This window comes from Rhinoraja longicauda, chromosome 5 (genome assembly GCF_053455715.1).
Source record: "Rhinoraja longicauda isolate Sanriku21f chromosome 5, sRhiLon1.1, whole genome shotgun sequence".
NCBI classification, from domain to species: domain Eukaryota; kingdom Metazoa; phylum Chordata; class Chondrichthyes; order Rajiformes; family Arhynchobatidae; genus Rhinoraja; species Rhinoraja longicauda.
This window is the reverse complement of record NC_135957.1, coordinates 58,035,932-58,261,497: the sequence shown is the minus strand read 5'-3', so window position 1 is coordinate 58,261,497 and position 225,566 is coordinate 58,035,932. Positions and strand designations below refer to the sequence as shown.

The window sequence follows — 225,566 nt, the reverse complement described above, 5'->3', positions numbered from 1 at the left end:
ATGGGGGGGACTATGTATAAACACTGCTGTAATTTCTACACGGTGAAACCAAAATGTATTAAAATCTGACATTGTGCAGTTTAGCCACATGTGATTTTTTCTATTATAAATCTCAAATTGTGGAGTACAGAGGCAAATAATTATGGAGGGCACTGTATTTATTGAGCTTTTATGACACATTTTCTACTTCAATCTCTATTATGCCAGCAGACTTTGTTGCTCTTACTTATTGACCTAGTACTTTACTAGCCTATGTAAAACTAATGTATTTTGGAGCATTAGCTTGTTAGGCTTGTACTCGCTGGAATTAGGCTTGTACTCGCTGGAATTAGGCTTGTACTCACTGGAATTTAGAAGACTGAGGGGGGATCTTATAGAAACATATAAAATTCTTAAGGGGTTGGAGAGGCTAGATGCGGGAAGATTGTTCCCGATGTTGGGGGAGTCCAGAACCAGGGGTCACAGCTTAAGGATAAGGGGGAAGTCTTTTAGGACCGAGATGAGAAAACATTTCTTCACACAGAGAATGGTGAGTCTGTGGAATTCTCTGCCACAGAAGGTAGTTGAGGCCAGTTCATTGGCTATATTTAAGAGGGAGTTAGATGTGGCCCTTGTGGCTAAAGGGATCAGGGGGTATGGAGAAAAGGCAGGTACAGGTTACTGAGCTGGATGATCAGCCATGATCATATTGAATGGCGGTGCAGGCTCGAAGGGCCGAATGGCCTACTCCTGCACCTATTTTCTATGTTTCTATGTTTCTAGCTGTCATTTAGACTTTACTTTTAGACTTTATAGAGATACAGCGTAACCCATCGAGACAGCATCGACCAGTGATCACCCTGTAAACTAGCACTATCCTATGCATACTTGGGACAATTTACAATGAACAGAAGCCAATTAACCTACAAACCTGTACTTCTTTGGAGTGTGGGAGGAGACTGGAACACCCGGAGAAAACCCACGCAGTCACAGGGAAAACGCACAAAGTCCGTACAGACAGCACCTTTAGTCAGGATCGAACCCTGGCCTCTGGTGCCATAAGGCTGCAACTCTGCCGCTGCGCCACTGTGCCCACCCATTTGATACAGCAAGATTATTTGCAATTTATGGTGTAAAGCTTCCAGAGCAACTCTCCATCCATCATTCAAGTAGAGGCAATAGAAATTTAATAATTTTAGGCCTTGCTCATCAAAGGTTAGCATATACATTTTTAACATCTGTGTAGTCATTTCAAAAATATTTAGTCCAAAATACTTACAATCCACTCTACTGTCCTGTTTTGTGCAATGTAATAAAAATTAATGAAAATCCATTTTACATGGTGTTACTACAGTAGTTCAATTCAACGATATCGTTCAATCTCTGAAGTCTCACATCCATTAATGTCTTGAATGAGGATGGAATAAAAAGAGAAAATGTTGAAGAAAAGGTTCACTGAACCTGGTTAATTAACTTTTTTATTGAGGGCCATATTCCAATTAAATTGTTCAAGGATTATTTTAATTGGCACACCATAGATTAACGGGAAACTGGCCCACTTCACCAATGCTTCATCCATGCTGACACTTATGCCACTCTACAAGAATGCCAACTAGGGCTTAATAACAGGAACCTACAAGACGAGCGGTAATGCCGGGTAACTTTCCTTTAATAGGGATGCTTTATTTGCTTTGTGACGGCTGGAACAACTTGCTCCTTAACTGCATTACAATGGGTTCCGTCAATGCTAAAAGAGAAAACAACGATAACTTCCATTCCAGTCATTAGCCTGAAACCAAGAGGTCATTAATTTAAGATAGGAGTTGCATTGCAGCAACTACTGCAGGTGAATAGGGATGGAGAGTTGAATACAATAAATGGACAATTATACATCAAGAATGTATTTTTAAAAATGGGTAAGAAGGAACTGCAGATGCTGGTTTACACCAAAGATAGACACAAAATGCTGGAGTAACTCAGCGGGTGAAGCAGAATTTCTTGATAAAAGGAATAGGTGATGTTTCGGGACGAGACCCCTTCATCCGACTGAAAGTCAGGAGACCCATCAAAAAAAAGGTTTCATACCTGATGAATTAAAACCTGGTGACCCTGTCTATTTAATCCCTTAGTACTCAAGAGGGAGTTAGATTTAGCTCTTAGGGCAAAAGGAATCAAGGGATATGGGGAAAAAGCAGGAACGGGATACTGATTTTAGATCATCAGCCATGATGATATTGCATAGCAATGCTGGCTCGAGAGGCCAAATGGCCTACCCCTGCACCTATTTTTTCTATGTTTCTACTTGATTTGTAAAGTGATCTGAAAACTCTACCAAGTGACAACTAGTCTGCCCGACTGCACAAGTTACAATCGAGAAGCCCCAACAAATTGTATGGGCCATTTATTTATTCAGATTAATTTTAGATTTCTCCATTCCACAAAGAAATGTTTAACTTCTTTCATCGCTTTAAAACAGACTGGAGGGTGCTGAGTGCCATAAGGAGGCCCATAAGTAATTTAGGCTGGAAAGAACATTCATTTTAGTTATTTCAATTCTTTCTCCAGAGAGAAGTGTAAGAGATTAACATGGCACAGATCACTGGGTATTTCTATCAGAACAGGTTCTAAATTATCACCAACAACTGAATTTGCATCAGAATACCAAGAGATTTTGTAATTGTATTAAATATGAAAAGAGCAATTTTGTCTTAATTCTCAGTGCATCTTTATACAGATGCTTCATTCCATGATACCTGTGCCCAAGAGTTGATCCTTGTCTTCAGGGACTATCATTCTTCACTTTTAGAATAGCCCTCCTCCCCCCTCTCATATCCACCCTCTCCCCCCTCTCATACCCACCCTCTCCTTCTCATATCCACCCTCTCCTCCCTCTTATACCCACCCTCTCCCCCTCTCATACCCACCCTCTCCCCCTCTCATACCCATCCTCTCCCCCCCTCTCATACCCACCCCCCCCCCCCTCATACCCACCCTCTCCCCCCTCTCATACCCCCTCCATCCCTCTTCCTGCCTCCCATACCCACCCTCTCTCTGCCTTCCATCCTCCACCCCCCTCCCTCTCACCCATTAACACCCCCTCCCCCCTCCCATACCTCCTCCCCTGTCCCATCCCCTCTCTTGCCCCTTCCATACCCCATACCCCCTCCCCTCTCCCTTTTAAAATTTAAGTTAAGATTGTAAAACATCAAAACTCCTCCAAATCTGCTATTCCTAATTAATGTAAAAACAGATCAGGGAGGTTAGTGATTGATTCACTTTCAATAATCCATTTTAAGAAATGTTTGTACCTTTGCGTCTTAGCAAAGCTATTAATTTTTGCCGATGTAAGTTAGTTTTCTCAAGCTTTGTGAAAGCTTCCAAGTAAAAAGATGAGAATACCTGGAGCCAGGGTGCAAATGCCTTTGCAGCTGTGCTCTGGGACAGGATGAACCCAAAGCTCCCTCCAAGCTAAAGTAGTTTCTTGCCCAAACCACAATCACGGTCTGTAGGATTTCCCAACTTTCCATTTGATGACATGGCCAGTGAAGATGTGGAAGTGTGTCCTGCAATGTCCCTGCAAACAGAACCAGAATCTCTGGAGACAGCAACTTCTGCACTCACTTCCTGCTGCTTATGTTTCATTTTTTCTTAGTAAGGTCTATCAGCCACCCAAGCATATGCGATCTGCTCCCCCCCCCCCCCCCCCCCCCCCCCCCCCCCCCCCGACTTCATTCATAGGCTTGGGCTCATCTTTATCCATAAACGAGACGTGTTGTGGCCTGAGTGGACATTTCAAGAGAAACAGCAGCACACCCACTCATAGCACTGCCGCAGCTTGAGGTGAGAAGCCCTGTAAGTGCTAGAACCCTGATGTCCATTATTGAAGGAATGGGTCAGCTACTAATTATTGCGAACTGCCCATTATCAAGGTAAGGGTGGTATTATGTGCTCAAAACTGCGGGAACAGTTTTGGAGTAATGACAAAGTAAAAACATAAAATCCAACTTGCACTGGCATTACCTCACTCAAGTGTCACTCACTCTTGTCTAAAAATGGTCCAATATCCAGGCAGAGATTTTTTTTTTATGTCGACTTTGAAATAAATAATGACCACAGTATGTGGTAGATTATTACCACCTTGCAGCACAGTTTGTTTAGCATCACATCTGAAAGGCAATACATGGCAAATGTGACACCTTCAATATTTCATTGCAATGACCACCTTGATTAGTAGGTGCTGGAGCAGAATTTACCTTTTCATTTAGAAATGCAAGCAGCGAGTCAAATGCATCAAGGCAGATTTATCCACCCTCAAGCCTACCATTTTAAACTGAAAAAGGCTCAGATATGTATGAGATTAGGTATTGGCATAAATTCACATTAAATGCCATTTCTAAGAATAAAATGGTTCGACAGTGGGCCACAAAAGATCAAAATATTATGAAATCCATCAAGTTGAGCACAAAAATGTTCTAATGCTAAAAAAACGGAACAATTTTCCAGTACTTTGTGGCAGAAACGTTGAAACGTTGATTACTGGGAACACACATCAGATATTCAAGTAGGCAACATGCCACAAAGTTAGAAAATCACCCCCTCATGTGAATTGCTTTGAAGTACAATGATGGTTATTAGGCTAAAGGTCAACAATTACATTCTCGTAGATCAATCACACCATTTGGATAGTTAATTTGATAATCATATTTTTAAAGAATGAGAAAAAATACTCACAGCTGTATGCCGCTGAAGAAAGAGCCAAACAGCCCAATCATTCCTAGAAACTCCACCCGGCTCAAATTCTTCACAATAAATTCCTCACAAACATTGGAAATGCCATATAATGTGGCGCCTGCCAAAACTAGCAAATCTCCAAGCAGCTTATTATCACCTGGCCAAAAGAGACAAAATAAAATCAATTGCAGAGTTAGTTTTGGACATATGATAGAAATTTTTCTGAACCAAAATAGCAAACACCATTTCCTTCACAGGTGTATAAGTACGTTGCACATTATCAATTTTAGAGACGGAATCTTACTTGCAAGTCATGCATTAAATGGCATGTAAAGAAAGTACTTCAACATTATAAAGACTGAAACCCAATGAACATAGATAGAAAGGCATATTATTCAAGTGGAGGTTGGCTTTTAATCTGAGGTGCATAGAAATTATTTTGAACCTGAAATCAGAGATAGCCAAGGATGAAACCCAGAGCTGTCACTTTCACCACACCTCAGGCATTCAGCTTGCATCCGTGCTTGGACCAAGACTGAGATAACATCTGTTTACAAATGATGCAGGGAACATCAAAACTGAACAACAGTGCACACGTCATTGTTGAGTAAGTGCCATTCGATGACACATAGAAACAAGAAATTGCAGATGCTGATTTACACAAAAGGACACCAAGGGCTGGGATAACTCAGCTGGTCAAGCAGCATCTCTAGAGAAGATGGATAGATGACGTTTCACAGGCATGTGAGTGAGGTAAAAAAAAAAGAGCCGAGCGCTTGCGTGAGGTGTAAAACGGGGGTACAAAAATGGGAAAATGTTGAAAATTTAAGCCTCTTTTAGTGCATTTCAAAGTAAAAACAAACTAATGTGAATATGTCACTGTACACTAATAACATTTTGAAGTAAATTTGCACATTAATTGATAATCAGCCCAAAAAGGTGGTAATTGGCTTTTCTGCTGTGTTTTATATTTTAACCCTGTCTTAATTAATTTAGTTATATAATCTTGCACTTAAATTTAATATTTACTCATTACAGTTCTACCACTGATTTTCTGGCATTCTTGTTTCCAGAGCTTTGCTGGTTTATCCAGCAGGCCAAGGAAGTCGGCTATGGGGATAGATTTGCTGGCTCCAGCTGGACTGGAGTTCCAGAGCCCCGGCCGCAGGTTGCAAGTTCAACCCACCAATCGGCCGTGGAAGTCTCGATGAGGTTGAGATTATCTGCCTTGCCCAGCCTAGGTGCCACTTTTTCGGGGAGACTTCCAGGGCACGGGGGATTTCTCGCGGAACCCCTAGCGACCTCTAGCAGAACCCTAGTGTTCATTACAAGTCTATACATCGTTTTTTTTTTCTTTCTTTCTTTTTTTCGATCCGATTTCTCTGTTTATTTGGCAAAATGAAAAACGCGGAAATCATGCAAAAAGCGCGGAAAATGGATTTTAAAAACACAGAAATCCACGAAACGCAGAAAAATTCACATGCCTGGTTTCAGGTCAGGAAATTCTTCAGACTGAAGAACGGTCCTGACCCAAAACATCACTTATCCATGTTCTCCAGAGATGCTGCTTGACCCGCTGAGTTATGGCAGCACTTTGTGCCACTTGATAACACCCCAAATGATACTTCCTATCACTATGCTGCTTGCAGAAAGGCTAATGGAGCAGATTTTGGTATATAATAATAATAATAATAATAAGCATTTATTTTATATAGCGCCTTATCGGGAGCTCAAAGCGCTTTACAAGAACAATCATAACATAAAAACAAACAGACAAACTATCCTAACGGAGAAGCGGCGAATAAACAGCGCCAGCGTCCTCTCACGTCAGGGTCCGGCAGTAGACAACAAAAAGCACAGGACACACAGATACAATTTTTACACAAACAGCCATCACAGTGATTGCTCTAGGCACACCCTCACTGTGATGGAAGGCAAAGAAAAGTCTTATCTCCTCCTCATTCTTCTCCCGTGGTGCCACAAGGTGATCGAGGCTCCCAACTTTTTGAAGCCCCCACCGGGCGATGGAAAGTCCCAGGGCCGAGCCGAGCAGGCCGATGAAAGTCCTGAGCCCCCACCGGGCGATGGAAAGTCCCAGGGCCGAGCCGAGCAGGCCGATGAAAGTCCTGAGCCCCCACCGGGCGATGGAAAGTGCCGCGGCCGAGCCACGCAGGGCGATGAAGGGCCTGCGAGCGGGTCGATCGTACCTCACGCTTTGGGGCGGTTGAAGCTGCTACGGCTGGAGCTCCCAAAAACCGGTCGCCAGCCAGGGATCTGCGAACTCCCGACGTTGCGGTCTGCAGGGCCCACGGCCGAAGCCTCCGAGATGGTAAGTCCAGGCCCTGCGACCGGAGTCTTCAAGGTCGATCCCAGCTGGAGGCCGCCGACTCCACGATGTTAGGCCGTAGCGCGAAACGGAGATACGACACGGTAAAGGTCGCATCTCCGTTGAGGAGGAGATTAGAAAAAAGGTTTCCCCCACCCCCCCACCACCCCCCCCCCCCCCCCCCCACATACACAGAGTTAAAAATAAAACAAAACGTCTTTTTTTTGTTTTTTTGTCTATTGTCATCGTTTAATGTATGTGGCTTGTGCTGTAAAGGTCAAGGCTTGTACAATGACAATAAATCAGACTTGTGGAGAAACAATGTCCAAATTCCCAAAGCAGGGGCATATTTGAAGAGGGGTTGATTAGCTTGTATCTGGTAGTTCTGGGACTATATTTGTTTACACGGCAATTTTCCTACAAAGAGTTATTTCTTGTTTTATGTGGGCATATGGAGAAGCACAACCATGGAATGCATCACCTGAAATAATGTTAGAAGCAGATTCAGAAGTTTTCAAAAGGGAATTAAATGCATTTGATATGGAATAATTCATCGGGTCATGGAAAAAACCAGGGTAGTGTGAATATATGGATGACATTTCTTTCACAAACCTACATCCCATATAATACATCAAATAGTCTCGGAACTGAGCTAGAGGTATTACTATTATACGTTAATTTTGTAAATTTGTGTTTCCACTGGGGGATACGATTTGCCACAATTGTACAAATTAAATAAGAATGCACACAATCGATAATTTTTAATCAATATGATTAATATATGGAAAATTGTGGAGAGTTCTATTGTTTTTATATCAGTCACTGAGTACATCATCCTACATTTGGTGCTGATAACAAGTGTGTATACATGCTATAAGAAGTGTGCGCATTAAGACAGTGAGGAGAAAGTATTAATGTATTCACTGACTAACCATAGAATATATTGTTTTGGCATAAACTACAGCTGAGACCTGGAAGGGTGCTAAGAAGTAATTATACAAAACAGTTTCAAATTCATTATCACCAAGAGAACAAAATCTTGGTGTTTTTTAATATAATTAAACAAATTAAACAACATAAGTTAAATTGGCATCAAGCAGAGTTTGAAATTATAAAGACAATGGTGGGTAGGGTCTTTATTTAGGAGATTCTGCTACATTTCTAAAACAAACATTCTGACATAATGCTCTGCTTGACAGTATAGTGTCAGCCAATCCAAAGTGTGACAATATTTTAGAACTGGTCTCGTTATGGTATCATTTAAGCCATACATGAAACATCAAAATGTGTTTGATCACAATATGACACGTGAATTTATGCTTTTATTATTGTAACGTACCTTGAAGCATGAAATAGATAGCAAATAATCAGATATAATCTAATGTGCACATCTGTTTGGTTGATTATATGATTCAAAGTATACGACAGCATCAGCTTTAAGAAACACAAGTTTTAAATTGTCAAAAAGAGCTCTTTATAATAATGTAATGGTACGGTAGTGCTAATGCTCAGCGTGCAATGTATCAATTGTAGATGTTATGGTAATATGGTGCTGAGACATGGTATGATGCTTTATCCATTCATTTATCCCTGATATTTTATGTTTTTAATTTTCTATGAATATAAAATTCAATTATTAACATGTCTGAATGTGTATGATCTATTAAGATTATGGGTTTTAAGTTGGAACTCTCAACTGAAAGATTGACATTTTCCATCACTAAGAAAGGTGTGCCTGATTTTATGTTATTTACAATATTTACATGCACTGACAACCATTTCTTATTCAGGGCAGATCAACACAATGTATTGCAAATTCCTCGCTGTGTTAATACAATGAAAAATACATGTGCAGCTGTATAGGTTTAAAGAAGTAAAATTGCAGGGGTCTGGGATAAGTACAGAGGAATGGAACTGATTAGTTACTCCTCCCAAAGAGCAACCCTTGATATGACGGCTTCTGCCTGTGCTGTTGGAATCGACATTCTAGCCATGATGTACTAGACGGATGATCAAGGGGGTAAATCTAATTAGCTTGAAGCCATAAAGCTCAGTGGATTCCTGAGAATAACAAATTTCACATGTGCCTTGGAAAATTGTGCGATGGTAATCATGTATTGTCTTTCTGCTGACTGGGTAGCATGCAACAAAAGTTTTTCACTGTACCACGGTAAACAATTAACTAAACTAAAACCTTGTTATTGTTAACTCCACTGACATAAAAATGTTTGGAATATCTTAATTTTTCAATTATAAAAGCTTTATGAAAAAGCCACGATTTGTGGTTTGTACAAAATATTACAAAGTGATTCATTATGTTTTCTGTAACGGGTAACTCACCAGCACCTTGATGTCTCCCAACAAGAACGTCCGCCCCCACCATACATCCCATTCCCAGCAGGCACACCCCGACTCCAATGAAGTGAAAAGCCTTGTATCTCACCAGCAGGAAGAACCAGGACAGCAACAGAACCACTGGGATAACAAAACAATCTAAGAGCTGCAACACACAAAAAGAGCAAATGATTCCAGGCAACACATGATCGATAGCTTTTACATTTGACAATTTTTCATAGAGCAATCGACATATAGACTTCAAATTTCCCTTCCTGGGTGTCTCAGATAATGACCCTTGAAATCTGTATGTTATCCTGCCCAATTATTTTTATATCCTGCTGTGCTATTTTGAGACCTGCTGGAAGTCTCTTTAATAGATGTCCCAGGTGCTGCTGCCAATAATCGTTCTAAAACCCACAGAGTGGTTCTGACAATCAAGTTAAAGTTGGGCTTCCATGTATGTACATCCTCATCATGATATGAAATCTCACTGTGTCCCAAGAATGGAATAAAAAATACAATGTCAGAAATAAACATAGAAAATATTAGAAATACTCAACAGATTCAGCTGCATCTGTGGTAAGGGAAACAGAGTTAAGGTTCATCACTATCATTCAGAGCTAAGAAAAAGGGTAGTAAAGGGTTGACTAGTTAAGACAAATGTAGGTCCCTTGCAGTCGGAAACAGGTGAATTGATCATAGGGAACAAGGAGATGGCAGACCAATTGAACAACTACTTTGGTTCTGTCTTCACTAGGGAAGACATAAACAATCTGCCGGAAATAGCAGGAGACCGGGGGTCTAACGAGATGGAGGAACGAGATGGAGGAACTGAGGGTAATCCAGGTTAGTCGGGAAGTGGTGTTAGGTAAATTAAATGGATTAAAGGCCGATAAATCCCCAGGGCCAGATAGGCTGCATCCCAGAGTGCTTAAGGAAGTAGCCCCAGAAATAGTGGATGCATTAGTGATAATTTTTCAAAACTCTTTAGATTCTGGAGTAGTTCCTGAGGATTGGAGGGTAGCTAATGTAACCCCACTTTTTAAAAAGGGAGGGAGGGAGTGAGAAAACGGGGAATTATAGACCAGTTAGCCTAACATCGGTAGTGGGGAAAATGCTAGAGTCAGTTATTAAAGATGTGATAGCATCACATTTGGAAAGTGGTGAAATCATCGGACAAAGTCAGCATGGATTTATGAAAGGCAAATCATGCCTGACGAATCTTATAGAATTTTTCGAGGATGTAACTAGTAGAGTGGATAAGGGAGAACCAGTCGATGTGTTATATCTGGACTTTCAGAAGGCCTTCGACAAGGTCCCACATAGGAGATTGGGGTACAAACTTAAAGCACACGGTATTGGGGGTTCAGTGTTGAGGTGGATAGAGAATTGGTTGGCGGACAGGAAGCAAAGAGTAGGAATAAACGGGTCCTTTTCGGAATGGCAGGCAGTGACTAGTGGGGTACCGCAAGGCTCAGTGCTGGGACCCCAGTTATTTACAATATATATTAATGATTTGGACGAGGGAATTGAATGCAATATCTCTAAGTTTGCGGATGACACGAAGCTGGGTGGCAGTGTTAGCTGCGAGGAGGATGCTAGGAGGCTGCAGAGTGACTTGGATAGATTAGGAGAGTGGGCAAATGCATGGCAGATGCAATATAATGTGGATAAATGTGAGGTTATCCACTTTGGCGGCAAGAACAGGAAAGCAGAGTATTACCTGAATGGTGGCCAATTAGGAAAAGAGGAGATGCAACGTGACCTGGGTGTCATGGTGCACCAGTCATTGAAAGCAAGCGTGCAGGTGCAGCAAGCAGTGAAGAAAGCGAATGATATGTTAGCATTCATAGCTAGAGGATTTGAGTATAGGAGCAGGGAGGTTCTGCTGCAGTTGTACAGGGCCTTGGTGAGACCGCACCTGGAGTATTGTGTACAGTTTTGGTCTCCTAATCTGAGGAAAGACATTCTAGCCTTAGAGGGAGTACAGAGAAGGTTCACCAGATTGATCCCTGGGATGGCAGGACTTTCATATGAAGAAAGACTGGATCGACTAGGCTTATACTCGCTGGAATTTAGAAGACTGAGGGGGGATCTTATTGAAACATATAAAATTCTTAAGGGGTTGGAGAGGCTAGATGCGGGAAGATTGTTCCCGATGTTGGGGAAGTCCAGAACCAGGGGTCACAGCTTAAGGATAAGGAGGAAGTCTTTTAGGACCGAGATGAGAAAACATTTCTTCACACAGAGAGTGGTGAGTCTGTGGAATTCTCTGCCACAGAAGGTAGTTGAGGCCAGTTCAATGACTATATTTAAGAGGGAGTTAGATGTGGCCCTTGTGGCTAAAGGGATCAGGGGGTATGGAGAGAAGGCAGGTACAGGTTACTGAGCTGGATGATCAGCCATGATCATATTGAATGGCGGTGCAGGCTCGTAGGGCCGAATGGCCTACTCTTGCACCTATTTTCTATGTTTCTATGTTTCTAAATTCTAAACATCAACCTGGGGGAAATGGATGAGAAGAGAGAGAGAGAGAGAAAGAAATGCTGTAATTGTAAGGCACAAAATATTGAAATGCTGGAAGAAAACAAGAGGATGCTGAAATTCTGAAGGTCCAATAGCATTTGTTCAAAGAGATACATGTGAATTGAGGATATTTCATCAGAATTTGTGGATTCCAATGTTAAGACCCAAGGGATGTAACACAATTGGTCAGAGAATGCGGTGCTGATCATTACGCCTATGTTGCACTTTGTAGGAAGTCAAAGACAGATCAGAATGGAAGTTCAACGGAAAATTAAACTGATGGGCAACTGAAAGGTTGGAGTTTCATTTATGGTATTCAAAGGGTGCTCTGCAAAATAGTCACCCAAACCACATTTGATTCCTCCTATGTAGAAGAGACCACATTGTGAGCATCAAAACCAGTAAACTGAAGCAGAAGTACAAGTGAATCTCTACTTCACCTATATGCTTCCTTGGATGGTGGATGGAGAAGAGGGTTAAAAAAAGAGCAAGTGCTGCATCAGGTTGTTCCTTGAGGAGAGAGGGAGTTGGGGCAGATGGAAGAATGAACCAGAAATTGGGGGAATAGCCTCTTTGGAATACTGAAAGGGGATGGGAGGACAAGATGTACCTTGTGTTGATATCATGTAGAAGGTGAACATATTGGGGAAGATGGCCAGTTTAAGTGGAGGCTAGAGAGGTGGAATATGTGGACAAGAGGAATCCTAAACTTCATCTGGATGGGCAGATGGTGTGAAATATGAAGTGGGGGAAGTTATTGCAAATGAAAGCAAATCTTTTTTTCTAGATTTGTATCAAACGTCATTTGAAATACATCAAATCTGCTGCTTCTAACCAGTGATTGGAGTAGAAAAGCTGACCTCAAATCCACTCTCCCTTGCATCGGCCTCTCACCTTTGCTATATCTGACTGCACTAACTGTCATTAAGGTAACCATGAGGTAGACCAGGGGTAAGGGTGATATTTGTAGAGGGAGATCCTGTATCTTTGGATCATTTTTTTCCTCTCGTATTCAGGCAAATATTCATTGATACAATGCACAGTTCCAATCTAAATTTGTCAAAGAAGAGTACTAGAATCCTGCTTTTACTAGTTAAAGGCATCTGACTGCCTGAGACATGAGGGACCTTTGAACAATGGATCATATGCCCCCTTGCAATTGCCACTGATGAATCATCCAAGTTAACAGGCCAGTAAGATGACTTTGAACTATTTTGAATTCCTGACTGCATCTTACAGAACAAATAAAAATCACCTGAAATCACCCTGGCTTTCTGCAATAACTCAGTAAATTAGGAAAGTTTCAAAAATAATTACTTCAGGGATTTATATGGATTGAGTGACAGTTGAGATAATTGATTCTTGCAATAACATTCCCAGAACATTGTTCAGCTTTCAAATATTTTTTACCCTTTCCTTTAAAGACGTTGAAAGGCATGAATGTTCCTTAAGTAAATAATATATGTATACACTGAATTCTGAAGTATTGATTTTGTCCAAGTGTCAAACTAAACCTCAACTCAAAGTGAAAAGATCAAACAGGACTTCGCTTCAACAATATCAAGGGCTCTTGCAACTCTCCAACCACCAAACCTGGGAATGTATAAATAATTAATTCCACAATGCTCCTAACCTGCAAATCAGAGATGATATATTGATTTAGTAATGTGCTTAGAATTTAATTTTAGTTTCAAATGAAGTACCTTAGGAATAATTTTGACATTGGAAGATAAAGGGAACAATATTGACGTTCAGCCATCCTTAATACATTTCTCTCAATTATAATTTTTATTGAAGTCAAAACTATTCCCCCTCATTATAAATTTTTGTCTGAAGGTAGACTTGATTTGTATTTCATCAAATGGCTATGTCTTGATGTAAACAAGTAAGTGGCTTAATGGATTTCATTTAAGTTAATTAAGATATATTTTGTTCATATCACACTGCAAAATTTAACCACAACTCTGAAAATGTAAACTTATCTTCTTACTAAAATACTAGAACTAAACGTTGGTACTTCAATTGTGTAAACAATTGAAAATTCAAGCCCAAATAGTCCACAAAAATTGTTCTAAAAATTGTCAATGACCAAAAGTGTAATATTTATTCAGTGTGCAAAAAAACAAACACACTTCACCTCTAATAGGCATAAATTATATGAAACTTTTGCAAGAACTGTGCAGGTTAATGTATGACTTTTTTTTGCCCTTTTTCAATTCAAAATACATGGTCACAAGTATGTTTGCAATAACAAGGAACTGCAGATGCTGGTTTATACCAAAGATGGATACAAAATGCTGAAGTAACAAACATGGCCTGCTCAGTTACACCAGTAATTTGTGTCTATTTTTGTTACGTATATAGTCACCTGAAAGCAGCGCCACAGGTAAACAGTGATCGCACATGTGCTTTCATCAGCCAAGGAATTGGGACAGTGTAATACAGCTGCACAAATCGTTAGTTAGATCACACTTATTGTGCACAGTACTAATCACTGGAAGAAAGGATATAGGAAGGATACATTTAACATAGGATATATGAAGGATACGCAATACAGTACAATCTAGATTGCAAACTACCAACTAGTTCTGAGAATCTCTGTCACTCTCCTCACCTTACACCTATTGTTTTTAGACAAATTGATTATGGGGATAAATTTCTCAGTGTCCATCCTATTTTTAGCTTACATATTTTTGTATATCTCTATCACGTCACCCTCACCCACCACTAATCTCCTTTGCTCCAAGGAAAACAAACTCGGCCTATCCAGTCTCACCTTGTAACTGAAATGTCCTATCCCTGGTGACATCCTGACAGACAATAGACAATAGACAATAGACAATAGGTGCATGAGTAGGCCATTCGGCCCTTCGAACCAGCACCACCATTCAATGTGATCATGGACGATCATTCTCAATCAGTACCCCGTTCCTGCCTTCTCCCCATACCCCCTGACTCCGCTATCCTTAAGAGCTCTATCTAGCTCTCTCTTGAATGCATTCAGAGAATTGGCCTCCACTGCCTTCTGAGGCAGTGAATTCCACAGATTTACAACTCTCTGATGAATCTCCTTGAACCATCACGTCCTTCCTACTATGTTATAATCAGATCGGCACACAGTGCTGCAGTTGTCACCACCATTAGTTTCCTATGTGTCAAATTATTTTGTTTAATATGAATGCACAGATGTATTTGTGTTTTCAGATGAAACTCTTCTGTTAATGAAAGTAGTAAACTGGTGCAATTTGTGAAAAGAGAGTTGATACTTTCCCTGGAATTTAGACAGGGGGGGGCGGGTAAAAAAAACCTGGAGAAGATTACAGTGAGTAAAGACCTAGGAGATAATATTTGACACTATTCTGCAAACTATTGCTAGAGTGATTTCAAGCCATATATTTATTGTAGATTTTTCACACTTCTATTTGTTAATCTACTTCTATATTTAAAATTTATCATTTAAAGTAATTTCTTTATATCAATTACTTGGTTCTCTTGAGAGTAAAGAGAATGGCAAGTATTACTAAAGGTTAAAGGAATACTTGAATTTAATCAGTCTTCTGATCCTTCATTCCACACAAAATGCTACAGGTGATGATGTCACTTCACAAAATAGAAACTTGCTTCACTTCGTCAATAAATAGCATCAATAGTTTTTAGCCCCGCAGTTATGATAATCTATGACTTAATCCACAGAGAATGAATTGTGGATGTCTGCACTGTAATTCTGCTGCCCAGCTCCAGGGACCTGGGTTTGATCTTGACCTTGTGCTGTAGTTGCAGGGTCTAGACAAACTCTCTGTGACTCACTGGGTTTCCTATGGGTGCTTCCTCAGTTTCCTTCCACATTCCAATGACATGCTTGTAGGTTAAATAAGGTAGCAGCATAGCATCGTAGAAATTTACTCTGGAGAAGGAATATATTCTTCATATTGTATTTTCTGATTACGCAGGCCATGCAGATAAGCATAATGAATGCCAACAAGAATTTGAATAATTATATAATATTTTAACCTGGAGTTCCATTTTGTTGATATTTGTATAGCCAGATGCACCTAATCCCTGGCATTTTTTGGGGTTTCCATTTTGATTTCCTAAAACACAGATGAGATCATGTTGTTTACAAAGGGATTTTAGTTATTGCTGATTCCCTTACTGTGGTATTAAGACTAATTTTTACAATATTAGTGCATGAGCATGCCTCATCTTGTTCTTGCTGGGATAACTTTGACAAAGGATTGTTATCAACCATTGCAGCCAAAAGGATGTTTTTTTCTGACAACAATATCTAATTAGAAATTTTGCACATTGCTGCTAAATCTGTTATTACTTCATTACCAATATTCACACCTGGCGGCAATATTGTAATTATCAAGCAGTGACCATTTTTGTCTCCACAAGATAACAATTTTTATTCAGTTGCTCAGGAAATATTAAGAGGAAATAAATAACACTGTTTGATAAGAAATTATTTACACTATTTGTTGTACTGGAATCTCTTTTCTCTTCCATCTCCAGTGTAAAGACCCATAGAGTCGCACAGAGCGGACGGAAACAGGCCCTTCGGCCCGTTGCCAGCTGTTACTATCTCCAGATGTGGGGGGTGGGATGAACTGAACTTGTAACCAAGGCTTTGAATCAGAGCAGACCTCTCATGCAAATCCTGCATCACGCTTCCTGGAACCTCTGATAAACTTTGACAAAGACATTTAAAAAAATATTTAGATTTACAAGTTAAGATCTTTAGAATGATTTCACAAATAAATTAATTTAAAAAAACATTAAAATATTGCAAAAAAAATTAAAATATATTAAAGTAAGGCGAAATAAACCAAGCAGCAACTAGTGATTAACTTCCTCCACAGGGTTGACGAGCCAATTTGAATGCGTGGTTGCACTTCGCATCCAGTCCCTCAGCCAGTCCTTCCTACTGTGAAGCTGAGGGGCTGGGGATGCAAAGTGCACTTCCTTCCTTTTATACAGAAGGTCTATGAGCAATGCTGAGTTCACCTATATGTGTAGGAAGGAACTGCAGATACTGGTTTAAATCGAAGATAGACACAAAATGCTGGAACAACTCTCCTGGACAGGCAGCATCTCCGAAGAGAAAGAATGGGTGAGGTTTCGGGTCGAGACCCTTCTTCAGACTGATGTCGGGAGTGGGAGGTACATAGATGAGGAAACACCGTACACCTTTTTCATACCTTACACTTCCTTATCTATGTACTGCCTACTCCCCTGAATATCAATCTGATAAAGGGTCACGACCCGAAACGTCACCCATTCCTTCTCTCCAGAGATGCTGCCTGTCCCGTTGAGTTACTCCAGCATTTTGTGTCTTTCTTCGAGTTCACTAACATTGCAGACAGTCTGATGAAGTGGTTTCTGACCTGGTCTCAGACTGTCGCCATGATCTGCCAATATCAGACATGTGTTTGATCGCCAACATTTAATTCCTGACAGTTCCCTCTGGAACATTTGGCTGTTAAGCACCTGAACTCAGACTAAGTATCTTTTCTTTCCTATTGCTGCATGTATTTTCAATATTTCTGGGAGCATTGATTTTGTGCTTACAAATTGAGAAACATTTACAAAGACTCATTATTGGGACATTGTATGAATAGCATTTCATTGTGGGTCCCTTCACTGCAAACTAAATTACACACACAAGGCAGCACTGAATAGCCATTAGAGTCTGAAACCCCACTCCTTTGCACGCTCCAGCTTTGTGTTAGGTAGTAAGGGAATTAGGCAAGTCCTCATCTGGGTTGCAGTGGCTGGGGATGAGGGCTGAGGTGTTGGAGGTGGGTGGGTGTGGAGGTGTGGAGGGATGGCTGGAGCATGATTTTGGAGGGAGACGGGGTGGGGGGGGGGGAGGAGAAGCGTGAGATTTAAAAACTGATGGAATTGACGGGGTCATTGGGGTCTCGGGGAAAGGAGCAGCTGCTGGCAAATGATAGGGAGGTCATGGACAGGGTTAGGCCTGGAAGTCAGGAGGAGAGCCAGGGTGAGGATTGGCTCCCAGTGATTAATTAGCATGTGGGTCCAGAACTCATTGATGTTCGATGACCTGAGGGTCACAACGACTGCTAAGACTACATTAATAAGGCAGGATCCAAGCCCCAGAACCCACTGCTGGGACCTGCTCCTGTTAAGTAATGGGTCTCATCACCATTGAAGCAGGTTGCTGTTGAGTGTGGCATGGATACATGTCTCAAGCATTCTCCTGGGCATGATAGTCAAGCATGCATTGCTTGTTCCAGGGTAGTGCTGTACAAGTTCCAGCTCCTCTGTCTGCAGCATAGTGGATGCATCTCAGGATTAGAAAGAAAGCTGTGGAATTTGGAATAAGCCCACGACTTTTCTTTGACAAGGGTATTTCATTGGAATTGAATTGTGCAGCGCACAGTAATGTGATATTGTAGGTTCTGATTTATCACGCTGTTGTTTCTGTTCCATTTCGCCAAAAATAGAGGTAAACAGGGTAAAAGGTTACACAAATTACTTTTGGAGCAAATCGATATTTTTCTTTTAAAATAAAATGTGATAACAGCTCTAATAGCTGCCCATGGTCTCAGAACATATTAATAACCACGGGAAAATCTCTACTAATTGCACTCATTTTCAGTCCTTCAAGGAGGCTCTGAAATTAACTTGATTCTTGTTGGCATATGGCACCTGAAAGGAACATTTCAAAGATTTTCAATTATAATTCCTTGATAACTTATTGGAGCAACTGACTACTGTACCTCTATTTCAAATATTACTTGTGCATGGCTTTGTTTATAGTTTAGTTTAGAATTTAGTTTTAAAGATACTGCGTGGAAACAGGCCCTTTCGCCCACCGAGACCACGCTGACTAATGACCCCATACACTGGTGCTGTCCTACACACCAGGGACAATTTACAGACGTCAATTAACCTACAGATCTACACGTCTTTGGGATGTGGGAGGAAACTGGAGCACCTGGAGGAAATCCACGTGATCACAGGGAGAACGTACAAACTTCATACAGACAGCACCCGTAGTCAGGATCGAACCCAGGTCTCTGGCGCTGTAAGGCAGCAACTTTGCTACTGTGCCACCAGAGGTTTTCATCTTAATGCGTAACTGAAGGTCATAAAGGTATGATTTGCTGATAATGGCATTGGCTTACTATTGTCACATTTTCCAAGATATATGCAAGAATTTGTGTTGTGCACTATCCTGGTAAATCATACCATTCATGAGTACATCTGACAGTGCAAGAGAAAAATAAGCATTGCAAAATATAGTGTTACAGCCACAGAGAACATGCAGATAAATAAAAGTGTTTTTCAATGAAAAGTATAAAGAATGACAGAGATGTGAGTGGTCCTAGATGATAACAGCTGTTTTCTTGAGGCAGCATGAAGCACAGACGAAGTCTATAGGCAGAGGTTAGGGGGAAGGGAATAGTTTGTGTGATAGACTTGCTGCAATTTATTGCATTCTTCGGGAGAGCAGTTGCCATTCAAGCTGTGATGCATCCAGGTAGGATGCTTTCTATGGTGCATCTGTAGAAGTTGGGAAGAGTCATTGACCTGCTAAATTGCTTAGTCTTCTGAGGAACTAGTGTGTCAGTGTGCTTTCATAGCCTTAGCATCAATGTAATTGGCGATGAATTGGTGATATTTACACCCAAGAACCTGAAGCTTTCGACCATCTCCACTTCAACACCATTGATTGAGACTAGGGCATATACTCCATCCCACTTCCTGAAGTCAATGTTGCTGATTTTGAGGAAGAGGTTGTTGGCTTGACACTATCCTACTACACCCTCTATCTCCTTCCTCAACTCTGTCTCATCAGTATTTGAGATCAAACACAATAATGATTTGTGATCTTTGGTTTGTTTGAGATTATGTGAAAATGTTTCATTCTGGTTAGAGAAAGAATGAGTATTAGCCGGCAATGTTCCTTTCTCAGCTGGAAAATATTAATTCACTGGGCCACATACATAAATGTCCAGTTAATTAAACAGCATTTATTCACAAAATGCTGGAGTAACTCAGCAGGTCAGGAGGCATCTCGGGAGAGAAGGAATGGGTGACGTTTCGGGTCGAGACCCTTCTTCAGACGGAGAGTTGTGAATTTGTGGAATTCTCTGCCACCGAAGGCAGTGGAGGCCAATTCACTGGATGAATTTAAAAGAGTTAGTTAGATAGAGCTCTAGGGGTTAGTGGAATCAAGGGATATGGGGAGAAGGCAGGCACAGGTTACTGACTGTGGAGGATCAGCCATGATCACAATGAATGGTGGTGCTGGCTCGAAGAACCAAATGGCCTGCTCCTGTACCTATTTTCTATGTTTCTATGAAAGTCTGAGGAATCATAAAGGCAGACTATTATCTAAATGAAGAAAGATATGAAATACAGAGGGATCTAGGTTTTCTTGAGCATGCAAAATATAAGCAGGCAGGTGCAGCAAATGGTTGGGAAGGCAAATGGCATATTTGCCTTGATTGCAATTAAATTAAAGTTGTTACAATTGTACAGAGTACTAGTAAGGCCACAGCAGTACTGTGTACAATATAAATCTGATTTTAAATTTAAAACAATTTAAAATTTTACAGAGGGCAATTTAAAACTGAGGTTTGCAGGAACAACCTCTTGCAGAGCTCGACAAATCCCAACACTATCCCAGCATGTGTTGGAGGATGAATTATTGGAGTAGTTAAAGAGGGAGTAGGTACCTCTCCAAGATCAGGGATTTTTGAAAAATCAAGAAATAGGGGACCAGGAAGAACAGAAGACAAAAAGAGTTGAAAAGCAGGGCAGGCTTGTGGGTTGGAGTTGCCTACACTAGCTCTTAATTTTATTATCTTCTTATGTTCGACTTCTTTTGATTGCCCATTTTCATCCATGCTCCCATGACATTACTAGTAGAATGAGTAACTCGGCCTGTTGGACAATCCCACTGTTGCAGTGTAGGAAATCCAGCACTTGTGCGTGCAGCGTTATCACTTCTGCTGAATCCAAATGATAATCAGTTGTGGTAGTTTTAGTTGAGGGACATATCAGAGGCTAAGAATCACATAGTACCGAAACAAGCCCTCGGTATCATGACGCTAGGAAGGCAGGCGAATGGGGTTAGGAGGGAGAGTTAGATCAGCCATGATTGAATGGCGGAGTAGACGATGGGCAGAATGGCTTAATTAAATTCCTATTCCTTATATCCTTATGACCATATGACACATACCCCTCTTTTTGTGTGAAAAACATACCCCTCTGATTTCTATTAAATCTTCCCCCCCCTCACCTTAAACCTATGTCCTCTGGTCAGGATTCCACAGGCATGATTCCCAGGAGAGACCAGTGGAAGTCAGCAGAACCATCTAGGCTACACCACTACACCGGTGAACCCATGGACGTCCCTGGCCAGGATCTGCCCCGAAAGCAGTGGATAACCCTCAATCGCTTGAGGACAGGCGTCGGATGCTATGGAGTAGCGATGAAGAGGTGGGGTCTCGTGGACAGTGCCTTCTGCGAGTGTGGGGACCCAACACAGACAGTGGAGCACATAGTCACTAGTTGCCCCAAATACCGGCCGCCGAATGGTGAACGAGGTCTGATTGACCTGGACGATGACACGTTGGCCTGGCTCGCCTCAACGGAGCTGCAGGTCTAAAAGACATACGACAGAAGAAGAAGAAGGAGAAGGCATGGTTCCCCTGATCTGAGGCATCGGGCTCCAGTCTTGATAACAATGGTGCAAATCGAGCCCACACTGGGAACTGGCACGGGATCAAGTGTGCACGTGGTATGGGGAATTGTAACTTTTCCTATGTTTTTCCTTCAGTTTTCTCCAGTTTTAAGACAAGAAGTATCAGTTCACATTTATTTTCCAAGTGTTCTCAGAATCAATTTCCAAATGCATGCTCCCACTGCCTGGCATGTATCAATCAAGCTTCATACCACTCAGTCCATGAGATTTCATTTATTATAGACAGAACAGTAAGGGGAGTAAGATACTGTTCTTGTTCTCTCAGTAGGTACAGCTTCTCACAGCTTTTTTTGTGTTTGGAAGATCAGTCTTTTACGTTTATGAGAATCTGTGTCAATAACGCCCTACAAAGTGTAAAATTAAAACAAATGGAATCAGATACATTCCAGCACAATAAGAAGCTGATGTTATAAAAGCCTTTTTCATTATATTGAAAGCGGCTTTCATCTCCAGCCAGATAGATCCTACTGTTGACCAATTTAGTGTTTAGTTATGAATATCCTGACTGGGCATGAATATCAGAAATAAATCATAACAGAAATGTAAGAAAGTGTGAAGAAACCAATCTTAAACTTCCAGTGTGATCATGCATCTATTCAGAACAATTGAAATTGAAGATACTTGGATAATTTTTATTCATTATATACAGGATTGGCATACTTTGTGAAAATTATGCTTTGATGGAACTATTATTTGAATATGGAGTAAAGGCCATAGATTGGTGGTTTCTACGGGTTATTACTTAAGCTGCAAGATGTTTTTATTGCAATGCTTCAAATGTCAGTGTTGCTGAGAGTGAAGATAAGTAACCCCACGTGAATTATTAATAACAGCTTGCTTTTCCTTCCTTTGCCTTTGCCACTAATGTCTCTCTTTTTAAAGGTTAGGTGGCTGAGTTCAATCAAATGATCAGCTCCTAGAAGTAGGGAATGACAATGAAGCATACGTTTCCTAAATATTCATGAAATGACTATAACCGATGGAATAATACAAGTAAGTTTAAATTTCTTTCCAGATTTTAGTCATTTAACACTGCATTCCTAATTTCTAATTGGATCTCACTTTTTCCTGCAGCATTAGATGCTGCTTGAAATAGGTTTAAAATATATTGACAAATACTTTTTGACCATGCCCCATATCTCGGGAGGAGATCTCTCTCATTTTTTTCCCATTAAGTCCATTCCATTTCCCATTAGGTGGAAAGCTGACAGCTGATTTACTCTAAGCCACTTCCTGCTGCTCTAATTTCATCTCCATGATATTAAAGTAATTCCTCAATTAAGGCATTTTATTCAGTGTGTGACATTTTCAAATTATATCTTCAGTCATATAATTACCCATATTAAATAATATGTACAGGGTGTGATATTTATTATGCAGCTATTCTTCTAATACTTGTCCACAAGCATCTTTGGACAGCTATTGTAAATAATTTATTTAAAAACCATTTGCTAGTTCAAGAAGAATTCTACAGATAGAATAAGAGAGTTATGCAACACACAGAAGAAGGCCCTTCAGCCCAAGTTGCTCACACTGAATGAGATAGCTGACTGACAATCTATACCAATCTCAATTGCCCGCCTTTGGTCCATATGGGCTTTGGCCCATTAGTAAGGGTGTCAGGGTTATGGGGAGAAGGCAGGAGAATGGGGTTGAGAGGGAAAGATAGATAAGCCATGATTGAATGGCAGAGTAGACTTGATGGGCCGAATGGCTTAATTCTGGTCCTATAACTTATGAACTGATTGTGCATGGACAAGAAAACCTAGATCCCTCTGTATTTCATATCTTTCTTCATTTAAATAATAGTCTGCCTTTAAAATTCCTCAGATTTTCCCCTCAGTGAACTCCTTTAAGTGAAAGGACTATACTACAATAGTAATATAATACAATAGTAGAAAGAATTTACTACAAACCCACTAACTCCCATAGCTATCTTGACTACATTTCTTGCCACCCTATTTCCTGTAAAAACTCTATCCCCCTACGCCAGCTTTCCTCCGTCTATGCCGTATCTGCGCCCAGGATGAGATTTTCCATACTAGGGCATCGGAGATGTCCTCATTCTTTAGGAAACGGGGGTTCCCTGCTTCCATTATAGATGAGGCTCTCACTGAGGTCTCCTCTATATCCCGCAGCTCTGCTCTTGCTCCCCCACCCCCCATTCTAAACAAGGATAGAGTCACCTTCCACCCCCATCAGCCGTCGCATACAACAAATTATCCTCCAACATTTCCGCCACCTCCAACGGGATCCCACTACTGGCCACATCTTCCCATATCCACCCCTTTCTGCTTTCTGCAGAGACTGTTCCCTCCAAAACTCCCTGGTCCACTCGTCCCTTCCCACCCAAACCACCTCCTCCCCAGGTACTTTCCCCTGGAACCACAGGAGATACAACACCTGTCCCTTTACCTCCCTCCTCGACTCCATCCAATCTTTCCAGGTGAGGCAGAGGTTCACCTGCACCTCCTCCAACGTCATCTATTGTACCCGCTGTTCCAGATGTCAACTTCTCTACATCGGCGAGACCAAGCTTAGGCTCGGCGATCGCTTCGCTGAACACCTCCGCTCAGTTCGTCTCAACCAACCTGATCTCCCGGTGGCTCAGCACTTCGACTCCCCCTCCCATTCCCAAGCTGAACTTTCTGTCCTGGGTCTCCTCCATTATCAAAGTGAGGCCCAGCACAAATTGGAGAAATAGCACCTCATATTTCGCTTGGGCAGTTTACACCCCAGCGGTATGAACATTCTCTAACTTCAGGTAGTTCCTGCTTCCCCTCTCTATCTCCTCCCCCTTCCCAGTTCTCCCACTAGTCTTCCTGTCTCTGACTACATCCCATCTTTGTCCTGCCCCCTCCCCTGACATCAGTCTGAAGAACGGTCTCGACCCGAAAAGTCACCCATTCCTTCTCTCCTGAGATGCTGCCTGACCCGCTGAGTTACTCTAGCATTTTGTGTCTACCTTCTTTTAAGTGAAATTTGGAATTGGAATTAGAGCTTCCAAATTAAAACAAAACACTGTACAAATAGTTTTTTGTTTATCCATCTAAAACTTTCCGATCAATGTACCTGTGGAAATATATTTTAAACTTTGTGCCTACCTTAACCCCCTCCAAAGGAAGTTCATTCCATATACCCCTACCCTCAGTCTGGAAAAACTTGCCCCTCCGATTCCCTTTACATTTTTTCTCTGTCATGTGAAACTTTGCCCTCATGTTTTAGACTCTCCTCCCCAGGGAAGAAAACTATCTGCCCTTTCTACGGTCCTCGTGAATTTATAAATCTTTAAGGTCACCCTTCAACTTGCTTGGCTCCAGGGAAAACAGTTCTGGCCTATCCAATCTTTCCTTTCCAAGTCCTCCAGTCCAGGCAACATTTTTGTGAATCTTTTCTGCACTCTTGAGAAAGATTGAGAAGGAAATGGAAACAGGAAATCTTAAACATTTGACAAGTCATAGAATTGTGCAGCAGAGCAGTCCATTGTGCCTGTCCACACTAATCGCACTTGCGCAGATGAATTCCATATATCTCTTTGGTCTGCTCAATTCAAATACCTGTCAAGATGCCTCATAAACGCTGTCACTGTTGCTGCTTCCCCCATCTCTGTTGGGAGCTCATTCCCGATACCAACCATTCTTGGTGTGAAACATTTGGATTCAGATCTGGATGAGCACTTAAAATCGTCAATACACAGAAAATTATCGTCTGCTGCTGGTATATGGGATCAACAGAGATGGGTACTGGATGATGGGCTGAAGGGCCCGTTTCTGTGATGACTCTAGGACTCTACATTTCTTCAATAATTCAGAGGATGATCATCAATGCTTGCATTTTAATGTAACCAGTGTGAAACACTAAAAAGGCAAAAGAATTGAAGAATTTTTTTCTCTCTCTCTCTTTTTCCTAGTTCTAATGAAGACTGAAATGCTAATTTACTTTCTCTTCCACAGATGCTGCCTGACTGGCTGAGTATTTCCAGCATTTTCTGTTTTAAATCCAATTGTGTGGCACAGCAAATTGGTCTAGTTTTAGAACAAGAATTTCTATCTGCCTTAATGGTGGCAGAGGCGACACGGTGGTGCAGCGGTAGAGTTGCTGCCTAGCAGCACCAGAGACCCGGGTTTGATCCTGGCCATGGTGTTTGTCTCTACAGAGTTTGTATGTTCTCCCGGTGACCTGCGTGGGTTTTACACGGGATCTCCGGTTTCCACCCACACTCCAAAGACGTACAGGTTTGTAGGTTAATTGACTTGGTATAATTGTAAATTATCCCTAGTGTGTGTAGGGCTAGTGTTAGTGTGCAGGGATCACTGGTCAGCACGGACTTGGTGGGCCGAAGGACCTGTTTCCGCGCTGTATCTTTAAACTAGACCAAACCTTTTTAAATGTAAACATGGACGAGAGAGGAATAAGCAACAAGTATTATTTGCATATCTTCCCCTGCCCAGAACCGGCTATCCCAACATCCTTTTCTTCTAAGTAGGTCACATAAAGCATCCCCATTTAGGAACTCACTTTGAGCTATTAACAATGCTGTGGAAAAAATAAATTCTACAATGCGCCACCAATAAAAAGAAAGAAAATCTGCAGAAACGGCTTTGATTCTTACACCAGCAAAACTGGATCTCCATTCCAGAACTTAATTTTAACCCAGCAATGAGCTGAAATAGAGGTGTTATAATTATGTGAATACCATAATTCTCCAATTTTCACAACATTCTGGTATGGAGCTCCCACCAATTTGCAGAATTACAGATCATTATCCTTCTATCCTGCGTCATTGTGCCCTGCAAACAGATGGACACTAGGCTGCCAAAAATGACATTTTTAACAAAGTGGTGTTGAACAATTTTGCATTTAAAATTTTATAAACAATGGAGTAAAAGACTGCCTTCACAAAATGTATAGCTGATAGTATTTAAATCTGTCTCATTCCATTTAGGCCAAATAATCTGTCCGGCCACATTCTTCCCAGGCATTGAACTCAGTATTGAATCCCATTGCATTAGCATGGATTCACAACAATTACAATTATATACTAGTTTATTTCGTAACATTTGATATGGGGTCTAGATGTGAGCTGCAGTATTCTTGATAAATCTTTATACACGTACCTGCACGCTAGTCAGTGTGGTATACTGGTACGCCTTTATTACAAGATAGTTGGCTTCTATATCTATGACTCCCAAGATCATGTATTTCCACCATCTTCTTTTTAGTATTGCCAACAGATTTTCCTCCCCTGTGCAAAGGAAAAAAAGACAACGTTACAAACTCAACCCATCAATACAAATAAATAATTGAGGTTAAAACTGCATGGGTGAAAAGGAACAACACAATGAATCTGTAAAATAAGGGGATTTTTCTTCTCTATTAAATACAATACGATAAAACTTTATTCATCCCCGGAGGGAAAATAACAGCAGCAACGAAGTAGGTGCGAATTTTAATGCCTATGTTTGCACGCATCTAAATGCACGCATCTTGTCCTTTCTCTTTACCAGCCATCATATTTTGTGTTCAGTTACAAGGAAGAATGTTACACTAAAATGATTTCAGCTCAATAATAGCACAAAGTGAAAACATACAGCATTTGAATTGCTATACCCATTGTAGCATCGTGATCCCAGATTGCTCATATTTTTACCCTGTTTGAGTGTATATAAATCATCATAATCATTGTGAGGAAAGCAATGAAAATAAATAAATCTAATAAGGAATTAATAAACACAGGTGTTTTTATTTATTTTTCAAAAATTCAGTTAGAAACAAAAACATTTTTTCATATGTAGCTGCATAATCTAGACTGGGAATAAAAGTTTGCGATCTCATAGCATTTGGGTGCCACATCTAATAAGCCAATTTGTATCAGTCGTCATTTCAAAGTATTCTTCATATTTTCTTACCTTCTGATCTGCCATCAATTAGTTTAAATTGTCCAGCATATTTTATTCCCATCCTGACTGTTCAATTTCATAAATTCAGAATCAATCAGCCAAAGTCTTGTGCATCAAAGAGATTATGTGAAAATGTATTTTCTATTAAATTAGATTTAGGTAATCTTCCAAATAAAAAAAGAAATAACTACATACACATTACTAAGATGAATGCAATTTAAATATATTCTTCTTTGTAAAATTGCATTGTGATAAAGTTCCAATTATATTTTAATACTGAAAGATTTTTGAGCAGACAGCTAGGGTTGATATCGTCAGGGGGTCATTGCCCACCCAAGAATTGTTTTCCTTTTATAATGGGGTAATTTCCGCTTGATATTTAGAATGTAAACTGTCTATTATACATATGGCCTGGAGACACGGGCTAGGGGCAGAACGGTGGCGCAGTAGTAGAGTTGCTGCCTTACAGTGCTAGAGACCGGGGTTCGATCCTGACTACAGGTGCTGTCTGTACGGAGTTTGTACGTTCTCCCCGTGACTGCGTGGGTATTTTCCGAAATCTTTGGTTTCCTCCCACACTCCAAAGGCGTAGGTTAATTGGCTTGGTAAATGTAAAAATTGTCCCTAGTGGGTATATCCTACAGGATAGTGTTAATGTGCGGGGATCGCTGGTCGGCGCAGACCTGGTGGGCCGAAAGGACCTGTTTCCGCGCAGTATCTCTAAACTAAACTAAACAATTCTCCCTCTCCAAACGGTTTCCACTGGCCTGTTCACTTCCATTTCATAATGATATTCCTTTAATCTTTGTTCTGATCCTTCTCTTATAATTCAGCAAGGCAAGCCGTCTTTCAAACACAGTTCAAGATGGTTCTTGTACACCTGGTTATATTCTTATTCTACATATTCCTTTGTGCCTCAGGCACTGGAGATCCTCTTCAAGCATCATCTGCAAAACGTTGTACCCTCCCTCGTTTTTACATTCTTTGAAGCCTCCCTCTTTAATCAACCTTTCGATCACCTGTCCCAAAGTGGCTGAAATTTGTTGCAAATTTTTCTCGTGCTACCCCTGCTGCCAACAACTGCTGACTAAAGCATCACAGAAACAGGCCCTTCGGCCCACAATGTGTCAAACATGATGCTATACTCTGTAGAACATAGAATAGTATGGTAGGGGAACAGGCCTTTCAGCCCAAATAACAGCACTGTGTCTCTTTTTTTAGATGCCACCTGACCTGTTGAGTGTGGCCTGAACATTTTCTTTGGGGAGAACAATCAACAAGGAGTGAAGGAATGGTTTGTTTCCAACTGTACTTTCACTCCACTAAGCTTCAGCTTCCCTTGATGGTTCTTACCAAGAGATTTATTCAGATTTGCAATTAATATAGAAAACAAGTACCTCATCAGCTTGGATATTGACAGCAGCTCTGTGATGGCAGCTCTTGGTAAATGCTAGAGATATTGGAAGTTGTTTTTGAAACTGATTTCCCCCACCCAAAATGTCAATTTATAATTTATTATTGTCATGAGATACAGTGAAAAGCTTTTTGTCGCACAATTTCCAGTCAATGAAAAGACTGTTCATGATTACAATCAAGCTAACAGCGGTGTACAGATAAAGGATGAAAGGTGCAACATTTAATGCACAAATATAGCATTGTAGTCCAATAAAGTCTGCTTAAAGTTCAAAAGGTCTCTAAGGAAGTAGATGAGAGGTCAGGACAGCACTCTAGCTGGTGAGAGTATGGTTCAGTTGCCCGAAAACAGCTGGGAAGAAACAGTCCCTGAATCCAGAGGTATGCATTTTCAAATTTCTGTACCTCTTGCCTGATAGGAGAGGGGAGAAGAGGGAATGACCGTGGTAGATCACAACATAAATGTCTGTCTAACTTTGCAGGCCACAATTAGTCAATGCAATATTAGTGCGTTATCATATCTAATTTTACTTGAGATTGATTGAAACAGCATGCATTTCTCCACAAAGCTAATCTGGTGCTTTAAGTTGAATGATAGACAAGTTAGAGTCACAAGACTTCTGATGTTATATATATGTTATATGCACACACGTACATGCACACGGAAAAGGCTATGACTTTAGTCCAAAATAAATGGTATGATCCGAATCATAACCAACATAATCAAAGTCATAGCTTTTTCCATGTGCATGTGTGTACATATAACATATATATAACATCAGAAGTTGCAAAGTTACACATGTGTTGTAATTTCTTCCCACAAATGACTCAAGTTTGCAAATGAAATTGGCGAAATTACTTTTACCATCATTAATTATTCAGATATCCTTGCCACTACTTTAGAGTGCAGCACGTCATACGAGCACAACAGTAGTTATTGGAGGGTATAAGACTGTTGCTCGTGAGTCAGCCTATTCTATTAGTGGTGAAAGGGACATCTTTTCAACTAAGGCACCTCAGTTATTTATGTCAGGGTAAAACTTCTACACAAGGCTTCTACATATTTCTATCACTTGATTTATTCAGGAGCGATGAGCAGAATGAATTTCTTCACAAAATGCTGGAGTAACTCAGCAGGTCAGGCAGCATCTCCCTTAATCACCCTATTCCAGAAATATTTTAGGCAATGCTCCAAGAGGACCTTTTATAACTTGCCGTGTGCCTCGCATATATTTGCCTTATGACTCATTAGCTCTACAAATACCAATATATTAAACGGGAAATTAATTCAAATACAACTGCTCTCTCATAGGCATGCTAAAGGCCTAGAGGCATTAAAGGCATATAAGCATTAAAGGCCCTGGCCAATTGCTTTCCCTCAGTCCATATTTGTTTTAAAAAAATGTATTATGACATCCGTGGAATCATCTGGCATCACAGAGAGTCAGTCACAGAGTGTCATATAGAGTCATGTAGAGTCATAGAGCATGGAAACAGGCCCTTTGGCCCAACTTGCCCACACTGGCCAACATGTCCCAGCTACACTCGTCCCACCTGCCCGCATTTGTGAGAAATGGAAACAGAATTAATAAGGTCAAAGATTCTTCAACCCAAAACATTTCTCTCTCCTGAGATGCTGAACATTTCCAGTACTTTGTTGTTCTTCCAGATTTCCGCCATCTGCCTTTTACTTTTTATTATGACTTCACTCCATGTTGGATCTTGCTGTGAGCAAATTGGCTACTATATTCCAACAATGAACATCCTGCATTGACCAGTGTTTTGGGATGGCCCGAGATGATATAATGTGCCATAGAAATCTAAAAAAAAATCAGAATAATTACAAAACCAATATTTGAAAAAAAAGTTAGCAAAGATGCAAACATTTTCTTTCAATTAATCTGTAAATTATGATGCCAGAACAAAGTTCCTTTCCCTGATAACTAGGCCACGAATCTAATTGACATTGGGAAGTTAGTGAGCAGCCATGGAGTCTTGAATGGACACACAATAACATCGGCGGTAACATACAAATTACTACTAGTAATAATAATATAGTTAAAACACAGGCAACATGCATCCAAAGTATGATTAATGTGCAACATTATGATTTTTGCAGAAAAATTGAAGCTACAAATCCAAGTTTACAGTCCATTTTGTTCACAGCTACAATGTGTATCGTCATCGTTATTGGGCTGTCAAAACCATAATGTACTGTTCTGTGCCTTGCCATCTCTAGTAGGGAGGAAAAAGGAAGGACAGACAACAGAGAATCAGAAAAAAAACACCCATACAGAAATCGTGAGGACTATATTTGGATCAGCAAAAAGTATTAAAATAAACAGAATTTCAGCCCTTAAATCGATTAAGGTCGAAAATAGGACAGAGCATGATTGTTAGATTATGAAGACCGAAGAGCTTATCTTGACTATTCATGTTGATTAAGTATTTTTACAAAGAATGAATTGCATGTATACTATACATGAAAGCCATTGTATTCTAATACGAGGGTATTACAATCAAATTTATGGCAAAGAACCTCTGATATCTTTTCATTAAATATTGTTGCTTTCTTTTCAACGGAAAGATTGCCTTATTGAGCCTAAAAATGTCGTTATTGCCAATGTTTGTAAATCTGTTTTGTTCCCATGAAGATGTTCAACAAAATGGATGCCATGCATGTTAAGAAGCTCACAGATAAACAGTGTACATACAATAATGAAAAAGACAACAATATAATAGCAAGGGCAAAACAGCAATAGACAATAGACAATAGGTGCAGAAACATAGAAACATAGAAACATAGAAAATAGGTGCAGGAGTAGGCCATTCGGCCCTTCGAGCCTGCACCGCCATTCAATATGATCATGGCTGATCATCCAGCTCAGTAGCCTGTCCCTGCCTTCTCTCCATACCCCCTGATCCCTATAGCAAAAAGGGCCACATCTAACTCCCTCTTAAATATAGCCAATGAACTGGCCTCAACTACCTTCTGTGGCAGAGAATTCCAGAGGTGCAGAGGTGGCAGAGGTGCAGGAGTAGGCCATTCGGCCCTTCGAGCCAGCACCGCCATTCAATGTGATCATGGCTGATCATTCTCAATCAGTACCCTGTTCCTGCCTTCTCCCCATACCCCCTGACTCTGCTATCCTTAAGAGCTCTATCTAGCTCTCTCTTGAATGCATTCAGAGAATTGGCCTCCACTGCCTTCTGAGGCAGAGAATTCCACAGATTCACAACTCTCTGACTGAAAAGATTTTTCCTCATCTCAGTTCTAAATGGCCTACCCCTTATTCTTAAACTGTGGCCCCTTGTTCTGGACTCCCCCAACATTGGGAACATGTTTCCTGCCTCTAACGTGTCCAACCCCTTAATAATCTTATACGTTTCGATAAGATCTCCTCTCATCCTTCTAAATTCAGGTGTATACAAGCCTAGTCGATCCAGTCTTTCAACATATGACAGTCCCGCCATTCCGGGAATTAACCTAGTAAACCTACGCAGCACGCCCTCAATAGCAAGAATATCCTTCCTCAAATTTGGAGACCAAAACTGCACACAGTACTCCAGGTGCGGTCTCACTAGGGACCTGTACAACTGCAGAAGGACCTCTTTGCTCCTATACTCAACTCCTCTTGTTATGAAGGCCAACATTCCATTGGCTTTCTTCACTGCCTGCTGTACCTGCATGCTTCCTTTCAGTGACTCATGCACTAGGACACCCAGATCTCGTTGTACGTCCCCTTTTCCTAACTTGACACCATTCAGATAATACTCTGCCTTCCTATTCTTACCACCAAAGTGGACAACCTCACACTTATCCACATTAAACTGCATCTGCCATGCATCCGCCCATCCGCAGAATGGTACAAGATTGTAGTGCAAAATCAGTCATGCAAAAATAAGTGCATTAATGGAATAACTGAATGAGGTAGTCAAGAGTAAGAATACATGGCAACACTTTGGGTTTCAGGAGTCTGATGGCAGTAGGAAAGAACCTTAAGCTTCTCAACCCTGAATTTCCAAGCTTTCAGGCTCCTGCAGCTTTTCCCAGAACGTGAAATGGAGAAAAAAAATGGCCAGGGCGATAGTCACTCCAACGAAACTTCCAGTCTTCGTGATGCAACGCACCGTGAAGATGGATTGGTTGGAAGGAAGTGATGAGCCCATGAGGGACAAGGCTGTGTTCACCACTCTCGGTAGGTTCATGTGAACTAGAGTGAAGTAATTGTTGTACCAGGCTGCGACACAACCCATCAGAATACTTTCTATAACTGCATCAGCAGAATCCTTGAGGGCATGTTGAATCATCTCAGGTGCATAAGAAAGGTAATATGCTGATGTGCTTTCTCTATCACCACATCAGTGTGAAGGGACTAGGTTAGGTTGATGGTGATATGAATGCCTTGGACCTTGAAGCTGTTGAACATCTTTACTGTAGCTCCATGCAGGAGGACATGGTGGTGTTCACCCGCTCACTTCAAAAGATCAACAACCAACTCTTTGATCTTTCTGATGTTAAGGGATAGGTTATTGTCCTGACACAATGACCCTGGATTCTTGATTTCTTTCCTGTACCATGTCTCATCATTGTTGTAGATCCAGTAAACAACACTAATATAATAGACAAACTTAAAGATTGAGTTGGTGTTATAGGTGACCACACAGTCATAGATGCTCAAGGAGTAGAGCAATGGACTGAGCACACAACCCTGACCAGTACCAGTGTTGAGGTTCATAGTGGGGGGATCAAGAGGTCCAGAAGCCAGTTGCAGTTGGAGGCCCAAAAGGACAAAGTCCAGAGTTTTTTCGGTGTTATGGTGTTGAAGGCTGAGCTGGAATCAATGAATAGCGTTAACATATGTATTCATATTGTCAAGGTGATCCAGGATTAAGATATGGCATAGACACAAAATGTTGGAGTAACTCAGCGGGATAGGCAGCATCTCTGGTGAGAAGGAATGGCCTCCAGCATTTTGTGTCTTTCTTCGATTTAAACCAGTATCTGCAGTTCTTTCCTACACATTAAGAGATGGCACCCTCCATTGACCTATTTATTCGGTACACAAATTATAGGTAGTCTAGATTGTCCAGAAGATTGGTGCCATTTTTTTTTTAAATCACTTGATAATGGTCAATATTAGAGCATCTGGGTGGTAGTCATTGGGATCGGTCACTTTATTTTTCGTGGGGACTAAAATGGTAGATTGTTTCCTTGAAGCAGATGTAGACAGAAGACTGCTGAAGTGACAGCTATACAGCAGGGAATCGGGCACTTAGCTCTAATTTATCGATGCCAAGCAAGTTATCTGAACAAGCTGGCCTTGCCTATTTACCTCTAAACCTTTCCAATCCATGTATCCGTCCAAGTGTCTTTTAAATCTCATAATTGTACCAACTTCTGCCACTTCCTCTGGTGGCTGGCTCCATGTACACTCCACCTTCTGTGTGGAAAGAGTTGCCATTATGGTTCCTTGTAAATCTTTCTGTTCTCACCTTACATCCATGCCCTCTAATTTTAGAACTGCACAGCATCAGAGACCCAAGTTTAATCCTGACCCCCAGATCTGTCCGCTGGAAATTTTAATGTTTTTGCTCGGGATACATGGATACCCTCTGGGTTTCCCAATTCCCTCCCATCCAAAAGACGAGTGGGCTGGTTGGTTAATTGGCCACCTTGAAATTTTGTGTGTGTGTGTAGAACAATGATAAAATCTGGAGAGAGTTCAGAAGAACGTGGGGAGCAAAAAAAAGGGGGTAAATGTAAACAGGTGGTTGACAGTTGGCTCAGACCAGGGAGGCTGAAGCTGCTTATGTACTCTTTCTCTCTACAACTACTAGCTCTTCATCAATTTCTTAACAGCAATTAAAGACAAGCAATTATCGCTGGATCTTCCAGCAAAGACCACATTCCAAAATATTAATTAAAAATGTCTTTTGTAGCAAATGAATTGTCAGAGGTGCAGGAGAATACAAAAATTCAAATGGTTAAAATTGGTGATTGAGGGGAAGCGAAACAAATCAAAGGCACACATGTGTAGATTGGAACAGTGATGGCAGAGTCCCAGACAAACGCAAGGACAGCAATCGCTCTTGTTCATTTACTCATGGACGGATTTGTCGCATGGTTGATCAGAAATATGAGTTTACAAAACATGGAGAATAAAATCACTGCTTCAGAGCTTCAAACCTCATTAAAACTGCATGACCTTAGGAACCGGCTGTTTCACAGACCAGCACCCCCACAATTGGCAGCAGACAAAGAGATGGAGGTAGAGGATTGGAGGAAAAAAGTCCGAAATAGAACAGTTAGCGGCTCATTATTTTTAAGGAGATTTCTTACAATACGAAGATTTGTACAATATGAACTTTTACAAAGATTTCTCAATTGAAATTAAATGTAATGCTCTGTTCACGAGAACAAAAGGCATGCAGCTTTTTGTGGTGGAACCGGTGCTTTGAAAGCACTTGATATGATGCTAAATTGGATTATTAGCTTTAAAAAAATCATGTAGTATCCAATGATAAGAAAACATCTGAATTCATTAATTGCCAGAGTGTGTTGGCCAAGTTCTATTTAATTTACCTTTAACCATCTTGATAGCTGCATTACAGTCATAATAAGTTGTTGACAAAGACATAAAAATCTATCTCTGTCAATTAGTGTCTAGCAGACACAAACCCGAGGAGAGGTATTCGCCAGTGGTGAAATGCTGTGAGCCATTGTTCTAAATGCATGCTTTTCCAGGGCACATGCTGCACTCACCATATTCTATGTCACAAATTATCTGTTGCCTGTGTCCAAAAATATTATTTTCTGATCATTAATTTTCAAATTTGCACTTAAATGACTCTACATCGCCAGTTTGCACCATTCCCCTGGATAGTGTTGGATGGGAAGAATTTAATTGTTCTGCCGAGGACATAAGACAATATAACACTCTTGACAGCCCATGCTGCTGATTCACCACCTACACCCGATGCAGTGACTAGGACTTGCTGGTTGAGGCAAGCTGTTCATTCCCTCCACTAGAACACTGAAGTGCTTTGAATTTTCCTTTTGCTGATCGTCGATGGCAAGCCCCAAAGCAGCGACATCACGGCCTTGTGCAAAATAATGTGGTCACATGGGCAGCCATTACAAGCACTTCCACGAAACTGCTGAGTAAAAAACTGAACAGCTGGCAAGTCCATGCTCACAGTCCTAGCCAGCAATCAAATACGTCACATGCTTCTGAATGTCCGACTTACCAGAAGATTCAAAAACTACTCTAAAAATAAAATATGAATAAAAAAATTAAATCAATTAATATGTGAGGATACCTAAAGATATTAAAATTTACCCTTTACATTTCTTGTCATTCCTATCCATTTAAATTAATGAGCATGCTGTTCCTGCACAAAGTCGAACTTGGCAGCTTTCTCAGTCCAATAATATGAAACATTAATGTCAAACAGGCTACAGGTATACCTGCCAAGAAACGTTAGGGGCCTCACGCAACACAAGGGTGCTCCGGTTCCCTCCAAAAGGACCTGTGGGTTTGTAGGTTAATTGGCCTCTGCAAATTGCCCCTAGTGTGTAGGGGGGAGTGAGGGGGATAACATGGCACTTATGCAAATGGGTGATTGGACAGTGTGAACTCAGTGGGCCAAGGGATCTGTTTCAATGCTGTATCTCTAAATTAAACTAAATAAACTTTACTTGCACCATCAATAGGGTGCCCTTTGCAGACGACATGGATCTGGTTCGCTCTCCTCCAATAATCATCCAGAATTCTCACTATTGTTCAGTTGAATCCTTCCACCATTTTTCAGTAGTTTGGGGTGTGCGAGTTAGAGAATTCTGAACTTCTACCTGGATGTTCACCTCTGCTAACACAAGCTTTTGGTCATTGGAAGAGAAATGAAGTGCAACTGCAACATTTCTAGTTGAGGAAACTTTGTACAGAGTTTCAACCCTAATGATATAAAGCCAGGGAAAAGTGTGAGCTGTGAAGAGGATGCAGAGAGGTTTCAGGGGATTAGAGACAGACAACTTGTATAGGCGATGTTAGCCACAAAATGCTGGAGTATTTCAAGGGACAGGCAGCATCTCTGAGAGAAGGAATAGGTGACGTTTTAGGTCGAGACCCTTCTTCAGACTGGTTTGAAGATGCAATAAGATGCGAGAGAATGTAAGGAAATTCACAATGGAAGAAAAAAAAAAGAATTCTTTGTGTTTTTCAATAATAAGATTGAAATGTGTTGGTGTTCAATAGGACCAGGCTGTTACTGGTGGTTAATCCACATGTACAGCAGCCAATTAGAAAGATAAAAAGTGTGTTGGCCTATGTTGCAATCTACAGTATGTGACTGCAAGAATAGAGACATCTTGCTTCAATTATGTGTGGACCTTGTGAGAACATACTGGCCTGTCTAGTTTAAGGACGATATACTTGCAATAGAGTAAACGCAATTCAGGTTTACCAGATTGATATCTAGGCTGGTAAATTTGTTGTATAAAGAGAGATTAGGCAGTTCTTTGGTGTAGAAGACGTGTGTGAGAGTTATATGAGAGGCGTATAAGAATTTATTGAGAGGTAATCTCATTGAAATGTACAAAATTCTTATTGGACTTAACAAGGAAGATGTGGGATGATATTTCCCTGCATGGTGTGCCTGACCCAGTAATCACAGTCTTAAAACAAGCTTTATTTCATTATGGTCATAGCTCTTAAACTTTGGTCAACTGTAAACCTTGCAATTGTGAGTCCTAGCTAATTGTGAGTCCAAAAAGGAATTCATTGATTTTTAAGTATGAATTCAGTAGAGGAAATTGGTACTGTGGTAAAAGAACATCTGTGATCCCAGGAAAAAGAGTAGTCCAGAGGGGCTAACTGACCTAGTTCTGCTTTAATACTTGTGTTTAAGCACATAATACTGCTCAAACATCATTTAGATGAAGCTTCTGAAATTGCACGTCGTTAAATCAGCCAAACATGCAAAAAATATGATTCTCTGCCATGCACAAAGGAATTAAAGTGCTTTAAAGTGGCATCACATGGGTGGTCAGGAAGGCATTTGACACATTAGCCCTCATCAGTCAGAGTACTGAGTATAAAAGATGGGAGGTAATCTTATTGTTGAAGACATTGATGTCTAAATAAACATTTAGAGTATTTGTTCAGTTTTGGTCACCCTGTCATAGAAAAGATGTTGTTAAACTGGAAAGGGTGCAGAGAAGATTTACGAGGATGTTACCAGGACTCAAAGCCCTGAGCTAAAGGGCGAGGTCGAGCAGGCTTGGACTTTAATCCTTGGAGTGCAGGAGGATGAGGGGTGATATTGTAGAGGAGGATAAGGTCATGAGAGCAATAGAAAGGGTAAATGTCAGTATGCATTAGCATGTTTGAAAAATATTTAAAACCTGTTTAGCAGTAAAGTAAACCAAATGCCTGAAAGTGTGTGATTGGTGTCAAAGGCCATGGCGGGGTGTAATGCCTGAAGGTGTGTCAAAGGCCACAGCAGGGTGCAGGGTATAATGCAAGGACAACACCATATAGAACCATGATACGCACGGCATTGGCTAGAGCTCTGCCAATAACGTGACAATATTCATCTCTTAGATGGTGACAATGTTAATCTCTTTAGATGGAGAAAATATTGATTTTCCAGATGTAGAAATAAGGAACTACCCGTGCTGGTTAATACACAAAAGATCACTAATTGCCGGAGTAACTCAGCAGATCAGGCAGCATCTCTGGAGAACATGGATCGGTGACACCCTTCTTCAGACTGATTGAAGGGGGAGGGGGGGGAGAGAGAGAGAGAGAGAGAGAGAGAGAGAGAGAGAGAGAGAGAGAGAGAGAGAGAGAGAGAGAGAGAGAGAGAGAGAGAGAGAGAGAGAAGAAGGATGGAAGAGGGGAGAGGCATAGCATGTGGTATATGAATGCAGGTGAGAGGGGGTGGTGGGGGGTGTTGGGATGGTTAGAAAAAAAGGCCAGCGATAAAAGCAGTGTGAGAGGGGTTTAGGAGCTGCATGTTGTGACGCTAGAGGGAGCAAAGTAGCAGGAGGGGAGGAGAGAGGGGAGAAACAGGTGGGAATCTAGAAGGGGCACAGGGGAGGAGAGGGGAAGGGGAGAATAAAAAGGAGGGTGGAGAAAGGGGGGAGGGGGGGAAGAGCTTAGTTGGAGTTTACCTAAAATTGGAAGATTTAATGTTCACTGAGCCCAACCAGTATGAATATTGAATTCTCTAATCTGAGTTACTCCAGCACTTTATGTCCTTTTATTGATATTCCAGAAAAGGATCACAGAATGGCCATGAGAATTATCCCAAGTTTTAAGTTACCATGGTAGACTTAAGGATTCTCCTTTTATAATGGTCATCCATGTAGACATAATATTTGAAATACAAAAGTGAGGTGATCTTACAAATAATTGTTAAATAAGTAGATGTATGAGTTAATGAATGGAGTGAAGATTTGTTGCAACAGTTCAAAAAGAATTGGGCGAGTTGCATTTGGTACCCAATATCAATAATCGCATTCTTGGGAATCTGACAATCTATTAGAAGTTCAACAAACTCTCGAGCTATTACCTCTTTCCCACGGAGGAAGTGACAATAGCACTAACTCGGTTTTTTTTAAATGTTGTGGTGAATAGCTTGATGTATTAAATTACAGACAACTCATTCATATGTCAAGTCGAATCAACAGTGACTGAAAATGTGGCACAAAATTACATATACAAAGGATTGGTGACTGACTACAATGAACAGTATCCACTGTGCTGGTTCATGTAGATAAGTGATAGGAGTAGAATTAGGCCATACGGCCGATCAAGTCTACTCTGCCATTCAATCATGGCTCATCTATCTTCCCCTCTTAATTCCATTCTCCTGCCTTCTCCCCATAACCTCCGACACTTGTACTAATCACTGCTTCACTGCTTAATTATACACAACTTGACCCTGCCAGCACATCTCACATGCCCTCGTGGTCATGCCACATAATTGTGTGTAACTATATTGTGAGTAATTTTGGGCACCATATCTGAGGAAGGATGTGTTGGCTCTGGAAAGAGTCCAGAGGAGGTTTATAAGCAATTAGTAGGTTAACCTATGATTAACGTTTGTCCGTCCTAGGCCTGTACTCGCTGGAGTTTAGAAGAATAAGGGGGGGACCTCAGTGAAACATACAGAATTGTGAAATGCTTGGATAGAGCGAATGTGGAGAGGATGTTTCCACTAGTGGGAGAGTCTAGGTCTAGAGGTCATACCTCAGAATTAAAGGACGTTCTTTTAGGAAGGAGATGAGGAGAAATTTCTTTAGTCAGAGGGTGGTGAATCTGTGGAATTCTTTGCCACAGAAGGCTGTGGAGGCCAAGTCAGTGGATATTTTTAAGGCAGTGATTGATAAACTCTTGATGTGGTAAACAGGTGTCAGAGGTTGTGGGGAGAGAAGGCAGGAGAATGGGGTTAGGAGGGAGAGATAGATCAGCCATGATTGAATGGCGTTGACTTGATGGGCCGAATGGCCTAATTCCACTCCTATTCCTTATGACCTTATAATTGTTAACTTGTGATGAGCACTTGAGATGCCCAAGCACCATGCTTTCTTCCCATATTAAGAAATCCTCTTATATGAAGGCCCCATTCTGAACACTGTGCCCAAGTGCTCACCCAAACTCAGAGCTGAGTGAGAACATTCGCCCAACCCACCCATCTGGTGGCAGAATAAATCGATACAATACTGATTTTCCCCACCGCTGGGTCAAATTTTGTGTGCATGAGTGCGCGTGTGCGTTGAGGCACGAATATAAAACTGGAGATCCACCTGATCCATTAGTTTCACAGCAGCTTGCTAAGTTAAAGTCACCCATGAAGAATGAAAAATATTGCAATCTATCAGTCAGTCCTCCTCAGCAGACGCTGTACTTGTTTTACGTGAGCACTGAGTGAATCTGCAGTGAACTGCATTGTAAACCAGCTTGGGGAATTCATTGTGGGACCTCTTTGCACCAACTTAAATAATTTTGTAGTATGTAATAAGGTCAACAAGCACACTGACAGCTGCTGAAAAAGACTGAAATACTTCTTCCAAGGGATTGAGCATTGAATGTCAAGTTGATATTGTTTTGGTTCCACAAACTTTGACGTTGCTCCTGAATAGCTAGCCCCTTAGCACTACTTCAGGGAACTGCTCCATGTAACTCAGATGAAATTACTTCTTGATACAATGGAAGTGTTCATCTTTATATTCCCAGCAGAGAATCTTTCCCCTCAGTTGCAGAAATTGGAAATTTAGATGTTCACTGTCCACAATATTGCAACTAGAATTGACCCCATGCTGTCACTGAATTCCTCATGTCGGAAAGAGAGAAAACACTTTTCCACCCATCGCCTTCCACCTTCTCCACCTGACTTTATATTTCACTCCACTTCATTCCTTATCAGACACACTTTTGTCTCCTTTTCATCTCTAGCCTTTGTTACTTACTGCACCCATCTGCTAATCAAATCCCTTCACTTGTATCACTTGCAGGCTTTGTCCCATTCCCATTCTTTTCCAGCCACCTCTCCACTACTATAATTAGTCTGAAGGGTCCCTCCACAGATGCTGCCTGACCCAATGAGATTCTCCAGTACTGTGTTTTGTTTAAGATTCTAACATCTGTATTTCTTTTTATCTCTTGTTCTCCTTTCTTCAGCCTTATTACCCTTCATGTTCCACATCTCTTCCTCCTCCTACTTACTAACTGATCATTGTATATCTAAGGCTTAGGATTAATGAGATTTCTGATCCATGCAGATTATTAGGAATATTTAAGTACTGCTGTTCAAACATTTATTTATAACAACAAGTTATTATTATTATTAAATCATTATTAATGAGCATTTATTTGTTCCCTGCACTTAAATTGGAATAATAACTGTCCATTAAAGATTTTGAATGCCTATATTTAGATTTTTGTTTCTTACTTTAAATTATTTTAGAATATATTTACTGTATTTAATTCCATTCATTTTGATGTTTCCAAACAAATTCCAGCATAACTTTTCATACTTCATTTGAAGCTTATTTGATATGGAGTCCTAGCTGAAAGGTCATCAACCTGAAATATTAACTATTTTTCTCTCTCCCTTTGGTATTGCCTGATCTGTTGAATTTTTTAGCTTTGTTTTATTTTAATATTCAATCATTTATTATTGAATGACTATGTTTCAACATTGAAGAGCTCGCAGTCTCGGGTAGAGATTGATGTCAGGAGGCTCCAAAGTCGCAAGAGGTTCGACCAGCCCCGACTCGGGGTCTGATCGCCCGGCGTGGGGGAGCCAAGATCGTCCCGTCAGTGGAAGGCTCGAGGCCCCCGATCGCGGGAGGACAAAGAAGGGAAGAGATTGAACTTTTTTTTCCGCCTTCCATCACAGTGAGGAATGTGCAGGAGTCACTGTGGTGGATGTTTATGTTAAATGTATTTTGTGCCTTTTATTGCTTTTTATTGGTATGACTGTATGGCAAATCAAATTCTTCGTATGTTGCAAAACATACTTGGCTAATAAAGTATGATTATGATTATGATTAAACTGCCCTTCACCCTTCATCTGTCACCAGTATAATGTTCTCACCTCTGTTCTGGTGCTTTATCTGCAGCAGGTAGCAGATCTCACTGTGTATTTCCTTACATGAAGCACAAAGTCTCTGGGAAGATTGTTCCCAGAGACTTTGGGTGGAAATGGTCTTCTGTCAGCCTCTCTCGCCCACCCAACTCTCTTTCCACAATGTCTGCTACTCAGGTCATTCTTTCAATCATCCTATATTGCTAGGGAAATGTAGAGAAATCACCCTTCCAGTGGATGCATTAACTTCAAGAATTTCTTCAGCTTCTTCTCCCCCATCAACATAAAGCTTCAAAGACACAATAAACAGCCGATGCTGGTTTACCATCAAAAGTCGAAGTACAGGAGTAATTCAGCAAGTCAGGCAGCATCACTGAATATGTTAGCATGTTGCCTGCTGATACCCACTGGAAGCATGTCGTCCATCAGTTTCCAACAGATCAATCAGTTTTCGATGTTGATTTGACAATAGTATTGCCAAATTGCCATGCACTGTTCGAGTTAACATTCTCTTAAATTTGCTGAAGTTTTACATTAAGACACAAAAGGCTGGAGTAACTCCATGTTCGCCAGAGATGCTGCCTGACCGCTTACTCCATCACTTAGTGTCTTTTAATGTAAAACTTTTTTTTAAACTCCAAAGAACACCTGATCCTCAGAATCAGAATCTTCAGGTCTGAAGAAGGGTCTCAACCCGAAACGTCACCCATTCCTTCTCTCCAGAGATGCTGCCTGTCCCACTGAGTTACTCCAGCATTTTGTGTCTATCTGATCCTCAGAAATATAACGGCAGCCACAGAAACTAATGAGCAACTAACCGCAAAGTAATTGATGATCCACTGAATTATCAATGTTAATGGTTGGTGAGGGGAGGGGAGCTTTATCATTGCCCAACTGCATTCAACAGTGCAGTAATTTAAGAGAATGTTAATTGGAACAGTGCACGCCAATTTGGCAATACTCTTGCAAATCAGCGTAGAACACTGATTGATGTGCATTGCATTCTTCCAACTGCTAGCGTGTTAACACATTCATCAACAAAGTGATCCGAACTGCTTGCACTAGAGTGAGCATTTACACAGTTTAACAAATCGGAGCTGATTAAGTCCGTGCAATCTCTGAACAATGCACAGTATTGTTAAAGCCAGGCATTTCCTCTTCCCTTTTAATGTAACTTTGCTAAGAAATTAATTTGCATTAAACACAATTTCCAAACATTATGCAATTTAAAATTGACTTTTCCTCGAGTGAAAAGATCATCTGGACTTTTTAGTGGCTCTGGAAATTTACATTGACCCTTCCAGGCACAAGCCACCACTGCATGGTTTTCAACATCAGGAGAGATTGAACCATGTAGTTATAGAATCAGATTCATACTGCACAGAAACAGGCCCTACAGCCCAACCCGTCCATGACAACCAAAATGCCCCATCTAAGTTAGTCCCATTTGCTCATGTTTGGCCCATATCCCTCTAAACCATTCCTATCCATGTGCTTGTCCAAGAGTCTGAAATGCCATTATAGTACCGATCTCAACTACCTCCTCTGGCAGCTCGTTCCATATACCAACCACACTCTAAATGAAAAGGTTACCCCTCATGTTCCTATTAAATCTTGCCCTTCTCACCTTAAACCCATGTCCTCTGGTTCTTGATTCCCCTATCCTAAAAGGCTCTCCGCCTTCACCCTATCTATTCCCCTCACGAGTTTATACACCTCTATGTTCACCCCTCAGCCTCTGGCATTCCAAGGTATAAAGTCCTGATTTGCACTTCCTTTCTCTATAACACTGGTCCTGACATTCCCACAAGTCCTTCTAGTTATGGGAAATTAGCATTATTAACACAACAAGGTCTTCCATGGACAATGCTGATTGGGGAAGCCCCTTTTAGCCCCTTGGCTTTTTGTCAAACTTGCAGATAATACAAAGATAGGTGGAGGGACAGGAAGTGTTGAGAAAGCAAGGTCTGCAGAATGACTTGGTCAGGATGGGAGATTGGGAAAATAAGTGACAAATGGAATACAGTGTTGCAAACTGTACCGTCATGCACTTTGGTAAAGGAGTAAAGGCGAAGACTGCTTTTTAAATGGGGAGAGGATTCAGATATTGGAGGTGCAAACGGACTTGGGAGTGCAGGTGCAGAAATCCTTGTGGAAACAACATTTAAGAAACATTTAGACAGGTACGTGGATAGAACAGGTTTAGAGGGATATGGGCCAAATGCAAGCAGGTGGGACTAGTATAGATGGGACATGTTGGTCAGTGTGAGCAAGTTGGGCTGAAGAGCCAGTTTCCATGCTGTGTGACTCTATACTGCACTGCAATACAATCAGTCCAGTCCAGGCAGCTGGGCATCCATGAGGCTCTGTGGGCCATTGACAGCATAAAAAAGTGTAAATCGCCACTATCTGCAAACTCGTGGCCCAGCATATCCCTCACCCTTACCACTATTAGTAAGCTAGGTGATCACAACTGGTTCAATGAAAAGTTCAAAAGGACATCCAGAGAACACCATTAAGAGTACATAGAAATGAGATGCAAACCTGCTGAAACTGCATGTGCAAGGCAGCAAAACAGCATGTGAATGTACAGCTATATGCCATGTCTGGGTAATGAACAGGCTCTGCTTTTGCCGACACCCAGGTTACCAGGTTGATTTTGATACACAAAAGGAAAATCACCTCTGCATGGAAAAAATGCATTGTCACAGATTTGGGGATGGCTAACTGAAACGGCACATAGAATTACAGCTCGTACAGTCGCTCCCTCACAACACTGATAACGTGGGTTCAAACATGGCCTTCACCAAACATACCCTTAGAATGCAGTGTCTGCCTCGCAACTTGGTAATCTTTGTATCTCCACCACACTTGGCAATTGTGCGCATGTTGCCACCTTGAACCGCTGCAATCCTTAAGGTATGGGTATGCCCACAAAATGTGAGAAAATGTGGGTTTATCTACTCTTAAGAATAAAAATGAAGAGAAAAATATTCAAATAGAGTGAGACGACAAAACAAAACGGAGGTTTCTCGATTGTGAAATACAAGTTCACCATCCAATAAGATGCTTCATCATAGCAGCCACTTTTCTGAACTCATATCCCTCGATGAATTAACATCTGCAAAGGTCTAATTTCTCCGTAACATATTTCAATTATTCAAAACAAACTTGCACCCACAATGTTTTGCCTTTTGCTTGTCAGCTTTGATGCATTTAAGTGTCATATTAATAGACAATAGACAATAGACAATAGGTGCAGGGGTAGACCATTTGGCCCTTAGAGCCAGCACCGCCATTCAATGTGATCATGGGCTGATCATCCCACAATGAGTACCCCGTTCCTGCCCTCTCCCCATACCCCCTGACTCCGCTATTATTAAGAGCTCTATCTAACTCTCTCTTGAAAGCATCCTGAGAAGTGGCCTGCCACTGCTTGAGGCAGCGAATTCCACAGATTTACAACTCTCTGAGTTTTAAACACCCTCTGCAGGAACATATGCAGTTCAAAAATCTGGTACTGAGTCACATTTTAAACACCCTCTGCTGGAACAAATGCAGTTCGAGAATCTGGATTGTTTTTTTTCTGTTTGTCTGTCTTTTCTTTCTGTTTTGCTATTTTGAAGTATGTTAAACGTATGTTTTAGTGTTTCTTGGTTTGTTTTGTGTGGGGGATGGGGGTTTGGGGGAAACATTTTTTCAATTTCTTACCTCGACGGACATGTGATTTTTCCCCTGTCAGGCCATATGCAAACAGGAAGAACAGCACCTCATATTCCGCTTGGGTAGCTTACAACCCATTGAATTCTCCAGTTTCAAGTAATACCCCCGACTCCCCCTCTCTTTTTCCCTGTCCCCACCCTAGATCCACACAATTTTCCTCTTCCATCTTCCACTGCCTTCGACAACATGCGCCGTTCCTCTCATCCATACAATCATCTCCCATCCCCAAGTCCCATATTCCCCTATATCCCCCCTCTTTCCCTTCTCCTCCTTCCACCCATATCCCTTCCACCAGTTTTACATTTCACCCCAACACTTCTTTCCTTATTTGACATCCTTTCCACCTCTAGCCTTGTCACTTACTACAACCATCTGCCAATAATCCCACCTCACCTGTATCCACCTATCAATTGACAGGCTTTACCCCACCCCTCCACTTTTCTGCAAACCTTACTTCTATCAGTCTGAAGGAGGGCCCTGCCCTGAAACAACATCTGTCCATTCCCTCCACAGATGCTGCCTGACCCACTGAGTTCCCTTCAGCAGTTTGTAATCTACTCTGCACTCTCTGATCTAGTTGTATGCAGCTCACATTAGCTCAGATTTCCTTTATTTCCGATTTTCTAAGCACATTCCATTTCATGGATCTCTAGTTTTCAGAGCCAAGTCATTTATTTTTCTAGGAACATATTTCTTCGGAAAAATATATTTTTTCCCCCCAACTGTTAAGTATTTAATTATCAATTCCCGACTCAAATAACCAAACATTGGACATTTTCCAGAAAACAGAAGCTATGGCAGATGTCTAACTAATAAGATGTGCATACTGATGATGTGTGAAGGTATATAATGAAGCTCCATTTCTGTATTAGTGGAAATGTTTTATTTCCATGCAGCCTCAAACAGCTTGGCAGACAAAGTATGCCTGAAGGCATTGTAGCAGGTGGTAACAGGCATATTTTAGCAACAATTTATCTCCACACTTCCATAAATTGTACAATAACAATACAATTGCACGTTCAACCTTATGATTCTGTTGCAGAAGCAGTTGAAGCCATTTTGAGATTAAAATTCAGCCAAAGCCTAGTTTTAAATAAAATGATACCTATTGCTTATCTGATTATATAACTGTGGTATCACGTATGCAAAACATATCTCCGTGCCCATCCTTGTAATGTGAAAATATGACGGAAATAAATATGTATTTGCCCATGAAGTGTTTCCTAACTGATTCTGAAGAGGATTTTGTCAATTTTAATATTTAATTGATTTCCCCATTTGTTCAGTTTTATTCTTTCTGCTCTACTGTCAAGCGATGCTCACAGGCAGGAGTATAAATCCAACAAAGGCAAATCTGCAGCGTGATTGCACTGTAGGATTTTTGTATTGCAAGTCAGTGGAAAGACCATCAGGTGATGTTTCAAACAGCCTGCTGATTCTTTATCACACGTTCTGCACTGCCACACCAGCCGAGTGCTACCTATCTGTCTCCCGAGTTGCAACATCTGCTTTCCCGCCAGCATGCAAACATTTTCACTCCCACCTAATATATGTGGAAATGCATTCCTACAATGAAGCTACTCAGCCCAGCCAGCCTCTGTCAGAATCAGCCTCTGTGACAATCTACAATTCTAATCGCATTACTCCGCACTGCTCATATTTGCATTCAAATCTCATTTCTTTCACCTCCCAAATCAATCTACAGTAATCTTGAATTTTATCTTGGTTCTTGGCTGAAAGAACAAAACATATAGATACTGATCAAGAGTGTAATGTGTCAGATAAACTATGGCCTGATGTACAGATACCATTATTAATGTTTGCATACAAAGAAGCATTTACCATGAAACATTTTGCTGCAGCTTGTGAATTGCAATAAGTCACTTTATTAATTTTTTTTCATTAATTTTCACCTAATGATAAATAGACAATAGACAATAGACAATAGGTGCAGGAGTAGGCCATTCAGCAGTCGAGCCAGCACCGCCATTCAATGCGATCATGGCTGATCACTCTCAATCAGTACCACCGTTCCTGCCTTCTCCCCATACCCCCTCACTCCGCTATCCTTAAGAGCTCTATCCAGCTCTCTCTTGAAAGCATCCAACGAACTGGCCTCCACTGCCTTCTGAGGCAGAGAATTCCACACCTTCACCACCCTCTGACTGAAAAAGTTCTTCCTCATCTCCGTTCTAAACGGCCTACCCCTTATTCTTAAACTGTGGCCCCTTGTTCTGGACTCCCCCAACATTGGGAACATGTTATCTGCCTCTAATGTGTCCAATCCCCTAATTATCTTATATGTTTCAATAAGATCCCCCCTCATCCTTCTAAATTCCAGTGTATACAAGCCCAATCGCTCCAGCCTTTCAACATACGACAGTCCCGCCATTCCGGGAATTAACCTAGTGAACCTACGCTTCACGCCCTCCATAGCAAGAATATCCTTCCTCAAATTTGGAGGAATAATGAAGGATAGATGAATAAAGCAGATTGTGTGTTCTTATTATGCACATTGGTTATTATCATCTCCAGAGAGAGAAAAATCAGCTCCAGAAAAGTGCTTTTTTGTACTGGTTTTCAAGTTTTAAAACTTGACCTTCATAACAACATGTTTCATCTTGTATCTTGAGTGTAAGTCTGCACAATTCACAAAGGCATACATACGTGGGTGTGGGCTCAAAAGTATAATGGAACGTACGAGCTCTGATACAACATCGGATGCTTCTATACAGAAGGACAATCTGGCAAGCTATCAGATGTTAGCACTTCTTAAAACAATTTGCTTTTATTGTATGTGGGGGGGGGGGGGGGTGGAAGAAAGAACGGAGATGTGTGTAAACTTTCATTCAATGAAGCACAGTCTAATCCTACTGAAGCAATCTGGCAAAGAAATATGGTCCCTTTGGAGTAGTGGTGCCCCCCAAAAAGAAAAATACACCCAAATGAGGAAAGTTATTTTTATAGAAACATAGAAAATAGGTGCAGGAGGAGGCCATTCGGCCCTTCGAGCCAGCACTGCCATTCATTGTGATCATGGCTGATCATCCACAATCAATAACCCGTGCCTGCCTTCTCCCCATATCCCTTGATTCCACTAGCCCCTAGAGCTCTATCTAACTCTCTCTTAAACCCATCCAGTGATTTGGCCTCCACTGCCCTCTGTGGCAGAGAATTCCACAAATTTACAACTCTCGAGGTGAAAAACTTCCTTCTCACCTCAGTTTTAAATGGCCTCCCCTTTATTCTAAGACTGTGGCCCCTGGTTCTGGACTCGCCCAACATTGGGAACATTTTTCCAGCATCTAGCTTGTCCAGTCCTTTTATAATTTTATATGTCTCTATAAGATCCCCTCTCATCCTTCTGAACTCCAGTGATTCAATCTTTCCTCATTTCAATCTTCCCTCATATGACAATCCCGCCATCCCAAGGATCAATCTCGTGAACCTACGCTGCACTGCCTCAATTACAAGGTAATTACTACGGTAGTAAGGTCCTTACTATGTTTTAAGTACAGAAAAGCCAAAGTAACAACCATCTTGTTTTCTCTGCCACATCATCACAATAAACAAATTGAAAACATTTCAACATAGGGAGAGGTTGCACAGAAAAGGGCTTTGTTCCTTGTAGCTTAGGAGACTGAGGGATGATATTATAGAGATGTACAAGATCATGAGGAGCATAGAGTGAATGCACACACTTTGTTCCCCCCCCCCTCCACTTCCCTCCCCCCTTCCTCCCCCCCCCCCCCCCCCCCCCCCCCACTTCACCAAATGTACTTTAGGTCAAATGTTTAAGGTGCAACGGGAAAGAGAACACAAGGGGCATATTTTTCCACATATTTTTCCACTCCAAAGACGTTCAGGTATGTAGGTTAATTGGCTGGGTAAAATGTAAAAATTGTCCCTAGTGTGTGTAGGATCGTGTTAATGTGCGGGGATCGCTGGGCGGCGCGAACTCGGTGGGCTGAAGGGCCTGTTTCCGCGCTGTATCTCTAAATCTAAAAAAATCTAAAAATATGTAATGGCCTGCTAGAGGAAGTGGATTGAGCAGGTACAGTCATAACATTAAAGGCACAGTAGGGGGATAGGTACTTGGGTAGGTAAGCTTTAGCGGGATATGGATCCAACATGGGTAAATAGGACTGGTGTAGGTGGACATACAGATGGTTGACCTGGGCAAGTTGGGCCAATGAGCTGTTCCCACAATGAAACTGCTGTTATTGTCTGGTCAAGTTGCCCTTCGGTTTACATTAAAACTTTTCCCTCTCACCTTAAACCTATGCCCACTAATTCAAAATTCCCTAAATCTGGGAGGGGAAATAGAAAACCCCATCTATACCCTTTGTGATCTTATACGCCTCTATAAAATTGACTGTATCTCCTACTCTCCAAGAAATAAGGTCCTATCCTCCCCAACCTCTCCCTATGTTGAAGCAACTATATACGTACTGCAAAACCATGCGCAGAATGCACAACAAGCCAATAAATATTCAGTTACTTTCTGACTGTTATGCCTGTGGAATCTGTTCTTCTGCATCATAATAGAATTTGTCCATGATTCATGTAGTATTTTAAGACACATTCTGAACACAACATTTGCATGAAACAAACTGCTAGTCTGGTCACCCAGTAACATGCATCCTCCCTTGTATTCACCCTTCCTATACATTACCCACCCAAATGCATTGAAGGATTTCCAGTGATGAACAAGGGGGTGATATGAAAAAAGTCTGGAGGCCAAGTCATTTTATTTATAACACAAAGCATAGATGAATAAGTTTTTGAACTATACCGTTCCTCTTTGTTTGCTCTACATTTTGACATATCTGATAATACCATAATCCTTTAACAATTAAAAAAAAAGCATTTCCTTGGCTCATGAAAACAAATGTTAAGTCTAGAGTTAAATCGATGCTAATAGCATTATTTTGTTCTTCAGCTGGATAATCCAAATAATCCATCTTAATAACATTTACATGCAAATTCTTAAATTGTTAAAGGAGCTCACTGGGCTGTGGCAATGAAGCAAAAAGGCAAAATTATTCCACTTGTACAGGAAGATTCATAGAAAGAGAACAGCTAAACAGCATTCAAGACATTGATGATCCGTACTTCAAATGCATTGGCCACATATTGATCCATATTCTTTGATACTCTTCCTAATACAAATCTGGTGACACTAGTCTACAAAGCTCAATCTATTGATAAATTGATAACATCCATAGTAACCATGCCATTTCAAGGAGAGATTGTTTTGATGAAATTGGGGTGAAAAAGTACCTTATTTTTTACGTTTACCCTTGCAAACTGTCTCCTCCAGAATCTAAGCAATGGCATCTTCAACATGGAAGAGGCACTGAGGAATGTGAAAATAATTTAGCACATGGCATGATTCTGCGTGCAGGAGGGAAACAAGCGCAAAGAAATGGTAATGCCAGCAAAGATTTCTTCCTCACAATCAAGTTACCTCAACGCTGCAATTCAGTTTGATAGGAAATCAATAGATCACCTGTGGGCCAAACGTGGAAGGTTGCTAGATTAGAAGGTACAAGAGGCAGGACTTGTTGCCAGGGATGTGAAAGGAGCCATCAGGTTTTAGAATGTCCATTAAAATTGGCCGAGTACTATAATCTTCACATAAAAAGGCATATTACATGAGCCTGCAAGTCCTTAAATAATTGTAAAGATAGTGGGTCAGCAATTGCTTTGAAATTAAGAGATCAATGTTGTGGCAGAGTCCTGTCAATAGTCAATAGTCAATTTATTTGTCAATTTATTTGTCAATTTATTTATATACACATAAATGTGCAGTATCAAATGTGCAGGCCAATATCCACACAGGTGCAATATTGAAAATATAGGTTGAATGGAGTGCTCTGCATACTTGAAAGGGATAATAATGACAACAAATCCAATGCCACCTTATTCATTGAAAATCCCATAAGTGGTATGCAATTTAGTATTATTGTTGCAGATCTATCCAATATAAGCCAGGATCTGTTGTAGGGCAAGAAGCGATTCTAACCCTTCTGCTTAAAGGAGAACAATTGGCATTGGGCCTGTGGGTAGGAGGGACTCTCCAGGTTAATAGAAGATAAACTGCTAGATTGTCGCCAGAGACAACTAGGCCATTGCCCATTGTGGTTATGGACCAGGATGATGGTCCAATCATGGGCACTGATTACACTGCATCGCTCAGATTGGGGGACTACATTTGAAGGGATTGCAGAAATTGACAATGAAGAGATTCAGCGGCCACACATACCTTGTGGGTGCACTGGCCCTGCCCAAACTCACCATTTCGCAGATAGCTTTGAGAGACATCAAGAAATCCAGAATTAATAGACAGAGTATTAATGACACTAGTGTCAGACCTACAGCTCTAATAAGAGACGATAGAGAGACATTGATGAGGCCACAAGAAAGTATACTGTAACTCTCGATGTAGTTATGTAGATAAAGTTACAGAAAGTATGCGCTATTTCCATGAAAGCAGGCTCAGTGATTAAGATGCAGGCAATGATTCACCAGTACTATAGCAAATACAGGTTGATGGTAGACCAAATGAAAAGGAATGCATATTTATATATATTTATAAATAATTAGTTATTGTGTCACAGTCATGGAAACAGGCCCACTTTGCCCATGCCGACAAGTTGGAATTCTGGGCTAGTCTCTCCTCTCCTGCCAGCATTTCTATCAGGTCTGCAGTATCTGTATAGGAAGGAACTGCAGATGCTCCCTTTCACTGAAGATAGACACAAAATGCTGAAGTAACTCAGCGGGTCAGGCAGCATTTCTGGAGAAAAGGAATATGTGATGTTTTGGGTCAAAACCCTTCTTTGGGTTTGCTCTTAGTCTGAAGAAAGGTTTTGACCCAAAACATCACCAATTCCTTTTCTCCAGAGATGCTGCCTGACCCGCTGAGTAACTCCAGCGTTTGTGTCTATTTGTGCTATCTGTTTCCTGGAACAATGAGCAGCCAATGCTAACCTTCCAAGTTTATGGTTCTATAGTTCACTAAAATGTTGCCTGTGTGTATAGCAAACTGCTAAAATAATTTTATTCAATAATATTTAATTTTGCTCCCACTTCATATCAATGTACATTTTGGGGCACTGCAAATTTAAGTTGCTTTTCTTCGCACATACTTCAATTCATCACAAATTCACCAAACTAGTTTGTAATTGTAATATTGTCGCAAGCAACAATAGCATGCTAGAGATAGCAAAGCATGTTTTTTGACTGGTCAGTTCTCCCCTTGAGGATTTATTCTTCAAGTGATTTTATACTAAAAGTATATAATTAGCAAAATGGTAAGGCAAAGGAATAAAAGAGCTTTCATTGTCATAAGTGGAGGCACTATTATAGTAGATTTGCACACATTATACAGCATGCAAGTTGTAATTAGCGATGAAATATTTTTCAAAAGTTGACAGTTAGATATACATTATGCAACCTATGCCTTTTAAAAGCCACTATATCTCATGATTTGCAGTACAGAAGTTATTTTAAAAGTCATGAAAAGTCACTAAGATGCAATAGTTGCTTAACAACAGAGAAACGATCAAAAAGCTTCATTTGATTCAGAACTTTTGCACAGAATTTATATTGTTTTGTGTCGATATTGTATGCCACATATCAAAATATGAAAAAATACAGAAAATGCAAGAAACAGTAGTCTAGGCATCATCAGTAGAGCAGGCAAAATAATAAAAGATCCATCCCACCCCGGCCACCGTCTGTTTGTTCATCTGCCCTCTGGTCGACGTTTCAGGTCGATCAAATCCCGAACAAACAGACTTAAGAACAGTTTTTACCCCAGGGCCATACGAGAACTGAACACTACCTTTGCACTAGGCAACACCGTTAAAAAATCTTGTACTTAATATAATTGTATTTAATTGTATTTATGTATTTATTGTTTTTGCATTTATTGCATATATGTTTGTACGCACCGTCAGGATTGGCTATTTTTTAATTTCGTTGTACTCGTTGCAATGACAATAAATGAATATTATTATTATTATTATTATTATTATCTGTGGAGGAGAAACAGAATCAATGCTTCAGTATTTCTGATGTGATGTTCAGTGAGTCTGATGAAGGGTCTTGACCCAAAACATCACCTATTCCATCTCTCCAGAGATGCTGCCTGACCCGCTGAGTTACTCCAGCATTTTGTGTCTACTTTCAGTACTTCAGTTCATTGAAATTTTGTTCAGAGGGAAAATTGGGACTTACTTGGAGTCTGAAAGGGTAACGCGGATATGTGCGCTGGTGTCCAACTACTCATGCAGGAGCCTCGTGACTCCTGCTTTCAACTCCATCACTGAAATTGCCAAGGTAGTGTAGTCCTCCTCACCCTCCTCACCTTATGTCAGCTTCTGGCCTGTCACAGCAGCAATGAAGTGATTGCTATACGTTAGCAAGTCAGGATGGTGTGCAACTCAAGAGGAAAGTCTGCAAGTAACAGCATCCACATGTACCCAACACCCTTGGCCTTACTGATGGGAGAGATTATGTGCAGCATGTACTCTCTGTACTGCAGTTTACTGTATAAAACTACAGTACATTGTATAAATAGTGCATACTACAGTTAATGTGCACCTTTGATGGAGCAAGTAAATATTTAATGATGGATGGAGTAAATATAAGCAATGGAGGATGTTGAGTTGGGAAGATTTGGTAATGATAACACTTCTGCATAACAAGGGTAAGCAAAAATCTCTCTAATTAACCCCTGCCTAGCATGTGTTGGCAAAAGTGTTACTTGTCACTTTTCAACTATGCCCATGTTTTCTTGGTCTTGGTGTATTATGGTACGGACTGCTTCATTTGTTGAGAAGTTGAAAATGGATCTGAAGGTTATGCAAATGTCATCAATCATCCACACATTGGACTTTTTGGTGGAAGGACGGTAAATGATGAATCAACTAAAGATATTTGGGTCTAGGATACTACCATGGGGAACTGTAACACCAATGTCCTAGACCTTCCAGCCAGTCATTCTCAAATTTTATTGTTACATTTTACTGGGAGTCAGTTAGAGTCACAGAGATACAGCATGGAAAGAGCTCTTTGGTAGAGTGTCGGAAGGAACTGCAGATGCTGGTTTACACCAAAGATTGACACAAAGTGCTGGAGTAACTCAGCAGGAGAGGCAGCATCTCTGGAGAAAGGAATGAGTCTTAGGTCCTCAGAGTCTACGCCGACCATAATCCACTCACAAAACAAAAAATGCTTGAGTAACTCCATGTCAAGCAGCATCGCTGGAGGACGTGGATAGTTGACGTTTTGGGTTCGGACCTTTCAGATAACAATTTACCCATTTGCACCGAGCGTTAATCCGTTTTCTACTCTCCTCCGCCCCATTCTTATCAACTACTTCCGGATTCCATTGCTCGCCCACACACTTGGGACAATTCACTACGGTCAATTAACCTACCAACATGCGCATCTTTGGAATATGGGAGGAAACTGGAGCATCCAGGGGAAGTCCACACAAATATGCAAACTCCACACGGACAGCATTCAGGGCACGATTGAACCAAGGTCTGAGGCACTGCAAGGCAGCAGCTCTAATAGTTGCACCACTGTGCTATTCAGTTGTATTTGCAGCCAATGTGAGAGTTTTTGGGAGGGAGAGTCCAGCACCGGAGGGGGCAGCCTCAGAATAAAAGGACGTACCTTTAGAATGGAGATGAGGGGTAATTTCTTTAGCCAGAGGGTGGTGAATCTGTGGAATTCATTGCCACAAATGAATTATAAGAAAATAACTGCAGATGCTGGTACAAATCGATTTATTCACAAAATGCTGGAGTAAATGAATTACTTGTGGAGGACAAGTAATTGGACATTTGTAAAGCAAAGATTGATAGGTTTTGATTTTGTAAGGCCGTCATAAGTTACGAGGGAAGGCAGGAGAATGGAGTTTAGAGGGAAAAATAGATCAGGCATCAAGATAATTTCTTCAGAATTAAGTATTTATTTATTTGGTTGCCTGGGGATGCAACTCAGTTTCTGATACGTTAAAAAAAAAATCAATGACACATATTGGCATAAGTGTAAATAGGACAAAGGATTCAGACAACAGCGACAGATTGTCCTCTATGAACCACCCTGAATAAAGATTCTACCCTTTGTGTTTACGACACAAAGCAACTCTTGAAAATGATACTGATTATACAATGGGAGTCTATTAATTAGGATTTGTGACAACTCTGTTAATACAAGAAAATTTTGAAAAGGCTAACATTAGTGAGGTAGGCAGGCGAATATAGAACATGGATACATCTGAGATTTTACCAAATTGTACCCGCTATCAGTACAGTAACACAAAAGCGAAAACAGTGATGGATGGGAGACCGACTGTGTTACACAACGCTAAGTATTTAAAACTGATTACCAGCTATTTGGGGATTTGCTTTGGGGATATTTTCTTGCTGTGTAATCATATTGCTGTGTAATATAAACTAATCTAAAATATTATGAGAATGAAGGCAATGAAAGAAGCATTTAAACTAACATGAATTTTGGAATTTCAGCAATGCGAAAAAAAGAAATTGAAAATTCAACTTAAATCGATCTTGCTCTATGTCTGCTGAAATGGAAATCATTCACTATCAATGTCACAATCAATTCCACCTATAGCAAAAAAAGATTCTGAAACATTTGACATTCCATAAAAATTTAAATACATTCACTTTAAAGTACAGGTCCACCACCAATTTTCAGGCATCCTTGGTTCCAGAGCCTTTCTGGATTATCCATCTTGCCGGACCAACAGAGGTCACGGCCTGTGAGAGGAGTCCAACGGTACCGGAGCGGTCCGCCAAGGCAGCCGAGGAGTCGAGATATCAGCCCGCAAAGTCGACCTCGGAAGTCGGCTATGGGAACAGATCTGTATTTGCTCCAGGTTACAAGGCATTAAAAATAAATTTGCATTTCTGTAAATATACACAACTAAGTAGATTCAATCCAAGCCAATTGCAGTGCTTTATGACATCTAAAATATATAAAGGCAGAGAGGTTTGAGGCCAATCCATCAAGTCAGTTTCTATTCCTATAAAAGTATACAAAATCTAGCCTGTGCTTTCCTCAAGTAAACTCACCTCAGGAGATATTACCGTTTCCAGTGTTGCTTTGCATTGTATTGAAAGGCATTATCCGCTTGCAGCCAAATTGGCCAATGTTGCTTCAAGCCTGGAACCCTGTGTAACTGTTGATAAGCAGACTTGGCAACATGTCACGTCTCTGAAGGGTTCCTTGCCTCAACCATTCATTAGAACAAAATGCTGGCTTCTCATTTACTAACAGGCAGCCAACTAATATAACCAGAAATATGAAGAACAAGCACTTAAGAGGGTCACTAGTCGAGTATCTCTCACATGCACTAGTATGGTGAGGTACAGGTACAATGAAAATCTTCCAATCAGCAGCAGCATCACATACAGTTTCAGACAACTCACGTAAATTACTTGCATATTCTACAAGACAGTGAAAAGAAAAAGACTACAAAAAAATAAATGTCAGTGCAACACACAATTAAAAAGCAACTCCATGGTAGTGCAAGAGGTAGTCTGAAGTGTTCCATTGCCAAAGGTAGGATAACGGTTGTGCAGGTATGTTCAGAAACCTGACGATAAAACATTAGAATAAAAATTGCTTAAAAAATATGTCACTATGGTACATATACAACGACTTTCTTCAGGTGTTGCATCAAAATCCATTGATGTACCAAAATATAAAATGAATCTCAGGACATTCTTCCATTGATCTGCCATTACCCATGATTAAAACCTGATAAATTGTGGGTTCATGTGTGATTTTCTTTTTCTAACAGCTCCATGGGGAATTCCTGGTTTCTACAGAAGGCATGGACATTTGATTGAATATGCATCTGCAGTTCAGAGAAGACATTGTGGTGCATTACAGTAAGCATGACTGTATGGAATAAGCTGATAAGGCACACAGCACGATGTGATTAGTGCTATATTATTCATGGTTACTTCAGGCGAGATAAGGAATGCCAAAATACCTTGGAGGTCTATGGCAGGATTTGCCACCTCACTTTGGAGCTGTGCTTCTGAAGCTGGCAAATAGGTTCAACATATACAAGGAAGGATGATGTGAGCAGAAGAAGTGACACAAAAAACATGGAAACTTAGAAATCTTGATAAATTTAACGTAGCAGAGGGGTTAGAAATGCCTGTAACATGTTAATAAAGAGCCAGATTGATTTGCTTCTCAGAGGGAAATGCAGGGAGCACTGACACCACAGCATTTGCAAAGACAGTAGATTATAAAGAGGAGTTTGGCAAAAGTTGAGAGACATAAGGTGAGCGAGCAGGGAACAAGACTTTGAGTGCACATCAATCATCCATCAACATTAATTACATTTATTCCCCACATTGACCCACAATCTGCCCTCAGATTCTAAAACTCACTTACACTCGAGGAGTCATTTACCTTGGGGCCAATTAACTTACCAACTCACACATCTTTAAGGTATGAAACCCATATGGTCACCGAGAGAACATGCAACCTCCACAAACACAGCACCCAGAGGTGAGGATTGGACCCAGATCACTGAAACTCAGTGACAAACAACACCAGTGAGCCTCCCAGGATGGCTTGCCAAGAACAGCACATAAAATAATTGAAGGTCAGGGGGAGCATTTTTGCACCGACTGCCTCACAAGAAATGCTACAAAAATGAATTGTTGTCATTTATGGCCATTCCTAGCTCCATTTTGCTGCTCTGTTGCTCAGCCCTAAAGCAAGTGATCCACCACTAAATCACCATCATACATTTTTAAGACTCTTTAGATTTGTTTGCCTTTCCTTGAGGATTGACAGATAGTTAATCATATACTTAAGAAAATAGGGGCATCTTCAGAGAACTATAGACGAATCAACTTGTAACTTGAGGTAGGAGAAAAGGGGAAGGAATTAGATGAAAAACAAACCTAGAAGCCAAATATCCAAAAATGAATCGTCCACGTGGATTTCAAGACAGAGCTTGCTTGACCAATCTAGGTGATGTTTTTGAAGAGAGAACTAAATAGCCAGGGGTGCACCCTGCATGATGTATCCGGATTTCCAAAACTTCTAAACTAATCAATGTCAGAGTGTGCAGACCCATGAATTACTTTGGTTAGTTGACTAGCTGGAAGGCAAGGGTAAAAAGTGTATCTGTTCAGATTGGCAGATGGTTGGAAATGGGATCCCTCAAGAATCAATGTTGGTTCCCAGAATTGTTCACAACTTATAGCAACAACTTGGCTTACCACTGTGATAGGACATAAAATGGAACCAAAAATTATGGTTTTATTTCTAAAGGGATAGAATTAAACAGTAGGACAATGTGGCTTGTATCACACCTTGGTTAGTTTGATGCAGTTTTGCTTGCCATATAATAAGAGTATATCATCTTACTGGAGAAGGGGCAGAAAATATATGGATGATACCAAAATTGACTAAAGTAGGCAAGAATGACGAAATAAGGAAAAAAACAAGCAAGGTCTCTTGAAAAGAGAAGACTATGATCGAATTAAGATAGACGCAAAAAGCTGGAGTAAGCAGAACAGGCAGCATCTCTGGAGAGAAGGAATGGGTGACGTTTTGGGTCGAGACCCTTCTTCAGACTAGTCAAGGGAAAGGGAAACAAGAGATATAGACGATGAATTAGAGTGATAAAGAACACTGAGTGAAAGATGTACAAAAAGGTAACGATTATAAAGGAAACAGGCCATTGTTAGCTGTTTGTTGGGTGAAAACGAGGGGCTGGTACGACGGTGGGGAGGGATGGAGAGAGAGGGAATGCCTGGGTTTACTTTTAAATAAGGTCTTGAAAACTATGAAAGATTTTGATTGAGGAGCCTGGTGAGTTTCTTAGAAATGTGGGGAAAACCAAACCTAAAAATCTTCAAATTAATGTGGTCATCAAGAAAGTAAATAATATATCTGTGGGTTTATTACTCAATAAATGGTGAAGTAATGGAGGGAAATAATGCAGATACTCCGAGGGCAAGCTGGCTAGTATAGTGGAGAAGGAAATAGAAAGTTACACTGGTAGATTTGGATAAGGAAGGATTAAAGGAGGCTTGAGTGAAGCGTCAACGCAAGATGGACTGAAGGGCCAGTGTTCTGCGTACATACCTCGGACTTTCCATCGCCCGGTGGGGTCTTCAAAAAGTTGGGAGCCTCGATCGCCTCGTGGCGCCACGGGAGAAGAATGAGGAGGAGATAATGACTTTTCTTTGCCTTCCATCACAGTGAGGGTGTGCCTGGAGCAATCACTGTGATGGCTGTTTGTGTTAAAATTGTATCTGTGTGTCCTGTACTTTTTGTTGTCTACTGCCGGACCCTGACGTGAGAGGACGCTGGCGCTGTTTGTTCGCCGCTTCTCCGTCAGGATAGTTTGTTTGTTTGTTTTTATGTTATGACTGTTTTTGTAAAGCGCTTTGAGCACCTGGTAAAGCGCTATATAAAATAAATGCTTATTATTATTATTATTATTATACAGAAAAATGTACATGGCATATTTGGCAAAGTGGAGGAGAGGTCTCTGAACGGTGCTCAGGAGAACCTTCTTAATCAGCATATTACTGACATTGTTCCGAGCAACAACTGTGGGCATATACAGAAAAAAGAGCCATAATTTCATAAGGTTTAGAACAGCAATGGAAACCAAGATACTCCACTCCCAGGTCACCACATGCCAATTTTGATGGAAATGAGAACAGATCTAGCAGGGGTAAATTAGAATTAAAAAACCACCAGGCAAAATGCCAATTGGTCCTTTTTGTTTCTTTGTTAGTACATTAATAATGATTTGGACTTGATTGCATCAGGCACGATTTCTAAACATGCAGATGACACGAACCTTGGAGACATAGTGAACAATGAAGAGAGTGATAAACTTCAAGGAGGTATAGGCAAGCTGATGGAGTGGGCGGATAGATGGCAGATGAGGTTAAATGCTGAGAAATGTGAAGTATTATATTTTGATAGAAAGAATGAGAGGAAGCAACACAATTGACCTCTCTCTCCTGTGCCCCAACTGGACTCGCATTCATTTCTCCCCTTCCCTTACATTGCTTACTCTAGCTCCACAATTCACAATTCTTCAATCCTTTTATCTCACACCTTCAGTCTTTTCATCTCTGGCCTTTGCCTAACCATCTGCCTATCAACAAAACCCTTCTCACCTGTATCAAACTATTTGCTGCTAAACTTTGTCCTGCCCCCTCCTCTCTTCCAAGGTTCTTCCCACCCCGCCCCCTACAATCAGACTGAAAGGTCCCGACCCACTAAGTTACTCCTGCACTTAGTGTCTTTTTTTGTAAACCAGCATCTGCAGTTCTTGGTTTCTATACTTCATGATGTGTTGTTTTCATCACTGTTAATATGTGCTATTCTCTGGTTTTCTTTGTAAAATGGGCTGACATGTATATAAAGCAGCAGCAAGTAAATATTTAATCGTTCCATTTCATACCTGGTGCATTTGATAAATAAACTCACTCTCTCAACAATCTGTGCCGATCAATTATCTGACAACCCACTACAATATTCTGTCAGACCTGGAATTCTAATCCTTTTTTTGCTCTCCAGAGATGCTGCCTTACTCTTTGGATGTTTACAACATTTTGTGGGCTGTTTATCAATAAATAATTTTTACTACTTCCATGAAAGTTTAGTTTTAGTTTAGTGATACAGCGTGGAAACGGGCCCTTCGGCCCACCGAGTCCGCACTGACCAGACATCCCCGCACATTAACACTATCCGACACACACTGGGGACAATTTACATTTATATCAAGCCAATTAACCTACAAACCTGTAAGTCTTTGGAGTGTGGGAGGTAGATCTCGGAGAAAACCCACACAGGTTACAGAGAGGACGTAGGTAGACACAAAATGCTCGAGTAACTCAGCAGGTCAGGCAGCATCTCTGGAGAGAAGGAATGGGTGACGTTTCGGGTCGAGACCCTTCTTCAGACTGATGTCAGGGGAGAGGGTGGGACAAAGATAAGATGTAATTGGAGACAGGAAGACTGGTGGGAGATCTGGGAAGGTATAGAGGAAAGAGAGGAAAAGCAGGGACTATCTGAAGTTAGAGAAGTCAATGTTCATACCGCTGGGGTGTAAACTACCCAAGTGAAATATGAGGTTCTGTCCTCTAATATGCGCTGGGCCTCACTCTGGCACTGGAGGAGGCCCATGACAGAAAGGTCAGATTGGGAATGGGAAGGGGAGTTGAAGTGCTGAGCCACCGGGAGATCAGGTTGGTTAAGACGGACTGAGCTTAGTCTCGCTGATGTAGAGAAGTTAACACCTGGAACAGCGGATACAGTAGATGAGGTTGGAGGAGGTGCAGGTGAACCTCTGCCGCCCCTGGAAAGACTGTTTGGGTCCTTGGATGGAGTCAAGGGGGGAGCAAAGGGACAGGTGCTGCATCTCCTGCGGTTGCAGGGGAAAGTACTTGGGGAGGGGGTGGTTTGGGTGGGAAGGGATGAGTGGACCAGGGAATTTCGGAGGGAACGATCCCACTACTGGCCACATCTTCCCATCTCCACCCTTTTCTGCTTTCCGCAGAGACCGTTCCCTCCGTAACTCCCTGGTCCACTTGTCCCTTCCCACCCAAACCACCCCCTCCCAAACATACAGGGGAATGTTGCATACATTTCCCTGCAACAGAATTAGAAGAACAGACTTTTTTTAATGTGATTTTAGATGTACAATTTGAAAGTTAATTTAATCTGGTTACTTGTTTTAATGTTACAAATTGCACAAAGGTTCCTAGCAGAAGCATATTTCAAAACATGGTATATAAATTATTAGGTACAATATTGTACAGATTGTGCCTGTTGCTAATTAACAATAATCATTTCAATCTTGGGATACAAGAAATAGCAGATGCTGGAACCTAGAGCAAAATACAAAGTGCTGGAGGAACTCAGCAGGTCAGGCATCTGGGGGGGGGGAACTGACAGGCAAAGCTTTGGGTCGGGATAAATCTGACGAAGGGCCCCAACCTGAAACATCACCTGTTCCTTCTTTCCCCAGATGCTGCCTGACCGATTAGATTCCTCCATAACTTTGTGTTTTGGCAAACTGCATTACGAGTTATAAGGTGCACCAAGTGACCCTACATTCAAAGTAGCTGTGACTTTCAAGGAAAAGAGACCTTTCGTTTTTGCACCATTTCTTATCCTGCTAAATGGTTACTTACGACATTCTATCTCATTCAGAATGGATGGTACATTGGAAAATAACTTGAGAAAACTACATACAATACAATACAATACAATATATCTTTATTGTCATTGTACCCATTGGTACATGTGGTGCCTTGCCTGTGGCTAAGTGCCATACTGTACAAATCTCCATTCATTTTAATTTGCCAAAACAACTGGACACATTTGCAAATCTTGCTGTACTATCTTTTTCCAATACTTCAAAAGGGGGTTTAAATGCATAAGAAATTGATCTACCATACACATTTCCTATCTATGAACCTGATCACATATCTTTTAAACACAACTGTACCTTCCTTTGGCAGTTCATTCCATATACTCACCATCCTCTGTATACAAAACAAATGGCTCCTCAGATCCCCTTAAACCTACGGCCTCTAGTTTTACCCTCTCTGACCCAGGGAAAAAGACTGACCATCCATCTTATCTGCAACCCTCAAGATTTTATAAACCTCCAAAAGGTCATCCTTCACCTGCCTCCAGTCTCAGCTTATCCAGTCTGTCTTCGTAACACAAGCCCTCCAGTCCCAGCAACTTGCATATGATTCTTTACTACAACCCCTCTAGTCTAATCACATCCTTCCTGTAGTATGGTGACCAGAACTAGTAGTAGTAACTATTTTGCATTCATCACAACTTTCAGGCTACTTGGCAGTCCAGGTGTTTTGTGCAGCTCAGAAAGACAACAAACTCATCAACCTCTACTGAAATGCATGATATGAAAGCATTGGGGACTTCTACTGGAATTTTTTTATCATGTCCAGATTTGTATTTAGTGCAACACCACGCACAGTAAGTAGCATGGAGATTCCCGGCAGTCGCTGACTGAAACAGGTTCTTCATTCAACGTAGCACTGTCATAAATCTAATTAAGTTCTGGCAGAAAATTAAATAAAGACGACTTTACTTTGAAGGGCAATTACAGAGTGATAAAACTCTTTGTTGCTCAGACAGGCACGGGTGAGAAGCCAACTCTTGTCCTTGTGGTCCAAGAAGCTGTCAATGTAATAATTCTCCTTGTGTTTGAAGTGCTTTATGTTACCCTGCGACAAACAAACATAGAAGACGGGATCTATCTCAACAAGGTATTTATTTAATCTATTCTCAGAATGTCTTTGAATGTGTTCCTTTAGTCTTTCAACCTCAATGTCTGCTGCTTGACTTGCAATGCTGGTTTGTCAATGCAATGGTAAAAGGATCTCGAACATAGATATCTATTAATGGGAAAGTTAATAAATATCATAAAAATCCTTTGGTTTTATTTTTACATGCACCTACAGAATATTTTATTTTCAATAGTTCAATATTTCCCATCTCTAATACCTCTCAACTTCAAATTATGGGATAATTATGCAAATGTGATAAGCATTCAATATTTTCTTTGGAGTGAAAACAAAATTTCAAATGTCAATGCAATATTTGCATAACGTAGGAGCAGAGTAGGCCATTCAGTCTCTCAAGCCTGCACCCACCCATTAAAAAGATGGTGGGAGATATGATTGTAATCTCAACTGCACATTGCTTTCTACCAGAAACTCATGCTCTTTCTTATCAAGTATCTGTGTATTTCTGCCTTAAAGATATTCAAAGGACACTATTTCCAGTGTGTTTTTAAGTAAAGTGCTCCAACGACTGATAAACCTCAGAGTAAAAAAAGTCACTTCAACAGAATTAAACAGGTAACCTCTTATTTTTACACTGTGACCCCTTGTTTCAGATACTATCACAAGAGAAAACATCCTCTCCAATTCAATACTGTTAACAATGATGCAGGATATTGTATATTTCCATCAAGCCACCTAACTTTTCTAAACTCCAGCATTTACAAACCTAGATTGTTCAATCTTTCATCATGAGACAACTAACCCATTCCAGAAATTGGTTTAATAAACTTTTCTCTCGACTGCTTTCAATACATTAATATATAAATAAGAGATCTATACTGTATTCAGAAATCTAAGTATGGTCTCATCACAGCCCTATACAATAGAAACAATTGTTGATTGAAAGATACAGCGTGGAAACAGGCCCTTTGGCCCATGGAGTCTACGCCATTGATCACCCTTGGTCTATGTTATCCCACTTCCACAACTACTCCCTACATAATAACGGGGCAATTAACAGCAGCCAATTAACCTACAAACCCACGTCTTTGGAGCGTGGGATGAAACTAGAGCACCTGGAAACACACGCAGTCACAGTGAGAATGTGGCAAACTCCACACAGACAGCACCCGAAGTTAGGACTGAACCCGATCTCTGGCGCTGTGAGGAAGCAACTTCACCAGCTATGTCATTGTGCTGGCCCAATATGCCGTTATAATCTCCTTACCTTTGTGTTTAATTTCTCCAAGCAATAAATATTGTTCTTTTAGCTTTCCCAATTATTTGCTCTACCTTTTTTGAGAGTCATGCACTGAAACGCTCAGACCTTTCTGCATTTCAGACCTCTGCAGCCTCACTATTTAGATAAGCTCATCTGTTTAACTAATGCAGTTCATAAAGATTATTTAGCAGGAGGAGCCTTCAGTGCAGAGAAACAGTCACCCAACCTTATCTACATTCATGCTTGATTCAATTCATACTGTTTCATATAGTTAAAGGGTTTCTTGTTCTGTAAAGTAGCATCGGTGCAAATGGAGTCCCTTCCTATATACAGCTTCTGGCTTTTATGCAGTCATTAACATTTTAAATGGATCAATTGACCAGATGAAGTATCCATGCCTGAATGGAAGCCTGTCTTAGTCAATCAAAGTGTTTTTCAGTCTCTAGGAAAAAATGGCCTCATTTATGACAAAGACCCACAAGTCAGTAACCCAAGGATTAGGTTGCAAACACTGAACTTGATAATGACCAGAAATAATGCCTTTAACTTATCTCAACTCATCTTAAATAATATAAAACCAATATTTTACATTTCTGTCAAGACATTATTTAATAAATAAACATAATTTTGTAAAAACCATATCTCAATGAAGCATATTTTCCTTCTATACCCACCACAAGATTGGTTTAAAAATTGTGGGAAACCTGCACTTTCTTCCACAAGCACTTATCCGAATGACAAAAGCAAGGTTTGGCAAGGTGGAGAAAAGGTGCAAATTAACAAAATATACATTAACCAGCATCTGCAGTTTTGTGTATTAACCAGCATCTACAGTTCCTTGTTTCTACACATATATGCAAGGTCATAAGTGATAGTAGCAGAATTAGGCCCATCAATCATGGCTGATCTATCTCTCCCTCCTAACCCCATTCTCCTGCCTTCTCCCCATAACCCCTGATGCCCATACTAATCAAGAATTTATATATCAGTGCCTTAAAATTTTCCATTGACTTAGCCCCTTCAGCCTTCTGTGGCAAAGAATTCCACAGGTTCACCACCCTCTTACTAAAGAAATTCCTTCTCATCTCCTTCCTAAAGGAACGTTCTTTAATGCTGAGGCTATGACCTCTAGTCCTAGACACTCCCACTAGTGGAAACACCCTCTCCACATCCATTCTATCCAAGCTTTTCACTATTCAGTAAGTTTCAATGAAATCCCCCTCATTCTTTTAAACTCCAGTGAGTAAAGGCCCAGTGCTGTCAAATGCTCATCATATGTTAACCCACTCATTCCAGGGATCATTCTTGTAAACCTCCACTGGACCTTCTCCAAAGCCAGCACATCGTTCCTCAGATATGGTGCCCAAAATTGCTCACAATTTTCCAAATGCGGCCTGACCAGCGCCTTATAGAGCCTCAGCTTTACATCCCTGTTTCTATATTCTAGCCCTCTTGAAATAATTGCTAGCAATGCGTTTGCCTTCCTTACTACAAATTCGACTTGCAAATTAACTTTTTGGCAATCCTGCACCAGCACTCCCAAGTCCCTATGCACCTCCGATTTCTGGATTCTCTCCCCATTTAGAAAATAGTCTGTGCCTTTATTCCAACTACCAAAATGCATGACTCCACACTTTGGTGGCAAGAAATCTTAATAGCCTATTTAAAATTTTATAAAGTATACCATGATGCAAAGTATTTTGAGTCAGTTAAAGACTACTACCAAAAAACATTTGCCAAGCTGCACACTTGGAGCAAATCTTTGATGTGCATTTTCAGATTATAATATCAAACTTCCCACTGATAGCAAGACTTGTGTGTTCAGGTGCAAATGATGTACCCACCTTCAACTCACACTTTGTGTTAAGTAAATTCCACAAACTGATCATTTAATGGGCGGCATGGTGACCAGATGCCTTATAGTGCCTAAAAGTGCCAGAGACCCGGTTCAATCCTGACTTTGGGTGCTGTCTATATGGAGTTTGTATGTTCTCTCTGTGACTGCATGGGTTTTCTACAGGTGCACCGGTTTCCTCCCACACTCCAGACATCCAGGTTTGTAGGCTGATTGGCTTTGGTAAAATTGCAAATGATTCCATGCGTGTATGTAGGATAGTGTTGGTGTAGGAGGGAGAGATAGATCAGCCGCGATTGAATGGCAGAATAAACTTGATGGGCTGAATGACCTAATTCTACTCCTATTCCTCATGACCTTATAAAAGCAATCCACCTCCCGCAGCCAGCCACCCACTTGCACCATTTACAGGGATAATAAACTGCTGACAGACACAAAATGCTGGAGTAAATCAGTGGGTGGGGAAGCATCTCTGGAGAAAAAGGATGGGTGACTTTTCAGGTTGGGAACCTTCTTCAGACCGAAAGTAGAGGATGAGAGAGATAAAGAGTTGGAAGCGAGAAAATAAACTGCTGGTTGGTATGATTCGACAAATGTTTTATGCACAACATTTCTCACAGACATAGCTGCAATTGTAGGCAATTCCTCCAGAATATAACATGGCATGACATGAGAATGGTCACAAAAAAGCAGCCAAGCTGCTGTTAAAATGGAGAAGGGAATCTGGGCATTCAGTAGGAGGTCATTTTCAGTGAGGGCACTGAGGGAGTATCTGAACCTCTATACGATATTGGGCATCAATCTGGGTAATCTCACTTAAACATTTTAAACCTTCAACTACAACCTCAGGTTGGAGCAACAATTCTTTTATCGGTGACTGTCAGGATAACTGTGGTAATGAACTTATCTGGGTCCACTCTCTTCCAAGATGGAGCTGCGGAAATATTTGCAACCTGTTCAAGATCCACCATATAAGAGGGTTTTATGGTGATTTTAGAAAGGCACATGGATATGCAGGGAATTGAGGGATTTGGTTAACGTGCAGGCAAAGAACATTTGTTTAACATGGCATCGTGTTCGGCATGTATATTGTGGGCCGAAGGGCCACGATGGAACCACAGAAATATTTGCAACCTGTTCTAGACCCATCATTTAACAGGGTTTTATGGGGTTTTTAAGAAAGGCACATGGCTATATAGGGATTTGAATGATATGGAACACCTGCAGGCAGAGGGTATTAGTGTCCAGCATGAATATTGTGGGCCAAAGGACCTAATCCTGGGCTGTACTGTTCCATGTTCTAATTGCATAAAGGAGATCACCAAGGCTCCATACTTAATTGGAGTAGGTTCAAGGCCTGTTTGGCATAGAGAGAGGTCACAAAGGTTTTCTACATTGCATAGGAAAGGGGACCATTGGCCACATCTGTAGCATTTAACAGCTTCTGCATTCGAACTCTGCCACACGCTGAAACCAAAATAGATTCCACACCCTCAACACCCATCTGGTGTGCGAGCTTATGCAAAACATATTGCAAGTCGTCCTCTGGTATCCAGGCATGATGTTTTTACTCAAGTGCCCATTAAACATACAGGAGTTGCACAAGACAAAATAAAATTAGACTATCTGTATGGTTTGGTCTTACACCCGGTACCGTTTTCACCAAGTTCACTCTGCTCCCACAGCAGTGAGAAAATAAACGTTTCTGGAATCTATCATTAAACTCCACATTCGTGACTGGTTCATTTAAATGCAGCCTCATGTTCTAGGTCATGTGCATCTCATGAGTATTGTGAAAGCTTAATTTAAAACAAATAAATTAGTAAGCTGCTCTTTCAAGAAACCAATTAGAGCATAAAGAAGTGTTCATAGAATCAAAAGGAGCTGCAAAATTTAATTAATGCTGATGAAAACAAAGACAAAAATAGCATCAGGTTTATGATAATCTTTAATATCTTTACTTGAATAGGACAGGTTTAGAGGGAAATGGACCAAACGCAGGGAAGTGGCACTGACGTAGATGGGACATGGTGGGCAGTATGTGCAAATTGGGCCGAATGGCATGTTTCCATGCAATGACTCTAAGTGGTGCAATGCCCAAAAATCATTTTCACCACTAGTTTCAACCTCTTTGCTATGAAATACAACAATACTTATTTTACATATAAAACAAGTTGCCAGAGGTTGAATTAAGTTCATAAGTGATAGGGGCAGAATTAGGCCATTCGGCCCATCAATTGTGGCTGATCTATATTTCCCTCTAAACCCCATTCTCCTGCCTTCTCCCCATAACCTCTGACATCTGTGCTAATCAAGAATCTATCTATCTCTGCCTTAAAAATATCTACTGACTTGGTATCACTTCGATTTGTACTAGCATCTGCAGTTATTTTCCTACTCTACTGACTTGGCCTCCAAAGCCTTCTGTGGCAATTAATTCCACAAAAGCACCACCTTCTGACTCCTCATCTACTTCCTCAAGGAACATCCTTTAATTCTGAGGCTATGTTGTCTGTTCCTAGATTCTCCCACCAGTGGAAACATCCTGTCCTGAATTAACCTGAAACCACACTACTTAAAGGGCTAATATTCAAACTGCTTCTTTCGTCCTTTCTGACATCTGTGGCACAAACAGCACCACATGCTCATGTTCAGGCTACTTCACCTGCTGAGGTCAAGTTCACGGTGGCTTTCAGCTTCCTGGCCTCAGGCTGCTGCAACTGATCTCTGCCACATCTCACTGTTTGCTGCTTATCGCTTCACATGGTTTCATGTACTTTCACGGGCTGATTGCAGGCCGCCCTAAAATGCACTCATACTATTATCCAGGATTATTTTGCCCTTCTTCAGCATCAGTGATCTGGGCATCACTGGGAAAGCTGGCATTTATTCCCATCCCTTGCTCCCCATGACAAGGTGGTGATGAGCCATTGCAGAGCTGCCGGGGAAGGTTGTTGCATCAGGTCGTTGGACAGTGATGATGGATTCAAACCCAGGAACAAAGGAATACCAATATTTACAATTCACTGGCATGAACATTAAATTCTCCAATTTCAGATAACTAACCAAAACCATGGCCCCTCCTTTTTCTCCTCCCTCTCTTACTTGTGCCCCACCTAGAAATATTCATTCATTTCACTCCCTATCATGACTGACTGTGCCCCCCCCCCCCCCCCCCCACCCTTTCTCCTTACCTACCCCCTAAATCCCTTCCTCTGGCCTCATAATTCATACCTGTTCTTTTCTTGTCGAGTCATAAAGTCATACAGTGAGGAAACAGGCCCTTCGGCTCAACATCCCCACACCGGTCAACATGTCCCAGCTACACTAGTCCCACCTGCCTGCGTTTGGTCCATATCCCTCCTTAATGAGATATGCAACATAAACAGAAAATGGGTCATACAGTTGTATCTTAAGCTCCTTGGTGATCATTTTCTCAGTATTTTGCACACTGTACTATATCCCTCAATCACTGGCATTCAAATATCAATCAACACACAAGTTGTTAAACAGTCAAAGACTGAGCATTCATTATCCCCTAGAGTAGAGAATTCTAAAGGTTACAACCCTCTAAAATCTGAAATTTCACCTCATCTCAGCTGACTCCTTGGTTTATAGACTATTCAGTCAGGACAAACCACCTCATTGCATTGATCCTCTTCCAATCAATGTGGTTTGAAAAAAAATTTGAGTGCCAAAATTCAATAGGTATTTGAAAAAGCTGTGAATGGACAGACAGACAAGACAGCACTGTACTATCGTCCTCAATTGTCATTTGAACTCATCATTCAGTCCTAAAACCATGGAAAGAGCTTAGTGTTCAGTGGGACATGGGTGCTTAACCATTTTTCTATTCCACCTAATAAATGGAAACAAATTGCCCTGGTTTGGGTGGCACAGTGGCGCAGCGGTAGAGTTGTAGCCTCACAGCGCCAGAGACCCGGATTCGATCCTGACTACGTGAGCTGTTTGTAAGGGAATTGGCACATTCTCCCTGTGACCACATGGGTTTACTCCAGGCACTCGGGTTTCCTCCCATACTCCAAAGATGTGCAGGATGTAGGTTAACTGGCTTCAGTAAAATTGTAAATTGTCCCTAGTGTGTAGAATAATGACAGTGTACAGGATGATCACTGGTTGGCGCAGACTCGGTGGGCCGAAGGCTCGGTGTTTCCGCGTTGTATCTCTAAAGTCCAAAGTAAAAGTAGTTTGAAGTAGTGTACCTGGAGCAGCATGACAAAAGTTTGGTTAGGTTGGAAGACTGTGTGCATTTCTGTTAACCAGATCATAGAAAAGACATGCCTGCGTTGCATAGGTTGTAGAGGAGGTTCACCAGAATGTTGCCTGGGATGGAACTTGTCAGTTAAGAGGTTAGAGAGGATAGTTTCTTGGAGCAGAGAAGGCTGGGGGCCAACTTTACAGAGGTGTGCAAGATTATGTGTGGGATTGATAGAATAGGCAGTAAAAATCTGTTTTCTGCCCCGTATTCGTGGAGGTGCCCAAGACAAGAGCCAACAGAATTAAAGTGAGAACAAGAGATTTTAAGGAATTACCCCTCACCTCCCCCCCCCCCCCCCCCCCCCCCCACCCATACAAAGAAAAGGGGGTTGTAATTTGCCACACATTATCTGAAATGGTGGTGGAGGCAGATACTCTCACAACAGTTAAATCGGTATCTTTTGCAATCTTTAGCAGCCCTGATGTTGGTTTCCACTGCTGGATAAAATTCCACAGATACTCTAATTCCAAAATCCCTCTATCATGAAAAAGATAGAATTTTCATGAAATGCTATTTTAAAAGAAAGCAATAGCTCCAATTTGTCCCTGGCAAAAAAAAGCAGAATTGAAAACTAGTTTTGTTCGTTGTTTAGAATTTGTAATAGGCAACATCAATAAAATGCTGAGCTTAAAGTGTCAATTTTTAAAGCATGCTGTCTAGATGGGATGGAAATCTAAGTGACATCTGACCTTGATACGGTAAATGTTACAGCATTTGAAAATTCCAGTTAATGTAATGTGTTTGAACAATACACAATCAGAATTCCAAGAGCAGAATCAAAGATATTTGGCAACACTCGGTCACTAGTTCAGGAACAAGATATTTTTCACCAGGGTGGTAAATCTGTGGAATTCACTGCTACAGAAGGCTGTGGATGCCATCAATTGATTTTTTTTTTAAGGCAGAGATAGATAGATTCTTGATAAGTGTGGCTATCAGCGGTTTATGGGAAGAAGCTAGGAGAATGGGGTTAGGAAGGAGAGATAGATCAGCCATGTTAATGGCAGAGTAGACTTGATGGGCCAAATGGCCTAAATCTGCTCCTATCACTTATGAACTGGAACTACCGCTGTTTGGAAGAAATGTTTTCAGCCCACCTGTTATCTGCATTCCCATAACATTCTTCATCCTATTAATTTAAGCATACTACGAATTTGGAAAGGAGGTAGAATGGTCTTCAGTGAGCTGTGAAGCTGCAAGTTAAATCTCCTTACATCAGTAGCATGTTCCTTTAAATAATGACAGTGCAATATGCTTCTGATTCTCTGGGATATTTCAAACTTAGGCAATGGTTGTACTCATAAAATCCAGTTAGATTGGCAAGAGTGAAAATACCACACAGATTGATTAGTAGGACTAGATGTTACAATCCCTAAGGTTTGCACTACAATTGACTGGTGTTGTTCTTGGGGGTGACCACTAGGTGATGTTGCTACCATTCAACACATCTTCAGTTGTGTACCTCAACGTCACTGGGTGTTTCGGCCTTTTATCACAAGACACCCTCAGTCGAGGCAGGCCCACCGCAGGGTGATCAGACCTGAGTGTGTGTCTTATGGTTAGCCTCTAGATGGTCACGTGGCAGCCCAGACAGTATCTTTTCTTTTCAGACACAGCCAGTGACTGCTCTGTTCGGCGGCATTTGCAAGTTCTTTGATTGCCCTCCTTTGGACCTGCCCTCTGACTCCAACTTCCCTCAGGAGCCTTGCAGTGGAACTGGCTACAAAGCCCCTGCACCCCACCTCCACTGGACGCACTCTTACACTCCAACCTCGCTCCTCTGCCTCTATTGCAAGGTTGGAATATCTCAGCCTTTTCCTTTCAAATGCCTTGTCCATAGCCTCCTCCTAGGGCACCGTCAGCTCAATGATGAAAACAAAATATGAATTCAAATACGAGTGTGTGATCAACAGAATATCAGATGTTATGATGTGTATAGTAGACAGAAGTGCCCATGGTCTTCTACAGTAGACAGAAGATAGTCTGATTTCCTGATAGGCTCTATTTCACCCAGAAATGGTTGCCAAATTTTCAAGGGCTAACTGGATTTGTGCCCAATTTGTACATTAAAAAAAACAAGTGCTATGCAGTCCAGTTTCTAGGTACAAGCAGCAAAAAATTACAATAAATGCAATTAATAATTACAATAGTTGAAGTTACCAAACATCTCTGGAGAGAAGGAATGGGTGACATTTCGGGTCGAGACCCTTCTTCAGAGCCGAAACGTCACCCATTCCTTCTATCCAGAGACGCTGCCTGTTCTACTGAGTTATTCCAGCATTTTGTGTCTATCTTCTGTGTAAACCAACATCTGCAGTTCCTTCCTACACATCTTGAAACACAGATGATCAGAGAGTCTTGAAAGGCAGGATGTGTAGAACAAACCTGACTGAAATTTCAAAGCTAATGGACAGAGCCCTATCTATTGATGTTATTCCTACAAAACTCCACAAGGTAAAGAAACAGGGATAGATATTAAAACTGGCCAGAAGTAATCTGCAATATTCCACAGCCCATGTTGAGTTGCAATCATTCAATGTATTTATAAACTGCAGAAGGAATGTAAAAATCCAGATGGAATGGATGCTAATGCTGTCCTTGCGTAACCATCCAACTGGCACAGTAGCACACCTGGGGGCAACCAACCAGGCAGGTAAATAGCACTTGCCTCTTTCACTTTACTTGCAATAGCTGCATTTAATGTCCAAATACTTTTCTTTAAAATCATACTTATCAATAACTTTTTTTCTGCACAGGCCTGTAAGTACGGTCCACAATCAATATATCACTCATTCTACATTGCCCATCATTTCAAGGGAAAACCACTTTAAAGTGAATAGCACAAGTTTTACTATAGAAACTCATTTACATTATGCGATGTCCAATAATGATATGGGGTTAAGCCATTCCCTCGAGCAACCCGATAAAGGATGTTAACAACGAACAAACATTATCACATCCAGTTCAGTCTAACACACTGAATCTTTAACATTTTCATGAAGATATATGCTTAAATCTATTCAATTACTACCCGTCCACCATCGTCCCAGGCAAGCTTGCAATTCGTAACACTGAACAAGGCTTTCTAATTAACACAGAACATTGAGAATGGTCACTTGTTTGGGACCAGAAAATGATACCACAATCTCAAAATTGTTGCCATCTGATAAACCGGCTTCCGGTTACATTTTAAATTCAATACAGAAATATTTCTCAGTTTGCAACAGCATGCCCGATCAATTATCATTCTTTTCACCCGTTACAATTAAAAGAGGAAGGTGTTGTGAAGTTAAGTGTGGCCTACCTTGTCGTACTGCCAACGTGGTTGTGTAAACCAGGAACAGGAGGATGTAGTTGAGAAAACTCTGAAACACCGGAGTGTTGGCATGGAAGTCCTCCACCAAGTACTTGCTAGTCAGGCCTATACCACAGATCAACAATGATAGCACCTGGCCCAGTGCCAGCGACACCAGCAGCTCTCTAAAGGAACAAGCGATCTGCGTATTAGGACAAAGTTAATGACCAGCGACAAATTCTTTCACGGATTGAGTGGCAAAACAGATAGGGCCTGGAGGCAGCCATTTTATTTACAATTAAGATGGATATAAAAACAATAAGATTTACAAGTTTCTGTAACAGTAACTGTTCAAAAACCACATTTATTTTTGCCACGTTCAAAGTCTTCGGTAAGCATGTCTGAAAGAGAGAACAGTCAGCTGTCAGAACGACTGCTTTCACAGCCCTAGCTCCCTGGGTGAAATTGCAGTGTAAATTGCAAGCTGTGTTTCAGGCAAAAGGCAAATCGAGTGTAACCAGTGAATAGAAAGTTCTTGACCTGCCCTGATGACCTCACCCGCAGTGGACACTCCATCTTCTCAGAGAGGACCCCCATAAATTAAACATTCAAGACAGCAGGTTTACTATGTACCAATAACTGCTTCTTTGAGGCATCTTTTCCAAATGTGTGGGCTTTAGTTTTGGAAGAAAATAAACAATTATATAATCAAATGCACATTCCTTATACATCGGTATTTATTCACAAAATGCTGGAGTAACTCAGCAGGTCAGGCAGCATCTCGGGAGAGAAGGAATGGGTGACGTTTCGGGTTGAGACCCTTCTTCTTCAGAAGAAGAAGGGTCTTCAGAAGAAGGGTCTTCAGAAGAAGGGTCTCGACCCGAAACGTCACCCATTCCTTCTCTCCCGAGATGCTGCCTGACCTGCTGAGTTACTCCAGCATTTTGTGAATAAATACCTTCGATTTGTACCAGCATCTGCAGTTATTTTCTTATATTCCTTATACATCAGTCATTCGGGACCTATCATGCCTTATATTTTGGATTATTTGAGGGGGAAAAGTTATTGTTCCATTCCAGACCATGAAGACTTGCCCTCACTTTCCATCTCACCAACCTCCACATTTTGGACAGCTTGAAAATGTTGCTGCCTCCAAGCACATCTCCAGCATTTTGAAGGAGCCACTTTCATCTTGACAATCTGGTTCACCAGAATGTCACAGACACTAAGTGTACGTTATCTCTTCCCCGTGGCTAACATTATTGAATCTGTTACACACTAAACACAAAGATGCATGAGACGTTATTATCGATTTACTCATCGGGATATAAAAATACATTGACTGGCCATTGCTGACGCTGGATTCAGTACAAAACATTTTTTTGATAAGCATGGTGCAAATTGAAACAGTTATATCTGGAGTGGACCAGGACTGGCACTTTTTTTGAGCATTGACGAGTGCCAATCTATAAACTTAATAAGTTCAACCGGCTGAGTATCGTACTTGGTGTGACTTCTCTATCAGATGCATGTGCTTGCACTATGTTCCTTTACAGCTTTCCTGGGATTTCTCTATCAGATGCATGTTCTTGCACTATGTTCCTTTACAGCTTTCCTGGGATTTCAGATCATGCCGTTCCGGGATGTTTCCATTGTTCATCATCCCTGGAACAACCAAGTTTCAACAGCATTTCCAGCATGTTCTGTTTCAGAAACAAGATTTTTGCTTTCCATTAGATTAGATTTACTTTTGTGTGAACAACCGCTGACTTAGTAAATATATATCAGCCAAAAAAAATAGAGTAGCCTATAATTATTCTGTCTGAAAAATTACATTTCCATTCAAAATGTGATTTTGTTTTCAAAAATGTCTTTGGGTACAAAATTAATTTCCAAAGGCATCTTGACAGATGGCAGTTTTCAAAATCATGTGCAACGTAATGTGTGTGCTCAGCCCAACATTTTCATTGGGGAATTTAAAGCAATAAATCAAAGTTGTCAACGTTCTGTTATGTGGCAGTAGGGGAGAAGTAATTCCTCTGGGTTCCCAGAATCTGCACAATCATGTATTGAGCTCATGTTTTCATTGCAGAATAGACCGATTCAAGACCATCTGAATCACCTGACTATTCTAATTTTCGGTAACAATTCAAGTACTCCCTGTATTCTGAAACCCTGTTTGTTAATACACTTTTAACATAAAAGGAAAGTGCATGATTTCTGTAAAATACAATTGCACCCATAGTCAAAGTTATTGTGCAGGAAATTCATGATGGAGTAACTTCTCTGCTCCATGTAAAAATGGAATAAGAAATCAATAACCGCCAACAGTATAAAAGAGATTTAAACATGAAGTTAGTTTCAGCAACAAGTGTGCAGCGGGGATGGGGAGGGGATTTAGAAAGCAGCCGTTAGTATCCCAGTGTGACTGTTCCAGGTGTATAAAAAGGCAGGCACTGACGGAGTGGCCTATTGAGTGCAGCTGTGTTGGGAGAGGCGATGTGTTGAGGTGAATTGCTGTGTTTGAGGGCAAGTGTAGAGCCTTTGACACAGAAGGCTTTGGCGCGGTGACTGACTGGAGCGTGATGGCAGGATAAGGTAAGATCCTTTTTTTTCCTTTCTGGGACTTCTCCTTGGTCTTAATGCAATAAGAATGACAGTTAGGCCATCGCGATGTTCCTCCTGACCTTTCTGTCCTGGCCTCCTCCATTGTCAGAGTGAGGCCCAGTGCAAATTGGAGGAACAGCACCTCATATTTCGCCTGGGTAGTTTACACGCCAGCAGTATGGACATTGGCTTCTCTAACTTCAGATAGCCCTTGTTTTCCCTCTCTATCCCCTCCCCTTCCAGTTCTCCCACAAGCCTTACTGTCTCCGACTACATTCTATCTTTGTCCCGCCCCCTCCCCTGACACCAGTCTGAAGAAGGGTCTCGACCCGAAACGTCACCCATTCATTCACTCCAGAGATGCTGCCTGACCCGCTAAGTTACTCCAGCATTTTGTGTCTACATTCGATTTAAACCAGCATCTGCAGTTCTTTCCTACACACAGTATGTTCCTCCTGTAGGATGTGAGAAGACAGGGATACTTCCAGCAACCACAAGGATTATACCTGTCCAGCTCCTGACAGACCAAACAAGGGAAATGGAGCTGTGGCTGGACAACCTCAGAATCGTCCGGAAGAATGAGAGCCTCAGACAGGGGTTATAGTGAAGTGGTCACACCCCAGGTGCAAGCAAAAAGTAGATGGACGAGGGTAGGAATGGGTAGATAGGGCAGATGAATGATAAGACTGCACGTGGTGTACGATGTTGAGTTTTGGTTACCGTGTTGCAGAAAGGTGCCATTAAGCTGAAAAAGATACAAGGATTTATGAGGATGTTGCCAGGACTAAAGGGCCTGAACTACTGCAAAAACCTAGATAGACTAGGACTTTATTTCATGGAAAGCAGGAGGATGAGGGGTGATATTATAGGACTGTATAAAACTTTAGGGAATAGATAGGGTGAATCCAGAATCTTATCACAAGGTAGGGGAATCAAAATAAGCAGAAAAGACTTAATAGGAACCTGAGGGGCAACATTTTCAGAGGCTATTATATATATGTGACGAGCTGCCAGAGGAAGTAGTTATACAATACAATAACAAAATTTAAAGGACATTTAGACAGCTATATGGACAGGAAAGGTTTAAAGTTACTTGGGCTGAATGCAGGTTAATGGGACTAGCTTAGATGGGACATCTGGGTCAGCATGGAGGACCTGTTCCTGTGCTGTATATGACTCTAACTATATGTTCTGTAATCCATACATCCATCGCTGCAACTAACCCACGCTGGAGCTAACTCTTGTCACCACTTGCTCCAGCTTCTTCCACTTAACTCCCTAGCTCTTGAACTTGCGCCATTCTGCTTCCTCGGACACAGAAATGTGAACTTGCTCAGAATTCCATATCTGATCAGTATGGACAACGAATTCCTACTTTTTCATAAAAACAGGCCTGAACACAAAGACCACGAACACATGGGTGCATCTTCCTCCGAACCACTAAAGTGGAAACAACACAATCTCAATGTAAATTAACTACCATGTTATGCAGTGTCCCACTTTTGTGAATTTTATGTTGTAAATATTACTATAAAAATCAAAGTTACAATTTCTTATGTGGCTTCAATTTCTTTTTGTATTGGGACGTGGTCGAAATTCATTCACAATAGTGGGGAGGATGTTTCCACTAGTAGGAGAGTCTAGGACCAGAGGTCATAGCCTCAGAATTAAAGGACGTCCCTTTAGGAAGGAGATGAGGAGGAATTGCTTTAACCAAAGGATGGTAAATCTGTAGAATTCTTTGCCGCAGAAGGCTGTAGAGACTATCAATGGATATTTTAATGCAGATGTAGATAGATTTTTGATTAGTACAGGTGTCAGAGGTTATGAGGAGAAGGCAGGGGAATGGGGTTAGGAAGGAGAGATAGATCAGTCATGATTGAATGACAGAGTAAATTTGATGGGCCGAATGGCCTAATTCTGTTCCTCTCACTTATGAACTTATGACGAACACTTTGCAACACACCCACACTCACTCACTCTCCTCCTTGCAAGAGAAAGTGGTTAGCAACTGCAGGCTAATAGAAAGGCTTTTTAATAACACAATATCTGAACGAGAGAAGAACTGGAGATCACTGACTACAACTCATTTCTCTAATATCAAACCTTTTTCCACATCTCACCATCTGTTCTGGTTTATAAGAACTAACTGATTCAGGTTTGTGCAGACTCCAAGTAAAGCATTGCTGACAGCCCGATTTCTCTGCTCTTTCCCATAGCCATTGCAAATTATCTTCTGACAGCTATCCAAATCCCATTTCAAGACCCTTTTCCCAATTCTTGAGTTACCCATGGACAATAAAGTACTGAGTGCAAAATTATTAGAAATCTCATCAACAGAATGAAAGCGAACTCTTTGGCCCACCAAGTCCATACCAACCATCGATCACCCATTCACACTAGTTCTGTTATCCTACTTTCTCGTCCACTCTCTACACACTAAAGGCAAATTTACAGAGACCAATTAACCTACAAACCCACGCATTTTTTGGATGTGGGAGGAGATCTGAGCACTTGGGAAACCAACACAGTCACAGGGAGAACATGCAAACTCCACACAGACAGCACCTGAGGTCAGGATCGAACCAGGATCTCTCGTGTGGTGAGACAACAGCTCTACCAGCTGTGGAACTGTGCTGCCCTAGTGTGATAGACACTTTCTCTCGCAGTATTCGTGCGCGACGCTGATCTACTACCAGCATTTAGCTGACGTCGAAGTCATTTACAAGTGATAGGCTAATTTAAATTACTGGAAATACACCCCACTATATCCTAGCACCAGAACCTGCAGCACATCTCAGGTGAAATAACTGTCACTTGTTTATTATTAGCTATCAAGGGTACTATTTACTTGCTTCTGAGGGGTAATTAATTCTCTCTGGGATCAATTACTTTTGTCTTAAGAGCTAGGAATTTTTAGGGCCTACTATTTTATAGTGAGATAGTAAGCAGTTTAATGTTGAAGCACCAAGGTAATTGTTATCTCAACCTTGGTATCATACATTAGTTATTTTATTCCATTATAGACTTTAGGCATCATTACCAAGGTCAATAGACACAAAATGCTGGAGTAACTCAGCGGGTCAGGCAGTATCTCTGGGGAAAAGGAATAGGTGACGGTTCGGGTTGAGACCCTTCTTCAGACCGAGGACGACATTTATTGACTATTCCCAATAGGTCTCAAAGTAGTAATAATGAGCCATTGTCTGGATACACACTGATGGTACTCTTGCACTATTGCTGCAGTGTTACAGGATTTATTATCGGCAAGGATGAAGGCGTAGATTTCTATGCCAGACTGTTGTGCTTTGGAGGGGAACTTTAAGGAGGCACTAGCCTTGTATGCCTTGACCTTCTTGTTCAAGAAATGTATTTTTGAAGGCCTTCAAGAAATTTTGTTTATCTATACATGGGAATTCATGAAGGGAGATTTGCAAGTACCGCTTTTACCTGGAGACTCAGGCATGAGGGAAACACAAGCACGATGTTCAATGGTTCGTCAGTGGCTGTGGCCTCATTTGCACATCGGAAGGTTGATTGTAGTCTGACCAGAATGGCATCATGATTGAAATTAATTTGACAGGAAATTCAAGCTGCTGCTGATGCCCCACAGTGATCAGGGAGTCAGGAGCAGAGGCATTGACATCAGCAAGGTGGGAGAAGTCAAGGCAGGGGGAGCCCAACTTCTGCTTTTGGACAGTAGATGTTATTGCTGGTGCAGAGGTAAACATCAAAATAAAATGAACTAATCAGGCCAAGGTGCTGTCATGTCCAAGATTTTGAATCCGATTTACTATCACCTGTTATATACAATTGCTTAAAGTCAAAAATCAATCCCTTTTATTTCCTTATTCAAACTCGATAACAAGGTATGAAGCATCCTGTTCAATTATCTAAAAGGAACTCCACAGAAGTGGTCCCTGATGTCACAACTCACAACTCTTGGCATAATTAATAATGATATAAATAAGACATTCATTATCAATTGATACAAAGGCTGTAATTCATCGAGTAATTCAGCACAGAAATTGGCCTCTCGACTCAACCCGACCAAAATGTCTACCTGAGCTAGTCCCATTTGTCTGCACTTGGCCCATGTCTCTCTAAATCTTTTCTATCCCTGTCCCTGTGATTGTAGCTTCCTCTACAACTTCCTCTGGCAACTTATTCCATTTACTTGCAAATCACCTCAAATCCCTTTTAAATCTTTCCTTTCTCATGTTAAATTTATGCCCTCTAGTTTTTAACATCCCAAACACGAGAAAAAAAATTGACAATTCACATTATCTATGCACTTCATGATTTTATATACCTCTATAAGGTCACCCCTCAGCTTCAGGGAAAAAAAGTATTTGCCTTTCAAGCCTCTACCCACAACCCAAGTCCTCCAGTTCCCGCAACATCTTTGCAAATCTTTTCTGCATCCTAGTCAACTCAATGGCATTCTTCCCATAGCTGGGTGAACAGAACTTCTTCAATCCATTGCACAAAATGTGAGCTTTGGAAAGAGATTTTAAATAGCTAAAAACACAACAATTTTTTGTTTGCCCTCCACAGGCTCCTGAATAAATCTTCCTTTTGATTCCAAGGCTTCCTGTGCAACAGTATGGCAACTTTGAGAGCCTGACTGCTTCCACAAGTGAGATGAATGTGAAAGCTGCGATAAATGAAGATAGCAAACTGGAAAGCAGAGATAACTTGTTTGTGATGTGGCTCATTACTGACATGGCCCATTTTTCATACTTTTATTGCAACACAACTCCACTCTCAATTTTCTTTGCTTGCTGTGTAACTGCCAAATGATACATTCTAATGGATTAGATTTTGCCAATTATTCTAGCTGGTTATTTCAGTAGATAAGATGAAAAACATGTAAGTTGCAATATTTGTCACAGATAAATAAGAGAATCTCAGCAGAATTAATCCCAGTGAACAACTTTTCTTCTGAACTTTCGGCTTCAATGGAGACAGTTCAATGGAAGGTTTGAGCAAATGTACTCCCTTTTTCTTCATATGGTCTTTCATTCTGTCATTGGTGCCCATAGATTACTGCTCATCCACCTGCAAGGTGTTGTGTTGAAATGACATAATGCAGGCTGGAGAACTTAAATTGCAGAAGTCCATTGTGATCCCACAAGTACTTCTCCTTGATATTTTGTTGAGTTTGGATGAATTGGAAGGAGATATTACGCCGGCTGTACTGCTTGACGCATAAATGACACATGGCCAATGACAAAGCTGAGCAAGGAGAAAAGAGGAGTTTCATGTATGAATAACAACATTCGCTAAAAGTCAACTGAAAATCCTTGCAATTTGGAGTGATCATTTTAGTTCCAGTGAAAAAGATGCATAGATATAATGTTGGAACAGTGATGGATCCCAATACTAAAGGGTACAAAATGATAGATTGAAAACCTACTGGAGTAGACCATTTCATAGAAATAATATAGGTCAGCAAGAACTTTAATAAAGCCAATAACATTAACATTTCTAATGGTTGGGAAAATAGTATCAAAGGCCGGCAAGCTCATTTTTTTAATGACCGTTCTAATAGGATTCCTAAATAAATTGTCTACTCTGAGCCTGGTTGTTAAGTATAATTTTCTGCCACAAGCCAGAAAATTATTTATAAAATAGTTTATAAAGAAGAACATTAAGTAAACAGTGGGATTTGATGAGAAGAGTCTCGGAGGAAGTAAAAATACAGGCACAGACCTGACAATTACAAAAGATACAGACACAGTAGCACACTGTGAATCTCTGATTAATACTAAATATCTAATCAGCATTCAGATGCTAGTGCAAGGAGCCCTGTACATGCAGGAAATCACAGAGTGATGCAAAGTGAACCTTGCATTGGCAAAGCACGAACCCGTGCATCAACAAAGGAACACTTAAATGTTGCTTTACGATTTAGTAACAGCCAGCCAGCTATACTCACAAGAAAAGACAAAGTACTGGAGTAACTCTATAGGTCAGGCAGCATCTCCGGTGAACATGGACAGGTGATTTTTCAGTCAGACCCTTTGTCCCAACCCTAAACAACACCTATCCACGTTCTCCTGAGATGCAGTCTGACCCATTGGTTTACTCCAGCAATTTGTGTCTATTTTTTTTTATAAACCAGTTTCTGCAGTTCTTTGTGTCTATAACTATTCTCACAAAACATTTCTCAATTTAAAGTATTAGCTCCTCACTATTTTTATTTAACTTGCCCTTACGTTTGGGGCAGAGATCTTATTATAGCGTGCAAACAGTTATTCCTACACCACAGATTCGTGCATAAGGTGAGTTGTGGGGCACACTAATAAGATGATGCGCAAAAAAATGAACAAGAGCAAAAATGAGTCTCCATTTGGTACCCAAAGTCGGGAGAATCAAGGAAACAAAAACCACAACACCCCTCATTGTTATTGCACTAGAGACTTTGAGCTTCATTGTTTTTGCACTGTATTGCTTTCTTTAATTTATGGAATTTCTTGCTGGTTATTATGGTATTTACTGAGTACTGCGTACATTAACGTAGGAAGAATTTCACATTTCGGGACATATAGTACTAAAACACGCTTGAATCTTGATAGTTTATATTATACCTTATATATATTATATGGGCAGTCACGGTGGCTCAGCGGTAGAGTTGCTGCCTTACAGCGAATGCAGCGCCGGAGACCCGGGTTCGATCCTGACTACGGGTGCTGTCTGTACAGAGTTTGTACGTTCTCCCCGTGATCTGTGTGGGTTTTCTCCGAGATCTTCGGTTTCCTCCGACACTCCAAAGACGTACAGGTTTGTAGGTTAATTAGCTTTGTAAGTGTAAAAATTGTCCCTAGTGGGTGCAGGATAGTGTTAATATGCGAGGATTGCAGGTCGGCGCGGACCCGGTGGGCCGAAGGGCATGTTTCCACACAGTATCTCTAAGCTTAACTAATCTCATCAGACTGAAATGGTCACAGCATTGATTAGCCCTGCAAATCAAACTAACTAATGCTGATGTGTTGGGATTGAGGCCACGTGCATTACGTACAGGAGAACAGTCAGGCTCTCCAGAGGCAATTTATTTCCATTCTCCTGGGACATTCATCTCACTTCTCAAAGGCACTTTGCCCTCATCATGCAGACAAATCAAATTCCCTCTTGCATCTGCAGTAACAGGCAGAATGATTGAAGCTCTGATCAATAGAATCCAGAGAGGACCAGGGAGCCACTCATTTCCTTTGTCAAGTTGTGTATGACTAAATTAACGCAGTGTGTTCCCAAAAAGGTAGAGAGCTCTAATTTACTTATTCTTGTATTCGCGCTCAACCTACCCTCACTAAACCAATGAATGCAGCTGAATGCAATGAATAGTTGAGTTTTATGGCATACAAAGAATTGATTGTGCATTTCTTTACTAGGATAACATTATATTTTTGGGTTTTTAATTATCGGGTTGCATCTCTGTGATTTGCTGCAGAGTTCCTTTCACTATGGTCTGAATGTTGATCAAACCGTCATTGTAAATTAGAAGATTGTGAATTTACACAAGCCAAATTTAAAGAGAAAAGCCTTACTGACTACAAATTTATCTTGTGTGAATAAAGTATTTGATTACAATTCTTTCAATCCGACTGTAATTTCTGAAAAAATATTTACACCTTCACACCTGCAAATGTTACTTTATCATCTTAATTTACTAATAGATTCATCTGAAGTGCTTGTGATATATTTGGCTGGTCCAACAGCATTATATGGGCTGCTTGTGATTATGAGCCAGGTGATTGATATGTCTCAAGTTTCCATCCTACCTGCAGAACCAAGGCTGGAAAATCACTTATTTGGGAACAACAATGTGAACAACATGCCAGCCCGATCCAGGCACAACATTGGACAATTATGAAGCAAAAATAGCAGATTCGGCACCGTCGAAATTAAACAGAAAATGCTGGAAATCCTCAGGTCAGGTCACATCTGTAGGAAGGGAAACCAAGCTGCCATTTCAGGTCAAAGACCCTTCATTAAAACATATGTCCAAAAGCGTGGATGTTGTTATTTTTGTGCCTCATTCCCACCCCCAGTATTTCAGGAAAATACAGAATGTATTTTACAGTTGTTACAAGTTCACAGTTTTTACTTTAAATACATGAAAACACTTCCTAATAGGATTTGGATCTTGGACTCAGCTTTAAGATAAAACTACTTCTGAAAAAAGCCTGGAATCCATTTATTTTTATTTTATCAAAATAAGTTTATTCGATTTGTTTTGATAGCCTTATTTTAAAATCTAATGGTGCTGTTAAAATTGATTTGTTTGCAATGGTGATAAATTAGATCCACAATTCTGACATTGTCCAAATAAATAGAATTTGCCATGGATGAGAAAATCATCCAGAGCTGTTTAGACACATTCCTGCTTGCCACTGCGCCAACAGCCATGTTCATTCCTGCTTGCCACTGCGCCAACAGCCATGTTCATTCCTGCTTGCCACTGCGCCAACAGCCATGTTCATTCCTGCTTGCCACTGCGCCAACAGCCATGTTCATTTTCCTGCAGGTAAATTTACCTTGAGCATTGTCATTTCTAAAAGCAGGCAGTTCCAAATAATTACTTTAGGTTTGGGCTCCAGGAATTGATGGGAATGTTTGCACTTGAAGGAAATTGCTGATTGATAAAACCCAAAACAGATTTTAAAAACTGTTTGTTTTAAAAGGTGCAGCTCCAAAGTCTTGAGAGGGACAAATTGGATAGATGGGGCTAATATCTCAAGGTGATTACACTGCAACTACTGGCCCCGTAAATAGTGACACACCCAGGCAATGCAAGTTGAATTTATTGTTCAAAACAATGATTAAGATAGACTCTATTTACCGAGAACTTTTCAGCTTCTCAAAGGTCGATTAGTTTGTTTGCTAACACATGTTAACTTCACATCCCAGTCACCAGAAAATTCAGTCGCACATCATAGAACCCTACAGACACACACAGAACTGCAGAGGCTGGAATCTTGCACAGAACACAACGTGCTAGAGCAACTCCAAGGGTCAGGCGATATGGAAACAGGACCTTTGATGAACCAAGTCCCTGCAAACCAACAAGCGCCTATTTACATTGCTCCCATTTTATTATTCCCACATTTTTAATCAACTCCCGCAGAGTTAACATCTAAACACTGGTGGGGGGGAGTTAGTGGCCAATTAACCTCCCAGGTCTTTGGGATGTGGAAATAAATTTTAGCACCCGGAGGGTGAAAAAAGGCTCATGAACGACTGGAATTGCACAGACTTACTTTCTTTAGCTAACACTATGAATGTAGGCTGATTTACTTATCTTTTTCTCATAATGAATTCTGCAATAATGTTTTAGGATTAGATTAACATGCATCATTGTGCAAATTAATTGAAACATAGCCCAATTTCATATGTTCTGAACATTTTTTTGAAACCTTACAAATCTCTCTGGAAAAAAAGCTCCTCTGGTCATTTTTCATTCTCTGCAGATTCATTTCCAGTGATTTATCATAATTTGAAAAGAACTTGACAAGCAATTCAAAAAATGGATATCAAGCAATTCCCAAATAAATATCACTCCAAGGAGGCTAACTAAGATCATAACCCTGCCGCGGCTCAAAGTCGCAGCAAAGGATTGTAATGTTGGCAGGGATAAGCAGGGCTTCTGTATCCAGGATGGTTAAGCAAGGGTCTGAAACCGGATCACTATCGCCCTGGGGGATGAGCGGGTGGGGCCACAAAAGGAAGCCTGCTGCAAGAGATGAGGCCGTGCTGATTTGGGAAAGCAAGAAGGATCAGAGAAACGGAAGCGACACCCTGAAGAATGATTTGGTGACAGGAGTCGCAATACCCTCGATCGCCATGTGCCGATGCCTCATTGAAGTTGATGATATAGCCTGAAGCCCTGTGAAAAAACAATTACCAATTGCTGCGATGAAGAATACACTATAACAGTGGGCTTTAAGCTATAAAAGGATGGACTTGAGAACTGGAGAAAAGGTGTTATTCAGTGACAAAAGCCATTTCCTAGCGTAGCTAATATGTTCGGAGATCAGTCACAGAGCCAGTGAGAAAATGCCATGTCAACCATTTCATCAAACATAATAAAAAGATGATGTTCTGGGGGTTGTTTCAACTACTACGGTGTTGGTCCGCTGCACCCAGAGGACGGAGATGAGATTGCCACAAGATATCGATGTATTGCAGACGAGTGCTGCCGAAGACTTTTCCATATGGATCTGTATTCCAGCAAGACCTTGCACTGAGCCACACATCAAAGATGGTGACATAATTTTTCCAGTAGAAGGGGAAAAGCGTCATGGGGTGGCCTGGCATCTCGCCTGACCCAAATCCGATTGAGAATTTGTAGTTAATTCAGAGGAGAGACTGAACGGAAAGGACTGTACCACAAGGCAGAAGTTCATCGAGGCCTTCAGTTGTGTCAGAATAAAAAAATCTGTCAATTCCTTGCCAAATACTTGATAACGAACCATGGGGGAAATACAAAGTATTAAAGACACAGTGGTGCAATGATAATGAATAAAAGGTAGCCTTGCAACATGCATTTTTACCTGTAATATCCAAGTGTATGCTTGATTCAATTAATTTGCATAAGGAGGATACATTTAGGCCAATGGAGAAGATTGTAGGACTCAGAGCAAAGACAAGGCTAGTGGGTACAGTACCTGCCTCATTGTAGCCTGTGCAATGTTTCTATGATATGCTTCAAGTAATATTAATCCCTTCTAAAAAAAATTAACACAGCAAATTAAGGTCATATTTTCAAATCTTGACTAGAAACAAAGTTAAAATATTGATAAACATACTGGAAAATCATGATAAACTCAATTTAGTGGAACTGAATTTATTTAGTCAATAAAACAAAATCAGTAACTTTTTAGCTCCATGCGAATCTTTTTGGATGTACTAGGTTATTTTTCTATTTTGGGTTTATATCCCAATTAAAAGGCACCAAAAAGAAAACCAATGTAAAGAATCTAAATTTGATGCGTTTTTCTATCCTCCTCGCAAATGATTTGCTTCTCTGTTCAAGGTATCCAGCTAAGTCTATTTTTCACTCAGTCTGCCTTCCTCTTGACCTTTTCCCATTTACTCTGCTTCTGCAGCAGGGTCCTGGCCAATTTGCCTCTGTAAATCCTTCACGCTGAGCGTCAGGAGAACTATGATCTACAGAGAAGAAGCAATCAGGGATACATTCAGTCGAGTCAAATCCAAATGTCATGGAGTTCATTCTGTTCTCAAATGATTGCAGATTAGATCATTAATCTATATATCTCTGCTGCAGAAATGGAATTAATTAGAATAAACAGACCAACTTTACATTATTTTTGTCTATTTGAAATGCGGTGACAATGAACTTTCTTCACCTGCAAAACCGATCTTAGTAAACACAACTGCTCTGATGAAAGACAGCACACAATAGCAAGTAAGCAGTGCTGTGCAAATGATCAATAAAAGTCCACTTAACAGTGGGCAGCTGGACAAGCTGTGCATAACCAATGACAATTATACATGACGTGTGGAATTTTTAAAGACGACTAGCTTTGGTTGCATGCAGGGAAATCAGCATCCAGATTCCCACTACTTGTGTTACCAAATGCACCACCTTTAATCCCACAACCACACACACAACTCAGAGTTCTAGACCGATGAAAGCTTAGCCCAGTATTTCTGTTCCTGGCATAAGTCATGTAAATGCTGGTATGGTTTGTTTTCTACCGATTAATTTCATTTCTGCATGAAAGATTTATAGATTAACTAGAGGGCGTGGACCCGTTGGGTCCAAACCTCTCCTGCGGGCGCAGCAACCCCCCGTTGGATGCAAACCTCTTCTGTGGGCCCAGCAACCCTCCCCCAACTGATGACCCGTGGACCCGTTGCCAGCCGGGGAGTCTCCCCCAGGACCGTGGGCGGGTGAGGGGGGGAGAGGAAAGGGGAGAAGGGAGAGGGATCCACTCACCCCGGCCCCGGGCAGCCAGAGCGAGCTGTGGGCCTCTCTTGCAGAGGCAGCTTGACAGCAACGGCCATCTTCTTTGACCCTCTGCCACCACGCTGCATCATGGGAGGAAGGTCAGGCGCGGGGCACACCGGGACGGGCGCCGGTCCTTCCAGCGAGGGGGAGCGCATTTATTAAAGTTTATTAAGTTAATTGCTTTAAAACTTGATCAATCAAGACCGCAGGGGAATGGTGAGTAAGGTGGGTCTAAATATGTTGCGCTATCGTGTACCGTTTTGGCTGTATTTCGGGTGCGTACAATCAAACTAACAAAGCGACAAACAAACAAACAAGATGAGAGTTTTAGTAATACATACATAAAGATGATGTAAATTGCAATCATTCGGGAATAGAATGAATAACATCCTAAACCGGTAATTGCAATAGTGTTACGGACGCTAAACACTTGTGAGAACTATTCTCAGGGCATGCTGACAATTAAGTAATTAGTTATATTGTAACAGACAATATTTTCCAGTCTAACAACAATGGCAATAATGTTGTTGCTGCAGGGATACAAATGATGCAGCACCTTCAGACATGCGACAAAGGGACCACAGGAAGACAGAGAATGAGGAATGGATGGGTGGAAGAGACCAGGAACGTCACCTATCGATGTTCCCCAGAATTGCTGCCTGACCTGCTGAGTTAATCCAACACTTTATCTTTTTTTGTTGTTGCAGGGAACAGTTGGTGGAATTTAGTTGATTTCGTTTAGTTTATTGTCACGTGTACCGAGGTAGAGTGTAAAGCTTTTGTTGCGTGCTAAACAGTCAACGGAAAGACAATACATGATTACAATTGAGCCATTTAAAGTGTACAAATACATGATAAAGGGAATAGTATGAATAACGTTTCGTGCAAGATAAAGTCCGATTAAAGATAGTCCGAATGTCTCCAATGAGGTATATAGTAGTTCAGGACTGATCTCTGGTAGTTGGTAGGATGGTTCAGTTACCTAATAACAGCTGGGAAGAAATTGTCCCTGAATCTAGAGGTGAGCGTTTTCATACTTCAAAACCTTTTGCCTGATGGTGAGCGGAGAAGAGGGAGTGGCGGGTGTGCGACTCATCCTTGATTATGCTGGTGGCCTTGCGAGACAGGGCGAGGTGTAAATGGAGTAAATAGAAGGGAGGCTGGTTTGTGTGATGATCTGGGATGCAAAAGGATCATAGCTGATCCAATTTTGACCTCTCCCATACACCTGCAACCACCCCACCCACCACCCCCAATGACCCACACCACCAACTGTAGATTTCTCCATGAATAAGATACATTCTACTCGCCACTTATTCCACCGGTGCTCTTTTGAACCCCATCACAGTGACACACCATCTCGTTCATCTTCCTTTGCCTGACAGTCACCATTTTCTATTTCTATTTTATTTCGCATTGTACTAACTATTCTTCAGAAATTGAGAATTGTTTTGGTCAGATTAACCATTATCAAGACTCATAACATGAATCAATTCACATAAAACCAGTGGCAGAATTTGCTGACAATATAATGATGATGCTTCCTGTAGCTCCACTTATGGATGGATATATGATTATATATAAAAACCTAGTGGCTGCTTTCCAAGAAGCACTATCTTCAATTGGTCACAAGGTAACAGCATTTTGCCATCTACCATTAAAATGTATAGCTGATGTGAAGTAAACATTAATGATATTTTTTTTGTCATGTAAGTTTTAACATTTAACAGTGTTGTATCTTAATTCTTGTTAAATAATCAGCCAGACACAAACACAAAGTGATGCAGTAACATCACGGGCGGCATCGTGGCACAACAGTAGAGTTGCTGCCCCACAGCATCAGAGACCCAGGTTCGATCCTGACCTCTGACGCTGTCTGTGTGAAGTTTGTACATTCTCCCTGTGACCACGTGGGTTTCCTCCAGGTACTCCAGTTTCCTCCCATGCTCCAAAGACGTATAGGTTTGTAGGTCGATGGGCTTCTGTAAATTGTCCTTAGTGTGCAGGATAGTGCTAGTGTACGGGGTGATCGCTGGTCGGCATGGACCCGGTGGGCTGAATGGCATGTTTACCCACTGTATCTCTAAACTAAACAAAACTCAGCAGGTCAGGCAGTAAGTATCTGTCGTGGAGGGAACCTTCTTTAGACTGATTGTAGTAGGGGGACAGAAAGTTGGAACCTTATTCCATTCAATTTTTAATTGTTGCTGAAGGAAACACAGCAGGGTAATCCACGTTACAATGTCGCTGTCTTATTACCATTCATTAAGGAAACACTGTTTTCTCCAAAGGGTTTTTGACTTTGCTGGGCAAAATCAAGCAAAAGATGGCTGTGAGTGACATTTTTTTACTTTAAATTACAATTTTATTTTAATTCTTTTTTCTTTTTTTCTGATTATGCGTTGCTTCCTCTCATTTTTTTCATTGTGTACCTGATTCAACATTCATTTACAGACAACCTAACTGAATTTCTTTCGACCATATGTTGCCAATTCTTCAATCTGATTGGTTAGAGTGCACAATAGTTTCTTGACCTCTAGAGGGTGCCAGACCATTCAAATCTAACATGGCAAAATCCAGTGCAAAAATCACCTTCCCAATACTCAATAAAAGGAACCTCATCTCTGCTCCCACAAACTTTTGGTTGCCTCACAATGACAACAGATTGGAGTAGAGACTCTCTGGCCTTTGCATAAGGTCGCACATTTTCTGGAGTTGAAAGCAAGAGTGCTAAATAAAACTCCAAGCAATAGCAGAATGGTCTGATTATCTCCTGGTGTCTTCGGTCAGACTGAAACACTACAGCCTTCTCCACATCGTTCAATCCATTCAAGAAAGTGTATTAACACTACTTTTCTAATTGAGACTTGATCGCGAGGGGGACAGAACTGGCATCTTCATGCTCCAGGGTTTTGATGTTACAGACGTGATAGAGAGGAAGGTCTTCTTCTTGCGTTTGAGGCAGCAGAAGTTATGTAACGCCCTCCAGGCGCTGTAACAAGTACAATATGTTGTTGTCGAGGGTTGTGAGGTCTACCCTTCCATCAAGGGGTCGGAGGACAGCGCAGTCGAAAATGACATGCTGCGCTGTTTGCTGGTCTGCTCCACGCACGCAGGCTGCTGATGAACGCAACCTTCAACGATGCATGTTGGCTTTGCGACCTCCTCAATTTACTGTTGCACTGAACACCACAGCCCCATGCAGCTCGGACATGCCCCACAAAGAGAGGAAGGTAAAAGAGACAGAGAAGTGTCATTACCAATCAGGAAGACCGTCACGGTGGCACTCAGAGAGAACATACTGGAGTGCTCATCACTGACACTATACGAGTGGGGCTCAAAAATAAGAAAGGTGCGATCACTTTAATGGGATGACACCAAAGGCCTCCAAATAGCCAGCGGCAGGTAGAGGACAGACAGGAAGATAGATTACAGAAAGATGCAAAAGCAACAGGTTTGTCATTGTGGGCGGCTTTAACTTCCCCAATATTGACTGGGACCTCCTCAATGCAAAAGAATTAGAAGGGGCAGAATTGATTGGGTGTAGCAAGAGGGTTTCTCAAAACAGTTGGAGGATAATCCAACTCACGGAGGGGCCAAACTGGACCTTGTATTGGCCAACTAAGTAGAGCATTTTGGGAACAGTGATAACAATTCCATAAGTTTTAAGACAGTTATAAAGAAGGACAAGTCTGGACCTTCGAGGAAAGTAATAAAGTGGGGGTAAAACAGATCACAACATTATTAGACAGAAGTTAGGGAGAGTAGGTTGGGATCAGCTGGTATTGGATAAATCCACATCAGATATGTGGGAGTCGTTTAAAGACCAGCTAATCAAAAAGTTTAGGACCGGCATGTTCCAGGAAGGATGGATAAGGCTGGCAAGGTCAGGGAACCTTGGATAACCAGAGAGCTTGTAAATTTGTTCAAGAGAATGAGTAAGATTTAGAAAGATTAAATCATATAGTACCTTTGAGGAATATAGAAGAATACAAAGAAAGCAGGAAAGAACTCAAGCAGGCAATTAAGAGGCAAAATGAGTCATGAAAAGTAATTGACAATTCAAATTAAAGAACATCCCAAGGCTCTTTCAACACATTAAAAACAAGAGGGTAACTGGGAGGGAAGGTAGTTCCACTTTAGGATAATGGAGGGAATTTGTGTTTGATGTCAAAGGATGCAGGCAAGGTGATGAACAGGATTTTGCATCTATATTCACCGATGAGGACAGGGAGGTAGTGAAATCAGTGTGGGTAATACTAATATGCTAGGCCTGATTGAGATCAAGTAGTAGGTTTGACAGGGATTACAACAGGGATGTAATGCTGAGGCTCTATAAGGCATTGATCAGACTGCTTTTGGAATATTGTGAGCAATTCTGGGCCCCATATCTGAGGAAGGATGAGCTGGCGCTGGAGAGGGTCCAGAATCTTACAGAATAGTGAGGGGCCTGGATAGAGTGGATGTGGAAAGGATGTTTCCAGTAGTGGGAGAGTCTTGGACCAGAGGCCACAGCTTCAGAATAAAAGAACAAAGGAGATGAGGAGGAATTTCTTTAGTCAGGATGGTGAATCTGTGGAATTAATTGCCGCAGAAGGCTTTGGAGGCCAAGTCAATGGATATTTTTAAGGCAGCAATTGATAGATTCTTGATTAGTACGGGTGTCAAGGGTTATGGAGAAAAGGCAGGAGAATTGGGTTGAGAGGGAAAGGCAGAGCAACCATGATTGAATGATGGAGAAGACTTGATGGGCCGAATGTTCTAATTCTTCTCCCATCACTTTTGAATTTGGGGGGGTGGGAGAGGGGGGAGTCGAGAAGAGATAATCCAGGTAATTATAAGCCAGTGATCCTCATGTCAGTAGGAGCAAACCTATTGGAGAGGATTCTCTGGGATAGGATTTACTCCCATTTGAAAGAAAATTGAATAATTAGGGACAGTAAGCGAGGCTTTGTCCACGGCAGGTCATGTCTTACTAACGTGATTGGGGGTTTTTGAAGAGGTGATGAAGGTGATTGGAGGGTCAGGCAGTGGATATTGGGACATGGATTTTTGTGTGGTATTTGATAAAGTCCCTCATGGTAGGCTGATCCAAAAGATTAAGATGCATGCGTTCCATGGTGCTTGGTAGTTTAGAATCAGACTGATTTACCAGACAGAGGATAGTACTGGAAAGTGTTGTTCTAGCTGGGATGTGACCAGTGGTGTTCCACAGGGATCTGTGCTAGGACTTCTGTGTTTTTTAATATATATAAATGGCTTGGACGTAAAATGTAGATGTGTTGGTTAGTACGTTTGGAGATAACACCAAGATTGTTGGGGTCATAGACCGTGAGGAAGGCTGTCACAGTATATAACAAGATTTAGATCAGTTACAAATATGGAGAGGTGGCAGGAGTTTAATTCAACCAAGTGTGAAGTGTATCACTTTGGGAGGTTGAATGCAAGGGGAAAGTTAATAGTTGATGGCAAAACTTTGCATTGATGTACAGAGGGATGTTGGGGTCCAAGTGCACAACTCTATGAATTGGGCAACACAATTAGAGTGATTAAAGAGGCTTATGGTATGCTTGCCTTCAAATCGGTTGGGGCATGGAGTTTCAGAGTCAGGAAGTTGTGTCGCAGCTCTCTAGGACTTTGGTTAGGTTACATTTTGGAATATTGTATGCAGTTCTGGTTGCCCCATTATAAAGGAGGATGTGGAGGGTTTAGAGAGGGTGCAGATGTTTACCAGAATGATGCTTGGATTGGGAGGGTGTCAGTTATAAGCAGAGAAATCGGGATAATTTGTCTCAACACTAGAGGTTGAAGGGAGACACGATAGAAGTATATTAAATTATATGACAATTAGACAGGATGGACATTCAAACCTATTTCCCCCCCAGGGCTGGTAATGTCAAAGACTAGAGGGCATAGTAGTCAGATCAAAGGGGCAAAGTTTAAAAGAGATGTGCGGGACAAGTCTTTTAAATTTTTTTTACACACACAAAGAATGTGGTGGGTACCTGAACACGCTATCAGGGATGGTGGTAGAAACAGATACGATGGTGACATTTAAGCAACTTTTAAAGAGGCACATGGACATGCAGGGAATGGAGGGCTATGAATCAAGTGCAGGCAGAGGAGAGGAGAGGAGAGGAGAGCAGAGGAGATTAACTTGGCATTATGTTTGGCACAAAGGATCTATTCCTATGCTGTACTATTCTATGGTCTATATTTTTAATGGAGTTCACACACATCAGAATTCTATGGGGATTGTAACCAGCTACTGATTTGATTTAATCTAACAGTTATAGGTGTTGTGCTATAAAATGCCCAAATGATTCAGGCATGCAATACACAATGGAAGGAAAATTTCTCTCCACGAAGATGTACTATTGCAAAATGTCAAATTTTGTTCAGTTTAATTGGATTTCATTGATGCAAAATATTGTTTAAATCAGTTCATGAACTCTATTTGATTATAGTGCAAAGTAATTGCATTTCAGGAATTTATTCAATGAGGCCGATTTAATTTTCCCTTTAATCTGATGTTGATGGAAGCAGCATTCTCCCACTCATCTCCAATTATCTTTTTGGTAATATTATTTGTCGGTGCAAAGTATAAATATACCAATATTTTTGATTTCCGTTCAGGGACTTGGACACAAGATGGATGGCGGGGAAAGCATTGCCATTACATTTGTGCTGCATTCGGCAATTTATTTTTGCACAAATACCACCAGTCATGCAATTGCACGGTAAGCTCTTTCTGTCATGGTTTTATCATCACTTTATATTTGCTGCCCGGTTTGACACAAATGTGCAAAATCATGAAAAGGATTTTGATGGGAAATAATGTATTCCTGCAGAAATTCTATATGGGCGGCACGGTAGCGCAGCGGTAGAGTTGCTGCTTTACAGCGAATGCAGCGCCGGAGACTCAGGTTCGATCCTGACTACGGGTGCTGCACTGTAAGGAGTTTGTACGTTCTCCCCGTGACCTGCGTGGGTTTTCTCCGAGATCTTCGGTTTCCTCCCACACTCCAAAGACGTACAGGTATGTAGGTTAATTGGCTGGGTAAATATAAAAATTGTCCCTAGTGGGTGTAGGATAGTGTTAATGTACGGGGATCACTGGGCGGCACGGACTTGGAGGGCCAAAAAGGCCTGTTTCCGGCTGTATATATATATGATATGATATGATTTCCACCAGCAGTTCAGGCTAAAATCTGTTCATTGCTTCAATCAACCATCATGTCAAAGCATTTTTGTTCTTGAATTTCCAAAGAAATTTCTACTGCCTTTAAAAACAGCTTTGGGACAGGATCAAGGAAGATACAGGCTATTTCATTGTAATCCAGAGAGTTGTGAATTGGTGGAATTCTCTGCCACAGAAGCAAAGATAATAGAGCAGAGCAAGATAGACCACTCGACCCTAAAAACCGTACTATGTCATGGTGCCATTTTAGTAGGCAGAAACTTGCAGAAACATTTAAAAAGAAAATAACAAAAATCTGTGAGTTGATAGATGAGATATATTCTGCATTTTTATGGTATCATCACACATACTGTTCCCCCAAAACACTGATTACACTGCGAGAGGCATAGCGAACGGCGGGTTTTGTTTACTAAAATGGCGGACATTACGCTCTGTTGCGTACTACACTTCAGTATAGGCGATTTCAACGGAGTGGTTCATCTTGTTCCTCTAATATCTTTGCACAGAAGGCAGTGTAAGCCAATTCACTGGATGAATTTAAAAGAGAGTTAGATAGAGCTTTAGGGGCTAGTGGAATCAAGGGATATGGTGAGAAGGCATTACTGATTGTGGATGATCAGTCATGATCACAATGAATGGCGGTGATGGCTCGAACGGCCAAATGGCCTCATCCTGCACCTATTTTCTGCGTTTCTATGTTTCTAAATTTGCTTCAATTGTGGTACCCCTCACCTTAAACTTATGTACGTTGATTCTTGATACACCTACTCTGGGTAAAAGACTGTGCACCTTCTTCTCATGATCTTGCATCAGATGCTAGAATATTGAGTATAATCGAAAGTTCTGGAGTAATGTAGTAGGTCAAGCAGCTTGTTCGGAAGGACATGCAATTGTGACTTTTCTGGCTGGGACCATCAGAAACAAGAACCTTAAAGCATGATTTTAGATCACACTTCAGAAGACGTTTTTAAATTATGACATTTAATTTAATGCATCTTTGTAATGCAGCAGTCAACATGAACAGCGTCTAATAAGATTCCTATTTTATCATAGTTAATATACCATCATTGTGCTGGATCTTTCAACCAATACTACGGTAGATGTGTGTACTGGGTGAAATTTTCCACTGAAAGCCAGATGGAGCTTCGGCAGACACGTCTCTAGTTGACATTAATATCTCTTGTTGAGTTGCCCCAGACTTGGACAACAGGTTGGGAGCCGTCCTCCCAATGGAAGACCAAACTCACAAGCGCGCTGGTAGGATCAGTCTGTTTCAGGCCCCAGGCAATCAACAATCTTGGTGCACCGTCCATCTGCCCCATTGGTTTTCCAGTGGCATCTTCACCATTGTAAGAGGGATATAATGCTCATATTTGAAACGGTTAAGTTAAAATTAGACATAGAACAACTGATAAAGCACACCAACAGCCATTTGGCCTACAATGTTCGTCCCAACCCAACCATGATGCAAAATTAAACTAATCTCCTCTGTCTGCACATGATCCATATCCTTCAATTCTCTGTATATCCATGTGCTTCTCCAAAAGCCTTGTAAATGCCACTTTTGTATCAGCCTCCACATCCACCCCTGGCAGCATGTTCTAGGCACCCACCACTCAAATAAAAAAGCTTGCCCACAAGTCTTTAAATTTTGTCCCACTCACTTTAAAGTATGTTGCATTTCTACATCAGGTTTTTATCCATCAACATTACCAATGTTAATTTCTCAAGAAAATTTATATTCTTAAAATGTGTCAGAGTGAATACAGTCACTCAAAATGTCAAACTTCATTCAGGATAATTACAAAATATTGTTTTAGTCATTTCATCAACTGATAATAGTAAGGGTGTATTTTTAAATAAAAATGTCCACAAAATGAAATGCAGCAATGATAGTATACATTTTGAGTTGTTGTGTAGGGTTCAATCAAAAGGTGCTATCATATTCATATGATAATTGATCGTGTGGAGGCAGGTTGCACTTAGCGGGAAGCTGCAGTAACATATTGCATGATTTTCCATTCAAAACCTGAACATCTGCACTCTGCCTCGCCATGTTAAAAAAATGAGAATTGCTGTCAACTGCTATGATGTGCTTCTAATGATAATTAATTTATGGCTCTAAAGGATTTGTATTAACAGTCCGTGTTCATCCACATGTCAAAAGTAGCTATTTCAGCCTTGCTGCAATTCATCTGTTAGCTAATTCCCCATATATAAATCAAAATATTTTAGCTCAAGAACAGCTTCCCCTCTGTTATCAGGCTCCTGAACCGTCTTTCCACAAGCTAAGGTACAGTCCAATTCTCCTCTGCCTCATTGAAGACATTGGACTTTCTCTCTGGAACCTTTGCACATCAACACTGAAAACTATATTTTGTAATTTCCCCATTTGTTCTACCTATTATACTTGAGCTTGGCTTGATTGCATTCAAGTATAGTATTATCTAATTTGATTGTGTAGCAGGCAAAACAAAGCTTTTCACTGTATCATTATATCTGAGACAATATTGAAACATACAGAATAGTGAAAGGCTTGGATAGAGTGGATGTGGAGAGGATGTTTCCATTAGTAGGAGAGCCTACGACTGGAGGTCATAGCCTGAGAATTAAAAGACGTTCTTTTAGGAAGATGGAGAAATTTATTTAGTCAGAGGGTGGTGAATCTGTGGAATTCTTTGCCACAGAAGACTGTGGAGGCCAAGTCAATGGATAGTTTTTAAGGAAGAGATAGATTCTTGACTAATACAGGTTATGGAGCGAAGTCAGAAGAATGGGATTAAGAAGGAGAGAGAGAGAGAGATCAGCCATGACCATGGCAGAGTTGACTTGATGGGCTGAATGGCCTAACTCTACTCCTATCACTTTTGACCTTATGACCTTATTAACTCTAAACCTAAAAGTTATTTTTCACCAGTGTTCATTACCTTTCCTGAAATGTAACCAACATTGCCCACTAAACAATTGCGTTTTCTTATGCCATCCTGATGCAAACTGTATAAATATTAATTTGTGACCTGTTGCTGTGTGTAAGTGGACTTTTGTTCTGGCCTACAGGTAGAAACATGTTTTATTTGATCTGGGTTGATTTTTAAATCACATCATGTACAACATCTCCCCCCTCCCCCCCCATCCAAGTTATATTTGAAATTGTGATTGGTTGTGTGAGATGAGGAATTGCATAACTCAAAAACAATCCACTAAACTCAGACTTGTATTACATCCCACTACTCCACATTGCCTCAGTCACTGTGGCACCCAACAGGTTTGCCTTTACTTTAGCCTTCAGCTGGTCTGCACATATTCCATCTCCAGAACAGCACGAGGTAGTGGCACAGTCTGTCTGGAGCAGGGAACAGAGGAAGACAACGAGAGCCCCATCTCGGAGCCCAACATTAGCCTGTGACATCCCTTTGCTGGACACTTCCCAATTGGTGCACTCTTCTGCTTAAATAAATACATTTATTTGAATATGAAAGCATCCTCGTGCACTAAATAGTATGCGTCAATACAACTTATTCTTTTAGTCTGTATGGAGTTTGTACATTCTCCCCGTGACCAAGTTGTTTTCTCTGGGTGCTCTGATTTCCTCCCACATTCCAAAGACGTAGAGGAAATCAGAGCACCCAGAGAAAACAACTCTACTGCTGCGCCACCATGCTGCCCTAATTCCTTGATACAATTTCAATCTCTTGGGCAGCAGAGAGCCTTCCATCTTGTGCTGGCTCTTAAAGGGATGATTCTCCATGGCAAATCGTTCTCCATTGAATGCGAGTCTGTGTGCCTCAGTAGTAAAATGTTGCTGCTTCCTTCCCTACCTCAGAATTCAGAGTTCTTATCCAGCTTTTTCAAAGAATAGCTTTTGCCTTACAAATACAGTCACGTTAAAATATTTTAGTAAAATTAATATTAAGGCGATCCCTGCAAAATAACTTTTATTAGTCCATTTTTGGTGGCACACCTCCTACAGTCTGGTGCATTCCCTGGAAAGGTCGTGTTTGCCTGATTATTTATTTTTGCAATGCCATCATTCAGTTTATTTCACAAATATTTGTGTCAAAACATACAGGGGGAGAAAAAAGAGAATCACGGCAGGAACTTGATTCAGTACAGAAAACATATTGTAATGATAAATAAAGCTGGCAAAATAATTAGCCTGTAACATGCTTATGGGCAATAGTGAACTGTAATTACGCGAGACAGGGAGGCAACCATATATCATGATGGAAATCAAGCATTTTGCTTATTTCACTGTGGTAGGTTATTCAGCCCTCTGGGGGGGTAGTAGAATAATCCCATCAATCACACTCCAACTATTTCCCTGCACCATTCTCTCACATATGCCCCATAACTGTGTATACTTATAACTAAAGGTGAAAAACAATTCTTTGCACACAATTAAATATACAAGATATAATCTAATCTAACACTTTGACCCTCGTATAGCAAAATGTTATTCAATTTACCTTGAAAATACCAGTTTAATAACATGTCACGTGCATTAAATTATTTTGCTTCTAAAATGAAACTGTTGTCTAGATCAAGATAACAGGAATATATTTTGTACTAAAAAATCATTTACATGAAGTTTCATTCCGTGTTAAATATTGCTTTTAAAATTCAGATCCTGAAAGTTTGCAACCACTGTATGTCTGTATAAGAGTCATCAACAAACTACATTGAAGCCAGCTGGATACTGCTTACATTTAGGTTCACTATCACTACAAATTGGAGATTACGTCTTTTTTTCACTGACACCAGATAATGTTTTCTGTACAACTTCAAGACCATAAGGCGTCAGATTGAGATAATTGTGTGCAGACAGGAACTTCTCGATAAGATGGCTGAGAAATGGTGAAAAGTGTTTACATGACTCTGTGAACTGACATTGTTGGATGGATTAAAAAAGGGAAAATAGTAATCAGAATTTGCAAAAGGAAAAGGCGAGAGATTAGGAAGGTTGAGTTCACCCTGTTAGATGTATGTTCTATGTCTTTGTAATCTCAGTCTCGTCTGTGAGTATGTCTGTTCATTTAACTCTCAATAAACCCATGAGTTTTGACTCCATGATCAAACAATCATCCTTCAACCCTTGACATGGGTCTCCAAACTTTGCCTTAGTACGAATGCTTACATCTTAATCCTGCGTCTTTGTAAACTCAATTTTGTCAAATAACAGAACTTGGCTTAATTGCTGGCTGGGAGCCTGAAATTCCGATCATACACCGACTCTGATTATCATTCTATAGAGATTGAATAATGGCATGAAACTTGAATCTGATAAGATTCGGTCCACATTTTCAATAAATTTAAGATTCTGTCCACATTTTCCATAAATAGACTTTCACTCCATGAGTGCCTAGAGAACACCAGAATTCAGTCTTCATTCTTTGCGAAATACTGAGACCTCTATTTTGACATTCAGATAGGCTTGTAACTTAGATGAGGGAAGTGCAAAATTTCCAAGTGTCAATAGTGACATTACTAACCCTCCTAGTTTCTTTCTCTCCAGAGATGCTGCCTATCGCGCTGAGTTACTCCAGCATTTTGTGCCGACCTCCTAGTTTATCTTTCAGTCTTTAAAATATGAAAAATGATCCTCAGCATCATGTGCAGGCAGGTGAGATTAGTTTATCTTGGCATCGAGTTCAGTGCAGACATTATGGGCCAAAGGGTCTTTTCCTGTGCTAAACCTTTCTATGCTCCATGTTCTAAGTCATTGGGTATTTTTAAAGCGGAGGTTGACAAATCTTGATTAGTAAGCGTATTAAAGGTTATGGGGAGAAGGCAGGAGAATGGGGTTGAGAAGGAAATGTATGATTGAATGGCAGAGTAGACTTGATGGGCCACATGGTCCAATTCTGGTCCTCTGACTTATGAACTTACAAGCAATGAAAAAAAATATCATGAGCATTTAAAAAAATGTTTTCTTATTTATAAAAATATTGAAGATGGGAGAAAGAAATTGCTTGACATTCAAGAGAAAAATTATTTTGCCATCCATTTGAAATGCAGCACATATCAAGGAGTGTGAGTTTGGCAATGATTGAACATGAGAGCAGAATAATTGGAGAGAGATGTCATACAATGTAAGATCAAGGCAACTCCTGTCAATACTGAGAAGATGCTGCACTGTTGGAAGTGCTGCCTATTAGATAAGGCGTTAAACTGGCAAAGAAGTATCACCATCCTCATTTGCCTCATCTGTTCAATCTGCTGCTCAAAACACTTGCATTAATAACATTTGGCCTCAACTGCCTGAGCCACAATTTTATGATTACATGCTGATAGCTGGAACCTTATCAGTGGTCCACAACCTTTCCTTATTTCACACCACAAATTACATATCATGCCGTTTAACATTTCTGTAAAGCAATTCACTTCTTGCTGCCACACAAATAGGAAAGTAATGAGTCTGGAGCTATAAGATTACAAACTATAAGGAAAGCATAATTTCAATTGGTGAGCTATTGATTTGCATAATACAGAATAAAATACAGAAGCCTATTGAACCGAATGGCCTGGTTAACATCAAAATGTAGTTTGAAGTTAATATTAACATATAACAACTACAGCATGGAAACAGGCCTGTCCGGCCCTACCAGTCCACGCCGACCATTCTCCTTGACCTAGTCTCATCTACCTGCACTCAGACCATAACCCTCCAATCCCCTCCTATCCATATACCTATCCAATTTACTCTTAAATAATAAAATCGAGCCAGCCTCCACCACTTCCACCGGAAGCCCATTCCATACAGCCACCACCCTCTGAGTAAAGAAGTTCCCCCTCATGTTACCCCTAAACCTTTGTCCCTCAATTCTGAAGCTATGTCCCCTTGTTGGAATCTTCCCCACTCTCAAAGAGAAAAGCCTACCCACGTCAACTCTGTCCGTCCCTCTCAAAATTTTAAAAACCTCTATCAAGTCCCCCCTCAACCTTCTACGCTCCAAAGAATAAAGACCCAACCTGTTCAACCTCTCTCTGTAGCCTAAGTGCTGAAACCCAGGCAACATTCTAGTAAATCTCCTCTGTACCCTCTCCATTTTGTCGACATCCTTCCTATAATTTGGCGACCAGAACTGCACACCATACTCCAGATTCGGCCTCACCAATGCCCTGTACAATTTTAACATTACATCCCAACTTCTATACTCGATGCTCTGATTTATAAAGGCAAGCATACCAAACGCCTTCTTCACCACCCTATCCACATGAGATTCCACCTTCAGGGAACAATGCACAGTTATTCCCAGATCCCTCTGTTCCACTGCATTCCTCAATTCCCTACCATTTACCCTGTACGTCCTATTTTGATTTGTCCTACCAAAATGCAGCACCTCACACTTATCAGCATTAAACTCCATCTGCCATCTTTCAGCCCACCCTTCCAAAAGGCCCAAGTCTCTCTGTAGACTTTGAAAATCTACCTCACTATCAACTACTCCACCTATCTTAGTATCATCTGCATATTTAATAATCCAATTTGCCACACCATCATCCAGATCATTAATGTAAATGACAAACAACAGTGGACCCAACACAGATCCCTGGGGTACTCCACGAGACACTGGCCTCCAACCTGACATACAATTGTCAACCGTTACCCTCTGGTATCTCCCATTCAGCCATTGTTGAATCCATCTTGCAACCTCACTATTAATACCCAACAATTTAACCTTCTTAATCAACCTTCCATGTGGAACCTTGTCAAATGCCTTACTAAAGTCCATATTGACAACATCCACAGCCTTACCCTTATCAATTTCCCTGGTAACCTCTTCAAAAAATTCAAGAAGATTAGTCAAACATGACCTTCCAGGCACAAATCCATGTTGACTGTTTCTAATCAGACCTTGATTATCCAAATAATTATATATATTGTCCCTAAGTATCTTTTCCATTAATTTTCCCACCACAGACGTCAAACTAATAGGTCTATAATTGCTAGGTTTACTTTTAGAACCTTTTTTAAACAAGGGCACAACATGCGCAATGCGCCAATCTTCCGGCACCATCCCCGTTTCTAATGACGTTTGAAATATTTCCGTCATAGCCCCTGCTATTTCTGCACTAACTTCCCTCAATGTCCTAGGGAATATCCTATCAGGACCTGGAGACTTATCCACTTTTATATTTTTCAAAAGTGTCCGTACCTCCTCTTCTTTAATCCTCCTAATTTCCATCACTACTCTACTTGTTTCGCTTACCTCACATAATTCAATATCCTTCTCCTCGGTAAATACCGAAGAAAAGAAATTGTTTAATATCTCCCCCATTTCTTCCGGCTCAGCACATAGCTGACCACTCTGACTCTCTAATGGACCAATTTTATCCCTCACTATCCTTTTGCTATTGACATATCTGTAGAACCCCTTGGGGTTTACTTTTACATTACTTGCCAAAGCAGCCTCATATCTTTTTTTCGCTTTTCTAATTTCCTTCTTAAGATTCCTTTATTCAAATCACATTGTCAAGAACTTCTTCAAATAGATAATCCCAAAAGTATTGTGTAGGAAGGAACTGCAGATGCTGGTTTAAACCAAAGATAGACACAAAAATCTGGAGTAACTCAGTGGGACAGGCAGCATCTCTCGAGAGAAGGAACGGGTGACGTTTCGGATCGAGACCTTTCTTCAGAGTAGTCAGGCGAAAAGGGGAACGAGAGATATAGACAATGATGCAGAGAGATAAAGAACAATGAAAGAATGATAGGCAAAAAAGTATCGATGATAAAGGAAACAGACCATTATTAGCTGTTTGTTGGGTGAAAACAAAAAGCTGGTGCGACTCGTGTGGGGGAGGAATGGAGAGAGAGGGAATGCTGGGGTTACTTGGAGTTACAGAAATCAATTTTCATATCAGTCTGAAGAAGAACCTGACCCAAAACGTCACCTACCCATTTTCTCCAGAGGCGCTGTCTCACCCGCTGAGTTACTCCAACATTTTGTATCTATCTTAGGTATAATCCAGCATTTGCAGTTATTTTTATTCCATATCAGTCTATTCCCATCACTTCCATGTGCCTATCCAAAAGTCTTTAAAACGGCACTAACATACCTGCCTCCACCACCACCCGACAATGCGTCCCAGGCTCACATCATCCTCTGCGTGAAAAAATACTTAACCTGCACATCACTATTACACGTTTTCCCTCTCATCTTAAACCTATGTGCTTTCATTCTTGGAAAAAAGATTCTGACTGTCTACCCTATCAATGCCTCTCCTCATGTAATATACTTCTAGCTAGTCTCCCCTCAGCCTCAGAATTTCCAGAGAAAACAATCTGAGTCTATCCAATTCCTCCTTGTAGTTGAAACCCTCTAATCTAGGCAGCTTTCTGGTAAACACCCTCTCCTAGGTTTCCATATCCTTCCTGTAATGGGGCAACCAGAACTGCACACAATATTCCAAAAGCGACCTAACCAAAGCCCTATAGAGCTGCATCATGACTTCCTGTCTCTTGCCCCAACTAATGAAGGACATAATATGCCTTCTCTAGCACCCAATCTACTTGCGTTGCCACCTTTAGTGAGCTATGACCTTGGACTCCAAGACCCTTCTGCACATCAATGCTGTTAACGGTCTTTCAAAGTGTATTGAAGGCTATTTACACAAAGGTCAAGTACTTTTTTCGAATTTGATTCAAGTGGTGTTTTGGATAGTTTCCAAATCCTGGTGTTTAATAATTTATGAAAATACAATATTATTTTGACTTTTTTAATGCTGTATTCACGTGTTTTTGAATGATTCTGAATGTGAGAAACAATCATAGGCACTCAATTGCTTTGATAGTTTTGCAACCAGTAAGCTGGGAGCAGAACTGAGGCTATTTTCACTTAAATTTCTTGCACTTGAAGGGGAACTCGTTGAACAGCTGGCAGTCAGCTTCCTGGAGAGAGATTGCATCAGAGGCAGGCATCAGTAACCACTGACCAGTGAACTCTCTAGTCAAGGAAGATCCCAGCCAACTAAATGGACAACTAAACAGAACCAAATCCAGCAATCCTTGCTCAGATCCCGCTTTATTAATCCCAAAGCACAAGACTGCGAGATAAAGTGTGAAAAAGCTCCAATTCTGTCTGGCTCATGCTTACAATGAATAGACTAGCCAAAAACAAAAACAGGTTGCAAGAGCTTTTAGGGATGTTTAAAAAAGAAAGGATTAGCAGCAAGTTACATGACTGACATTGACTAACAGGATAAAATGGGAGGAATTATTCTGGAGAGTAAGAAATTGGCAGTGGAATTAAAATATTCTGTACCTGCTTTCTAAGGAGAAAATAAAAACCGTCTAAAAATAGTAATGCTGAAAATTACTGGAGAAGTTAGCAGGACTGGTGGATGACAAATTACCGGGTCCCGACAACTTGTTTCCTCGGCTTTTGTAGGTGTTGTGGTGGTTGCATTGGTTGTCATCTTTCAAAGTACCATAAATTCCAGAACGGTTCCCACAGATTAGAGGATAGCAACTCCCTCAGAGAGAGGAAGAGGAAAAAAAAATCACATGTACAAATAAGATTTAATTGAGGCACATGAAACGGTAGATGCTGGGTTCTGGAGGAGATTTTCTGATTACATGTTGCCACAGACCAGTTAGCTCAACAGCGGTAGTAGGGGAAACTGGAACCTATCATTAAGGAAGTGGCAACAAGGGACTTAGCAAACAAAGATAGGACTGGGCAGAGTAAACACAAGTTAATGAAAGGGAAATGTTGTTTGATAAATCTGTGGGAATTTCTTATGGTTGAAACCACTGAATAAATAAGGGTGAAGCATTTCAGAAGCCCTCAAAAATAAGAGATTATTGAAGCACATGGTACTGGAGATAATATACTGATGTTGATTTGCATGAGAAAGGTGGAAAGTAATTTTTATATAGCGGCAACCGAAAGATGCCCGAGGGATCTTTGCGCCATTGAATCACTAAAGGCTAACATGCAGATTTAGCTACAAATTAAAATGCAAATTGTACTTTGGCCATTATTACTAGTGAGTTTGCATAGAGAAATAAGAACACCTTGTTCCAATTGAGCACCATTGAGATGGCAACTGGAATACTGTGTACAGGTCTGGTCTTCTTAACCAAGGAATGATATACCTAAAGGGAGATCAGTGGATGTTCACCATATCGAGTCCTAGGATTGCAAGTTTGTCGTACAATCTGAGATTAAGTAGGTTGGGCATATATTCTGAACACCAGGTCATCATCTCCCAGCAAGTCACTGACTTCATTTCCTAGACGGCTTCCAGTCTCATAACTCCCTACCCAGCACAGGTTTAGGTTTATTATTATTGCCATGGGTACTGAGGTACAGCTTTTGCATGCTATCCAATTAAATCAGATAGTAGCATACTGAAATACAATCAAATCAAACTCAGCACAACAGGTAGAGTAAAGGGGAAGACACAGAATGCAAAATGTACTCAGCATTGTAGCGCACAAGTTTCATAGACTAAGTCCAATGTTTGCAATGGGGTAGAGGTGAATCGGATATGGTGTTCCTGCATATGGTGTTCATTCTTTCAAGCTTCTGCCCAACAGAAGCAGGGAAAAAGAATGACCAAGGTAGGATAAGTCTTTGAATACATCAGCTGCTTTTCTGAGGCACTATGAAGTATAGATGGAGTCAATGGTGGGAAGTCTGGTCTGTGTGATAGACAGGGCTACATCCACAACTCCATGCAATTTCTGGCAGTATTGGGCAGAGCTGATCCCAATCTAAGCTGTGATGTAACCCAGCAGTATGCTTCCTATGATGCAACTGTGGAGGTTTGTAAGGTCTCTTCTACTGCCCTCCTTTTTCCCCACCACGCAGAACACATTTTTTCCAAGCCTGATTATCCTTTCCCCCATGCCCCTAGTTCAGTCCCTTCTCACATACATCAGTGAGAAGTCAGGTGCCTTCTGCTACCTACATAGTTTCCAATTTCCTGGTCCCAAACAATTCATACCATGGATATCCAATCCTGCTACACTTCCATCACACACCAGGAGGTCCGAAGGCCCAATAACCCTTTCTTGAACTGAGATCCAAACAGTTTCTTTCCACATTCAAACATCTAACTGAACATTCCTATACTGAATGACTATTCCCTCCTCCAAGTCAAAAGTATAGCTATGGAATTTTGCCTTAGCCCAAAACAAAGCCTAAATCTTCATTAGCTTTGTGTTATACACCTTGCTTCAGTCCTTTTCAGGTTCCCTCTTTCTGCATTACATTTACAATTCTATTGGTAGTTTCCTGCATTTGTATAAAAGTGAATAGTGTAGCGGGTAAGCGAAAAGGGCCCGAAATGAAGGCGAGGAGCCAGGTAAATTCCGTGAAAGCTTTTTATTGCTCACGAACACGCTACTCTCTGCTTCAGTGAGAGACTGAAGACTGCCTCTCGTGCCAAAACCCCTGCTACTGAACCCCGTAGCTGGGGGCCGTCCCCAGACCTGTCCATCACCGTGCCGAGGGGTTCAATGGAGGAGTGGCCTGACCCTTGGGAGCCGCCACAATAGAAACATTATGTTTGCTGCTAATTTCCACACTATTCTCACTTTCACATGTTCCATGTTCAACTCTTCCTTTCCTTTTCTTAACATCAGCTCCATCTCAACAGATTGGTTAGCTACCAATATCCATTTTAAGGCCAGCAATGCCCACAGAAACACTTTCTGCTGCTTTGGAGAGAGCATTGTATTGTCTCCAATTAGTCACAACCAAGGCAATACCTGTCCTCGAGGGTGGACATTACAGATCTCAATGAGGGGTAGTTCTTGGGAAGTCCTATTAACACGCAGCCCAACCAATGCCATAATAACAAATGATCTGCCCATTATGACATTGACCTTTGCAAGATCTTGTATTACACACTTTGAATAGTTCATTTGTTAAATTAGAAGTACACTTAAAAATTATGAAGTGAGTTGAACTCAAAGTTATAAACCAGATGCTGGTTTAAATCAAAGGTAGATACAAATGCACAATAACTCAGTGGGACAGGCAGCATCTCTGGAAAGAAGGAATGGGTGATGTTTCGGGCCGGGTCTGAAGAAGTAACTGAAAGTAAGCGTGCAGGTATTGAAAGTAAGTGTGCAGGTACAGCAGGCAGTGAAGAAAGCATGTCGGCCTTCATAACGAGAGGATTTGAGTACAGGGGCAAAGAGGTCCTTCTGCAGTTGTATAGGGCCCTGGTGAGACCACATCTGGAGTATTGTGTGTAGTCTTAGTCTCCTAATTTGAGGTAGGACATCCTTGCTATTGAGGCAGTGCAGCGTTGGTTCACAAGGTTAATCCCTGGGATGGAGGGACTGTCATTTGTGGAAAGATTGGAAAGACTAGGCTTGTATTCACTGAGTTTTAGGATGAGAGGGGATCTTATAGAATCGTATAAAATCATAAAAGGACTAGACAAGCTAGATGCAGGAAAATTGTTCCCAATGTTGGGGGAGTCCAGAACCAGGGGACACAGTCTAAGAATAAAGGGGAGGCCATTTAAAATGAGGCGAGAAGAAACTTTTTCACTCAGAGTGTTGTGAATTATCTGCCACATAAGGCAGTGGAGGCAAATTCACTGGATGGATTTAAAGGAGTGTTAGATAGAGCTCTAGGGGCTAGTGGAATCAAGGGATATGGGGAGAAGGCAGGCACAGGTTACTGATTGTAGATGATCAGCCATGATTACAATGAATGGTGATGCTGGTTCGAAGGGCCAAATGGCCTCCTCCTGCACCTATTTTCTATGTTTCTGTTTCTAAGGGTATCGACCCGAAAGGTCACCCATTCCTCCTCTCCAGAGATGCTGCCCGTCCCACTGAGTTACTCCAGCATTTTGTATCTACCTTCAATGTATACCATATGCTTTCATTACCACTCTATCATCATATCATCATCATATCATCATCATATATATACAGCCGGAAACAGGCCTTTTCGGCCCACCAAGTCCGTGCCGCCCAGCGATCCCCGTACATTAACACTATCCTACACCCACTAGGGACAATTTTTTACATTTACCCAGCCAATTAACCTACATACCTGTACGTCTTTGGAGTGTGGGAGGAAACCGAAGATCTCGGAGAAAACCCACGCAGGTCACGGGGAGAACGTACAAACTCCTTACAGTGCAGCACCCGTAGTCAGGATCGAACCTGAGTCTCCGGCGCTGCATTCGCTGTAAAGCAGCAACTCTACCGCTGCGCTACCGTGCCGCCCTATGTATTGGTGTTGCTACTTTCAGGGATCTATGGGCTTGGACACAATGATCCCTCTGTGCATCCCACTATTACCTGTATACCAACGATTCTTGAACAGAATATAATTATGTTTAGTCAGTTTATCAACGGACTAAATTATTTTGTTAAGTGGTTATAAAAATTAGACCATTGCCTAATCAGAAACTTCCTCCAATTTGTATATTGCATTCAGTGTTCTCAGTATGGTCTCCTCTACTTTGGCAAAACCAAGCTTCCTCTGCACCCTTCCAAAACCTCCACAACCTCCCTGTAACGAGGCAACCAGAGCTGTGTACAACACTCCAAATGCAGCTTAATCAGTCCTATAAAGCTGCATCATGACTTCCTGACTCTTATACCCAATGCCATGACCTATGAAAGCAGGCATACCATATGCCTTCTTTACTTCTGTTGCCACTTTCAGGGAGTTATGGACTTGGATCCCAAGATCCCCATGTATATCAGTACTATTAAGGGTCATGCCATTAATTGTACATTTTCCCCTGATATTTGATTTCATAAAGTGCAACACCTCACGCTTGTTGGGATTAAACTCCAACTGCCATTTCTCCACCTATTTCTGTAGCTGTTTATGTCCAAGTCATTTATATATATATATATATATATATATATATATATATAAATAATATATATATATCACAAACAGCAGTGGTTAGCACAGATCTCTGCAGAACTCCACAGATCTCCAGCCTGAATATTGTACTTCCACTACAACCATCTTTATTTTATAAGTAAGCCAGTTCTGAATTCATATGACCAAATCATAATGGTCGCTATTCACCTCATGCATCTAATCTTCTGGACCATCCTACCATGGGGTCTCTATCAAATGCCTTACTAAAATCAATGAAGACAACATCCACTGTTCTACCGTCATAACCTCCTCAAAAAGCCTGATCGTGTCAGTAAAACCACAAATCATACTGAGTACAAAGGAAGTTTTCTGTGGTTATCGAAGGTCAATCAGCTGCAAAAGATGTTGCTGAAGTTTCTCAACCACCTTCAGCTGCTTCATCCATGAACTTCCTCTCACTGCAATATCAAAAGTGAGGATGGTCACTGGAGACTACAATATTCAGCGCCATTTGTAAGGCTTCAGATGCTGAGCCAGCCCTAGCCTACATGCAACCAGACCTAGAAAACATTCAGATGTAGCTGAAAGTGGCATGTGTCATTCATGCCACACACGTATCAGGCAAAGTCTATGGCAAATCAGAACCAGATCACCTACTCTTGAAGTTCAATTGCATAACCATTGCTGAATTCACAGGGTCACTTCCATGAGTTAATTCTACTGGATCAGTCACATAAATACTGTGGCTACAGGAAATTGTTGGGGACTGGATATCAGCCATTAGGTGTCTCATATTCCAACACCTTTTAAGCCCTTTCACAGTCTACAAGGCAGATAGTAAGGAGTGGTAAGCAACGCACTACCTCCATCGAAGCATACAGTTCCAATAGTTCTCAAGAAGATCAACAAGGCAGCACGGTGACGCAGAGGTAGAGTTGCTGCCTTACAGCGAATGCAGCGCCGGAGACTCAGGTTCGATCCTGACTACGGGCGCCATCTGTACGGAGTTTGTACGTTCTCCCCGTGACCTGCGTGGGTTTTCTCCGAGATCTTCGGTTTCCTCCCACATTCCAAAGACATACAGGTATGTAGGTTAATTGGCTGGGCAAATGTAAAAAAAAAATTTTTTTAATTGTCCCTAGTGTGTGTAGGATAGTGTTAATGTGCGGGGATCGCTGGGCGACGCGGGCCCGGTGGGCTGAAGGGCCTATTTCCGTGCTGTATCTCTAAATCTAAAATCTAAAACATCTTCCAGGACACACAACTTGATTGATACCCGAACCAGGATTTAAAATATTTAGTCTTTAGTCAGAAGGTGGCGAATCTGTGGAATTCTTTGCCACAGAAGGCTGTGGAGGCCAAGTCAATAAATATTTTAAAGGCAGAGATAGATAGATTCTTGATTAGTAAGGGTGTCAGGGGTTATGGAGAGAAGGCAGGAGAATGTAGTTAGGAGGGAAAAATAGATCAGCCATGATTGAATGGTGGAGTAGACGATGGGCCAAATGGTTTAATTCTGCTTCCACCACTATGATCTTCGACCCTTTCACACCTGATGTACCACGACTGCTACAAGTACGAGCTCAAAGGTACACTGCAGCTACTCACAAAAGGTGAGAGTTTCCCAAACCCATATCCTCCGTTTAGGAGAAGGCAGAAGATAATAATACCAAATGTAAGAGCCAAATAAATCACACTCCAGCCAGACCCAGAACACTTGGCAATACACTTCATAGTCATTATTCAAGACCCCTGGAACTCATTGCCAAGCAGCAAGACAGAAACTTCTTCACCACAGCGAAAGCAGTGTTATAAGAATCTGACTTGCTCCCACTTTCTCAATGGTAATTTAGAATGTGCAACAACTCTGGTCCCATCAGCAATCCCCATATTCCATGGAAGAATAAAAATAAGCTAAAAAAGAATGTACATCCAGCAGGAAGGATATTACTTCATTGGAACTCAAATGATTTATAGTGGCAGTGATTATTATTGCAACATAAAGGCTTTCCTACTTGTTAGCTGACACATTAACTCATCCAGTCTGCAGAAGGGTCTCGACCCAAAACGTCACCCATTCCTTCTCTCCAGAGATGCTGCCTGTCCCGCTGAGTTAATCCAGCTTTTTGTGTCTATCTTCGGTTTAAACCAGCATCTGCAGTTCCTTCTTACATATTAACTCATCCATCAGGATAGTTTATTTGGAATGAGAAAGAATTTAGGATTTGAGCCAAGGCTCATTGATTTACATTTAGGTTGCTTGCAAGGTATACCCCAAACGTTACATTACTTCCAGGCTCCTAAAAAGACAAAACTAATCATTAAAATTATGTTACAAAAACAGCGAACTTTAGTGAGCAAAACTATTTTCTTCCACAGTGCATGAATAGTTGTTCAATGGAGTGAATTTCCAATGTTTACGTGTGTCACCAAAATCATGTCCAATCATAAGGAAATCTCTTAATTCACTGTACGAGTCAAATCAATACGAGCCATGTAAAATTAATCTTAGCCATAGTTTCTTATGGGCTTGGAACCACCGGACAGAATTGCCTCATCATTTGACAGGAAGACTTGCATTTAAATATTTCACAGCCTCGGACATCCCAATGTACTCTGTGGCCAATTAAGTATATTTGGAATGTTACGTATATGCTCCCAATTTGTGTGTATACTACAGGGTGGCAATAATCAGGAAATTTGCTTTCACTGGTATTGATGGCAGTATAATTATCCGCCACACCACCTGATCTCTTCACCACTTTGCAGAGATCTTTTATAACTACCTTTAGTTAGTTTAGAGATACAGCGCGGAAACAGACCCTTCGGCCCACCAAGTCCGCGCCGACCAGCGATCCCCGCACATTAACGCTATCCTAACACACACTAGGGACAATTTACATTTATACCAAGCCAATTAACTTACAAACCTGTACGTCTTTGGAGTGTGGGAAGAAACACAAGGTCTCAGAGAAAACCCACGTGGTCACGTGGAGAACGTACAAACTCCATACAGATCAAACCCGGGTCTCGAACCCAGCTGCAAGCGCTGTAAGGCAGCAACTCTACCACTGCGCCACTGTGCCCATCTGTGACATTTGGACCTGTGTCTTGTGTGAAAGACGGAATGATTGATAATGCCATATTGTCCATTCCAACTAATCCATTCCCTAAAGTCCAAGCTATTTGCTCTTGGACAAGTAGTGCACAAAGTTATTTAACTATTCAGTTCCTGAGTTGATTGGACATCAAGGTACAGTGGAACATTGCTCACTTCCGCTGGATATTAATCATTATTCCTGCATATCTTGGGATGCAAAAACCACCAGCTTCTTTATAACAAGCTATATTCTACCTTCTTAGCGCCTGACGTTTACCTCAATAACCTTATTCTGTCAATGAATCCCACCTCCTGTTCCTTAACATTATTCTCACAAAACTGCAAACAACCAACATGTCCTACTTGATCCCATACAGTTAACAGTTCTCTTTCCTGGGTTACTACTTCCTCATCACTCAAATCCATTGACATCCCCCCTTTTCACCTTCCCTAAAAATCCTTCATGTCTCCAACATCACAAAGCAGCATCCAGTACTCTGTCAAACTCCCAAGTGTGAGTTCTGGGAAATTCAGCCGGTCAAGCAGCATCAGGGAAGGCAGAAACAATTGATATTTCAGCACACAAAAAAACCTTGAGAAAACTGAGTAAAAATAATGACATCCATTTCTTTCGTGGAGGATAAATGCGAGCACAGACAGAACGGGATGAATGGTCTTGTGGTGAGCTGTAACTTCATTTATTTCTATGCCGATTCTGCAGGTTTGGTCTACAGCATCAGAAATGGCTAGAAAAACAGAGACATTCCCAAGAACAGTAGGATGCGTTTCATTGTTGCCCAATCTCAAGGCCAAAAAGTGGACAAAAGACAGGCCATGGTGTCAGCCAACCATGAATGACTAACTTTTTTAAAGTCGTTTCCCCCCCCCCCCCTCCAAAAAAAAGTAATAGAATGCTTTGATTTATGGGATAAAATTTTGCATCTGTTCAATTCAGGCAAAATAATGGCAAGGAACACTTGCTTCAAATAAATAGCTTTACTTTATTTTGAAATTTTCAGAATCTCTTCAGAATGCGACAGCAACCAAATGGACTTTTATGCATTCCATTGTGCAGAAGCAGAGCAGCAGGTTAATGGGGCATAATGAAGACCACCCTTGTAAGTTCCCAGCACACCAGCTGGGTGGTAAAGGTCACTAAACTCTGTTCTGGTCACTTAGGGTCACAAGTGAATAAGTTCTGCATGGTTAAGTGATCATGAGACCTCTGCGTTAATCTGCTTAATATTCAACAATGTTAACCGTGCAAGATCCAAGCTGAATGTGAATGCCCTGTTGTATAACAGTGATGAAAAGTCCAAAATCTATCAGTAACATCTAGTCTCTTACTTTGTTTATGCATTGATTTGGAAGATCCATATCTTCATGACAAACTGTATTAAGTAATCAAAAAACGCATTTGATGCACGTTGTGGTAAACAACAATGAAATTAGCTTGGGTCAATTCTTTGCTAAAAGGTTTTTAAGAAAATTTTAAATTTGAATGATTAAAGGGATAGTGGCAGTATAGTAGCGATATTGGCCAACTGCATTTACTTTTGACTGTAGGTATACGTATGGACTGACCAGTGAAATGAGCAGAAAGGACAATAACATTTAGTATAGAAGAGGGTGAAGCCGTAGGTTTTAAGACTTTTTTTAAAAAAATCCATGTTAAAGAAGCTCTGGAACCACAAAAAAAAGGTTACAAGTATATATCTTTAAAGGTAGCAAGGCTAGATGGAAAAACCATTGAAAAGGCTTGAGACCTTTCAATAATGATGGAGAATTTTGCAAGCATTCAGGATGTCAGCTAAACAAAATTAATGGCATTCATGAATAATCATTGACCTGAAATGTTAACTCTGTTTCTCTTTCCACAGATCAATGTGAAGAGACCTCATTGAAACTTTTAAAATCCCGAGTGGACTGTACATACCAGTTTCCAATGGCAGGGAAATCCCGAACTGGATACAATGCAAATTTCTTAAGAATGGTGAACCTGTGGAATTCTCTATCACAGAAGGCAGTTCATGCTAAAATCATTAAAAATATTATATCTACCAAGGGGATAAATATAGTACCAATGCCTAAAGAGATCAAGATAGAAAAAGCTCGAGCAGGGTACGAAATTTGGATGATCAGCCACGATCATATTGAATAGCAGAGTAGGCCGGAAGCATTGAATGGTCCGATTTCATTCCTAATTTCAATGCCTGTCTTTCCACATTTTTCTACCATTATTCCAGATTTCCTGCATTTGCATTGTTTTCCTTTCATAAATGGGATCCTTAACTATATATTCGAGCCATGGAGTACAAAAGTGCAAAAGAAATGCAAAAATACCCAAGACACAATTAGGCCTTGCTTTGAATACTGTACTTAATTTCAGCACCACATATTAAGAATCTTAAAGACTAGAGGGAGCAAAAGACGATGTTACCAAGGATGAGGGACTCGAGTAAAATGTAAAAATAGCCATTAACAAGAGAGATGTTGAAAATCATCAAGAATTTTGTCAATCACAGAGAGATCAGTATACAGGGCACAAAAGTGTGACATGATGGTGACATGAAAAAATGTTTTAAATTCATTATCAGCACATAGACAAATGGCAAGGATATCATTTATCAATGCTTTAAATGGTTTATGGGGCTCATTTGGAGGGTAGTTAAAAGTGAACTGCATTAGAGTGTGCAAAGCTGCCAGATATTCTGCCTCGTAGGTGTTCTGTGAATAAATTGTGATTTTTTTAAATGTGTGTCAAATTCATCTTGGTTATCATTGCTGATACTAATTTTATTCCAATTTAAATACTTCGGCAGCCGTTGGGAAATTGTAAGGTGCATGCGTTGACCCAGTGATTCATTGTGCAACAACAACCATGAGGTGTCAGAATTTCTGTCCCAGCAATAGCTTGGACAGACTCAAAAGGTACCCTTCCAGCCAGCATTTCAAACTGTTAAAGCATTCCTGGCAACGTTACAGTGAACGCTGGAATGGCTGTTTATTTTCAGGGTCTGCAAGTGTACATTTGAGCATGCAGCTAATTCAACATGAATAAAAATATGGTCACAGTCATAATGCTTGGAGAATTAAAATGATCATCCATCAGAAAGTTATTATTCAATTATTTCATAGTTTTCTCACCAATTTCTTCCAAATATGACAAAGTCTTGTTACTGCCAGCGAGCAGTGAAAAGAAAGATATGCATCATTGAATTCCATTTGGATTCTACGGATTGCCTAGACATCTTTGGCACAAAATATTTAGAAAGCTTGGAAATGGACCAAAGTGTTAACATTTCCCCACCATAGCTTCCACAGATAAATCATCACCCACTCCAACTGTGCTCAGAAAAATCCTTGCAATAAATCCAAACCCTTCAATTTTAAATGTTGGATTTTGTGCCAGTTGACAAGTACATAAGCTTATTGGAACTTTTAAATCACCCAACTAAAACAATCATTCTCAAACACCACAGAGAAGCCAAATAAGCATATCACATCTTCCCACAATTATTCTGAGAGCCACAACGTGCTTTATTTCTAATTTTAAATAGTGATGTTTAGTCACATATAAAATATTTGTTTCCTGGTTTGAGAGCTCACTTTTGCTGCAACTATTTGGTCAGTAGAAAGGAGGGGGAATCGGCAGAGGTGTGGCAAAATATTGCTTCAACTTTCTATGAAGATTCAGTATGATGACGAACTTCTACAGGTGTACAGTAGAGCACATACTGTCTTGTTGCATTATGGCCTGGTTTGGTAACTCAAGTGTCCAGGAACAAAGAAGGCTGCATAAAGTGGAAGACATTGCCCAGTCCATCACAGGTATTGAACTCCCCACCATGGAAGGGACCTACAGGAGTAACTACCTCAAAAAGGCAGCCAATATCAAAGACCCACACCACCCTGGCCACTTTCTCATCTTGCTGCTATCATGAGGAAGGTGGTACAGGAGCCCGAAAACCCTGAACCCCAGGTTCAAGAACATTTCCCTCCCAGCAACCAGCAGGCTCTTGAATCATAGTGCACGACTGTAAGCACAACCCTCTCTCAGCAACAATCCACTGTGGACTTTGTTTTTAGTTGAACTATATATTTTGATTTAGCACAATTATGGTCTGGTTACCTGGCACTGGTGATTATTAGTTTATTATATTATTGATTATTGTGTATTTGTTGTATTATTGCATTAATGGGCCTGTCATACTGCAGCAAGAAATAAATATATTTTTTTGTGTTTCCAGTCATATGACATTTAAACACTCCTGACTTTTGATTCTATTACTCTTTAAAAAAACTTTCAATCTAGTGTCAATGACAATAAACCAAGAACCATAGGACAAAGCACAGGAAAGTATAGTACAGGAACAGGCCCTTCCACCCACAATGCCTGTGCCGAACATAATGCCTAGGTCACGTGTGTGTGCACATGATTCATACCCCTCCATTCCTTGCATATATACTTGGCTATCTAAAAGTCTTTAAAATGCCATTATCATGTCTATGTCTAGCTCCACTATCAGCCCTGGCTGTGTGTTCCAGGCACCCATATGTGTAAAATAAACTTGCCCCACACATCTCCTTGAAACCTTGCCTCTCTCACTTTAAAGCTATGCCCTCTTGTGCATGACATTTCCTCCCTGGGAAAAAGTTTCCGAGTAAGCAGAGAAGCTGCGGTATCTTTTCACTGGCACAGAGGAGATTAAGAGAAGACATTATTGAGGGGAGTAGATAGAGATGGAGTAGATTGCAAGAAACTACTTTCCATTTCAGAGGTAGATAAAACCAGAGGATACAGGTTTCAGACAGGAGATTGAGGTGGTCGAAGGGGTAACATTTTCACCCAGAGTTTGAGTACCTGGAATGCACTGCTTGAGAACAGTGGAAGTGTAGAAAGCTAAAGGACAAATGTTGAAAGATGGAGTTAATACAGTAGGGTGTCCACTGATCAGCGTGGATTTAGTGCGATGAAAGGTGTATTTCCATGAATTCATTCGGAAATTGTTTTTGTACGATAGGGTAGAGCAGTGGCATAGCTGGCAGAGCTGCTGCCTCACAGTATCAGGGACCGGGCTTCGATACTGACCAGGGTGTTCTCATGTGGAGTTTGCACATTCTCCCTGTGACCACGTGGGTATCCTCTGGGTGCTCCAGTTTCCTCCCACATCTCAAAGACGTGCGGGTTTGTAGGTTAATAGGCCTCTGTATATTGCCCAGAGTGTGTAAGGAGTGGATGCGAAAAGAACGAGTATGAACAGGTCAGCGTGGACTCGGTGGGTCGAAGGGCCTGTTTCCATGTTGCATCTCCAAACTAAATTTTATATTTGTCTTTCTGACCAGGGAGTCTGTATATGAGGAAATTGCAGGGCAACACATTAATCTACTATTGTGCTGCGAAAGCACACTGTGTTCAATGAAGAGACATTCAAACAGTGCTGGTTGCTAACACATGTTTTACGCTTACCCGATACTGAGTACAGTCTCTCTGGTATCTGCTTAAAGAATTAAAAAATAATCAAGCAGCAGCAGGTAAGTAATTCCAGTGCGGTGCACCTTGACATTGGAAACATCCCTTGTGACAAGCGTGTTTTCTTAGCCCCAGCAGAAACTACATTGTAGATGAGAGTAGAACTCAAGGTTTGACAAGGTTAACCATGATGTTAGGTTAACCCCTGCAGGTTAAACACTGAGATTTGACTACATATATCAACCTAGCATTTTCATATTCAATTAAATGCGTTTTGGCAAACTTTCTTCCTTCCACTCTGGAGACAGTGAGGCAAACTTCAAACTGAATTGCAGAGCTCATTGCAAACCAGGGATTTAACCACAGCCTTTGCAGAATTGTTATGGGCACGACACTCAAAAACAATGCCTCGGACGGAGATATGTAAACACTACCAAAATAGACAAGAAAATTGTTCCTTTGGTTTCATGGCTAAATGCAACAAAAAACTCTCTGCACTTGCAGGTGAACATTTCATTTCACAGATCCAAGCAGACTCAATGGGCCAATTGGCCTAATTCTGCTCCTATTGTCTCAGCAGACAACATCTGAAACAATCAAGTTTTGATGATATATTGAGATAAAGATAGATATCCATTTAAATGACTCTCAAACCATGTCACTTTATTGGAAGCTCCCTCTTCAGAGCAGTGCAGCATCGCATCAGAGCACATTTTAGGATTAAGACATTAAAGACATTTTTCATCTAAACTGAATAGGTAAAATATCTAACGCTAGTATTTTTTTTTGATACCTGAAGTAGAAGGTTTATTAATAGGTGCCAGAATTTTAAAACAAATCTTAACTTTCATTTATAATCCTGCTAATAATATTCACAGTCAGAGATTGATTATCCTACTTTAATACTCCTGGAGGATGCCCTGACTTGTAAATGTGCAACTTAGCTATGTACTTGCAAATGTCAATGCTGATAAGCTCTTATATAAGCCAGTTACTGTCACATGTCCCAAGGCATTTTTTATTTAAATCGTGTAGCCTTGTCCATAAGAGGGACTAATAGATCTACCTAAAAGAGACGCCATTGGTAACCTCCACTGTTCTCTTTCTCTCTCGTGCAGTATAGTACTTTACTATTTTCAATGGTCTGTCACCTACAACAGGACCCCACTACTGGCCACATCTTACCATCCCCTCCCCTTTCTGCGTTCCACAGAGACCGTTCCCTCCGTAACTCCCTGGTCCACTCGTCCTTCCTATCCAAACCACCCCATCCCCGGGCACTTTCCCCTGCAACCGCAGGAGATGCCACACCTGTCCCTTTACCTCCCCCGTCAACTCCATCCAAGGACCCAAACAGTCTTTCCAGGTGAGACAGAGGTTCACCTGCACCTCCTCCAACCTCATCTATTGTATCCAATGCTCCAGATGTCAACTTCTTTACATCGGTGAAACCAAACACAGGCTCGGCGATCGTTTCGCTCAACACCTTCGCTCAGTCCGCCTTAACCAACCTGATCTCACGGTGGCTGAGCACTTCAACTCCCCCTCCCTGTCTGCCTTTTCTGTCAGGGGCCTCCTCCAGTGCCATAGTGAGGCCCACCGGAAATTGGAGGAACAGCACCTCATATTTCGCTTGGCAGCTTGCAGCCCAGCGGTATGAACATTGACCTCCAACTTTAGAGATATCCTCTGTCCCTCTTTTCCCCTCCCCTTCCCAGTTCTCCCTCTATCTTCCTGTCTCCACCTATATCCTTCCTTTGTCCTGCCCCCCTGACATCAGTCTGAAGAAGGGTCTCAACCCGAAACGTCACCCATTCCTTCTCTCCTGAAATGCTGCCTGACCTGCTGAGTTACTCCAGCATTTTGTGAAATAAATACCTTTGATTTGTACCAGCATCTGCAGTTATTTTCTTACACTATTTTCAATTTACTAACAATGAAAAGCTATACTGGTGATCTGGGAGATTCTCATTCCTTTTTCCACACTTCCAGGAAATGCAAGTTAATTTTAAGTAACAGATCACAAGAAACTAAAAAAATGCTCAATAAACTCATTACAAAGCACATTGTGTTTACTGGGGGGGGGCTTCATACAGTGTTGATTGGAAATATGTTTTGAAGGTTACTGATTATGGTTTCATGATAGGAAAACTCTGTATAATCAAAACAACAGTTGAAAGTGCATGTATTGCAATAAAATGGAGTACAAATACATACTCGAGGATCTGATTAAAAATGGTATTTAAAACATTATCAAATGACTGAAGGACTTAACCAGTACACTTTGTTTTATTTGTTATTTAATTCTGCGTATTAAACACAAAATAACTTAATCTGCACTAGTTACAGATTTAAATGGTATTATTATAAACAATAGACAATAGGTGCAGGAGTAGGCCATTCGGTCTTTCGAGCCAGCACCACCATTCACCGTGATCATGGCTGAACATCCACAATCAGTACCCCGTTCAAGGCTCTTGCTAAATTGTTCAAATTGTTTACAGAGGGGGAGCAGCTGAAAAAGATAGATGTGTAAATTTTAAATCATTAAGACTTCAGACTAAATATTTTTATAGCTGCTTTTGGGAATCAGATAGGAACAGTTTGTGTTAACCATTTTTATTCAAGGACTATCTTCTTTCAAAAACTAAATTAAGATGACTGCCAATGGCTTCCCTTTCTGTCAGCAGACGCTACCAACTCTAATCTTTGTCAAACCACAATGAATAGAAACCAACATTGGGTGAAAGCATGTCTAGGAAAAAACTCCAGATGTTAGTTTAAATCGAAGGTTGACACAAAATGCTGGAGTAACTCAGCGAGACAGGCAGCATCTCTGGAGAGAAGGAATGGGTGATGTTTCAGGTCGAGATGGGTCTCGAACCATTGGTAAAAGCATCCACTGGTGGATGTAAAAACCAATGGGAAGGACACGGGTTGTTCAGCAGGAATTCAGAAGGGGGGTGTCAAATGTGATAGTCAAGGATGGAGTTAAAGGGAAAGAGAGTAAAGGGATAGTTAATGACCCCAGAATTAACAGGAAAGAAAACTCAAAGGGATAGGAGAGTATGACCAAGTGTAATAGGGATCGGTGAAGGGTGAGATGAGTAAGGAATTAAAAGTCTTGTATGTGAATGCGCAAAGTATAAGAAGTAAAGTAGATGAGCTTGAGGCTCAGTTAGAGGTTACTAGATATGACATTGTGGGGGATTACAGACACGTGGCTGCAGGAGGATCGGGCCTGGGAACTTAATATTCAGGGTTATACATCCTACAGAAAGGACAGGCAGGTGGGCAGAGGCGGTGGGGTAGCTCTGCTGGTGAGGGATGAAATTCAGTCCCTTGCGAGCGAAGACATAGGGACAGAGATGACAACCTACGACAACCGAAGTCAACCTACGTCCACCCGCGACAAGCTACGACCTGAAGACTGCAGCCAACTGAAGACAATTCACGTTTCACCCATGACTGACTGATGACGGCCAGAGTGCCGAAAGCCTTTTTGACCACCTTATCTACCTGTGACTAGACCTTTAAGTAACCGTGCACTTGTACTCCTAGATCCCTCTGCTCGACAACACTACCCAGGGGCCTACCATTTACTGTGTAGCTCCTGCACTTGGTCGACGTCCCAAATGCAACACCTCACACTTCTCTGTATTAAATTCCATTAACGTTTCCTCCGCCCACCTGGCCAATTGATCCAGATCCTGCTGCAATCGTTCACAACCATCTTCACTTTGTGCAAAGGTAGTCTTTCGAAAGGTATATCCTTTTATTCTGAGGCTGTGCCCTCAGGTCCTGGACTCTCCCACTACTGGAAACATCCTCTCCACATCCATTCTACCTAGGCCTTTCATTATTCGGTTTGTTTCAAATGAGATTCCCCCTCCATCCTTCCAAATCTCTGATGAATCATCCTAGGCATCTCTCAGGAACGCGAGAACAAAAATGTTTCCCATATCATGACTCAATCTGTATAATTTCCAAATTACCCACAAGATGCAAGTAATTATATTTAAAGTTGTTCCCATTTAAAGTAGTCTACAATGCTCTCAGCAAGATATCTGAGCAAATAGCTGCACAAGCTTGTGGAATTTTGTATAAACTGCATATCATCTATGGTGAATTTAAATCTATTAAAGGGACAGTACATGCCATTGTAAATAATTGTGCTCAAAAGCACATTTTCCATAAAATAATGCCACTATTCTCAGTGTCCAGTGTCTCAGTGGTGAGCAATGATGAATGGATTTTGCAGTTTGTTCCACCGGTACTTTTACTTTTCAAACATTTACAGCCAATAAGAAACTGAAAAGCTTGCTTGCACTCATCACTGTGCCACTAACAATATTACATTATCATTGTCAATCTCTCAGTGGAATGTAGCGTGCACGAAAACTTTTCAAAGATTTAAGACATGGGTACTCCCAAGGGATTTTTTTTTTCCAGTGCAGAGGTTGGTTGATTTGATGATAAACAAGAGGAATTCGTGCAGCAAACGAGAGAGAGTGGCAATGAGCATCAAGAAACTGTGAGATCACCACATCATTAGTAAATTCAGTCTTTGTTCTTGTTAGAGACTAGGGTAGTATCTTCAGAGATCATTTGCGCACAATCGCAGTCTTTCATTCGCGGAGTAATAGAGAGCACTTCTCTTCTATGGGGAAGCAACCATAGAACACTACTGTACAATGTATTCCCAGTTACAGTTTTGGTGTACAAGGTTAAATGCCTTGCGGCAAGTATCATTCTTGTGTGTCCTTTGACCATTTTAAGCAAAACAGCAATCATTATGCTGCATCAAGCACATCAATCACCATTAATTGAGGCAAGAAATTAATGCAGATTTCAATAACATATTGTGAGTTATCAGGATGTAATGGTCACTTCGAAACTATTTTCAGTATAAATGGGATCATTGTTGTGGATTATCTGTAATATAGATCACATTATACTGCCAACATTGGTTGTTTTTATGACACTGAACGTGCAATCCAAAGCAGCGAATGGCTAAAATATTCTGGATTCAACAGAATGAAAATGAAACCATCATTTTTTTTTTCATTATTTAAAAGAGACTTTTTTCTGAAACATTTCAAGGGCATCTGCACAACATGGCAAGTTGTTTACTCTTTATTTAATTCAGGAAGCATTAGAGCTGCACTGACTTGATCCACTATGCTGCCTACACTGCTTCATCATCAGCACATCTAAGGTATTCTCATTTTTAAAAAAATCATTCACAATATAGAAAGATTCCTTATTAATTAGCTCCTTTTGAAGAAAGCTCAAGTCGACGTACTTAAAAGAGAACATAACGATTACAAAGAGCAAAACAACTTTGAAGAGCTTGGGCAGGTTTGCCTGTGACCACCTCTTCTGGTTCTAGGATAGGTGGACTTATTACATTAAAGCCTGATAGAAACACTCCCAAGACCCAAACCATTACCAAACACTTTTCTGATAGACATTCCTACTGGGGAGACCTTCAATGGTATTTTCGAGCAGCATCGTCGGTATTTTTGGAACAGCTTGGTAGAAGATGGAAACAGTAAGTCACCAACACAAGCCGCAATTGGAACAGGCGAAATACAGGCGGGGAAATGAGGGGGGAATGACACCCAAAAGGTCAGCCATTGGAGAGAATGTTGAAAGGAGAATTAGTGCTTGTAATCCAACAGCCCTTCTACTGGGGAGCTGGTGCAGTAGTGATGTCAGTGAGTGCCACTGACAGTGGATGCATAGGGATTCTCTCATCATTGGTACCTTAAAATTGCTTTGGTGATCCCAATTTGCACATGCCGATGAATCTCACAGATGCTTTGAGTGAAAAGATGATAAATCCATATGGTAGGTACAGAAAAAGAACTGCCTCGGGTTCCACAGCCATTTTGACACTGTCTTTGTCCTCTCCTCCTCAACGAAGGATCATTGGTATTTCTAAAATGGAGATTGACTGGTTCGTAATTAATAAGGGTGTCAAAGGATATGGGGAGAAGGCAGGAGAATGGGGTGGAGAGGAAAAGATAGATCGCCCATGATTGAAGGACAGCGAGGACTCGATGGGTCAAATGGCCTAATTCTGCTCCTCTGATTGTGAACTTATAAAAGGAGTTGGAAATTATGATTTGTTTAATAAGATTAGCTGGACTTTTCCTCCTTCTCAGTCAATTACATAGAAACATAGAAAATAGGTGCAGGAGGAGGCCATTCGGCCCTTCAAGCCAGCACCACCATTCATTGTGATGATGGCTGATCATCCACAATCAGTAACCTGTGCCCAACTTCTCCCCATATCCCTTGATTCCACTAGCCCCCTGACCTCTATCTAACTCTCTCTTAAATTCATCCAGTGATTTGGCCTCCACTGCCCTCTGTGGCAGAGAATTCCACAAATTCACAACTCTCTGGGTGAAAAAGTTCCTTCTCACCTCAGTTTTAAATGGCCTCCCCTTTATTCTAAGACTGTGGCCCCTGGTTCTGGACTCCCCCAACATTGGGAACATTTTTCCTGCATCTAGCTTGTCCAGTCCTTTTATAATTTTGTATGTCTCTATAAGATCCCCTCTCATCCTTCTTGTTCTTGGATTCGTTCTTGGATCCTTTTGTTCTTCTACCCCACCAAGAAGAAGAGGAAGAAGCATGCAGGTATGGCAGGCAGTGAAGAAAGCTAATGGCATTGCGAGAGGATTTGAGTTTAGGAGCAAGGAGGTCCTACTGCAGTTGACCCTGACCGATGGAGATTCTGCATGCCAAAAGCCTTCTTCACCACCCTTGCATTTATCTGCAACACCACTTTCAGGGAACTATGTAATTGTACTCCTAGATCCCTCTGCGCTATACGCACCCGTGACATATGCACCAGGACCACAGCAATGAAATGCATACTTGTCACAGCTTTATAGGCACATAAAATACAACAAAACAACAAATAGATTGACAATAAATTCTGATATTCTAGATAAACCAGACCATGATAGTATAAGCCAAAGTACATAGCACAAGGTTTGTAATGCAATTTCCATAGCTTATTGCCAAGGTTGTGCAATTTGGTCAAGAATCCATTCTTGAACATAGAGGTAATGGTTCTCAGTTATGCAGTCTAGTTTCACACTGGGAAACTAGACTGCATAACTGAGAACTGCATAGACTGATAGTATAGCCTACAGAACATTGAACAGTACAACACATGAACAGGCCCACCAGCCCACAATGTCTGTGCCCAACATAATGCCAGGATGTACTCACTGCCTGCACTTAATCCTTTCCCGTTTTATTTATTTATATGTGAACCTAAGTTTGCCGCTGACAAAAGGTGCCAAAGCATAATGTACGCATGTCACTAAGCAACACAGGAAAGACACTACACCAAAATTTGCAATGGAACTTTTGCCCTTTAACTTGCATTGACCTGAGCACAAGAAAAGCTGGTGTAGAAATGTGTGCCAGTTAATGGGGAAGCAGCTGTGAAGGAGCTACAGCTTGCCATTAAAGGACAGGATGTGATACTGGCAGAAGAGTAGGAGAATTGTTCAGAGTCATGCCGCAAACAAGAGAACAAAAATGCTATATTTGATCGTGAATGGCTGAAGGTCCAAGGGATGAAAAAAAGAGAGAGGAACCCAACTAGGAAACAAATTGCCAAACTGATTGTTAATCAAGTGCACCCAGGCTCACAGCCAACAGGTTCAACACGAGGGAGAAGGCTTTTGTGCAAGGGAAGCAGTTGGAAAGGATGCTTTAGCATTTTGTAAAATAGCATTATAGTGGATATTTTTTTTAATCTATTGTGCGGTTCCACAATAGTCCAGTGGCCAGAGTGCTAAATAAATGGGAAGAAATGCAACTGTTTGCATTAACAGCTATCCTTTGTAGTTCTCGCCTTCAATCGCAGTTTGCCTGTGCATCTGCCTTGTGCCATACGTACATTGTGCCCATGCATCTGCCATTACTCAAAGTTAAGATGTAAAATAAGCAGTTTTAATTCACAGCCTTAATGTCTTTAACATTAACCTGTTTGAACTGAATGTTCAGAAATGTATAAGATTTTTCACACAGAGGTAAACAGTATTTCCTAATGTTTGACATAGCTTGAGATTTAATTAAATTAATTAAGTTTATATATTACTAGACGACCCTTGAGCCCGTTGGGTTCCCATTGTAACTAAAGGTTCTTTAGTAACTTGTCAGTTTCTTTGTTGAACTAAATTAAGGCGCATGTTGCAATCAAAAGCACTTGAACAGTTGGTTGGGCAGAAAGCAGCCAAAACAGTACACTATAGCGCAATAACTTGAACGAAACACGACCGTGGACCTGTTGTGTTCCCGTTGTGACAGCCCCGGGGCTGGGTGCGGACGAGGGGGGAGAGGAAAGGGGAGAGGGAGCCACTCACCCCGGCCCCGGGCAGCCATCGCGGCAGCCGACAACAGGAGAATGGTTGCAAGGCGTTGCCCCATGTTCGTCCTGTCGGCGGCCATCTTCTTTGACCGTCTCTCTGCCGCCACGCAGAACCACGGGAGGAAGGTCAGGTGCAGGGCAAGCCGGGACGGGCGCCGGTCCTCCTGGCGCTGCTGTGCAGGCCCGCCGCCACCAAGTCCGGCAACCCTCCCCCAACTGCACACAAACGGATACTCGTTGGGTTCCCATTGTGACGCAAGATAAACACGCAAGTATTAGAACAAAATAGCGATGTTTATTTTATAGGTGTGTCCGAAATACAGCCAAAACGGTACACGAGAGCGCAACAATTTGAACAAAACATGATACTGTACACCGCAGGCGAATGGTGAATAAGGTGGCCCTAAAATTGTTGCGCTACTATGTACCGTTTTGGCTGTATTTCGGGAACATACATATACACATATAATTTATATATATACATATATACGTATATATATATATACATATTTATATATTTATATATACATATATACATATTTATATATACATATACAAGATGAGACTTTTAGTTATATCTATAGATGTCTGCAGGTGTAATGTAGCTTTTGATGTTTGTTTCAATAAGTTGCAAATACTATCTGGGAAAATTCACACAAACCAGATTGCATCAGCTCATTATTATGTAGCGCAAAATGCTCATTGTCAGCACAATCTAAACCCAGAAGAGCACTATAGCTGGCCACAAAGTACTGGAGTAACTCAGGGGGTCAGGAGGCACATGGATAGGTGATGTTTCGGGTCGGGGTCCTCCCTCAGACTGGTCACCTAACCGTGTTCTCCGCGCATTCTGCCTGACCCGCTGAGTTACTCCAGTATTTTTTATCCTTCTTTTGTAAACAGAATCTGCAGTTCCGTTTTTCTATTATTGCGTCAGTTATACACAGATTCTGTACACCAATCAATCCCTAAAGCAGTGAGAGCAGAAATGTATAACTTGCACGAACACTTTCAGGAACCTATTGTGTTTTAGCCAAAACCTTGGGATAACACAATGGTTTTACAGTATTTCACATTTCATTCTTGCGAAGTATCTGTGGATTAATTTCAGATGTTCTTTAAAAAAGTGGTTCAGAAATTCTCACTTGAAACTAAATGGCTGTGTATGGGGAACATGTTTTTTTGTCATCACCTTCTGTTCAAGGCTTTTAGTTTTGCTCAGAAGAAAACCCACTCACACTTTTAAACAATTGTGCAGATTACTCATGCATAACTTTGGGTTTTGTGCATTCCAGTGAAAAAAACTGTGCTGTGCAATATCATTGCGGGATCTCAAAGTGGTAGTGCTTAACTGACTCTGCAGATGTCAGTCATAACATAAGATCATAAGTGATAGGAGTAAAATTAATCCATTTGGCCCATCAAGTCTACTCTGCCATTCAATCATGGCTGATCTATCTCACCCTCCTAACCCCATTCTCCTGCCTTCTGCCCATAACTTCTGACACCCATATTAATCAAGAATCTATCTATCTATCTCTGCCTTAAATACATCCACTGGCTTTGACAGGTGTGGATGGGTTCTGCTCCATTGTAATGATAGAGCTGCTTACTATGTATTTGTTAATTATGTTTGGGTGAAGCATAGCAACTTTTTGGAGTTTCTTCTTCAAATGCTTCATTTCTCTTTCCAGGCACACACCTCTGCCATCACAATCTACACTCCCGTTACCATCTCATCACTTTTTGAACCAATTCACTCCAAGTTACCCAGTGACTAAATGGGTTGAGTATCCAGAAATCGGAGGTGCAAAGTGACTTGGCAGTGCTGGTGCAGTGTAGTAAAGACAGCAACCACAATACAGTTATTTCAAGAGGGCTTGTGTACAAAAACAGGGACATAATGCTGAGGCTCTTTAGGGCGCTGGTAAGGCCGCATTTGGAATATTGTGAGCAATTTTGGGCACCATATCTGAGGAAGGATGTGCTGGCTCTGGAGAAGGCACAGAGGAGGTTTACAAGAATGATCCCAGGAATGAGTAGGTTAACATATGCTGAGCATTTGACAGCACTGGGCCTATATTCGCTGGAGTTTAGAGAATGAAGGGGGACCTCATTGAAACGTACAGAATAGTGAAAGGCTTGGAGAGAGTGGATTTCGAGAGGATGTTTCCGTTAGTGGGAGTCTAGGTCTAGAGGTCATAGCCTCAGAATTAAAATACATTCTTTTAGGAAGGAGATGAGGAGGAATTTCTTTAGTCAGAGGGTGGTGAATCTGTGGAATTCTTTGTCACAGAAGGCTGTGGAGCCCAAGTCAGTGGATATATTTAAAGCAGAGATAGATAGATTCTTGATTCGTACAGGCATCAGAAGCTATGGGGAGAAGGCAGGAGTATGGGGTTAGGAGGGAGAGATAGATCAGCCATGATTGAATGGCGGAGTAGACTTGCTGGGCCGAATGGCCTAATTCTACTTCTATCACATGATCTTATGATCGCATATACAGAACCCACTGTGCCAGCAAAGGCATATAAAGTGCATCACAAAACAATAAACATCATCAATCAGTACCAGCTTATTTTGTCTGGTGTACCATTGAACCATTCCAATGTGCATCAAACACACACATCTGTGCAATCCAATAATCCAATATACAAAATATAAGATCCCAATTGCATTTAGCAATTAATTTTACCCCACAATTCAATCATAAATGCATAAATACATGTGGTACCTGGTTGAATGTCTAGGCCCTGGCTTCCCAGCGGAACTGGTGATCAATGATTTTTATGATGGTTTTACTATTATGATTCCATGTTGTGGACATCATCACCCGCTTGAAGTAATGAATAGCCGAAGCACGGATATGTTCTTCAGTGCACAGAAAAGCTGTTGAAAAGCACTAATAATTGACAACAATTGTGCCTATTTGATTAAACAGACCCTCCAAATCTCGTCACATAAATGAGTGCATCATGTACAGGCATGCTTTGCAGTCTTACAAAATCAGGCAAACCAATCCTCATTTGTTTAATGCCCAAAATTATGGCATGGAAATTGGCCTCTCAAATGAAGTAAACATTGTACCTTTCCAACTACCAAAGGACAATGTTTTTTCTTTTCTTTGTAAATATTGCTCCTTTAGCTCCATACGACAGGAATTTTATTGTTCCCTATTTTAAAGATTTATTTTTGTGCTAGCTTTGGGGGCATACTTACAATTACCTCATTTATCAGATCCAAACAAAGTTATTTTGTTAGCCTCCAATATTCTGCTTATCTTGCAAATACATTAATCTGTATGCTTAAAGAAAAGTGTCAATGGTTTTTTTTTTGAGAAGTTAACTTCAAAGCCCTAAACGGACCAAGTATATAACAGGTATAACAGAGCTTTATTTGTCGTTCGGTACCGAAGTACCGAACGAAACTACATAGCAGTCATAGAAAAAAAAAAGAACACAAGACACATAACCCCAACACAAACGTCCATCACAGTGACTCCAAACACCCCCTCACTGTGATGGAGGCAACAAAACTTCCACTCTCTTCCCCACGCCCACGGACAGACAGCTCGTCCCCGACCGACCCGCACAGTCCCCGCACCGGGCGCTGAAACGTCTCGCGGCCGAACCGGGCGATGAAAGGCCCGCGACCAAGCCTTGCGCAGCTAAGTCCCGTGGTCGAGCCGCACCGGGCGATGTCAAGTCCGCAGCCGAGCTGCACCAGCGATGAAAAGCCCCGCAGCCGAGCTGCACCGGGCGATGTTAAGCCCCGCGGCCGAGCCGCACCGGGCGATGTTAAGTCCCGCAGCCGAGCCGCACCAGCGGTGAAAAGTCCCGCAGCCGAGCTGCACCGGGCGATGTTAAGCCCCGCAGCCGAGCTGCACCGGGCACTGTTAAGTCCAGCGGCCAAGCCGCACCGGGATGTAAAGTCCAGCGGCCAAGCCGCACCGGGATGTAAAGTCCAGCGGCCAAGCCGCACCGGGTGATGTAAAGTCCAGCGGCCAAGCCGCACCGGGTGATGTAAAGTCCAGCGGCCGAGCCGCAGCGGGCGATGTTAGGCCCCGCAGCCGAGCCGCACCCCGCGCCGTGAGGAAGAGAAAAGTTCCCCCCCCCCCCCACACCCACCCACTCACCCACACCACCACCCCCTCCCACACATACACAACCAAAAAAATATATATAAAAACCATCCCAACACCGACACACAACTGGAGTTTTAATTGATTGATATCTTCAAATTATTTAGATGAGCTTCAACCTTGCCTACTACCAGAACAAGTTAATGGCAGATGCCATGTCATGGGCTCTCTTCTGCTCTGAACCACCAGGAAAGCAGGAACCCATCCTTCAGGCTGCTGTTCATCGACTACACCTCTACAGAATCATCCCCCTCCACACTCATCACCAAACTCCAAGAATGGGCGTCATTACCTCCGTCTGCAACTAGATCCTCGAGTTCCTCAGCGGCAAACCTCAGTGCAGATTGTTAGCAACATCTCATCCTCACCGACCATCAACACAGGTGCTCTTCAAACAATGTGGCTTCAAACTATCCCAACAATATTTCACTGAGGAAGTCTTCCACCCCCTCAACTTGGTTACATTCAACCCCAGATCCCAAATAAAAAGAGAGGGCTATCCACTCAGTTTCAATCTTATCCGATGTACTTGTAAGGGAGAGGAAGGAACTGCAGATGCCGGTTTACACCAAAGATAGGTGACGTTTCGGGTCAATGCCCTTCCTCAAACTGGATCTGAAAAAGGGCCTCGACCCCAAACGTCACCTATTCCTTTTCTCCAGAGATGCTGCCTGACTCGCTGAGTTACTCCAGCATTTTGTGTCTATCTACTTGTTAGGGATAATGTTTGCAGTGAAATATACAACCCCACGTTGTCATTATTAAAGCAATCTCCAATAACCTTGCCTCACTTCAGCTGGTTTCCTGATTCACTAAATGTAAATATTTTTCTAAATTTTTATTTTATCATTGGAATATTCAGCTTGTGACTAGCAGTGATTCGACAGCATCATTCTTTTTTACCATGAAAACCAAATGTTTTTTAATTAATTTTGCTAAATTATTGGAATTTTGTGTTTGGATTTAGGGAAGGGAATTACACCTCACATTTGATTCACGTATCAGAATTAATTCCACAAATAGTTTGTTACCTTCTGAGATTACTTGCAAATCTAGGTTTGGTTATGTATTCATATAGATTAATTGTTTCATAGGATATTTATTTAAGATGTCATTTCCAATATAGAGAAGGGCATTTCTATCAGATTAAAATTAATCTATCCCTATCCCTGAACTCTATCTCTGTTACATTGATGACTGCATCGGTGCTACCTCCTGCACTCATGCAGAACTCAGGGACTTCATCAACTTCACCACCAATTTTTATCCTGCACTCAAAATATCTTGGACCATCTCCGACACTTCCCTCCCCTTTCTTGATCTCAGTGTTTCCATCACAAGAAATAGACTATTGACTGACGTCTATTACAAACCCACTGACTCCCTCAACTATCTCGACTACACTGCGTCGCACCCTGCTTCCTGCAATGACTCTATCCCCATCTCCCAATTCCTCTGTCTACACTGCATCTGCACCCAAGATGAAGTGTTCCATACTAGAACATCTGAGGTCCTCATTCTTTAGGGAATGGGGGGTCCCCTCCCGTCATAGATGAGGCCCTCACTCGTGTCTCCTTGGCACCCCGCAGCTCTGCCCATGCTCCCCCTCCCCTTAGTCACAACAGAGACATAGAAACATAGAAAATAGGTGCAGGAGTAGGCCATTCGGCCCTTTGAGCCTGCACCGCCATTCAATATGATCATGGCTGATCATCCAGCTCAGTAACCTGTACCTGCGTTCTCTCCATACCCCCTGATCCCTCTAGCCACAAGGGCCACATCTAACTCCCTCTTAAATATAGCCAATGAACTGGCCTCAACTACCTTCGATGGCAGAGAATTCCAGAATCACCACTCTCTGTGTGAAGAAATGTGTTCTCATCTCAGTCCTAAAAGACTTCCCCTTATCCTTAAGCTGTGACCCCTAGTTCTGGACTTCCCCAACATCGGGAACAATCTTCCCGCATCTAGCCTCTCCAACCCCTTATGTTTCTACAAGATCCCCCCTCAGTCTTCTAAATTCCAGCGAGTATAAGCCTAGTCTATCCAGTGTCCCCTAGTCCTTACCTTCCACCCCATCAGCTGTCGCGTACAACACATAATCCTCCAAACTTTCCGCCACTTCCAACGGGATCCCACCACTAGCCACATTTTCCTATCTCCACCCCTTTCTGCCTTCCGCAGAGACCGTTCCCTCCACAACTCCCTGGTCAACTCATTCTCTTCCCACCCAAACCACACCCTTCCCACGTACCTTCCCCTGCAACCGCAGATGATGCAACGCCTGTCGCTATAGCTCCTCCCTCGACTCTGTCCAGGGACCCCAACAATCCTTTCAGGTTAGGCAGAGGTTCACTTGCACCTCCTCCAACCTCAACTAATGTATCCGTTGTTCAAAATGTGGACTCTTATACATCGACAAGACCAAACGCAGACTGGGCGATCGTTTCGCGAAACACCTTCGCTCAGCCCGCGTGAACCAACCTGATCTCCCGGTTGCTGGACACCTTAATTCTCCTTCCCATTCCCACATAGACCTTTCTGTTCTCCGTCTCCTCCATTGTCAGAGTGGGGCTAAACGCAAATTTCGCCTGGGCACCTTACAGCCTAGTGGTGTGAATATTGATTTCTCTCACATCAGGTAGCCCCGGCATTCCCTCTCTCTCTATCCCTCCCCTACCCAATTCGCACTAGCTTCCCATTTCCACCCCTAAAAACAGCTTTAAATGGCCTGTTTCCTTGATCATCGTTACTTTTTTGCATATCTTTCATTCATTGTTCTTTATCTCCACATCACCGTCTATATCTGTCATTTCCCTAATCCCTAACCAGTCTGAACAAGGGTCTCGACCTGAAACGCCACTCATCATTCCTTCTCTCCAGAGAAGCTGTCTGTCCTGTTGAGTTACTCCAGGTTTTTGTGTCTATCTTTGGTTTAAACCAGCATCTGCACTTCCTTCTTACAGATTAAAATGAATGACTTTTCATCCTCTCTAACTTGTATTCATCAAAAATAAACATTTTAAGGTTGCTCTACTGAAAAATGTCTGTGCTGAATGGAATTTTATGGTAAGCACCATGAAATGTATTACTATTGAAGCATAAATCACAAACATAAGGTCAATCTACTCAAATACTTCTCATTTTGAATCCTCTGTAACAGTGATTACAATTCAATCAATGGTTGTGGTTGGCAGATTAGGCCGCTGGAAGCCTGCAGTAAAACCATAGAAAATAGGTGCAGGAGGAGTAGGCTGTTCGGCCCTTCGAGCCAGCACCGCCATTCAACATGAGGCTGATCATCCAGAATCAGTACCATTCCTACTTATCCCCATATCCCTTGATTCTGTTAGCCCTAAGAGCTAAATCTAACTCTCTCTTGAAAACTTCCAGTGAATTGGCTTCCACTGTCTTCTGTGGCAGAGAATTCCATGGGTGGCATGGTGGCGCAGCGGTCAAGTTGCTGCCTTACACCGCCGGAGACCCGGGTTCGATCCCAACTACGGGTGCTGTCTGTACGGAGTTTATACGTTCTCCCCATGACTTTTCTCCGAGATCTTCGGTTTCCTCCCACACTTCAAAGACGTACAGGTATGTAGGTTAATTGGCTTGGTGTATGTGTAAATTGGCCCGAGTAGGAGGATAGTGTTAATGTGCGGGGATCGCTAGTCGGTGCGGACTCAGTGGGCCGAAGGGCCTGTTTCCGCGCTGTATCTCTAAACTAAACTAGGATTCACAACTCTCTGGGTGAAAAAAAAATCCTCATCTCAGTCCTAAATGGCCTACCTCTTATTCTTAAACTGTGCCCCTGATTTTGGACTCCTCCAACATGCGGAATATTTATCCTGCATCCAGACTGTCTAATCCCTTAAGAATTTTATATGTTTCTAAGACACCCTCTCATCCTTCTAAATTCCTGTGAATACAAGCCCAGTCAATCCATTCTTTCATCACATGTCGGTTCAAACTGGACGTGACCTTCATCAGCACGGACATCATCTGGCCTGGCCGACACTGCAACTCCAACCCAGTGCCGCTGCTGGGACAACAAACCTTTATGGCCAAGTTAAGACTCTACATTTTTAACAACTTTGGACCTGAAGGATACAAGATGGCACCAGAAACATGGTGACTCTTGTGTACTGTGTCAGCATAATCTACCATTCCTACACTCTTATACACAAGTATGATTGTGCCTAGGTAGAAGATTTTTACTGAACAGTATGCAAAAAAGAAATTCCTCTGTCCATAGGTACATGTGACAAAGTACCATTAAACCATTCAACTGTGGCACACCAAATAGAATAAAATAAAATCATCCGTGCTCCATTTAGGCACCCATGAACTGGAGAACCCACTAAATGTAGTTTTTGAGATAGTAATCAAAGCTACCCAAGAGTAAAATCAGACCCTCCCAATACATCTCAGTCAAAGGTTGTTATTACCTGCAAAGAGAGAGAAATTATTTGGCATATTTAAACATATTTAAAAGTTGAGACATGTTGAAGCATGCGACTCACTTGAATACTTTCCCATTCAAATAAAGCCACAGGAAAGAAATGGCTATTTACTCCATGGTAATGTGCAAATCAACGCCACCTCAAACTTCCCATCAGCTGCAATTTGATTGAATCTGCCTTTTCCTTCTGCCAGATTATTGTAAACATCTATGTTTCCTTTTATTTTTAAACCACTTTGTATAACATCTATACTGACAAATGTGAACCAAAGAATTTCCTTCAAACAATCAGTGCAATGTTAGTTTCAAATGTCCTTTTCTCCAAACTAAATTTTCTCTGGTCATGACACAAAATGTTGGAGTAATTCAGCGGGACAGGCAGCATCTCTGGAGAGAAGGAATGGGTGACATTTCGGATCGAGACCCTTTCTTACACATTTTCTTTGGTCATCACAGGTATCACAAAATGCTGGAGTAACTCAGCGGGTCAGGCAGCATCTCAGGAGAGAAGGAATGGGTGACGTTTCAGGTCGAGACCCTTCTTCAGACTGATGTCAGGGGAGGGGGCGGGACAAGGAAAGGATGTAGTTGGAGAGAGTCATAGTCTCTTAGTTCACTTGGAAGCAATATGGACTAAATTTACCCAAACCAATTGACTGTATTCAGCTGGGCCACAGAGTTCCCCGATATTAAATTGTATCTAATCCTTTATCATGGTTGTCATAATATGACTTGGCTAAATATAATTTAACCTGCACTTTGCAAAACGAACCTCTGTACAAATTAGAGGTTGCAAGTTAAAGAGGTACACGTTAAAGACTGCAGTTGCTGAAAAACAAACTGCTGGAGGAACTCAGCAGGTCAGGCAGCATCTATGGAGGGAAAAGGAGGAACCCAACCTAAAATATTGTCTATTCATTTAATTCCACAGATACTGCCTGACCAGTTACATTCCTCCCAGAGGGTTTTGTTTTCCACTCTGTACAGGTTAGTTGCATCATCCAAATTTCTATTGATTTTTTTTCATTTATGTTTTGCTAAATTCACTGGATATTGTTCACACAACTTCCACTGCTCTTCCTGTGCTCCTTTAATTACATATATAGTAGTTTAACTTTAACTCAAACTTCCTCTCATCATGACATACCAAAATTCATTTTCCTAATGAAGCATGGTCATCTATACAGATTGGAAAACATCAGTGCCAATTCATCACCTCATTCAATCTCTTGACCAGTCTGTTTCTTCTTATTTTATAAGTTTCTGCTGCAGAACTATATCCTGATTTGATGTGGTTTCATCTTTTTTTTTTTAATGTTGTCGTTTTTCAAAAAGGTTTCCAATATTCCCACCTGCTTTGCTCCTGTGCAATTCATTCAGTGTCAGTGCTTATTAAAAAGCCTAAGGACATTGTGGACATTGGATGTTTTTTACAAGATTTTGCTAATTTTCCTTTCACTAACCCAATGGAACCAAGATCAATTGTCCCAGTTGAGAGCAAGAAAACTTCTTCAGCTAAAGACTGAATACGAGATATTCTTGTTTCGGTTTGACATTGGTTGGGTCAGGAGGTTATAGATTTCAACCCCTCACAAAATTTGGCATCGTTAATTACACTGACAGACCAATGCAGAATTAGGACAATGTTGCAATGCCAAAACGGTTCATTCTTCAGCTAAGACAATTAACCTACTTGTCTCGTCTTTTGGTTCAGATGGAATTCAAATTTTCTATTGTGTCATTCAGAGAAAAACATGCAGTTCAGCCACGACGTTTCCCAAAGTCCTGCCAAGATTTAACCCTTAAGTAATCTGAAAACAAGTTGACTAGCTGTTTGTCCAACTGCTGTTAATAGAACATTCCTGGCACAAAATGTCTACTACATTTCTCCGTCCCAGGCTTTAAAAAGTAAGTTGCCCTTTCAAGTATTTTCAGAGAGAGTAAAGTGCCTTGAGATGATGCTACTTTATGAGAAATTACCTATGTAAATCCAAATTGTTGCTGCTATTTCATTGCAGTGAGATGAAATGTAAATTCAATCAAACAGAAACAAGGAACTGCAGATGCTGGTTTACCAAGGAAGGATGTAAAATGCTGAGGTAACTTGGCGGGTCAGGCAGCATCCATCCCATGAACATGAACAGACAACATTTCGAGTCAGGACCCAAAATAAAACATCATCTATCCATGTTCTCCAAGTATTCTGCCTGACCTGCCGAGTTACTCCAGCATTTGTATCTGGCCTACATTCAATGATTGTGTTTCATATTTTAATTTTTGATCACTAAATTTCAACTGCTCACTGGATAAACCAGTCACTATGTTTCAATCTAGTACAGTACAAGACAGAACATTCCATGCTTTGGTGTCTCAATGATAGAAACCTTTTATTTCCACTTTCTTTACATCACCTGCCCCATTTCAATTCTCACTGACATCTTTATTTTGAAACATGGATGATGGACACAAAAGAAAGAAAGGAAGATTTCCAAGTCTTTTGCAAATGCAAACTCCACTATTCCAATGAGTTCCCGTCACCTCCATTCCTATATTTTTCCCCACGCTGAAAGCTGCTCATCCATTGCACGGCTGAATGACTAGTTTGCAGTACATTAACCACTAAAATGCACACCAGTTTTCAAATCCATTCATGGTCTTGCCTTTCCCAGTCTCTAAACTGTCCCTGGCTTACAACACCACAACAGGTCTTAATACAGCAAAAAAATTGCAGATGCTGGAAATCTGAAAGCAAAACAGAAAAGGTTAGAAATATTCAACTGGTCAGGCATCATCTGTAGAAAATGAAACAAGTTATCATTTCATATTGAAAAGAATGACCTGCGATCCAAAATGTTAACAGTTTCTATTTCCACAAATGCTGCCTGATCTGCAAAATATTTCAACAGTACTCATTTATTTCAATCCAGATATGCCTTTTTGTGTCTAGCCTCTCTTCTCTCACCTATTGCAACATGGACCTAATCATCTAGTTTCCTTTCTTTGTAACTCATCCCTTTTTAACCAAATCACTCCTCCTCAAATCTCTCTTCATCTGCATCCTTCTAGTTGTCCCTCTTTCCAGTTAAAGACGTCACGTGATAGTTGTGCTTTCCACGGGGAAATCCAATGCCAATTTGTTATCCAATAAAAATACAACAATGCCATTTCATTGCATAAATCTTCACTTTTTACAACTCATTCCAGGAAATGAAATCCTATTCTAAACAAAAGAAAACATATCTCCTGCTTGGTACAATATCCCCCAGAGTATCTTTTATACTCTGCCATGCAAAATCGATAATTATGTGTAGACTTCCATTTATCATCGCCATTTCGACTATAATAATAGAAGCAATATATTGAGCATTCTGATCACTGTGATAGTAACTTTAATTAAATGAAGATAAGGCAGAAATAATAGCATAATAGCAGAAATAATGGAAATCATAATATCCTGATACCAAGTTATCATGACACCTATTAAATGACCTCACACTTAAAATGAAATTTAATAATCATCCATCAGTGTGCCATGGCTTAGTATTTATTTCAGGAACCCCATTGGTTCATTTATAGCCGTGGGAAGCACAATAGATGCGTGCAACCTCTGAAGGGGGAAAAAAAGAGACACCAAGTGACTCTTTATGGACAGCACACGTTCCTGCAATACTATAGAAAGCAAATTAAAATTGTGTCTAAAATCTCTGCTGAAAATGCACGCCACTGCTGCAAGTGATCGGGGTAGTACCACCACAGGGCTTGGTTTTTAATGAAAGAGAACACCCTGTGCATTGTTTCCCCATTGCTCGGCAAAGCCGTGCCGAGCTGTTATCAACAAAATATAAAGGACAGGATATATACATATATATATATATATATATATATACATATATATATATATATATATATACACATATATATATATATATATATATACACACACACACACCCTGTCCTTTACACATCAGCCATATATATATACACACACACACGTGTGTGTGTGTGTGTGTGTGTGTGTGTGTGTGTGTGTGTGTGTGTGTGTGTGTGTGTGTATGGCTGACTTGAACTGCACATTGAACGAGAGACCGGTTGCATTGCAATTAAAATTAATTTCTTTACCCTCTTCTATGTTCTGTGAATGTTGCTGCAATTTAAGCGGCAGTGCAACGCCAAACAGGAGTTATCGCTAATCGACAACAAGGGGGGGGGGAGAGAGAGAGAGAGCAGCACTTGCAACTTCACCAGGAGAAGTCTCTTCCTCTCCATCTCTTCCTAACTTTCACAACAAAGGTGGAACGATTTGTCCCCATTGGTGCGGGAAATTAGGATGCAGATCACATCCCCGGAGCCATTGTTCAGGGGGAGGGTGGGGGGGGGGGGGCAAAAAAAGACCCATTCATTAAAACTGCAGCAGATGGCTCTGCAATGGACAGAAAGCAGCATGAAACGGGGCCGCCAGCTGGCAATCGCTGCCTGCACCAGCAACATACAACCGCAGCTGCACGGTCACTGCTCCTTTCACCCGCCCGCATTCCTCGCCATCACATTACAGGGATCCCCGAATACATTCAAAACGTGGAGGTGAAGGGGGTGGGGGGAGGGGGATAACTCTGCCGTTCCTCAGGATGCTTTGCTAACTAGGAGCTGGCTCATTTCCAGCCATTGTCTGTCCTCTGCTCAAATATCAAGAGAAAAGGGACAAACTAAACGGCACTCCCCTCGCCTCAAAGAATTGAAGCCAGACATTAATTTCACTGCAGTAAATTTGACAGATAATTTATTCCTGTCACCGAACCATTTGGTTGGTATTTGGCTGGCATTACATCGTTGTTCTACTTGAAAAGGCATGATCATTGATCTTATCGATGGAATGATAATATCACTGGTCGGATAGTCCTTTGTATGCCGGCCCTCCAATGAATTTATAATCTTTTTGTCATTAGCATTTACAAAAATAATGAAGCTGCTTTACTATGGAAATCATGTGCAGTATAACAGCACGTTTTAACACTGAAAGGACATTTACTGTGGAATCAGAATTTAGTGGGAACCAGCCAGCCTTTGATACGATTGTGTTCTTTGCTTCCGACTGTTGATTTTGCACTGGTGTGAGGCTGGATATAAGTAACCTTATACTTTTAGACTGAGCTAGCCTCCGCCCTTTACGTCCTAGTTCCTGCCTGCTACAAAGCCAGGAGCACGAATAAAGAGCAGCAGTCAGCACCAAAAGCAGGCAAACTACTCATTACCGATACTGATTCCCAGTGGGAGCAATTATTATATATCACAAAAATGAGCTGCTCCATGGCTGGGCACAAGCAAGCAACATTTTTCACAGATGTCATTCCTCATCTTCACCCACATTCAAAAAAAAAAGAGTAAGGATTTGATAGATTTTAAATTTACTTAAAAAGAAGGTAATGTTCTTTCCAAACACGATAAATCAGGTTCTGCATTTTGCCATTCTACCACTTGTAACATTCTACCACTTATTTCATGCTCCGTTAATATTTCACTTAACATAATTAACAACAATTTTAATTCAGTGTATCATCATTTAATAATTCTACTTTAATTCCATTGGAAACCTCATTGCTATTAGTTACAGAGTAACGTAACATAAAAAACTAAAGATGTTTTCAATGTTGTACTCAGATTCCACCAGAAACAGCACCCACACAACCTCCAATGTGCTATTGCTTGTGGTAGGAAAAAGAGACGTCATTAGGGAGTAGACATGGTGTAATGGAATATTGAGAAAAAGTATTGAAAAATCTTTATGAAATGTTAAATGATGAAGTACTTTTGCAGCAAATTGAATCCTCCACAGTTTGCTTGAGGCATTCACATGCATTTTGCATAACGAAAATTGGTCACCTTACAGTCTCAACAACCACTACCATATATATTACAAGTTTTGATCAAAATGTCTAACATCATTTAAATTTGACAATAATAAATGGAATGACACCAAATTGGATTTATACCATACAAAAATTGTGGCAACTTAATGTTACATGAATCTCCAGGCACCTCAAACCCCAATGTGCACATGATGCAAAACAATACTCTGTGCTCCATTCTAACTGGAAGTAAAAATAAATTGTTTTAATTTTTCTGAAACTGCCAAAAAAAATGTTACTTCAAATCCCTTCAAATAGACTTGAAATTTTGAATGGTTAGTCATTTAGTCATATCAACACTGACAGGATTGCCATCATAACTAGCCCAGAGTAAGTAATTAACGGAAAGATGATGTTCTAAGTAATCTAGGGTGTCTACAGTGGCTTTAAACATGGCCAATCATGGCATTTTTAATCAAATGCACAGTAATCTAATAGAAGGTGGTTTAACCAAACATACATGGTGGAAGGTACATAATCCAAAGAGACAAGATGCAGTTAAACTTAGTAATGGGAGTCATTCTCTGTAATATGCTCCTTTACTCAAAGGCATTGCACTGACATTTTAAAAAATGCAGTCACTGATCAGTGATATTTTCAGAGAAAATTGTTAATATTTATCACAAAAAATTAGATTAACTACATAGGAACTGAAAGTGGAAACTGGTGTCAGAAAGTTGTGAAGAAAGAAATGAGATTTTATATAACTTTCCAATCAAGACATTTTCAATAATAGCTGTAAGGATTTTTTTTAAGTCTCCTCTTAGATGAACCATCAAGCTAGAAAAGGCAACAGTTGAAACAAGGAACTGCAGATGCTGGTTTATACCAAAGACGGACACAAAGTGCGGAGTAACTCAGTGGGTCAGACAGCATCTCTGGAGATAGTGGGTGATGTTTCAGGTCGGAATCCTTCTTCAAACTGAAGGGTCACAACCCTAAACGTCACGCATCCTTGTTCTTCAGAGATGCTGGCTGGCCTGTGGTGCTACTCCAGCACTCTGGGTGTATAAATGGTGCACAGGATTGGCAGATGGTTAGCATGGACATGGTGGGCTCAAGGAGTTTTTTCGCTGTATGGATCTATACAAAAAATACTTGTGTTTCTTAGGATGAATGAACTGTTTTTCTTATTTGTATCAAGCCTGAACATTTTATATTGAATTTACAAACTAATATAATTCCAAATTTACATTAGTTACTGCAGGAAACCATGGTGAACCACAATATTTAAGATTTTTTTTTAATTTTTTATTCCCATTCACATATCTGGGATGACAGAATAAAGAATACTCACTTTAAAAACATTTATTTTCTCTCTTAAAGTACCACAAGCTTCAAGGCAAGTCAAAATTCATGCAGTTTACTTCTGCATTACCAAATTACCTCAGTTTTCACACAATCTGCCTCAATGACCTAATGCTAAGAAACTAGACTTTATTTAGTAACTTAATAAACACATTTATGCATTTGCCCTTTTCACATACGTCAGTGATTCTACAAATGTGACTGTTCCCAGTTTTTTAAAGAATGATATACGATTTGTCTGATAAGACACAAAATGCTGGTGTAACTCAACGGGTCAGGCAGCATCTCTGGCGAAAAGGAATAGGTTCTCCTTTTCGCCAGAGATGGTGCCTGACCCACTGAGTTACTCCAGCATTTTGTCTATCTTCGGTGTAAACCAGCATCTGCAGTTCCTTCCTACACATAACATTTGTCTGGTTATACTTGGAGTGTTTTCCCCTCCATGAAAACTGCATCAAAACTAGAGATTATCCTAATGTACAAGGATATCAGAAGTGTTTAATAATGTTAAATTCCAAAAAAATAAAAAGTCTAATTATACTTCTTGGTCTCCACTGAGGAACAAAACAAATTGCTCCATGCAAGTTGTGGGCCTGTCTATTTATTTGTTACAAAACAACATGCCAAGAAACAAAAAAAACATCCATTGTTCTGTCTTGCTTCCTTCCAAGTATTCACAACTACCTATGGAAAGTGCATTCAATTAAGAACAATTCTTGACCACAAAGTTTGGTCACACCCACTGCTCCCCTCTCAGATCAAAACCCACAGGTAGCAGTAATATTAATACTCATAATCCAGTAGTAATAGTGCTATGTTTAAGTCCAAGCCATGATGGCTTTATTTTACACCCAATGCTATTCCAGAGGGCACAGGGATGACAATTGGTCAGATCACCCCATGCTACTCAAGCCTGCCTCATAGTGGTTGGACTAATTTGCAGCAAAACAGAATAGCCCATGCACTTGCAGGAAGGAAGAATCTTTCCAGCCACAGAAATGGATGAAGGTAGTAACGGCTTTCCAAAACACTAAAAGTATTCATAGGAAAATAAATTACAAGTCTGCGCTTTTAAATGGAAAATAAATGGTCACTTATCCCCTCATGAAAGCACACAATGTCATTCTTGCACATCGGATGTAAACTTCAAAGATCACCACATCATTTACTACAGATCTATGCGAGCACTGGTTTGCAAATTTTAACTGGGCGTAACTATTTGAAAACAACCATGTGATGAACTGGTGTTCAGAAATCTTGAACATTACAGCGAACAACAATTCATTCCAAAGTCAATGGTGCTGTCACATTCCTGAAGTGGTCCAAAATCATATGAAATAAACATTATTTCTGATTTTGAATCATTTGTCAAGTCAGAGGAAAACTTTATTCCGAACAATGAAAAATGAACACCCTCTCCCCATTAATGGACTGAACAAGTTTTTGCTGGCTGGATTCTCAGCTTTTAGAAACTCATTTAACGATGAACTTTAGTTCCTGCTAGTTAATTTCCAATTACTCAAATCACAATTTATTTAAAATAGAAACGTTAAAGAGTCACGTGATTTTACCAAGGTGCATGGAAACAGATTAGTATCGACAAATTCTTCACTACCACAGAATCAGTGTATTCCAATATCTTCCCTAACTCTGCTATTTGCAATCATGTGAAATTCTCCATTAAAATAATAGATCGATTCTCATACTATTGTAAAGAGATAAATGGAAATGTGGGAAACCGTGGGGCAATAATCTAAATGACAGTATCAAGGCTTTTGGAAAGATTCTTCAATTCGCAGTTATTAATGTATTGTGGCTGCATTCAATGCATTTATACAACATCAATAACTACACCGAACAATGGAGGTCCATCACAGACGACACGTTCCCCACATAGTCTTTTTTGTATGACGAAAATGGATCATTTTATATCTAGTGTAGGCAAATGCCTTAAACACATATTACACAAATACCCATGCATATGGAAAATCCAGCTTGGAGAGTCTCCAAACCATTGCACGATATTGGACCAGAATTAAATACTGTTCGAATGTAATGAAGACATTATTGGGAATTTTGCTTTCTAGCGCTGCGTCTGAGCTTCGCCCTTTGGAATAATTTGCCTTTTGTTCCAAGAGCTTTGAACTTGCAAGGGAAAGCGTAAATTGCACTGGCGATTGTACGTACAGATCTACCAAGGGAGGGTTTTATTCACCCCAGACCCCCACCCTCTCTCTCTCACTCGCCTCTCTGACGGTACACCCTTCCTCAGCCAGCGATGAAAGGGGAAGACAGCTCACAAAGAACACCCAAATGCTTCTCTCTCTCACGAACACTTTAAAGGTGGCACATTTGAAAAATAAATATATACATCGACAATTCTAACCTCAAATAAAATGCACTGCTCTACATACAGTCCAACCCAAGACCTAAATGCACCTCAAATGTAATTATTTTTTAAATTAAAAATAGGATCTGCCAATAAACCAAACCTCACATCAATAGATATCCAGCCCAGTATCCACAAACAAACGCTAGTAATCACTGGTACACATATTAAGTGGGCTAAAGATATTGAAGGGATGCTGAAACACAGTTAACTAGTCCTTGGTCGTCAAATTTAAAAAAACTCGATGCAACAGGATATTCAAGGAATACTGTAACTCCACAGAAAGGGACTCTAATGTTACAGTGACTCTAACATCACAGTGACTCTAAATTATGTTGCAGTGACTCTAACATCACAGTGTCTCTAATGTTGCAGTGACTCTAACATCACAGTGTCTCTAATGTTGCAGTGACTCTAACATCACAGTGACTCTAATGTTGCAGTGACTCTAACATCACAAGTGTCTCTAATATTGCAGTGACTCTAAATTATGTTACAGTGACTCTAACATCACAGTGACTCTAATGTTAGTGACTCTAACATCACAGTGACTCTATAAATGTAAAATTAAAAAGTGAGGGAGAGGCAGAATCAAGAAGGTGCTCTGTTCACAATTGGAAGGCGGCGACAACTTTTTCCCCTGTTGGTGTGTGTGGCGAGGGGAGCCCGATCCAGCAGCTGTTGAGTACATGAGCAGCTCGCTACATAAATGGTTCACTGGCGTCTCTTTGTGGGGGTCTCCCCCGGCTGGACGGGTCTCTCTCTCTCTCTGTCTCTCTCTCTCTGTCTCTCTCTCTCTCTGTCTCTCTCTCTCTCTCTGTCTCTCTCTCTCTCTGTCTCTCTCTCTCTGTCTCTCTGTCTCTCTCTCTCTGTCTCTCTCTGTCTCTCTGTCTGTGTCTCTCTGTCTCTGTCTCTCTCTCTGTCTCTCTCTCGGTCTCTGTCTCTCTCTGTCTGTCTCTCTGTCTCTGTGCTAGGGGAGCTCTTACCTTGTGAATACTCTCCTTATCCTCTGCAGCAGGACGGGCGACGCGTTGATGGCTTCAGCCGGGATGTTCTCGATGGTGGCAACATGATTGCGCTGCTCGGGGATCATTGCTGGATTATAATGCAGGGGACATCCTGCAACGCTGCAGACCAGACCGGTGGTGGGTGGGGAGCCGCTCGGTAGCAGCGGACTGAGAGGGAGCCGAAGGCTGCTGTCTGCAGGCTGCTACAGTGTGTCTGACTGAGGCGGGGACCAGCCAACACCTGCTCTGGATCAGCCGACCTTCTCATTCCCTCCAGCAGAGGGCGAACCCTCCTCACCATCCACCTCTTGACGCGGGCACCTGGGACTTGTAGTCAACTTCTGCTCTGCTCTGCTGCCTGTTTCACCCCCCCCCCAAACCATCCACCACTCCAAACAAGGGCAGAAACTTCTTGCTCCCAGCATCTATTTCATTCCCTGCCCACCTATTTTTGGCAAACGTGCAAAGTCAGATTCCCCGACTTAACCGTGTGTGTGTGTGTGTTTTTTAACTTGCAACTCTGCTTTGCAGAACACAATTCAAGTCAAGTCAAGTTTATTTGTCACATACACATACACGATGTGCAGTGAAATGAAAGTGGCAATGCCTGCGGATTGTGCACAAAAAAGAATTACAGTTACAGCATATAAATATGGTTGTGCTGAAACTTGACTTGAAACTTCAATTCTGTTTCTCACCCCACAGGTGCTGCCTGGCCTGCTGACTACATTATTTTGTTTCTACCACATTAATTCCATTTTTATTCATTCAACACTGGTCCTTCTTCTATTTTTCTTTTTCCAACCCCTGCAAACAGTCTAAAGGGTCCCAATGCAATATGTTAGCCATCCATGTTCTCCAGGGATGCTGCTTTACCTGCTGAGTTACTCCAGCATTTTGTGTCTTTCCTAAGTAAACCAGCACCTGCAGTTACATGTCTCTACTTTCTTCCATTTTTTTTAACTCTTGGGTGTATCTATATGAAGATGTAATAAAGGCAAAAAATACAAGGGGAAAAATGTTAGGCAGATTTGTGTAGAGAGAAACATTATTAATATTTAAAACCCTCAGAACAGCAAAAAAAAAATCAAAAGCAAAAATAAATTGAAACGGTCATGTTTGATGTTATAGAATCATAGAATCATACAACATAGAAACAAACCCTTTGGCCCAACTTGTCTATGCCAACCAACCTCTCTAACCATTTGCCTGCCTTTGGCTCATTTTCTATTAATCACGGCCTATCCATGTACCTGTCCAAGTGTTTTTTAAATGGTGCTATCGCACCTGCCTCAATTACCTCCTCTCGTATCTCGTTCCATATACCCATCAGCTCTGAGTGAAAATGTTGCCCCTCAGGTTCCTATTAAATCTTTCCTTTCTCAACTTGAACCTGTGTCTTCTGGTTTTGATTATCCTACTCTGGGTAAAAGATTTTGTGTACTTGCCCTATCTTTCACCTCGTGATTTTACATACCTCTATGAAATCACTGCTTGCCTCATGCACTCCAAAGAACAAAGTCCTAACCTGCCCAACCATTCTCAATAGCTCAGTCCTACAAATTCTGGCAACTTTCCTGTAAATCTTCTCTGTATTCTTTTGAGTTTGTTGCAGAGAAACGGGGTGGATAAGAAAGAGGATTTTCTGTTAGGATGGAGACCAAGATAATGGGCAGAATGGCCTAATTCTGCTCCTACCAGTTATGAACATAAAATGGACAGGTAGATTGGTATTAGATGAGAGAGGATGAGGAAAACTTGTGAATGGCAACTTGTCTGTTCACATGTGGTATAAATGGAATGAAACAAAACAAAAATCATGCTGAATCTGTCAAGTAGAGAACATTTTCCTCAGAGATGTTGCCTGAGTAACTCCAGCACTTTTCTCAAGATTACAGCACCCGCAGTTCCTTGTGTGTCCACTTTTCTAAAATAGAGGTGTATCTATGACAAAGCTGCAACATAAGGCTACATGAATCTCTGGAGAAAATCAATAGGTGATGTTTTGGATCGGGACCCTTCTTAAGACTGATTGTAGGTGGGGAGGTTGGAAACTGGAAACAAGAAAACACCAGGATAATTCAGCGCCGGCAACAGATTACCTCAATCAGGGAGGTTCCCAGATAGGACGATTGTTGGCTGGAGACAATGTAGTCCCAAGAGGGATATACCGTTGTGTACTGTGGAACTGGTTAATTTACATTTTGTGGAGGAAGGGTAACAAGGTGGGAGAGCAAAAAACTTTAATGCTTTTTCTCTCTCTCGAAATGCTGATTCCACAGAACCTGCCTAACTATTCCCAGCATTTTCCTTTTCCTATTAGAACATAAACTGTGTTTTCTTGTGCGAGTGATTCACCACATTAATACCTTTCCACATGGGGATTTATACAATATGGTATGTAATACAATACACTTGACTTCTGCTTCAAGGGAGCTTTGATAGTACCTCTCAGATCTGTAATTTCTACCATCCAGAAGGACCAAGGCAGCAGTGCATTGAAACAATAGGATCTCAGGTTTTACCTGATCCATTATGGTGGCTTTGAAATTTATCACTAGCCCTTCCTTGCTGTGTTTACATTTCTGAAGTTCGTACCCAAATGCATTGTGATTGTGTGAGTTAAGTGTGCAGAACTAGAGATCCTACCACCACTGGGTGGCATGGTGGCACAGCAGTAGAGTTGCTGTCTTACAGCACCAGAGACCCGGGTTCGATCCTGACTACGGGTCAGTCTGTGTGGAGTTGGTACATTCTCCCCATGACCTGCGTGGGTTTTCTCCAGGATCTCTGGTTTCCTGCCACACTCCAAAGACGTACGGGTTAATTGACTTGGTATAATTGTAAAATGTCCCTAGTGTGTGTAGGATAGTGTGTAGTGTGCTGGTGTCGCTGGTCGTGCAGACTCGGTGAGCCGAAGGGCCTGTTTTAATGCTGCATCTCTTCACTAAACTAAACTAAACACTGTTGGACTGCAGTGGCTTAAGAAAGCGCTTCATTACCACCTTCTCTTGAGCAGTTAAAGATGAGAAATAAATGCCTGCTTCAAGCCATAAAAGGCATTTTAAACACACAGATGTAGAATTTTTAGTGCCTTCGGCAGCCGGGTTTGTATCTGATCTCTGTGGGAAATTTGCATTTCTCACATTGACCAGCTGGGTTTCTCCCAGGGGTTTGTGTTTCCTCCCATATTCCAAAAAACATTCGGTAAATTACCTCCAGTGTTGGTGACTGTTGAGAGAGTTAATGGGCATATGCCAGAGAATAAGTTACGGGAAATGCTCTGAGAGCCTGCATTGACACGATGGGCCAAATGTCCACCTTTACACCTTATTCGAATACAATAAGATTTCATTTTGATATCCACTAACCTCTTAATTTCACAATGTGAAGAATTAATTATCAGTCACCAAGGTTTTCAATCAGTGTCACCACCAATTTACCTAACATAATTTGCCTGCATCTGGCCCATATCTCCAAACCTTTCCTGTACGTAATGTTGTAAATGTACCTGCCTCTAGAGCTTCCTCTGGCAGCTTGTTCCATACATGCACCACTCTCTGTGTGTGAAAAGACGTACCCTTAGTTCCCTTTTAAATCAATGAGCCTGCTCAATGTACAAAGAACTACAACTCCCACAATCCTCGACAGCCAGACAGCATGTCAAAAGCAGATGCTCCCATCATCCCTTGGTACTCGCTACTTTACATGTCTGACCTCACCTAGGCGTATTCTGCAAGGCAACCAATCCACAGCAACTTTCATGGGTTACCTGAGAGTCTGGGACAGATCCTGGGTGTGTTCCTTGCTCCAAGTCCTTCATGTATAGTCCAGAGCAGATGCTGAGGTTATTTATTGGACTTTAAGGTGCGTTTCTCAGATTAGGACTGGAGGGGGGAATTATTCCCGAGTTTTGAGATGTTACCAAGAACAGCAGATCGTTCAAGAGAGAAAGGTTACAGAAGGCACAACCTCCTGGAGCCTCCAGGACTCTCTCAGAGAATCCGTAGAACACAGTGAATCAGAGAGTCTGCACCAATCACAGACTCTGGAGACGTTTACAGGCTCCATCTCCTCTACTTGCACAACATCCAAATTACTTCATTCCCCGCCTATCCATGCGTCCATCTAAAAGCCTTTTAAATGCCACCATCATACCTGCTTCCACCACCAACCCTGGCAGTGCGTTCCAGGCACCCACCACTCTCTGTCAAAAATGTGTGCTGCACATCTCCTTTAAACTAACTCCCTTTGATCTTAAAGCCGTGCCCTCATTTTGGCAGCCACCTTTGTGTGGCTGCATCAAACTTTGCATGGAACCGAAGTACTTTTGCACAAAGGCTTTTGCACATATTTTGGACACGAAATGTCACTATTGCTGAGTTTCTACCCAGTGTTGAAAAGGATGGTCTGGCTTTGCTGCTGTGCAGTGTTTCATTCAGTTGGATGTTGCTGCACTACTTATCCTTCATGGGAAAAGCACCTTTGACCACGTTCATTTGGCAGTGGTCAACAAGAAACATCCTGCAGGCCTTGCCAGAGAAGAACATGATGAATCCTATGAATTGGTTCAGTGAGCAGACTCTCAAAACCACTTGACAGAATGGTCATCACCAGAACTCATTAATGAGTCCTTTGTGCTCAGTGGATTTGCAAAGACGGAATAAAAAAGGATGTAAGACTCCTTATCAAGGTTCATCTTGAACAGCTGCATAAGAAAGGACTCTCAGATCTTCTGGTTGTCCCCAGGTATGTATATCTATCCATGTGGGTGTCCTCTGGGTGCTCCGGTTTCCTCCCACATCCCAAAGACATGCAGGTTTGTAGGTCAATTAGTCTCTGTAAATTGCCTATAGTGTATAGGGGGTGGGAAAGTGGGATAACATAGAACTGCTGTGAACGGGTTATTGATGGTCGGCGTGGACTTGGTGGGCCGAAGAGCCTGTTTCCATGCAGACTAAACTAAATTAAACTAAACATTAAGTGCTGCTGGATAATCATCAACTTGGTGAAGGAAGGACTTTGGGCTGCCTGAAACATTTTAATCATCCAATACAATGAGGTCCGTAAAGGAATACTGCCAGCTGGCACATTAAAGGCTGCAGGAGTACATGCTAAGGGATGCACTAAAGCTTGGTGCAACCATGCAAAGGTTTTGTGAGGAAGGACTGCAGTGTAAGAGTCCTGTTGCTACTGGACACCGAGAGGCAAGTCCCATGCAGCAGCACTACAAATATGTGAAGAGTGTATTGTTCAAAGAGGCCATGTGACTAATACTGGTGCATTGTCTATAGAATGTCGTTACCTGATAACACTATGAATGTATAGAGTTAACACTCTGAATGTACTTTTTTGTATTTCTTTTATATGTGTTTTTGTGAATAAAGTTTATTTTAGGAATTAAAAAGTGTGCTAAAACAGCCCCTTTTTTTAATCATCTTTGTTTAAAGGGACAAGGCCTCCAAGAGCAAAGGATTAAAATGTGTTAGAAGTACACGGTCTTGTTTTATTTTTGTTTAATTGAGCATTCCTTTATAACCACATTTCTCCACCATCATGGCCTTGCCAGTGTTGGAAAGCCAGGAATGATAGGTCACAAATGAGTGAAACGATTCATTATTTACATCCTATAATAAATGTTTGCTTACATTTGTGTAACTATTATCGGCATGTTGTTACATTTGGCAGCATGCACTGGGAGCGATACCAGACAGATGGCAAAATGATTTTCTGTTCAGTCTGTCTCCCAACCCCATTCATCATAATCAATGTGGAGAATCCATTTGTGGAATTGTAACGTTTTTAAACCAAGTTATGTTTTTGAAAAGTTTTCTGCATATAGTATCAGAGAGGGTGTGAAAATGGATGAAGGGAAGAGAGAGAAGTAGAAAAAGAAGGAAGACCTATTCTTCAGTCTGAAGATGGGTTTCGACCCAAAACGTCACCCATTCCTTCTCTCCAGAATTTAAACCAGTATCTGCAGTTCCTTCCCACAGAAAAAGAAGGAAGACAGACAAAGAAGAAAAAGGGGATGAAAGGATTGCGAAGGAGGAAACAAGAGGCCATGGACATGGAGTAATGAGAGCAACATGTTGAAAAAGCATAAAACATTGCAGATGAAGTAAAAATGAAGAATGGTAGAAATACTTAAGATAGACACAAAATGCTGGAGTAACTCAGCGGGACAGGCAGCATCTCTGGAGAGAAGGAATGGGTGATGTTTCGGGTCGACACACTGAGATCCACTACGATTCTTGGAAGACTCCTCACGATCATGCCCGCGACACCCGGCGAACTGTCGGCGACAGCCTAGTCGTCGGCAGTCGCCTTAAAATCGCCTAAGTGGGACAGGCCCTTTAACCTACAAACCTGCACGTCTTTGGAATGTGGGAGGAAACCGGAGCACCCAGAGAAAATCCATGTGGTCACAGGGAGAATGTGCAAAATCCATAGTCAGGATTGAACCCGGATTTCTGGCGCTGTAAGGCAGCAACTCTACTGCAGCGAAGCTGTGCTGCCCCAAATATTGGCAGGAATGTTGTCATGTACGTTACCTGCAGAAAACCTGGTGGCCTTCAGAGGCCAAGCACATGTTCCCTAATATTTCAATTGCTTTGCTGCTACTCATTCAATGTCAACTTTGTAGATGGGAGAGGGAGAGAGCAAGAAAAGATTTGTCACTCGAAAGCTGTGGCTTTTCAGGATCAATGACGTCTAGGTAATTTGAACAGTAACACTCCTCTGGAAATTGCTGTTGCCTTTGGCTGCAGAACAGGAACAAAGCAGCCCAAGACACATTAGTCAAGAAACATTTCTGGGTATCAAAACATGGTCTTGCTCATACATCAAAAGACTTGGGAGAGAGTGTGACATTTGATAGTGCATTTAAAACACCGTTGTCACACTCTCTCACTGTTTCCGGTATCATTGAGAAGTCTTGAACGTTGATGGGCAGCTGAGTGATCTTTAGCTAACCTTTAGAAGCTCACAACCACACACAACACCACAAGCACTCCTCCGGATTTTTGTGTCTATCTTCGGTTTAAACCAGCATCTGCAGTTCCTTCCTATACATTTTGTTTGCTCCGCTGTGAAATCTCCTCAAGGTATGTCTACTTTGAAGAAGTTCTCCTCCTCTCTCTGACGAGAGTTTTGCAACATCCTCTCTCGCTGCTCCACCTCTATGATTCCTCCTGCTCTCCGACTCTACGGACCACTTTTTAACCCAGACTTGTTTTTGCATTTCTTTCATTCACTGTTCTATATCTCTCTACATCATCATCTATATCTCTCATTTCCCTTTCCCGTGTATTCTGTCTGAAGAAGGGTAAAGACCCGAAACCTCACCCATTCCTTCTCTCTAGAGATGCGGCCTGTCCCACTGAGTTACTCCAGCTTTTTGTGTTGATCTTTGGTTGAAACCAGCGTCTGCAGTTCCTTCCTGCACACTCCTCCGGCTAATGGGTAAGATGTTTACCTGCAGATTGCACGTGGCAACACCTGTGATTCTTTACAGAAGAGAGAATATTTGCAGGTTTCCTAAGAGGAACTTGAAAGGCTAGAGGATTATATTTCCCACGAGTGAGATGTCCTTTTAGGTACCATGGTAAAGTGTCATAGACTCACAGTATACAGTGTAGAAAGGTTAGAAGATTATATTTCCCACCAGCGAGAGATACCGTGCTGTCATAGACTTATACAGTGTAGAAACAGGCTTCATGGCTTGCCTTGTCCATGCCAAACAAATTTGCAATCTGGGCTAGCACCATTTGCCACATTTGGCCCATATCCCTCCAAACCCTTCCTATCCATATATCAGTCCTAATGTCTAAAAAAAACGTAATTATATCCACTTCTATAGCTTCCTCTTGCAGCTCACTGCAGATACAGACTACCCTCTGAGTGAAAACAGTTGCCCCTCAGGTTCCTCTCAAATCTCTCCCATCCACCTTATATCAGGTGGTCCAACAGCCAAGAAAGTGCAACAATGCCTCTATTCTTCAAAAGTTTAAGGAAATTCAGCATGTCTCCAATGACTCTTAGCAATTTCTGTTGCTGCACCATAGAAAGTATCCTAGCTCAGTGTACCACAACTGCCCTGACCAAGACCACAAGAAATTGCAGGGTCATGAATGCAGTCCAGTCCATCAAAAAAACTAATCCCCACCCTCCAACTGAACTCGTACTGCCTTAGGAAAGCAGCTTAGGAAAGAATCAAGGATCACTCACACCCTGATCTCTTCTCTCCCCCCCCCCCCCCCCCCCCCATCCCATCTCTTCTCCCCCCCCCCCCCCCCCAGCCATTGGATGTAAATACAAATACATGAAAGTGCAGATTTGAGAACTTCCTACCTGCTAATATTAGACTCTTTAATGAATCACTCATATGTTATGGTGTAAGGATCACTTATATGAATTCTGGATCTTCCAATCTATCTCTTCGCACTTTCTTCTTATCTGCACTTTCTCTGCAGCTATAAATCTATATTCTGATTAGTTTCCCTCTTGCACTACCTGATACACTGATGTACGGTATGGTTTGCTTGGATAAAGTGCAAACCAAAATTTCTCACTGTATCTCGATACACGATAATAAATTAAATTTCTTTATTTCTCATTCAAAAACAGGTTTGAATTAAATTTAGTTACTATGCAGTCAGAAGCAACAAAAACACACAGCTACATAATTCAACACAAACATCCATCACAGTGACTCTCCTCCAGGCACCTCTACACTGTGATGGAACATAAGAAGAAAGTCATGTCTTTCTTGCTTCTTCACCCGCGCTCAGGCAGTCAAAACTGCTGCGTCGAGGCGATCAATGCTCCCGATTCTGAAACCCCCTCCGGGCGATGGAAGATCCCACGGCCAATTTTAAGCCACACCGGACGATGAAAGGTCCTGCAACGGGCCAACCCAAGCCCCACGATTCTGGGCGGACGAAGATGCTGTTGCTGGAGCCCCTGAAAATCAGTTGCCAGCCAGGGACCTGCGAGCTCCCGATGTCACAGTCCACAGGGCCCGCAGCCGAAGCCTCCGAAGTCCAATCACAGCTGCAAAAGCAGCGTGACCACAGCCTCCGAAGTCAGCCAGCTCCACGATGGAGCCCTCGAGGTCGATTCCAGTCGGAGGCCGCCGGTTCCCTGATGCTAGGCCGCAACGCGAACAGAGATATGACCTGAAAAAAAGGTTGCATCTCCGTTGAAGAAAGAGATAAGAAAAACGTTTCCCTTTCCCCCCCCCCCCCCCCCCCCCCCCCCGAAAGCGATAATCTTTCCTGTGCAAAAATGATCAGCAAACAGGGAAACATGACAGGCTGAAAGGATTCTGAAGCAGAGATAAGAATAATGTTGACTGTGGAGACGCAAGATGTTGCAAGTGCTGGATTCAGGAACAACAAAACAAGCTGCTGGAGGAAGTCAGTGGGTCATGCAGCATCTGTGTGTGACGTCGACCTTCACTTTGACAGTGTGAATGTTGCAAGTACATGTGTGAGCTTCTATATGAGGTTTTATGAGATCACAGAACGTGATTGAAAATATTGTCTCTCTGAAATTTCAGATAAAAGCATGCTTCTTGTGAAGCCTGGTTAGATGAAATATTGGGAGATGGGTTCTCGTTTGCCACCCTTGCGCTCCTGTGTTGCCTAGGATGTGAAAATGTGTTGCATTTTTGAGCCTCGCTATCTTTAACCTCCACCATCTTATGGAAACATATAAAATTATTAAGGGATTGGACAGGCTAGATACAGGAAACATGTTCCCGAAGTTGGGGGAGTCCAGAACCAGGGGTCACAGTTTAAGAATAAGGGGTCAGCCATTTAGGATTGAGATGTGGAAAAACCTTTTCACCCAGAGAGTTGTGAATCTGTGGAATTCTCTGACACAGAAGGCAGTGGAGGCCAATTCACTGGATGTTTTAAAGAGAGAGTTAGATATGGTTCTTAGGAGTCAAGGGATATGGGGAAAAAGCAGGAATGGCATACTGATTGGGGATGATCAGCAATGATTATATTGAATGGCAGTACTGGCTCGAAGGGCTGAATGCCCTACTCCGGCACCTATTTTCTATGTTTTTATTTTTCTTTAAGGTCATTCCTCAGTCTCCTACTTTCCAGTGAGAATAAGTGTTTGCTGGGCACCATTCCAGGGTTTCCTGATCCATTGTCTTATTAGCAACTGGCAAATCAGATGTTCTATTAAGTAAACAGTTTTATACCTTTGCTTAGGTATGCTTAGGATTGTAAAAATATCTGTATTGAACAGGAACATTGATTATATATATTTTTAAACATAACCATAAACTAATACAGTATTCTGATTTAGACTTTAGAGATACAGCGAGAAAACAGGCCCCTTTGGCCCACTGAGTCCACGCCAACTAACGATCACTCTGTACACGAGCACTATCCCACATACCAGGGACAATTTACAATTTTACCAAAGTCAGTTAACGTACAAACCTGTACATCTTTGGAATGTGGGAGGAAACCGGAACACCCGGCGAAATCCGACATTAGCTGTCTTTGATTAGTACCTGCCTTCCCAAAGAATATTAAACCGCCACGTCTAAACCCTTTCCAGTATCTTCCTACCACTAATGTTAGGCTCACAGGTTTACAGTTATCATGTTTTTTCCCTGCTTGCTTAAAAGTTTGGTGAAGTCTTCAAATTATTATTTGTATCTCACCACGTCAGTTCTGCAGTGCTGCATATAATTTGGTGAATTTCTGATTTCTCGTTTCATATTACGGTGGACTGTGAGATCTGAGATCAGATTGGGTTACTATTATCATTTCATCATTAATGTAAGGGAAGAATATACTTATATTGTGAAAAAGCTGATTATCTACTGTGAATTTCTAGTTTCATTTAGCAACTGAACTTGTTTGCCTTAAAATATGAACTGAATTGATCTTTGCAAAAATTGTTTGCCTTAAAATATGAACTGAATTGATCTTTGCAAAAATTTCTAAGCATTTTTGTGAATAATATATACATGAATATAACATTAAGGTGCCCTGAAAATATGACTTCAAAAGAACAAAGAGTTGAAAGGTATTTTTAAGGTAGGCACAAAATACTAGAGTAACTCAGCGGGATAGGCAGCATCTCTGGAAAGAAATGGGTGACGTTTCGGGTCGAGACCCTACTTCAGACGTCTCGACCCGAAACATCACCCATCCCTCTCCAGAGATGCTGCCTGCCCCGCTGAGTTACTCCAGCATTTTGTATCTACCTTCGATTTAAACCAACATCTGCAGTTCTTTCCTACACAAAGATATTTTTTAATTCTTTATGTAGAATTCCCTATCTATATTTACCATTACAGATTATTTTAGAAGAAAATGGATTTGACTAAATTCAGTCAAGATAAAATCGGTTTGCCCCAGGAAACGTGTGGGGGGAATTGAATAGTGCTGTTAGCACCCAGTAATTTGAGCTGGTAGTTGTTTGTGACTTGCCCTGTGATGAGCATACATGAAATTTACAATACAACCTTATCATCACATCTGAAGTGGCCCGCCAATACCATCACATTGCTGGTGGTCTTATGTGTTGACAAACACACCTCCGTTTTAAAAGTTGTTACCCATTGATGATCAAATCAAACTTCTTGGAATTGCAAGTTAAAATCTTTCTACAAATCAGGCAGCATTGAAGAATTATGGGCATTTCAGGGAAATGCCATTCTGTGCCACAGGACTGGAAGGGCTGATGGACAAGCTGAAAAGGTGAAGAGATATCCTCTGTACAATGGAGGTGCAACCTAAACCTTAAAATGGAACGGATTTGAAATGGAACTCATAGAGTCGTATAGCCATACAGCACGGAAACTGGCTCTTCAGCCCAACTTACCCATGCAGTCCAAGATGCCCTATCTACGCTAGTCCCATCTGCCTGCATTTGGTCCAGATCCCTCCAAACCTACCCTATTCATGTTTGTGTCCAAATGTCTTAAATGTTGATATAGTACCTGCCTCAACTACCTCCTTATGGCAGCTCCACCCAGTTACCCACCCTCTTCTGTGTGAAAAGGTTGTCCTTCAGGTTCCTATTAAATCTTTCCCCTTTGACCTTAAACCTTTGCACTCTGGTTCTTGATTCTCCTTCTCTGGGTAAAATGCATCCCCCCAATCTATTCTCTTCATGATCTTATACACCTCTATAAGATTACCCCTTAGCCTCCTGTGCTCCAAGGAATAAAGTCCTAGCCTGTCCAACCTCTCTCTCTACAGCTCTGGCCCTCAAGTCCTGACAACATCCTTGTAAATATTCCCTGCACTCTTTCCGACTTAACAACATCTCTCCTACAGAAAATGTGCGACAATGCTGAGAACTATATTCTGTACTCTGTATCTTCCCCTTTGGTTTAACTATTGTACTTGAGTTTGACTTGATTGTATTTATAGACAATAGAGAATAGGTGCAGGAGTAGGCCATTCGGCCCTTCGAGCCAGCACCACCATTCAATGTGATCATGGCTGATCATTCTCAATCAGTACCCCGTTCCTGCCTTCTCCCCTTACCCCTGACTCCGCTATCCTTAAGAGCTCTATCTAGCTCTCTCTTGAATGCATTCAGAGAATTGGCCTCCACTGCCTTCTGAGGCAGAGAATTCCACAGATTCACAACTCTCTGACTGAAAAAGTTTTTCCTCATCTCTGTTCTAAATGGCCTACCCCTTATTCTTAAACTGTGGCCCCTGTTCTGGACTCCCCCAACATTGGGAACATGTTTCCTGCCTCTAATGTGTCCAACCCCTTAGTAATCTTATATGTTTCAATAAGATCCCCTCTCATCCTTCTAAATTCCAGTGCATACAAGCCAGTCGCTCCAGTCTTTCAGCATATGACAGTTCCGCCATTCCGGGAATTAACCTAGTAAACCAACGCTACACGCCTTCAATAGCAAGAATATCCTTCCTCAAATTTGGAGACCAAAACTGCACACAGTACTCCAGGTGCAGTCTCACTAAGGCCCTGCACAACTGTAGAAGGACCTCTTTGCTCCTATACTCAAGTTATGAAGGCCAACATTCCATTGGCTTTCTTCACTGCCTGCTGTACCTGCATGCTTCCTATCAGTGACTGATGCACTAGGACACCCAGATCTCGTTGTATGTCCCCTTTTCCTAACTTGACACCATTCAGATAATAATCTGCCTTCCTATTCCACCAAAGTGGATTACCTCACACTTATCCACATTAAACTGCATCTGCCATGCATCCGCCCACTCACACAGCTTGTCCAAGTCACCCTGCAACCTCATAGCATCTTCCTCACAGTTCACACTGCCCCCCAGCTTTGTGTCATCTGCAAATTTGCTAATGTTACTTTCAATCCCTTCATCCAAGTCATTAATGTATATTGTAAATAGCTGTGGTCCCAGCACCGAGCCTTGCGGTACCCCACTAGTCACTGTCTGCCATTCTGAAAGGGACCCATTTATCCCTACTCTTTGCTTTCTGTCTGCCAACCAATTTTCTATCCATGACAGTACCCTACCCCCAATACCATGTGCTCTAATATTGCCCACTAATCTCCTATGTGGGACCTTGTCGAAGGCTTTCTGAAAGTCAAGGTACACTACATCCACTGGCTCTCCCCTGTCCATTTTCCTCATTACATCCTAAAAAAATTCCAGAAGATTAGTCAAGCATGATTTCCCCTTCGTAAATCCATGCTGACTCGGAACGATCCTGTTACTGCTATCCAAATGCTCCGCAATTTGTATTGTATTATCTGATCTGTTTGGATAGCATGCAAAATAACACTTTTGAATCTACCTCAGTATACATGATGGTTGTAAACCTACACTTAAAATTTGGGTAAAGATCACAGGGAAGAGGCCACAGTCGAAATTAAAGTAAGAGTCAAGCAAAAAAGGATCCAGTTCCACGGAGAAATTTAATGAGCTCACATCAGTGATCATTGTAAATGATTCCCTTGTTACCTTCCCCGCTATCCTTCACAACTGTACCATCAACCTTGCACTCAGTTCAATGCCTAACATTTCACTATCAACAATCTTTGTCATGCCTATTTCTTACTTCACCCACCATACCCTTACGAACTTATCACTAGTCCAAACCTCACATCCACCTCCAAGAACTTCCCCAAATAGCCAGCCCTTCTATCAAAGCAACTGCATCCACCAAATGCACTGCTCTGCACTCTCTTGGACACTGAATCGTAGAGAAAACATGGTCACCTACAATCACTGGATTTACTTCCCACCACCAACAACATCATATTGTTGCATCTCGAATTTCTCAGTATCCTTGAAAATAGAATGTGGGTGATGATTGATACAGAGTTTCTTCCCATTACTACCAACATTACTCACCTGCCATTCACATTCCATGCTTCTCATGCATCGGCTTCAATGTCGCAGCTCAGTTTGGAAGAAATGCACAAGGCTTGAAATCACCAAATCACCTACTCTGTGTATTTCCAGCATATGGCATTATGTGCCAGTAATGTAGTTTAGTGATTTGGGCACAAAAGAAGATTTTTCTTTCAGCTCTCAGAACACCAGAATTTGATATTCTGATTCATAATTGACATTGCTCCAATCGGATTACCATTCCCCTGCACTTTCTCCTTCACCTATCAAATTATCCCCTCTTAACAGCCTTTCAAAAGTACTTTGGAAAACATTGGTCGATTTGATTTTCATCAGTATTGCATGCAATAGGTTCTAGATCCAGCCGCCTCCCCTACATCTTTGGCCAGACGTATAAATCTGTGGTCTCTGGTCATCAAACCATCTGTTAGTGGCAACAGCTTCCCTCTATTTGCCTTACCTAACCTCACATCTGAAATTCATAGCCCCTTTCCTGTAAATCTTAACTTTACCCTCATTGGAATCTTCATGTCAGTCTTAAATCCAGCATCAGTTACAATGCTGCAGTTGGGTCCTAACCAGTGTTTCGTGCATCTTCCACATAAGGTTTCTGCTCAAGTAAATGCCTCTGTTTTTGATTTTCAGAATCCCATGTGCTTTACTAACCACTCCCAGCATGATGCTCCAAGTTCATGCATTTATGCATATGTACACCCAGGTTCATCCATTCCTGCACACCCTGTAAAATTGTCTATTTAGTCTATATGTCTGTAATTAGCCACGGTATTTATTTGCTGTTATCAGACCACTGAACCATCGTACCACAACTAGAGAGCAGTCCTGAACTACTATCTACCTCATTGGAGACTCTCGGACTATCTTTAATCAGAGTTTACTGGCTTCACCTTACACTAAACGTTCTTCCCTTATCATATATATGTACACAGTGAATGGCTCAATTGTAATCATGTATTGTCTTTCCGCTGACTGGTTAGCATACAACAAAAGCTTTTCACTGTACCTTAGTACATGTGACAATAAACTACACTAGACGAGTCAAATAAAGTGCACAGTAGCCACTATTTGATACAAGTCTAGCAATTAGCAATATTGAGAGCAAATATTTTCCAATTCTTATGAAACGTGAAAGGCAAATATTCAAAGCATCGGTACCACTGTCTTATCTGTTTCAGGAATTTATGGATTCAAATTCCATTCTAACGAACTTCACAAAACTTTCTGAGCAAACAGAAGGAAATCTAGGTGCTGTCGTGTAAAGAAATATCCAGCCTATGCCTTTTTTCCTTCACCCAAAGATACATAAGCTCTTGTGATGCTATTTTGAAAAAGTATAAAGTGTAAAAGATTCTTCATGTCTTGGCCAATATTGATCACTCAAAAATCATCAAGTTATTGATTTAGCTACTGTTTTTGGATTCAGCTAAGTGCAAATGGCTGCTATACAATACGATACGATATGATAGAACTTTATTTATACCAGCAGGGAAATTGGTCTGCCAACAGTCAATGTATGTTTCCTACATTACAACAGTGGCTACACTTGAAAAATACTGGCTATTAAGTACTATGGGATCTCTTGAGAATTAATTTGTGTCATTTTTGTGTTAAAGCACTGACATTCCACAATTCTACAGCCATCATGCAACAACCAAATGATTGCTACTTTTAATTTAGTTCTGTTTGTTTTTATTCTGTTCAGAAACAGATTTATAAGCCGTTTACAAAGGACCATCAAATTATTTTTACCACTGTTGCCTTCTGGCAATTATTTCGCAATAAATAATGTCTCAAGTAAACAATCAAGGATGAATGTCACGTGACGGGCTCTCCTGTTTCAGCCAACATCCAGTTTCAAACAAATGTCAAATCATACGTATTCTCAGTTCATGATGGATATAATGTTATAGTGTAGACTTTAAGCGAGCTCCCCCTCCCCTCTCCCCACTCACCATCAACAACACCACTGTCACATCTGTGGAGTCATTTAAGTTCCTTGGAACCATCATCTCCAGGGACCTTAAATGGGGGGCCACCATCGACTCCACAGTCAAAAAGGCCCAACAGAGGATGCACTTTCTGCGGCAGCTGAGGAAACACAATCTGCCACAGGCAATGATGGTCCAATTCTATACTGCCATCGTAGAGTCTGTCCTCACCTTCTCCAACATGGTCTGCTTTAGCTCAGCCACCAAGCACGACATCCGGAGGCTGCAACGAATCGTTCGATCAGCTGAGAAGGTTGTTGACTGCAACCTTCCCCCCATTGACAAACTGTACACTGCAAGGGCCAGGAAGCGAGCGGGCAAGATCATCTCTGACCCTCTCACCCTGGCCACAAACTCTTTGAAGCACTTCCCTCTGGAAGGCAACTCTGGACTGTCAAAGCAGCCACAGCCAGAAAAAAAAGCTTTTTTCCCGTGAATAGTAGCTCTACTCAATAACCAGAAGTCTGTAGTCTCTTTTTGCTCTGGTTTACTTCACTCACATGTTTAAAATGTAATGTTGTTTTCTTAATGTTTTAATGTTTTATGCTTTATTCTTAATTGTTTACTGTATCTTTGTGTTGTTACTTGCGAGCAGAGTGCCAAGGCACATTCCTTGTATGTGTACATACTTGGCTAATAAACTCATTCATTCATTATTGATCAGAGGCTTCTTTTGAGAGGTTGGTCATCAGGGCAACCTCTGCAAACATTCCTTGAGGCTTGCACAGACATTAATTGTCATAGTACCAAGATTCCTTTGTTGAAAAATTTAGCTGGACCTGGAGAAATTGTATTTGATTTGTCAAAAAATCTATAACCTGAATACACAGAAAGAAACAACCTTTACACTTCAAAGTGATAGATTAAATGAAATGTTTAGAAGTAAAGATGTTTTTAAACGTTGTCAACAGTGCTATAGTTGACAGTGTAAATCACAATGTTAAAAAAATGTTCTCTTTTGTGCTCATGTCTCAGACTTTGTACATACTGGACAGATTTATCACAATCTTACGATCTATCTTTATGTATCAAAAATGTATTGTTTATTGTATTTCAAATTATATTGGCTGTGACCAAAGGTTCAAAGAATACATTCTTATAACTAGAAAATTGCTTTACACCCTAGTTCAGCCTATAGTTCACACGCATCCCTATTTATTGTAGAATTGTTTTTGACCTCAGTTACCAGAGACATAATCCATAAAAAGTAAAAATATTAAAGTTCTGACATTCTACAATTCTCCTGTTTCAGGTGAGATGATCTTGCCCGCTCGCTACTTTCAGTTTAGTTATGTTTGTTTTTATTCTGTTCAGAAACAGGTTTATAAGCTGTTTACAAAGGACCACCAAATGATTTTTACCACTGTTGCCTTCTGGCAATTCTTCAGCAATAGATAATGTCTTAAGTAAACAATCAAGGACGAATGTTACGTGACGGGCTCTCCCGTTTCAGCCAACATCCAGTTTCAAACAAATGTCAAATCATAAGTATTCTCAGTTCATGATAGATATAGTGTTATTTTTGCAGAATCATCAATAATGAACTAATATTCAAAAAATATTTTTGTCTACTATTATCTTAAAGTTTTCTTTTGCCCTACGATTGACTAAAATAGCTAACAGGACTCAAAAATGTAAGTCTAACTCTCTTTGGCTCTTACTGACTCAAAGCTACACCCTGGGTATTTATTTTCTGCTTAGCATCCAGCTTATTTTCTGCTTAATATCCAGGTAAAAATAAATTAGTTGATTCATTGTAGATTTAGCACACAGTTTTAAAACAATAATTGTCCATCAGATGTGGATGTCACAGGCAAGGTCAGCAATAATTGTTAAACCGTTGACCAGCCATTACTGATGAGCCGGGAGTCACAAGTAAACAGTTGGCAGAATTGCAATTGGAAATCAGTGGAGTAGATATGTTTTTAATAACAATCCTGTAGCCGCATAGTCATCATTATGGAGGTAAAACTTTTTAATGCAAACATAGAAACATAGAAAATAGGTGCAGGAGGAGGCCATTCGGCCCTTCGAGCAAGCACCGCCATTCATTGTAATCATGGCTGATCATCCACGATCAGTATCAAGACATTTAATTACTGGATTTTGCCTGATTGCCATGGAGGCATTTGAACTCATGCCACCAATAGTGTGGACACCCATGCAATAGCAAATACCACACTCAAAATATGAACACCATACCATAGAAACATAGAAACATAGAAAATAGGTGCAGGAGTAGGCCATTCGGCCCTTCGAGCCTGCACCGCCATTCAATATGATCATGGCTGATCATCCAGCTCAGTAACCTGTACCTGCCTTCTCTCCATACCCCCTGATCCCTTTAGCCACAAGGGCCACATCTAACTCCCTCTTAAATATAGCCAATGAACTGACCTCAACTACCTTCTGTGGCAGAGAATTCCACAGACTCACCACTCTCTGTGTGAAGAAATGTCTTCTCATCTCGGTCCTAAAAGACTTCCCCCTTATCCTTAAGCTGTGACCCCTGGTTCTGGACTTCCCCAACATCGGGAACAATCTTCCCGCATCTAGCCTCTCCAACCCCTTAAGAATTTTATATGTTTCAATAAGATCCCCCCTCAGTCTTCTAAATTCCAGCGAGTATAAGCCTAGTCTATCCAGTCTTTCTTCATATGAAAGTCCTGCCATCCCAGGGATCAATCTGGTGAACCTTCTCTGTACTCCCTCTAAGGCTAGAATGTCTTTCCTCAGATTAGGAGACCAAAACTGTACACAATACTCCAGGTGCGGTCTCACCAAGGCCCTGTACAACTGCAGCAGAACCTCCCTGCTCCTATGCTCAAATCCTCTTGCTATGAATGCCAACATACCATTCGCTTTCTTCACTGCCTGCTGCACCTGCACGCTTGCTTTCAATGACTGGTGCACCATGACACCCAGGTTACGTTGCACCTCCCCTTTTCCTAATTGGCCACCATTCAGGTAATACCCTCCCACATTGCTTCTTACAAAGACCAGCCAAAAATACTGGCAACAATCCTTGATGAAACAAAATATAGTTTGATATTCAGCACATTTAAAGATGAAAAGAATTTCATGAAGTTGGAAAATGCCAACCATTTTAAATGGTATCCCTGAAGATTTGTGCTCAGTGGAAACTTAGTTCTAGGAATTAAAGGCTTTTCTTACCAAATGACTGAGGAGATATAAGGAGATAAAATAAGATCAAATACAGCAATCAATTTTTGCTCTGAAGTTGAAAACAAAGAATACAAGCAAGATATTCATGAATTGCAAATAAAAATCTACCTAGACATATCATGCTTCATTTAATTCAGGCAATATGAATGTAAATCAAGCAGGAAATATGAAGTATAAAAAGTATTATGATTACTGTATATACTATAAGAAATAAGGTCATTTTGAGGATCCTAAATGATTGGGAGCTGTCATGGGAAAGGTCTTAAAAAGTCGGCAGATTGGATGTTTTGAGATATAAGCTTAAATAAGTAGTTTAAAAATAAAAGAGCAACCGTCTCTTTCCAACTTCAATTGGAGTTGACTGGGAATTACAAAACTGTTACATATAACTTCTGCAAACAACTGATTTATCGCCAGCAATTAAAATTACAGAAACATTCAGGATCAAAACTGTATCCAAACATCATCTGAAAGAAAGCATGCCTGACACAGGGCAGGCACCAAAATTGGTCACCAAATTTAAATAGCTTACAACCCAAAGTATGAACGTTGAATTCTCTAACTTTAGGTAATACAAGACCAAGTGGACTCGAAGGGCACAAACCTCACCTGCATTGGTGCAACACCCTCTCCTCCCCCCCTCCCCTATCCCCCCCCCTATTCCCCCCCCCCCTTCTCCCCTCTCCCTCCCTCTCCCCTCCCTCTCTCCCCCACCCCTCTCCCCTTCCCCTGGGGTAACGATACAGTAAATAAATTTAATTTCACTTATGTTTTGGCAAACAGCCTTCAGCAGTTTTCGATGTTTGTTACTGGAGCATCTCCAATTCCATATCTCTGTGCTGCACCAGGGCTAACAAATGGTGTAAATAATATTGTACTATTTATTCCAAATTCTACTGAGATCCAAAAGTTGCCAAAGACATCTTAGGATGTTTGATGGAAATATTGAAGTACTTGAAGCTGACAATGGTTCTTGTAGTAGTGTAAAAGTCCCTACTGCTCTGCAGAGGAGTGGCTGGAGGACACTGACTTTTATAAACATCATTAGTATCCTGTGGCTGCAATGAGTACGATCTATACAATGTATAGCAACAGTTAAGCAAGATGTTTTATTTTAGAGATACAACGTGAAAACAGGCCCTTCAGCTCACCGAGTCCCCTCCGATCAGCAATCATCCATACACTAGTTATATCCTACACACGAGGAACAATTTACAGAAGCCAATTAACCTACAAACCTGTACATCTTTGGAATGTGGGAGGAAACAGTAGCACCCGGAGAAACTCCACGCAGGTCTCAGGGAGAACATACAAATGCCTCAAAGACAGCACCCGAGTTCAGGATCGAACCCGGGAACCCAGCGCTGATAGGCAGTAGCTCTACCGCTGCGCCACTGTCTAATTACAATTGCCACATTAACAATGATATCAGGCACATGGGAGCACCATCACTTGTATGTTGCAGTCTAGGTCACACGATATCCTGATCCTAGTAAATCGCCATCCTTCCTTGTCATTGCATCAGAATAATTTAACTTCTTCCTCAACAGCGGCACGGTGGTGCAGCGGTAGAGTTGTTGCCTTTCAGCACTAACAGAGACCCAGGTTCGATCCCAATTGTAGGTGCTGTCTGTATGGAGTTTGTACCTTCTCCCCGTGACCATGTGGGTTTTCTCAAAGATCTTCAGTTTCCTCCTACACTCCAAAGATGTACAGGTTTGTAGGTTAATTAGCTTGGTATAAATCTAAAACTGTCCCCAGTGTGTGTGCGGGGATCGTTGGTTGGTGCGGACTCGGTGGGCTGAAGGGCCTTTGTCCATGCTGTATCTCTTAACTAAACTAACAGCACACAGAAACACTGCCTTCTCAAGGACACTTGGAGCATGCATTGCCTAAAATCAACACATTTCAGAAAGGAATTTGCCTTCCTGTGCTAAGGTGCAGCAAACTAAGTTATTTACTTGTAGGCTCCTGAATGTTTGCAACAGGAAAATTCAAGGACAGTTCTTGGCATTTAGTGTGAGGTGATGCAGAGGCAGGAAAACAGCTTAACCCGGCAATCACCAGGCTGCATCACCTATGGGTATACAAGGTGGAACATAAAAAGTAAAATAGAACAAAAGAGGATACTTATATTCAGAGCTCTCATATGAATTTGCAAGTCTTTGCAAATTCCTGTACTTCCCGCCAGCAATGGGCCGCATGGCAGAAAATTAAAAGACAAGATCAGTATTTCCCACAAGAATGTTTTCTTCAATTGTTGGACATTACTTTACAGCTGTCAACCGATGTAAGAGACTATTCCTTTATTTTATGGTGTAGAGCAGCTTCAGCGATGAAAATAACAAATTCTCAATATGTTTCTGACATTAAGAATAGCACAGGGACTCCTTCAGACGGCAATAATGAGAACCTTTACAGCTGGGCTCTCGGGGATAAGACCACATTTTAGATTCATTGAGCAAAGAGTTGGCAGAAGGGTGAGCTGTAATTATCTTTATCGGCTCTTCTACTTTCAATCTAATTTCTTATTCATGATGCCTGCACATGAGATTGCCCAAAGGAATCACGAATTGGAATTTGGAGCTGATGGAGAAATTGAACAAAGGTGATTGTCATCAAACCTTCAATTTCTGATAGTTTCATCTGATCTTAGAATCAATGAGTACAGAGTTGGCAGAGGGATGAACTTTAATTATCTTATCATCTACTCTACATTTAACCATGATTTATTTTAATGACATGATGAAAATAGATTTAATTCATTTAAAGAAATTTGGTAAAGAAATCTGTCAGTTAACCACACAAAAGTCAATCTCCTCTCCTCTACCTCAAAGGTAGATGCACAAAGAGTGATGGTGGCTTGGTGATTTCTTCCAGAAATTTCACCACCGTATTACTTTCTCTGAATGATATTTTGTACGATGCTATTAAAACCAATTGTGTATCTCTATGGCAATGCCTTAGTAGAACAACATGGATGTATGTTGGTGGATGTCTTTAATTTCAATAACTAAGTACCTCTATGCCAAACTGTATAATTTCTATGCGTCTCATTTATTAAGTTCAAGAGTTTATGAGAGTCCTGGAAATGCCATTTAAACACAGTGACAACAGAAACTAAGTGAAAATACAAAATTGTTGCGGACTGGCCAGATGGTGCAAGTAATCTAAACCAATGAGGAGTAAAGAAGTGAATTATTCCACCAAAGTGCTATGGGGAAAGTGATAGTGCTGTCAATTTACAGAGCTGTGTTAGAACTTGAGGAAATAAAGATAAGCACTGATGTAAATATCTACATATCACTTTCTGTGTTCAATATATTATTTAGTTAGTTTTCCTCTGGAGTTAGAAAGCACTTTGGTGCAAGTAGGTGCATAAAATCAAAGATGCTGTCAGCAAATTCTAACTACATTAAAAATCTCCAATAACCAATCCACAGCTTAATTAAAAATTACAGTATTCGATTGCTAATTTAGCATAATGCTAAAATCCTAAAATGACCAATTAATTAAAAAAATAAACCACAAGCAAGTAAATATGAATAATTAATATAGACTCAGGAGCGTAGAATGTATGTTTTTAAGCGTAGTTTCCAAGCGTAAATATAAAATATTTAAGATGTACTTCGTATTTCATTGACATGAAAAGAAGCCATTCATCCCACCATGTTTATGCTGACTTTCACAGTATACCATTCCCACAGCTATTTCCCTATAAACCTTTCTCGCTAACATGTCGTTGACTCTCATATCAGCTACCTATTCTAAGGGCAATTTTCCAGTTTCCTCTGTGTGCTCCGGTTTCCTCCCACACTCTAAAGACGTACAGATTTGTAAGTTGATTGGCTTGTTTAAATTGTCGCTAGTGTGTAGGATAGTATGAGTGCCTGGTGAGATTGCTGGTCGGCATGGACTCGGTGGGATGAAGGACCACATTGTATCTCCAAAATCTAAATTAAGATTCTGGTTCTGCATTCACCACCTCATAATTGCCTTGATTTTAATTTAAAACTAGACGGGCGTGGACCCGTTGGGTCCAAATCTCTCCTGCGGGCAACCCCCCCCCCCCCCCCCCCCCATTGGCCGCCACTCCCATCACTCGTGCGGGTCCTAGGGTCACCTTAATGCAAGTTTCATCCCTCACCCACTCACCCGCCCCCCCCATCCTCCCCCCCCCCCTCACCCATTCACCCGCTCCCCCCATCATCATCCCCCCCCCTCCCCCACCGGGAGGACGAGCGGTGTTTTCGACGGGGAGGGGGAGGGCAAAGTGGGGGACGAGAGGGTGCTGGACCAATGCAGGAGAGGTTTGGGGCCAATGAGCGGGAGGGGGCTGCTGAACCCACGAGCTGCCACTAACTTTAATAGACGCGCTCCCCGTCCTTCGGCATGTATCTGTATACTATGGATGGCTCGATTATAATCATGTGTAGTCTTTCTGCACACTGGTTAACGTGCGACAAAATGTTTTTCATTGTACCTCGGTACACGTGACAATAAACAAAACTAAACTGATTGGAGGCTGATTAACAGAGCGAACTGAACCACATGATCTCTTGTTATATCTGAAATATTTTTACCTTTGATGCTTATGCTGCAGAATAGTATTGTTTAGTTACCTGCTGCACAAACAATTTATCTCATTTTTTCTACACATTGTTAAATTATTCATCAAAATAGCTTTGAACTCAGCTCCACTACTTCCCTTGTGCCAATAATCAGCAGCTTGGCTACACTTGACCTCTAATAATTAATAGGTTAATGCAGTTTCTCTGGTATGTTCACTGTGGAGCCGTTTTAATGTGCCTAATGATCAGTTAAATCAGACGTTAAACAATTTATTTTATAGAGTTCAACATTTTAAATTAACACAGATAACCAATAAGTTATGCACTAACAACAATTTCTAGGTCAATATGTGTAATTCATGAGAGAAATTTGTTTATACAAATTAAATGGATTTCTGGTCTTCCATTATTTTGTTGATGGCAAAATTATTTAAAAAACTGTGGACAATTTACTTAAGCTGCATAAGATCTTGAAGGTTGGTCACCTTCTAAAATATTTAATACGTCACCTATTCCTTTTCTCTAGAATTGCTGCCTGACCCATTGAGTCATTTTGTGTCTGTCTTCTAATTAAAAATATAGATACCCAGTAAAATAAACAAAAGATATGATATTTTAAAATAAGGTTGGTAAACTTTGTATGCCAGATAGGAGTGGCATTAACCGGAGGGCCAAATATTAAATATATCTCTTTTTTTTTCAATATTTAATTTCAGTTTAATAACACACCTGAGGGGGCCAGTGGCAAATGTTGAGGACAAAGACATTTCATTGTGTTTGGCTGACCACTTTGCAAGACACATCCTTTCAATCTGCAACCACAACCCTGAAGGTCCTGTCCCATGGGTTTAATTCTCTGTCTCACTCCCACTCTGACCTCTCTGATCAAGTGTGGCTGCAGTCAGAGCTTCTCCATCTGAATTATGCAAATCAGTCAGACAAGAGTTTCAATGGAGTCAAGAGATCCCCCCCCCCATGTGCCACTTTTTGTAATCTTCATTCTTGGGCGTTAAAGTTTCTGAACTTGGTCTAGAGATTATTCTTCTCCTAATCCTCGAAGGAAATAGCATTGAAGGGCTTTCTCTATGATTGCATCAATGTGCTGGGTCCAGTACAGATCCTCAGAGATATATATGCCAAGAAACTTGATGCTGTTGACTCTCTCCACTACTGATCTGTCGATGCAGCCAAGTTTGTGGATCCTCAGCTGTAATTCACCCAACAATGGTGATGTATCGGCAAATTTAAAGATAGAATTGGAACGATGCCCAGTTACACAATCATGGGTATAGAGTGAGTCGAGCAGGGGACTGAGAAGCTATCTAGGAAGAGGAATTGGGTTCTGTTGATGGAGAAATGGAGGATCCAGTTGCAGAGGGATGCATGGAGGCCTAGTTCCCTGAGCTGATGGGGTTGAATGTTGCAGTTGATGAACAACAGCCTGACATATAGTTTTAATTGTCCAAGTAATCCAGTGTAGATTGCATCCCAGCGAGTGACAGTAGGCAAAATGTAATAGGTCCAGGTTCTTGCTCAGGCAGGAGTTGATATGCGCCATAAGCAATCTCTCAAAGCACTTCAATATGATGATGTTAGTGCTGCTGGTTGGTAGACATTGAGGCATGTCACCTTACCCTTCTTGTGCATAACATGAACTAACAAAAGCTTCCACATGTGAACTGGTTATTTAAGTCATTGTTGATTTAAGAATGCCTGATAGTAATGTTGCTGTTTTTATCCCCACTCGGTAGTTTTTAATATGAAGAGGAACTGTTTCATTTAGATCTTTTGGTGATGGATCATAAATAAAGCAATCAACATTTGCTAAGTTCAAATGCTATTATCATCGCAACATGTCTGTCAAAGAAAGACTAAATGCAATCACTTGAAATACTCCAGATTGATAACGGCTCATTGAAACTAAAATAAATCCTCAGCAGTTTGATCAGTTGTTTGGTGTTGAATTGGATTAGCAGCAAATATGCATGGCATCTGCATATTTGCATATGCTTGGCATCTGCATATGCATACTGGTGCATGACCATGTCCAATGCCATCATATCAAACAAATAATTTCTAATGCGTTTTAGAAATGATAAATCAGAGACTAATGACAGAAATCTGCAGAGTCCCGGATTTCTTTTAAGCAGTCAGATTTTATCATTGTTATGCTACTTAGAACTAACGTGTACCCTGTTAAAATAATGCATCGCCTTGGCTAAACTGAGTATGAGCATGTTATGCCATAGATGCTGGTCCACTGATAATCACTGGGGTGTGTATCGGGCAGGTATCTGGTTATAAAGACAAATACATTTGTCTATACAAATAAAATTGACTTGACTTGACTTGACAAAGAGGCAAGGATTGGGTCTGGGAGATCCTCTGTGATAAGGCTTCAGAGAACAGCTGTTATTCAAGGACCCAACGTTTACAGGGGCAGCTGGGACAACCACTATGAAGAATGTGTAGGAATGAACTGCAGATGCTAGTTTAAGATAGACACAAAATGCTGGAGTAACTCAGCGGGACAGGCAGCATCTCTGGAGAGAAGGTATAGGTGATGTTTCGGGTCGGAAGAATGGTTTGGTCCCAACCCGAAACGTCACCTATCTTTGTTCTCGGGGAATACTGCCTGGATCCGCTGATTTATTCCAGCACTTTGTTTTCTTTTTGTAACCAGCATCCGCAGTTCCTTGATTCTACATTCTTGTTTGAAGACCGACTTGTTACCAGATGAATGCAAGACACAAAGTGCTGGAGTAACTCAGCCGGTCTAGCAGCATCTCTGGAGAACATTGATTGGCAATGTTTTATGTGGGACCCTTCTTCAGACTGATTGTAATAGTGGGCAAAAAGCTCAGAAAGATGGGGGTGGGACGAGACCTGGCAAGAAATAGGGGGATACAGGCAAAGATTTTTGATCAACAGATGGTTGGACAAATCCCAGAGATGAAAAGACAAAAGGTAGTGGGTTTCATCATCTTGGCCTCCGTGCATTGCTGACCTCCCAATATAGCACATTTTTGGGGATGCGTCCATTTTCCATCCTGTGCACATGTCCAAGAGGAAGACCAAAGCTCTGCTACATGGATACGATTAAGAGATATGAAAAAGCCACACCATCATTTCTCGCAGATGGGTTGACACTAACTAGCTTCAACACAACAGAATGAACATTGAATTCTCCAATTTTAGGTCACGGACTTGCCCATACTCATTTCCTTTGCCCTCTTCTCTTCTCTTCTCTCCCCCCCACCCCCTTTCCCTTCGCCTTCCACCAATATTCCTAGTTGTAGCTTCACATTTCACACCTCTCCAAGCTCATCCCACTACCTTTTGTCTTCTCCATTCTTGATGTAGGTAAGTCGTCCAAGCTTCACCACTGTGCAATGTTGATTTAGTCGGTATTCGTTGCTAGCATGAGACAGTCTGTCCATCAGCCCCTGGTCCTTCTTCTGTGAGAGCGATGAGTGCAGCATAATCAGTGAACCTAATTCCCGAGTAAGCACAGTTCTTACCTTTGTCATGGCTTTCAACCTTGCTAGATTTAAGAGCTTCCCATGGCTTCTGGTGTGAAGATACACTTCTTCATGTCTGTCAGGAAGGCGAAGGACTAAAGGACAGACGTCAAACAGAGAGGAAGCTAGGATGCAGCTTTGCTTCACTCCATTTCTCATGGAGAAACTGTCCAATGTAGCACCATCAAATTGCACTGAATCATGCATTTTCTCATGGAAGGATTGAATTAAGTTTAGAAGACATGGTGAACATCCAATCTTCCCCAGCGCCTGGTAGAGGCTGCGTCAGGCAGAATTGGAATCATTTGCGCGATCCAAAGGCTATATGTAATGATGTTTTCTGCTCTCTGCATTTTTCTTGAATTTGACATAGGGAGTGTCATGTCTACTGTGTATCTACCTCCACAGAAACTAAAGAGCCTCAGGATATATCCCATCAGCAAGTCTGTGAAGTCGTTGCTGGATCACTCTGCAAAGGGCAGTCCTGTAACACTCAGAGGTGAGATGCCCCTGTAGTTGTTGTATTTGCTGCAATCGCCCTTGTTCTTGTACTGTGTGATGATGTTGGGTCACGCCTGTCTTGAGGGACACCACCCTGTCTTCAGCAGACCAGAAGGGTGTGCAGGTATGGCAAGAGTTGGCAGTTTCCATAGTGAAGGACTTCAGCTGATATGCGATCCTTTCCAGTCTTCCTGTCTGCCATGTGATTGATGACTTTATCCAATTAATGCAGAGGTGGTTCATCGTCACGCTCACTCATCAATGGTACCCGAGGGAGTGCAACAGGAGCTGTGATGGGTGAGGGGGCCCACCAAGCTAACAGAGGAAAACGAGGTGCTGGTCCTCCAGTTTGCCTGTGGGCTTACTTTGACAAGGGAGGCGACTCTGGGTAGAAGGGTAGCCCACGGCAGAAACATCAGTATGAGAATGGGAAGGGGAGATGGTTTGCAACTAGGAGATGCGGCTGGTCTTTGCAGGGTGCAAGCATTTGGTAAAAGTCATTTAGTACAAGTTCAGTGAAACACAGGCAAACTGAAGGAGCAGCACCTCATATTCCACAAGGGAGTTCAGTACATTCTTCCATGGCATCGTGGTGAACATAGTTTACTGGCACTACATTAGACTAATATTGACGGGGTACTGATTTTGGATGATCAGCCATGATCATAGTGAATGGCGGTGCTGGCTCAAAGGGCCGATTAGCCTACTCCTGCACCTATTTTCTATGTTTCGATGATGAAATCCATCAGATTCCACTGTATACCAATTAGATATATTATACCTAGATTTTGACGTCAAGACAATAGGTGCAGGAGTAGGCCATTCGGCCCTTTGAGCCAGCATCCCATTCAACGTGATCATGGCTGATTATTCACAATCAGTACCCCGTTCTTACCTTCTCCCCAAACCCCCTGACTCCGCTATCTTTAAGAGCTTTATCTCGCTCTCTTGAAAGCATCCAGAGAATTGGCCTCCACTGCCTTCTGAGGCAGAGAATTCCACAGATTTACAACTCTGACTGAAAATGTTTTTCCTCATCTCCGTTCTAAATGGCCTACCCTTTATTCTTAAACTGTGGACCCTGGTTCTGGACTCCCCCAACATTGGGAACATGTTTCCTGCCTCTAACGTGTCCAACCCCTTAATAATCGTATATGTTTCAATAAGATGGGTTAATTGGGGTTTTAAAACAGAACAGCATAGGAACAGGCCCTTTGGCTCACGGTGAACCTATGGTTGATTCTTGATTTCCCAACCCTGGGAAAAATACTGCATTCACCCTATCTATTTCTCTCATGATTGTAAACACTGCTTTCAGATAACCCATCGGCTCCTGCACTTTAAAGAAGACTATCGCCCGACTAACTTTGCACTCAGGCATTCAATAAATCAACTTTTTGAAAAAAATTGAACTTACCAAATCCAATGCAATTCACGGTTGGGCTTTCAAAACAGCAGTTGTTTATGGAGGTGACCACATTTTGTATAAAAAAGGTCAGGTATTGCAGATGTTGCCCAGATTAATTGGTCTACCATTATAAACTAAATGAGATGTACAGTCAAATGAGATTATCGGATGGAACCAAAAGTAAAATGACCGAAGAATAATTATTTTTATGTTAAAAAAATTAGCCAAGGAGGTAGAAAATAATGAAGTCCTGATGCCAACAAACACTGAATTCAAAATATTTATCTTTGAACAATTTACTTCAACTGCAGCAAGAGAATAGCATTTTTTGAAACAATGTGAACAGTCTCCTTGTAACCTCTATAACAATAAACTATGAGACAGTGCAGAGACAAAAGCTGGTCCTTGGAAAGGGAGAGTGCAGCCAAACCTTGATGTGGTAAGTGTAAGATTCCATGGATTTAAAGATCAATTAAACACTTTTCTAAGTATTGAGATACCAAGAACTGCAGAAGTGAAAAACAATTTGGGAATCCAAGTACATAAGACATTTAAAGCTGCCAGGCAGATAGAAAAAATAATCAAAAAAGGTTAATGGAATATTGGCCTTTATTTCAAGGAGTTTGATTACAAAGATGGAGTTGTGCTTTAGTTGCATTGAGAACCCTTCAGGCAAACTACATTCAGTAAGCACCATACTTAAAGGATATAATGGCATTTGTCTAGGTGCAGCACAGATCAATTAGCACCAATAAATCATTTTGAATCGAAATCTGTGAAAGCAAGATAAAGTTGTATGGATAATGAGACCAAATACTAAGTAGATAGATAGAACCTTAGTAGAAAAAATAATTTTACCCATAGTAAACAAGGGACAAAACACAAGATCCCATAGCAAATTGGCACCACCACCTGTTTATTTCCCATTAAACATCTTTGGGAGGAAAAGGAGAAGCTTGAATGAATTAACTAACATTATAGAAATTTGCCCACTTTCAGGTCTTGGTTAGATTGTACCGGGGCTGAATTCAGTATGGAATTTATGATAGGCCTGGCTGACCATGATCATTTTCACTGAGGCTGGCCCTTCCAGATTATTTCAAAGCAAATCCCAAATTTTCACATTTATACATGTCCACATTATTGTGTTAATGTCCATTCTCTGGATTGATCCAAACCAGAGGTTGATGAGTCTGTTAAAGAGAACCATACCATCAACCTACGGTGAGCTATTAACCTCATCAATTATCACGATAAACAAAGAGTAACTGCCTTCCATGTTTGGTACAAAGACCCATCATTTATTTATTTGCCTCTGTACTCCACAATTTGAGATTTGTAATAGAAAGAAAATCATGTGGTTAAAGTGCACATTGTCAGATTTTAATAAAGGGTATTTTTATATATTGGTTTCACCATATAGAAATTACAGCAGTGTTTATACATAGTCCCCCATTTAAGGGCACCATATTATTTGGGGCACAGCAATGTCATGTAAATGAAAGTAGCTATGTTTAGTATTTTGTTGCATATCCTTTGCATGCAATGACTGCTTGAAATCTGCGATTCATGGACATCACCAGTTGTTGGGCGTCTTCTCTTGTGATGCTCTGCCAGACCTGTATTAGAGCCATCTTTAGCTTATGCTTGTTTTCGGTCATTGGCTTGCTGTAAAATGAACTGCCGGCCAATGAGTTTTGAGGCATTTGTTTGAACTTGAGCAGATAAGATGTGTCATACACTTCAAAATTCATTATGCTACTACCATCAGCAGTTGTATCATCAATGAAGATAAGTGAGCCAGTACCTTCAACAGCCATCCATGCCGAGGCCATAACACCCCCACTACCGTATTTCACAGATGAGGTGGTATGCTTTGGATCTTGGGCAGTTCCTTGTCTCCTCCATACTTTCCTCTTTCCATCACTCTAATATAACTTAATCTTCGTCTCATCTTTTCCAGAACTGTGGTTGCTTTTAAGTACTGCTTGGCAAACTAACCTGGCCGCCCTATTTTTGCGGTTAACCAGTGATTTGCGTCTTGCAGCATAGCCTCTTTATTTCTGTTCATGAAGTCTTCGGCGGACAGTGGTCATTGACAAATTCACACCTGACTCCTGAAGAGTGTTTCTGATCTGTCGGACAGGTGTTTGAGGATTTTTCTTTATCATAGAGAGAATTCTTCTGTCATCAGCTGAGAAGGTCTTCCTTGGCCTGCCAGTCCCTTTGCGATTAGTAAGCTCACCAGTGCTCTCTTTCTTCTTAATGATGTTCCAAACAGTTGATTTTGGTAAGCCTAATGTTTGGCTGATGTCTCTGACAGTTCTATTCTTGTTACTCAGTCTCATAATGGCTTCTTTGACTTTCATTGGCACAACTTTGATCCTCATGTTGATAAACATCAATAAAAGTTTCCAAAGGTAATGGAAAGACTAGGTGCTGAGAGCTCTCTTTTACCTGCATTAGAGGTTTTTAAACACACCTGACTAATTACAAATGCCTGTGAAGCCATGTGTCCCAAACATTATGGTGCCCTAAAATGGGGGGGGGACCATGTATAAACACAGCTGTAATTTCTACATGATGAAACCAAAATGTATAAAAATACCCTTTAATAAAATCTGCCAATGTGCACTTTAATCACATGCGATTTTTTCCATTATAAATCTCAAATTGTGGAGTACAGAGGCAAATAAATAAATGATGTCTTTGTCAGAAACATTATGGAGGGCACTGTATTTGCCTCTGTACTCCACAATTTTCTTTACTATAGAGAATTTTCTCTATAATAAAGAAAAATGCACAAATACCTGTCCGATAGATCAGAGACACTCTTCAGGAGTCAGGTGTGGATTTGTCAATGACCACTGTCCACAGAAGACTTCATGAACGGAAATACAGAAGTTACACTGCAAGATGCAAACCACTGCTGAGCCGCAAAAATACAATGGCCAGGTTACAATTTGCCAAGAAGTACTTAAAAGAGCAACCACAGTTCTGGAAAAAGGTATTGTGGACAAATGAGATGAAGATTAACTTATATCAGAGTGATGGCAAGAGCAAAGTACGGAGGAGAGAAGGAACTGCCCAAGATCCAAAGCAGTTCTAACAAATGCATCAAAACTCATTGGCTAGTGGTTCATTCTACAGCAAGACAATGATCCCAAACATACTGCTAAAGCAACAAAGGACTTTTACAAAGCTAAAAAATGGTCAATTTTTGAGTGGCCGTCAATCATCTGATCTGAACTCAATTGAGCATTGCTTTTTATATGCTGAAGAGAAAACTGAAGGGGACTAGCCCCCAAAACAAACATGAGCTAAAGATGGCTGCAATTCAGGCCTGGCAGAGCACCGCCAGCAAAGACACCGAGCAACTGGTGATGTCCATGAATTGCAGACTTCAAGCATGCAAAGGATATGCAACAAAATACTAACTCCTTTCATTTACATTGACATTGCTGTGTTCCAAACATTATGGTGCCCTGCAATTGGGGGGGGGGGGGGGGGGGGGGGCTATGTATAAACACTGCTTAATTTCTACATGGTGACACCAAAATGTATAAAAATGGCCTTTATCAAAATCTGACAATGTGCACTTTAACCACGTGATTTTTTTTCTATTACAAATCTCAAATTGTGGAGTACAGAGGCAAATAAATAAATGATGAGTCTTTGTCCCAAACATTATGGAGGGCACTGTATAAATTTAGCAATTAAAAGCCTGGACTACTGATCACAAGACAAGTTTAAAACTTACCATAGCAACCTATCAATTCAAATTTAGATTAAACAAAAATCTGAAATAAAAGTTTGTAACAATTTGTAACAATGACCATAACAACTGGATTATTATTCAAACGGTTGTTTTGCTAAATTTGCTGTGCTCATTTTCCACCTTCTTTTAATATATTGAAATATGTTTTGCATTTCACTCCAGTCCCATAGCAATGACCTACAATGTCTTCTGAAACGATCTAGCAAGCAAAAATTCAAGGGACAATAAGAGAATGACAATAAATACTGGGTTTTATGGCAACATCCATTGACAATAGGCACCTTAAATAGGTTGATGTGATGTATTCATAAATTTAGAAAAATATTTAGCTGGTTAAGATGCAGTTTATATACTGTTCATCAACATTTTTTGTTCATTATATCAGTGTATTCCACTCATAATAAATTTATGCTTTGGTAAAAAGTTTTATACTGCATATGTAGCCAGAAATTAACATTTAATAAAACCAATACATGTGCCATCAGTGCACAATTTTGCGAAAAATGTTCAGTCACTCATACATTCAGTGCAGATTATCATCTGGATTTCAGTGCAGTTAGCACTCGACTTGATTCAGTGAAAACCTCTACAATTTTAATGAAGAACTCAACCATTATGGCACTAAAAGAACCATTACTTTGCGAGATTAAAGGGAACATTTGTGGAAGTTAGTGAGTTGTGGGTAGAAATATAAAAATTAAATCAAAACCATCCATTCATTGGTTTGCATGGAACCTGGACTGGATTTCCAATGAAGGCTAAAAGTACAGCTGTGCTAATATAGTGTTCAGAGTTAGCAGCCTTAACTTTCCTAAACCAACGTCAATTACTGTCTTCTGGTGGCTAGTTCTGCCATCAGACTTATCCTGATGGACATATCTTCAGGAGTGATTTGACAATGCAATTTCATAAATATGACAAATCACATTTCTATTGAATAATTTTAATTACATAGGCCAAAACAAAAATATCATATGCATTTGCTCATAGTTCTATTTAATCTTTGTTCCAATTTGTGATTCCACCAGGAAGAGAACTATCTCCCAAGATTGTTACATATCTCATTAAAGACAATTAACCCTCAATTATGACATAATGATTCATAATATTATGGACGGTTGAGTCACAGTCAAAAGGACGTTTGTACATCTCTGGAGTCCTGTGCTCTTCTTCCCTGTGGTGATAACATTCCCAACTGCGTTGGATCGGAATACCTGTTCTTATGATGAGGCACAAAGATGTGGATTTCCCTTTTCTACTCTGGTCAATGCCATATGTCTCTTTGTAAAGCAGTAATGCGGGCATAGCATTTACACGACAGAGGAAAGACACTCCAAATCTAGGACCATGCATTTTCAGTCAAATGTATCATGTATCACTTAAGACAAATTACAGGTTTCTATATCAGTGCATCCACCACTTGGAAATTTAGAGTTCAGATTTGAATTACTTAGGATTTTAAAACTTTACCAAAAATCTGGATATTCCATATGCCAATATTTATAAAAATAAAACTGAGTCAGTTACAATCATCATCCCTTCATTGGATTACATACCCATCAAACTTCATTTTTGCAGTTTGCTCTTTTACAGTTCTTAGGTATCCATTTTTTATACATAAAGTATTTGGCATTCAAACAGATCCCCTCACCCAACACCTAATTGGAGATACATCTGTCCCACAAGATTGAGAAAAGCAAAGTAAAATGAAGGACTAAAGGCATGCTTCAATAGCAACAACATTCAGAGGGCTAATTTTTGCTGTTGTTTGGTTTTATCCTGCATTTAATACCGAATCACACATTGGTCTACAAAACATCTGTAAGAATGGTAACTAGCCCATGATTTTGCCACTGCACCAAAGAGAACAAGTACAAACTAAGTTCCATATCATAATGATACAATGGAATAGTGCAATCTCTGACTTTACAATACTCTGTTTTATACACGCACTGTTAAAGCATGTGGGAAAAGGGATGGGTGCAGGTGCTGCTTTTAAACAAATTAAAGAGTGCACCAGAGATCACGTTTTGTTGAAGGCTAACTAAAATTAATCAAATATTGACATGTTGCATTAAAATGCTACTTTAAAATAGGAATATGATTTATACATTTATTGTACACTCAATTAGTGCAAGGCATTGTAGATAAATTACTCATCCATATCATCCAAGGAAGAAGAGTCCAACGATAATCCTTTGAACACAACTTCATTTTTATATAAAAGGTCCCATTTGAGGAAAAAGCCTGAATTATTGTCAAACATAACCTTGCTCGTTTATTTTAAATAACAGATTGACCCTCAGACATTTACACAACTAAGATTTGGACAAAGACATGTTCTTATCCTCAGTTGCTACGGAAAGACACTGAACTGGACTTCCATAGTTCACAGGTGCTTGTAAACATTGGATATTTTAGGTCCCTTTGATTAAAGCCTGGAACCGGTTCCATGGTGATGGTCATTTTCCCATTCGTTGCTCGCAAGCTGCAAACTGCTGGAGGGCAGAAAGAAACCTTTCATAATTTAAATTGATGTGTGAAGGCAATGATCTGTAGGGGAGAAAAGCAAAAACAAATTTGATTTTTTTCCCCCATCAAGTAAAGCACATATATAGAATTCAATATATTATATACCATATTCCTTAAATGTAGAATAGCACAAAATACAGAACAGGAACTGGCCCTTCAGTCCACAATGTCTGTGCTTAACATGATGCTAACTTCAACCGATTCCTTCTGCCTGTATGTCATCATTATCCCTTCAATCTCTGCACATTCATGCATTTATCCAAAAGCCTCTTAAACACCATCATTGTATCAGCCTCCATCACCACCCCTGGCAGCGTGTTCCAGCACACCTGTGTAAAAAAAAACTTGCCCCACACATCTCCTTTATTCCCTCTCAGACCTTATAGCCATGTCATCTAGTTATACAGTTTAACTATTTCCAACCCTGAGAAAAAAACTCCACACTATTTGTCCTTTCTATGTCTGTCATAATTTTATGAACTTCTCTCAGGTGTCCCCTCACCCTTTGACATCCAACCTCGTTCCTAATACCATCCAATCCAGAGAGCAGCCTGGTAACCCTTTTTCTGTGTTTCTGCAAAGCCTCCACATTCTACCTGTAATGGGGCAACCAGAACTGTACACAATATTCCAAATGTAGCTTCACCAAAGTTTTAGATGTCCTCATTATTAGACACAATGCAGGTGATTTTGACTTGTGTGACCCACCGGTCTCCAGTTGATCATTCACACCCACACAGACGAGGTCGCAATACCTTAGAACAGTCAAACTGGGCCATCAGGCTACAATGTCCCAAACAGGTAACTCTTAGATCAAGGGTTGCCAATACCCAACTTAAGGCAATGTATGGCGTAGGCAGAAAGTAGCCGCCAGAAGGAGTTCTAACCTTTAAGGGACCCCAAAAATTAATTTACACTTCCGTTGGGTGATCATCACCCAGAGCAGTAGACAAGACTGGGCAGCACCTGACCAACTTCAACCTAAAGAATGAAATGGGGATCCTAGGATTAATTTTAAATTGAAGTGGCCTACTGTCGAAAATAAGCAGGCACAATCAGTTACAGTGAGCTCCAAAATAGCACCCACAGCCCTGTCAATACAGTTTCTCATAGTGACGTTAGATTTGTAACTACTCGGTTCAGATCTCCTTCAGCTTACTGAAATCAATTCTCCCCCACAGCAATTTAAAAAAATATTATTATCTCTTAAATAGGTCATGATGCAATGATCAAGGTTTTGTAAGGTAACTTTGACCAATACAAACTACTTAAATTGAAGCACCCCTTCACTGATCTCTAAATGGCTTTGATAAAAGCAATGGGGAAGGGAGGACAGTGACCGAGCAGCTGATATCGACTGGGCCCATGACATTATCTTGAAGAATTCCTGCACTGATACCCTAAAGCTGGAATAAATGACTGAAACATTTTTCTTTGTTTGAGCAATGGCTCCAACCTTTAGAGTGCTTTCAACTTCACGCACATCGACTTCAATTTCACCAGTGCTTCTTTATGCTACTCCTGGTCAGATGTTGCTATGAATAGTCACTCTCGCCTCACCTCTGGAATTAAATTCTTTGGTCTACGTTTGGTCCAAGGCTCTCATCTTGTGTGGAGCTGAATGGCCCTGGTAAATCCAAACTGGGCAATGAGCAAATTAGTGGTGACGGAATGCCAGTGATAGGGCCATCAATGACATCTGATGATTGGGAGCAGGATCATTGAGTAGTAATTCACCAGACCTCCCAACATTTGATTTTACAAATTCAGAATTTTGATGTCCAAGATTCAGAATTTTACATCAGTATTCGTAATATGGCCCAGGAGTGGCAACTTTTCAGCAAAAAAAGTATGCACGCCAAATGCGTGTACGCGTTGCGCTACATTCACGTGTGAAAAACGACTATTATTTCCAACAGTCTGTAGTTCTTGGGGGACTACATGTACAATGTCAGGCTTATCATGAGTATATTCTGCTATTTATAGAAAGGTTATTGAACAGAAATAATTTTTACAACACAAAGAAAAAATTGTTTTGTTTTCTCTATTTTGCTTTTTCCTTACACAAAATGTATGATTAAGTTATGAAGAAAGAGTTTCATTTAAAACTACACATACCTAATTTCATTGAAGACATACTTGCTACAGTGGTCTTCAACAGCAAATCACAACAATCCATGTCTCTAATCGCTGACCCCAGTTCTGAAGAATAGTCACTAACTCATTGCATCCCTTCTAAAGCAACTATAACCTTCCTTAAAGAGACCAAAATTATATATAATGCTCCAGATATGGCCTCACCCACATAGCTGTAATAAGACATCTTTACTCCTGAAATCACAGGCCACAGAAATTAGAGATCCACACAGTAGGCTGTGTAACAGAGATATAGATTATTTGGCCCTTGAGATTGAATGGTTTTCAGACACATTAACCTCTAGTTAATTAACCCACTGGAAATTGGAGGAACAGCATCTCATATTTCGCTTGGGCAGCTTACAGTCCAGTGGTATGAACATTGACTTCTCTAACTTTAGATAGTTCCTCTGTCCCTCTCTTCCCCTCCCCCTTCCCAGGTCTCCTCCCACTGTCTTCCTGTCTCCACCTATATCCTTTCCTTGTCCCGCCCCCGACATCAGTCTGAAGAAGGGTCTCGACCCGAAACGTCACCCATTCCCTCTCTCCTAGACGATGCCTGACCTGCTGAGTTACTCCAGCATTTTGTGATACCTTCGATTTGTACCAGCATCTGCAGTTATTTTCCTACACAACCTCTAGTTATATTTCTTTATCAATACAAATTTCCTTCCATGAGTTTTAAAAAAAATGTTGGGTAGAAAGTACTTGTTTAGTGTTCCCCCCCCCCCCCCCCCCACCCTCCCCAATCATCACTGTCCCAACCCCCAAAGAACGTGATAACTCACTATGTTTACTTCAACAGCATATCCCTGTCCCACAAAACCAGCAGAATGATAAAAGTGTCTGCAGTTTCTCCTTTTACCACCCATTTGTTTGGCAATAATAAAAGCACTAGCTTGATAACTGACAATACTAATATATTGAACATTGATAAAATGCAGTACATCACAACCAATAGAGTCCTCAGCAGTACATAGCTACAATGCTTTAATCAAAGTATGTAACTTTAAACTCTCACGAAATACTTCCATGCCTTTATAATCTCTAAATAGACTTAAGATTAAACAATTTAAATTCCAAAAGGCACTTACATAATCTCAGTAAGCCTGATGTGCCAGGGCAGGAAACCAAGTGTGCTGCTTACAGGTCCAAATTTCAAAACTAGATCTGGGTCAGGTAAACCTGGGGAACCTTCCAAATAGGAAAAAAAGTGAAATAAGTTGAATACATGCATCAAGCGTATCATGTTACACAGCAGATGATACCCCAGGTAATTCTACAAGGGAAGACAATCAGTGAGCTGGTTAATGAACATCTACTTTAAACAAAACTAATGTGTCAAGAACAATGGCATAAAACTGCCTCCTGCTTCACAGGTGAGTCCAAACATGTTATAATTTTATTCCATTTTAACTTGACAATGCATCCAATATACACTGCTGAAAAAAACACTCCTATCTGAACCTTTTACAGAAGTGCTACTTATCATTGTATTTAAAGAGCATCATGAACGACTATTGCACTTTAGTGGTGAATTAGTGTAACAGGTACCACGCAGTTAGTTTGAGGGAGTATTAAAGCAAGGAACTACAGATTCTGGGTTATATCAAAGATAGAGACAAAATGATGGTCTAACTCAGCTGGTCAGGCAGCATCTCTGGAGAAAATAGATAGGTGACTTTCAGGTCAGGACCCTTCAGACTGATTGCAGCAGGGGGAGTGAAAGGAGGTGGGACAAATCACAGCTGGCAACTGACGACATCAGCGACGTGGCTTCCCCTATAGGCAGATTATTGGGCAAAGGTTCAATATAGAAGCAGGTGGGAGTCCAAAAGAGCAACATGTTTGTGAAGTGTGAAGCTAGTTAATAGACATTTAGTGGTGGGGTGTTGAAACTTGTGCAAGGCCAGCCAGGGTTCAGCGAGGTGTTTGTAGAAGTTATTTAAAATTGAAAAATTCAATGTTCTTACTGTTGGGTTGAAAGCTACCCAAGAGGATTCTGAGGTGCTGTTCCTCCTGTTGATCCTTGGTGGACCATGCACAAGCGTTCGGCAAAGCAAATCTGCTCTACGTTTGGTCTCACCAATGTACAGAAGCTTCCACTGGGAAAACTGGATGCTATTGATGAGTTTAGAGGAGGTGCATGTAAATCTCGCTCACCTGGAATGATTGCTGGGGTCCCCGGATGGACTAGAGGGAGAAGGTACAAGGACTGGTGTTACATCTCCTGCGGTTGCAGGGAAAACTATTTGAGCAAGGCAGTTTGGGTGGGAAGGGATGAGTGAACCAAGGAGTTGCGCAGGGACCAGTCTCTGCAGCTGGAAGAAAGAAAGGAAGATGTGATTGGAGGTGGGATCACGTTGGAGGTGACGGAAATGTCAGAGGACGATGTGATGGATGCAGAGGCTGGTGGGATGAAAGGCGAGGACCTTGTTGCGTCTGGAGGGAGAGGCGTGGGTGAGGGATCTATCTGTGACAGCCAGGGGAACCACATTCGCCAAAGGAGAACGACAACTCGGAAAGCCTTGTACGGAAAGCCTCATCCAGGAACCAGATGCAGCAGACACAGAAGAATTGAGAGGGGACAGCATCTTTGCAAGAGACAAAGTAGGAAGAAGTGTAATCCAGATAATTGCGTGTGTGTGTGTGTGTGTGAAAACAGTCATTTAAGGGAAGGCAGCATTTGCTTTTTTTTCCCCCAATGACAAGCTGCCCTCTAATATCATCTAAAAAAGGTGGCAGGTTTGATTTATTCATTGGTAACATCCAGCCTAATTTCACTACCTGCCGAGCATGGCATCTAATTTCTCAAACATCTTGTAGCATATAAAATATCAAACACAAGGAAAAATTTCTTCCAACTAACTTGATAAAACCAAAAACACCACTGGAGCAAATAAAACTGAAGGAACTTAGCTGATCATACCAAACTGACGTATAACCAAACTCTCCCCAGCGCCTGATCAAAACCAAATAATTCTTGGTGTCATCCAAGCTCACAAAATAATCGACCAATTACATTTCCACTATATCTGCAGGACTACCAATTCCATCTTCATAACACTGCTGTCAGCGACCCTTCAAATCTCCCACTGCTAATATCACCATACTCATCTAATCTAATACAATTCTGACCAGCTATCTTCCATTCTGCATTCATTTACACAATATTAAAAACCCTTTTGCGGGTAAGCAAACCTGCCAGTCTGAGCGGCGAACAAGTCTGCAAGGCAAAACGTGGCACTGAGCCGTGCCGAAGAGACCGACGTCAGGCAGAGCCGTGGTAGTAGGGGACTCCATCGTGAGAGGTATGGACAGGGGTCTCTGCGGCAACAAGCGGGATTCAAGGTTGGTGGGTTGCCTCCCTGGTGCCAGGATCCAGGACGTCACGGACCGAATGCGGAGCATCCTCAAGGGTGAAGGTGAGCAGCCGGAAGTGGTAGTGCATGTCGGGACAAACGACGTCAGGAAGTAGAGAAAAGATATTCTGCAGCGTGACTTTAGAGAGTTCAGAAGAAGGCTGAAAAGCAGGACCTCCAGGGTGGTTATCCCCGGTTTGCTCCCAGTTCCTCATGTTGGTGAGGGCAGGAACAGGGAGATGTGGGACCTGAATGTGTGGCTGAGGAGCTGGTGCAGGGGGCAGGGATTTTGATTCTTAGACCACTGGGATCTGTTTTGGGGTAAGGGTGGATTGTACAAAAGGGACGGGTTGCACCTCAACAGGCGGGGGACCAGCATTCTGGCAGGCAGGTTTGCCACTGCCACATGGGTGGTTTTAAACTAAATAATGGAGGGTGGTTTCAAATGGGATAGACAAGGATGGAGTTAAAGGGAGAGTATTCGAAAAATTAAGAAACACCCCAGAATTAACAGGACAGAAAGCTCACGAAGGAACAGGAGAGAATGGCCAAGTGCAATAGGAATCGATGTGAAGGGTGAGGTGAGCAAAGGATTAAAAGTACTATATATGAATGCACGAAGTATATGAAGTAAAGTGGATGAGCTTGAGGCTCAGCTAGAGATTGGTAGGTATGACATTGTGGGGATTACAGAGACGTGACTGCAGAAGGATCAGGACAGGGAATTGAATATTCAGGGTTATACATCCTATAGAAAGGACAGCCAGGTGGGCAGAGGAGGTGGGGTAGCTCTGTTGGTGAGGGATAAAATTTAGTCCCTTGCGAGATGTAGGGATGTAGAGTCACTGTGGATAGAGTTGAGGAATTGTAAAGGTACGAAGACACTAATGGGAGTTATCTACAAACCCCCAAACAGTAGCCTGGATATAGGGTGTAAGTTGTAGCTAGAGTTAAAATTGACATGTAACAAAGTTAATGCCACTATGGTTATGGGGGATTTCAATATGCAGGTAGACTGGGAAAATCAGGTTGGTTCTGGACCCCAAGAAAGGGAGTTTGTAGAGTGCCTCCGAGATGGATTTTTAGAGCAGCTTGTACTCGAGCCTACCAGAGAGAAAGCAATTCTGGATTTAGTGTTATCCAATGAACCAGATTTTATAAGGGAACTCAAGGTAAAGGAACCGCTTGGAGGTAGTGACCATAATATGATTAGTTTTAATCTGCAATTTGAGAGGGAGAAGGTTAAACCAGGAATGTCAGTGTTGCAGTTGAACAAAGGGGACTATGAAGGCATGAGAGAGGAGCTGGCAAAGGTCAAATGTTAAAGGATCCTAGCAGGAATGACGGTGGAACAGCAGTGGCAGGAATTTCTGGTTATAATCCAGAAGACGCAGGATCATTTCATTCCAAAGAGGAAGAAAGATTCTAAGGGGAGTAAGAGTCAACCATGGCTGACAAGGGAAGTTAGAGGTGGAATAAAACTAAAAGAAATGATAGCAAAGAGTAGTGAGAAGCCAGAGGATTGGGCAACTTTCAAAGGATAACAGAAGAAAGCAAAAAGGACAATACGGGCTGAAAAGATGAGGTACGAAGCGAAGCTGGCCAAGAATATAAAGGACAGTAAAAGCTTCTTTAGGTATGTTAAGAGAAAATGTTCCCAATGGTGGGGCAGTCTAGAACCAGGGGAGACAGTCTAAGGGGAGGCCATTTAAAACTGAGATGAGAAGAAACCTTTTCACGCAGAGTTGTGAATTAGTGGAATTCTCGGCCACAGAAGGCAATGGAGGCCAATTCACTGGATGAATTTAAAAGAGAGTTAGATAGAGCTCTAGGGGCTAGTGGAATCAAGGGATACAAGGAGAAGGCAGGCACGGGTTATTGATTGTAGATGATCAGCCATGATCACAATGAATGGCGGTGCTGGCTCGAAGGGCCAAATGGCCTCCTCCTGCACCTATTTTCTATGTTTAAGTCTTACTCACTTACAACCACGAATCTGTTAATCTGCATTGATCCCCTGGTTTGATAATGTTTTAATTGTACAACCATCATCCTCAAATTTGAATATCTCCAGTCACCATGCCCTCACTTATAACCTTCAGCCATATTGAAAGAACAGCGTTCTTATAATTCAGATATCTGACTTTTGCAATGCAAAATTGTTTAATAAATCTGCTATGAAGCACAAGGACATTTGTAATTGGAAATGGATACAATGAATGATGGCGGATCAATGGCTACCTGCTTATTTTCCCAACTAGTATGTATCATGCATAATACTACGATAACTGACCATGTTTATACTTTTGTTAGGACCATTCACGATTACCCTCAGCTCATTTAATTTAGAAGTGCTGAGAAAGTCAGAACTATAGTGTGAAAACAGGCCCTTCAGGCTAACATGTCTCATCTGCACTTGTCCCACCCATCTTTGGCCCATATCCCTCCAGACCCATCCTATCCATGTATCTGTCTATATGTTTCTTAAACATTGCAATAGTACCTGCCTCAACTCCCTCCACTGGTAGTTCATTCCATACACCTACACCCTTTGTGTGAAAAAGTTACCCCTCAGATTCTTATTAAATCTTTCCCTCCTCATATTAAACCTTTGTCCTCTGGTTCTCGATTCCCTACTCTGGGCAAGAGACTCCGAGTCTACCCGATCTATTCCTCTCATGATTTTATACACCTCTATAAGATCACCCTTCATCCTCCTGTGCTCCAGGGAATAAAGTCCTAGCTTGCTCAACCTCTCCTCATAACTCACGCCCTCGAGTCCTGGCAACATCCTCGTAAATCTGCTCTGTACCCTTTCCAGCTTGACAACATCTTTCCTATAACATGGCGCCCAAAACTGATCACAATACTCCAAATGCAGCCTTGCCAACACCTGTACAACTGTAACATGACCTCCCAACTTCTGACTGATGGCCAATGCGCCAAAAGCCTTTTTGACCACCCTATCGATCCATGACGCCACTTTCAATAAACTATGTACCTGTACTCCTAGATCCCTCTGCTCTAGAACACTCCCCAGAGCCCTACCGTTTACTGTGTATGTTCTGCCCATGTTAATGTTCCCAAAATGCAACACCTCACATTTCTCTGTATTAAATTCTATCAACCATTCCTTCAGCCCACCTGCCCAACCGGTCAAGATCCTGCTGCAATTTTTGACAACCACTATCTACTATACCACCCACTTGTGTGTTATCTGCAAACTTGCTTGTCAAAGTAGTAAAATAGATGACCATGTATGTGTATTAAATAGTTAACTATTTGGATTTAAATTTAATTCAATTCAATTTAAATCTAGGAAATAAAGTAGGCAGAAGGCGTGGCCATGAAACAATGAAAAAACACAGATTTTGTGATGCTACAAATTATGTCACTTAGAACCAAATTGACGGAAACTATTCTAATTAATAATACATTTGATAAATATTTGAGTATTAAATTTTATTAAATACAAACAATAAATTTCAAGTATGAGGAATTATTTTTAAATAAAGCAATTAAATTAACATTTCAATAGATTGAATAACAGCATATCACTGTCATAAATGTTTTTTTTAAAGATGCAATCTGAAGACATTTTCAAAGGATGCAAGCAAATTACAGATTTACGTTCCTTCCACTGACCAGCAGGTGGCACTCACCTCTGAGTAAACTGTCCATGATATTCACATTTAGATCAGTAGACCTTCTTTGCTGTTGAGCAACTAACTGACAATACTTCTTAGCAGCTTTCACTATATTGGCTTTCCCATCATCAGGTGAAAGCACTTTCACTGTGGTCGGACAACATAAAACTGAAACAAGGTAAACAAAAACGTAATATGTCAATTGCAATGTTTAAATGAAATAAAAACATGCAAAGATAATGGTGCTCAAATGGGTAAAGTATAAGATTTTGTCAGCTACATGTCTTTGATTTTACGATGTAGCTCATATCATTACCCCAAAATTACTGGTTGGAAAACAGGAAGGTATCAGATAACCCAGGTGTCCTGCTTCACGAGCTGTTGAAAGCAAGCAGTCAGATGCAGCTTGAAGTTATGGCAAATGACCTGCACTGAAAGAGGATTTGAGTAATGGAGTGGTTAGCTCCCATCTGAAGTTTTGGGGCAGTTTTTGAGCCCCTTATCTGAGCAAGGGTGTTCTTGTCATGGAGGTAGTGCAACAAAGGTTTACTAGACTGATTTCTGGGAGGTGTATGGAGAGATTGGGTAAGTTAGGCTTAACTTCACTGGAGTAGAAGAATGAGATGGAACTTCTTAGAAATCTGTAAAGTCCTAACAGGAATTGATAGATGAGACCCTTGCAATTTACAATGTCTGGAAGGCTGAGAACCAGGATCACACACTCAGCATATAGGCATGCCATTTAAAAGAGAGATCAGGGGAAATACTTTCACCCAGAGGGTGGTTTACCTGCAGAATTCAATACCATAGAAGCCAATAAGCGGTCATTAAATATATTCAAAGGTAGTAGACATATTCCTTAATGCTAAACAGAATAACAATAGTGAAATGGATTATGAACCATTATTTCATTGAATGATGAAGCCTGCTCCTATTTTCTATCTATGTGTCGAACAACTGTATTTTAAATATTTTTAATACATCCAAGATGAAAATCATTGGACTTTTATCACATTGCCCTGTGTAAGGATTTGCGATAAGACTTTAGTAAGGGAATGGACCATATGATTTTCAGAAAATGCAACTGAAAATTTGCCATATTCAATAAACATCGTCAAATGTTACTCACCTTGTTCAATTTTCCTGGTACTATTTAAAAATTCCGTAGAATACTTTGAAGAATCCAGACCCAGTAATTCTTGTTGCTGTTTTAAGATTTCCTCCATAAGCCTGGAATTGTTTCTCTTGAAAATACCTGAAAAACACACCAGTCACATCAGGTAAAATGATTAAAAACAGTGATTACAATAGGCAAAACAACAGCAAGGGAGACAATACTACTACTAAAGCAGCTGATACCAGCCAGTGACTTTTCTCAAGGACATCTGTGAGCAATAGAGCCCTCATTTGAGAAACAATAGTCCCCAGGAACAAATGGCAAGATATAAAAGCCAATTTGCAGAGCATATTATTAAAGACAGAAAACCATTAGCATTTTCATTTTGGGTATCCATGACAAAAAACTTTCGCACACTTCGGAAGAGTTTAGTGAACAGCATCACATTTACGCAAGTACCTCTTTTACCAGTAAAGATATAGTGTACATGAAGAAAGGTGAAATACAACCCTGTTTGCTGTCTTTGTGTTGAACAAAAATGTAGTCTCAATATCTTCAAGCTAAAGAATAACTGATTAGTTAAAAATAAATTGCTTGCAGGACCTAACTGTATTTACAATAATCCCAGCTCTGTTAGCACAAACATTATGACACCAGACAGGTTGGGTCTTAGGGTGCAGGAAAAGAGAGCGGTATCAGAAGGATGTCGGAGAAAACCCATGTATCTATGGGGAGAACGTACAAGCGCCATACAGACAGCACTCATAGTCGGGATCAAACCCAGGTCTCTGGCGCTGAAAGCGCCATAAGCAGCAACTCTACCGCTGTGCCACCGTGCCGCCCTAATTAATGATGCCAGTTGAGAAGTTAGAGGTGATACACATGTTTGATCACTTTCGTCTATCTGCTGAAGATATTTCCACAGCAATGTTGGCAGTTCCAGAATTTTAACACAGCAATAAGAGTGAAATGTTCACATGAAAATTGGAAGGCCACTGAAGGTCACATGAACAGCTTAATACAGTCAAGTCCTGGAGCACAGGTTTTCAGCACTGAGCTGCCTGGGTGCGATGGTGCAGGCTGCGATGGATCATCTACTTAACACTTCTGGCTAAAAGGTATTGCAAATCCTTCAAGTGTTGTTTGAACTCATGCTAGTTTCCACCACCCACAGAGGATGGAAATATTCATAGGTCTCATTCAATCATGTTTAAACATCTAGCACTATTCATGGCAGTACAGTAGAGCCTTGATCTGATCCATTGAATGCAAGATCATGCAGCACTGTTGCAACATGCTACCTTCTGTTTGTAATAGCACATATTTGTCCCATTGGGCAAAAGGTTTAGAAGTGTGAAAACACATACCTCTAGATACAGAGGGTTTCTTCCCAGCTGTTATCAGGCAACTGGACCACCTTACCAACAACTAGACAGCAGTCCTGAGCTACTATCTACCTCATTGGATACTCTTGGACTCTCTTGGATCGGACTTTGCTGGACTTTATCTTGCACTAAACATTATTCACATTATTCCCTTTATCATGTATCATCTATACACTGCGGGTTGCTCGATTGCAATAATCTTTCTGTGTTATCTTTCCGCTGACTGGTTAGCACACAACAAAAGCTTCTCACTGTACCTCGGTACATGTGACAACAAACTAAACACAATAAGCTTTTATGTTGTGGCTTAAACAGGTTAGTAGCTCATTAGTTATGGTAGTTCAGCTGCCGCAACACTCTTAAATTCATTATTTCTCCAAAGTGGCTTGTACACTTCACTATAATGGCAGAAGAGCTGCACCTAGCCACAGGGTTATGAAATGTGGTGAAATATCATTCCTTGCTATTGGCCCTTTTATTTCAATAACTGGCAAGATATTTTGTCCAAAGATAAAGGACCTGATTGCATTCTGTAACAGTGTAATGGAGGGCAATCAATCAGATGTGAGAAATCGATCACGGCTTTAAACAGATTTATGGCTAATATTTAAGCACTCCTGGATAACAAAACCACATCAAACAGATAATTTATGTTTTCAACTGCAATTTCAGAAAGTTAAGTCGTCTTTTGACACTGTTAATTATAGATTCAACTCATCAAATCCTGGTTTATTAGTCCCGTTGACGCTTGCATAATGCAATCAAACAATAGTATTGGACACAGGCGTATACAGATTGATATATTTTGATAGATTTATTTTTATTATTCTGCTACCATGAGCAGCAGAACTAACTTCGACAATTACACTAAAAATGTGCTCAGGCAACTATTCAATCAACAGTTACAACAAGATGTGTTCCTTGTCGTTCTCCAACAGTGTCAATGGAGGGGGAGTTCACTTTACAATCAAGTGCTTGATATTGCTGGACAAGGTACTCTGTTGGCTGTCATTGTTTTTTTCCAAATCATGAAATAACTCAACGCACAAACTTTTATCAAATCTGCGCAGATGCAAGCCACACAGTCATCAACACAGATTTTAAGCAAATTTTAATTCTATATCCCAAATTTTGGTAGTTATTTGCAAATTCCATTTGGAAGAATCTCAATTACCCTCCCTGCCAATACGCAAGGGTCACCAGCACGTGACTTGCGACAAATATACTTTGGTTTATGGGACAAAATACAATACGATGAGTAGTTTAAGCATGAATTATAGAAATCATTAAATGGTATTTTAAATCCAAGAAAAAAGCTGCTATATTTGCCAGAGAAAGCAGTAAAACCAAGGATTGAAAATATTTTACAAATCAAAGGATAAGCAAAAGATGAATAAGGGGCAAACCAGAAAGAAACAAAAATAGACTGTAAAAGCTTCTACACAGATGCAAAAAAGACAATACTTGTTACAGCAAATTTGGATTTCCTAAAGACAGAAATGGGAGAATATTTAAGTTGGAAGAAAAATATGGCAGAGGAATTAAACAAATACTTGTGCTGCATTTCATGGGAACTGACAAAAATCACCACAGAAATACTGAAGATCCAATGGCCAGCACAAATGAGGAAATAAAATAAATTGGAGAGATCAATTAGCCTAAAAACTGATGAGCTCCAAAGATCATATGATGATCATCATCAGAGTTTTGAAATAGGTGCCAATCAAGATAATGGATGTTATCATCTTCCAACATTCTATAGATCATGGAGTGATTCCTGCAGTTGGAATGCAGCAACTGGGACATCACTATTTAAGAAAGGGATGAGAACATTTAGTGACCTATTAGTCTAATGTTAGTAGTTGGGAACTACTAAAATCCATCATAAAAGATAAGGTATAATAACATTTTGAAAATATGATTGAGCAGATCCAGCAATGGGTTTTATGAAAAAGAAATTGCATTTGGCTAGTCTATAGAAGCTCTTTCAGGATGTATTTAATGTAGTAGATAAAGGAAAATCAGTAGATGTGTTGTGATGGAGTCACACAACATTGACAGGCTCTTCAACCCACTTAGCCCATGATGATCATCAAACACTTAATCTCATTTTATTCACCTAACATTACCATAATTCTCCCAGATTCTACCACTCACCTACATAATAGCAGCAAATTACAGCGGCCAAATAATCTATCAAGCTGCATGTCTGCAGGCCACAGGCAGAAACAGAAGCATAAGGAGGAAGCCAGAGCATCTGAAGGAAATCCACTCAGTCACAGGAAGAATATACAAACTTGACAAAGACAGCATTAAATGTTAAGATTGTACCCGGATTGCTGGAGCTGTGAGGCTGAACCATTCTATTTCCAGAAAGCTTTCAAGAATGCCTCATGCAATAAATTGACAAACAAGATTAGGACACATGGAAGAGGTGCAATATACTAGCATGGATTGAAAGTTGATTAACAGAAAGAAAGCAGGATCCATCTCAGGTTGGTAGACCTGAATACTACAGAAATTGATGCTTGGGGATCCAACTATTCAAAATTTATATCAACAATTTGCCAAAATGAAATATGGTATTTAGAAGTTTATTGATAACACAAAAATAAGTGTGAAAGTGAGGATAAAGGCATGCAAAAACATGGAGGATAGACTAAAATGTGGAAAAATGTGTGGCTATTCATTGTTGTAAAGAAAACAGATGTTTTTTTAAAAGATAAGAGTTTAGTAAAAATTGATGCTCAAAGGGACTTGTGGCCTTGCACATAAGTCACGTAGCTAACATTTTTGGGAAGTAGACAGATTATTTGTTAATCTTTACTGTGTTAAGATTTGATTATACGAGTAAAGATATATTATTACAATTACATAGGGACATGACAATGCACCTTAAAATTGTGAACATATTTGGTCTCCTTTCCCAACAAAGGTTATAGTTGAGATAGAGGGGGTAGAGCGAGAATTCTCCAAATCATATCCTGGGATGACTGGTCTGTGTTGTTAAGAGTGATCCACTAGGCTGGGCTTCCATTCTCCAAAATTTACAAGAATGAGACAACTTAATTGAAACATACAACATTATTATGGATCTCAGACTAAATGCAGGGAGGATGTAATCCATGGCTAAGTAATCAACTATTAGGGGAAAAGAGGAAGCAGATCATCCACAATCTTGAACGGAAAAATGAGATTGAGGAACTGCATGGCCTTCTCCTGCTCCAAGAGTCATAGAGTCGAGTCAGAGTCTTACAGAGTGGAAACAGGCCCTTCGGCCCAACTTACCCACACCGGCCAATATGTCCTATTTACACTAGCCCCACCTGCCTGCATTTGGCCCATATCCCTCTAAACCTGTCCTATCCATCCATCGACCTTAAATATTGCAATAGTGTCTGCCTCAACTACCTCCTCCAGCAGCTCACTCCATACACCCATTTCTTAACAGGAATACACCTATTCCTGTTTGTCATAACATCAGGAAAGGAATAGCAAAAAACCCTACAATTATTTATTATAACAATCTAACAGCTAAACTCAGTGTCTGGTAGCCAATTTGAGCTCAAAGGGTCACAAAACAAGCATCAGCATATAGCCGGAAACAGGCCCTTCGGCCCACTGAGTCCGCCCAACCAGCAATCCCCGCACACCAACACGATCCTACACACACTAGGGACTATTTAAATTTATACTAAGCCAATTAACCGATAAACCTGTTCATCTTTGGAGTGTGGGAGGAAACCAAAGAACTCGGAAAAAACACACGTGGGAGAACGTACAAACTGGCTAACAAAGCAAGCAGAAAGTTGTTCAAGGTCTTAAATTTAAAAGCTGTGTCAACCCGATAAAATTAGTGTTACATCAGTAAAAATAAATATTAAATATCCTGTAAATTGATTTTTCAATTAAGTACTGTAAAGAGTTCATATATAAGTCACCAACAGCCAATGATAAAAAAAGTTTTAGCTTAATTAAAATAGAAGTAAAATAAAGACCAAACTAAACTTGCTAATTACTAAGATGTAACCTATAATTCTTCTGTGGTCAATAAAAAGAAAACATACCAAGGTGAATGCTGAATACAATTACAAATGCAAAGAACAGTGACAACAACAACTAAGCCCAACTAGAGTTCCAATGTATTTTCCATAATCGTATTAAAATAAAGTCCAGAAGTCATCCTATTGATAAACAATAAAATTATATCACATTGAAACAAGTGCATTTTAAAAGTAAAATTTAACAAATCTCGTTTATAAGAGGACAAAAACCATGACAAATGGGCAGTTTCAATAACATGGTTTGCTCTTGTTGGCCTCCAACAATACTGCAATTTGATCTCTTTGGCCCATTTGGGCAGCCAGATGTGAACACGGTTCACCTCCTCCTCCTAAACACTAAACCTTTGTTAATGCAATATTTGTTAACCTCTGCAAATTAATCTCAATCCCTGGTAGGTGGTTTACTTCTTCACATAAACATAAATGTTACCGTCAAATCAAAATAACTTGCTCACAGAGAAGGCACAAAATGCTGGAGTAACTCAGCGGGACAGGCCGCATCTCTGGAGAGAAGGAATGGGTGATGTTTTGGGTCGAGACCCTTCTTCAGATATCACGAGAGGATTTGAGTTTAGGACCAAGGAGGTCCTACTGCAGTTGTACAGGGCCCTGGTGAGACCACACCTGGAGTATTGTGTGCAATTTTGGTCTCCTAATTTGAGGAAGGACATTATTTAAGAATAAGGGGTGGGCCATTTAGGACTGAGATGAGGAAAAACTTTTTCACCCAGAGTGTTGTGAATCTGTGCCACAGAAGGCAGTGGAGGCCAATTCACTGGATGTTTTCAAGAGAGAGTTTGATTTAGTTCGTAAGGCTAAATGAAGCAAGGGATATGGGGAAAAAGCAAGAACGGGGTACTGATTTTAGATGATTAGCCATGATCATATTGAATGGCGGTGCTGGCTCGAAGGACCAAATGGCCTACTCCTGCACCTATTTTTCTTTGCCCTCTCCCAATCTTTTCACATGTCTTCTCCTTCTGATCACGACATAAAAATGTTCAATTGATGAAGTGTTTGGTCATCTACCCTAATATCGAAGTAGCTTGCCACTAATTTTGGGTTCATTCAAGGCACTGCAGAAATGGAAACTTAACTAAGGTCTAAAGTAAAAAAACACGATAAAATATAAAACGTTGAAATTTCATTATTATGCATTTGTCCCTCGAGAACAGGGATAAATAAATATCAAAATATTTAAGTACGTAATCATTTGTCAGGATGGCATTTTCAACTAAACCGTCATGCGCGGGTCAGCTGACGTTCATTAAAAGTATCTTTTTCTGCTGAGGGACCATTGACCCGAAACAAATTTCCCCCCTCTCCATAAGTGGTGTTTGCACTATCGAGGAGTTTCAGATTTACAACATCGACAGTGTTTAGCCTTGATTTCTACAATCAACCTTTATTAATGATAACGTGTCATTTGGTAAACCACCCACCACCAAAAAAATCTCTCCTGTCCATTGCACGTTTCACTCGAGCAAACCATTGCACCGACATGAAGTAATGTGAAAGGCACAGTCATCTGATTTGAGAAAAATCCAGAGTGTATTATAAAATAAAATGGATCATCCGAATGAAATTCTTACTTGTAACAGCATTCAGGTCAATAAACACAGTACTCATTGATAACATCATAAACAGAAAAAGTTCAATAAATGATTTAAAAAAAATAATGTTGGAACAAACAAGCTTTTAATTGCAGAAATAAGTTCACACTCAGACCTCCTCGTTAGTGCGTTTGCAACGACGCTTACCTTGGTTGTCATAGACGCTGACATAGGAGATGCCCACGGCCATGCACCAGACCACCAGGCTGGCGATGTCGGTGTAACTGCTCTCTTCCTCTGTGACCACCAGCCCCAGGTGCAGCGGCAGCTTCTTCAGCCCGCGCCCGTCCGCCCGCCAGCGCGCGCGGCGGCTCTGTCCTTTGTTGCGGGCGTCCTGGGAGCCGCGCGCCAGCAGCGCCGCGTTCCACCGCGCCCAGGCGCACATTCCACGGCGGAGCCAGGCGCCCAGGGTCCGCTGCAGCCACAGCAAGGCGTGCAGCAGCCGCCACACCAACTCAAACACTGCCATTGCCTCCCCTGCCTGCCGTGCAAGCGCAGGGCCAAGCCCAAGGCGAGCCACACCAACACCACACAGCTGCTTAACTGGATGCAAACGGGTCTGATCGAAATGTCACATTTGAGGAAAGAGGGGGAAGCCAGGTTACCCGCTCAGTAGTTACTTTCTCAGAACGATTGCAAATCATTGGAACTCCCCAAACATAGCGGCGCCATCTTTACTCGGTTTTAAAACAAGCGTTAACTTTCACCTTTGACTTTTGCAACACATGGAGCGCGGGTATTGGTTCGCAGGCTTTTCCCACCGCCGTGCAGTTCAAGCATTGGGTGACAGCGGCAAGAACAGCATCGCACTCTCACAGCCAAACCTCCAGCGCCCCCTAAGCAGGCAGAGCCGAACTCAGAAACGCAACCGTTGTCTTCAAATCAGTGCAACTGCTGATGGAATGAACCAGAGCACTAAGTAATGGACCCATCCATGGAACTGCTTAAGCTGCTGTATTTCTACTGTGTTTTATATTGGGTAACCGAGCACGCTGGCACCTTCCAACCATATTTTTTTTAAACTGCATTGCACTGCGACATAGACAGGCCAGTGGAAAAAAAACTTGGTAAAAACAGAAGATAGACACAAAATGCTCGAGTAACAGCGGGTCAGGCAGCATCTCTGGAAAAAAGGTGTAGGTGATGTTTCGGGTCGAACCCCTTCTTCAAATCTGTAAATACAGATGTGTTTTTTTGTAGTGCAGTGATTGATGCAAATTGCTCCTGAATGAAGGGCAACCATGAATATATGGTGTTTTTGGATCTCCATTTCTATTGACTATTGCTGTAATCCCATTCACTCATGATCACTGTGCTCACTGACCCACGTTAGTTCCCAATCAGGCAATGCTTTTGTATTGACGTTTTCGTCCATGACTTTGAAATCCTTCTGTAGCCCAGATACTCAATTTCTCTGCAGCATATTCTGACTGCAATCCTCAAAAAATACCGTGTCCCTCTAATTAAGTTCTGATGCACATTCCAAAATATTGCTGAGGGGTACAAGAGATTGCACATGCTGAAATTTTAAGCAAAAACACAACGTGTTGGAGGAACTCAGCAGGCCAGGCAACATCTGTGGAGGGAAATGGACAGACAACACTTCGAGTCACAACCCTCACCAGATGGGAAGCGACTGGGCCAAAGGGCCTATTCTTGTGCTGTACTGTTCTATGTTTTAAGGGCCCTGACCCAAAATGTCTGTACATATCCCTCCACAGATGCTGCCTAGCTTGCTGAGTTCCTCCAGCATTTTGTTTTGTTTTCTCAAATATTACTGCATTATTGATTACATAATGTGGTTTAGTCAAAATTCCATTGTTGGAATATCTGTGGGGTGGGTGTCTTACTAAATCAATTGAATTGGTATTGTCGTTAAACGACTAATGATGATTATGCTTATTCAATGCCAATGGGACATCACAGATGCCATTCATTCAGTGCAGAAGGTAAATATCAAAATTGGTTCTCTCAATTTTTTTAACAAAATATTTGATCTAAGTGTTCAAAAGGTAAAGGCATTGATTGATTTTGCTTGATTAAAGCTGATTCTATGCAGTGTATATTTGGTTATCTGAAAATGCTCCCCTGTAAATTAGTTTTAGATCTAAAGCACAAATGTATCAATGAGTTAGAATTTGCAATGATACCAATGGCAAGACTTTAGCTGGTCACTAATATTGGAGAAACTCCATTATCAGTTTCTGGATTATGAACATGCACAGGTACAGAAATGTAGAAATTGTCAAAAGAAATACACTGTTCTTCCGCAGGATGTGCTTTAGGTCCCAACACGTGATGTAATGCTGCTTAGAATCTCAGGTTCATGATTTGGGCAGACACAGAAGCCTGGCATAAGTAGTGAACGAAGCACACCTCCCCACAAACAACCCGGCCATTAGTCTCATCAGGCATCTCTGGACCTATTTGTGGAAAAATCCGTAGTTCCAATATTTTCTTTATCAGTCAACTAACAGCCCACAGAACCAGAGAATAAGCAAGTCATCATTGATCCTAAGGGACTGTGAAAAAAAGGCCAAAGGCCTGTGAATATTTGGTTCACTGGTGAAAAGCAAGGCAGTGAAGACCCATTCCTTTTCTAAAACTTGTTTTTTTTAAACTGGGAAGCAGCTTACATGTTTCCTTTCCCAATTTGCCTCCCACCACTAATACTCATGCCAATATCCTTCCTGCTATTCAAGTGTAAAACTGCCCCAAAGGGGCAGTTAAGTCAAGCAACATTTCTTTTAGGAACCCCTACCACATGACTTGCTGAAGTCAAGATTGGGCTTTTTATTTGCAACATTGAGTGTATTGTACATTTCGTGAATACAGACCTCAAAATTGTCAACCTAATTTATGGATCATGCATTACTTTGTGTGGGTAGCAGAATATTGCTACCCAGACTTTCAATCACACTTGCATGTTGATTTTAATATCTGAACAATATCTTAGTCAGTGCTGCTCAGTGAAGCCACCTCGATCTGCTTGTCCCCTGTTATATCCTCAGCTCAGAATTGCAGTGGATCCTGCAGAGGGCACCATGGTGCTGAAAAGCACTGGCTTTATGACAATCTCTGCTGGTTTACTCATAAATGCGTGTGTCAGCTGCCAACTTTGCATCAGCTGCCAACAAGGTGAATGATGAGTTATATTCCTTTGCCACTGGGGACAAACTCTGGCCCATATGAATATCAGTGTGTGAATTTGTTCTTTAACAAATGTTTTTAAATTGTCATGTATTAATTATTGAATATGTCATTACTCGGTTTCTGATAGTAATCTGCATTTTTAATGATTTGCTTCTTGAAATAAAATGCTTCATTTAAAAAAAAATCTTTATTCCAAATTCATCATTCAAGTGATTACACCATTGCTGATAGGATACCTGAACTTATTTTTATTATTTGTAATCATATTTGATATTAGTAATATAATTAGTACAAACTGATAATCAATATTTGCAATCCATTCAATATTGGCAATCTAAAGGTAGAAGAACAATAATGCCAGTTCAATGTAAAATTAAAGTAAAACAGCAATATAGTTAAATTAAATAATACATCATGTTATCCATATTTTTGATTTTGTGGCAGTGCTGATTTAAAGCAGAGTATAGCTTCCAGACATGTGATCTTTTTATTTGGAAATGTGCATTTTTTTAAGATTAATATTTGAATCAAAATGAATTGTCTGGGACATCTATTTATTTTAAATGACCAGAGGCAAAACATCCGATCATTCCAAATTTAAATTTTAAATGATTGTTCAGAGCTTTATGCTCATGTATATAGTTGGGTGATTGCTCATACAAATCTTACCTAAGCATGCAGTGACAATGCAGAAATCTAAACTATAGGTCAACAGAGAAAACAATCAAAGAAGACTCATGATTATCTATTTTAAATATTTACATACTATTTAGCAGGCAGTGTGAAGACAAAATTAAAATGTAAGCATAAAATCCAAGTTACACTGGAAGATTGTTTACCATTGCATGTCAAATATACAATCAGAAATTAAAAAATATTTTGTGTCTTAGACATTGATTTTCAATATGTATCATAGTCATAATAATCTTCATAGTCAGTTGGGCCATCGATGTTTGTGTTATCATGCTTCTGTGCTACTCTTGCATAACTTTCAAGAAATGCTTTTGTCTTCACTCCATGCCAAATATTATATCCACAGCTATTCAGAATTTTTGTGGAAGATAGCCAGGTCTCACCTTGATAATAAGCTGGGCTTGCACAATCACCACTTTTAATTTCTAATTGTTTCACAGTTAATAAATCTCTTATTTTTATGAGATCACATGTACAGTTCCAGGGGTTCCCATCTAAATAAAGTCGCCTGAGCCGTGGAAAGTATGCGAACACTTCAGGGGTTAGAGATGACAACCTGTTATTACGCAGGTTTAGAACTTGCAGCTGTTTCAGATTTTTAACTGACTCTTTGCAAATGTCCTTTATGTTATTTCCTTTCAAGTCTAGCCTTACAAGAGTATCAGGAAGCCTGAAGAAGACAAAAGGTAAAAACAAATCATTGGAATTATGTTAAAATATTCAGCTATTAATAAATACATTTTTTTTAATGTGTAAATACAGAATGCATTGACACCAGAAAAAGTTACAGGGACATCTTCCACTATAAGTAGAATTCCTAGGAAGCCGAAATGGAAGGCACCAAAGGCTCAGATGAAAGATAACGTGCAAAGCAATAGGGTGGCAGTAGAGGAAGACAAGGATTGTGAACAAAATTACTGTGAGACAGAAGGTCAGAATACTTTTACTATGATCAATAGGCAAGTGGGAAGTTGAAAGATGGAACCCATGAGAAGGAATTTTGAGAAATCCAATCTGGAAATGACAATATGTAGATCAATCAATACAATCTGTTGTGTAACCACAAAACAAGGATGTTCATGCCAGAATTTCCCCGGGCATTCCCTCATTTGTTGTATCCAACGTTTACATCAAACTTCTGAGAAATACGTGGGAATTTTCCCCAAGTATTTCTTATTAGGTAGATTGATAGTGATCTATAATTTGCAACATTTTTAAGTACTTTCTTCTGGAATACTGAAATAATATTTCATCTGTTTTACCTTTTCTGAAACATAACTGTATTTTAAAAGATAAAATGAGAGAACATTTCTTTATTTAGAGCAATTGCAGATTCTCTGCCTTTTTTGAAGGTGTAGAATCCCATTTTCTGTTTTGGGAAGAAACTTGGTTGATATAATAATTCATTTTCTACAAAAATGAAAACAAATAATGTAAAAGCTCATGACATCTTCCAGATTTTCCATTCAGCTAAATGCTTAAATCACTTGGGCCAAACTATGTTGTTTGTCAAGGTGACTTAACTACATCCACTAATTTCATCTTCTCAGAAGTCTGGAATTTGAGATTTTGGCTTGACTCTATCTCATGTTGAATCTGTAACTAGTTTCAGATTGCTAGATATAATCTCTTTCTTATTTACTTTGTAGCAATAACTATAATTTAATACCAAGAAGACCTTGTGCTGTATTTTAATTAAAATCTAATCAATAAAGAATTGTATGCCAATATATTTCCCTTTGCAAATTCTTTGCAACAGTCGACAGTAATTGTACAGATTGATTGTGGTTCCATTGGTTCAGATTCCCCAAGGAAATTCATTCAATTATCATTATTTGTGTTAACATCTATATACTAAAACTCTCGTTTGTTCGCCTGATCCTGAACTACAGCCAAAACGGTACATAATAACATGACAATTTTAGACCCACCTTACTCATCGTCGTCCCGTGGTCCTATGGAAGACGTTTCATTGAAATCGGTGTTATATTTTTTCACATTTTAAAGTTATTCACATTTTAAAGTTTAAAAAACCGCGTATGCGCAGTTGGGGTTCCGTTGATCTGGTACTTACGTAAGATGGCCGCCGCATCCGCAGAACAAATGCATCCGCGCCTGCACAGTTGGAACCCGTTGAGCAGGGCTTGGCCGCCTGCCTCTTGGGGGCGGGAGAGCCAGGCCTGGTGCCGGGGGAAGCAGCCGGAGCCTGGGCCTGGATGTGACCGGGTAGCCGCGAGCCTGGGCCTGGATGTGACCGGGTAGCCGCGAGCCTGAGGTGGGCCAAGGGGAAAAGCGACAGCAACAGCAGCGGCGGTGAGGCCAGGCATTGGTGGAGGCCGAGGCCTGGGCCTGGTGCTGGGTCTGCCCTCGGCTCCCCCATCCCCCCTCCTCTCCTCGGCCGGCTCAGCGCCTTCCCCACGCCGCCCAGAGTCCAGCGGCTCAGCAACAGTGGGAGAGCTGCCGCCGTCTACCACTGAACATCCCCACACTGGGACGGGACAGGACTCTCCCCCCACCCCGCTCCACCAATGGCGGTTGCCTGGACCGCGAAGCGGGTTGCTACGGCAACCATGGGTTGCTCCCGGGTGGGGGGGGGGAGGGAGGAGATGGGAGGGGCAAGTGGGGGGGTGGAGAGGGGAGTGGGGGGGGGGGGGGGAGAGGGGAGTGGGGGGGGGGGGAGAGGGGAGTGGGGGGGGGGGGAGAGGGGAGTGGGGGGGGGGGAGAGGGGAGTGGGGGGGGGGGAGGGGGGGGGGGGGGAGAGGGGAGTGGGGGGGGGGAGAGGGGGAGTGGGGGGGGGGGAGAGGGGAGTGGGGGGGGGAGAGGGGAGTGGGGGGGGGGAGAGGGGAGTGTGGGGGGGGGAGAGGGGAGTGGGGGGGGAGAGGGGAGTGGGGGAGGAGAGGGTGCTGCACCAATGCAGGAGAGGCAACCTTAGGGGGAGGGGGGGTAGAGGGAGAGGGGGGGAGGGGGCGAGGGGAGGAGTGAGGGGGGGGTAGTGGGGCAGAGGGGAGGGGGGAGTGGGGGGAGGAGAGGGTGCTGCACCAATGCAGGAGTGGTTTTTTGGGCCCAACGGGTCCACTTGGTATAGTTGAAAATAATTGTCAGCAATCCTATGAACTAAGGAAATTAAAATCATCTGTAGCGTATCTAATTTTGATCATTTAACTCCTACAAACTAAAGCTCATCAAAATATTGACAGGATTACTGTGTCTTCACAAGCTTTGTTCCATTCACACATCAATATTGTGTTTGCTGACCATGTTGGCAATCTCAGCAATAGATGTTTTATGAAGAGCCCATCTTTGCTGTTTTGACACCTTAATAAGGCATTTTTACTCTTGAGCTTTTTTGTATACACAATGCAGTTTGCACTTGTTAGACCTCCCTTATAATTTATACTAGACCAAGTGGACCTGTTGGGCCCAAACCTCTACTGCATTGGTGCACAGCACCCTCTCCTCCACGCTCCCCCCCCCTCCCCCTTCCCCTCCACCCCCCACTCCATCCCCCTCAACCCCCCTTATCCACCCTCCTCCCCCCTCTCTCCTCCCCCCCTCCCCGCCCTCCCTCCCCCCTCCCTCCCGAGGAGATGGATTTAAACTTAAAAATGTGAATAACTTAAAAAGTATAACACCAATTTCAATGAAACTTCTTCCATGAGCACCAAAGGGACGACGGTGAGTAAGGTGGGCCTAAAATGTCGCGCTATCATGTACCATTTTGGCTGTAGTTCAGGAACAAACAAACGAGAGTTTTAGTATATAGATAATTACTGTTTCTTTGTCTACTAGAATTTGCTTCGTACTGTTATAAAATATTAGCTTGAAATCATGGGTGATATTAAAGCAGGTACCAAGTCTATATTTCTGTTTGACAGCAAATTGGGAACAAAATGAATTGACATCTAGGTTCAATCAATGGAACTTAAGTACTATATTTCTCCCAACCTCATCGTACTGACCTACCCTTTTGGGAAAGATGACAGGTGGTTTTGCTCTAGTGCTAGATCGGAAAGTTGTAAACAGTGCTGCAGTGCATCTAGATCAATACTGGTAATGTTGTTGTAGTCCAAGAACAAGTGTTTCAGTCCACACACTCCGGAGAATTCCTGCAGTGTAATTTTTTGTATGAAGTTGTGACTGCAATCCAACATTCGCAGATGTGATGTGAGACCAGTAGGAATTGCTCTCAGTTGATTTTTAGACAGATCCACCGTCGATAAGTTTGACAAACTCAGTGCATTATTAGTTGTAAAGATCTGATTTTCAGAAAGGGAGAGTTCAAAGAGGTGTTTGAGGTAGTATAAATCTTGCATTTGCAACTCTCGAATCAAATTTTTGTCCATTTTTAAGGACCATAATAACGGTGGCATTCCTTGTGGAATCTTGAAAAACAAGTTTCCTGATAAACTAAGAAAACGTAGTGATGGTAGGAAGCTGAAGAAATTCAAAGGTAGTGAAGCGATTCTGTTATTTTGCATGCTTAAACGTTTCAGGTAAGCAAGCTTCAATGGTCCTGATAACAGATCAAGTCTATTGCTATCTAAAATTAGACTTTCTAATCTGAGAGCAGGTGACAAAACACTAGAATGGATTCTAGAAATCCTATTGTTTTGTAGATCAAGGACCTTCAACTTTGCCAAACCTTCAAAGTCTGCTTCACACAAGACCTGAATTCTATTGTTACCCAGCTTTAGCACCTCCACATTGGAGGGAAGTTTACTGGGAATGCGTCTCAGCTTGTTTTTCCATAACTCTAATGTTCTCAGATTTGTTAACGTTGAAAATGTGTAAGCTTCTGTTGCTTCCATTCCACACGAGGACAAGGCTAGCTCTTCTATTCCATTAAGTCCACCAAAATCAGATGCCTGCAAAAAAACAACACAGATAGATACTGAAATGTAAATTCAATTCACAGTAAATACCTGTGCTACAAATTCAATTACATGTTTTAAGTGTGGTTAGGATAAGGAAAGGAGAAAGGCTGAAAATAAAATTTGCCAAGTAAACAATTGGTTGCTCAACAATGTATGGCAGGTCATACTGCAATGTTAAGCCGTTCTTTCTATTTAGGATTCTGATCATCATAAATTTAATTTCCAAAATGCATGCACAGAAGTATTTTAATAACTTTCTTTATATTCAGGACTTTATATATGTGTTTACATTTAAATTAATTTTCTAAACGAACCTGTTGAGAACCAAACTGGGCAAGTGGCTACAGCCACAAAATGCTGGAGTAACTCAGCGGGACAGACAGCATCTATGGAGGGAAGGAATGGTTGACGGTTCGGGTAGAGACCCTTCTTCAGACTGATGTCAGGGGAGTGGGCAGGTCAGGAACAGAATGTAGTCGAAGACAGTAAGACTGGTGGGAGAACTGGGAAGGGGTAGGCAATGGAGAGAGAGGGAAGGCAAGGGCTATTTGAAGTTAGAGAAGTCAATGTTCATACCGCTGGGGTGTAAGCTACCCAAGCGAAATATGAGGTGCTGTTCCTCCAACTTGTGCTGGGCCTCGCTCTGACAATGGAGGAGGCCCTGGACAGAAAGGTCAAATTGGGAATGGGAGGGGGAGTTAAAGTGCTGAGCAACCGGAAGATCAGGTACGTTAAGGCGGACTGAATGGAGGTGTTCAGCGAAATGATCGCCGGGTCTGCGCTTGGTCTCGCTGATGTACAGAAGTTGACACCTGAAACAGCGGATACAGTAGATGAGGTTGGAGGAGGTGCAAGTGAACCTCTGCCTCACCTGAAAAGACTGTTGGGGTCCTTGGATGGAGACGAGGTGGGAGTAAAGGGACAGGATTTGCAATTCCTGCGGTTGCCGGGGAAAGTATCTGGGGAGGGGGTGGTTTGGGTGGGAAGGGACGAGTTGACCAGGGAGTTGCAGAGGGAACGGTCTCTGCGGAAAGCAGAAAGGGGTGGAGATGGAAAGATGCGGCCATTAGTGGGATCCCGTTGGAGGTGGCAAAAGTGTTGGAGGATTATATGCTGTATGCGATGGCTGATGGGGTGGAAGGTGAGGACAAGGGGGACTCTGTCCTTGTTGCAAATGGGGGGAGGGGGCACAAGAGTGGATCTGCGTGATATCGAGGAGACCCTAGTGTGAGCCTCATCTATAATGGAAGAGGAGAACCCCCGTTTCCTAAAGAATGAGGACATCTCCAATGATCTTGTATGGAAAACCTCATCCTGGGCACGGATGTGGTGTAGACGGAGGAATTGGGAATAGGGGATAGAGTCTTTGCAGGAAGCAGGGTGGGTAGAAGTGTAGTCTAGATAGCTATGGGAGTCAGTAGGTTTGTAGTAGATGTCGGTCAATAGTCTGTCTCCTGTGATGGAGACGGTGAGATCCAGAAACATTAGGTTGATGTTGGAGATGGTCCAAGTGGGCAAGTGGCTATTTTGGATTTAACATTTCCTCCCCCCTTCTTTCAATGCTCATTCCTCTGTTCCACTCCATCCCTTCCCTCAATCCCTTGGACTGCCCCTCGCCTTCTTGCTCTCCTCATCACTTGCCTTCCTCCACTTCCCCTTCCTCTTCCCAATCTCCTAATCGTGTCCTCCTTCCATATCCTCTTCCTGTCCAGCATCCCTTTCCACCTCCCCACTGATTGAAATTGATAGAAATTTCATAGGTAATGAATTTTGGATATTAATACCCAAGAGTACTTCCAGGAGACATTTGTGGAATTTTAGATATTAGGTGGATCAAGGGACATGTGGTTAACCTAGAAAAATGGTGCTGTGATGAAAATCAGAAATTATCTTCTTATTGAATGGCAGAGCATACTTCAGTCCAGTTGGCAGAATACTGCTTATAATTGTTTATGCTCATATATCCTCGAGTAATCGAGGCTGCCTTTGTTGATCTGATTTGGTAAATCTCTATGAAGATAAAATTAATCAACAATAAAATATAAAAGCTTCACAGAGAGAGTACTGATCTATTATGATTCCAGGAATGGACGACTTTGCAGATGATACAAAGCTGTGTGGTAGTGTGAACTGTGAGGAAGATGCTATGAGGTTGCAGGGTGACTTGGACAGGTTGTGTGAGTGGGCGGATGCATGGCAGATGCAGCTTAATGTGGATAAGTGTGAGGTTATCCACTTTGGTGGTAAGAATAGGAAGGCAGAGTATTATCTGCATGGTGTCAAGTTAGGAACAGGGGACGTACAACGAGATCTGGGTGTCCTAGTGCATCAGTCACTGAAAGGAAGCATGCAGGTACAGCAGGCAGTGAAGAAAGCCAATGGAATGTTGGCCTTCATAACAAGAGGAGTTGAGTATAGGAGCAAAGAGGTCCTTCTGCAGTTGTACAGGGCCCTAGTGAGACCGCACCTGGAGTACTGTGTGCAGTTTTGGTCTCCAAATTTGAGGAAGGATATTCTTGCTAATGAGTGCATGCAGCGTAGAATTACTAGGTTAATTCCCGGAATGGCGGGACTATCATATGTTGAAAGACTGGAGCGACTAGGCTTGTATACACTGGAATTTAGAAGGATGAGAGGAGATCTTATCGAAACGTGTAAGATTATTAAGGGGTTGGACACGTTAGAGGCAGGAAACATGTTCCCAATCTTGGGGGAGTCCAGAACAAGGGGCCACAGTTTAAGAATAAGGGGTAGGCCATTTAGAACTGAGATGAGGAAAAACATTTTCAGTCAGAGTTCTGAATCTGTGGAATTCTCTGCCTCAGAAGGCAGTGGAGGCCAATTCTCTGAATGCATTCAAGAGAGAGCTGGATAGAGCTCTTAAGGATAGCGGAGTCAGGGGGTATGGGGAGAAGGCAGGAACGGGGTACTGATTGAGAATGATCAGCCATGATCAGCCATGATCACATTGAATGGCGGTGCTGGCTCAAAGGGCCGAATGGCCTCCTCCTGCACCTATTGTCTATTGTCGATTAACATTAGAAATAAGACAAGAAAGAAAAAGACAAAAGACCGCAGGCGAACCGCAGCTGCTAGGGCAGAGTCTAGACAATAGACAATAGACAATAGGTGCAGGAGTAGGCCATTCAGCCCTTCGAGCCAGCACCGCCATTCAATGCGATCATGGCTGATCACTATCAATCAGTACCCCGTTCCTGCCTTCTCCCCATACCCCCTCACTCCGCTATCCTTAAGAGCTCTATCCAGCTCTCTCTTGAAAGCATCCAACGAACTGGCCTCCACTGCCTTCTGAGGCAGAGAATTCCACACCTTCACCACCCTCTGACTGAAAAAGTTCTTCCTCATCTCCGTTCTAAATGGCCTACCCCTTATTCTCAAACTGTGGCCCCTTGTTCTGGACTCCCCCAACATTGGGAACATGTTATCTGCCTCTAATGTGTCCAATCCCCTAATTATCTTATATGTTTCAATAAGATCCCCCCTCATCCTTCTAAATTCCAGTGTATACAAGCCCAATCGCTCCAGCCTTTCAACATACGACAGTCCCGCCATTCCGGGAATTAATCTAGTGAACCTACGCTGCACGCCCTCCATAGCAAGAATATCCTTCCTCAAATTTGGAGACCAAAACTGCACACAGTACTCCAGGTGCGGTCTCACCAGGGCCCGGTACAACTGTAGAAGGACCTCTTTGCTCCTATACTCAACTCCTCTTGTTACGAAGGCCAACATTCCATTGGCTTTCTTCACTGCCTGCTGAACCTGCATGCTTCCTTTCATTGACTGATGCACTAGGACACCCAGATCTCGTTGAACTCCCCCTCCTCCTAACTTGACACCATTCAGATAATAATCTGCCTTTCTATTCTTACTTCCAAAGTGAATAACCTCACACTTATCTACATTAAACTGCATCTGCCATGTATCCGCCCACTCACACAACCTGTCCAGGTCACCCTGCAGCCTTATTGCATCTTCCTCACAATTCACACTACCCCCCAACTTAGTATCATCTGCAAATTTGCTAATGGTACTTTTAATCCCTCCGTCTAAGTCATTAATGTATATCGTAAATAGCTGGGGTCCCAGCACCGAACCTTGCGGTACCCCACTGGTCACTGCCTGCCATTCCGAAAGGGACCCATTTATCCCCACTCTTTGCTTTCTGTCTGTTAACCAATTTTCTATCCATGTCAGTACCCTACCCCCAATACCATGTGCCCTAATTTTGCCCACTAATCTCCTATGTGGGACCTTGTCGAAGGCTTTCTGAAAGTCGAGGTACACCACATCCACTGACTCTCCCTTGTCAATTTTCCTAGTTACATCCTCAAAAAATTCCAGTAGATTTGTCAAGCATGATTTCCCCTTCGTAAATCCATGCTGACTCGGAACGATCCCGTTACTGCTATCCAAATGCTCAGCAATTTCGTCTTTTATAATTGACTCCAGCATTTTCCCCACCACTGATGTCAGACTAACTGGTCTATAATTACCCGTTTTCTCTCTCCCTCCTTTCTTAAAAAGTGGGATAACATTTGCTATCCTCCAATCCACAGGAACTGATCCTGAATCTATAGAACATTGAAAAATGATCTCCAATGCTTCCACTATTTCTAGAGCCACCTCCTTAAGTACTCTGGGATGCAGACCATCAGGCCCTGGGGATTTATCAGCCTTCAGTCCCATCAGTCTACCCAAAACCATTTCCTGCCTAATGTGGATTTCCTTCAGTTCCTCCATCACCCTAGGTTCTCCAGCCCCTAGAACATTTGGGAGATTGTGTGTATCTTCCTCAGTGAAGACAGATCCAAAGTAACGGTTTAACTCGTCTGCCATTTCTTTGTTCCCCATAATAAATTCCCCTGCTTCTGTCTTCAAGGGACCCACATTTGCCTTGACTATTTTTTTCCTCTTCACGTACCTAAAAAAACTTTTGCTATCCTCCTTTATATTATTGGCTAGTTTACCCTCGTACCTCATCTTTTCTCCTCGTATTGCCTTTTTAGTTAACTTTTGTTGCTCTTTAAAAGAGTCCCAATCCTCTGTCTTCCCACTCTTCTTTGCTATGTTATACTTCCTCTCCTTAATTTTTATGCTGTCCCTGACTTCCCTCGTCAGCCACAGGTGTCTCTTACTCCCCTTAGAGTCTTTCCACCTCTTTGGAATAAATTGATCCTGCAACCTCTGCATTATTCCCAGGAATACCTGCCATTGCTGTTCTACCGTCTTCCCTGCTAGGGCCTCCTTCCAATCAATTTTGGCCAGCTCCCGCCTCATGCCTCTGTAATCCCCTTTGCTATACTGTAATACCGACACTTCCGATTTTCCCTTCTGCCTTTCCATTTGCAGAGTAAAACTTATCATGTTGTGATCACTGCCTCCTAATGGCTCTTTTACCTCTAGTCCCCTTATCAGATCAGGATCATTACACAACACTAAATCCAGAATTGCCTTCTCCCTGGTAGGCTCCAGTACAAGCTGTTCTAAGAATCCATCTCGAAGGCACTCTACAAACTCTCTTTCCTGGGGTCCATTTCCAACCTGATTTTCCCAGTCTACCTGCATGTTGAAATCTCCCATAACCACCGTAGCATTACATTTTTGACACGCCAATTTTATCTCCTGATTTAACTTGCACCCTAAGTCGAGGCTACTGTTTGGGGGCCTATAGATAACTCCCATTAGGGTCTTTTTACCCTTACAATTTCTCATTTCTATCCATACTGATTCAACATCTCCTGATTCTATGTCACCCCTTGCAAGGGAATGAATATCATTCCTTACCATCAGAGCAACCCCACCCCCTCTGCCCACCTGTCTGTCTTTTCTATACGTTGTGTACCCCTGAATATTCAGTTCCCAGCCCTGGTCCTCTTGTAGCCATGTCTCAGTGATCCCTACAACATCATACTTGCCCATGACTAACTGAGCCTCAAGCTCATCCACTTTATTTTTTATACTACGCGCATTTAAGTACAACACTTTAACTTCTGTATTTACCTCCCCTCTCACATCGTTCACAATTGGCCCTGCCCTTAATTTCTTTTCCGCTCTAGAACTTCTGTTCCCATTCTTCCGAGAGTCTTTTGCAATATCTCCTGTATTCCCTTTTACCTCATCTTCATATTCACAATTTGTTAACCCCTCCCCCCCACTATTGGGATACCCCAAGGTTGTTCTCCTTGGAAAAAAGGAGATGGCAAGGGGTTCTAATAGAGGTTTTTAAGAGCATGAATGGGAGACAGAATAGTCATGGAAAATGAAATTAGGCCTTTCAGCACAATGTGGCCATGCCAACTAAGATGTTCATCAATGCTAGTTCCAGTTTCCTGCATTTAACCCATATCCCTCTGAACCTTTCCTTTCTATGTACCTGTCAAAATGTCTTTTTAAATGTTGTTATCGTAGCTGCCTCAACCATTTATTCTGGCAACCTGTTCAATATACCCACTCATCGTGTGAAATGTTTGCACCTCAGGTTTAAACCTTTCCCCTCTCACTTTAAACCTATGCCCTCTAGTACTTGATTCCCACCATGTAAAAATGACACTGCATTCATCTTATTTATTTCCTTCATTATTTTATACACCACTATAAAATCAGTAATAATTATAGGACAATAACTATTAATGAAAATGAAGTTAGTTATTGTCCTACGGCATAAATGTGTATAGGTAGTTTAGATACTACTTTGGCATTGGGCTTGGTTTTCTTGGTTGAGCACTCATCCTGGTGTCAGAGCACATACTTTGTGTTTTAACAGTAACTAGACCACGTTGGGCCCAAACCACTCCTGCATTGGTACAGCACCCTCTCCTCCCCCACTCCCTCCTCCCCTCTCCCACCCCTCACTCCCCCCTTCCCCCCACTCCCCCTCCCCTCTCCCCCCACTATCCCCTCCCCTCTCCCCCCACTACCCTACCCACTCCCTCCCTAGCCTCCTCGCCCCCTCCCATTCGCCCCCATCCCGCTCCCTCCCCGCTTGCCCCCCTCCCCCCTTGCCCTCTTCCCCCCCCTCCCCCTCTCCCACACTTCCCTCCTCCCTCCTAGGGTTGCCTCTCCTGCATTGATGCAGCACCCTCTCCTTCCACACTCCCCCCTCCCCTCTCCCACCACTCACTCCTCCCCACCCCTCTCCCCCCCACTACCCCCTCCCCTCCACTACCCCCTCCCCTCCACTACCCTCTCCCCCTCCCTCCCTCGCCCCCCCTCCCCTTCGCCCCCCTCCCGCTCCCTCCCCGCTTGCCCCCTCCCCTTCTTCCCCCCATCCCCCTCCCCCTCTACCCCCGCCCCCTCTCCGGCTCTTCCCCCCTCCCCCCTAGGGTTGCCTCTCCTGCATTGGTGCAGCACACTCTCCTCCCAACATACTCTCAAACAAACAAATAAGAGTATTAGTATATAGATTCACCCCTCAGTCTCGTACATTCCAAGGAATGTAGCCTGTCCAACTCCTCCCTCGAACACTCAAGTCCTAACATCATAAATCTTTTCTGCACTCTCTCAGCTTAATGGAATTTTTCTCATAGTATGGTGACCAACACCAAACACAATACTCCAAGGCTTCACCAATATCGCAGCCAGAGCTCCTGCAATTATTTCTTCAAATTTCCAGTGTTCTTGGATATTCCTGATCAACACCAGAGATTTATTTACCTTTATACGTTTTAAGGCGACCAGCTGTAGTCCAAACGTTTGCCATGTCTACTGTAGTGCAGACTATCCCCAAGATATTCCCATTAATTTTCTCGAGTTCCCTGATCTTAATGGCGAACTGGTGCTCAGAGAACAACCTGTCCCTAAACACATCAAAAACCAAGGAGCTAATTATCTACTTTAGAAGGTCACAGAATGCGGAATACCCTCCAGTCCTCATCAACGGGGACGAAGTGGTGAGAGTGTCCAGCTTCAGGTTTCTGGGCACACACATTTCAGAGGACCTCACATGATCCACCAACACCGCTGCGCTAGTCAAGAAAGCACAGCAACTGCTGTTTTCCCTGAGAACGCTAAAAAAAGGTCAGTCTGCCCCAACAGTTACTGATGACCTTCTACCGCTGCACCACAGAGAGCATACTGACATACGGCATTTATGTGTGGTATCTCAGCTGCATGGAGGCAGAGAGGAGAACTCTTCAGTGGGTAGTCCATAGAGCTCAGAAGATTATCGGAACACAGCTACCAGCCTTGGAGGGCATCTACAACACACGAAGCCTCAGTAAAGCCACCAGCATTCACAAAAACTCCTCATACCCTTGCAATAGTCTGTTCAAAATTCTACCATCGGGCAGACGCTACAAGGCCTTCTAAGCCCGCACCTCCAGACTCGGGAACAGCTTCATCCCCAGGGCCATAGCTGCTATGAACCGGTCCTGCTGAGCCGGATAGTCACATAGAAACATAGAAAATAGGTGCAGGAGTAGGCCATTCGGCCCTTCAAGCCTGCACCGCCATTCAATATGATCATGGCTGATCATCCAACTCAGTATCCCGTACCTGCCTTCTCTCCATACCCCCTGATCCCTTTAGCCACAAGGGCCACATCTAACTCCCTCTTAAATATAGCCAATGAACTGGCCTCAACTACCTTCTGTGGCGGAGAATTCACAGATTCACCACTCTCTGTGTGAAAAAAAACTTTCTCATCTCGGTCCTAAAAGACTTCCCCCTTATCCTTAAACTATGACCCCTTGTTCTGGACTTCCCCAACATCGGGAACAATCTTCCTGCATCTAGCCTGTCCAACCCCTTAAGAATTTTGTAAGTTTCTATAAGATCCCCCCTCAATCTTCTAAATTCCAGCGAGTACAAGCAGAGTCTATCCAGTCTTTCTTCATATGAAAGTCCTGCCATCCCAGGAATCAATCTGCACATCTGCAAGGTCACATCGCACAGTGAACCGGCACAGACCTACTTGAACTTTATACTGTTTTAAGACTGTTTCTAATTTTGTTTCACTGGGATGTATAAATTTGTACTGATTTGCTAATTAATTTATTGCATCGTATGGAAACCGCATTCCCAATCTCTTTGTACCCCTGTACAATGACAATAAAGATATATTGTATTGTATTGTAGAGCTATAGCTGTTCTGAATCGGACCTGCTGAGAGCCCGCCATGATCTGTCTCTGCCCCCAGGGTCATCTGGCACAACTGACCCCCTGCATGAACCTTTTTTGCACTTTACCTTGTTTCCCTTTATTCCCCCCCTTTGTTGTTTTCATTTTCGCCATGATTTATTTATATATTCTATAGCATTGATATGGAAGGAAGTGGCATTCTTAATCCCATTGCACTTGTACAATGACAATAAAGATATTGTATTGTATTTCTTTCTCCATGGTAAAAATAGGGAAGAAATGTCGATTAAAGATCTTTCACAGATCCCATAGCTTCATTCATACTGGGGAATTGTTTTCATTGGTAAAAAGATCAAAAACAAGGGATCACTAAATGAAAGTAATTGGCAAAAGAACCAAATGTGACACCAGGAGAAGAATTTGTTTTGCAGAGAATCGTCTGGATCTAGAAGGCACATCCAGAGGGTTGCAGGGGAGGTAGATTTAGCAGCAGAATTCAAAATGGAGATGGTTAAGTGTAATCTTACATTTTAGCTTTGAATGCTCCAGTCTTCTGCGCTGTGGGTAATAATCGGGCTACAGTTGGGTTCTTGGCTTTAATCATCAGCTGTCACCGTAACAGGCAACTCAACATGCAGGCTCCATGTGTCCACCAGGCCACTTTCTGCACTACACAAAATACACTAGTCCCTAATATAACAATTGCCAGCCGAACCCAAAATGAATGTGGAGCGAGACTGACTAATCAAACTCCCACACAATAATAATAACAATACAATTAATAGTCACATAACTATAACGTTAATATGCCTCGGGGAAAAAACCTGCAGATGCTGGTTAAGATTGAAGGTAGACACAAAATGCTGGAGTAATTCAGCGGGTCAGGCAGCATCTCTGGAGAGAAGGAATGGGTGACCCCCTGAGTTACTCCAGCATTTTGTGTCCACCTATAGCATTAATATATTGTACAGTATTATAAACTTTACAAAACCAAATGCAATGCAAGACACTAAGATTTTCACATGGGTATGGGGAGGAATTCAGGACTGGTTGAGAGCGAAAATCCGTGACTGCTCTTACATAGAGCTGCTATAAACCAAATGGCCTCCTTTCAGGGGGAAAACGGTTTCACGCCAAACGGGCTACCAGCTAGAGAGCTGTGATGCATTCCCTCTGCACTGCCACGACATTAACGAGTCGACGTGAATCTTTGTTTTGAAATCTCCAGAACCAGAAGCGGAGGTTGGAATGGGATCCACAGGGAGGCCAGGGAATTCGAAAAGTTCTCACTAACTCAATTCCATTCCGCCCACAAGATAAACGCTGTTCACTCCAGCATAATTAGATAACCCACGCATCTTTCGATTCAAAAACATTCAAGTCAATGCTGACTCTAAAGAATATTATTTTAATTTTGCTTTCCAGGTACAAAAATAATATGATTAGCAGTTTAATTCAAATGACTGAAATTTGAAGAGCTAACATCCGGACAGATTGGTGTCAAGCTCATCCTGTGCCATTTCACGAATAGGTATTTAATTCCATTTAATAAATGGCAGAGTTTCCATAAGGATTGTTGATTTATGATTTTTTTTTTGGTATGATATCTTTCCTGCGTTTTCGTTTACATTGTCTCGTCTAATTATTCGTCACATTCAGAATTTCCCTTTCAGATTCCAAATGAATCATGTTGGAAATCACCAAAGCAAACTAGCTCGTTCGTGAAAATAACTAATCAAATGCACTGGTGGCTAAAAATATATCAATAATAATTGAAGTGATTTTTTTTTAAAAGGCGAACAAATCGAAGAAGATATAGTTGTACACAAGAATAACTCTGGGCCCAAATTAATGAAATAACTCGCAGCGAGATCTGCATTAGACCACGAATAAAAGCTCCCTGTGCAGTTTTTTTTCCTCTCACCCGCAGCTGTTTGATGTTGTTGTGTCCGAGGTGGAGTTTTCTGGTATCCGTTGGGATGGCTTTAGGCACAGAAGTAACTCTGTAGCATTGCACTGATTTGAAGGAATCACAAACACATCTTGTGGGGCAATCGCCATTGCATGTAATCAGAAAGGATAACATAGAAAAATAAAACAATAACAACATTATTTTTTTTTGCTTCAAGATCTACCAGTATTGATTACTAATGGTCCAGAATACACGGATGTCAATACAGAACCCGTTCTGCTTTCGCTGGAAAAATCCCAATCTCTGAAAATGTCTTTTCTATCTCTCCCTTTTAAACTTGGTGTCTCTCGTGCGACTGTGTTGCTCTGATTGGAAACATCGATCAAAGAAAAGAACCCGTATTATCTTGCCTAAAAAGTAAATTCTTTGTAGCAAACGGAAAAGCCAGACCCAGACAATAGTATATTACCCTGATATTTGCAAAGACGCACAGTACTCATAGAAACGCTGTCGCAAAATTACTCAATTGTCTATTGTGTAGGTTGTCCATCAGCAAACAGGAGGATTATTTTTGGTTTTCTTTTTCGTCTCGGGCCTGTTTTTGCTGCTGCGTTGAGATAACACCACTTTGTATAGTTACAATGATATTACATTCCAGGTCCTCGCTGTCGTTTCTAACCCGCTGATGTAAACAAAAGCCCAATAACATTTGTTGCCACAGGTGGCTAGGGACTCCCAAGGTGAGTTCGCGATCTTTAAGATAAGAGGAAACGAATGTGCATTTTACATTTTAAAGAGAAAATACCTCTTTTTAAACCCTAGGTAGATTTTAAATTGTTGATGGGATTGCAAAATACTGGTCATGTTACCAGTCGTTGCTGACATGCTTTGTCATATTTTGGATTCCGTTTTAAACTAGGAAGCAGAGTAAGAGAGTAAGCTTCATTCTTCCCTGTACACCCACTGTGTGCTCAAGAGGGCAACTTTGCAAAGTTTAGTTAATTCCTAATGTTGATCAGTCAAATGTTACTTGGCAAGACTAAGTTCCAACTAATTGCCTGTTGACCATTAAACTTGTCCTTTTAAAAATTAGGCCAATGTGTACAATAAACCAAGTATTAAAATCTAATCGTACCTCATAGCCACATTGTGGTTACTTTATATTTAAACCTTGTGGCACAATTGTAGCATTGTGCTTGCTTAACAACAGTTTTACATATGAAAGGTTGCAGTGCAAAATACCATCAAAATAGTGAAATGATACTGTTTTTTTATATTGTTTTCTGCTCATGGGATCCTTCAGTACGGATCCCATCTGTATTAACAATATTGTTAATATTGTTAATACAGATGGGATCCTTACTGAAGAGAAAAGGTATATCCAGACCATGGTTCTGTGGCAAAGATATTTTGAGCAGAAAACAATATAAAAAAACAGTATCATTTCACTATTTTGATTGTTTTTTGCATATTGTTAATAGTGCTTAAGGATGAATTCCAGATCTTAGAAACTGGGCACGCGAAGGCATAACTGCTAAAGGCGAAGAAAAGGAGATTTGGGATGTACATGAAACTGGAATTGTGGAAATTCTGAAGCATTAGAATGCTGTAGTATTGGGGGAGAGGAAGCAAATCAGTTCCATTCTCTTAATTGTATTGAACCCAACGTCTTTTTACAATGTGCACCTGTACAGTCTTCAAACCTTTACATGGTTTCTGCCTCCATCTAAATTCTCAAATTGTATCTGTGAAAGTTGTTCCTGTGCTCTTTAATGCAAATGTCCTATATGTAGTCGTAAATCAATGGGATCATCATTTTTAATCTCCCCCAAATTAGTTGTAGTCCAGCTCTCCAAGTCGCAATTTCCCTTTCCTCCATGAATCCGATCTTCCTGAACCTACATCTTTTTTCAAATTTTGATTCCTCTCCCTCGAGCACTTTTTGAACATCATGAAGCACGTCCCTTGCTCTTACCGTCATTAAATTACAGGTCGTACAATATCTCTCCCTTGCCTGGTGTCATTGTCAATTCTCTCTTCAGATGTCATTTCTCATCTTAAGTCATCACCTCCAATTTTAATAAATTGCTCTCGACCTCTCTACCCTTGAACAGTATGACCCATCTCCAAGTTTCTTTTGCTTTCAAACCTCCACTGTTAGGTTTTCACCTTCTAAATCAACGACTATCTCTCCAACAGCAAATTTGTTCTTGAGGGCACTTTAGGGATAAACATGAAATGGAATAAAACATTAAATGCAATAAAATAAAATTAAACACAAACCGACCTCCATTTATACCTCACGCTGCCTCTGCAAGGCCAGCAGCATAGAAACATAGAAGCATAGAAACATAGAAAATAGGTGCAGGAGTAGGCCATTCGGCCCTTCGAGCCGGCACCGCCATTCAATATGATCATGGCTGATCATCCAAAATCAGTACCCGTTCCGGCTTTTTCCCCATATCCCTTCATTCCCTTAGCCCCAAGAGCTAAATTATCTCTCTCTTGAAAAACCATAATCATAATAACGAGTCGACGCACCTTGGCCACTCCCTCTTTTCCCCTCTCCCATCAGACAAAAGGTATAGAAGTGTGAAAATGCACATCTCCAGATTCAGGAACGGTTTCCTTCCAGCTGTTGTCAGGCAACTGAATCATCCTACCACAACCAGGGAGCAGTGCTGAACTATTATCTGCCTCTTTATCCTTCATTGGACTTTGCTGGCTTTACCTCGCACTAAACGTTATTCCCTTATCATGTATCTATACACTGTAAATCGCTCAATTGTAATCATATGTTGTCTTTCTGCTGACAAAAGCTTTTTACTGTACCTCGGTATTACATGTGACAAAAAACTAACCTGAACTGAACTGGTCCTCTAGTGTTATCCAAAGTATGAATGAAGATAAAGATATTTCTCAACTCTCCCTCATAACTAATTTTGAATTTCACTGAAGATTTATCTTGGTCCTACGCTTCGAACAATGACACCAAAGCAAAACTCCACAAACATTGTTGATACTATTAGTTTTGGAAGATTGTTTATCCAATAACCTCTCTTAAGGCACAATTCTGTCCAACTAAATATGTGGAAGAACAAAGAAAGCAATTGTCTTTAACCCTGCCAGAAATTCCTAACGCTTCTAATGTTTAAATGTATCACCTATCCCTATCATGGGTTTAATCAGACTTTTTGCAGACTTATCATCCTATTTGACTCTGATCTGTATTAAAACCACTTTATCCATTACATAAAAATTGCCAAGTTGTACCTCTGTGGCATTGCCACCTTTCCCTCTACTTCAGCTTGTCTGTCAAAGAAGCCGTCAATCATGCCTTTACTACCTGCCTTTTTCAATTATTACAAGTAGGACTGGGGATGGAGGAAGGGCTATGTTAACATTTCTAGTTCACAACCATCATTGTTTCAAAACTCACCCAAAACGTTGACAGTTGATGTACATTATATTTCAGTTCCCCCCAATAACTTAAGTTTAAGTCTCCCCCCAAAGCCTTGTTCTTATGATCTTACTCCTATTTTGACAGCTTTCTGTAGCCCCCACAATGCACTAATAACACTGCATTCCTCCAAACCTGGCCTCTTGAAAATTCCAGAGTCCTTTTGGTGAGCATGCATCATCTATTGAGGCATTAAGCCCTGGAATTCCCTAATCCTCTGCTTCTTCATCTTTCTTCCTTCACAACTTTCCTTGGTGTACCCTTTAAACCAAGCTTTAATTCATCCTTTCAATTATTTCTGTCTGACTCACAGTTAACTTTTGTCCAATTATTTTTCTGTTAAATGCCTTTACACATTTGATCTATTTCATGATTGAATTGTATTTATGCACATGGGCACAGTTTATTGAACACATTTTTTTTTAACAAGCATTAATCTATGGGTGATGCGGTATTGACTAAAACTTATAACCAAATCACGAACTGAGCAGTTTAAAGCAGGAATGTTGCTGGAAATTTCAGGATACTGTTCTCTAACCTCTTTGATCCACTTTTTCTTTTATTTTTAACTAATCGCATGCAAGCCGCTGAATTTGTTGAAATAGGTGATGACATTAAACAGTGCCAATTATGGCACTTCTGCCTCATGTATGATCACCAAATCTTTGAAATCTGTGAGAATGAAAAGAGGTCATTTAACCCATTGTCTGTGACCACATCTTTAATGGGATTTGGTACTTGAATCACACCCATTCTGTGCTACAACATAGCCAATTGGGCCTCACATGAAGCACACAAAAGTCTGTTTCAAATCCACATGAACCACATGAAATACACCTCCTTTATATGCATTAACCTATTGTTAATTATATAATAGTAACAGTTTTCTGTTCTTTCGCACTGATGAAGTTATCTTAAACAATCTCTAATTTAATGCTGGCTGAAACTGGATGCACATTGACTAACCTAACAGGCTGTGCATGTACAGGCTGCGTTGCCCTAGCAGCTGTGGCGTACCTGCGGTCCATCTGTGTTTTTATGTTGTTTTTTTGTCTCGATTGTACTGTAAATGTGATGTAGGTTTTTTTGGGTTGTGTACTATGGGGTGGCGGGAA

At 41.3% G+C, this 225,566-nt stretch overlaps 3 protein-coding genes across 3 annotated transcripts; all 3 read right to left on the bottom strand.

Moving 5' to 3' along the window:
* Window positions 1-1,364: 1,364 nt before the first annotated feature.
* slc35f1 (solute carrier family 35 member F1) lies at window positions 1,365-148,342 on the bottom strand. Its single transcript, XM_078400187.1, has 6 exons — window positions 148,060-148,342; window positions 75,305-75,480; window positions 26,759-26,886; window positions 9,377-9,536; window positions 4,711-4,867; window positions 1,365-1,386 (listed from the first exon to the last, which is right to left on the bottom strand). The coding sequence occupies exons 1-6, from the start codon at window positions 148,164-148,166 to the stop codon at window positions 1,380-1,382; spliced, it is 735 nt and encodes a 244-aa protein (XP_078256313.1). The 5' UTR covers window positions 148,167-148,342; the 3' UTR covers window positions 1,365-1,379.
* A 32,845-nt stretch (window positions 148,343-181,187) lies between these two features.
* Window positions 181,188-201,952, bottom strand: nus1 (NUS1 dehydrodolichyl diphosphate synthase subunit). The gene is made up of 5 exons (XM_078399616.1): window positions 201,405-201,952; window positions 194,208-194,333; window positions 193,094-193,246; window positions 187,164-187,263; window positions 181,188-183,954 (listed from the first exon to the last, which is right to left on the bottom strand). Exons 1-5 carry the CDS (start codon window positions 201,724-201,726, stop codon window positions 183,864-183,866), a joined length of 792 nt encoding a protein of 263 aa, XP_078255742.1. The 5' UTR covers window positions 201,727-201,952; the 3' UTR covers window positions 181,188-183,863.
* Window positions 201,953-204,604: 2,652 nt separating this feature from the next.
* Window positions 204,605-221,354, bottom strand: LOC144594023 (nephrocan-like). Its single transcript, XM_078400186.1, has 3 exons — window positions 221,004-221,354; window positions 209,067-209,968; window positions 204,605-205,773 (listed from the first exon to the last, which is right to left on the bottom strand). The coding sequence occupies exons 1-3, from the start codon at window positions 221,187-221,189 to the stop codon at window positions 205,311-205,313; spliced, it is 1,551 nt and encodes a 516-aa protein (XP_078256312.1). The 5' UTR covers window positions 221,190-221,354; the 3' UTR covers window positions 204,605-205,310.
* Window positions 221,355-225,566: the final 4,212 nt, after the last annotated feature.

Excerpts from the sequence above, each read along its gene's own strand:
- slc35f1 (XM_078400187.1), bottom strand. The coding sequence starts at position 148,166 with ATGATCCCCGAGCAGCGCAATCATGTTGCCACCATCGAGAACATCCCG. Across the intron at positions 26,887-75,304 it reads CACGTTGGCAGTACGACAAG|GGGAGGAAAATCTGTTGGCA; the intron begins GTAGGCCACACT and ends TCCTTTGCACAG. Across the intron at positions 4,868-9,376 it reads TGGGAGACATCAAGGTGCTG|GTGATAATAAGCTGCTTGGA; the intron begins GTGAGTTACCCG and ends TCTTTTGGCCAG.
- LOC144594023 (XM_078400186.1), bottom strand. The coding sequence starts at position 221,189 with ATGTTGTTATTGTTTTATTTTTCTATGTTATCCTTTCTGATTACATGC. Across the intron at positions 209,969-221,003 it reads ACAACATCAAACAGCTGCGG|GCATCTGATTTTGGTGGACT; the intron begins GTGAGAGGAAAA and ends GTTTTTTTGCAG. Across the intron at positions 205,774-209,066 it reads CTGTCATCTTTCCCAAAAGG|GCTTCCTGATACTCTTGTAA; the intron begins GTAGGTCAGTAC and ends TGTCTTCTTCAG.
- nus1 (XM_078399616.1), bottom strand. The coding sequence starts at position 201,726 with ATGGCAGTGTTTGAGTTGGTGTGGCGGCTGCTGCACGCCTTGCTGTGG. Across the intron at positions 187,264-193,093 it reads CATGGACAGTTTACTCAGAG|GTTCCCCAGGTTTACCTGAC; the intron begins GTGAGTGCCACC and ends CCTATTTGGAAG. Across the intron at positions 183,955-187,163 it reads ATCAGGCTTACTGAGATTAT|ATCATTGCCTTCACACATCA; the intron begins GTAAGTGCCTTT and ends TCTCCCCTACAG.